Genomic DNA, 283,745 nt, shown 5'->3' with positions numbered 1-283,745 from the left:
CCAACAAAACATGACCGTCAGTGACATATATAAGGGTGCTGGAAAGCTGAGACTTTGGAAACTCATTTGGGAGCATCTCCATTAAGGCTCATTAGAACCAGTCCCTGCATGTGCAAGGAAGATGGTGGACCTAAGTCTCCTACCAGCATACTGCATTTTATCCTTGACTTTGTGTCTTTACACAAAAACACCTAGTGCTGAGAGCAGCAAGGAGACCCAAAATATAGAGCAGCAGTATCCTTTTAAGTCTTTTGGGGGGGTTGTTTTTTTTTTAACATTTCTCCTTGCTGCTTCTTTTCTTTCATAGTGCAGTCCTGGAGAAACAACGGTATAACTTCCCCCATGCTTAGTTTCTAATGTGTATTTAATCTCTCTGCATTCAAATGGCAATAGATTGTTAAACGTATAGCTTCACCAACAGGTACCTGGTGTGTATAATACCTCTTCATTACACCAGTGAGTGAACTGTATCTGGGGTTTTTTTAATATTAATTTCTTTAGGCTTTCAAAAGCAGTGGCATACATTGTAATTTTAAGCTCCCAGCTGATGACTCATTCTATTACTCCCAAGCCCATGCAGAGCAAGGCAAGAGACCGTCTAGCTCTACAGCTCTGCTGGATAAAACGCCACGTTGCACCAGAGCTTTGTGAGGATTCAGAGGAGGAAGCTATTGCCAAGGATGAAGCTTCGTTAAGACACAAAGAAGGCAGCTGAAAGGGAATGAATGGTAAGTCTCTCTGCTCCCTCCCGGCCCCACCTGGATTCATCGACCCTGTGGCATCTACGTGCTGCTCGCTCCCAGTGCACAGGTATTGAAATTACAGTGTAAATAAGTTGGGTTTCATCCCAGGATCTCAAATTAGATCAACTGGCATAGCCGCATTCACAACAATTCTCCATATTTGCTCTTGCCGAGCAATGTAGCTCTGCAGAGAGGTTGCAGGGAGCAAAGCAAAGCCGTCCCTCTCTGGAAGCTGCGGCAGGGAGGCGGCACAAGGGAGCTGTGCCAGGAGCCCTCGGCCAGTGGTGCAGTCAGGTGGTGACTAGAACTTCTCACCACTTGTTATCTGTTACAGCTATCTGACTTGTCATGGCAATCACAGAAAACCCCAGGGAAGCTGCTGAGGCTGTACCTGCAGCTCATCTGGACCAAGGCAGCCCAGACGGGGATTAATGCAATGGAGCTTCACCACCTTTGCCCCCCCATGGCCACCATCTTCTGTCCAGCTCCTCCTGGAAGTGTCACACACAATTTAGCATGATGTACAGCTGACCTATGCAGGATAGATTGAGCTATTCTCATTGCTTCACTGAATCTCCATAGCTGGAGCGATGAGACACCAGTCTTGTGCCTGCCAAATTTGTACCTGCTCTGATACAACCCTGAGACTAAAGAATTTTATGGCTTTTTGTTCCCCCCAGGAGCCCCTTAGAAAGAACTCCCCAATATAGAAATGGAGAAAGAAATTTAATAAAGGTGATAACTACAGTATTGGGGTCTGTAACTAAGAAAGGGTTCTCAGAAACAGGGATTTTGAGCATGACATGCTGAAGAAATTCATGCTCATTTAAACAGAAGCAGTTGCAAGTGTGAGACTGCATATAGATGATATGTTTCAAGTGGTTTGGACCCTGAGAGATTATTGAATACTGCACACTACCAGGTGTGAAGAGAAATTAAAGAAAATATCCCAAATGGAAGACAGGAGCAGCAGAAAAGTTCCGGCAGAGCTGAAATGATCTGAAAATATGGAAGACAACTAGAAGGGATTTATGCAGTACTTCGTAAGTGTAAGCAATGCTGTAAATGGAAGGGAAGACAGAGTAGATAAATTTCTGACAGGAACAGGTCCTTACAAACTCTACAAGTTTCCTGTTCTCTCCTGCCAGCTGTTTTCAGCTGTAAATGAAAACTAAAAGGAGAACGAGAAAAGTTGTAAAGGAACTCAAGACTTCTCGTACACTCCATATGCATGGGCCATCTCAACCTGTGCTGGTAACACAGGACAGATTACTTCCATTCCTTTTCCTTAAACAAATCAGCCTTTTTAAAAAGAAATTAATGAAAATTATATATATTTATATTATTGGACACATTTGCTTGGAAACTTTAATCCAGACTTACTGATTGCTAAGATACAGAGCATTAAGAGGAAACAGGGAACTTGAATGTTTGAAGCTTTGAAGTCTGGAGAGAGAACAGAGGAAATTTGTAGAAGTGCAGAAAGACACACAAAAATCTTACTATTGAAAGAGCTTCCATGTCTTGATTGGTTATAATTCTTGGAACTTTGAGTTTAATAATTTTTGTTTGTTAAGCTAAGTTCTGGCTGGGAAAAGGAAGATATCTTATTAGGCTTCTTCCTTGAAGAGGTTCAGTTTCCAAGATACTAGAAGTACGGAGAGACTTCCAAAGACAAATTTCAGTTAGGCACAGACAATTAAAACTGCACGACAGGATAAAAAGTCTCTTTCAATCACTTTTGGCCCTGGTGGTAGGTGAATACTACATAATTAGCATCAAGTTGGCAACTCTCCTTAGAACATTTGACAGATAGAGAAAAGCACTCCCTCCCCTGTGATCTCTTTTCCTAGCCAAAGCCTGCACTGCCCGTTCCTGGTTCCCCAGATTGTTGTAGAAGTCCAAAGAGTGTCTACGAAAAAAATGAAGTATTTTTGCTTCGTACATCTTCATGTCCTTCCTGGCCAGATCATGGGAGCATTGTCTTCTCTGTCATATGCAACCTACATCCGAAACATGTAACTTCTGCTCGCCCAGGCAGCAATGCATGGCAAATCTCCCTATAAAGCTGTGCATTATGCAGCTGCCTGTGAGCATTCACTTATGGCTCTTGGATAGCAACCAGCTATGCAAAATGACAATCATCTATCACTTTGTGCGTGTCTTCAGGAAAGAACTGAGAAAAACATGATCTTCGGTATTTTGGTAAAGAAACCACATGATAAACAAAATCTCTGAGGCTGCACGCAGCATAACCTGGCAGCAGAAACTCCATACACCAGGCTCCAAACTTCATCTGGAGAAGCCTGCATTCTGAAAACAAATCTGGGGAGAGTTACTATACACTGGAACATCCCCAAAACCCAAAAAAAGGTGAAGTTACCAGGAAAAATCTGTTTTGCTTTCTTCAAGTCTGGGCATAATGTAAGACATCTACAGTATCACAGCACTTCCACCCAGCAGGAAAAGGAGTGGATGAATGAAACATCATCTCCCTAAGCTTTGGATGGTGAAAAAATACATATTTTTAAATAGATTTTTCCAATAACACTGCAGCCAGTATATATTTTTGCAGTGCTCTAGTCACAAATCATTTCCAAAGGGAAAATTATAATGTAACAAACTGGATTTCTGGTATTGGAATGAATCTGGCTGGAAGAAATGGGTACATCAATAAACTAGCAAAACTCCTGTGTGCGAATAGCCAGAAATTGCCTACAGAAAAGCATTCTTGGATGTGCTGGTTCTCTCAGTAGTCCAGTCACCATGGCAGCTTCCGATCTGCAATACTGGAGGTGAGGGGTGGGAAGGGTTATGTATGCAAAGAAGTTACTGCAGTATACACTGGGACATGAATTTACAGCGTGCTGTCTTCTCCATAGTAACTTAAGAGTCTGCCTGCACACATGCTCTAATCCCACAGTATTGTCTGAAGTAATTTCAGACGTCTTACTCAACAGTAAAAAAAAAGGGTGAGCTACATTGCATTTATCAGGAGGTTAAAAGCAGGTACAAGGGCACTTGCAACAGAGTAGCTAACAAATTGCAAGTTCGCACCCTTGCTCATCCAGGGTGACACCTCCAGGTGCTCAGCCTCCCTGTAAAAGAATAAAACGTTTCCCCTAAGTATACTGCTAATCGCAGTAATTGGAAGATACCATCCTGAATGCTGAACTAGCAAAAGCCCCGAGCTGGCCACCTGAACAGCCCCTAATGTTCAATTAAGATAAGGCTCAGTATATTGTTCATTCTGCAATGGACAATTTTTTTTCTTTTGCTGGGTTGAAGCTTTTGAGATCAATAGCAAATGAAAAAAAATATTAATATAGCACATCATTTCAGTTACACTGGAGCCCTATTAAACATCTGCTCTTCACTCAGCCCTTGTGCCTAATTGCCGTTTGCCCAAGCACGTCATTTCTTGAAACCCTTTCATCCTATTTCATTTCTCCTTAACATTGTTGACTGGAAAAGTCTGTTTGACACTTACCACATGAGATTGGCGTGCCAGTTAGCAGTAACGTGGCTGCAGCACGTGGCTTCCCAGGACATGGAGGCAGGGTTTGCATAGGGCTATCTGCCGCAGGAGGGGACCCACAGCCCCGTGCGAGCTGGGGACGATTGTACCGTGGGCAGGTACTGAGCCGGGCAAGGCTTTGAGACAGATACCGCCAAGGGCTGGGGGCTGTTGGTTACAGGTGCTCCCTCGGATGCCCTGAAACTTGCCACGAATTTTGGTTTTACTTTGGAAAAATGGCCGTAATAAAAATCAACCAAAAGCAGGGTAAACCAATCTGAAAATACTAGTTCAGTTAGACATTTGTAGTGGCAAGTTTAGCTTTTTTTTTAACATACACTCAAAGCAACATTTAATCTCCAGATTTATTTCAACTTTATTTCAAAATATGAAGGGAAACATGGCATTTAAATGAATCCTGCAGCCCAAAGTGATGGCTTTTTCTCTACTCTCATTCACTGAAAACGTTGGCACGACTTTTATTACAGTTTCACCCCAGATGATTATTCTTTTCCACTTCGCAAACTTGGCCAAGAAATCAGCTATTTATACAGCCTTCGTTTCCTCCAAGGTCTCAGAGCATCCAAAGAGCAGAGCCAGCTCCGCTGCCTCCCTCCCCGCTCCGCAGCCTGCTGTCCCCGCGCAGGGAGGCGGTGACAGCCCCCGAATTTCGGAGCCTCCGGAGTGCCATGGGGTACCGGTGAGCACCCAAGCAGGAGATGACAATGTTTCCTTGCTGCCCTCCTGTGGCCATGCCATGACCAGTCAGTCGCTCTGGCACTTCACTAAAAATCCCTCTAATTTTATATGAAGATTGTTTGCACTCGGCTCTTCACCTGGATTGCTTTCTCTGCTCAAATGTAGTTGCATTTACCAAGACAATTGGTGCTTTTATGTGAAGGGAGCACGGATATGTTTCTAGATCATAAATTTTAATCTGAAATCTCTCAGGTACCCAAGGATTAATATTTAATGGCTGTTCTATAATGTAATTTCTACAGGCCAATCTTTCATCTTCAAAACTTTATCATCATAGACCTACAAAAGTTAGACTTCAATATGATAACAATACTTTATGAACACAGTGATTCCTGAATTCCCTAGCTGTCTCCTACAGGCAGTGATGGTGTTCCTGTGAGTCTTAAAAAATGAGCTAACACTTTTAATTGTCTTTTATCTATTCAACCTATATTCAGTACTGTTGAGCTCCAAGTGTGAAATGCTAAGAAGAGCTAGATCAGTGCCTGAACAGGATGACAAGTAATACCTTTGCAACTGAGGTCATCATCCCAAGATTAAAAGGAGACTGTGATCTAATTCCATCTATTAGGGGTCTTAGGACTCCACATCTAATACAGAAGAATGCTTGGGATGTCCTTATAATAGGAATTTTGGAAAGATCTTCAAGAAATTTATCATCCTTCCCATTGGTTAATGAATTTTTATTTTTTTAATATTTTTTTTTAAATGTTGGCCAAATACTTCATATGCTCAGTGTCTAAGACTTACATACAACAGGCAAAGGCAAGTGTCCATGGACCAGATTTTTCCCCATGCTTTACAGCTGCTGTAATTTATATTTCCCCACAAAGCACAAGTTTGCCTTTTCTTCTTCCTGCCTTTATCAGTGAAGGAAGGGAGAACATGACTGCTCCAGGCTGCCCTGAGAAAAAAAGGACAAAATACTAAATTGACTCATTGTGAAAATTTCACGTTAACCCTGGTGTGACAGTCCTCCTGAGAAGCACAGGTGGGAACAATCCGGCTCCAAATGTTGGCTAGTTCTTCTCCCCTAGAGGAAGGCAGCAGCAAGTACTGCTCTCAGTGATGGTGATCTCTCTAGGGATTGAAAGCGTTCCATCTACAGCCTCCTTTCTGGTCTCTCGACATAATGCAAGTTAAAGTCTCGCACCACAAACTGTGAAGAGCTGCCTAAAGGACAAGATACTGGTCACAAATCCAGTTTGGCACCAGCTCGTGTTTCCTAGCTAAAGACTTGATTACTTTAAGAGTAGTTACTCTTCCCTTGCTAGCAAGTAAACCCATTACTCACCCCTAAAATGAGACATTCCAGGCATCCAAAAATTCTGAAGAGCCCCATCTTGCTTAGATTTACAGTAGGAATGTTTCCATCAGTTTTGAATAAACAAACTTTGTAGATAGCGAGTGTTAGTACTGAGGGCTCATTTCTAATCTAGAGTGAGATTATGAACAAATCCAGCTAGTAGAAGATAAAGCTGCTTATACACTGACTTGTAGTCACATACCTGCTGCAATCATCTAAAAAAATAAATCTCAGCAGAGTCAAGAGTCAGGTCATGGCGCCTGTATCAACTCACCTTCCTTGAACAGAGTGTATCCATATAATCATTTTGGTCCCCGTAATCTATTAGGTCCACAAAAATGTATGTGCCTTAACTTGTGCCTTCTGGGAAGGCTTTTTTAGGATGTTATTTGATCAGGTACGTACAGATGATCCTCAGGTTTCTCTGGAGGTGTAGAACACAAGCCTATGTGGGACAGTTATACCCCCACCAGGCGCTGAGCTTTGCAGCTTATTCTGATTTTTGGTACAAGCCTGACTGGACTTTGGTAATTGATGTTTGTCTCTCCCCAGCCTGCTCCACTGACTCTCGTGGAAACCTACAGCATTTAACCTTAGTTGACCAAAGTTAGACCATGAAGATGCGAGTCCTTGGCTTCCATACAAGGTCAGAGTTGGACAGAGGCATTTGCCAGTTTTACCCAGCTCAGACCACTGACAAATGGGAAAAACCCTGACATTTCATTCCTGAGTGTATCTGCGATGCACAATCTTTCTAATAGAGTAGTATAAAATACCTGCTTTCCTTGTGCGTTGTCAGGGTTGTTTGAAGAAAGAAAATTGTATCTAAGTTAAGCACAGAATAGCACTTTCAAATCAGGAGTGACTCTGATGCTCGCCTCTGTCCAGAAAGCCAACAGCAACCTTACTCTTAAAAATATTATGAGGACTGTCACGGTTTAAGCCCAGCCGGCAACAAAGCACCACGCAGCCGCTCGCTCACTCCTTCCCCACTGGCAGGATGGGAAGGAGAAAATACAACAAAAAGCTTGTGGGTCGAGACAAGCACAGGGAGTGATCACTCAGCACTTATGGTCATACGCAAAACAGACTCAATTTTGGGCAAAAATAAACCAATTTAATTTGTTAACAACCAAATCAGGGTAGGATGATGAAAAACAGAACCATATCTTAAAAACACACCTTCCCCCCTCCCCTCCCTTCTTCCCGGGCTCAGCTTTGCTCCCGATTCCTCTGCCTCCTCTACCCCAGCGGCACAGGGGGACGGGAATGGGGGTTGCGGTCAGTTTGTCACACGCTGTCTCTGCCGCTCCTTCCTCCTCAGGGGGAGGGCTCCTCACACTCTGCCCCTGCTCCAGTGTGGGGTCCCTCTCACAGGGGTCAGCCCTCCACAAGTTTCTCCAACTCAAGTCCTTTCCATGGGCTGCAGTCCTCCACGAACTGCTCCAGCATGGGCTCTCCCACAGAGTCATGGCCCTGTCTGGGCCCAGCCACCTGCCCTGGTGTGGGGCCCTCCATGGGCTGCAGGGGAATCTCTGCTCCACCATTAACCTCCACGGGCTGCAGGGGAATCTCTGCTCCACCATTAACCTCCATGGGCTGCAGGGGGACAGCCTGCCCTCTCACCACGGGCTGCAGGGGAATCTCTGCTCCCCCACACCTCCTCCCTCTCCTTCTTCACTGACCTCAGTGTCTGCATGGTTGTTTCTCTCACATCCCACTCCTCTTTTTATTGTAGCTCTCCTTCTTTCCCTTCTTCCTTCTCCTCCGTCTTCCTCCACCCTTCTACTCTCCTCTTCAGCAGTCTTTTCCCCTTCTTAAATACGCTGTCACAGAGGCGCTACCACCGCTGCTGATGGGCTCAGCCCTGGCCAGAGGCAGGTCCGAGCCTGGAGCCAGGGAAGCTTCTAGCAGCTTCTCACAGGAGCCACCCCTGTAGCCCCTGCCCTGCTACACAAACCCAACACAATGACACAGAACGAGCTACATTTGTTTAAATTATGGTTCTACTGCTTTCTAGGTTAATTGCCAGGTGGGAGCAATATTTTGGCTAATTATTCCTTACACAAAAGGTAGCACATCTTAAATGAAATCCCAACTGCAAGTACTGGCAGTGATCCTGCAGGACCACAAGTTGCATGTAAAATAATCATTTCTTTAACAGCCATGTTCACTAGCTCCTTATTTCTCAGATAGCTATGAGCTTGGGTTTCCCCTAGAAGCAGGAAGGCATTACCAAAAAACATGAGCTTTACTTACTGCCAGAGCATTATCGCTACCAGCTGCTTCCCTTGCGGAGGAGGGTCCAGAGGAACAGCAAAGGCACATACTGCCTTTGAACGATGAAATGTCGCTGTCAAGTCACCTCCTTTTCAGGTTTGATTGTCCCAGTGCAGGATGCAGAAGCTTATTCTAGCTCTCAGAGCATCCCAAGAGCTTTTGGGGAGGGAAAACAGAGGGAGGTAAGGGACAGAAACTGTGTGTTCCTCAGTGAGGGCTGATCCTCAGGCCTTCATAAGGAGAAGGTTAGGCGACAGAATAAGGAAACGCCTCTCAACACATACTTGAAGAAATTCCTTGTCCTTATTAATCTGGTTTTGTGAGAATTAATTGTGTCCCAAAGTCAATGACAATTTCATCAAAACCACTCTGAACGAGTGGTTCACAGTTGGGGCCAGGTGCTCATCCAGTGATTCCCCCTTTTGTTTCTGCAGATTTCTTTGGGATGTCTTTTTCTGTAACTTCTGTGTCCGATGTTATTTTTTTCCTGTGTGCATAATATTCTTTTCATCCCCCCAAATTTAATTTTCTAACTTGTTGGCTTTATCGCTTAAAATTTTAGTAGAGGACTTGGGTGTGCTGCCGACAAAATAATTATTTATATTGTATCAGTCAGTATCACTCCATTGTCTTAATCTTTCATAATGGTTTTTCTGCAGCTTCCAATTTTCCTCAGAATAAAACAAATTACTTAGCAAGTGGAATATCTTCTTGTCATAATAATTTAATATTAAAATGTCAATAAGATTTGGTACACATAGCAGAGGGCGCAGAGGTACAGAGACAGAGCAGAAATGAAGTAAACTTAATAAAGTGAGTGAGAAGGTACAATAGGGATTGAGTCTGGCTCCTGCACTTGATATGAAAGAACCTTTTTATCCTGCAGTGCAGTACAATCATTGTGTAAGCAATAATATGATTGCAGGAGCACTTATACCTGCTGCCTGCCCACTTACACTTAGTTGAAGTCCAGTACCAGCATACACCCCTGGGCCTGTGTATCCTCACCGGGGAAGGGATCAAGGAGCGCTGGATGGTGACGGTACATGGCACATCGTGGCAGATGGGGTGAAACACAGTGGGGAAGGAGAGGACGGCCAGAGGCTGGTGATGCACCCTGGCTTCTGCCCCGCACTTTCAGAGAGGACTCTTATAAAGCAGTTCCACAGTTTTTGTGGCTTGCAGGTGGATGAAGGTACCAGCCTGTGGCTCAGCATCCCGATCCAGACATTGGGTCAGGATTTGGGCCGGGGAGTCTGGTTCTTGCATGCATCAGATCACACCTTAGTGCTCAGTTTCATTTTGATGCGGTCCTGGAAGGCCAAATTCTCCTGCTGCTTCAAACTTACAGATTGCACTGACAGATGAATGCCAAATGCTGTGGATTTATCTAGAACATAATGAGTTTCCTAAAAAGGTCTGGAAGTCCCAGGAGCAAGAAAAGTCCTTTCCCTCAGGACTAGGTGGTCAGCAGGGCATGGTTTGGGAGAAGCCCTGCTCTTCCTTGGGCAACTCCATGCGTGTTTGCAAAATGAAAGGGCAGAATAACAATCACAAAACCAGAATAATTCAGGTTGGAAGAGCCTTTGGCGGTCATCTGGTCCAAGCCACTGCTCAGAGCCGGGCTAACTTCAAAGTAGCATAAAATAAAAAAGGAAGCAAATTTGCATGAGCTTCAGGAGCTTATTATCTGGCTCTGTTAGGTCTCAGACTATAGGAAAGCCATTCTTATATCTAACCACTCTTTTCTGTCCTGCAGCCGTAGAAATGGCTGTTACATTCAGTAGGTGACTCTTCCCACACAAATATATCACTGTTTGACATCCCCATTTTCAGTACCTAATGTCTGCTTCTGCAAAAAAAGGACATAGGGCTTGCTTTGAATGCCCAGTCTTTTACTAATTCTTGGGAGGAAACAAAAAGGAGAGCTAGAGAAACCAAAAGGCTATGCTTGCCTGGTTTCTCCCTTTTCACAAAGGAGTATCTTATACCATAGTTTTTGCCCTACATAGCAGATAGGCAACACTTTTGTGTTATTTCAACCAAAGGCTAACCAGGAGTTAGCTGAAATATGTCTCGCTTTCTCCTACAGCTCTCCACAAGCAAGCAAGCACGAGGGTGCCTGGGCCACACGGGAGGGATACCAGGGAGCTGCAGAAACGTTCCCACCAGCTCAGAGTATCAAAAAGTTTGATGAAAGTTGGTGGAGTCATCTTCTGCTCACAATTTTTACAAGGAATGAATAAGGAAGGTCCTTCATCCACTCTGGGAGGCTTTTCCTTATTAACTGCTGCCCTCCTATGTGTAAAAATAAAAGTGGTAAACAGCAAAGTCCTTCTAACAGTCACAGTATTGAATGTCAGGATGACTAACTGTCAAGAGCTATGAACAAAACTGCTAGAAAAGGAGGATTTTTTTAAGGCTTGTGCCAGTGGAAGGCTGTTTTCTGCTGTATGGTTTGTTTCCCAGTTCTCGGTCTGTACCAGTTTAAAACCACTCAGCACTTTTCTTGAGAGCTCGTTCAACAGGACTAATTGCTCTGATAATAGGAAACTGATGCTGATGTTCAGCCAATATTTTCCTATCCTCCCTAGTGAGCACTTTCTGGCTGCCACCAGGAATCCCTGCCTCTTTTTCTATCTACATGTTAATGCATCTATCTACATCTTAAATACTTGTTGATGTTCACTGTATTTCTCCCTCCCCCATTCAAATTTTAGCTCAGCAAAACTGCCATAATATAGCTTTTATTTATCAGATATAACTCTCTGTCACTCCTTCTTCATTGCTTTTCATTTGTTAGCTTCTTTCTGGTGTTGAAATGGTCATAACTCAATGCAATTTTCTACATGTGCCCAGCTGCTGTTTTATGGACAACATTCACATCCTTTCTCCCTTGCCATGCCTCTGCTCATTCAGACCTAACTGTGTGATAGACTTACTTGCAGCCATGCTGCATTGCCAAAAACATCATACTCTCAAATAACAGCTATTTTGGTCCTTCCATATTCATTGCCTCTTCCTGCTGAGTGTATCCCACCTACCAATACCAATCAATACCACCTACCAATCCGTCCATCCATTGGTTCCATCTAATTGTATCTTGCCTCATTTCTTTTCTCTCTTGGTCCATCAGTGTTTTTTCCAGGATGGTTTTCCCATTGTTGTTTGCTATGCCTTCCAATTTAGGTATCATCTGGGAATTTAATTAATGTGCTTTTTACCTGCTTTTCCAGGTCATTAACGGTGCTTTTGAGCAAGACTGGATGTAATAAAAGTCCCTGAGGTAATCCTAGTACAGCTTCCCCTAACTAGGCATTGCACACTGATGCTTGTTGTGCACAGCTAACAGCTTTCTAGATACTTCTCAATCCATGTGAAATGGCTTACCTCCAAGGCAATTCAAGTGAGCTAGTTTTCAAGTGAGGGTTTGTGAGCCACTGTATAAAATTATTTACTAGAGTAGAAAGTGACTAAATAGTGTAAAGGTTTGATGTGTCTGCATTTTCAAATTTAATAAAACAACTAACCCAGCAAGTTCCTTTTAGTAAGAAACAACACCTACTCTCCCTTTTATATCACTCCTTTACCCTGAGATTTATACAGGTCCACTTATCTATTGTGCATCATCAACCTGAATGTTAGCTTCCTACTGGGGCTTTTCAAGATTTCTCATTCCTGTCTGCATCCTGCCCTGTCAGGTCCTGTCTGGGAGCAACAGCACTTTTGGCTAAAGGGCAATGATGGGTTTCTCCTTCAGAGCCACCACCACTAGCCTCTAGTACCCACGATCGCAGCACATCGCATGCTAAACACGCCCCGACGGTCCCTCGTGCATCCACACCAGCCTCCCCCCGGGCAGATTTGGTTAAGGCATGTGACTGTGTTCAATAAAACTAAACACAGAATGAACCTTACATCCCACTCCCCAACAAATTGCTCATTAACAAGACATTCTCTCATAATTTAAAAGTTACCTATACAGAACCATGTCTAAAACCTCTCCATTGTACACATTGCATTATGTAGTACTGTTTATTTTCAAAGGATTGCCCTATATGTGAATAAATGCCCCTTAGTTTTTCGCTCCTTCTGCAAAGGACTGAGAAAAAAACCACCCAGACATTATTTGTAGGATTATTTAGCAAAATCCTTTCAAAATATTAAGGGAGCTGGAAATGACTTAAAAGCTCTATAGAGCAAGATTGTTAAATAAAGTATAAACGATGCACTATTATCTACCTAGCACACAGAGCGGTGTTGCATCTTACCGGGTAGTGCATGCTCATTGATGGGCCAAGAACTGCATATAGATATAGCTATCACCAATTTATAGCAAAGCCTAATGAAGCAGTATTTGTAAAGCACTTGGAACCTTCAATTAAAAGTACTACTTTTTATTATTTTCCATATTATAACACTTAGGGGCAAAAAACCCCAGTCTGGTAACCAATTGCAGAACAATTAAATCCAAGTATGTGTCCACACAGAAACAATAGAAGTGGGTAATTATACATTGCTGACAAGAGGAACGTGAGCTAGAGATGCTGCACAACTGCCTCGGCTCTGTGGCAATCCCAAATGGCATTCAGAAAACATTTCAAGGGGATCAAAGCTGCCTCACGGGCACTATACAAATTCACCATCATAAACACTGAATAATACATTACACTAATCTGATTGCTATTGACTGTTACAGTTGCATGTGTGACCTTGGGCATACATTAATCAAAGGGAGCCGGTCATATTTCCATCCTGTATCCTGCAGCGATGAGCAAAACTCGTCTCAAATCTCTTCTTGTCCCTGTATCTCTTTCTGTTCTGTCTGATGTCACTTGGAAATGGAGGCTCGTATTTGGAGGGAAATGGCTTTCTCTATCCTCCGCTCTTTCTTTGAACACACACGAGTGCTTCGATGTAGAATAATAAAAACATGCACCTTTTTGTCCACCCAATGCTCTCTGAACCCAATTTAGCAAATGTCGCAATCTTAAAGAGCATTCAAACTTTAGAGTAATTGGTTTCTCAGCAGAGACTATAACTAATCGGAGACGCCTTTTGGAATTTCACCAAATGTGCTTATTATTTACCCTAAGAAACGAGGCGTCGTCAGAATGAAAGATCCCATTGCTTTCACGTAGCTAGCACAATGCCGTGTGTATAATGTGTTGCTCACATGAGGTGCATCAAGGCTTAAACCAGAGAAACCAATCTCTCATCAGTTCCTTTTCCCTTTGTCATTAACAGAAGACAGTGAATACAAGAAAGAGCTGACAATGTGTTGAAAACAAATTGAATGGGCATTGCTTTGCCTGCATTGATCAGCTTATCCTTCCCCCAAGGCTATGAGATGATACTTAGCGTATTATATTGCAAAAATCTCATGCACATGCTGTCTGGCGTGCTGCCTCCTGCCCCAAGTTGGTCTTTGAGTATGGAGAGCCTTCCCCCGGGGCATGTTTAATCCCAACAGCAGGGATCTCTCAAAGCTTGGTGTAAAAAATATAAAATCAGACAAAACTTCAAAATAATCTAATGAGCTGGGTTTGATATGGTTTCAGACCACTGGCATGCAAATGTATTTCTCTAAAAGCCTTATTCCGTTACCTGAGAGCTAAGCATGACAGTCAATAATATAAGGTAAAGGACTTAAAGAGGCTGGGATTATTCCCCAAGCCAGCATTGTAAATGCAGACCATTTAAATTTAAGATAAAATTTAAACAAGTTATCGTAATTCTAATACTGTATGAATAATTGGCTCTACAACCACAGGTACCTGCTTTTAAAATGTTTGTTTTAAAAATAAATAAAATTTTAAAAAATCTTGCAATGCTTTTACTAGAAGTTCTCTCTGTGCCTTGTCAGGGAGTGCCGAGAGGGAGGTGCTGAAGAATACCTGGGCACAAAGGAGAAATAAAGAGGAGCAGGCTGTATGTTTACTCCTGACAGTCAAGCAGTCCTCCCTCCTGGCCATGTGAAAAAACACAGAACTTAATTAAGAGTGCCCATTTTGTCTACAAAGCCTTTTACGGTCCATGGCCTTTGCTCAAATACACTTACTTTTTCCATCAGTCACATCAGTACCTCTGGGTTGCTGCAGAGCATTGCCAGGGGACCCCCTGGAAGCTTTCTCCTTTATGAATTTTTCACACTGGTTCTATTACCTGGAGTGGACTTCCACTCCGTAAGAATACAGCCTGATCCCCCCAGACCGTTATCAACCCTTGGTGCATATGCCACAATGAAGAAAAATAGTGCATGTGGACCACTCTTCCTCCTTTTTTCATTATGCAGCAGCTCTTCAGAACATAAGAGAGAGTTTCAGGACAAATTAATGGATATTTTAGAACATACGAAGAGTGGTCTTAGAAAGATGCACTGAATTTTGTAAGGAGAATCTCAAGGCCATATTAATCCCTTGGATACGGCTATGAATGGCCATTGAAGTTGGAGAAGAAATGTTAGCTGTTGAACTCCCTTGGAAATGAAAACTGAATACAGAGTTTTGGTGTCTTTGTTGGCTCTTATCCAAATGACTCAACACAAAATGGTCACACACTGGAAATCACACTGCAAAAGTATTTTTCTTGTCCCTACTAACTTCCCTCCTCACATCCCACAAGGAAAACTTAATTCAGCCCCCACATGGAAGCCCGAAAGGAAGGATCGCTGGCTATTGCAGATAGGGATGTTTCAAGGGGAAAACCTAGCTCTAGGAGAGAGAATCCAGGAGTTTATTCTCCTGAAATCCAGGTTCAAGAAATAATTTAAAAGAATGGCTGAAGACTGCATCCTACAATGCCTGGCTATTTTGTACTCCTGTGAGTCAGACAGCTGATCTTTTTAAAGTCTGCTCTCCCTTCTCACCAGGAGAGGCTGGAGTTAAGGAACCTCAATTTCACTTACACAAGTTTAAAGCCAGTGTAACTTCTGACTCTTGTGGGTGTTACTTTTGATTTATACTCATGACGCCAAGACGAAAATCAGATTGAGGGAATATAAATCAAACAGAGATCAATACTGAGCATCAAGGTACTAATTCTATCTCCTGAAACAGCCCTTACAAGCTGCAGGAGGCCAGGAGACAATTCCCCCGGCGCAGGCACAGCAGATTTATGTTGAGCTCTGATCCTGGTGCAGGGGAGATGTTGGAGGTGGAAGGGGATGGGTCTGCACTGCACGCTATTAAGAATCTGTGTCTGTCTGGGCTGTCAAACAGTCTGTAGGCAGCTTTGGGAGGTTGTCATAAATCAGCGTACCCTTGCATTGGGGACTGTTGATGAGAGCCAAGTTGGTTTAAAATTATCTTTCACTGTGTTTTGCCTTCAGGAACCACTACAGAACTTCAGCCTCATGCTTCTCCTAATGGAAGGACCACAGGATAAGAAATAGTAGGTGGCTGAGAGCTCTTCCCCAAAACCAAACTCTTCCAAATGGCACAGCAATGTTTTCTGCATCTTCCTCCAGCAACAAGACGACAGTAAAGCGGGTCTTTAAAGTGTGCTGAAATGTTTCATGACTTGAGCAAACATGCACTGGCTGGAAAGGGCTGGGCCACCGGTCCGTGGGAGGACACAGTTCAGTGGTTCAGTGTGCTCTGTAAGCAGCCCACGAAGTGCCGGGCAGATGTTCACATGAGCCAACAGCTTGTCTGGTGGAGTCTTAATTTGTTTTTAGGAGACATATTAAAAAGGATGAGGCGATTTGGCTGCTTTATGCCAGCACTGGTAAATGTGACTATATATATTATAAAAGTCTGAAATCAAAGGGCTTGGGAGTGGAGGAGTAGGAGAGGCATAGAAAATGGGCAAGTGTTTTGTATGTTAGAAAATTTTACAACTTACTGATCAAAGTACAAATTCTGCAGTTCCTTCCTTTGTAGAAATTTGCAGAGAAGTGTGATTGAAAGGGGGGATTTGTTTGGGGGTGTATGGGGGGCTGATTGGGAGAGATTGATGGCATGTTAAATTGCAATAGCTGATAGCATAATTAAGTAATAAAACTCTCCAAGTAGTAATTATAGGACATGTCAAACAGAGTTATAAGGCAGGAGGCCAAAGGCCAAGTGATTAACCATCTGAGAAGTGTAACAATTCCCTGGAAATGCCCAGCCCAGAGTGCTGTTGCTGCAGTGAAATATAATTTAATAAATGCCAAAGAGTGGGACCAGCTTTACATTTCAACTTTGAGCCGATGGCAGTGCCTCCCATCAGTCTCCCAGTCTACATGAAACAGAGTCAGGGGAGCTGCCCAGGGCCCTCATTATGAGGCTGAGCACATGATTTCTTACTTTGTGCCTGTGAAGCCCAGCCTTCCCTTGACTCATCTCCTTGGAGCTGGGCTATGGTACCCGGCGTGACGACGTCTCGCCTGTCCCAGCACTAGCTGAAGCTGGTGCACACTGAGCTGTTTGATTTTGCTCCGGACAGGACCAGGAGCGCTCAGTCAGCTGAAGATGAGATGTGTTTTAGAAAGCTGTTCATCATCTTGTAGCAATTGCAACAGTCTCCTAGCAAAGGTGTGGTGTCTTACTTGAATGTATCTAAGATATCTACTGAAATACGCACTGAGGATAATTCCTATTGCAGTAGATTTCACACAGAGAAGTTTCTACTTCATTAGTTCCAAAGAAATAAAGGGAAAAAAACTCTGATCTCTTATCTCAGTACAGAGATACATAAAATTGTATTTTTCTCTGACAGTCATTGTCTGCTGCTTCAGGAGTGGAGGCAGTAAATCCATTAAGGAACTAAGATGCCTTATAATCATTCAGACTTCAAGAACTCGTGGTTGGGCTGAGCTCAGGACCATGATGGTTTTTACCCATTATAGGTTCGTACTCCTGATGTACACTTGGACACCATTTATACAGATGACAGTCTTCTGTTAAGCATTGCTACCCCGCTGCTAAGTATACATAAAAGGTCTAAATTAGTGGCTTTTTAATTTCATTTTATGTGCCTCCTGCTCAAGGAATAGGAGTTCTTGACTTACCTTCTTTAAACACTTTGCTATTTTTTATATCTCTCTATCATCGCCCCTTATTCCTCTAACATCTAAGATATATAGTTCTAATCTTTGAATCACTCCACACACTGCAGCTTTCTATTCCCTTAATCATTTTCACTGCCTTCCCTAGACCTTTTTTATTTCTGCTCTATCCTTCTGTAAGACTGGAGAGCAAAGCTAAGCAAAGTATCCATGCTGAGGTGTCACTTCATATAAAAGCTATGTAATAATTTTGTGCTTTCATCTAGCTTTTTCTTAATGCAAACGAACATTTTGTTTGCTTTTCTGCCATCGCTGCTTATTTAATAGATGTCTTGTTGGCAATGATGCCTTGCTCCTCTCCTGGCTACCTACAGTTAATTTAAGACCAACTCCACATATGAGTACTTTAAATTGTTTTCTTTTGCCTTTCGGTACGCTTCACCTTATGCTTATTTAAACTGAGCTGATCCCTGAAATGTAGTCCACCTAGCTCTTTAAGAGACTCCTGAAATGATTTACAGTTTTATTGATGCTTTTAGCAATCTAAATCATTATTTTGGCTAAACGGTAGGGCTGGTCCTGGAGCATCACACCACTAGCCTTATCCTGACACGGTTATTACTCTTTCCTTCATAAGAGAACCGATGCCCATGCAGCTGCTTACTCTCCCAAGAAATATTTGTAGGAGACTATTTAAAACCTCGTTGCAGATGGAAATTTTTGAAAGCTACTGCCTTCTCTGCTCTGCTACAGGAACACGAAGAAGTGTAATAGACTGGAGAGAAATGATTATTTTTTTTTACAGAACAGTACAGTTTTGTCCATGAGATAACATTAAGCAGCATTTTATAACTACCATATTTTTAGCTCATTTATTTGATTAAAGTGAGTATTGTTTCTCTGTGCTTTCCAGGTGTTTCCTAATATGAGAAATTCGCACAGATTATGTACCTGACACTCCTTCAGCATACTATGCCCCTGACACTGCATAAGGATCATAGAATCATAGAATCATAGAATGGTTTGGGTTGGAAGGGACCCTAAAGATCCTCTAGTTCCAACCTCCTGCCATGGGCAAGGACACCTTCCACTAGACCAGGTTGCTCAGAGCCCCATCCAGCCTGGCCTTGAACACTTCCAGGGAGGGGGCATCCACAACCTCTCTGGGCAACCTGTTCCAGTGCCTCACCACCCTCACAGTGAAGAACTTCTTCCTTACATCTAATCTAAATCTACCCTCTTTCAGTTTAAAGCCATTACCCCTTGTCCAAGTAAGCTTGTGTGTTTGGACTGACTTATGGTATAACCTCAGAGAAGTAGCACACTTTGGCTCTGTTTCCATATTTGGATAATGCAAATCATGATACTGACCTTTTTTTGTTAAGTACATTGAACCCATTCACAGCAACTACAATATAAATATCTTCTCCTCTAACCGTGTGATGCATGCAAGGGCTACCACATCTTTCTGTTTTTCTGTAAAATCCACTCTTAAATCGTCATAAAACCAATTTTCCATTAACCCTACTGACTGTAAATAAACACCAGTGATAGAAGGACACATATTTTTATTTGCCATTTGAAAACATTTGTAAACACAGCCTTATGAGCATCCAGGGAGGCTGTGTAGGAAGAGTCTGCCTGTAGACTTCCAAGGACCACAGCACTCACCGCCTGCGTAAGCCAGTACATGCTAAAAGTTCTAGGTACCTGGTATCTGAGGCTGCTTGCTGTAAGACCTTTTTCTCATTTCTGTAGTGTTACCGAACATATTAACATTAAAAAATAACCAGTTACATAAATAAGTCAAATGTATTACCAATTTCAATGACAAAATTAACTCCTCACTTCAACAGGTAATAAAAATGCCGGCCTTCCTCTCCCTTCCCCCACACTCTTCCTCAGCCTCAGTTACGAACCACTTCTTTGTTCCAGCAAAGTGGCAGAGGAATGTTATCTCCTGTGCTATTTCCTTACCGTGTGTATGTGTATGTGCATAAGAAACCTTTTTCTCCTTCTCTGTTCTCTCTTGGGTCTTATTAAATGCAGCGCTCTCCAGTCCCTTGTTGTGGGCAAGGCTGGCGGGGATGGAGCAGGTGCTCCACGAGGGTCTAGCAAAGAGGTTTGTGGCAGAGCTGGTGGCTGCAAAAAGGCAATAGTTATTCCTGGAACAGCAGAGAGAAAGAAACATTGTGGTATTTACCTCTGTGAAGGTAACTCTGGAATATTTTATGTGAGAATGAGGAAGGGATTCTTTAACAATACAAAAATTAAAGAAAATCGAAGTATTATCATCATTGTCTACTAATAATCTTACAACATACCTTTTATGAAGTGTATGCATATATCACATTTCCAGCTTAAAAATAGACGCATAAACACCATTAAACAGAAACTTAATTATATAATACTGTTTAATGGCTGTTTTTATGTTTTGGTTGTGTATTAAGTAATGTTCCTGAATTATCTATCTTTGCAAGTACTGAAAAAATTAAATCATTAAATCTATTTCACAAATGTTTACTGTATAAACATGACAAAAAGTCTGCAAATACAAGAAATTTATTATGGGGGCCATGTGCTTCACTTGTATGGTGGGCACTCTAAATAACCACTTAAGTCTCAAAGCTGTATTTTAGGATGTACCTTTCCAAACAAGGCATCTTTGCTGAGCTGCATGCCAATAATTAGGCAAATAGGCAAGCTAAAATAAATGCAAAGGCTTGTGGAAATATGTTACCACCTCTAGAGCTGGCTGTAAAATAAAAACAGCAGTTAGTGGAAATAGGCTTCAAAATTCGGCATTTCTTTGGTTTTAAGGATACTGAGACTTTCTGAAAGTTTGCTGCTTTTCTCTTTTCAAGCACAGAGAGACAGAGTGTGTAACCCTGTGGTCCTGGCACTTAGGAAACTCCAAGTGATTTTCTTGGTTTCTGGGAAATGGCGAGCTATTCAGAACAAAACGGAGTTTTGAAAAGCCAGATTTTCCTTTGAAATGGAAATTTCAGGTACACTAGCAGGCTGTATTGAGTACTTGGTTACTGGCTATTACAGTCTAAGTGCTCCCCCGTGTGTTTGCTCTCATCCTCTTGCTATAATTTTAGCTAGAAATTCCCTACAAGCTTAAAAAAAAAAAAGCTGGGGGGAAAAAATCAGCAGATTTCAGCAAAATTTCTAGCTCCTCTCTATGAAACACCAAATGTCTTTCAGGAAAAAAAAAAAAAGATATTTAGGGTTCTTAGTCATGGTCACACTTCTGTCTCTCTGGTCTTTCAGGAATTGGTCTCTGGATTGCTCCAGGGGTTGATTGAAGCAGTTTAATTGCAAGATGAGGTCTGTGTGGGATGGGAGAGGTGCTAGTGGGGCTGTCATCTCCAGCTCGGATGCCCCCAGGACTCTCTGGTGACTGAAAATAGCCCAGAGGGAGTGAGGAGGCAAGGGAGCATTTTCATCTTGGCTTGGGGCTCGGAGAGGCTCTCCAGGAAGACCCTGTGAAGAATGAAACCCCTGCCTCTTCCTGCCAAGAGCCTGGTCCAACATGCTGAGCGGCGAAGAAAGCATCATAAATTGCACATGCTGGTCATTTGTGCCACAACCAGATGTCTCAGTAATCCATCAAAAATTAAGCTGTAGCTGATAAACTTTTTTGTTGTTGTTGTTTGTTGCTCATTATTAATTATGGCTTCAGGGAAGCCACATGCATTTGGATAACAGGAGTGGAAAGTTTTCAAGTTCTGATGTAGTGTCTGCTCTGGAGGAACAGAAACAGTTTACAAATTCAGGCTAAAGTGCATGCTGCAAGTTACCTGACACAGCCATAGATGAAAGGTATATATTTCTGAATTTTCTCGCTGATGTTGTCCATTGATTTTTCTGAGACAGCCTAGGCAAATCATTTAAACTCGGTGCCTAAGTTTACTCATGCCTTCGATGAGCAATGTATGATATAAAGTGACTGCCTCCCACAGACCCCACGAGTCTTTAATTCATGTTTGTACGGTGACTTGAGCTGTTTCGCTCGAGAGTCTGGAACTGCAAGATGTTATTAATAATTCAAAAGCAACAAGTGGCATGAATGAGCCTTGTACCTGTGGATAAACATTTAGATTTGTAGCAAACATTTTTCACCTATGAAAATAACAGTAAAATTTGCAACTGCAGGTCCTTTTACCTTGGAAAAGTCTTCCAGGGTCTCTGCCTATCCAGGCATTACAAGTTCTGCTTCTGTCGTGCAGACTCTAGCTTCCTGTTCCTGAGCACAGCTTTGTAGTGACTAATCCTTTCCCTCTGCACAGTATTACATGGATAATTGTGCAGATACTATATGTCTTTTAGCAGACTTACTGGAATATCTTGCACTACCATACAGCAGATCTCTTTTATTTAAAAACTTTGGATGCAGTATTTAACATTCATTTTTTTTTAACATTCTTCAATCGATTCACTTAGGCGAATTCCTAAGCAGATGCAAGAATATGTTTTAGTTGAATTTCAGAGGGTACTTATTGCATGTTAAATACCACTAGGCAATTATTTAATGAGGTTTAACAAGTATGTAATAGATAGATTACTTATGACCTAGATGTGAAACCTCAATGAATATGTTTAATCAATTGGCATTCAATTAACATACATTAGGCTTTTCCTGCAGCACGGTGCTTTATTTTAGCTGTCTGGCTAACAGACCAGGCTTGCATACTTGTTAACTACTTGCTGTCCGTAATTTTAAGTCCAATATTGTACCTGTAATAACAAAAAATAAAAATTAATTGCAAACCTGCTCTTGGTGAATTTATTGGCCTGTAATTACCCATGTAGAAGAGTAAGTCCCATTTGGTGCATCAGTACACTCAATTATCTTCTCTGCATTCACAACTGTAGGGACGTTTCTATGCCCCAGACAGTTGTGTCCATACCTTTTTTCTGATTCAGCAAAAGAAACTAGTTAGTCCCTTCTTTTGAATGACAAGATTTTCACTGGCTATGAAAAGGTAATATGGGATTAAAGTGGAATATGAATGAGCATTGCTGGTGGACGTCCTAGGGTGGAATCACTCTCTTGAAACATCACAAACAATCCAGAAACTCCTCTGCATCTCTGTAGTGCTACAGTTTAATTAAAGCTTAACAAGGAATAACAAATTTGTATGGGTCTTTGTCCAGTTGAATTCATTAGTTTACGTGTAACTTGTGCTTTTTGTTCTCATCAGACAAATTGTCTCTCTCCAAAAATTGTCAGAAATACATAAAGCACTATTAAATAATGTTGAAGGCAAGTTTAGCCAGGAGAACTGATGAGAAAGGAATTAATTTTCAGCACCACTCTAAAAGTGCTACAGGAGCTGTGTAGCATGTGATGCCTTCGGCTTCCTGTGGAGATTTGGAAACACCCTTGTCCTACCTCTGTAAGTACAAACAGCTAAACCATTTGCTTCACGTGGTTGAAAAGAGCAGAGGAAGGTAAAAAACATGGGTAATGCTGAATAATATTTTCTGTAAACTGGTTAATTTTGCTACAGAGACCTATAGCTTCCTCCGCCCAAGCTGGTACATAGAGCTCTGCAATATGGTTTCTAAACTCTGTCCTTTGATCCCAGTCTAATTCCCCATCTGAATTTACAGGCTTCACATCACCATGTGCTGCACAAGGAATAACGCAGAATTTTTGGAAAAGGGAAAATGGTTTTGTGAAGACAGAAGCCACAGTGGGAGAAGTGAGAAAACGACCCAAATCTTAGCATACTGCTTACTGGCTTAAGAAAACATAAAATGCCAATTTCGGTTCAATTCCCCACCTTTCAAACAGAAGAAGCCTTGGTGTCCTCTGAGGGAAGAGCTGGAGTGGAGGTTAAAATATTGCGGAATCCTCACACATCCTCTCTGCACGTCATTTAAGATAGACCGTGTGCCAGAAGAATAGCTGTGCGCCTTTGTCCAATTTTAATTCATATCTTTATCTTGGAGTAGGTTTCTTCTTGGAAATTCTGTGACTCTGGCTAATTTGCCATGTTCTGTACTTACAAGCACTGCTTTCTAGCACCAAATCTTATAGTTCCGGGCAAACTTTGGTGTCAGAGTCTGAAGGGCTACAAAGCAAGAAGATACATTTTGTTCTTTTCTTCTGCAGAAAGGACACCCTGCAAGATTAAAGTAACTGGATTTTGATCAGCATTTCCCATTTGCACCGGGCTCTTTACGAATTGAAATGTAAAAGGTCAAAGCTCCAAAAGCATTTTTCATTTCTAAAGAGGTTTGTTCACCACTGTAATTTAATAGCCATGCCAAAGCTGATAAGATTTTGGAATCTGTCCATGGCGTGTATTGATGTCACAGGTCAAAAATAAAGGCTTCAATGTAATTTATTTCTCCAAGCACAGTGAAGATAATAACTCAAGCACAGAGCAATATGTTAAAACTAAATTATATTCAATAAAGATGACTTATGCCAGTCTTCTAAAAACTAAATACACTTGGCTAAATTCGAGTGTGCTCATTACTGCGGTATGGTGGCCTCCAAGAGGTACTTCGGCATTGCGCAGTGGCCAACGTATGGTTCTGGATCTAGGCTGTGGGGTTTGAGAGCACTGCAAGGGGGAGGAGGTTGTTCCTCCTTTCTCTGTTGAAAATCAGGCTTGAGGGAGCATTTTCCTGCAGCGGCTTCTCCTTCTGTTTTGCTTTCTGCTGGATGGAATGATGCATAAGAACAAAAATTCGTTCCTGCTATAAATAGAGTATGCGCATGTGATACAAGAGGGAGGAGAGCAGATGCTGCACACATAGCTTCAACTGGAATGTCATGCTTTAATGTGCAGTTAGGGATGGGGGAAGGGGGCACTTTCAAAACACTGGGAAAGAAAATTATCTACAGAATAGGTACAGCAGAGGCAGCCAGGTATAGTGTTTCCTCTACTACCCAAACTGTAATTTAAAACATCTAACATTGAGGTTCAGCAGTTGATCTACTCTTAGTCTTTCATCCAGTGACCTGAAGGAGGAGACTGACAGTGATGCTGTTCTCCCATGTGGATATTTACTGGAGGCAGGAAATCTAACACTGTCATCAGTGGAGCGTTGAACTTCACCCTTACAACAAAACAGAAATCAGCAAGTTTTGGTACCAACCCCGACATATATTTTAGCTTTCACCCTTTTTTATAACTATTTTAGCACATTGCTTCTGCTTGTAAGAGTTTCTTTACATGACCGAGAGTTTCTCTGCATGCCTCTCATTTGAAGCAATGAGACTTGATTTGGGCTACTTGCTTCTGACTGGATGCCACTGGATTATTTTAGGCAGTAACTCTTCCTGAGAATTTGTAAAGTCATAAAAAGGTTGTATTTGATTTCAGAGAATTTCACAGGTTTATGTCATCAGGCTATGGGTTCAGTTCTTGAGACTTGTAAGAGCTGAGGAGACAAACTACGCCTCCCAGCTGCAGGGCTATGGGGCTGCCCAAGCATTGGAGACACCATCAAGGAGAACATAGGTTGCTTTGCTCATAGCCTTGGTTGAGACGTATCCAGGGATAGGCAGCAACCTTATGATCCCAGTATGCAGGCGAATACCACTGGATAAATGCACTGGATAAACCTGTAGAATCTATGATGAGCCCTAGGATCCATAAAACAATGTAACATCAGGTGGTGTGCTTCTCCAGACCTGCACTTGCTTCTAGCAGCGGAGTCCTATTGGGAGCAGCAATACTTCTGTACAAGTTTGCACTGAGTTTGAAATCTTTAGGTTATATGGATGATTAAGGTTTTAGTGCAGTGTCTACACAACTAAAAATTTTCAGTAATTTGCGTGTCAGAAGAATTGCTTATACACTGCTATCCAGTTAGCTGATTGTAATTTATCTAACATCACACACCTACAAAGAGCTACAGGGATGAGAGGAAGGGTCAGGTCTGTAGTTGTCTCCAGACTCTAATGAAAATCTAGGCATGACTTCCTCTAAACAATGGGAGATTTCAGCTGGGGAAAATCAACCACTGTGAGGAAAAGCAATCAAATAGCAGTCTTGATTAAGAAAATCAAAATGGTGAAAGATTGGTGACATTTACCCTGCTATCACAGCTGCAGTTACGGAATGACCACAGGTACAGACTGAATGAGGCCAGAAGGAATCATAATTTGCATGGAAAGGTTTAGGATTAAACTAAAAAACAAATAAAATCCTGATTCATTAACAAAATCGACAGTGAAAGGCTGTGAGACAAGCACAGAATCAATTTCAATTTGAACTGAAGAATAAATCAGGCGCTACAAGGCTTTGATTTACAGGTCACACATCTTCCTGCAGGATGCTATCAACCAGTAACAACCACTGCCAGTTTACAGGCAAGTAAACCTAAAGTCAGAGTAGGTGAGGTCATCTAGAGTGTGTGTGAAAGAGTTGAAACAGCAACATCAGCTTCTCCAAAATATCCTCACAAAAGCAGCGGAAGAAGTCCTCCATAAAACAAAGAACAATGCTGGACAATGCCACGTGAGTCAACACAAGAGGAAAGAGATGGATCATAAAGCCAAAGTGGCTTCTCAAAGAAGTGACAGGAAAACACTTCATCTGCTCGCTAAGGTCCTTACTGTCAGGTTACAGCACCTGGAGCCCCTCTTAGGGATTAAAAAAGAAAGATTTTTAACAGCAAAAAGCAAAAGGTGAAGTGGCCAAACCACTTTTAAAAAGCACCAAACAGGCAGAAACTACATGAAACTAATGACTTCGGCAAATAAACTTCCAGCATTAAGAAAAACAACAGTGAAACACTACACAGAAAACTCAGCAGCGGTTTTCTTGAAGTTAAAGTCCATCAGTGTTACTGAAATGTTGGCTATTTGCTGGGATGGAAGCACGCAGAAAAACACGTGACTGCTCTGCAAACCCTGGGGCCAGCAAAGGTCTGCAAGGAAACAGCAAAATGGCTCTGTGGTCACAATCGGAAAGAAACAATGTCTGGTAAACTGGGAAGGTCTTCTGCAGTGTCTTTCTCAGCAAAATAGAAGAGTTGGTTATGGTAAGCCCTGTGGGAGGAGTATCATAGTTTGACCCAGAAGACCATAGGTTTGCCATATGAACAAATCAAAACAGCATTGATTGTAATAAAAACCCCCCAATAATCAACAGACCTGTCTCTGGGCTCAGGGAAGCATCCTCATATAACTTCTAGACTGCAAAAGCATTCGACAGTGTTCGTTGCAAGTGCATCTGGGATGTCTGGAGGTGTAATACAATACAAACGAAGATGTGCCTCTGTCAGGTGTCATCCCAAGGTCAGGGTAAACACAGTGACAGTTTGTTTGCCTGATGCTACAGCAACGCTGAAGTCAAAGGTGAATTCTCCCACGCCTACTACTTGGCATTGCCACCAATTCACTGCAAGAAATAAATAACAAGTTTCCTTATGAAATATACAATGTGCTTTTAACAATAGCGGTACTAAAAAAAAAAAAATCAAATATTGTAATGACAGCATCACCCTTGTAAATGACAGCTTAGCCAACATTGAAGTGAGGACCAGAAGGCTATGCAGAACTCTGGGGAAAATACTGATAATACTCATGTTGAAACAAGCTTAGCAATCACTGCAGTAGTTTCAAACTCAAGAACAGCTTTGGAAGGTAGGGATGACAATCAACAAACTTCTTTGCATATGTTGGCAGCAATAATCTCCTGTGCCACGGAGATTTCAGAAAGGAAATAATGCTGTGAATTAGAAGATGGCCATTGCCTGTACCACGTTAAAAAATATTTGGTTAATTGAAACTCTGCAGCTTAGTATCCAAAAGGGCATTTTTGCTTTTTTCTTTTCCATCTTAACATATGGATGTGAAAACTGAAAATCCATAGCAGATACAGGCAGATATGAAATGCCTTTGAAAGCAAATGCCATAGGAAACTCTTGATAGCAAATAAAATTCATTTCTAAAAAATCAGGGAATTATCAGATCTCGGCAATCATGCTCCCTGAAGTTATCCAAAAGAGACAGTCTGATGTATCTACTAAGGAGAAGGTCAGCACATCTGCCCACATCTGGACAGCAGAAAGAACTAACTAACCCTCCTAACTCTACTCGCCTTCTATTCAGAGGAGAATATTTAATACATTTAACAATATAAGCTACACGCAATGGTAGGCTGGTGTCCTGGTTTCAGCTGGAATAAAGTTAATTTTCTTCCTGGTAGCTGGAATAGTACTGTGGTTTGGTTTTAGGATGAGAATAATGTTGATAACACACTGATGTTTTAGTTGTTGCTAAGCAGTGTATACTAAGTCAAGGACTTTTCAGCTTCTCATGCTGCCCTGCCAGCGGAGGCTGGGGGTGCACAAGAAGCTGGCAGGGACATGACCAGGACAGCTGACCCAAACCAGCCAAAGGGGTATTCCATACCATATGTCGTCATGCCCAGTATATAAACGGAGGGGAAGTGGCCGGGGGACACTGCGGCTCAGGGACTGGCTGGGCATTGGTCAGCAGGTGATGAGCAATTGTATTGTGCATCACTTGTATATTCTATTATTATTATTACTATTATTATTACTATTATTTTCCCTTCCTCTTCTCTCCGATTAAACTGTCTTTATCTCAACCCACGAGTTTTACTTTTTTTTTCCCCCCGATTCTCTCCCCCATCCCACTGAGGGGGGAGGTGAGCGAGCGGCTGCGTGGTGCTTAGTTGCCGGCTGGGGTTAAACCACGACAGCTGGATGTAGGATGTCTTTTAAAAATTGCTGGGGAGGCCTGGAATCAATGCAGTGGTGTGAGAAAAAAACCGTTGCAGTGAGCTCAAAAATAAATGGATGGGTAGGAGGGATGGATAGAGCAGGGAGCATCTAGAAGTAGCAGAGGAGGAAGGAAACAGTCCATGAAAGAAGCATAAAGAAGGGAAAGCTGATGATAACAAAAGGCCTGAGGAAAGGCAAATGCAAAGGGAAGCAATTTGGAAAGCAATACTAGGAAAACCAGCTAAGTAGGAAACCGGTCAGCTGAGAAGTTTTGAAGGTGTCTGTATGCACGTGCAAGAGAAACAGGACAAAGGGAATAGAACAGCAATAATACTCTGCAGAAAATGAGGCGGCTGTGGTCGATGAACAGTGCTGCTCTGTGGGCAGCCATGGGGCACTGCACGGTACGTGCAGCACATGGCAGAGCACACGCTGGAGTCACAGCAGTGAATCCTACAGGTAAGCAAATCGATCAAACCTGATTTTGATTTTGATAATTCTAGCAGGACAATCTAGACAAAACACTGCGGGCGGTAGTTCTGGCTTCCCGACGTGGCTCAGCTTGCGCAGCAGGGTCATCTCACACACTTTTCCTCAAGGTCAGGAGGAAGCAGAGTGTTAGATCACATTCCCGTTATTAATGCCCATAAAGCCTTTTGGCTGGCTTCCTAGATCCAAGATGGATGATCTACAAGTAGATCTGAGCGACAGGTTTTTCTGGTTTGCCCGTTGATATTACAAGACCTTTTGCCTCTCCTGCAAAATCCTCCTGGGGGTCAAGCAATGCAGAAGGGATGCCAGACTCTCTCGCAGCCCGTCCTCGCAGGGAACATGGGTTCCCCTCTGGTGTTACTGCTCTGCAGCTGCATAGCCTTGGAGCAGGTCCAGCTGCAAGTTAGTATAAATTTTCTATTAACTCAGCCTGTTTCTAATAAAAAAATAACAGCGGCACTACTGGGTCAGACCAACTGTCCATCTGGCCTAGTTTCCTGTGAAGAAAAAGGTTTAAAAAAGCTAATTGGTACAGTTTCTTGGTACAAGGGGAATGGAGGTTGGTGAACACATTCAGTTAAATTCCATAGGTTTCAAGCCATTTACTTGAGGGTGACATATATTTCTGTTGTCTATTATGTTCTGCAGCAGGTTCAGGACTATTCTGCAAGTAAACTGTCAGATCAATACTAGTGAAGGTCATTAAAAATGTGTTTTTAAATAGAGTTTTTTTGTTTGCTAATCAACCAGCCACTGGGCAAATGCTTGCATCATATGGAAAGTGAACAGAAAGAGCCAGGACTCTAACAAACAGACCTCAGGAAGGATGAGAAAGATGACTAATTTTGGAGGAACTACGTAGCTCCATAAGACTGGGGTTGTCTTATGCAGGGCAATGGCAAACTCCAACAGAGAGCTGAGATCTCTTATCCCCTGTTTCTCTAGGTGCAGTTAATTACCTGTTGCAGTGGTGTGGAATTCATGCAAAGTTTTTGGTGACTCTGGACCGCCCTTATAACAAGGAATGGACATTAGCAAGACTAACGTGAGCACAGCAATTAGTGTTGTCTACCCACAGAGCCCCCGGCACCCTCCAGCACGCAGGCTGTGGCTTAAAGCCCCAGCCTTAAACCTCTGTGAAAATACTCTGCTTTTACATGTGCAGTGTGTTTGAGTGCTACTGTCCTTGATCTCTGTTGTAGAGCAGGTTTGCAGACAGGGGAAGCCTTCAAAGCCTCTTTCTGTCCCAGCAAACTGCAATAGATGTGAGCTCAGCCAGCATGCCCATGGTCCCCATCTGCCCAGCACAGCCCAATTATGGTGGGAACGAGGATTTCGGCTTTTGGCTTTCAGCGAGCACTGCCATGGCTGCTCAAATCAAAGCTCCCACAATGAGCTCGGCACCCCCAGCCTGGCCCGACGCTGCTGCACTGGGGGAGCAAACCCCAGCAAAGTCTGTGCATCAGCTGCTGGCAGCCAGGATGGTCCACGCTGATAAACAGCATAACCATCCCCTGCACCGGCGATCGAGGGGCTGGTGACAGGCTAATGGGAAAATATCACAGGGCATAAATATAAGGGCATCCTTCCCACTGCTAGCTGCTCATTATGGCTCTGACCTACGGGGATCTGGGCTTATTTCTGTAGCTGGTGGAACTAGTGGTTTACATATAAATTATCTGATGAATGTAGCCTTGTTTTCTGCTCATGAATCATTCATGACCTGAGTCCAGTTTTGGCAAAAGCGTGCACTTTCTGTAAGTATCCTCTGAATCCTTTGAGGAGTGCTGAGCTCACGGGTGTGCACAGGCTGCCCATTAGAGCTGTTTGCCACACACAGCCTGCGATCGGGCAGGTAACTCTCGTGATCTGATTTTTGCCTCCTTCACTGCATGGCTTAGCTGTTTAAAACCAGATGTAAAATGATAACGCCAAATAGTAGTTTTCTTCAGACATGAATTTCCTTGCTTACCTTCAAAGATGTATGTTTTATGAGCTGCACCTGTTCTTCAAACTTCCCTATAGATAAAAATCTTCTTTACATGCACCTGGACTGCCATTACGCAGCATATTCTAGCCCACAATGCTCAGGGTGCTCAGTCCTTCCCAAAAAACATCACATAGGAACACGTTCCCTGGTCCTGACACCCAGGCCCTGCTGGCCTCTTGCAGCTCCATTAAAAAACTTTGTAATACACCGTTCACGCTTCACCTTACATGGCTGTTAAAGGGTTTTGCCCCCACTTCTTGCTGTATAGACTTTCCTCTAATTTCAAGCCTAAATTAACTCCTGGCTTATTTAAACCATTTGTCCTCATGCCCATCACTGTTATTTCTTTTCAGTAGTGATTTTCTCCTTTGGGTGTTTGCCTCCCCATATGTTCCACTCCCAGTCTTTACCTAACTAAAATAAGTGCTTTTTCCTCTCTCAGATGAATAGCCCTTGCATTCCTCTGATTGTCCTAAATCCCCTTGCTGGACCATTTACTGTTTGAATTCTTCACTCTCACACTTGGGGGAAGAGAACTGTACACACTATTCCGATGAGGTCAGACCAACCTTTCTAAAATTGAATTAGTGCTTCCTTAGACTTCTAGCCTTAACTGGAAATCCGACTTGGGTATATCTGATCATTTTTTTCTTGAGACCATATAATTGGCACTTAATAGTTAACCTGTGACGTCCAAGTACACTCGGGTCTTTCTCACCCTCAGTCATTTCTAACGAATACCTGAAATTCTCGCTACTGCTCCATAAGTACTTGTTCATACATTATATATTATTGTGTTTTATCCCTTTTCTATTACTTCGGTTTTCAAGGTCAGTCCTCAGTTAATAGCCCCATCCTGGTTTGCATTGACGATGCTCCTACCATCGCATGAGCTGTAAGTGTCATTGGCACGCTCATACATTCCCTTCCAAGGTCAATACAGAAATGAAATATGTTCAGTCCCACTCCTGATCCTCGGGGATGTTTACTGGTAACCTCACTTCAGAGTGATAATTCCCCTTTCAGTGTTCCCTGTCATTGGCTCCCCTTTAGCCAGCGCTGTACCCACTTTACAGTTCCTGTATAAATTCTTGGCACTTTCAGTTGAGCTGATAATTTCCCGTGTGGCACTATATCAAATGATATCTTCGGTCCAGATAGATGAGATATCTTGCATTTCCTTTGTCTAGAAAAATCATTTATCTTATCAATTTTATGACAAACAGACACGGTTTGCCCAGAAGAATTTAATCGTCAATAGGACGATCATGACTGCAACAGAAAATTGGAGAGCGGGCTGTGCTCCCCAACGCCTCTGCTGGACACTTGTCGAGGGGACCCTAATTTCAGAGACAATATTTCCTGCACTGCTACCCCTTGAAATGACCCCCTCTGCCACCGGAGGCTGTGAATAGATGGCGACTCTCGTTCCCAGTTCGGAGGCTAAAGTCAACGCGAGTGATATATTTTCGTACAGCAGGCAGTTACAGCCCGGCACTCCGAGGAGAGGAGCCGAAGCATTTACCTGTTTTATTTTGGTTGCTGTTATATATCTATTTGTTTATTACAAGTGAAAAGGTGCATGTTTTTTACACAAAACTGATATGTTTAGTGGTTTCATTTTATGTTTTGAGCAGTTAAGCTATTCAGTGTTTTAAGGTTAGTATTGGTTCTTTATAACTCTAGGCCGACAATAGCAGTCTAAGATAATGGAGCCTAAAGAGAGAGATTTTTCCATTCCCACATTGTTTCTGAAATATGGAGCGATCAAATGCACTCAGTAGAAGGTTTTTATCAGTAAATCTTCAGTAAAAGTGCCTTTAAAAGTTAGGTAGAAAGATTGTGGAAGGGAAAATGGCTTGAGGTTTTGGTAAAAACTCACAAAAGTTCTGTGAAAATTCCTTAAATGCACTGGAGCAGGTTTTCTCTAATTGTGATATCAAAATGCCTCTCCCATCCTTGTCATTCTGGTGCTTTGGATCCATTTCAGCAAAGCTCTTAACTAACGAGCATTTGTATTAATTGGAACAGAAAACAAACGTGCTTAAAGTTAAGCATGGGCTTAATTCTCTGCAGGCTCGGGTCTCTGCTGTGAATGGAGAAGCAGACTTCTGTGAGAGCTGGGAAATGGGATGCGCTTGTCCAAATGTCATCCTCCCTGCAAAGTGATTAAGGGGTGTTCATTAACAAAGGGTTCTGCACAGGGTAGTCTGAAATTCAGATCTGTCCCAGAAAGGGCAGGGTGCTGCAATGTCCCGCAGGCCTGAACAAATTGAGTTCTCAGAAATCCATGCTGCTTGAAGGAAACTGCCTCAGCCCCTCCCCATCTCGGTATTCACACAAAGAATGAGAACCCAAGAAGGAGTATTTGACTTCTCCTCGTTTTCTGCACATCACTTGGCTTGCGCTGGGCAGAAGAGGGAAGGGTTAATATGAGCCATGCTGTCCAAGCACAGCAATCGCTATGTGAGGTTGTGGAAGGCTTGTGCTGTCCTCCTCCGGGTGCCTGTCTCTGCTACGGGATATCCTGAACATGCATCACAAATATTTTCTCCTTTTCTCAGCTTCATAATCTTCACAAAATCCTGCCTGCTGATTACAGCCCGAATGTTCATTGTTTCCAGGCCGCTAAGAAGTCCTCATCCCTCTTGGGTGTCTGGTTTTAAATTCCTGCTTGTGCACATTTCCTGAAGTGAATAGAAATGTGGGACTTATCTGCACATGCAGTTGATATGATCTTCTGCAAAACCTACCCATGGGCAATTATGCATTGAAAGGGCAATTACACACACAGTGACCCAATTTGCATACAAAATCTAGATTATCGCCAAGAATTGCATGTACATTTTTGTGCAATATTCAGAAAACTGGGCCCCAAAGACATAAACCCTTTCTTCTGCTATCAAATCACTTTCTACTTCTGCAACAAGAAATGGAATATATATGAGTCATATTAGAAAAAATATTATTATCAGAAAATGAGTATGGCCACATCAGGTCAGAGTGCAGGTTTGTCCCCACTCTCACCACATCTCTCCCAGTTGGAGGGATGAAGAAGACCAGCGCGTCCCAGGGCTTGCCCAGCGTCCTCTCCCAGCCGCCTGTACTCCATGGCTCAGTGACTTTCAGAGTCAAAGGGATTTTAGTATTTAATAGCCTGGATTATTCACTAATAAACGGATTATTCTTGCAGATAAAAATTCAAATATAGAATAAACCAATTCCGTTTGCTCACATTTGTCCATATCAATATAGCATTTGATGAGTAAATATGCCACAGCGAGCAGATTCCTTTTTCTGCCTTTGCACCTCGGTAGTGAGAGGGGAAGGAAGGGTGCGAACACGGGTGTCTCTGCTGTGTCTTGTCGTGTGTGTCCATAAAGACCTCTGCCAGCACAGCAGGGTGTCGGAGCCAGGGAACAGCCAGCCCTTCTGCAAACCTTCTCGTGGGGCACCTTAGGCCTTGGCTGCAATAAGGACCAGAGGCAGAACCGTCTGGTTTTAAGGCATTTCTGTGCAGGACTGGTGGGAGCTGCTGGTGGTCCTGCAGCTCGCGCCACCGCGGCGATACCCCGACTCCAGCGCTGTGCCCCTGCGTGCGGTGGGGTGTCGAATCACTATTTCACCCACTTCAGAGTTCAAAATGTGGGATTTGAGACAAGGTTATTTCACGATGTGTGGAGACATCCACTTGGTAAAATAGTGACATTTTTAGCGTCCCTTCCTAGGAGACCAAAAGAGGGTGGGGGGAAGCAAGGGAGCCAGACAGCAAGAAAATGTTTATTTGCTTCATAAACTCTCCGTTAGCGAGGCCGAGAGCGCCTTCCTGCGTGACAGCCCACAAAACACCCAGTGTGCTCTGCATTGTCACTGAGATGTGGCCAATAAACTTTATGCTGGTAAATGTTCTCATTTAGCCAGTATATTTCGATAACCCCACTTCCCGCTGTCACAGGTATTCAGATTCAAAAAATAAAGCCACCCTTTATAAAAGTACATTTAATGAGAGTTTAATGTTCACGCAGTAAATTTGTGAGCAGCTGGATGTGTTTTTAAGTTTCCTTGACGTCTTTTATTTGTTTAATACATGGGTCTATAAAAGCTGTTTCTCTGAGCCTGTTAATGAGCAATAGGGGACTCGCAGCTATTTAAAACCTGGAACAAGGCATCAAAATGAAGAATGCAGTAAAGGCTGCTGGAGCAGGGAGCTCCAGATGTGACAAACGGTGCTTTATGGTGCAGGAAGATGGAGCACCAGACACGTGGCTGGGGTGTCGCACCAGACACGGGCTTGCTCGCAGGAACCCAGAGCCCTGCTTTCCATCGAGCTGAACGTGAGCTAACGAACTTGCTTCCTGGGGGTGCTAATGAGCTCGGCTTTGTCCAAGTTGCAATGGGAGCCTCAGCATGGAAGGCTTAAGAGGGTGGGGGGGAAGAGATAGGACTTCTGTGAAGGTCTCTATGAATTTGAAGTAGACTTCCACAGCTACAGCCGGGCTCTGAAACATCTCCACCGCGGAGGTCTTTTCCGTGATGAATCTCCGAACTCTCTCTGCACCGTGCAGCTCACCCAAAGTGAGAAACGATCCCCAAAAGCCACGGGGAAGGAGGGTCAGTGGCAGTACCAGCCAGCACCGGTGGCGCAGGCAAGCGCCGGGTGCAGGATTAGCTCCCATCACGCGGCGGTAGCGCTGCAAGCCCTTGCTTCTAGGGGAGATGCTGCCGTGGAGAGCACTGGGGGTCACCACCGCCTGCCTCTGCCGTCCTGCCCCCTCCTCGGCACGGGGGGTGGTGGGGCTTTACTTAAGAAATAGCTATGAGAAGGCAGTGTACATCATGTTGTACAAAGTAAAGTAAGTAAGTACCTGGGAGCCTCCAGAATCAGCTGAAGTTGGGGAAGACTTTCCTCTGAACATTTCCTATCAGAAAGATGAAGCTACTAGTTGAAGAAAAGTTTTTCCTAATATATTTTGGTTTGAGAAATTCTTTCAGAAAAAGAAATCCTTAGGAAAAAAAATCTAAGAAAAAATGTTTTTTCTTGATGTCTTTGAACAAAGCATTTTTAAGTTTTATAACAACATGACATCTATTTTATTTTAAAAGAATTAAAAAACGGATAATGAAAGTCTTTGGTTTCATGAGAAAGATTTTTTAGTTTAATTTCGCTAAATGAATTTTATAAATCCCTTCAGATGGATGTGAAATGATTTCTTTTTACTTTTACTTTTTCAGGCTGTGCAACAGACAAAAAAATCAGTTCTTTGCACATCTTTACTCTTGAATATATTGAATTCCTCTGTGAAGATGAAAAGGACGGGAATCCTTGTGAACTGAGTAATTCAGATGAATAGTGTCTTCAAAGTCAATTACCACTGTGCAGAGATGATACCTGCTGCTGTCTCATCTGGACTCTCCAGCTCAATTTTTGCTCTCCCCAGAACTTTCTGAATTTTCTTTTTTTTTTTTTTTCCCCCAGGCAAACTAGCAAGGGATCCCTCTGTTGTGCATATAGATTAATTAGAGCAAGGAGGTTTAAAACAAGTCCCAAATCCCAGAATCACGGTACTGCATTATAAAATAACTCACCAATACCTTTTCACACCTTGGTCCGTACATCTTCTTTATGAGGCAGGTTACTGAGAGCTCTATTCCCCTCTGGTTTGGACTCACCAAAAGTGGAGAATAGTTCAGCTTTCCCCAAAAAGTAGATGGCTGAAAGGCAGTCCAGCCCCAAGCCACAACAGGGCACCAGTCCCCCAGGATCTCCTAATGAGTCACAGCAGGTTCCTTCTCGCAGGCTATATCAAATTAAGGGAAAACACCAATAACTATGTTAATATCATGAATATCACGTACATTACTGCTCATGAAAGACAAGCGTTTAACTTTCCTGTGTGCCTGTTGGTTTAAAATAGGAGAGCTGACTGCAACGCTAGTCTCTGACTGCCCAAGGTACCTCTGCATCAGCAAAGCCGTGAATTTAAAGCACCTTGTCTCCCTGCTGTAACTGACCACCATGGGCAGAAAAACACTATATTACTTCTTTCCCAATGTTCATGTCCATTATATGCCTTCCTGTTTAGTCTGGCATCGTGCTGTTACGCTTCCTATTCTCTATTGCTAGGAAGATAATAAATAAGGTCAATTATTCTTATCGGAGTTGCAGTAAGAAAGACTACTTCCTCCAGTGCAATGTAAATGCCACTTTTCATTCTTACTTTTATGATTCTTTAGCGAGTTATGGATCCATGTAGCTGTGCTTATATCAAAGCCAGTTTTAATTTATTTTGAGATTAAAATTTTATGAGAGATTGCATCAGATGCTTTTCTAAAATTCAAATAGACTACGCCCACCACATTCCCTTCAGCTAGTAATTGTAATTCTATTTTAATAAGATATTGAATTTGTCTGCAAGATTATTATTTTTTCTGTACAAACCCACCCTCAAAGAAATATTTATCTCCTAATATTTGTTTCAGATTTAGAAATTCAATGTATGGTAACTGACTGTGTCATTCTTTCTCTGATTTTCTGATGAGTAGGACAATATTTGCATTTCTCCCTTCTTCTGGTGCTCCTCAGATATCTACCTATAGTTTCTCAGAAATCAGTCAAGACAAGTAAGTGACTCCATCTGGTAGTTCCTTTATCATCCTGGGATGCATATCACGTCTCTTAGTTGGTCTCTGTGCATTTTACATTTTGCAACAATTTCCTTAATTTGCCTTATCTTTTTTTTTTTTAATTTATTGCTCTCTTTTCATTTGTGTTTAAAAACAGCTCTAAACCGAATCTAGATCCACTACACAGACATACACGTCATATATTCTACTGTGTATCCCTGCGCAAACCCGTGTACTTGCACAGAGGCGTTCATCAAAATGCAAGCGCAGTTTTGTTCAGCAAAAGGGATGTCCCTTGAGCTGTGCCACCTGCGAGACCTAATTCTCTGAGCTAGCCGGGACATCTCCATCTCAAAACAGCGCTCTCAGAAAGGTGCGTATCAGGAATGTCACTCCGCGATAGCCTCTTACTGCCTGACAAGAGACTGTTTCAGCTGTAACGTTTAGTCTGATGCTAGGATGTACATACCTCATGCGGCAACACTTTTTTCCGCAGGAGTTGAACCACCTCTTTCCAGAGAGATTGAATATTCACCAGTGCGGAAGGATGTCCGTAGCCCAGCCCGTGGCCACCTCATATCCAATTCCCTGTTGCCTTGATTACAGCAACATCTGCCTCATCTTAGTGTATTCTTATCTCAGGCGGCCAAGTCGCTTCTGTCAATAATAAAAATAAGTAGCAGAGCATCCAATGTATTATTGATCAGATAATAAATATTTTACTGTTTTTCAATAATTCAACATTGTCTTAAAAAAAAAAAACCAACCCAAAGCCCCATGAACAATGGAGAAAATTCCCCAAGTCCTGAGAGGGCTTTGGGAAGAATGTAAAGAGGATAAAATCTGTGTTAAAAGCAGACATGCCTCTCTCATTTTAAAAAATGTTTTAAGGTTTGATAAAATAGTAGAGGGTTTGATGCACTTAATGATTTACCTGAGCTGGTTGGGAGGGTAAAATATCTTTCCCATCTCAATAATTTATCAGAAATAATGTTGCAGTAGGAAGTATACAAAAGGTTGCACCCTGATGGAGCAAAGCAGCAAGTACCTGCTTCAATATCATGTTTGCAAGTGACTGTTTATTTTTATGCGCTACCTCTTTCTTTCCTTAAAGAAACCATGAGCTCCTTCTCTTACACTACAGTTTGTGTCAGATTTACTTATTTTTACCCCTAGGTGAAAAAAAACCACTCTTCTACTTTCGATTGCAATGGACTGTAATAGTCCAACTATCACCTGGTGATAGTTTGCTGAACATTAAATACTTGTATTGCTTTTCTCAGTGCGTTTACTGGCAGACCTATCATGCAAGCAGGGTAGCTTTTCAAAACTATAAAGATCACAGGAAGTACATTTCTACTCTGAAACGCGACTTTGTAAAAAAATGGCCCCAAGGAATTCCATGGTTGCTGTCTTTTATCATATTTGCCCCATTTACAGTTCCAGAGGGATGGTTTCCCTAGCGCTCAGTGCTGCATAGTCATCCATACCTGGTAATGAAGCTCCTTGGCTCTGAACCAGTAATCAGTCAAAACTTCAGCAGTGACTTCATTTAAATGATGCCCGCACTAGAGCAGGATTTTGTTTACTCCCTGAAATTTCCACCAACAGTTGTGAAATGATGGAAATACTCTTTTTTCCCCTTGTTTTTCTGCAAGAATTGTTTGCCTCAGCAGTATACATACTGCAATGAAATAATAGGAAGAGGCAGATCAAGATATTCAGCCAGAGGTTTCTTTCCCAAGGTTCGTTCTCCGCTCTGCCCCGCTGTTCACACTGCAATAAATTTTGCTGTTGCGAACCCAATCTGTGCCCATTTCCAGGGAGATTCAGGCTGCGTGCGTGGATTTAAAGCCTGTCAAACTCCAGATTGGTGAACTCTCCAGCCGTGCCGCAGGCGATGGTCCAGGCTCTGACGTCCGCAGCACCCTTAGGAAGGCTGAAATCACCATTGAGGGGTAGGGCTGAAACTGCTCAGCTTCACCTGGGCCTGAATCACCTAAAAAGGCCTTGGGCCTGTGCTAAGGGGATACTCGTGGCTGTTGGCGATAGTTTTCTGTATAGACATGATGCGGTGCTAATCTCTCATGAAAAGAGAGAGGCTCCATCACAGGGCTGATGAAATTGAATCAGTGTAAGAAAAAGAGGGGAGATTTACAGACATCATTCTCTGTCGTCTTCCAGTTCTCTAGCCATCACCCCTCTTTCCGTGTTCATAACAAACACTTGTGTAGCTCCAAGAAGACTCCTTGACCCTGGAGGATGCTACAAAAGGCGGGTCCAGCTCAGTTCAACGCAGCGCAGTTCAGCTCCGACAAGGGTGCAAGCGGAGAAACCGTGACAGTGCTGACACCTCCCATGTCCTGTGTCCCCTCATACTCTGCTTGTGTGAGCCCACGTTAAACGTTCACACTGCTGGGGCTTGGCTGCTCTCATTATCCCTTAGCTAGAACAAAGTCAGCTGTGCTCTGCCTAGCCATTCTTAGAAAAGAAGATGCGATTTGATTTTATTTTAGATGCAGACATTCAGTTTATTAATAATTATATGAGCTGCAGCAGCATGGACTAAACCTAATTTCCATGAATGGCAAGCTCATTGAAAAAAATGGCCTAGTTGGGGGATGAATCACCATTTTTGTATCAGAGCGGGGAGGTTCAGATGAAATGCGTTACTGATGCCGATTCTCTCCTCGCTGAGCTCCAGTTCCTAATGGAGATCAAAGATCCCATTAGATAGATTTGATGAAGAGACAGTCCCTCATTATAGACTTCGAACAAGCTGAACAAAAACCATAAAAAAAACCCCAGGGGCTGCTCTTTCTCTTGGCACAGAACGTGGCTCTTCCTCCGGCAGACCTGTGCTCGTCTGAAACACCCCCACTAAAGATTTTATAAGCTCATTTCCAGAACTTGCAGGAGTTCTAACAAATCTGTCCTGCTCTCTGACACAGAGGAAGGAATGCAAGAATAGCTCATTAGTTTAAATTAAAAATAAACAAGTGGGAAGAAAACTCTCTGAAAAGGAGTCATCAAGGCATTAAGGCTGTGAATGTAATTTAAATAACCAACTTCTATGGGATGCAACTGAGAATTCAAGTATTGGAAGAACTTGGGGTTTTGGGGGGTTTTTTTGGCTTGTACACAGGGACATCAGCCATGCTCTTCCTGCTAATGCCCAGGAGAAAGGCACGCTCAGAAAGGACCAGGAGCAAAGCATCAGACAGGGGTAGATGTTCATTAAAGGCTCCTATTCAAGGCAATCCTGCTGTCAATGACTTCCACAGGAGCTGCTACATCACCACTAAAGCCTGCACTTGCTGTTCAAGCAGCTAAGTCATCTTTCCAGCAGCATTAGCGTGGCCTACAGCAGCTGGGAAGGCTCTCTACTAGTCAAAGACATCATCTCCGGTACTGTTCCTGTCCTTTCTTGGCCACTGTATAAATACGTATATATTCTGCCATGCCTTGAGGTCCCACCATACCGGGATCCCCTAATATTAGATTAACATACACTGTATACCAGACCAGCTAGAAATCAAGATTTGCATTTCCATAGCAAAGGTATTTCAAAACCTGGTGTCATTCTGCGTTGCAACACTCTCCACCTTCTCCCCATTTAATCAATATTCCTGGAAAAAAACAAACTTATTTAAAAAGTCTGCTTCAGCTTATTGGCCAAAATGTCTGGTCTTCATCAACAGAAGTTTAGCCTGATGCGCTTTTGAGTTTTAATCTGTGGAGTGTTTTAGCTGTCTGCTAGCTTAGTCTCCTCTTGATGACTGGAGATGTCTTTCCCTGGAGAGGAAAGTCCTTACCATTTCCCGGCTCCTGCTGTTCTGCTCCTACCTGGAGAGAATGAAACAGAGAAATTCAGTGCAAGAAGCCTCCAATTTGTTCCCCTAGTGCAGCCCTGTGGCTGCAGCCTCAATCAGCTGCACACTAAACACTTTAGTTAATTGGCAACAAATTGGGAGATATGAGCTGATTGCAATAAATATTTTATTAATTTTAAAAAACAAAAGGTTGCATCCCTTCTAGCCCAGTTTGATTGTGCACAGTCACACATATTAATATGTAATTGCCACATCAATTGGCAATCGTAGGCTCAGAAGGAGCCCATTATGAAAAATACTTATGCATGTATCCTCAGTAGGTGTCAATCAGCTTCGTGCCACTGAGATCAATGGAGCTAGGCTTATTTATAGAGTTAAAGCTCCAACAATTCACCTGGAAAATAAACCCTACAGTATGTTCTCATATTTAAGCTGGGCAGAGGAAGAACAGATTTTTCTCTGCATTTTTTATTTACATAAAAATGCAATTTTATCTATATCTGTATCTGTATCTCGCCTATGCTTAGAAACAAGTTATTTTTTTGCGGTAAACCCCTCAACTAAAATACAAATATTCAAACCCAATAATGTTATAGCTCTCCACAACCCATGTTTGCCTTCTTGGTTTCAGGTGATACATTGCAGACGTAAGCCCTGAGTTGCTGTAGTGCTGCCGGTGAGGCCAGGCTCATCTCCATCCCCGGCACTGCTGCACGCCACACCAACACAGCGCGGGGAATATTTCTGGCCGGGGGGATGGGAACCCATGTTATGCTCTTTCCATCTTCAGTTTCGAGGTTTCAATGATAAAATCAAATGCAGTGTATGACAGAAACACGTGTGGCAAAGCAATGACAAGAAGTGGTTGAATTATTCATGGAGAATAAATTAGCGATGAGCACAGCCCCTTCCCGGCTCAGGAAGCCTCTGTGAGGTATCTCCGAGCTGATGGAGCCTTGTGTAGATCAAGAGTAGCTCCAGTTGACTCAACAGACTTCTGCTGAGGGGAAACTGGTATCAGGATCAGGCCCATAACTTGCAAGCAGTCATGAGAGCTGTTGCTGGAGTGGTGTTTCATTAAAAAATGTGGTTTTCATTTTGATCAAAATGTTGCACAGGAAACCACTGATTTCCACAACATTTTTGATGGGGAAAAGTCAAAATAAAGTGCTTCTTTCTCATTTTGATAAGAAAAAAACATCACATCATCTCCTTAGCTGACTCAATTCTTTACTTTTCTGCATGATTCTGAAGTTCTCACATTTTAGAAACAAAGAACCACAATAATATCAAGTATTTTATTCTATTTTTTGTAATATTCTCATTCTATGGAAAAGGTAAACAATTTTTCTTCTCTTTGGTTTTTAATTCGAGGGTTTTCTGTAGAACAGAAATTCCTTTTTCTGACCAATTTGTTGTGTGGATGGGATGAATAATTTTTCAGGCTGTATTTTCATCATAAGTTGTTTACTTTGACTACTTACTAGTCATTCTGTGGGGTATTTGAGCTGTCACTGAAGTCATTTTGGCTTTCCTCCTGCTCCTGGAACAGAGGACAAACTGTTTAAACAGAAAAATAACAAATGATGAACAGCAACTAAAGAAATGTAAATAATTCATAAATACTTGTTTCTGCTCATCCTGGCATTCATGCACGGCACAGCCGTTCTCAAACAGCTACGCAAACAGAAAGCTGTTTGTGCAATGATGCTCGCATCCCCTTTTCCGTCACTATTTGGAAACAGCAGCCTGAAAGCAGAGCAAATAGTTGCAACCAGTTGTACTGAAAGGGGCAAGATAAGGCACAGAAACAAATATTTTCCCATCACAAAGAAGCGTGAGTAGTCTGATCTCGTTAGTATTTCATGTGATATAGAGTTCAGCTTTGTGTGAGGGCTCAGGACTTGCAATGTGGTGATCTGCCTGTTAAAGTCACACATCTTAAGGTAATGTCATGAGGCCAAATTAAACAGCTTTCTTAAAAGTTTGGGGTTTTTTTTCCTTTTTCAGATCTGCAGATGGGCTGTGTGTTTTATTGGTACAATCTGGGATCCCAGGATATCTGAGCCAAAGGTGTGGTGAGGATGACATTATTTATAAGGGGCTTGACTGAAGGCAAAAGATTAGCTTGAGACGATGAAAGAAAATAACAAAAAATCTTCAGTTAAGCCATAGAGGTAGAAAAAATATCCATTGAAGCATTATGGTATTTAAGGAGAGAGTGCATAAAACAGCTCCTCAGGGCAGGAGGCTTTGCAGGAGGAGTGGAGCAGTTTGGGGCCATGGAGGGTTGTGGCTCCCCGGGGTGTGGGGCAGGGGAGGAGCAAGGTGGACTCATGGCAAGGGTCCCTGCGGGACCCGGAGAAGCAGCCAACCTGTGCCAAGGAAGGGTGAGTCAACCCAACCATCACACTCTCCAACACAACGTCTCTGGGAGATTAATGCCAGCAATGATGGGCAATATTTCCCACGGATGCATGTCTCCATCTGAATTTCCAGCAGCATTGAATTTGTCCAAGAAATAGAGCCAGACATTTCTCTTGGCAACTCCTCCACCTTTCCCACACTGCTTTGGTGCCTCTGAAGCAGAGATAAGTCATTGCACAGCCGACCAGAACACCACCGGCTGCTCCAGGCTCCCAGGACCTCACACCCGGCTGCTCAGACCCAGCCTCCAGGCACAAAGCAAGATCTTCTAACGGTGGTGCCTGTGGTCCGCTAAAAAGGTGCTCCACACCGGCCCGTGCCAGTGGATGGCTCCAGGAGGCGTGTGCACAGCACTCGACCTTTCATTTAAAGACGTACTTGAGTAAATAAACGACAAAGAATAAAGTATTTTAGACTTTTCAGTTTGACATGGGAGCGAAGGGTTTCTCCCATGAGATTGCAATCTCCATGTTGTCAACTGAAAAAAATTGACAATAGTAGCTAGATGCGAGTGGATAAATTTGGGTAGCCCCCTGGAGCCAGCTCCCCAAGTGACCATAGATTAATCGTTCACCTCCAAGAAAGTACAAGTTTACTACTGGCTCCCTTCCAACTCTTTTCTTCCTTGATTTTTCTTTCTTTCACCAGCACAGTCAGTTGCTGTACTTTTCTTCTCCTAAGCAAAGGGACATTATTTATATAAGGTGAAACAAGAAGGGGAAGAGAAATGGGTGGCAGGAGTGCCAGGACTTTCTCATACTATGAGTCTAGCTCTCTGCAGTGTTTTATAGTAGGACAGAAAAAACCCAAAACAAAACAAACAAATCATGAGCAAACATACTACTCCACCACTCTTCCAGCGGAGGAAACTTCCAGGGTCGGAGCTGGGTGGATGAACTTTTCCAGCAGCCCCTGACGTCACCTTGCAGAGAGCCGCCAAGTCCCCTTGCTCTTAAATCCCTCTTTGTGTTTTACCCAGCCTAATTAAGTTGCTTAATTCCATTTTGTGGATACATTGTGGGAGCAAAGCTCTGTTCCAACAATGTTAACGAGCCTGGGTTAGAAGTTAAAACACCCACTAATGTCTTTAAATGAGTTCTTACTTGGAGCTTTACAATCAGCTCTAAGATGCCTGGCTTGTACTTTTGGTGTCGCAGGGACAGGGCAGAGTCAGCCTCAGGTTAAAGTCCCCCTTCCCACACCTCAGCTCTCACTCTGAGCTCCTCAGATATATCACAGCCTGCCGAGACCACCTGAAGGAGCTGAAAAGTTCCCACGTACCTCTTGAACTTTGCCCTTCGGAATATTTTTGAACGTCAACAATTTTGGTTTTTCCTAAAACAGTTCTTCTTGGGACGTGTCTCCATCCCTGGGGGAGAAGGGAGTTTATTGCAGCTGATCTCTCTCCTCCTGCCAAGAAATCCTCCCGGTGCCCAGCAGCTCCTTCACCCCCCCCCGGATCAATTCTGCAGAGATAATTGATGGCTCCTTCATCAAGTCTTTCTTCTCTCAGTAAATACACTTCCTCGTAGCCGGCATTAGCATGGTCAAGTGAACTCTTTGCAATCAATGGCCAAGGGTGAGGAAGTTCCTCTGAGAAAAAGACTGTGTTAGCAAACTTGGAGGCTTGCTGCTGTGGCAGAATGAGAGGACTGAAAGGAACAGCATTCGGCTTCTCTTGGGCTGTTTTATTCCTATACTTTTTGTGTACTTTGCATAATAATGCAATAGAGTTGACAAAAGATTTATTCCTGGCGCCTATAAAATGACACAATACAATGAGTTTTAAATGGAGAGGAGAAAAAAATTCAAGAGAAAAGGTAATTATGCGGGCTCTTCTTAAAGTCTGTAAATGTTATGGACAGAAATTCAATTAGTGCAGAGGAAGCTGCAGAAGCATTCATTTTTTCTTTTTTTTTTCCCAAGCCTTTTAATGTCCAGGCAATGGGGTGTATTTAAAAGATGCCAGTTGTGCCTGTGCACAAGCATACAGGCACATATAGGCAACATACATCTGCGTCTGTACAATAGTTGCTGTTCTTCTCCTTTATATCCATGCACAGCTGTTCTGTTTTATGATGGAGCACCACTTGCTTAAGTAGAAATATTTTTATAGATTATGTATAACCTTAAACTGGTGGTGCTCAACCATGGGCTATAGTGTGTGCATAGAGTTTATATAAATCAATAACTCTCACAGAGCACATTTTAGTTTGAAGTACATGCTCGGACTGAAAAGGAGTTGTTTATACGAGTGCTGGGCACCCAAGCCTTTTACGGCATGCCTTGCTTTTTAAGGCCTTATCGAATTCTCACCCTGAATTGTAACAGTCCCCAGACAGGACTTCACACGAGTGTTTGTCCTTTCCGAAAGTGCTTTTGAGGCTTTACCTTGCCTACCTGCTGATATATCCTCTCAGGTACCAAGTGTCATCAGCTCCCATGCAGCCCCTCATGGAAGCGAAACCTAAATATGGAAATTGTAATTGCTATGATTTAAAATGCGTAGCTAGACAAAGCAAAGTGGTAGAGCAGCCACCTCACCCAGAACCGATGGGAGAGCCCCGTCCCTGCACCAGCCGCCTGCGCAGGGATGCGCTGCCCCAGCGGTGGGTGCGTGTTCACCACCACGTCAGACCTCCCCGGCCCCATCTCAACCGGCTTGCCACTTCCTACAAAGAGGACACCATGAAACAGAAATCTTGCTTTATTCCTCCTGTCAAGAGCATGAACTGGCTCAAGCTGAGAAGGTTTTTGCAGAGCTGTAAATGCTGTGCTGGCTGACCGGAGGAGCTGGTGCTCCTGCAGAGCATACCTTCGCCCGCAGCAGGCTGCAACGCCAGTCCCCAGACACAGCCAGGCACTGAGCGTGTTTTCTTGAGGCTTCAGCTTTCTTTTGCAGAGGGACCTCTCCAGGAGGTGGTGCTTCCTGGTGTTCCAAGGAGCAGTGGAAAAGTTGGCTTGTTGCCTACATGCATACTTAGCCTTGGCATCTTTTTGAAGGACGTGTCGGTGGACTGTGTACATGATGATTTGTGGGCTGTGGCCATCGGGAGACTTCGCAAGGCTAACAAAACGCTCAGGCATCTCCAGCTTTGTGTTCTGAAGGAGTGTTTCACTAGGGACAGGCTTAAGAGTGGACGATCTCCTCATGCTGCGTCTGCAGGCAGCTAATGCAAGCCAAGAGCACCATCTACTGTCGTGCATTGCAGGATTATCTGTTATTGACATGTCTGGGATTCAATAAAGGGGCTGTTATTACAGTCACGTTTCTTGACTGTTGCACTGAACGTTGTTCAATAGCTTATTAGAGTTTGCTAATAAGGAAACCTCATGGAGGAATGGATTTTTCTATTCAGCACTTACACCACATGCAAAACTCAGTATTTACAGGGGTACAGGAAGCCCCTCCTAATTGCATGTGGTGGAATACCACAATAAAGTTAAATTCCAGGGCCTGATAATACACATTATGGACTGTGCAGCTGATTAAAAGAATGATAAAACAAAACACTAGCTTGCATTTTTCAGTGGAAGTAACATGTTTGAACAGCAGCAGAAGGAACATCTTACCCTGCACTACGTCAGCTCTGTACAAAAGAACTTTTATAAAAATAGCGTCTGAATCGCATGGCCCGAGGGCTGGGTCCGTCATCGCCAGGCTGTGCAGAGCGATCTGCCCTCAGCCTGTGAGCAGAACTTGCTTGCTGTAGCTGCTCCTCCCCAGGTGTTTTTCCACAGCTACCCCAATTTCCTAGTAAACCCGACCTTTCTCCAGAGCACAGGAGCAGGACGAAGGCAAGAACAAGTTATGAGGTTGTGGTCCATGCTTCTGGCCAGGCGGGTGCAGGATAGTGCTCATCAGGATGGCTGTTCATCCCCCCCAGCCACCCACACCAAGCGGGGTCCCCTATCCCCCACCAACACCGACACCCAGGGTGCTGCATGGGGACAAAGTGACAGCAAGCAGAGTCGGACTGAACCTTGCCATGTGCAACCCCGCATTCAGGAGCAAAACCTTTCCTTGCCTTCAAATCTAAGAGCAATTACTTTCGATTACTTTTGACAATCATTTCACTTTTTTGACAGTTTCTTTGCGGGTCTTTAATGTATGACATAGGCTTTGCAGGGCGGGGGGTTCCTAGCATTTTTGGGGGGAGGACAGTGTTTAGTTATTTTATTTGTTCTGGTTTGATTTTTTGCTCTGATTTTCTTGGGGCGCAGTATGCTATCTATTTATTCATGGGGTGGGGGCTTGTGCATTTGTTTACAGTTTGGGAGGTTTTTGTCCTTAAATCCAGATTGGTACTTTTAATTATTTCTGGTGACTTTTGCAGCCGGCGGGCAGGTGAGTGCCGGTGCAACCCCATAACAGAGGGGAGAATGGATGGGCCAAGATCCTGCTCTATTTAATATCTTTATTAATGACCTGAAAAACCCCTGTAAAAGCCCTGGCTAGGACTCTCTGCTGTGGCCACAGGACCAGCAGCAAAATAAAGGAAGAACTTATCCCTTTCTCGGTCATTATTAGACCACATCTGCACCCCATTTTGGGCCACCCAGTAGAAGACAAACTTCAGCGCAGGCGTGAGCATCAGGGCACTGGTAAGAGGCACCCTGCAGCTGGTAGTGAGTGTTGCCATTTTGATTCAGTAACATTTTGTACCCACTTTGATTTTGTGTAATAAACAGCCAAGGCACAGATCAACCAGCCTCATTTTTACAGGGAGACTTTTAAGCTGTTCCCTGCTAGATCAAGAAATGCATCAGTTGCAGTCACAGCTATCTAAAATAAATCTGGTTTGATGCATGTTGTTGCAATGAAGGTGGAGGCTGAATCCCAAATCTGAAGAAACTTATTTTCTTCATTTTCTGTTCTTTTCCCTTTTCTTTTCCACTTTGCAAATGTCCCAAGTTTCAGCAGTTCAGAAAGCAGCTGTAAGCGCTGGGGCCAGGCTGCGACCGCAGGTGTTTTCCCTCCAGCCCCATAAATCTCTCCCGATGGGGTCTCATTTTTCTTGCCATTGCTCCCACATCCCCTGTGGACAGGGAGCGGTGGGGTCTGTCATGGAGATGAACACTGCCAGGGACCAGGCTGGGCTCACCAGCTTCATGTGATTTGTGACTGGTACCTGCAGCACGACGAGGCACTCCAGAAAGCAATCGCTTCTCTTTTTATGCGTTCTTAGAAAACAATTACCAGCAGGAGTGATGAATGCACTTCTAATTATATCCTCGCTGTCTCACCCCCTCCTAGTCGTGAACTACTTTAATAGCGAAGGGCATTCAGGAAAAAAAAAAGGCTTCATTCAGTGACGATTAACTCAACGGAGGATTTCCACACCTGGTTTGCTCTGGGGGGGATGTTCAACAGTGTCCAGGGCAGATGTTGTGCAGGGCTGAGGGTGGAGACCCAGAGCCTGGCCTGAGCCCCAAAAATGTCTTCATGGTTTTTGCACATCAGCTGTGTCACTGCTCTGTGTAGCACTGTCATTTGTAGGTGGTATTTTGGGTGGTGTAGCATTTGGATGCACGTTTTATTGCTTTCACTTGCAAAAGTAGCTCCTAGGTCAAGCAGAGAGGCTCACGTACTATGATACAGATGAGACAAACTAGCGTGACCTTTTAAAGTAAACCACTTACACCCATGCTGTATTTTGACCGTAGTTTTTAAGAGAAGGGTGAAAGACACCTTTCAGCTGTTACTTTCTTGGATAAAAACAGTTAACTAAGGACTGGCAGGGTTTGTAGAGGAAGCCTGATCAAGTACCTGATTTGGAAGACGTGCCTCTGGTTCATCCAGCCTTGTAGGTCTGTTAAACAGTCCCAGAGACATCACGAAAACATGCATTTTTTAGAAGAGATCAACACTCCAGCTACCTGTCCCAGCTGTCAATCTGAAAGCAAACAACTCTGCAAGCAGCAGCAGTGATGGAACAGTTCAGTCCTAGTTTCCTTCCAAATTCCTGCAGATTTGCATCCATCTCATTTTAATTGGCCTTTGCTGGGCCTGTCCTTAGTTTCTCTTAGTTCTTCTCATTTCATCTAAATCGTTTGCATTTCATAAAAGCGCTACGATGCTCGGCTTGTATTGCAAAGGCTGCCTTTCTCATGTGCAGCTATTGAATCAGCTTGCTATTGTCTCAAAGTACTTCTTTCCTCCTCCCTCCCGAAAGGCTTTGAGAGACATATAATACCCTCTTTAAAATGGCTCATCATGGATGTATCACCTGAGGATCTATTTCTAACTGAGATTCGCACTGAATAAGCATTATCCTTGATAGAATTTTTCAGGCATTAGATTGGAAGCAAGCATTGATCAATGCAAGTTAAAATAACACTAAGCTACGTAAATATAGAGCTCTATTTTGTAATTATTTGCAATACTTGACTATAAGCTTGAAAACAACATTTCTTACCTCATCAAGTGTGACCTTCTCCATGTGCCAAACACTGAGCAGCTTTTCTACAGGGGTTTCAGACTTCCCTGCGAACAAGTAGCCCAGCCAGTCTTGGGAGAGGGCATGGTTTTGGGTGCCGGAGAAAAGTCACCATTTCTAACCTGGGAGTGCAGAAGAAAGGGCAGCTGCAGTAATTTGACATGATACCCCAACCTTTAAGAAATGTGAGTGCACAAAATAAATTTAAAACGGGTTAATATCTAGATTGCCAAATGCCAGCAAATAAATTGAGCTTATTCTCAGCTTTGGTAAAGGGCACAGAGCAAGGCAAGGTGGGATGTGATCAGAGACTACTGTACACCGTGGCTCCTTGCAGTGGTGCTCAGCAGTCCCCAGCAGCAAATGTAACGGGGACGCTGTAATGCTTCCCCGCATCGGGGTGGGCTGAGGGTGCCTCAGCAGCACACAGCTGTCACAAAAGCATCTTCACGTCTCTTTCTTAAACCCCTCTGATTACAGCTCTGTGGTGGCTGAGGCTATGACCCCAGCTGTTTTGCCATCACTGAGGCTGACTCATTATAATTTTAAATCTATTATCTAAAATACATAGCGCACTGTCTTTTATACTATAATTGAGACTTCTCTTTTCCTCTATGGATTTATTTTTTTCTTTAGTTGGCTCATGGCAATCAGATAGATCGCTTCATCTTCCCAGGAAAACTTCCAGCTCATTAAAACCCTCCTTTTTTTTGTTCTTTTTCTTTTTGTAATTAATGTGAGTCACAGAATATTTTATATGTGGAATCATGTTATTTGTAGACAGTAGTCAAACGTGTTTGGTTAGCAGCCAGATGCTAAGCACACGCAGTAGAGGAGTGAGATGAAAGGATGTAGGTAAACAGGGAAGACGCATGCTGATCGCGAGACCGACCCCCGCCCCCCTCCCCGTGCTGCTGTACTTGCTAAAATAGATGCCAGTCTGAAAGGTAAATGAAAGCCAAATTCAGATGGAAACCAGAAGTAATTTGGGGGATAAATTTTTAATTAAAAAAGCAGTACGGGATAGCAGGTTTAGAAAGATTGCTCCTAAAAGCTTAAGGCTCTGTTTCTCTGCCCTCTATCTTTAGCTTTTTTTATTGATATGAAATGAGGAAAGAGCTTTTCCTGGGTGCATTGTAGGAAAGCACAATTCATGCTATAAACGTCTTTCTCATTTCCATCCAATATTACTGCTATGCCCCTTGAAAGGTTGCAAAAAAATACAAATAGAGAAGAAAGGGGCTATCTACTTGCCAAATTATATATTTCAATCAGGGAGCACGTGGATCCAGAGCTGCAATAGCTTCTAATTATCTTGCAGGGGTAATTTAAATTAGTTCAACTCTTATTTATGAGTGTGACATTTATTTCTTTGTATTGCGGCCATTCTGGAATGCCTTAACGCGGGATCAATATCACTTTGTACCAAGCCAGACCTGCACAACGTGCTACTCCCCAGAAAGCGTTTGTTTTGCTAGCCAGGGCATTTTGCTTGACCCACCTGCCAGCGAAGAAGCGAAGGATAGGGCCCTGCAAGATGGTATTTGCTTCCTGGCTCATGGCTGCTTGCCTGCGTGTAGCTCCTGGTGTCCAGCCAGGCAGTTGTGCAGTGGTGCCACCAACTCGCCGCAGCACGTGCGGCCTTTTGCCTGGGTGGAGATAAATAGGAGAGAGAGAGGACATGAGCCTTGCTGGGTATATCAGTATCGAGTGCATGGAGAAAACGTGGAGCTGGAAACCTCACTGTATATAAACTAAAATAATCCCACTACTACGCACTCATTGCAAATTCACAACGTATATCTATATGACAGTGAATATGTTTTGAACCCTTTCTTTCCCTTTATCTTGCTGTTTCAATAATCCAGCCTGGCAGATAAAATCAGCCAAGAAGCATCTACATGGTGCTCTCTGGATTTGCTCTCTGGAGCACTGATGGCAGGTGAATGTGCTGCTTTGCAAATCGCATCTGCCTGTGGTTTGAAAAGTTTAAGCTTTTGATATGCTTTGTGTAGCCACAAGAATGAGTTTAGTAAAATAAATTACTTCTATGGCATCACGTGATACAGACACTGCATCTCAGCAGAGGCCAGAGGAAAGTATAGTAATGGTTATGGTGGGAGAATAATCTGAAATCTAGTCTTCCCTAAGGTATGTGGTGTTGGAGACCAGAAGCTGTTACATGTGAGAAAGAGATCAACACTGAAAAATCTTTTTAGAGGAATTTCTTAGATGTCAGATCCCTCTGCAAGATGTCACGGTCAGAAATCTGTGAGATTTGGTGCAGCACTGATGTGGTTAGCTGATATTTTTAATCACTGACGTCTGTACAGGCAGAGATAAAGTAACTGGGGTCTACCTACTTTGAAATAAAGAAGGGCTGGAGCTCCATCCACTCTCCACTCATTTTTATAGGATGCAAAACTAGGTGAATACAGACATCGCTATTCGCCTTATTTTGCTGGGTCATTTGCCTCTGATTCATTTTATGGTGAGACATCCATGTGCATGTGAAGTGTTTTGGTCCAGATTCCTGCTAAGAGAACTCCTTGAGCTTCAGGATGGTGAGGTCAGGAGTGAACTCAGAGCATTTTGTAGCAGGCACTCAATTCAAGGCCTTTGCTATTGGTGAAATCTTGTACACGTACTTGATACTGAACAGAACACGCTTAACCTACCTGGATGGAGGTTACACGGACAAGTGCTGGGGATGGAAGTGCTGCAGCAGCTGGCAGCTCCAGCACAGGGGTCACTCAGTGCTGCTGACACCGGCTTCAGTTTTGCAAATTGGCAGATGAGTTCCTGAATGCCAGGCTGGACCTGACTCCAAGCAGCACTAGACATGAAGGCAAGTATAGAGGTAGGAATAAGGCGATTGCGACCTCTTTAAAAAAAGATGAAATAAGAAATAAAAATGTTATCATATTGCTCTCATGTACCTACAGATGACAAGTAACTTTAAAAATCCAGAATCTTTACAAACTCAGAGACTGGTATTATCTACCCTAGTCTCCTCTCCCAGTGCTAATTCCAGTTACACTGACAGAAATTTCTCTGCAATTACGCATCTATGCCTGTCTGCAAGAATGGAGCTGGTTCTTCTGAAACGTTGGGGTAGGTAAATCAAATGAGGGAGTCAAAAGCAGTGCTTGAGTTTGATCTGACTTTAACGGATAAAAATCAGAGCAGCTCCAGCCAAGCTAGGAGCAACACACTGAAATCAGATTAGCAAGTCAGAGAGCAGCAAGTCCAGAAACTGTCCCTAGAGAACATTTCACAACGCCCCTGATGCTACTCCCCAGCACCAGCCTCAGAAGCACCGCAGTAACGTCCCTTCTGACATAGGCAGAGATATTAGAGATCCAAGCAAATGTGGTTACCTAACGCTGACGGTTTGGTCTTAATATTCACCCTCATTCAGTGGCCTCAGAGGACAGCCGATACAGCACATGATTAGGCATGACAAGCTGAACCTCAGAGATGAACAAGCTTGTTGATAAAGGACAAGCAAGCATTATATTTTAATGATACCAGAAATTAGCATATCAAAATCTTGTTCTTTCTTTCCGTAGCCCATATTTCTGGAGAGGGAGGAAGGAGCTGCAAAACAGAGGGCTCTTTTGCATTGTAACGTATGTTTGTGTCTCTATTTGGCCGGTTGAAGTTCTTCATCAGAAAACTTTACTTGAATCCATAAGTAGCTGCAGCGGAAGAATGGTTAACAGGGACGTGTGGCAGCGCTTTAAAGTCTGAGGATGCAAACTTCATACAAGGTCTCTCCTTTCCCTTTTAATTGCAAGGTATACACAACAGAGGCCACTCACTGTCAAGATGAAAAGATATATTAGCAATTCCTCCTCAACATTACTGCTAAAACACCTTAGGCATGTTTCACTGTGGCTATTTCAGGAGAGGAGCAATCTCTGCTATTTGAGTTCTGATGGCATAAAGCAAAGGCTGCTGGAAATGAACCAAACCTGCCTGCAAATATTTTTGTAACTATCACCTTTGTTTTCAAATCCCACACAGCATTAATTATTTGCCCATAAAAATGACAGGTACAGGAGCAAAGGAGCTCTGATGAGGATTTGCTCTTTGTCTTATGAATCTAGATGGCTTTGCAGCTCAAGGTAAGTTGTAAAGGACAGGCAGAAAGAGAAAAATTATTGCTTTTGTGACTTCTGCCTGCAAGAGCCTGAAGGGAGGGAATGAGTGGGTGGAGGGAAGTTATTGGTCCCATTAACCAATCTGCCAAAACTACCTCTATTATATGTATTTTTTACCCTCTCACCTACTCAACACACAAAACTACGAGATGCGACTGATACAAGCTCCTGTCTCACCAGCTTTTCTTGACAATAGGCAACCTTGACATCCTACAAGTAATTTTAAAAACAGTTTAGAGTCAAGATTGGGGGGTATTTATTTTTAGGTTATCCATTTAAAAGAAAACAACTGTGAATTCATTGTGTTCTCCAGGAAAGAAAGCTATCTGTTTCCAAGGTTAGGTTTCCAAGAACTCCACTCTAGCTGTATCCTAATGATATTTTTTAATAAGAAATGGACACTTCAAAGCTTGAGATAGAGTCATTGTTTGAGCTAAAGCCCAGCAGCTATCGCTACCAAAAAGGAATTAATTCCATCCACTTTCAGAAGGAATAGGTATGCCCATCCCAGTAGCTTATTATGAAATTTGCATTGTATGCCCAATTGCTCCCTACACAAAGGTAGCTTGTGATATTTTATTCCTGTTTATTTAGAGGACCATCTAACGACAGACCATTAAGAAAGAGAAACCATGCACAAAGTCTGAATGTTTATTTGGGTTGCGGTGATACGATGGCACCCATTGCTGCCTAAAGAATGAGAGGTAAGTTTTGCAGGGAGGTTTAAGCTTCTATTAGACAAACAAACATTGATATAAACAAACTAGAGACATGCAAATTACAAACGAAAAGTGCTATGTGCAAGCCACGTGTGTCCCTTTCTAGCAAATTTACAAAGGCAAATGGACGCACAAACATTTTGTTGGTTTATTCCAACGCTTCCCTTTTCTTACTTTTTACAAAGAATCTGCTAAGCTTATTTACCACTGGATGCTTTAGCCTGCTGCTTGCTCCTAGCAGAGCTGGGGTGTCTGGGACTTGCACTTTAAAGCATTAATATTGCTCTGTGATATGCTGATGGGTTTGCAAAAAAGTATTCTGGTGAAGGCTAACTGCTATCTGCTCAGAATGTAAACGTGGGAATCAAATGCACAGTGGGATGCACCAGCCATAAGAACTGTAGACAAATCTTCGAGGTCTTCCCTTAGACATGCTGGGAACATTTTTCCACTCAGCCTTGAAAGAGTCAGGATTGTTCCAAGTCATCCAAGTAAAGCTAAATTGTTGATCAGCATCCAGAGCAGACCTGCCTGGTTGAGGTTGCAAAAGAAAAATGGCTTTATTAGGGCCTGTCAAAGCATAAACCTGATCCCATGCTGAAGACACCACTTCACTGTCTGTGATAAAGAACCTCTGTGTAATGATAGGTTCAACCCCAGCAGTGAGATAAATAGGCAGCAGAACGTGTCTGGGTGCACACTGCTGTCCGTGCCAGTTTGCACTGGATGTGTCCTCATCAGGGAGCCACTGTAGGGGACATGGTAGTTTCAGCTCTCAAAGCAGCAGCTCAGCTGGGGTTTTAAGCTCCTCTGGACTCTATCTTACCTGACTTGCTTGCATGCAGCATCTCCCGGCAACTTCGGCATACGGGAGGGGTGCACCCACTGAGCTGTCCTCACTCAGGTGACACAGGCACTGCCTCCAGGGAGATCAGAGCAAGCATCTGCAGGATTCGACCGCGGTGTACCCAGGAGCATGGCCAGCACTAAGTCAGAGTCCTGAGGCTAAATGAGTCTCTGTAAGCCAGGAACCTCTTTACTTCAGAGGGGAAATGTATGCAAAACCCCCTGGAAACACCGCTGCCCTGCAGAGAGCAAGCTGCCCTTCCCAGAACTGCTTCTTTTTCCTTCCATAAATTCCTCTCCCGAGTAGCTTTTCTACAATTAAATGAAGCATTTCAGGGCATGGGCAAGTACTGTCCTAGAAACACATCAACTTCTGCTATTCTTCCAACTCATTGAGTAGGGAAAATTACAAGAGCACAAACTTAGACCTGAGAGAAATGCAAATGTAACTATCAAAGCCTTGCCTTGCTTCTACTGGCCACCAAGACTGGGTAAGGTAAGGTGAGAGCTGTAACGGTAACCTCGTGCTTGTTTCTATCTAGTGGGGTGTTTGGACAGTGTCCAGACAGAGAACATCAGATCTGTAGTCTTTTTATCAGAGTAGAAATATAGTTCAGACCATCCTCAGTCCAGTTCTGCAAAATTGAGAGGCAGGAATGTTCTGCTCAGTGTCAGGCATGTCCAAACAAACAAACTGCATGATGTGCATCTATCAAACCAAAAATATTCAAAATCTGGTCGCTGAAAGGTAGCTGTCTGTTATATCCTGCACTATTGGTGCTTCAGCAGGGAGTACGCTCCAGTTTGGGCAGGAAGGAATCATTCAGCCTGGTACTTCAGGACCCAAAGTGTTGTCAAGGATGCTGTCATGTTCAAAGTATTTCAGCATGGATGGACAGACAGCTGCCTGTTACCGCCATCTCTTCTCCAAAGCAGATACAAGACAACTCTAGACCAGATAATCCTAATAATCATGTTAGCATGGCATAGAGCCCAAGGTAATATGCCAAGCCTCTCAGTTTATTCCTACATTGTTTATGTGTGTTTATAATCTTTAAATTGTAGCTCTCTCCCATACTAAAAGATCCCAAACAGATGCAACAATAAACTGAAATTCAAGACAAACAGATTGTGAGACAGAGCAGAAAATAGTACTGGTGAATCACAAATACTGAAACAAAATAAATGAATCAGTCCTAAATAGTCTAATTAATAAAGGTTAATTTATTTATCATCCTGGCTAACCTGATATCTCTAAACTCATCTAAATTAATGCAAAATGAACAAAGCACAAAAAGGGCAGCAGTAATTGGAAAGCCTCAGTAGATACATTTTCCAGAAGCTTCTGCTACATAAAAGGGATCCCAGGTTCATTAGTACATCAGTGTGGTTAAGGTGCACAGACATGCTCACTCGCATCCTGATTGGCAGCAGCATAATTAAAACGATGTTAAGAGATTAACTCTTTCTGAGTTAGAGACAGATCTTTCTTCTCTTCCCTTTATCATGAAATGCATCAGAGATGGTCACCAAGACCAGCCCTACCCACACATAAAATGATGCCTCCATCTTACCCAATGCAGTCTGCAGGGAGGAAGACTTCATGACTCCCAGCAAATCAAGCCTGGGACACTTACAGGCTGAGAAATAATTGTTTACTGAGACTAACTACAAAGTCATTCCACTGTAACATGCTACTATTTTTCTACGTCTGTATCTACCCCCAACTAGTACATAAAATTCAGCGTCTGGATTAGTGAAAACTTCATTGCACTTGCTGGCTCACGGTAATTGTAAATGCAGCTCCCGACAGGAGTGCCGTACGCATCGGTCCTCCCCAAGGTACACAACCCTCCAACCCCGATGTCTTCTAAAACAGTCACAAAATTCTTCCTTAATACTCAAAACTTAGAGAGATAAAGGAGATTCATGGTTCACCAGGACAAAGTTGATGTGAGCACTGCACTTCAGGCTGGCACCAGGAGTGCTGGGGGCAGCTGCAGGTGCCCCATTTCTCCCACAGCCCCCTAAGCTGTCCTACGTGCGGTTCATGCAACAAAAGTCATTGCCTAATACTTCAATAGCACAAAGAAAATAGAAGTTTTGTGCTTTCTGTTGCACCATTAAAACACTTCAACATGTGCTAGGTAAATTCAAGGTTCCCACAAAGCTGTTACCACTTTTTAATTTGGGGGCTTCACCAGGTTCTCCCCTTCCATTTTGGCTCCTTGGTATGTGAGTTATAAGACTGATTTCTAATACACTTAAACAGGAAAAGAATTGCATAGAAGGGAATTGCCTAGAAGGTCTACAAAGACTGTTTCACATTGCCAATTTCCGAGTTCGTTGGGGATATCCTGATATCAACCTTTTGACACCCCTTCGAACTCCACATACTCGGTGGCTTCCCCAGGAGGTACTTTTGCCTTCCATCAGGAAGGAAAGAGGTGGCCCTCACTGAAAAGCTTCAATAACAACCTACAAAACATGGCTTTAAAGAAATCTAATGGGGGTAAAGAAGTAGAATCTAAGATTATACAGCAGAGCTATGGTCATAAAGTTACTAATTTTCTTTTCTTTCTTTAAGAGTCCTTCTGGATTACCGTATCCTGTACACTGTAGGTGGCTGCGTTTCATTTCTAAAGGCATAAGTGGTTGTCACTTAAGAAGTAACTGCCTGTGGGAAATGGTAGGAGAGCATGTCAAAATGTTCAGTTTCAGATGGGCATGTGTATTTTTCATTACTTCTTTCCTTGACAATTCCACAGATGTTAAGGAATTCTTTCCTCTTTCAGAAGAAAAAAAAAAAAGACACTTAGTATTTTTCTGGTTTTAAAGAGATAAGTGCAGTTTTTGGAAGCAAAGATAGCTTCCCACTCTGTCTGAGCAGACCTGGGAGCTCTGATGTGTCACTGGAGAAAACAGCAGAGCAATTCTGGGAGGTTTTAAAGGTCACAGCTTAACTGAACTGTAATTGACTTGCAAACATTGATCCATTATTATTAGTGGCTTTTTTTTTTTTTTTTTTTTTTAAATCAAAGGTTATTTGATTTGAAGTTATTTTACTGATTTCAGAGGCTGGAAACCCTCAGTTTGACTCCACTAAATTTGGTCATTCTACCAAAACAAACTTTTGAGAAGCTTCTCTTCCAGCAATGCTCTCTTCTTCCCCTCACTCCAGACTTAACTTTTCCATACCCAACAGCCTGTGGAGACTTGGCTTAGCTCTAGAGCAGCTTCTACTTGGCTTTGGCTTCTTCATTATCATGAATACTACCCATGTATATCTTCCAGCTTCCAAATGTAGAAGACAACCCTGGTTGTGAGTCCTGGATATGGTCAGCAAGACTCTTCAGAAGTAGCTGCACAGTGGAAACATCAATCTTTTTCCAACATGGTTACTAGAGGTAAACCAGCTCCTTTCGTGCTTTCTGTCTTCAGTTATATTGACCCATGAGAGGCAATCATGGGTTGTGGCAGTAGCCACCAGAAGGCCCCAGGCTTCCATCAGAAGGGTAGAAACTCACATTTCATTTCCACTGGTCCAGATGACTTTATTGCTGACATCTTGAAAGAACAGACACACCACAGCCTGAGTACCCAAGTGGGTTAGGGAGAAATCATTTCCAATTGCTTATTCATTGACTATTGCAGGGAGGAAAGCTCCAGATATTTCATTTGATGAACATCATTTAATCCTTTTTTCAATTACCAGGTAAATAAGAAAACAGACAGTTTAAAAATTGTGTATAACTCCATTTGAAATAGAATTGTGATTATTAGTCCCAATTCTCATCTCAGTCCAAGGTTGACAAAGTCAATGTCTTCTTAACCTTAATCTTCTAAGAAATTCATTCAGTCTGCTGGACCCACTGAGGTTTGAGTCTTTAGGAGGTTAAGTTCTCATAACAAAGATTATGGTGATATAAACTTGAATTTCCTTTTTTAAAAGCAGTGATTTTCATATAAGCACATGACTCCACCTGGGACTTGAAGAAAATGGTTCAAATGCTGCAGAGGAAAAGCTATGAGCCACAGTGATTGACTAGAGAAAGTGTATGAAGCTCCTGGGACATTACTTCAATACAGCCAGGTATTGAGCATAATTGGTACTAATATGTATTAGTCCCCAGTGCAGGAACTGGTTTTGTTTGATTCTGCACACTAGCTAGCACAAAAAGGTCCTGGATCTGAGGCACAACAGTAGTATAAATAATATAAATAATTTGGGCACTGACCATATGGGACCAAACCCAAAGCTAGAGCAAGACAAGTTGATCTGCTGTGGAGGATGGAACCATGCCAGCTTATGCTGAGGAAGTGGCCCAAGATCTGATCATGTTTGTGGGAACCAGATGGTGTTTTATGATTTTTTTTTTCATGTAAAGTTCCTCAGACTGGCAAGGGGAAAAGGGAGAGAGGAGTGGTGTGTTGCAGCAGGTTGGTGGGTGGCGATCTGGAGGGGGGAGGAACGGTAGCATTTTCCTAGCTTTGTGGAGTATGACATAGAATGAAACAGCATTACAGACTAACCGAAGTGCTTGATACTCTTGAATATGAATATATATTCCTGTTATTGGATAGAAGCTTTTCCATCTTCTATTCCACTGAAGCCAACACAGGACCTGGCTGGTTTACTCCAGCTATGGGTCAAGTCTAAGTCTCCTACACGTCCATCCTGTGCCCCTCCTCATTGGAGGCTACAAGGATACTGCTAAGAAACATGTGAGCCCATCGGTTCTCCTGCATGTTGCTCCACTCAAACCTCTACCCACACTTCCCACATGGAAAGGGTGGGTAAACTACCACACTACTTTCTTTAAAAGAAGTTTTACTTAAGTTGAGATGTTGAGGAGCAACAACTCCACAAAGTGCAATGAGGAGGCCAAGAAGCTGTTGAAGACCTTCCCAGTACCTTCATCTTTTGGAGAGAATTAATAAGCTAGTAAGCAGGCAGTAGCACATAGCAGTGACTTTTCAGAAGAGAAAAGCTCAGCAGCAGCTCTGCCTCACTCTGCCAGGCAGAAGCTCCCCTGGAGAGCTTGCCTGCTAGATGGATGGCAGAAGCCTTGGTAGAGTGGCTGTCAGGGCACTGACAGTCCCAGTGTGAGTGCTCATTTGGGCTTGTGCCTTTCTTTCTCCATATCTGTATCTGCAGCTATATGTGTGCATATACACAGACACACATTTATAAAATCTCAGTCAATACTGTGGAACATGGGTCTTCAAACATTGTATTCAACAATTTTGCAATAAAATGAAGAGCCATTTGCAGTCAACCCAGCTAAGGTTTGCCAGGTGATTGTCACTTAAGTGGGTGCTGTGGAGGCACAGAGGTCCCTTGCAGGATAGCCTGTGCAGGTCTGTCATTCTTGGCCAGTCTTAAACTTGAAAAAGCATCCAAAGTAGGCAGAGCAGTCAGAAGTTACACCAAGACACTCCACATAGTCAACCAACCAAAACACAGTGATCATGATCACCCCCTTGTGATAAGAACCAGCTGATCCTCCAAATCATTTTGTTTTAATTGCTGAACTGGGGGTAGCTCCTGCCATCCCCCTCAGCTGAGGGCTGTAGGGAGCAGATCCGATTTCCACATTAGCACCCACAGTGCCTGCTTCCAACTGTAGACAGATTTGCCAGGTGGCAAAAGCACAGTGGGAGCCGCTTATTCAAAGGCAGGGAATGGCATCAATAAATTCAGACAGAGCCTATCTGCTTGCAGGGGAACACTGCAGAGACAGTGATGAAACCTCTGATACTGCTTCTAATTGCAGGCTTTACCCCTGGGAGCCGCAGTCTTTATTAATGCAATTATGATGTAGCCAAAGGCAGCAAATGCTTCTGCTGACCTTGGTAGGGGAACAGAGGCCTTTAGTCACCACAGGAAATTGCTTCCTCGCCTGGCAAATGGCAAATAACCCAGTATGTTCCCATTCCTGCAGATGCACCATCTTGTCATTTGACCAGAGAGTATGTAAATTGCTGTTTGATGCCACCTCCCTCGCTCTTGCACATCAGAAATAAAATCCAATGATTTTCCAGTCAGTCTTTCGGTAAAGGAAAATCAAGAAAAAGTAAAACTTATTATACTAGAAGTACACTCTTATATCTTGATTTACAAAAAATAGTGACAATAACCCTTAAAGAGTCCTAATTACAACCATTTTTGAGCTCTGATTTAATTGTAATTTGATGCTTCAGTTCAATTAGCCTAAAGGCATTCAATGTGGAGACCTGCTCAAAAAATGTTTCCATAAATTGAAATTCTGTATCATGGCAAGAAGCTGCCATTAACAATAACAGGGTGCTTAGGGGAATGTCTTAATCATTCAAGAACGAGGTTTCTGACCACACACTACAGACTTATAACCAAAGCAGATTCTAACCTCAGAGCATCATCTCCTCTTAGTCAAAACAGCAATTCCTAAGGTTACCATATATGCTTTGTAAACACAAATCTAAAGAGGATTACCAGTTGTGCTTGGATTTTAAAGGACAAAAAAACTCTTCTCCAGACATTAGTCCCAGCACTTTATCCCCAGTAGCTCTAAAATGGCACTGACTACCACCAAGCTTTGAGTTTCCCCATGTAATAGGTCAATCACAGAAAGAAGTAGAGAACATCCTAGGACTGGATATCTCTATTTGACTACTCAAGGCAGACAGTGAGTGGAAAAAATGAGAACCATTACTTTACATAAAAAGATACTGAGACCTGGAGGAGCTGGATGGTTTCACCAAGGTCATTCAAGAAATTATCAACAGAGTTATGGAATATCCTGGTGGCATTGGACCTACCTTTTCTGGTGCTGGCTGTGTGTGCTGGTGGTGGCCCCAGGACAGCCTGTGTGCCAGCCACGAGGTCTTTGGCTGGGCTTCACTGCAGAAGAAAGTAAAGCCTCCGCCTTCAGCACTTTTCATCCTTGAAGACCTTGTTGGGGTTTTTTTGGGCCTTGTAAGTCAAGGAGACCTGCAAGATCTTTTTTCAAAGTACCTGCAAAAAGGACAGAGACCTACAAGGTCATTTTGCAAAAGAGAGGATTGAGAATTAAGAAAATAAATGAATGCATGCAGAGGCATTGAAGGCAAGTTGGGTAGGTTGCTTGCACCTACCCTGAGGACGCTTTTCTTTGGTGCAACTGATAGATACTGTGACAAGGCCCTGGGGAACCATGTGCCACCAGCTAATGGCCCAGAGAACTAGAGACCCTCCCATAGTGTGAGGGAATAAGACATGAACAGATGCTTTTAGTCAGATGACTTATCTTCAAGAAGCCTAAAGGCCAGAGTTTTAAAAGACATTATAATGCGTTAGTCAACCTTCAAGTAAAGGCTTCTGTGGATCTCAACATCTTAAAGTAATTATGCCTTAGAGACTTGCCCAAGGTTGCACAGAAGCTCTGACAGTGCAGGGAAACAGCCATGTTCCGTATAGCCCCAGACCACCAAGCTGCTCTTCCTTGATACAGTCACAAACACCCATTAATGAGCAAAGGGGGATTTGCATTAATTTTACTGTGCTGCTCGCAGTTCATGATAGCTTTCCATTTTGCATGATGCTATAGTTTAGTCTCCTACTGTTCAGCATGAAAAACTGCCATAAAGCAACAGCTGGTGCTCGCAATATCTCCTTAGTCCCTAACACCACCCAGCATGTACTAGTACTGAATATTGATGAAACTCAAATCTTATTACAATGTAGCACAATATGTTCCTTGTCTATAGATTCCCGTTACTCAGAGTTTTCTCCTTACAGAAAGATTGAGATGCAAAATGAGGATCCAGGTCAGGTCCAGGTTCAAAACACCCACTTAACCCAAGGTTTTGGGAAAGCCCCATGGGTCTTGTTTGGCTCTAGGAAGGAGTGCTTCCTACTGCAGAAGTCTAACCCAGCTGCCAAGTGAACCCAAAGTTGAGGGATGTCAGGTCTTGATCCATCTCTACTTCAGAACACACTTCAATGCAATCTAATGTCATGTGTCCTGAAGACAAAGGCAAATTAACCACTTCAGACCAGCAAGAGTTTCCCTGCACAGCAAATTTTGTTCTCTCCATAGAATCCAAAATTTGGTAAACAGGGACTTTTCATTCAGTTTTTCATTTTGATGCCTTTTTCAAGTTCAAAACTGGAAAAGAAAAAATGTTAAGCTGTATCAGTCCAGAAATAGAAACACAAGTGTAAATAAAACAATGCTATTCCAGATACAGATGAATTTGAGGAGTTTTACTTCTGGGAATTTAGTGAACTTAGATCTATGCATCATTGATTCATTCTTTGGTAGTGGTCCAAATTACACAAGATCCACATTATTAACTTGTGTAGCTGATAAGACACATTACAAATTCCCACATTCACCCCCTCAACCAAAGAAAAGTGGAGAAACAGCAAAAACAGTGTTTTGAATACTCTGGCGGTCTGCAAGTCAGTAGAAGACGCTCTATAAAACAAGAGAAGATATGGAAGTCAGTGGCGGTGGAACATGCATGTTATTGCCTTCCAGCACTCATACACAGGGCTAGTTCCTGACTGCTTGTAGTGATCACAGACAGCAATCGAACAACCCTCTCCTGCCTTACAGACCAGGAACAAGGAGGGAAGGATGACCTTTACCCAAACCATATCTTCATTTCCTTTTCTTACATCATGCTGGTGCTGAAGCTTTCACTCGACCCCAAGGCAAGCGATGCCAGTACTTGATTATCCTTCCTGTTGGAAGGTTGCACTCAGTGGTCTAAATAGATGAAACCTAAAACCACGACTTCTTCTCCCATGAATAGTGGGCATCAAGAGCATTATTCCTCACCTCTTTGTTCAAAATAGTTCAAAATCCTTATCATTCTCTGACATATTTGCAGCTGAGACCTTCTGTTTGACCTCATTTGCAAATTTAATAAGAACAATCTCTACCTCTTCCTCGAGATCATTAATGAAAATAGTGACAGTAAACCCAGGATAAACCTTTGCAGAACCCCACTTTGCAAAGTCTTCTGTTTTGATAAGAAACAGCTTTCTAGCATAGCTTTCCAAACAGTTTTGCAACCACCAAATGAAAATTTTCTTCTAATGAGGTTTCTCTACCTTGATTATGAAAATATAACTGGAGAAAATCAAAAGCTTTATTAATGTCAAGTTATACAATATCCACTGCTTTTCTTTTGACCATAAAACTGGATTATACTGTCACAGGAGAAAAATCAAAATGATTTGAAAGCCATTTGTTCTAGACAAAGCCCATGGGATGCTGCTGACCTCCTCATTATGTGCTAACAGTTTCATTATGTGTTCCAGTATTTTCCTGGCAGATAAAATTAAACTGCTGGTCTGTACATGGAGCTTCCTTAAGCCCATTTGAAAAAGAATTTTTTTTTTTTATCTTTGCCAGGAGACATCACCCATTCTTCATAAGGTCTCAAAAATAGTGGTGAACAGCTCTGAGTTTGCTCAAGGCTTCTCTCTACATACCCTACGGTGATTTTTCACTGCACCTAGCTGATTTGAGAACAACAATCCACACATTTTTTCTCGTTTTCTTCTGTGTTGGCTGCCTGGTGGCAGCTGCACATTTTGGTTGAAGCTGAAGCAATTCAGCATGAAACACTCTAATGTGCTGGGCATCGCTCATCCACAACCTTCCCTCTTCACTGAGGACCAGACCAACACCTCCCCATCTTCCTCTTGCATTAATATACTTGTGCAGTAGCTTCTTCTCATCCTGTATACCCTTCCTAGTTCCCTCATTTTGTGCCTTGGCCTTTTGGTTCTGTCCTCCTTGGCTCACACACTAGTCTTTTGTATTCCTCCATAGAAATTTGACCCAGTTTTCATAGTCTGAACTGTTCCGCTTTGCATTTGTGGTGACTGAAGGCATCATGACTTAGCACTAATGAACAAAGCCTATTAGATGCACAGACAAATCATGCCAGAGAGATCTGGGCCACCATCGCCCCTGTCCAGCACACCCGATTTCTCTCTGCATACTGATCTGAGAGACTTTTACCTGCAGAAAAATAGGAGACAGCCACTTTTCTCTGGGATGCAATTAGCAATTATTTGCACTGATGTCTGGCCTGTGACTCAGTTGTTCTCGACACTCAGTGTACAGAGCAAAGCAGTGTCTTCCTTAGATGAAGGTATCGCATGCAAAGCTGACGGGATGGCAGAGGGAATTGGGAGCAGACCTCCAGGCCCTGGGCTGGGAGCAGCCAGAGGCAAAGGGCACAGAGCTAGTTTGACCTCCTGCACATCACTCATTGCCCCTATGATCTACTGCTGCCTTCAGCAAGATGAGAGAAGCAATAAGGGATCAGGGAGACTATACTGAGCAGCCCCATGGGCAAAAATCCCATCTCAGTGGTCTACCTGGTGTCAAGATTTGAAGGTGCAAAACAGATGTTAAAGGAAGAAAGTAGAGGACCATCGTGAGGAATCTAGCAAGTCTTTACAGGCAGTTTGTCCAGCTGTGGGAGACTGCTTAGGAGAAGCCACAAAGATGCCTGTCAAGAGGGTAGATTGGCATCAGGGAAAGAATACACTTGAAGGGAAGGAATACACTTGAAGAGCCTTGAAGAGTGAAGACAACAGCTTTGCTGGCATGTTGGTGCTGTGACAGGGAAGGGCAGCAGCAGGGGTGCAGGCAGAGGAGAGATGGTCACAGCAAGTTGGTGAAAACAAGATTCCCAGATAAATGTTTTGACTGAGGAGCGTGGGGCAGGACTGCATTTGCTGAGGCAAGGACAGGGCAGTAGCACAGAAGAAGTCACATTCCCAAGTTTCTGGCATGTCTGGGTTTACCTGGTTGTGGGGTTTTTTTTCCACCTGAATGAAAAAATCTTGGTGAGGGGAAGAAAACACAGCATTTTTCAAGGTTTTCTATTACTCTGAAAGCCCAGTAAGAGGAGTAATTGGGGTTGGCTTAAGGATATCCACAAATCAGCCTATGCTCAAAGAAAACCCCCAGCAAACCTGCAATAAGTTGGTCAAGCTCCAGACTCACCGTGGCTAAGAAAGTCTTTAATACGTCCCCCTGCACTGTGTATACCTGGAAGCACCAGAAAAAACATGAGCCCTAGATAAGCTAACAGACACAGACATCCTGCCTGCATGGATGGATCGGAAGGGTTGAATTATAGAAACGTTAGGCAGAAAGTCTGCAAAACTTAGAAGCAGCTTCAACATCAGGACCCAGAGGGAAATCCAAGTCAAAGACAGAAACAAGGAGCTGACCTGAATGATAATCATGGTACTGGCAGCAGATCAAGGAGGAAGATGGAGGGAAGTGCATGGGGAAGAGACTGAGGTCTCTCAGCCACGTGGAGATTGATCTGATGGTTGCATCTCCAGAGGACATTGAAGAGACAGGCTGAGATCTTCATGTGGACAGAAGGAGACAGGGCTGGAGTGATCAAGCAGAGATATGAGTCATCAGCACAAAATCAGGAGCTGACTATTTCTTTGCAGAAGAAGTTGTTCCCAGGTAAAGCCTAACGAAAAGAACATGTGAGTCAGAGGTGGGTGTCATTGCCGCAGAAAGTTGGAGCAGGCAATTCCGCATTGCAGCCTTGGCCCTGGGTCTTGCTGTTGTCAAATAGCCCCAGGCCAAGAACAAGAGCCCAGCATGACCACATTGCTCCACCAACAGCAAGTAACAAGTCACTCTAGTCTTAGAGCAGACATGCATAATATCACAAAAGAGTTCATTAAAGAAAGATATGGGGGAAGATCACACCTGAGTGACTGGGCTAAAAAAATAAGAGGTAAAAAATACAACTGATCATCTTGCTTACTACTGTAGAAGTGAAGCTTAAAATCATTGTTTGGACAGTAACGAAAGGCCCTGCTGATCAACAGATAGCATGAGAAAAAACCCAAACTGGCATTATTTTGGTTTTGGCATGTTAGAGAAATAGGTTGCAACTCGTGTCACACTTGTTGCCAACCTATTCCTCAGAATAAAAACAAACAGAAAAAGACAAATTCAACTAACTGAATTAGCTAATTGCACCAATGCAAGCCAGTGAAACCACACTGCCTCTGGCAGTCCCCGATAGCTCTCCTGGTGTACAGAGACAGAAGCATCACTGGGTGAGAGCACACCTACCTACACCCGCGTGGGACAAATCCCACCCCACCCCCATGGTGGGAACACAGACAAACCCAGCAGCTGCCACAAATGAAGGTTTTAAGGACCCAGGCAAACTGGCAGTGGCTCAGCTGCTGCTGGACCCAGCCTGTGTATTGGAAGTTGAGGAGTCCTCTATTCATGGACATCTCAGTGCATCCTTTGCCTTGCAGCATGTTTGGAGAGCAAACACACAGCAGTGGGAACTTCTGACCAAATTATTTAGCCTCTCTCAAACCAGTATTAACTGTTACTGAATCACTTTGAGGAAAAATCTTCCTTTGACTTCAGAGGACTCCAGATCAAACCCCAGTAATACTTTTATTTCTAGATGGAGAGGCTCTGAAATTAAAAATAAAAACACAGGTTGACATGTGATTCCTGGATCTTCTTGTATTTTCTATAGTATCTTTTTTCAATTGGAATAACCCAGATGTTTGCTTGAAAAGAAAGAAGGATCCCTGCAGCAAATATTTGTTCATTCATTCACTTTCTTTCAGTTTCTTTGTAAAACACCAAATCTTCTAAGAACTGTCCACATTTTCCATGACTAATTAAATGTATCATTATTAATGAAGAGCATCATTTGACAGAACATGTTCAGAGAAAACATTTTTCCCCTAACAAGACTCTCAGGGATCAGGAGCTCGGCATCAAAAATGCCCCAAACAGCCCTCCCGTGCGTGAAGCATCATAACTGGAGGGGAAAGGCACAGAAAGGGCTGTGGGACAAAAATCCCATGCCTGCTCTCCAGTGCCTGCATGGCCAGGGTAACCACACACCCTGGAATACAGTACTGCCATCACCAGTAGCAGGTCGTAAGCTTTGTACCAAGCTTGCAAAACCTCAGGACTGAAATAGAGACATTGGATGCAGCATAGAGGCATGCAGGTGTGGGGTGATCAGAGCTGGGGCACAGGCTGGCACTGGGGACCGCACAGCTATAAACAACTCACTAATGGTCAGTTAAAGAAATGCAGACCTGGAGCTGGGCAAAGTTGGTTTTAAGTGTGACAGAGAACACCAACCTTAAGAGCCAGGGGAGCAAGGCAGGGATGAGCATAACCCCAAAAAGGGATAGAAGCCAAGTGCATGTATAAACATTTTAATTGCATTACTTTTTTTTCCTGTAACAACCTATCTTGTCTAATAATTATTAAACTACAAAGATACTGTATATACTAGCAATATGTTCTTGGCTTTACTTACACATAAGGTGTGCTTCCTTTTTGCCCATAAAGATTTTGAGCATAAAATTAGCAGCATTAATTTGAGTGAAAAGGGGCTCAGCACAAGTTGTCATTTATGTATTGTTTAATGGGATTTGGTGACTACTTTCCCTCTGATTGGGTCCCCTATGGAGGGGACTCTCCCAGCTGCAGCCCATGTTGCTCACTCCCCATCTGTTCTTCCTGAAGAGACCTTTGCAAAGACACTGCGAGAAATCCTCAGTTCCCCTACTGAAGCCACAAATTAATTTTCTGTTATACCCAGTGCCATAAAGCACAGCGAGGGCCCTGTAGTCCTGGCTCAGTGGCAGTGTCTGCTATCCCACAGCACCATCTCGTGGGAGACTGCAATTTGAAAAAAACCACCAGCAAAACCACCAACTTGGATTAAATCCACTTCCAAGAGTCCCATCGCTCTTCCCACAGCTTCAAATCGCTGCAAGAAGCTGCCATGGCACAGCAGGACCAGCGCTGCAGCCTGGAAGGGCTTGCACCGCCTCCTGAGTACAACTGAAACAGCAAGGAGTGACAGGGAGCCCCCCACCATGGCACAGCCTCACTGCGAGTTTATTTTTCCAGGAGGAAGCAAAGCGTCCTGCCATTGCATTGCAAAAGCCATGCCCTTTAACTTGCTGGGAAAGGTCAAGGCTCAGAGCAGGAAAAGTGCAGCAACTCTTTAGCCTATCTATAAAGCGCCCTATTGCAATTCTCTCCTTCACAGAAGACCTTCAAGTGCTGCCTGCTCAGCTCTCAGGACATGATCAGTGGGAGGAAGAACCCATGCAAGCCCCCGTGTCATGTGGTCATGTTCAACAGTTGGCAAAGCCTCCAGCTCCTCAGCTGCAACTACCTTCCTCAAGCTCCAATCAAATATCCCTGAAAAGTCTCCCCAGACAGAGCCATAAAGAGGTCTCGTAAAACCTCTCTTTGGGCAGTCTGGGAGATCTTACAGTGGACCTAAAAGCATACGTCTCAAGGATATATAAGAGAAGTCTAGACCAGAGAAAGCTTTCATCATCTCAAAAAAGTTTATATTTGTGGTTCTGTTGTTTGGGGGTCTTGATTGAAGTGGACCAGCTATTGCTTGAGTGATTTCCCTCATATTTATAATATTTCCCACAACAGGACTGCTGTATGTCAAGGAAGAGGGGAACCAGACTCGGTGGATGCAGGCAAGGCTCCTGCCCAGAGGCTCTGCCAGGCTCAGACTTGGGGCCCATCCTTCCTCCTGAGGTTTCCTGGAGAGCATGCTGGAGGGTGGAATTACCACCCCTCAGAGAAACAAAAAAAATGTTAAAAAGTTTAATTACATTTGACTTATTTTCTGCCTTGGTTTACGGAAAAAGCATGACTTCTCCTGTCTTAGGAGCCTGCTGCAGCTGCAGATGATTTGCTGGGATACAGGGAAAACCAGAGAAAACAGTGCTCCAGGCCACTAGCTGGGTCCCACCATGGGGCACACTCAATGCTTTCCACCTTCCAGAAAAGCATCACCTGAGGCCATTTCAAAGGCATTGCTTTTCCTGATGGGCATCCACACCAACTCTCCTCTCCATAGAAAGATCTTCTGCTGCCTTTTTAATCAAAATATCACCCTTCTTAGCCAGCACTTCAGTGAGAAAATAGTAGGAGTAGCAAACAGCTGCTATCTGCTACAAACATGTGACATAAAGCATATCAATTAGCTCTACAACTCAGTAGCTAATGCCTCATACCTACACAACTCAGCAGCACATCGCCCTCAGCCATGTGCTGGGAATCCCATTTGGTAAGCAGCAGTCTGCATGCGAAGGCAGGAGGCCCAGATGTTTGGCCACATATCCCACACGTACCCAAAACCAGAATTTAGCCTCAGGCTTGCAACTGTAGGAGCTCAGTGCTTCCAATTCCTTTGGATACCAGCCCCAAAGGGTTATTAATGCGCTCGATTTATACCAGCACATTGGAAATGTGGTGCGTCAGGCTTCCATTAAGCTTTCAGGTATCCTGCTGAGCTAACATCTAGGCTGATCTATTTTTCCAAACCTAGCGAGTTAGATCTTGGTGATGGGGAAAGCACTGTGCACACTGGTCCCACAGCCAGTATCAGACACATGTAGCAGAGCAAACACCACTGTCTGCCCATTTAGACCTCTCTGCAGAGGGAGGCAGCAGACAGAGGAGTTTGCAGTGGTTTTAGCCATCCTTGTCGTCTTCTCTAGATGCTCTTTGCACTGCAGTGACTCACAACCACGGCAAGTCCAGCCCTGTGGAGCTCAGCAGGGCAGAAACCAAGGTTCAACCTGCTGCTTTGTCCATCCCCTGAATGAACCAGCCCTTGCAGTAAAGTTCTATTATTTCATGTCCTGGAGCCTGTTTTGCACAGATTTTCTTCTCAGCCATGAGCATTTTATGCTCTCTCCTGCCCAGGAAAGGCTGACCTGCCTGTACAGGGCGTCAGCTGCAAGCTTAAACCTCCCAAACATCCCAATAGTCCACTCTCATGGGCTTTCTCCAACGTTTATTAACCTCTTTATCATACTATCAGCCCATCAGCTCCCCAGTGCTTCCACACCTCAAACTCACAGTATAATCAAGCCTGGCTCATGCTTTGTTTTCTGGGAAAAGTGGCTAAGAGGCAAAGACAGAAAGGATTTACTATCAGCATCCAGACCTTTGGGAATTCAAGCCCAACATGGAAAACCTTCAATCACATTTCAAAGTCTGCTGTGATCAGGTAGGAGACTAAAATTTCTACCTAGACTGTAGGACTTGCTTAGAGCTTTATAGCAGAGGCAAGATTAGAGATCAGACCCTCTATTTCAGAAGCACAAACTCTCAGCAATTAAACTGAAATAGGTTTTCCATTAATGAGCAGTAATTAGGGCTGCTGCTCAGAGCCAAGCAACTCCAATTCCATCCAAAGGTGGTAGCTGTGCTTTTGTGCACTGGCCAACTCATTACAGGGGCTTTATTTGCCATCTTCAGTACAGACAGCATTGAAGGCACCTTACCTCACACCCTCCTCTGTCACCAACATCACCGCATTTCCCACACCGCACAGGAAGGGTGCCAGGTGGACAGGATAGAGTAACATAGGTGAGATGGGCAATCTTGGGTTTAGGCTATAAGTGAACGGGAAATCTACCTTATATTAAGTATTTGTTTCTTATTCAACATGATTCTGTTTCACAGCATCCACTACTTAAAAGTTGGTTTGATTTTACTGATGTTGCATGCTCTGAAGGCTTTACAATGCCTAAAAAAAAAATCTTTTAAAAAATCCCATTTTGTTCAAGCTCTCAAGAAAAAGTGATGCCTGCGTAAGTTTTATTTCTGAAGAGGCACTCCTCTAAAGAAATCCTAACTCCTCTCTTTAATACTGACCTGACACAAAGCTGCTGAGCTTGGGAGAGAGAAGCTGAGAGCATGGGCCAAAGAGCTGCAGCCACAGGGACAGCAGCATTTCTAGGACTGCTCCTGCAGGGCTGCGGTACCCACCTACTACAGAGGAGAGGGAGAAGAGGCACAACTCAAATTGCTAAAGATGGAGCCTTCCTCATACTCTGAGTGCAAGCACTTTTGGACACTGAGGCTGTTCAAAACTTGAATTCAGGGGGATTTTGTAAGTAGGCCATTCTCTTTTGGCTGAACTAAATCCCCTTGAACTTTGAGGGCTTGGTCTCTGCACTGGCTCTCCTCTGGATTTTGCAGCCTGACCTCCACTCTGCTAATTAGAAGTAGCCTTTAAACAGCACATGAAATAGATTTGAAAGATGAGGAGGAAATGGTAAATCTAGGGCATAGGGGATGGAGTAGGGAAAGGCTCCCTTACTTGATCAAAGAGGCCTTCTTACCATATTTAAAATTTAAAACTCATTTAAAGTTGTTGGCTTGCTTTTCACATATAGCCAGTCATCTTCCTCACACGTGGACACCCCCACTCCTCTTCTTCCTGCTGCCCCGGTCTTCACTCCCAGCCCTTTTCCCTTCCCGCAAGAGGACAGAAAGTTTCTCCCTTGAGCCTGATCAGCAACAGCCAGCTGAGCAAACAGCTTCACACAGGAAGGTGTGAGCAACCAGCCAACATTAACACAGCAGACCCTGGGCACAGAAAAACAGGCAGAATCATTTGCTGCTTCTTCCAAACCCTTAGAAGTTGTATCCAGCTTTCCCCTAGACGCAGGTCATGCTGAGCAAGATTTCTGCTCACCCAAGCTAACACCAAGCTAGAGCAATGAGGACGAGCTGCCCAAGGATATGCATCACAGCCATGTACCAGAGCCACAGGTTACAGAGCTCAGCACATCATGGGACTCACTAAACATGGGAGCAGCAGCACAGCAACCACTGAAAGTTTCCTGTCAAGGGCTATACCTCCTACTAGGAGCAATGCTCCTTGCAATACAGCTCTTCTCTGAGGCTTTCTACCCCTAACAGAAATAATACAGGCATGCACCTCCTTAGGGCTGGCAGCCACACTTTGCAGCTGCAAACATTTCCTCTGTATGCAAAGGTGGCTCTTTGCAAGCCAGGTACCAGATTACAGAGCCATTACGACAGACCTTCCACTTACTGTCTTCTAGGAGGGCAGCAGAAGTAGATCAGGACTGCAGCAGAAATTCCTAATATCATCTTTGAGAAGCTACAAGAGAGAGGCTGTCCCAGGAGGTACCATGGCCAAGAACTAAGGGGAGCCGGGCTCTGAGCTTAAATGGAGCTCCAGGCCTACAGGTGGAGGGCGTGAGTGGGGTCCCACGTGAGGCTCGTCAGGGGTTCAGCCTTATTAGTGCACTCAGGGCACCCAGGTATAGCTGGTGAAGCAGAGGTGCTGCTTGGGTGAGTTGAGCCCATGTGATGAGCTCCTTCTAGATCAGCTGATAGAGACTATTGACTAAGGTATATTGGGAGACACAAAAGACAAGGTTATACATGGGTGTTTTTTCTCCTTTGTGTTCACTTGCTGTCTCTATCCTGCTGCTAAATGTTGGCCTGATGTTGCCTATTTTTAAAGCTACAAAATGTAGTTTCAGGCTTTCTTAGGAGGCCTTCCCTAGGAAAAGTGTTGATAGCTTCTGTAACTGTTTTCCTTCTCACTGTTCAAGGTCTGCCCTGGGTTTCTGGCTACAAAGCCTTCTCTAAAGAGTGTGTGCAAGTACTATAGGGTTTGCACTGGGATCAAAGCTTCAAGCTCTGAACACTGCTATGGCTTCAGGCTTTGCTGGACTTCTTTTTTTCCTTTCTACTGGATATATTTTTTAAAAAGCTAGATATATGTACTGGAGGCTTCTTAAAAGCCAATTTGTGGTCAGCACATCAATGTAACTGTCTAACTCTGAAAACTTTCATATGATAGTTTCTCAGTGGCCAAGTTAAGGGAAGAATTTGTTTAGGCTTTTCCTTATGTGTTCTTGAGCCTTTGGCTGAACCATGGAGTTGCTGTCCTTCCTCCTTCCCCAGCTTGGACCCATGGTTGAACATCCTCAGTTGTCTTTGGTGGCTGTAGGGGAGCTGGACCAGTGCCCATACCTGTGCTCTCAGCTTAGCCTTTCGTTATAAAATCCTGACTGGGTTTTATACTCACAATGTTGCTAAAATGTTCTGCTGGGTATCCAGAAAAAAACAATAAATGAATAATTAGCATCCTTTAAATATTGGCCTTGTCTTTGCAGTGTCACAGTTTCCCTACTGCATCCCCATCAGTGAGACTTTTTGGAAGGAAGACTTTTTGTCTTGCTAACGTGTTGCTGGTAGCGCCCAAAATGGGATGCTAGTGCTGTGGGCAGTGCTTTAGCAGAGCAGTGGTCTCTGCCCCTCACTGCTCCCAGGGGAAAGGCACAAAAGCACCGAAGGTATCGGGCATGGGGATGCAAAATGCAACTGAAAAAACTGGGTAAAGATTGAAGCAACTTTGTATCACATTTATGTATAAATACAAACATAATAACATTTATATGTATAATGATGTATAAGCACTCCTGTCTCTGCAGAGTATTGAAAAGTGTCGTTTCAGTAACCTGTTGTTAAGGAGCTCGTTTTGCAGCCGGGAAGCTGCTTTCCTTGAAGCACTGCTAGCAGCAGCTCCAAAGCAACTGCGCTATTCCACATGGTCACCAGATGGCAATGCAGCCGCGCAGCTCCGGCGGCCAGCAGCCCGGTGAGAAATGGGGCAGAAAACACCGATCTGGATGTTTATTGCAGAACTGTGCTTGCTAAGGACCTTGGTTTGCTTTGGGCTTTTGGGGTGCGGGGCCAGGAGAAGACTCATGGGTGGGAGGACCCACCTGGCCCATGGTGATGTCCTTGCCCCTGTCCCAAACAGGGCAGCTCCTGTGAAGCTGAGCTGGGGGAGCAGGCAGCCTGGGCGGCATCTTGGAGAGCCATTCTGATGCCCGAAATCCCCATGACCATTCCTGGACCAAGGTACCCATCTCCAGCCTGGAAGAGCCAGGCTGCCTGCTGGGGTCCTGGCTCACCGGGCAGCACTTCCCCTGGTGCCTACGGGGTAAACATGGATGAGATGCATTGAGCGCTGTGTTGGGTTTCTGGAGCAAATTTCTCCCTGTTGCTCCTCACGAACACCCCCATCCTGGCATACTGCAGTGTCACCAGTGTTGGGGACAGCCAGGCTGGGGGGCTCAATATGCTGCCTGTGTCTGGCCCAGGACCTGACCTTACACTCCTGCGCTGCTGCCGTTGCAGAGCCAGATTGCTCAGCGTGTGGGAGAGGAAAGCTGCGCAAGGGGAGTGCAGCCTGGACCTGAGTGTGGTGGCTTGGTACCCCAAGAGCAAAAGCCCTCCCAAAAAGCAGCTCCTGGGAGCACTGCTGCAGAGAGAGGGGGGGCACTGAGCAGCAGCAAAACAGCCCAGAGCCCCACTGGGCCATGCCGTAAGGGGAGGGCAGGCTGGGGGGACTTTGCGCAGCTCTGGGACCTGCACCGAGGGCAGGGTAAGGAACCACAGGCATCACCAGTGATGATAGGAGAGCATCAGCTGCAAAGTCCACAATGCTGGAAGGTGGGATTGGCTCAGGGACAGGCTGTGGGCCTCGTGGCCAGGCTCAGCTGGCGCCGGACCAGTGGGTGCCGCAGCTGCAGCAACCCCGACACCGGTTGGGACAGGAGTGGGTGCAGCTTGGGGCCAGGGAAGGGGAGTCCAGGGTGCATCTTGTGTTTTGTTCATCTTTGCATTTTTTAATACCTTACTGCAGGTCAGTGAGACGCTGGTGGTATGCCATGGAAACCAGGTGCTGCTCTGATCCCAGGGTGCCCTCAGCATCTGGGAGGGCCGCTCTGACAGCCTAAATCCCCGTGACCATTCCTGGACCCAGGGCTCCTATCTCCAAACCCCAGCAGCCATTTCAGTGGGCAACACCATTGTGCTCTGTCGTACAAAGCTGTGCTGGCACTGCTGTCTGCTTACAGGTTGCTGCTGACCCCAGAGATGTTTGGATGCTTGGCTCTTACCTGCTCTTCCTCCTTCTTCTTGTGGGATCCAAGCTGTTGATGCAGGTAGGCAGTGCTTCCCACCCTGCTGATGCTGGATGGAGAGAGCCAGGGTTTGGGATGCAGCTCAGGGCTCTGCGGAGGCTCGGGCTGGTGGAGGTGGGAGGGCTTGGAGCCTGCAGAGCTGCTCTCTGGGCCCAACACCAGAGTCCTCACCTGACATGGGACAGCAGAGCCCCAACCTGGGTACCCTCCCCAGGGGCAGATCAGCCCCTCTCTCCTGCCTGGCTAGGGATTTTTGCTGGCATCTCTCGGGCAGCAGCAAATTTGGGAGAAATCAGTATTGTTTCTGCTGGGAAAGGTGGAAAACCAAGGCAGCCCCGTTGCTATGGTTGCCACAGACCATCCTCGATGCAACATCATGTCAAGCAGCTCTGCAAGCAGATGTGTCACAGCTGGAAAGCAAAGCGATTCCCCCAGGTGTGAGCATGGCATGGCAGGCCACACACACTGTCCCCTCTGCTCCCATAGCCTCCCCTGGGATGCTGGCTGTGCCCTTGGCTGCACGTTCCCGTCCTTGTCCCTATCCAGGACCCTCCCTGGCAGCAAAAACCCCATCAGTGAAAGCAGCGCTGGGGAGGGGGAAGCATGGCACTTACACCAAGCAATGCATGCAGGTGTTTAAAAATAACGCAATCAGAATATTTGTCATTCAAATAGTGTGTGTATATATAAAGTGCTTAATATCAGATTCAAATGTTGTTTGAACGAGGGGAATGCTGAATATTGGCTAAGCATTACAACCATTTCTAAATCTTTTTTTCCCTAAGAAATGATAGGATCATCAATTTATGGGGTTTTCTCAGCTTTGGTCAATACGGTTTGGGCCAGCATGTAGGTTCACTGGGTCCTGCTGCACCCTTGGAGGTTGAGGGCTCAGGCTCTGCCTCCTGCCACCCTCCGGGGCTTGCTGCTCTTTGCTTTGTAGCTCTCTGCTACAAGGTTTTTAGCATCTTAACCCAAAATGCGCCTGACAGCCTCATCAGAGGTCTGGAGCGAAGCCAGTGCTGCCACTGAGAGCCAGAGGAGAAGGAGCAGACAGTGTGCAGAGCCCAGGGCCTGATCCAGAAAGGTGTTCGGGTGTGAAGACCTGCTGCCACTTCCCCATGCTTACCTGGGCTCTGCCCTTTGCAGTCAGCACACATATTTTTGGATATGTCCCGCTGAACCCCTGGAGTGTTTCTGCCCTTGTCCACACGAAGCACGGTGGGATCGACTCCAGTGCAACCTCTGTGAAGCGGTGGCTGGAATCTGCAGGGTTGGTGTCCCTGTGCCAGGAGCCAGCACCCACCAGGGACCCTGTGCAGTGCAGCAGGGCGATGTTTCCTCTGGCCACCTCACCTGTGTCCCCTCTCTCGGGCCCTGGTGGCCCCAGGAGGGCCAGGGGGACTCCTGCCTTGCCCAAGCCCTGTCTCCAGCAGCACAGGCGCTGATGAGCAGACATTTGCCTCTGCGCTGCTCAGGGATGTGCCGAATCCTGGCTCCGGCTGGCTGCCAGCCAGACCTCCCGAGGGCCCAGGGGGCTGGTTAAGCTCATTGCTTTTCTTTCAGAGGCTTCAGAAAGCCGCCTGCCCGCATTTAATTCAAATTTATTGAATAATTCTCCTGGGAGCAGCTAGTTCAAGACCAGCCACTACAACAGACCATCAACAAGATCAGTTGGCACAGCCCCGGCCATGGAGGGCTCTGTGTCCTCCAGTGCATCTCCGTGGCTGTGCCAAGGGGATGGTGAGCGCAGGACCAGGTGCCTGGCCCAGGGCAACATTGGCTCAGCTCTAAACCTGGCTGCCTGCATTGCCTCCAGCCCCAGGGGATATTTTGAGGTCTGTTAATATCCCTCCCACTTCTACCCCAAACCTGTTTCTGCCTTTGAGCAGTTGTCCCCCAGGCAGCGGTCCCAGAACGGGGCTGGCTCAGCCCTCGCCTGCCTCCGAAGCCTGTTGCCAGCTCGCTGTGCTGCAAAGATGGTGAGATGCAATATGCCTGTCATGGGATGCACATGCACCGCTGGATGCACACCCTACTGTGGTGAGATTCATGTCCACCATTGGGTGCAACAACCTGAGGCCACCTGGACAGGAGTGGGGACAAGCCAGAGCCAGGCTGGGAGTGCAGGGATGAGTTCCCAGCTCCAGCAAGCGGGCAGTGGGTGGTGAGACCAGCCAGATCCTGGGAGATGGGCTTCTCTGAAGGAGGCTGTTCTCCTAGAAAGCCATTTTACTCTGTGCTTAGCCCTCAGCAGTTTTGGGGGCACATCATGTGCCCCTTCCTTATGGCATTCTGGGGGCTGTCCCCAAGGACAAGGCTGGGGACAGGCTGCTTTCATCCCTTGTTCCTCTGCTGCTGTGTGGCTCCATGAGGGCAGCCCACGGCGTGCCTTGCGTTATGCAATTAACCACTGCTTGGAGGAAAAATAATGATCTTCGTTAATGAGCGCAGCACTCATCGGTCAGGGCCTGACGTCCCACGCAGGGGCATGTGCAGTCATGCAGCAGGACTGAATCATAACCCTGCTAACGATGCTGCGAGGCCCGTGGGGAGAGCAGCCTTCCCGCTAGCTCTGGGCACATGTTGCTCTGCAGCACGTACAGAAAGGCAGCTCCATGCTGCCCTCCATCCATCCATCCCTCGTGCCCCGGGCTGTGGGATGGGACCTGTGACAGCTCAACGCGCTTTCCCACAAGGTGTGGATCAGGCAATGTGCCAGAGCCTGGAAAACAGTGTCTGTGGCTGTGATTCAGCCTAGAAGGGGCAGGAGTGCCCAGGGACCTTCCCCACTTGCAGTGACTGTACTGCAGCGTGGGGCCAGGGCACTGAGCCCCCCTCACCTTCCTGGAGTCCCTTATTCCACGCACATCCCCCTTGTCACGGTCATCAGCTGTTGACTGGCTGGAGCCACCACCTAGGGATTCGCAGAGCCGCAGAAGGAGCTCAACAAGCTGTGGCCAGAGGCACCTACCTGATTTATAGCGCTTGCTCAGGCCACGAGAAGCATGGAGCTATTCCTGCAATAAAAGCCTGGGTTTGTTGTACAATCCTGATTTTCCTATGCCGGATGCACGGCTGGTTTAGGGCAGAGTGGGGGTGCAATTGCACCCCACGTCCCAGAGGGTGCCCAGTGCTTGGGGAGGCTCCCCAGGGAGGGCAGGGGGCTGTGTGTCGAGCAGGGAGGGGTGTCAAGCAATGCCCTAATAAACCCCACGTGTGTTTATCTCGGGCAGAAGCCGACCGAGGCGTGCGGTGGGCTCTGGACCTTGGCCAGGCTCGGGTTTGCCCCTGGAGAAAAGCAGCTGTTGCCTTGGGGTTGTGCTGCCCAGCATGAAAAGCCCAATCTGAGCAGCGTGGGGGTACGGGGGGTCTGTACGAGGCGGCAGAGCATCGCTTCCCGCTGCGAGGCTGCGGCCGGCCGCGCTGCTGCGGGGCAGGCACGGAGGAGCATTTTTCAAATCCAGCCTTCAGATGCTCGCAGTGGGTTTGGGGCCGGGTTGTTAACGTATGAGAGACGCGGGCTGGTGGGTGGGAGCAGACTTGCACAGGCACTCGCCGCTGACGGCTTCCCCCCAGAGAGGCACTGTGTGGGCCTGTGCATGCCCCGACAGCTTGGCAGGCAGCTGGAGCCGGCCCTGGGCAGCGTGGTGGGGGGCCCCAGGGGACCCCCACCCATGGGGGTGCCTCAGGGGATCCTCACCAAGAGGGGCCCCGGGGACCTCCCACCCATGGGGGACCTCTGCCTCCGAGGATGCCCTGCACTTACAGCGGTGCCCTGGGGGACCCCCACCCACGGGGGTGCCCCAGGGACCCTCGCCCACAGGATACACTGGGGACCCTCACCTCTGAGGCTGCCCCGGGGGACCTGTGCTTACAGGGACTCCCAAGGGACTTGCACTGCTGAGGATGCCCTGGGGTCCCCCTTCCCCAGACCTGCCCTGGGGGACCCTTACCCTCACGAGTGTCCCAGGGACCCCCACCCACCGGGATGCCCCAGGGCGGGTGACCCTCCCCAAAGGGGTGCCCCAGCGACCTGCTCTGCAGGGGACACACGAGACCCCTGTCCCCAGGGATGCCTCAGGGACCCTCACCCATAGGGGCGCACTGGGGGGACCTGCGCTGCTGAAGACGCCCGGGGGACCCCTTACCCGGGGGGGTGCCCCCCCCGCCCCGGGATGCCCCTCATCCATCAGGCATGCCCCGGGGTCCCGCAGCGCCGGGGGGGGCGGGTGGGGGTGGGAGCGGGCGGCGCGGCGCTGGGCGGGCGGAGGGGTCGCTGTTGCCGCCAGCACGGCCGCCCCCCCCCCCTCCGCTCCCCCCCCGCCCCCCCCCCTCCGCCGCCTTTTGTTCGCCGCCCGCGCGCGTCCCCGCCCGGCGGCGGGGCGGGCGGAGCCGGGGCCGCAGCCGCAGCCGCAGCCGGGGCCGAGCCCAGCCCAGCGCAGCGCAGCGGGACATGGAGGCCGCGCCGGCGGAGCAGGGCCCCCCGCGCCGCCGCCACCGCCGCCGCCGCCGCCGCTCCCGGAGAAGAAGAAGAAGCCGCAGCGGGCGCCGTCGCCCGCCCGCCCCAAGGAGGTGCCCGGCTGGTCGCTGGCCAAGAGCCGGCGCGGCGGCGGCGGGGGGCACCCGGGCGCGGCCCCGCGGCTGGCGGCGGGCGGCGGGCACCCGCACCCGCGGCGGGCGGGCGGCGGCAAGGAGGGGCGCCCCGAGAAGCGGGCGGCGGCGGCGGCGGCCCGGGCCGGCGGCAAGGGGCCGGCGGGGCGCGGCGCGGCGCGGCCGAAGGGGCGGTGCCGCGGGGCGGAGACGGCGGCGACCGGGGCGCGGCGGCCGGGACCGGGACCGGGACCGGGACCGGGATCGGTGCCCGGGTCGGTGCCGGGGGCCAGCCTGACCGACAGCAGCTCGGAGGTGTCGGACTGCAGCGCCTCGGAGGAGGCGAAGCTGCTCTCGCTGGAGCTGGGGCTCAGCGGCAGCGACGGCGAGTCCCCGGGCAGCGCCCCGCCGCCGCCGCCCTCGGCCGGCGAGGCCTCGCCGCTGCCCGAGGAGCCCTCGGCCGCCTCCATGGCCAGCAGCCGCCTGCAGCTCAGCACCTCCCTCGCCTTCTCCGACCTCACCGAGGAGCTGCTGGACGCCGGCACTGACGGGCTGCTCCGCGAGCTGGAGGACCTGCGCTCCGAGAACGACTATCTCAAGGTGGGCACGGCGGCGTAGCGCGGCATCCCAGGGCACGGCTCAGCACGGCACGGCATCCCTGGGCAGCAGCGTGGCACGGCGTGACATCTCAGGGCATGGGTCAGCAAGGCTCGTCATAGTGTGGTTCAGCATCCCTGGGCATGGCATGGCATGGCACAGCATGACATCCGAGGGCATGGCTCAGCATGGCACAGCATCCCTGGCTGTAGCATGGCATGGTGTGGCATCCCAGGGCAAGGGTCAGCATGGCTTAGCATCCCTGTGCACAACACAGCATCCCAGGGCAAAGGTCATCACGGTGTGGCATCCCTGGGCATGGCTCAGCATGGCACGGCATCCCTGGGCAATAGCATGACACAGCGTGGCATCCCAGGGCATGGGTCACCATGGCTCAGCATCCCTGGGCACAACACAGCATCCCAGGGCACGGTGTGGCATGGCATGGCATCCCAGGGCATGGCTCAGCATGGCACAGCATCCCTGCGAATGGCATGGCACAGCATGGCACGGCATCCCAAAGCATGGCTCAGCATGGCACAGCATCCCTGCGAATGGCATGGCACAGCATGGCGTGGCATCCCAAAGCATGGCTCAGCATGGTACAGCATCCCTGGGAATGGCATGGCATGGCACAGCATCCCCAGGTAGGGTGCAGCACAGTGCGGCATCCCTGGGCATGGCTGGGCACAGGGCACAGCTCGGCTCAGCCCTGCATGGCATCACTGGACACGGCCTGGCACGGTATAGCTGGGCTCAGCTCAGCACAGCATGGCACAGCTGGGGATGGCCTGGCATGCTATGGCTGGGCTTGGCTCAGCTCAGCATAGTGTGGCATGGCTGGGTGTGGAGCAGGGCTTGCCTAAGCCTGGCATGGCCCAACTGGACATAGGGCAAAGCTCAGCTTGGCACAGCATGGCCCAGCTGGGCCCAAGACCTGGCCTGTCTCAGCACAGCAAGGCCCAGCCGGGCATGGTCCAGCACGGTGTGGCATGGCTGGGCACTGCTTGGCTCAGCGTAGTATGGCATGCTTTGGCACAGGGCACGCGTTGGCACAACGTGGGCCAGCTTAGCCTGGCATGACCCAGCTGGGCATGGCCTGCCTTGGCATGGCATAGATGGGTGCAGCTTGGCTGAGCACAGCACGGCTCAGTGTGGCCAAGCTTAGCACGGCCCCAGCTTGGCATGGCTAGGCTCAGCCCAGCCTGGGCTGGCACAGCTTAGCAAGGCACAGCTTAGCATGGCACGGCTGTGCTCAGCCCAGCTTGGCATGGCTGAGCATGGCACAGTTTGGCTCAGCCCGGTTTGGCATCCTGGCACGCAGCATGGCACGACCTGACCCCGCGCGGTTGGGCACAGCTTGGCCCGGCGCAGGGTGGGATGCTCGCTACTGCTCTCCCTGCCTGCTGATGCTGCCAGACCCTGGGGAGATTTTCCAGCTCGCTTCTTTCCGCCGGTTCCCATGCTCCCCGGGGCCTTTTTCCGGGCGTGCAGCGTGGCTGCCTGGTTCATGGGCAGAGTGGTAAAGCCAGGGCAGACGTGCTGCGTGGGGACAGGGGCAGAGAGCTGTTCCACTGCTGGTCACACATCGACCTGATGCACCTTGGCATGCGCTGCCTGCTGCGAGGTGGGCACAAACTCGCAGCAGGTGCCACGTCCCGGTGGGCTGCAGGCATTTTGCACCCTCTGCTCTTCTTCAGGCTGGAGCTGTGGATGAGATGCTTGTGCAATCACCTGCTGGGGGGTTCAGGGGTAGGTACCGCGTCTCGCTGGCTGCTCTTCGGCTCTTGCAGGTTGGAAATCAGGCCAGCTCTCAACCACTGGTGCCAAAGTTTGTAAATACATCGGGATTATAGCTACGAGGTGGGAGCTAGGCGTTGGGTGACGCGCTCAAAGATGCTCAATCAGGCCCTTTGTCCATTAGCAAAGCCCCGGTTCACAGCTGGTGTCCCAACTCCTGCCAGAATTAGCAGCAAGAGCTTAAGGGCTTTGATTTACTGAGAGCTGGAAAAATACAGATGAGGCCCCTCCAGTTTCCAAGAACGCGCGTGCAAACGCTGCCGTTCCTGCGGACTGAGCAATTATTTCCTCCATTTCCACGTGATCTTCTTCCCGGCAAGCTGCAGGCGTGCTGCGGGGTGCAAGTATTTTACCTGCCATGAGGGGTGGCAACTGAAATTCCTTGGCCAGGAGCAGTGGGGAGAGCAGAGAGCTGCTGGAGGCGTGCACCAAGAAGCGTCGTGGGGATGCTGGTGGCATCCTCCCTTCTTCGCCACGACATCTCCTATGTGCGCTCATGCCAGCGCGTGGGTCTCCTCCCTGACGTGTGCATCCTGCTTATAACCATGTTTCGGTGTTGTAGCTCGCTTCTCCTGACACTTGAGCAGGAGACCGCTGGGGTGGTACCCTGGCTCCAGCTCGGCAGAAGCCGCAGCCAGATGCACGCACCCCTTGTGCTCCAAAAAAAGATGGAAGATTTGCCTAGTTTCTCCAGCAAGGAGCAGAAAACTGCGCTGGGCTGCAGCAGGGTGCTGGCTTGTGCCGTCTCTGCTAAAAATTTGGGCATTTGGGCCCTTACGGCAAAAATAAAGCCCTAACCCAAGCAATCAGCATCACCCACCTTGCCATGCAGCCCAGGTTGGAGAGCAGCGTGCAAGGACCCTGCAGAGCTTTGGCAGGTCCCCTCCCCTCAGGTATGGATGAATCAGACTTATCAGAGGTGACTTATTTCCTCGGACTCACCCAAAGAGCTGCAAATGAATATTTTTTTATTTGTTCATCGGAGCCGGCTAAAACCTGGTGCATTTTTAAAGAGGAACGAGGATTTTTGTGGGTGGGAGGGTTCTGGCGATGTTTTGGCATGGGCCAGACGTGCGTGGTGCTACTACGCCCGTGTGATGCACGCTTGGTTTTGGAGCTTCCCAGCAGAGCACATCGCAGCCCTCTGTAGCAGTGCCAGCTCACGTTGCATCTCTCCTCGGCTGCCATAATAGAATGTACATATTTAAGCACACTTCACCCATTTCTCTTTGCAACCCAGATTTTTGCAAGGCTCTGCCTTCCTCCTCCCGCTCTGGATGTACCAGGTGGGCTGGTGTCTCCTCTTGCCTCTGCTCTCGGGTGCGTGCACCTGCTGTGACCCCCCCATAAATGGATTATTTCAAGCGTTTCCCCAAAAAGGGCCGTTTCTCGTGCGCAGGTTGGCAGCGTGGTGAGGGAGGAGGCGGCTCGGGTGTCCTTGCCCCATCTCGCTGTTGCCGAGCCGTGCGATGGAGAGCAGCTCCCAGCCCTGCTCAGCGGGCTGGAAAATGTGAGATGCGATATGGCAGCAGCTGCAGAGGGACAGGCAGACAAAGAGTGGGCACGGGAGAGGGTTTGGAGCGAGGGGAGGGGATGCCTGCAAACCCTCTCCTCTCCGTGGGAAGGGGCTTAGGCGAGAGCCACGTAACGCCGGGAGCGCAGTCCTGCCTGCCTTCTCCTGCTGCCTGCCCCGCGCCTGCTCCCTGCCCTGCGTCACCCCGCGTCCCTCGGGGTCTGCATGCATTTCCCAGCTCCGTGGAGAAACACATAGGGCGGGAGCGTGGGTGGGTGGGTGCCTCGTTTCCCCCAAGGCAGCCAGGGACCGGTGCATGCCACCAGCGAGGGCTCGCTGAGAGCATCCCACAGGGGCACCGGGGGCTGCGTGGGGGACCCGGAGGTTGCGTCTGGGCAGCCTGGTTGGCACTGGGTCCCAGCTCTGCTGCTGCTCAGATCCTGCCCAGCCACAGGGGCAGGGACTGTGCCCGGGGGTCCCAGTAACCACAGGCAGAGTTGGCGCGCAGGGCTCTGCCATGTATCACCCCAGCAGCAGCCACCCTGGCAGGGGCTTTGCAGCCTCTTGCCTTTTCAGATGCTGCACGACACGGGTTGGGCTGCAGAGAGCCCCCAGCTGTTTGCCTGGTAATTTATGGGGGCAGGTGTAAAGCTGAGAAATGTTGATTTTTCCCTCGCTGACGTGCTGTGCTCTCTGCCGAGCGGGAGCTGGCGTGCTGGCCAGGGGCAGGGCTCAGCATGCGGGCTGCTGCACTGAGCTCCAGCATGACATGGAGGGAAGGATGGCTGATGTTTACTGTCGGAGCTGGGCTAGAGCTGCTGTTAATGCACCTAAAGAAACCCCTACATGTGACACATCGGTGTGCCTTACCCATCCTTCGACCCGTTGCACCCCAGCATGGGCTCGGGGTGAGCTGCATTTGCTGGGATCCCTGTGCTGGCAGGGGACATGCCTGGGCACCCCGGGCAATTTCCTTTAGGAATCTGCTCTGATTTTATTTTTTCCCTAGCAAAATTCTAGCATAATTCCCTCTTCTGTCTAGTGGGGGCTCAGAGTTAATTGAAAGCTGCTGCTTTTGTCCTGTAATCTCAGAGGAAGCGGTGCTTGTTACTCCTGGACAGTAATCCTCGTCTTTGCACAAGGGATCGCAGGCTCTCCCACAGGCGCACCCACTGCCAGCACGGCCCCGAGCTCCGCACAAAGGCGTCGATGCAAAACATACAGGCAGCTTCCCCTCTTTCTCCTCCTTTGCATCTTGCGCTGAGGTTTGGGGGTGCGGGTGGAGGGTGTGAATGCAGGCAGGGCTGTGCTCCCCGGAGGGCTGCCTGTCCCCCACGGGCAGGCGGCTGCTGCTTGGCTGCGCCCCAGAGCCTGGGGCTGCCAAAGCTGAGGGTGTATGTGCTGTCAGCAGCACGACAGCCAGCCATGTCATTATTTGCATGATCCTGTTTTGTATCCATTGCTGCTTTCTGCTTCTAAAAGATAGTGGATCCTGCCGAGGAGCTGTGAGAGTTGCACAGCACGAGTCTCCTGGTCTGGCCTGAGCTTGCTGCATTCTTGCAGGCGCCTAAGCCAGCGTTTAACTCCCCTTGGGCAGGAGATCTGAGGGTTTAACTCTTCTGCTGCAACCCGTGATGGGTCTGATCTGCATTTTGAGGTGTGCTCTGCCATCTCCACTGGTCCCCCTCCTGCCAAGCCACCGTTCAGGGCCATCACCCTAAAGCTCACCCCCTTCCAGGTCTTGCCCTTCCTGGAGGAGCTGCAAGCGGGTGTATGGACACGGCTGTAGCTGTTACCTTCTCCTGCTCTGAAAATGCATGGGTTTTTTTCTGAACTGGAACCAGGCAGTTTGCATACCACCTTGCCGCTTAGTTTCCTTAATAGTCTCCCCAGGGAGAGACAATGTCTCCGAGGTTTGCTTGGAATAGGTTGAAGGTGTATGATGTCTCCTGGGTTCCTCCATCAGGCGTAGCCTGGCTCCTGCAAACACAAGTGGGGTGTTTGCTTCTGCACAGTCGTCCCTTGGGTATTGAAAAAAGTCTCCCTGGACTGCAGATCCCCAGCGTCTTTTCCAAGTCAGATGACTTCTGGCATAAAAAAAACATGAAACCTTTGCTGCTGCAGAGATGGGGTGAGCAGGGGTGCAGCAGTGGACGAACAGATAATCCCAGAAGATGGAGGTGGTGAGCAGCTCGCGGGTGTGGTCATGTTGGAAAGTCATTTATCTCATCCTCAATGTTGCCCACCTCGTCTCTGTTTCACACTTTATTTAACATTGCTTACAGTGCTTTGTGCTCACAACGCTAGCCCTGAATTTGGGATGTTTCTAGGGTGTTTCTCTCCGTTCCTGGCTCTGCTCTCGCCTTTATCTAACTGGATCTTTTTTGCTTTGATTTTGCAAAGATGGGCATCAACTCCAGAAAAGGTGCAGATGCAAAGGGTGAGGCTCAGTGGCCGTCACGGACCCCCGAAGCTGTCAGGGGACCTCTGTGCACCCCATGCGCTGCCTCCAGGCACCGTGGGGCTCTTCTGCCCGCCGCAGCCCGGCCGTGGATGGGGTCAGCTTTGCCGTCCTAAGCTCTCTTCCAGTTTGTCGGCATTTTTTTTCTCTCTGATCCAGTTACTACGGCTTAGCGGCACGGCTTGCCTCCAAGGGGCAAGCTTGGGGCGGGCTGTGCGGCTGCCGGGCTGTGGCCACTCGAAGGGTTTATTGGCGTTACAGGGTGCAGGCGAATTCCTGCAGCTGGAGCGAAGGGAGGCACCATTTTCCCGGCCCCCCCAGTGCCAGCCCTGCTGCAAACCCCCCCAGCCCCACTCCCCGGGGGAGCACCCTGCGAAGGAGCAGCTCAGGGCTGTGCCGCCAGGCTTTGCCCAGGCAGCCGCTCGCACTGGACACGGCCTCCCCCTCAAATAATGGTTGCTACAACCCGAGGTATAAACAAGCAGGAGCTCTTAGCACGGCAAGCCCAGGCTTCCTTCCAGCAAATGTAAGGTTTGGTTGGGTTTTTTCCAAGGTCCCTGCTCCCTGCCCTGCTCGGCTGCTGCCTGGGAAAGCCGCATGGCAAACGGGAGCCAGTACAGTCAGCGCTGGAGCAGGATGTAGGCAGCCCCGCGTGCCTCTGCAATCATATTCAAGCCATGATTCGCATGACTTTGGTGGTGAAAGGTTGTTTTCCACCACTCCGTCGCAGAGCGCCTGCTCACCTGCGATGCATCATGCGTTTTTTCCCATGAAAGCTCCCAAGGAATAGATCCCATAAACCAGCTCCCCAGGCTGGTTTGGCTTACGGGAGTTTTGCTGGTGTCCCCGCAGCCATGGCACTGCCGTGTGGGGTGGGCAGTGCTGGCGGTGGATTTCTATCGGGTTCGTCGCCCCGGGGTGCATCGCAGCCGTGGCAGGGCTGTCTGCTGGCATGTGCGGTTCATCCCTGGGGGGTTTCCTGACTGAGCTGTCTGGGGGTGTTTCTGAAACGTGCCTGCAGTGATGCCCCTTAATGGGATGGTCTCCAGCTGTCCCTGGAGCAGCCCGGCCGGGTGTCCCCGGGACGCCCCGCTGCCCATCGTGGTGCCTCGGGGCTGTTTCTGCTCTGCTCTTGTGCACAAGACCCCCTGGCAAGAAGCAGAGCAGCAGAGGATGCTGGTGGCCACGGTGCCGCTGGGCTCCGGCAGCCTGGGCTGGGAGATAATCCGGGATTGTCTAATTGACGTTCCTTATTTGTCACGTAGCGTTTAAAGCCAACAGTGAGCGACTGTGACTTGTCCCCGCAGCTGCCGCCTCCCCTCCTCAGGCTCAGCTTCGCCTTTTGGGGGAATTCTTGCAGCTGGGGCTTTGTCCGGGCCGGGCGAGTGTGGCGGCGAGCGTGCCAGCGCCTGGCAGAGCCGGCACGGTGCTGCTGTCTCAGGCTGTAGGTCACTGTCACGGGCGGCGTCGGGAGCAGCGGGGTCCTGTCCCCCTCTGCCTGGGGTGCATTGGGGATGTGCATCCGCGCTGCCTGTGCCGAGTCCTCGTCTTGTCCCTTCCCGGGCTGTGCTGCAGTGCAAGGCGGCAGCGTGAGCCCCTCGCCTCTCAAGTGGCAGTTGCATTTGGCAGCAATGGGAGGTGTTTAGTGGCGGGGTTTTTTTGGCAGGAAAGCAGATGCTCGATCCCCTCCCAGGAGCGTGCTGGGTCCACCAGATCTTGTCGAGGAGGAGAACAGCCGGTGCAATGGCTGGAGCGTTTGCTTGGAAGATTTGGGTTGAGACTGTGCTTGTGGGGACGTGAAAAGAGCTTTGGGCAGTGCAGTGTGGGTGGGTCCCCAGGGACCAGAGGGGACAGTCCATGAGCATCCTTGGTGGCCTTAGCTCTGTGCTGGACGGGGAGGTGGCACTGGGGCTGGGGCTGTTGCGGGGAGTCCCGCAGTGGTCGTGTGCCACAGGCCTGGAGGAGGCTTTGGGTCGGTGCTGGTGCCAGCAGGATGTCACCCCTGGCCCTGCTGTGACAGCGACGCTGCAGCCCCGTGCCGGAGGCTCTGCTGGGCTGGGAGAGGTTTGTCAGCGTGAGAGCTGATGAGACCGGGAAGGGGTGGAAGGAGGACCCAGCCTGGCGATTGCTGCTTGGTGGCAAAACAAGGGGCAGCCTCTGGTCCCTGGCACTGGCGGCATCTTGCTCGTATCCCCGCGTTGCCTGCCCTGTCCTTGCCTGCCATCTCCTCGTTCCCTCGCCTGCCTCCCTGACACATCTTTTCCAAAGACGACCTACATTTTTCTCGCCGCGGCTGCCGCCTGTGCTGCTCCTGCAGCTCCTCTCCCTCCCCCACCTTCCTCTTTCTTGTACCGCAAATATTTGTAGGCGCCCATGTTGGCTGTCCCCCCCCGGGTGGCTGGCTCGCCGGTGGGTGATGGTGCCCAGCTGGCTCTGAGCCCTCTTCCTGCAAGGATGGGGCTTGACCCGAGGGGTTGAAGGTCTGTGAAAATGGCTCGTGGGACAGAGGAGGGCAGGGGAGCCATGGTGGGGAGGTATCCCGGGGGGAAAAGAGGGGAGAGCAAGCTGCGGGGTCTGTCCCCTCTAACACGCATCTCCCCACAGGATGAGATCGAGGAGCTGCGCGCCGAGATGCTGGAGATGAGGGATGTCTACATGGAGGAGGACGTCTACCAGCTGCAGGAGCTCCGGCAGCAGCTGGACCAGGCCAGCAAGACCTGCCGCATCCTGCAGTACCGGCTGCGCAAGGCCGAACGCCGCAGCCTGCGCGTGGCGCAGACGGGCCAGGTGGATGGCGAGCTCATCCACAGCCTCGAGCAGGACGTCAAGGTGAGGCCGGGAGGGCAGCGTCCCCATCCGGGCAGTCCCCAGGTCCCCCAAGGCGGTTTTTGGTGAGATATGGACATGGTGGCTGGTGAGGCACGAGGGGGTGGCAGGGGATGTTGGGGTGCAGGGAGCTCCAGGGGGCTGTGCTGTTTATGGGGTGCAGCCCCTTAATGGGAGCATCACGATTCCCCGCTAGCGGCGATGATACAAGAAGTGGGAAGCAGTGCTTTCGGCTCATGGGTGGTCTGGGCATGGGGGTGTTTCGGGGGCACTCCTCCAATGGGCATGGGTGGAGAGGGCCAGCGTTGTCCGAGGATGGGGGTCTTGCAGTGCCATATGCGAGGTTCATCCTGTGCAGGCTGGAGCCCAGCCCAGCCATGTGCCCCCAGGGTCGAGCTCTCTTATCCTGCACCGATGGGGACAGGATGGGGCCACCGCTGCGGGCTGGAGCAGCACAAGTGCGCAGGGAGGGAGCATGGGGACCGGGACCCTGGGGACCTGGGAGCTGCTCCTCTCGGCCGTCGGGGAAGCCTTGCAGAGCCCCGAGGATTGTGGCAGGCAGGCTGGGCAGGGACAAGGGGATTTCTGCAGGGTGACATTGCCTCGCCCTCACCAGCCGCTGGCCCTTGAGGAGCCGCCGGTGCCGGCAAGTGTTTGCTGAGGGCTCTTGCTGACATGGCCGCTGCCAGGAGTGGAGTGTGGTGGCAGCCGGAGACGGCTCAGAGGGGGACGGGCAACAGCTCGAGGAGTAACTTGGTTTTTTGAGCAGAAAACAGCTGGTCCCGGAGCCGAGATGTGCCACAAGTGCAGGGCTGTGAACCCACCTTGCCCTGTCTGTCCTTGCCAGGGGCCTGGCCCCCAACCCAAACTGCCTGGCAGCCTGGGTTGCTGCTGCCAAAAACACCCCCCTCCAGCTTCTCCCTTTCTGGGAAAGAAAGCGCAGCTCATCCTCGGGAGGAACGGGAGCCCAACCCCATGGCCTGAGCCCCCCGAGCCCTGCAGCGGGGCTTGCTGCTGCCTCTGCAGCGCTGGTAGCCTGGGCTGAGCAGGGGACCAGGGGGATTGGGGACAACTTTTCCCTTCCTGCAGATGCAGGAGCAAACACTTCATGCTATTAAGCTCCCTTTATGCCGGGGGCTGCTCCCTTGCAGGGATCTGGAGCGGGGGGGCTCTGGGGCCGTGCCAGGGATGGACGGAGGCACCCTTCACCCTGAGGGCAGCTGGCTTTTTTTTCTGTAACGTGATGCAGCAGCTCGCCTTTCTCCCGGCCGACACAGCTGCTGCCTGCGGTGAGAGGCTGCCTGCTCTGGTGCTGCCCAGCGGCTTTTCCAGCCTTGTGGGGGCTTTTCCAGCCTCGCGATGTGGGAAGAAAGTACAAAAAGGTGACGAGCATCCCGCAGCATCGTGTTAGGGCTGGGGAAGGCAGGGTTTGGCCAGGGGATGGGGACACGGGGCAGGCTTGCAGCTGGTGAAGGGGGAACAGCAGTCACAGCACGCGATTGAGGGGACACACACAGGGGCCGGGGTGTCACCCAGCACGGTGTCTGCTCTAAAGGGTCTCAGTAACAGCCTGATGATCTCTGCATGAGGATTGTAGGTGTACAGGCACCACGGTCCCAGCCCTGTGCACGTTGTGCCCAGCCTGATGACAGCCCCGTTGTGTCCCCAGGTGGCCAAGGACGTCTCCGTGCGGCTCCACAATGAGCTGGAGGCGGTGGAGAAGAAGAGGATCAGGCTGGAGGAGGAGAACGAGGACCTGCGCCAGCGGCTCATCGAGACGGAGCTGGCCAAGCAGGTGGTGCAGAACGAGATGGACAAGCTCCGAGAGGTGAGGGGGACACGGGAGGGGGGACCGGGAGGCGTCCCCAAGGCTCTGCCCATAGCAGGTGTCCTGGCCCTGCACCATGGGTCCCCCATCCTTGTTCGCATCGCTGAAACCCGAACCATGCTGCAGATGCTTGCGAAACCCGAGCAGCGCCTGCCCTCGGCGAGGCGTGCTTCATCCCGCCATGGGGGTGGCTCTACCCCATCCTGGGGGGGCTAGGGGGCTTTGCCCCTGCACTAGAGCCACTCTGTGTGTCCTTGGCCACTTGCTCAGCCCGGCCACCTGGGCCGTGCCCAACTCCCGCTGGCCAAAGCTCTGCACGCTGTGTGGAGTCCGCCGTGTCCCTGGCACAGTGCCCCGTGCTGGCTGTATCCTGACTGCATGCTGCTTGTTCAAAGCGGGCTGAGCCGCGGGGCCGCATGGCAGCGATGTCCCGACGGTGTCCCGACGATGTCCCGGCGGTGTCCCGGCAGTGCTGCAAAGCTGGGTGGGTGCACAATCCCATCTGTGTCCCGGGAAGCCATGTGCCATGCATGTACCCATACACACGGGTCCAGGGCGCTCCGTGCCATGCTGGGTTTGGGACCAGCTCCCGGCCAGGGGCGATGTCATCCTCGGTGACGGAAAAGGCATCCCGGTGACAGCGTGGGCTTGTGATCCATCACAGCACTTGTAACCCACTTCCCTACTGCCCGGGATGCCTTTGGTCCCCGGGGAGCCTCGGGAAGCGTCGCTGGCTGAGCCGTCAGGGCAGTGCGTGGGAGGAGATGTGCTGTGGCAGAGCTCTGGCCCTGCTCCCACCGAGGACAGGGACACAACGCAGGGAGGGCTCTCTCTGCCCCCAGCCGTGCTCCCCTGCGCAGCAGGGCAGGGAGCCAGCACACGGCTTGGCATCTCTGGGGCCGGCTCTGCTTAACGCTGGGGCCAGCTCCTGGCAAGCCACAGGACCCGGCCACGGTCATACCCATCCCCTCTGCAGCCACCTTCTCACGGGGGGGCACGGAGCAGCATCACCCCAGATGGGGTGTCTTGTCCCTCCGCTGCACAGCCTTTGCTAACAGGCGTGAAATGGGTTTCCCTGCAGCCGGCGAGCGCGGGCTGAATAACAAATGGCAGCAGCGGGAGCTGGGCTGGAGGACTCCCGCGCTTGAAAAACAGGCAGAGAAAATGGTTGCGTGGTCAGTGTGCAGGGAGCTCTGAGCTCTGAGCAGCGCCAGCTGCTGCCTTGCCCTGGCAAAAGAGTGTGGGACAGAATACGGCCCCTCTCTGCAGCTGCGTGAGCCCAAAGGGGACGCTGCTGGATGGCACGAGACCTGGCACAGCTCGGAGCGCAGCTCCCTGAGCCTGGGGATAGTGTTTCCCCGGGCTAGCAAGGGCATTGGGGTTACTTGCTGGTTGCAGAGCGCTAATTAGACAAAATTAGTGAGTTAACAGCCCTCCTCCGCCTCCTCCCTCCTGCTGGAGGGCACAGAGCATGGCAGAGCTTGTTAGCAGCCAAGCCAACATGGAGCGGAGGCTGCACAGGGCTGGGCTCTCCCCTCAGGGCTGATTATTTCTTCCTTCCAAGAGGTTTCTCCCATAATTGGATAATTGTCAGGATGGGCAGATCATCCCCAAAGGTGTGTGCGTTTGTGCCTCCAGCTCTACCCCACCGCAGCATCTCCTGGGGGGCAGGAGAAAAGTGGGACCAGTCCAGGTACCCCGTGCCAAGCCTGCCGCATCGAGCTCAGTTGCGATGGGACTCTTAGGCATGGCCACCCCAAGGGATGCACCCAAGGTGGAGCGACGACAGCCAATCTGACCTGGGGTGCTGTGCTTGGGGCTGCTTGGGGCTGGGCGATGCCCTTTGCCAGCCCCGGTCCCCAGCAGGGTGGGGGTGAGGGATGCCGACGTGGCACACCCAGCCCCCGGGAGAGGCTCTGCAGCAGCAGCAGCTCCAGCGATGGTTGTGGCCTTAATAGGAAAGCCTGGAGCCCGGCACCTTGGCATAGGCAGCAGCTTACATTTCACAGCTGCTTTCTTTGGCTGCTGGGCCTCAGCGCCAGCTTGGAAATAGGTCCAGGGCGGCCGCATGGATCGGCCGGTGCTCACGGGAGGCTGTGTGGATGCTCTTGAGGGTTTTCCCCCAGCTCCCCTCCCCAGATAACTGGCCCTGCTCTGGGCACCCACTTTTTTCCCCCCTTCCAGTCTCCCTTATTGCTCTGTCTGGCCTGCCCATCTCCCAGCTGTCCTTGCTAGCCTGGAGATTGTCCCTTGTGTCCCCAGAGACCCTGAGGGCAGAGTCAGCAGCATCCTGCTGAGGAGCCCTCCCCGTAGCTGAGTGACCAGGACACGTTCCTTCCTTGGGGAAGAGGCAATGGGGAATGTCATCGTCTGCTGCTCTCACGCTGGGATGCCCCGAGAGCCATCCTTTGGCCTGGGGGTTGGATTCCCCGCTCCATCCAGCCCTGACAGGACCATGACTCAGCCTCTCCACGGCTCATTTCCTGCTCGCTCACTGCTCGCTTGCCTGCAGGGGAAATTTCTGGCCAAACCCCATGATATGATGCTTGCCAGTCCCCCAAAGCAAGGGGTCTCAGCCCGCTGGGGCTCTGGTGTTTCTCCTGGGCTGGAGAAGTTGGCATTGGTGTCCATCTGCACCAGGTGTGTCCATCCGCACCGGGGTGCCGTGCCATTGCTGTGGGTAACGGCTCTCTTTTCTCTCTACAGAATTCCCTGAAGAAGCGGGGGTCTCGCTCCGTCGGGAAGACCGAGAAGAAGCCGTCAGTGCAGGTATCGGCACCGGCGCATCTCGGGCACGCCATGGTGGCCCACCAGCACCCCAGGTCATGGTGCCAGCCGGAGACTACGCCTGGCCCAGAAGTAAATCTGGGCATGGCAGTGCCATCCCCTCGCAGGGCTTTCCTGCCTTTCAGAGACCCTGCATAAGGGAGGGATTGATGTGCTGGGCCATCCTCATTGTCCTCAACCTCTCCCTTGTCTCATTTATCAATGGAGCATCTGTGGCCGGCCGGTGGCTTTAACCCTTTCCAGGTGTCAGGACTGCAGTAAGGAGCTGAAGGACTTTGGCTTTTACATTGCAAAGCTACTTCTGCTCTTGGGTTGTGGCTGTTGCAGCCTGGGTCCCTCCTGCCTGCGCCAGCAGCTCTGCTTGAGGATGGCCTGGGGGTGGGGTTTGGGGGAGCTGAGGGTCCCCGTGGGGAACGGCTCGAGGCCGAACTGTCCCTGCCCTGCGCCTGGCTGCTGGGGCAGCACAGGCGAGGGAGGATTTGCCGGCGGCAGCAGGATTTCAGCTGTCACTTGCTGTTGGGCTGAGCTGCTGTGACTCGCTAATGCTGTTACCAGGGCTCGGAGGGGCAGAGCTGCTGTTGCGGGAATAGAAATGCAGGTGTTTTAATACCGGAAAAATCCTCTTTCAAAGGCAAAAGAACTGAAAGGTTTATTTTGGGGAGTAGATCTGCTCCCCCAAAGCCGGGGCAGGGAGGGAGACACCCATAAAGGCACTCCTGCCATGCACTGCTGAGAGCGTCTCATGGTGGGGACCCCGAGGGTTTCTGGGTGACCTGTGTCATTGCTGGCACGACCCACCCACGGGACGGGGATCCCCAGGCCCTCAAAGACTTTCCGCTTTGGTCTTTTATTTGTCATCTCCCTTTAACTCCATCCTTGAGAGCCCTTTCAGGCCAGCTGATGTCCCAGAGTCCTGCCCTACCTTTCCCCAAACACCAGACCATGGCTTTGCACCTACACCCGACTGTGCCCCGAGCCAAGGGGGCTGTCCAGGAGCCCCTCCATCACCCGCCTTCCCAGGCTGAAATACAGCCCCTCCTCTGCCTCTTCTTGGGGCAGGAAACAAACCCCAGCCCTGGGCCGCTGTAAAACCCCCCTCTGCTTCCCACAGCCCCGCAGAGCCGATACCCCTCAGCATGGGGACACAGGGCTGGATGTGGCCCCAGCTCTGCGGTGGGACCGATGCTCCAGGAAGGAGCCAGTGCTGGAAAGCAAACCCTGAGCTTCCCCAGGGACAAACACCCCTGGACGTGGCCCCCCTGGCCGCTCCCTCTCTCGCGCAGCCGTGGCTGGGTGGCCCTGCGGGCACAGATGCTCTGACTCATCAGTGGCTTCCTGGGCCCCTTTCCTGCCCAGCCGCCCTGGGCGAGCATCGGTGCTCCCCGAAAATGGAGCTGGGAGGGACAGACTCAACGCAGAGGTCTGCCCCAGACCCCAGGAGCACTCGAGGCGGTCTTGGGGACGTGTGTGTCCCTCCAGTGATGCCAAGGGGCAGAGGGACACGCCGGGCTGCTGCTTTTTTTTTTTTTTCCCCTGGAAAAACAGGAACTGAGGTCATGTCTGCCCCGGCGGGGAGAGCTGCCCGCGCCGGCCCTCCTCTAATCTCCACAGCTAATTAGGGGGGGCACAGCTTTAATACGCCTTAGCGAGGCCGCGTCTCTGTGCGCAAGTGCGGAAGAGCAGCAGGGTGGTTCCTGTGGTCACGGCAGGGCGTTTGGGGAATAAAATGGCACCCCAAATTCATGGGACCCCCCCATTGCCCCTGGCCTTGATATGAGCAGGCCGGGAAGTTTGCAGAGTAAATAGTTGCTGCAGGGTTTGGGGAGTGTGAGCGTGGGCACGGCTGGGGTGGGCTGGGGAGTTAGGAGCACCCAAAGAGGGGGACAGCTTGTTTCTGCCAGCCAGGGAAACAGGAAAGGGGATGAGTTCAGCCAGGCAGAGGGCTGCCGGGGCCAGCAGCCACCTGGCCAAAGGGCTTGGCCACCTCCAGCACCCGCCCGGGGCTCCAGCGGGTGCCACGGGGTGAGGGTCGCAGCCCGGCAGGTCCCCTCCTGGCAGTCACTGTGCCGGAGCTCGGAGCACTCAAGTGACCCCGCGGCACGGGAAGCCGTGAGCTGGACGTCAGGAAATCCTGGTCTTCCATCCAAAAAGCTTTCCAAAGCAGAGAAACGGTCTGCCTGGGCAAATAGCCGAGATCCTAACTGCTAAATTTAAAAAAAAACACGTGGAGAAACAGTCCCAAGAAGCAAAGGGGCTTGGGAAGGGATCAGCAAGCTGATGTGGGGGGTTTGCCTGGGTTTTCTGTCCCCTGGCAAGGTGGTGGCAGCAAGGATGAGTGCTGGGTGAGGGCTGGGACTTTGGGAGGTTTCCAGCCAAAACCGCTGCTTTTCCACCCCGTGATGGAGTGTTTGGGGCTGAGCGGGAGGAGCAGAGCCCCGGCGGGGGGGCTTGCAGCAGCAGCAGCAGCGCCAGTTGTTTCAGTGCTTGCCAGCTTTCGGGAGGAACTCTTGTTGGTGGCTTTTATTTTGCTCTGAGGAGTCTGACAGCTTTCCCTCCCCCTCCTCCCAGCGGTGGATCAGGCTGTGGCAGGGCTGGGCTCGGTCCCCGCATCCCTGGCAGTGGCTAGATGTCCTTCCCAGGGCCGGAGCCATGGATCTCCTCGCCCAGGCATCCTGCCCTGTGTCTGGGCTCTCCCTGAAAGCCTCCAGGATGGATCTCAAAGTTTTTTCCCCTCCGTGAGCAGGGGCTGCAGCTTTGCTGGGGTCACTGGGGTGGGAGGGCAGCATGTCCCCAGGGCTCGCTCAGAGGCACCGTGGCCCCTGGGAGAGCTTCTCTAACGCCTACACCCTCTCGGTCCCCAGGAGGACAGCGCGGACCTGAAGTGCCAGCTGCATTTTGCCAAGGAGGAGTCGGCCCTGATGTGCAAGAAGCTGACCAAGCTGGCCAAGGAGAACGACAGCATGAAGGAGGAACTGCTGAAGTACAGGTCCCTGTACGGGGACCTTGACAGCTCCCTCTCCGTGGAGGAGCTTGCCGACTCTCCCCATTCCCGGGAGGCCGAGCTGAAGGTCCACCTCAAGCTGGTGGAGGAGGAAGCCAACATCCTCAGCCGGAGGATAGTGGAGCTGGAGGTGGAAAACCGCGGGCTGCGGGCGGAGATGGACGACATGAAGGGCCAGGGGGACAGAGAGCTGCCGGGGCAGGACGCACGGTTCCTGGCAGGCGTCTCGGGCTGCGGGGACGCAGGGGACACGGTGGCGGAGCTGCGCCGGCACCTGCAGTTTGTGGAGGAGGAGGCCGAGCTGCTGAGGCGCTCGCTGCTGGAGCTGGAGGACCAGAACAAGCTCCTCCTGAACGAGCTGACCAAGTACAAGTCGGACCATGAGCTGGATGTGACGCTGTCGGAGGACAGCTGCTCGGTGGTCAGCGAGCCCTCACAGGAGGAGCTGGCCACGGCCAAGGTGCAGATCAGCGAGCTGAGCGGCAAGGTGAAGAAGCTGCAGTACGAGAACCGCGTGCTGCTCTCCAACCTCCAGCGCTGCGACCTGGCCTCCTGCCAGACCACCCGGCCCATGCTGGAGACCGACGCCGAGGCCGGCGACTCGGCGCAGTGCATCCCCACCGCTGGCTGGAGGGACGGGATGGGCAGCAGCGAAGCCGATGGGCAGGATAGGGTGCCCGGCGGTGGGAAGGTGCCTGATGGTCCTGCCAAGCTGCTCAAGCCCAAGGACCTGGAGACCTTGCTGGGCATCCGGGACCAGGCGGCACTTGTCAGCAAAGCGATCGACGTCTTGATTTCGGATGCCAATGGCTTCACCTCCGGGCTGAAAGCTTGCTTGGACAACGAGTGCACAGGGGGGCTGCTGGGCGAGGCGGTGGGTAGCGGCGGCGAGAGCCCCAGCGATGCCAAGCTGATGAATGTGCTCCTCATGCGGCTGGGCGTGCTCCAGCAGGACCTGGGCTGCTTCACGAGGAAAGTGGACCACCTTACCGGCAGCCTCAAGGAGCACACGGACTCTTTCCCCTTCTCCAGCCCCGGCAGCCACGACGCCACCAAAGAGGGGCTGCAGAAGGAGCATGCCTCTGACTTCCAGGTACGGGCTTCTTCCCACGTCCCCCGCAGCAGCCGCCGCTTTATTTGCCGCCCCGTTTCCTCCCGCTTTAATGGAGCAAAACCCAATCCCCAGCGTAACCTCCCTCCTGCCTCTCCAGAGCAAAACCCAAACTAACACCTCGCTGCATGCCAGTGGCACCGGGGACAAGGTAGGACTCTGCTCCAACAGAGTGTGCCCAGGGCAGGAGGCAGTGGGCATCCTGGCGCATCCCGGCATGGGCTGGTCATGCTGAGGCTGCCCTGCCCACAGCCAGGGGCTCTCGGGTGCGATCCCACCTTAGTAGGGGCTGACGTTTCGGCTGCTCTCCCCCGGCTCAGCCCAACATCCCCAGCTTGGAAGCTCTTTGCTTATTGGGGATGAGTTGGGAGGGAGGAGAGCAGCCTGCAGCCTCCTAAAAGCAGCCCAAATTGTGGGGACCCCGGTTGTGAGAAGTCTCAGCCCCCAGTGGTACCCAGGCAGGGTAATCTGGAGAGCAAAGGCTCCAGGGCAAATCTGCATCCGATGGGGAGCACCTTCAGAGCAGTGGAGAGCAGCTCATGCCCTGCTGTCTCCCTCCTCTCCGGGGGGCCCAGCTCATGCTGGGGGCCAGGGATGTCGATGGTGGTCGGGGCCACGGACACAAGCCCCTTTCTGGAGCACACTCGCTTGTTCAGAGTCCTATTTTTCTGCATGTGGTCCCACCAGCCCCAGGTCCCAGTCTCCCCCAGTCACTGCATGGCACCGTAACTGGTGTTTGCACATTTTTTCCCTCTTTCTCTCTTTTTTCCCCTTTCCCCAAACAATCCAGGCCACGTGTCTCCTCATCCTGTGTTTCCTTTTAGTTTCCGCATTGTCTCCCGCCATGGTGATGAAGCTCCTTCTCCTCCTCATCCTTTTTGTTGTCTTGTAGTTCTTTACTGTTTCGGAGACCCATTGTTTTGTTTTCTGGCTTTTTTTTCTTCCCGCTCTTTTGGTTTGTTCTCATTAACTTGCCCACGCATGCAGCAGCCTGATTTTAGGGACGCCGACCCTTACCGCATCCCCCACGCCAAGGACACGGACCCCGCGCATCCCCGGAGCTACAAAACCTGCCGGCCTGAGGAGAACGACTCCTACGCCACCGAGGTACGACGCAGGCGGGGAGCCGTGTCCCCTCGACCAGTGGGGTTGGGGACGAGGCTGCGGGGATGGGGCTGTCCCTATTGGGAGCTGGGGACAAGGGAAGCTGCAGAGCCCCATTGGGGAGGGACACGGGGAGGCACGGCCAGGCGCAGCCCATCGTCCCCATCCCCTCCCTGGGCCATTGCAGATGAAGGAGCTGCAGCTGGTGCTGTCGGAGGCCAACGAGAGCCTGCGGGGACTGCAGGAGCAGCTCTCGCAGGAGAGGCAGCTGAGGAAGGACGAGGTGGACAACTTCTCACAGAAGATCTGCCAGGTGAGTAGGCAGCAGCCCCGATCCCTGGGAGACAGGTGTCCCCACACCCATGGCCGTGCCACCTCCAGCCCCAGGCTGATGGCCCACTTGGGGACCCGGGTGTCACCCGGGACCGCACACAGCATGTCCCATCTTCAAGGGGCACAGGGGCTGAGCACAATCCTCCTTGCACGTGGGCGTGCAGCCATGCAGGGCTTCCACCCATGGCGATGCCTCAATGGCCCCGCTGTCCCCAGCACGCTGCCAGGCCGTTGCAGCTCCCCAGGGGTATTAAATATGGGGCCGGCACCAGGTCCAGCCCAGACCCTAGGGCGGAGGCACCACATCACTGCCGCCAGCCCCTGTCTCAGAGCCCGTGCCTCTCTCCACAGCTGAAGGAGGACCACCAGAAAGCTCTGCTGCGGCGGGAGTTCGAGCTGCAGAGCCTGAACCTTCAGAGGCGGCTGGAGCAGAAGTTCTGGAGCCAGGAGAAGAACCTGCTGGTGCAGGAGTCGCAGCAGTTCAGGCAGAGCTTCCTCCTGCTCTTCATGAAGCTCAAGTGGTTCCTCAAGCGCTGGCGCCAGGGCAAGATGGTGCACAGTGAGGGCGAGGACTTTTTGGAGGTACCGTGGGCTCAGGGGCTCCCACTTCGGCTGCCGTGGAGGGGGGACCACGCTGTTGGCCATCCCCAGGGCTGTCCCTCGTGCTTACGTGTCCCACCCAGGGCTGCTTGGTTATCCCCCATCCCTGGCTGTGGGTCCCCTCATCACTCCAGCCGTGGTGTCTCCCGCAGGTGAACAGCATGAAGGAGCTGTACCTGCTGCTGGAGGAGGAGGAGCTCGCCCCGCAGCAGCAGGCGGACAACAAGACGTGCGCCGGCGACGCCTGGACCCCCAGCACGGTGAGCAGGGTCCCCACGAGCCCAGGGGGTGGGCAGGATCAGCCCCCACTGCGGCTGCATGGCATGGGGTGGCGGCTCCTCTCGAGGTGCATGGCTCAAGGGGATGCTCCCCGCTGGCATGTCACCCCCAGGGGTGGTCCCCTGCCCTGGTGGCACCCCTTGTCCCTCAGCCCGGGGGTGGGCAGCCTGCGGGGCTGGGATGCAGAGAGGGCAGCTCCTATGGGGTCCCACCCCATTGGGTCCCCTCCGGTGTGGGGTCCCAGCTCCCTCCGCTCACCCCCGATCCCCCGGCAGCCCAACGAGTGCATCAAGACGCTGGCAGACATGAAGGTGACCCTGAAGGAGCTGTGCACAGAGCTGCGGGAGGAGCGGCGCGGTGCCAGCGAGTTGCAGCAGCAATTCACCAAGGCCAAGGCTGCCTGGGAGATGGAGCGCGCCGAGCTCAAGTGCCACATCGCCCAGGTGGGAGCCCCGGGCACCCCGCGGGCTGGTGGAGCTCCCCCTTGCGCGGTGGGGACGTGGGGCTGGGGGGCTGCCTGCGCCGTGTGCCAAGCGCTGGCTGTTGGGCAGGGCTGGGAGGCAGGGTGGCACTGTGGGAATCTCAATTAGCAGCCGCTCCGGCAGGCGAGTTTCTATAGCAACGGGGCTGGCACAAAAATCTGACTGTGGAGCAGCAGAGGATGCTCTTTATTCCTCCGCTGGGTTTGTCTGGGGTGGGCGGGATGGTATCGGGGCTCAGCATCCCACCCCAGGACAGGCATCTGGAGCGGCATCAGAGCCCTCCTCTCTTCCCCTGGGTCACGGCGCAGGTCGGGGCTCTGCACCCTGCGGATGCTGCAAGAGGGATGTACGGCTGCGGTGAGGGCAGGAGGAGGAGGGAGGGAAGCCTCGGCACTGGGGGAAGCTCCTGCCTGCAGAAGCAGTCCCATCGGTCCCCTAGCCCTGCCCTCAGTATGAGGGTTTTCCGCTCCCTCGCACTGTGCTGGCAGCAGCCCATGGCCGTACATCAGCTCCGCTCCCAAGAGCGGGTGCCAGCACCTCCCAGGCGGGATTTCTCCAGGCAGAGCTCAGCGGTGGTCCCCAATTCCCCTCTCTCTCCCCTGAAAGAGAGCAGAGCTGCCGGGGTGGCAGCACCCCAGTTTCAGGTGCCTTCCTGGCTGCCAGCGGCAGCAGCATCCTCGGGGTCCGCTCTGCCAGCCCTGCAGGTGGTGCTGCCCCTCTCCAGGAGCCGGGTCCAGCAGGCAGGATTGCAGGCAGAGCACAGCCGAGCAGGCAGGACGTTCCGCCTGTGTCCCACTGGGTGACCGTCTGCCGGGCCGTCTGGCATGACATGGCTGCAAGCCACGGCCGACTGCGGCTCGGCTGCACCCACGGGCAAGCCGTGCTGTGCAACACGGCCTTGGGGACACACTTATTGCCTGACCTGGAGAGCATGGGACCTGCACTGGGAACCGGGATACCCACAGCCTTGCCCCTGTGCTGGGGATGTCCAGCACCATGCTGGAGCGAGGGGTCCCCCACAGCCACCAACGTGTCCCCACAGCTGGAGTCGAAGGCAGGCAAAGGGATTGCGGAGCGCGCGCTGCCGGACTGGAAAGTGGCATTGAAGAGGGAGCGTGAGGAGCACCAGCATCTCCTGGCCGAGTCCTACAGCGCCGTCATGGACCTCACCAAGCAGCTGCAGATCAGCGAGAAGAACTGGAACCAGGAGAAAGTGGAGCTGCTGGCCCGCTTCAAGGAAGAGCAGCAGCAGGCAGAGCAGCAAGCAAAGGACCTGCAGAACAAAATCAACCAGGTATGGTGTCCCCCCATCGTGAACATGTCCTCCAGCCTCTGCTGTTTGCCCCCCGTGCGTGTCCCGAGAGCGTGCAAACACTCTCAGGGCATGCACGGGGGGCAAGCGGCAAATGCTTTTGCTTGCCCAGAGGGGCACGAGTTGCACACGTTGAGTGACTGACACGTTCTCCAGTTGCAGAAAGGAGCTAACCCATGGGCATTGAAGCACTCTGAAATGGAGAAGCACGGCAGCAACTGGAAAGAGGTGGGCAAGAGAAGGCGGAGGGCTCTCGGGGTGCTCGTTGGGCTCAGGTCTATGCTAAGGGTTAGACGGGAGGTTGTGTGAACACCAAATAACACCCCCTTGAACAGCAAATGAGGCTGCAAGGGGGAGCACCAGGGATTGGGGAGAATGAGAGGGTGGAGAGCGTGGCTGAACCCCAAGGGCTTCAGTGGGGTTATAAAAAGTTGATTTAAAATAGACATGGGCACAGTGAGCCCCATGTAGCCCTGGGAGTGGGATGCTGGGCCTGGGTGCATGGGGGAAGGTGGTAGTGCTGCAGAGGAGCAGGGTGCAGCCCCTGCTCCAGCCCATCTGTGTACTTTGGTCCTGTGCTTGCTGACATCAGAACTTTCTTCTGTGTCCTCCTAGGCTCTCAATGAAAAAATCACAGACAAAGAGACAATCTCTGAAGCAGAAGCCAAGGGAAGCAACCTCAAAAGGTGAATGTGCTGGTGCCTGCATGGTCCTTGGGGCACGGAGGAGGCTGCGCGGGGCTGTCCCCAGGCTTGGCAGCCCCGGCAGCCAGGGAGGGATGCAGCAGTGGTCCAGGGTTGTCGTGGAGGCCAAGGGCTCCCATGAGGAGCAGGACTGGGTGCCTGGGAGGGTCTTGTTGGGGTGGGAGTGGGGTGCCTCCAGCTGCTCCCCAACCCGCTGCCCTGTCCCCTTATGAGCCCCGTCCTCTCTCCTCCCACAGGACCAAGTCCGTCTCCTCCATGTCAGAGTTTGAAAGCTTGCTCGACTGTTCTCCCTATCTCCCTGGAAAGACCGCGCCGGGGCTGGGCGACCATTCCCGGGGCAAAAAGGCATCCACGGCCGCCCAGCTGCTGCCCAACGGGATCCGGGACAGTGCCGGCGTTCCTCCCTCAAACTGTACATATGTGAATATTGAGCAACCTGCCCCCGACAGCCTGGCCAAGGAGAAGCTGGGCATCTCCTCCTGGGACTACTCACGGGCAAGCAGCCTCTCTGGGCACGACCCAGCCCAGAAGCAAATGCAGAGGAGCTACACGGCACCCGACAAGACGGGGATCCGCATCTACTACAGCCCGCCAGTGGTGCGGCGGCTGGAGGCGCCTCTGGTGCACAACAAGGAGGGGAAGATCATGATCGAACCCGGTTTCTTGTTCACCATGGCCAAGCCGAAGGAGCCGGAGGAGTCGGCCAGCGCTGAGAGCACCTACAGTCAGTGGCTGTGCAACTTCTCCAAGCAGCAGCGGGAGCTGCTGGACGGCGGCACGGTGGAGAGCACGGTGCCGCCGGTGCCCCGCTTCCCCCCATCGCTGCACGACCTGGAGATCTCTGGCAACATGAGTGACGACATGAAGGAGATCACCAACTGCGTGCGGCAGGCCATCCGCTCCAGCTCGCTGGAGAGGAAGGTGAAAAGCGCCTCCAGCCAGACGGTGGGGCTGGCCCACGTGGGGACACAGACCATCCAGACGGTGAGCATCGGCCTGCAGACCGACCTGCCGCGCAGCAGCGGCGTGCACAGCAAGAGCTGGTCCCCGCGCAGCTCCTCCCTTGTGTCCGTGCGCAGCAAGCAGATCTCCTCCTCCCTGGATAAGGTCCACTCCAGGATCGAGCGGCCATGCTGCTCCCCAAAATACGGCTCTCCAAAGCTCCAGAGGAGGTCTTCCTCCAAGCTGGACGCCTCCAAGGACAGGAGCCTCTGGAACCTGCACCAGAGCAAGCAGAACGGCTCTGCCTGGGCCCGCTCCACCACCACCCGCGACAGCCCCGTCCTCAGCAATATCAACGACGGCTTGTCCAGCTTGTTCAGCGTGGTGGAACACGCGGGCAGCACCGAGTCCATCTGGAAGCCGGGCTGCCCCGAGACCAGCCGGGCCAAGCCTGAAGCACCCAAGTACGGCCTCGTGCAGGAGTTCTTCAGGAACGTCTGTGGTCGGGCACAGAGCCCCACCGCCCCCCCGGAGAAGAAGGAGGCCACCGGGGAGGAGGGCAGCAAGAGAACCGAGCACCCCAGCCCAGCCACCCACCACCCGGCCGAAAACATCTCCCGCGTCTTGAACAAGAAAGTCTTCAAGCAGAGCAGCTGCGAGGACCCCAAGCCCTCGTCCCCCAGCCAGGGGAGTAAGGACGCAGCCCTGCGGGACCCCGACCTCATCTCGGCCATAGCCAGCGAGGTAACGAGGCAGGGTGCCCCGCAGGGTGTCCCGCCGTGGCAGGGGACGGAGTGCCCGACCCCTCTAACCCCCCTGTGCCCTGTCTATCTTTGCAGGACACGGCGTGTGACTGCAGCTCCCAGTCCCTCACCTCCTGCTTCGCCCGGCCATCCCGCTCCGCCGTCCGCCATTCCCCCTCCAAGTGCAAACTGCACCCCGCGGACCCCCCCAGGGCGGAGGAGAAGCTGGGGGCCTCGAGTGAGTGAGGACGGGGGGCCGGGGGATGCAGCATGCCTGCTATCCACTCTCCTGCCAGAAGAGCGCCCGCGCTGACGCCCCGCGGGGGCCCCTCTCAGAGGCGGCATGGGCGCATCTGTCTCCTAACCGTCCCCTCATCCCCGGGGACGCTTATGAAGCAGATGTGGAGCCGTTGGTGGAGGCTGCCGGCAGCCCCGGGGTGCACGGGGCCATCCCGCTGGGGTGGCTGCTTCACCTCCCGCCTGTGCGGAGACCCGCTCCCTCGGAGCCGCTGCCGGCACTGGGGGGTCCTCACCGGTGCCCAGTGCCCCGGGAATGTCAGCTGAGACCCCGCCATGCCGAGAGCTCGCCAGGGCCCCGAGAAGGGGAGAGCAGCCGGGGGAGGCTGCTTGTGTAGATAGGGCAGGGCTGGGGCGAAGCGCGGCAGGGAGGCCATATGGATGCAATGGATGGAGGCACGATGCTGTGTTGGCCCCTGCAGTCGGAGGGTGCTGGCTCCGGCCCCCGCGGCCACTGCCAGCGCCGTCTGCCCTGCCCAAGCTCCAGCGCATCCCTGCCAGCCCCGATTGCGGCGCGGTTGCATCAGCCGCCGGGCCGCACGTGCTTCCCCGGGCAGGAAGGAGGCGGGGAGGGTCCCTGTGGTCACTCAGGCTGGGCTGGGTGCGGGGGCCCTCCCTGGCCACCCTTCTGCTCTGGGGGGGGCTGCTGAGGTCCTTCGCTGCTGGAAGGGTCCGGGCAGTCCCCCTGGCTCCTCCAGCTGCAGAGATGGGGTCGCTGGGTGCACAGCGTGGGGAGAGACGGCGTGTGCCTGCGTGTGCCTGCGTGTGTGTGTGCACACTCATGTGCGTGCATATCTCCTGCCACCATCCCGAGGGGCCACGGCTGTGGTGCCCCCCTGCATTGCACCCACCTCCCTGCCTGGGGCCACTTGTAGTTATTTGTTCCTCCAAGTGCTGAATATACACATTTCTCTCTTCTTTTTTTTTTTTTTTTGTTTCCTTTTTTTTTTTTTTTCTTTCCCCTCCACTTTTGGCTCTGCCCAACTCCGGACAGCCTGCAATGTAAAACCAAGTGCATTTTAAAAATACCGAAATGAGCTACATTGGAGATGCACCAATTGGATTAAGAGATTGTGGGTTGGGAGGCTGCGGTGTGGCCCGCGGTCTGCACCACGTGTCCCTCGGTCACCACCAGAAAAAGCCTTATCCGGGGAGGGAGGGGGGCAGCGGCCACAGCCCCTGCAGCGGTGCAGAGCTCCTGGGGCTGGGGGGCTGCGTCCCACCCCCATGCAGAGCAGCATCAGTGCCTCTGTGCAACCCCAGGAGAGAACAGCATTTTTGGAGGCGGCTGCCTGACCTATTTTCAAGCTGCCTGCCAGGGGCCAGGCAGGGATTCATCCAGATGGAGCTGCCTGCAGGTGCCTGCATCTCCTGGGGCTCTGTGCATTGCTCAGGGGCTGTGTACCTTGCTCTGGGGGCTCTATACATTGCTCCAGGGGCTCCGTGCATTGCTCTAGGGCTCTGTACACTGCTCCAGGACCTCTGTGCGTTGCTCTGGGGCTCTGTACATTGCTCCAGGGCCTCTGCGCATTGTTCTGAGACCATGTACACTGCTCCAGGGACTCCATACACTGCTCCAGGGGCTCTGCGCATTGCTCCGGGGCTGTGTACACTGCTCCAGGGCCTCTGCGCACTGCTGTCATCTTGCAGCTTCGCTTAAAAAATGCTCCTGCTGCCGAAGCTGCTGCCCCCTCCCGTCCAGCCGCACGCTGCCCGCAGCAGGCAGGCTGCATCACTGCCACGTCGCAGCCTCCGTCAGCATCTCCGCGACGGCCACTCACTGCCTGTGTCTCCAGACACACCAGCATCAGCCAGGGCCCAGCAGGCCCAGCACCGATGGCCTTTTGCTCCTGCGGCGCCTGGCCAGCCCCACGGGGACCCTCGTCACCCGGGTGCGGGATGCGCAGGGCAGGCGCTGCCCACCCTCACCAGCAGCCGGGGCCAGGCAGCATCCCTGCCTGCCACGGAGAAGTCGGGTCCCTGCACCCCGGCAGGCGCAGCGCTGCCGCGGGCAATCTCCTGCTGTACATAGATCCTTTCGGGGTGGTTTTTAGCATTTTCATTGATAATGGGGATTTTGGTTTTGTTTGGTTTTTTTAAAAGACTCTCTACTTTTGGAATGTGGTTTCTCATTTTTACAACTGCCTTTTAATTATTTGTAATATTGGTCAGTTCTGTCTTACTCTGTAAATAGCGGTGCTGGGCATTTCCCGCAGAGCCGGGGGCTGAGCCGAGGCCGGCAAGGGATTTGCAAAGGCAACAGGGAAGATTTGCTTGAGGTATGGAGGTGGCTGATTCAGCCCCGGCCCCCGCGCAGCCTCTGCCCCTGTCCTCCCCACACACCAGTGCCCAGCCCGGGGTGAAGCCCGAGCTGCTTCGGGCAAAGCCACGCTTGCCCCTGCCCTGTCCTCCTGCTTCCTCTCGCCAGCCCATGCCAAGGTCGCATGAAGGGCACCTTCTGCCCCGATGACGGGCTCCCTGCCCGCCCCGTCCTGCACCCCTGTACCATGCCTGCTTGTCGTGTGATGAATAAAGGCCCTGCAACCCCTCACCCGCGCCCTCGGTGCTGCCTTCCTGTGCTGCAGTGGGGGGACTGCGATGCCTGTCCTGTCTGGGGAACCAGTGCTGCTGCGGAGGGGAGTGTGGGCTGGCTGGGGCACCCATGGGTGGGGAGATGCATCTAGATCCTGTCCCTCTGTCCCCGCCATCCTGCCAGCTGCCCAGCCCACACACGGTGTCCCATCCTCTCCTCACCCGCCTGTCTCTCCCCGACACCATCCCCATGTACTGACCCTGACTGTGCCACGCCACCAGGGCTCCTCGTCATCGTCCATGGGTCGTCCATGGCTTCACTGCCAGGGCTGTCACTTCACACCAGGCTCCTCTCAGCTCTGCATTGTTCTTGTGATGCTGGTGTTTCTTATATCTCCCCTGTCCTATCCCATCCTGCCCAGCAGCTCAGCCCAGCCTGCATGCGGACCCCACATCCCCTTTCCCATCACTGCCCACGGCTTCTTGCCCTTGTGCCCCTCATCACCTGCAGGTCCCAGCCTCCTCCAGGCTCACTACATTAAACTGTCCCTTCCTGAGGTCCTCCATTGCCCACCATGACCCACCCCTCCTTCTTTTGCTCCTCCATCATCCTTCATGTCCCATCCCTTTCATCCCTGCTCTTTGATCCCTCATGTCCCATCCTTCCTTCTTGTTATCCTCCATCCTCACATTTCTTTCTTCCTTCATGTGCTCTTCCATTGCCCACCATGTCCCATCCCTCTTTATTCTGCTCTTTCATCACCCACCTAACCCAACCCAGCCCTCCTTCCTGTGCTCCTCCATCACCCACCCATCCCATTCCTCCTTCCCATGCTCCCATCACCCACCACATCCCATCCCTTTTCCTGTGTACCTCCATCTTTCATGTCCCACCCCTCCTTCCGCTGCTCCTCCATTGTCCACCCATCCAATCCCTCCTTCCTGTGCTCCTGTCACCCACTGTCCCATCCTTCCCTGCCATCCTCCTCGATCACCCACCAGGTCCCATCCTTCCTTTCTGTGCTCCTCCATCGGCCATCATGTCCTGTCCCTCCTTCCTGTGCTCCTGCATCCTCCATCATGTCCTATTCCTTCTTGTGCTCCACCATTATCCACCACCTCCCACCCTCCCTGTTCTCCACCCCCTTCACATCCCATCCCTACTTCCGCACTGCTTCCAGAGTGTGCTGTCATCCACTGTGTCCCATCCCTCCCTGCCACACCATGCTTCTCCATTACCCACCATGTCCCCTCCTGCCCTCTTGTGCTCCTGCATCTTACATTACATCCTATCCCTCCTTATTGTTCTCCTCCATCACTCACTACACCCCATCCCTTCTTCCTGTGCTTTTCCATCACCCACCACCTCCCATCCCTCCTTCCAGTGCTCTTCCATTGCCCTTCATATCCACCTTCCTGTCTTCCTGTAACACTTGCATCCCATCCCTCTCACCTGCTCCTCCTTCATCCACCACATCCCATTCCTTGTTATCCTCATCCACCTCCCACCATCTCATGTCTTCTCTTCCTTCTCCACCTCCGCCCTGTCCCATCCATCCTCATCCTGCTTTGCCTCCAGTTTCTCCTTTCCTTTCATATTCCTCCTTATGTCAGCATCCCACCATCCCTTCTCATCCATCAGCTCCCACCATCACTCTGTCCTCCTCTGCATCTTACCGTCTTCTTATCCCTGCTTATCCTCCATTAGCTCCCACCATCACCCCAACCCATTTCAACCTCCTCCACTTATCTTCTCCTCATCTTTCTCCATCCTCTTCTACCTCCTCCTATCTCCTCATCCCCCTCATCCTCCTCCACTTCCCCCATCCCAAAATCCGCCCTTACCTCTCATCATTGCCCCATCCCTCCAGCTGCCAACATCACCCAATCCTGCCTCCTCCACCTCCACCCCCACATTTCCAATCCTGCCTTGTGCTTCTCCATTTCCCACCATGTCCTCATCCATCCTCCTCCATTGTCCTCCAATCTTTGTCTTCCTCTACCTGCTAAATGTTCCTCCATCCCTCCTGTCATCCTCATCCATCTCCCACTGTCTCCTCATCTCTCCTCTTCTTCCTTCATCTCCATCTCCCCCTCCCTCCTTGTCCTCCACCACCTGCCATCTCATCTCTCCTTGTTTTCCTCTTCCATTTTGCCTACCTTCTTCATCGTCCTCCACTTCCCACTGTCCTCCATCCTTCCCCATGCCCCAACACCGCCCACTATTTGCCTGTTCTTCCTCATCCTCCACTTCCTACCATCTGCCCAGTCCTCCTCATCCTCCTCCAACCTCTCTTTTCCTCTTCATTGCCCTTCACTTTCCACCATTGCCCATACCTCATTGCCCTTCACTTTCCACCATCTCCCATACCTTCTCCCTCATCCTCCATCTCATACTTCTTCTTTCTCCACCTCAGTCTCTATCCTTCCTGTGAACCTCCACTCCTATTGTTCCCCATCCTTTTTCATGCTCTTTCACCTCTTGCCCTGTCCCTCCTCATACTCGACCTCTGGCTATCTCACCATCCCTTGTCATTCGCCTCCCACAGTCTCCCTGTTTCTCCTCATACTCCTCCACCTCTCTTCATGTCCCCATCCCTCCTTATCCTCCAAGTGTCCCACCTACCTCACAGATTTCCCCTCCACCCCTTCCTGACCTCCAACCATCCTCCCTTACCTCCAACCATCCTCCCTTACCTCACACCTCCCTCTCTCACTGTCCTTTCATTCTCCTTCACCTCCCAACTCCATCCTGACCTCCCATCTTCTCCCAGCCTGACCTCTCCCATTCATCCTCTCCTCCATCCTCCCTGCAATCTTTTACTTGCAGCACATCTGACTGCTGCTGTTATTTTCTCCTTCTCTTCCTCCTTCCCCTGCCTTGTATCCCATCCCTTACCAACCCAGGAAAGCCACCACCAGCACAGCCATCCCTGATGCAAGCAGGAAGGGCCCTTATTGTTGCGGATGGCATGTGGGGCTAGGTTAGATGGAGAACCAGCCTCCCACCCCATCCCCACTACTCAAGGCACTTTCATAGTAGAGGTAATGGCCACAGCTTGAAGGCAGGGAGATTCATGCTGGTCATCAGGAAACACTTACCTTGAGGTCTGGTGCAGCTGGAACTATTCACTGGGGAAGTGGGAGGATCTCTGCCCTTGGAAGGTTTCACAACTCAGCTAGATAAAGTCACCAATGTCCTGATTTAGCATTAGCAATAACTATTTTGGAACATGGAGCTCAACCGGAGCCCCCTGGGATCCCTTCAAGCACACACATCTTTGGGAGACTTCTCCGAGCAGTGGAGGATTTCTGAGAGGGGCAAGAAAGGCCAGACATGGCTTTGAATGCAGTGCTTGGGATGCTGCAAGACATGAGGAACTATCCCTGCCACCTGAAGCTGCTCCATGGTGCTCAAGCACGACCACCCCATGCTGCTCAAGCAGAACCATCCCCTGCTGCCTGAGCAGGACCACCCCATGCTGCTCAAGCAGGACCATTCCATGCTGCTCAAGCAGAACCACTCCAGGCTGCATGAGCAGGACCACCCTAATGCTGCTCCAGCAGAACCATCCCGTGCGGCTCCAGCAGAACCATCCCGTGCTGCTTGAGCAGGACCATCCCACACTGCTTGAGCAGGACCTCTTCAGGCTGCTTGAGCAGGATCATCCAATGTAGGTTGAGCAGAACCTTCCCATGTTGCTCAAGGAGGACCATCCCATGTAGCTTGAGCAGGACCACTCCAGCCTGTTCAAGCAGGACCATCCCAGGCTGCTTAAGTACCATGGGCCAGGCCAAAGTGGCTTGCTGAGAGACTGCCAGATCCCAGGCCAGTGAGCTATCCCTGAGATGACCCCTCAGACCCTAGAGCCAGGGACCCTTGCATCATCTTTGTTTTCCTTCCCTTGGGCTGGGCCATGCAGGGACATGGCCATCCCCTTCCGACGACCTTATGGCTGCACTAGGGCACAAGGCTGCTGGCACTGCTGCCAAGGGGAGGACAGGTCTCCTCTCCATCCCGAGGGAGCCCCATACCCTGAGGGACCTGCATGCAGGGCCTATTCAAAGCATTCCACATCACTCACGCACAAGGGCCAGCCAGCCTCGCTTGACTGCAGACTTTGCCTTGCAATGTTGGAGGCTCCCAGCCATCCCATGGAGGGGACCCTGCCCTTTCCAAGGTGATGTGTCTGAGGGACCGTCCCGCTGCAATACGGGCAGGGACAGGGCAGCCAGTGTCTTGATGGTGGGGGGGACATTTGTAAAGCATTCCTGTCCACATGCCTTCCTGGCTGGTAAATCTGGGGGAGGGTGGAGGGAATTTGCTACCTGCGTTAGAAACTAGCTGAACTTATGTGTCTCCCCAAGCTGGATTTCTTATTCCAAATGTTCAAACTGTTGTATATTGTACTGGGATTTTTACATTGAATTATTGTAGAAAACAAAAATTTAAACCAAGTCTGTTAAAAAATAAACATTAAAAATCTCTATGAAAAAATAAATAAAAGCTGTCTCCAAGTCCTTTTCTAACAAATGTGTCAGAGCAGTGATGTTCCTCCAGCAGTGGCTTTCCTGTTCCCAGCCCTGCCTGTCCCCTGCCTGCCACAGCCCCTGGGGACACCAACTATGGTGAAGATGCAGCTCCTGTAGTTTTGTAATGTCCCAGGCGATGAAGGAAACAGCCCCCATCTCGCAGCATCTGCCTGACTGCAGAGAGCCTGAGCCCCCGGTGCGAGGCAGCGTGGGGCGTTTGTCAGTGGCCCCCTCGGGTCCCCAAAAGTTGTGTCCCTGCCACAGGGCAGGGCATAGTCAAGGCCATGGGTGAGCAATGCCTGGAGCCCAGTTTTGGGGTCCTGGATACTGAAGACATGGCTGGGGTGGGACAAGCTGCTGCCTGTCCCCACTGAATCTGGAGGCAGCTCCCAGAGGAGTCACCCGCTGCCTTTCGCCCTGGCCCATGGTGCTGCAAGGTCCACCAGGTTTTTGCAGCAAACGGCCAGTTCCTGGGCCGAATCGCAGCCCCGAGGCCTGAGCAGCTCAGAGGGTTTGGTGCTGGGGATGCATGAGACCACACCACCCTCTGGCGTCAGCACCGACCTCAGCTCCGTGCTGGCTCTGCTCCAGCCATGTCCCTTTGCTCCCAGGTCTGCCTGGGAGCGCGTCCTCGCACCACCCCAAATCCTGCTCACTCGAAGCAGGCCCCATCCTGCTCCCAGCATACGGACATCCCCACATGGTGTGGGGCAGACACGGCCAAGCCAGAAGAAAGCAAAGCAAGAGCAAAGCAGACCCGCTTTGCTGCATGCTGTCATCAGCCCTCGCCGTCCCACCAAGCACTGGTGCAGTCCTGCTACCCCCAAGCTGCCTGAGTGTGGGACGTGCTCCTGTGCCCACACACAAGCTCTTGCCCTTGCCTGGCCTTCATGTCCGAGCGAGGCAGCGGGGTGCCGGGCTGGGCAACAGCTTCAGGCCCCCCGTGTGCAGGTAAGCAATGGCTTTCTTGCTGGTGGGTACTGGAGAAGCATCCCAGTGCAGCTCACTCAGCTCCTGGTTGCTCCAGGCTCTGGGCAGGGCAGAAGCAGATGGTGCCAGGGGACAGTGTGGGGATGCATGTGCCCAGACGCCACGGCTGGGATGAGATCCAGCATGGCCAACCCATGTGCGACCATGAGACCTGGCCGCAGTGAATCCATGCCTGGATCCTGCATCACTGGCACTTTGCAGCCTGCAGCGCTGGAACCTCAGACACTGCACCACTGCCACCACAGACCCTGCATTACTGCCACCTCAGACCCCACATCACTGGCACCGTGTGACCTGCGTTGCTGGCATTGTGGGCCCTGCATTGCCAGCATCGCAGACCCCACATCACTGCCACTGCAGACCCCACACGGCGGCCACTGCATACCCGGCATTGCTGGCACCGCAGACCCTGCACCACTGGCGCTGAGAACTCTGCATTGCTGGTGCTGGGGAGCCTGCATTGCTGGCGCTGAGGTCGCTGCATGGCTGGCACTGCGGGCCCTGGCACAGCAGACCTGCATGGCTGGCAGCTCATCAGCAGAGGGCACGCCGCTGCCGCCTGCCTGCCCAGGCTGTGTGGGCCTGTGCCACCCAAGGTGCAGGCAGGAGCCTGCAGGACATGGCTGCTCCACGGGCCACAGTCGCTGAGTGCCCCAGAGCTCCAGCTATCTCTTACTGCTCAATAAAACAGGGACAAAAGAAGGCAGCTCTGTTTATGGGTGTGCAAGGACACTCTCTGAAGCCTGGGGACAGCTATGAAGCCACATGCGGAAGCCAGTTAGTAAACCCCAACCTCCTCTAATGTGCCGCTGATGAAGGCACCATCTCTCCTCAGCCTGGTTTCCCTTACTCTGCAGCCCGGGCCTCTGCCGAATCTCTTACCGACCTGGCCCCCTCTTCCAGAATGAAAATAGCAGCAGCCAGCAGAGCCCAAGTAAACAAATGAGCCGCTGTGAGAGGAGAGTGCATCTTTATAAGGTTAATTGGCCCCATCTAGGAGACAGACATTTTGTCTTTGAGCTAGATCGCTCAAAAAGCTGAGGCGAACAGCCCTAATATGTCTCCTGGGTTTGATTTATAACCCTGATTGCGTTACTAGCTCATCTACATGTAAAATGATTATGAATATATTGTCCGTACTCTGCAGAGGGCTGAATTACCAGGCTCTGATATTCATCAGCTACTCTTTGAAGCTTAAAACAGCCTGAAATTCAGAGGTCTCTCTCCCAGTGACAGCAGAGGCAGGAAGGAAACAGCCCAGGTTTGATCCTTGTGTTCAGCACAACCTGGCCTGTTTTAACACCCTGATACCCCCATAGCTGGGAGCAGGCAGCTGGAGGGGAGGGAGGCTGCTTGAGGGAAAGGGCTGTGGAGCTGGCATGTGCCGGAACCCAGAGCCTATTGGTATTGAGCAGTTACATTTACAAACAAAGGAGCTGATAACTCCCAGCAGGACTGAAAGGCTCTTATCAGGGTGCTGATTAAAATTTCCTCTGCAGCCAAGCAGAGGAGGAGTGTCGTCAGTGGGGAGACGTGTGCGATCCGGTGTTTAACCCTGTTGCTGCTATGTGCTGATTCATTCAGCACAAGTGAAGGGCTTCCCAGCCTGGCCATGTGCTGAAAATTAGCATAGAAAACCCCAGCAGGAAGATCCACAGCCAGGTCACATCCTCCCACCCCATCTCCTCTGGCTCACTGTGGCCTCGCTGTTCCCAGGATGCTGGTCTGGGGATCCACGCTGCTTGAGTCCACACGGTACCATTGCACGTGGGAGAAGGGGGATGCCAGCGGCATAGCCCAAGAGTGGTCGTGGTGCTGCACAGTGCCTTCCCTTCTGTCCCTGCAAGGCACGTTTGAGCCTGCAGCACCAGCCACACCAGCCTCGAGCTCTCTGCTAGCAGTCCCGCTGCTCGCTTGTGGTGTCATCTCCCACGCAAGGGCCAGCACGGGTACCTGCCGGGGGCAGGAGCACCACAGGCCCAGTTTAATGTAGCTAACCTTGAGCACATCCCTTTGCCAGCACCGGCCAGGCCATAAGCTGACCCTTGCTGTCAGATACCCACCCTGCTCCCTCTCTCACGCCTGCTCTGCAGGTCCCAGGAACGTTTGCTGGTGTCACTTGGGATTCCTTCCACATCCTTTGCTCTTCTGTTCTGCCCCTTGATTCCCTGCCCTTGCAGTCACCTATAGTTCAAGAAAAGTTTGCCTTCCCACTGCAGGATATTCTGATAAAGCCTCCCAACTGCCTCTGGCATGTCCATGAAAGGCATAAGCTTGTTTGTGCTGTGACATGTTCACCAGGGGTTGGGGCCATGCTAAAAAGATGTCTTCTCTGATTACCATGACTGACAGCTGTAACACCAAGCTGCTGAACCTGCCTGGCCAGACCTGTTAACGGCCTCGCCAGGCCCTGGTCCAGGCTGCCGTGTCCAGGAGATGCTCTGGGATGAGTGGACGGGCAGTGGGAGAGGAGGTGGCTTGCTGTCCTCCTCCTCCATGCAAGCACATGGGCCTCAGCCATCACTCTGACCTCGGTGTTGCTCAGACACCTCTGTGCCTTCCTGGGTTGCTTCCTCCACTGCTGTGGGTTGCATCCTTCCTGCTGTGCTGCATCCTGCACACCCAGATTTTGGCAAAGAAGAAAAGACATTCAGCTGCAGAAGAGCCCTTTCCACAGGTTTCGCTCAGAGCTGGTCCCAAAAGCAGCTGACATTGACAGCACCCCAGAGTTGACCCAAATCATCCTCTACACAGAGCCCACGCTCAGCAGAGCCTCGTCCCAGGCAAACTGGATACCCTCACCCAGTGCACAGCCCAGTGACCTGGCCGTGTGCTCCCATGGGGGGGCTGTGCCACAGTACGCCTGGGACGTGTGTCAGTAGGATCCCTGTGGTGGCAGAGATGGTGAGAAGCGTGGAGAGACCCTTCGAGGTGCGTTGGCAGCATGCACTCAGTAGGGCATGGAGGTTTTAACCACTCCTAACTCACATGGATTTATCAGCAAGTGGACTTCAGCGTAGAAGGGAGTTTGGATCAAGTGAGCAGGGGGGGTGAGGGGGCAGGTGGAAGGAGGAGAGGTCTGCTTGTTTCAAGCTACCACATATCTGATATGCTCAGTTATTTGCATGAACAGGGATGTGATTCACACACATTTTTTGGCAATAAGGCCAGTCAGAAGGGAATGCCCTGCGACCCCAGTTGGAGCCTCCCAGGTAAGTCAGCTGCTCTACCGGAGCAGTGCTTTGCCCAAATTAACACAAGTTTCCCATGTTCCGCTCACCCCACTGTACAGAAGGCCTGAGACACACAGACCGTTTCTGATTTTCCAGTTTCTTTCCCCCATCCCCAGCATCTCTAGGACTGAGGTCTTGTGTGTCAGGGAAGGTGCAGTGAAGAGTCCCACCACGGCCACTGAGCTGCTGCGGGTGCTGCACTAGAAAGGCTGTTTCCAGAGTACCCCAAGCAGACAGCATCAGCAAGGCACCACATATCTTGGCCAGTATCTTTTTTTTGACCCTCTGAGTTTCTACAAGAGACCTTAATATACATTAACGTGTACCCTTTATGTGCTTTTATTCCTTTACAGGAAGAGGAAATGAAGGGCCCAAAATGCAGCTGATTTTCCAGGGCTGCCTGGTGAGTCAGGACGAGAGCTGGGAGCCAAGCTCGGAGCAAACCCTGCAGCATCCAGGCCACCACACACAGCTCCCAGGGCAGGAGCCCAGCTGGATGCAAGCTGCTCTGGGGTGGAGGGAGCTGGAGTAGCAAAGCATGGTCACGCAGCAGCAGCCCTTTCCCTAGAGCGTATAAAATCACTGAAGGGAGGCCTGGACACGTCCATACTTCAGCTATAGACCACTAAAATGAAAGTTTGAGAAGGGCTGTGTTTGTGCCATGGGTGTCTGACTGATGGTACCAACTACACAGTTCCCAGCCCTGTACATAGACACTTGGAGGGTTATTGGATTCCTGCAAGAGCAGAGAGCACGGGAAAATGCATCTGAGAGGCTACTCTGAGTTTTCCTCTTTGCAGGTGCATTATGAGAGATGATGCAACTGCTCCCCATCAGGCAGCTTCCTGGGCCACAGCTGTGGACAGCTGAAGCACAACAACAAAATCCCCCGACTGCAGCAGCCCATACTGGGCAATGCTGGATGCAGGACAGCTGACGGGCTGGTGGGACACGGTGCTGCCCTGGTCTCGTGGCTTGCTACCTCCTGCCCACAGCAGGCAACAGTTGCTGGAGAGAAATCATGCTGTCACTGAGCCTGGCGGAGAATTTCAGCTGGACAAAACACTGAAAGCAAAAGGCCAATGAGAAGGAAACCAGAGGGTGCCTCCCAGATCTGCAAACCACCTCTTCGTTGGCTCTGGGGCACCCGTCCCGCGACAGGGAGAGCGCCGAAGCCCTTTCCCAGCAGTGGGGGGAACTACAGGCCCCTGCCTGGCATGTAGGGGGACAGAACGTTTGCTAGCGAGCTGCTAAGCCCTGCTGGTAAATGCAAAATCCTCGAGACAGAGGCTGCTAAAACAAAGGGTTGGCAACTTGTAATAGAAAATTTTCGGTGTGAGGTGGCTTCTGAAGGACTTTAGAAGTGCTGGGTTTGTCCCGCTTCTCAGGAAAGGATAAGTGTGATTTCCAGCTGGGGTTGTTAAAGGATGTCTCACGTGTACCCCAAAACTCATCAGGCTGTGCCTGGACTATGACTCCAAGGGGAGTGCTGGAGGAGTGCAACTCCCATAGCTCCCGGGGAGCTTCAAAAATGTCCATGCCAGAGAGCCCAGGCTGCATGGCCAAATTGACTTTTTCTTCAAAAAGCTCTTTTTGTAATAGGGAACTTGGAGGTAATGATAGTGCTGGCTGGTGGAGGGAAATACCTTGCAGGGTTTGGCTGTACCTGTACTATATCTGCCCACGGAGCAAGCCTGGGCTCAGAGACTGGTGGTCCCAGGCTGAAACTGCAACAGGCAATGTGCTAAAATTGGGCATCTGGATGGATGTGGACTTGTGCTGGAGACTTCGCCTTCATCCATGTGGTTTACTAGTACAGATTGAGTCCCTGCACCCTAAGATCTAACTATGCCTTCCTGTGATTTTTTTTTTGTTAATAACAATGAAATTAATAATATGAGGCCACGCTGCAGCTTTGCAGGACAGTGATTTTATACCATATGGCTGAGGAAGCTTTGTTACATGTGCTACAGTGTGGTGCGAGGGCGGCTGACCGATTTGGGGTGTGAAGCCTGCTGAGGTCATGTTGGAGAGGTGTAGAGAGCATCTCTGGAGTGATGCTGCACGCAGGACACAGCCCATGGAGGGAGGTATCATCTGAACTACTCCTGGGTTTCATCTTGGAGGAAACCAGCTATGTCCTCCCAAATCAAGTCACAGAAGAAACTTTGCCCTCAAGCAGTGTGGGCAGCCAACACACTAACACCAGAGCAGGGAGCTGCAGCTAGACGTGGCCTTCAAAACTAGGGAGCATCCTTAATAGAAAATACATACAAGCACCAGCCACTTTTGTCTGTAGAGGAACTGTTTCTGGCCTCTTTGCTGATGAGAACATTGCATGGAGTGGCAGATGATGCTCACCAGTCCACAGGTTTGCATCTCCTGCAGCGTACAAGCAAGGCAATGCTCCCAGGGAGTGCATTAAACCATGGAAAACACCAAGGATCCCAGAGTAGGCTGTACCTGCTCGCTGACACCAGACCACTGCTCTCCAGCCTGAGGAATACTGTGCCGAGTTCAAGGTTATGGACTTTTATCTTTTGAGTGCTCCTTGGCCCCAGCCCAAACCACCACAAAAATTGCCTACAGCTCCAGAGCAAGTGGCTCCCTGGGCACAGCAGAGCTTCGCTCGAAGGGGTGATATTCCCCAGTGCAGAAGAGACGTTCAAGGTTTCAGCAGCCTACCTAGGCAATGCCATCAGGGCAGCCCGGCTCAACGCATGAAATGTTAAGGGTTGAGCTGACAATGGGTCTGCTGTGGGAGGTACCGCCATAGGCAGCTCCTGCCTCTAAGGCCAGAGACTCACGGAATCACGTTGGTCCCTTGGGAGACCCCAGGTCCAACCTCCTGCTCCAACTGGGCTGGTTGCTCGGGGGCTGAGACCCTACTGCCACTCTGGGCCCCTGTTCCAGCATTTGACTGCCTTCTTGGTGAAAAAGTTGTTTAATTTCTCACTAACTACACAAGATCTGTAAAATTTTTTGCAGGGGGAAAGGTGCTCAGTGAACTGACGTGGCTCACTGTACTCACCCAGCCAGCCAGTGGCAGGGAAGTGGAGTGTCGTGAATCAAAATGAAGGTTGTTTTCTGCAGGGGGCCAGGCACCAAGCGTGGCCGCGGCCTCTGGGCCTGTTTTGGGGCTGGTGAAGGAGGATCTCATCGATGGCGCCCTGGGCTGTTCCCCTGTGCCTGGCAAAGTGGTGAGGACTGGTCTTGAGGGGACATGGCTCATGCGGGACACCGCTGACGAGGGAGATGTGGCTGATGGGGCAGCACTGTTAATGGGGGAACACTGCTGGCATGGGGGAACACAGCTGATGATGGGGGGACACGGGCTGACAGGGGGACACCACTGATGGAGGGGACATGGCTGACAGGGGGACACCACTGATGGAGGGGACATGGCTGACAGGGAGGATGCCACTGACGGGGAGACACCACTAATGGAGGTGGCATGGCTGACAGGGGGACATGGCTGATGGGGAGGATGCCACTGACGGGGAGACACCACTAATGGAGGCGGCATGGCTGACAGGAGGAGACATCAGTGACAGAAGGGACAGGGCTGACAGCGGCACACCCCCGGCGGGGGGGACATGGCTGACAGCGGGACGTGGCGGGTGGGAAGAAACATGGCTGACGGGGTGGTCATGGCTGACAGGACCGCACGGCTGACAGGGACACACCGCCGGCTGACCCGCAGCCGGGTGGCGAGCCCCTGCGAGCCGCTGCCTGCCCGGGCCTGCTCCGGCCGCGGGGCGGCCTGCCGGGCTCCGCGGGCCCCCGCCGCGGCGGGCGGGCCGGCTCTGGCGCTCCGGGGCGGCGCTGCGGCCCCTGCCGCCGTGAGGGCGGGCCGCGGCCTCCGCCGTCCCCGCCCCCGGCTCCGCGCCGCTTTGAAGCGGGCTCGGCGGCCACCCGCCCGCCCAGAGCCGCCGGTGCCCCGCCATGGTGCTGCCGGAGGAGCAGGCCCGGCTGTACCGGCCGCGGCCCGAGCTGCTGCCGGCGGCGCACGTCCCCTCGCTGTCCCACTACGAGCGCCTCTACCAGCGCTCCGTGGAGGAGCCGCACGGTGAGCGCCGCCGGCGGGAGCCCCCTCCGTGCCCGCTGCCCCCGGGAGAGGGCCGCGGCGGGGCGGGGGAGGCCGGCGGGGGAGCGGTTCCCGCAAGGCGCCGCCGGTTCCTCCGGGGGCTGCTGGCGGGGTGGGGGGGGGAGCGGGGCTGGGCGGGCAGGAGGGGGCGGCTGGGTTGTGGAGGCGTTGGGACCGCGGTGCCGCGGCGAGTCCCCCACGCGTGGGGTGCAGGAGTGTGGGGGCTGCCCCTCTTGTTCCTTCCAGTGTTGTCTTCCTTATCTGTGCCTGTTGGTGGGTCACGAGCTCTGGCCGTTGCCTTTGCAGAATTTTGGGGTGACATTGCTAAAGAGTTTTACTGGAAGAGTCAGCACACGGGACCCTTTCTGAAGTACAACTTCGATGTGACAAAGGGGAAGATCTTCATTGAGTGGATGAAAGGGGCGACCACCAACATCTGCTACAACCTCCTGGACAGAAATGTCAATGAGAAGAAACTTGGGGACAAAATTGCTTTTTACTGGTAAATTTCTGTTTTTATTATGGTGTAGAAGGTGTGTAAATATCATGCTAAAGCGTACAAACAGTGTTGATTTCTACGAGGTGAATTAAAACATGGTAAAACCTGAGAGGCTTTAATCTTTACATAGGTACAGCAGGTGTTTGCTTTCTGTGCGTTTGAGGAGAGCTGTGCAGTGGAGCTTCTCTGCCCATCCTGGGATGCACTGAAGTGGCCCAGCATAGCAGTGGGGAGCTCCTGACTTCCAGCTCTGCCTTTGCAGTTGTACCTGCTAAAAGCTAAGAGCAGTCAGACGGTGTTGAGGCAGGTGCCACATTTCCCGAGTGAAGTACGTAGGTGTGGGGAGAGACATGGGATGAGGAACAGCTAACATCCAACAGCAAATAGCTAATAAAACCCAGCTCTCCCGTCTTCACGTTTTGTGAGTCTGGCAAGTTTCCACTCCTGTGGCAGAAAGGTTCTCCTAAAACCTGAGCTTATATATTGATTCCTTGCACTTGAACATGTATAACACGGTGATGCTTTCAGAAGGGCTGGCTTCTCTATGTTACCTTTGGGAAGAAAAGTTAACTTCCAGCCCTATCTGAAGTATGTTTGTATTTTTTTACCCGAGTAGTTACTAGTGTTAAAAGCCATGTGAAACTTGAAATTTTCGTATTGATGCAAAATAGGTTTCACTGGTGATGTCTGAGATCCAGAACTAATGCTCCCTGCTGAACTAGCCCAGCTGGCACCACAGCTGTGTCGCCAAGCTGAGAACACTGCCTTGCCCACCCGTGCATTTTGCTGTTTCCCTTGAACTAGCGTGCATTTATGTTGCATCGGTATGACTGTATGTGGCATTACAGAAGCACAATTAAATGTACCACTTGTTAGGGATGCAATAACTTGTTGGGTTATGGTGACTCCCTTCAGCAGAGCAGCTGGAGAAGTCTTACTGTCATTGCAATAAAAATACCAGATGCTCTAATGATGAACAGTTATGCTGCTCTGAGTGATTTTGTGCAGCTGAAGGGTTCCCCCCCAGTCACCTGGTGTAAAGGTGACTCGGGGCTACCCCGCTATGGAAAGGAACATGTTTATACCAGTGTAGTTCTGGCTGTGACTGTAAAATTGGGTTCATACTAGAGTTTCTATCCATAGAGCTATGGCTTCAGTAAAAGAATTACACATACTACCTAGCAAATAATCATATTGGTAAGACACAGGTGAAATGGTGGAAGGTATTCACTTCCCTGCTAGTTAAATACCTTCTTTAACTCACTCAGATATAAAATGACTGCAGCTTCTGAATGAAAACTCCCTTGTAAACTCGTTCAGGTAAAGGTGTGCCAGCAGACAAAGCCATTTGGCAGGCCAGCGCTGGCAGCTGTGCTGGGGTTTATGGAGGGAGTGGCTGCATCCTTGTTTTTGCACCTAAATCTTTGGGTGACAGCTAGGCAGTGGCCTACGGCTTTCATTTGGTCTTGGTGAAGATTTTTCTTGTTAGTTATTCTGGCAGCCTTTGTGGGGATTTTTGTGATGCTGAGCAAAACTTGGAGCGGATGTTAAAATGGTGGGTGTCTGTCAGTCGTGGTGTTCACAGTGCTGAAAAATAAGGTCTCTCTTCCTCCTTGGCAGACAGTTTTCCCTGACTATTTGGGATAAACTCTTTGGGATAGCATGGTTCTGTCACAGGTGACCTGGCACAGGGGTGTCTGGAGCGGTCTGCTGGGAATGTCGGTGGGAGGGATGGAAGAGGCACGCTGAATGTGACGTGCGGTACTGATCTGCGAACTTGTGGCACTGAGGTCTTGAGGAAGCGGGGCTAAGGGTTGTGGCTCGTAAAATTACTCCTGTAGGAGCGTGCGCATGCCTCTCTGGACACACGCTTTTCTTCAATAACAAAATGCAATTGCTGTCGTCTTGTCCTGTCACATTTTGCCTTTAACACTCTATTGAACAAGCCTGCTTTCCTAAAACACTTGAGACTTGTCACACTGTATGAAAGGTCAAAAAAGAAATGAGAGCTTCTGAAAGCCAAAGAGGATTCCTGGGAAAAACTTGGAATTTTTTTTTTTTTTAAATACCTTGGCCACTTGCTTGCTTCTAAGAAAGTCTGTAGCCTGCTAGATGGGAAAAAGTGCTGAGCTTATACCAAGGTATCAGTGACTGCCCAGCTCTGAGAGCTTTGAAAAGATACAAGACCGTGGTCTTTGCTTTCAGAGAAGAGAAATTAGGGAAAACATGAATAATGTTTCAAGGCATTGCTGAGTGTCTCTGAGAAGAGATGTGTCCTGACAAAACTTGGAGCTGCCGTGCACTGCTGACTGTAGCTGTCTCAAGTTTTGCATGGACTGCAAGGAGCGAGCAGTTCATCTGGATCTGTTATGGCCAAGCTGCTCTGAAGGTTCCTGCACCACCAACAGTCTAGGACTGCCCACATTGGCTCCACTCAGAGAGTCTAATCCCAAGCCACGTGGAATTGCCCTTTCAGCACAAAGGGCAGTACATGGGATTGCTTCATGCTGCAGAACTTGTATGTAAGTGATGTTTACTGTCGTGGTATCGTCCTCCTGGTGCTGTTAGGACTATGTAGTTCAAAATTACCATCCTGAGTCGGTAGGAAACACTTGCATTTTCCCTGTTGCCTGTTTCACTATGATATCTCTTGCTGCTTGTGAACATTACAAGTATTTCTGTTTCTGCTGCTTTTGATTCCTCTTTCTCTGTTTGGTAGTGCTGATATGGCCTAAAAAGGAACAGAAGCTCCAGGAAATGTTTCTGAAAGTGCTGTGCTCAAAAGCGCAATCTCTTTCCTAATTGCATGGAAAGGCTGAAGTCAGTAACACTGGTTACTGTGCAGGTGAATACTGACGGTGGCTTTCATGGGCCTTGCAGGTGAAATGCACTGGACAAGCTAGCCGGGACACTGAGGGCACTTGCAGGGGACTTGAAGCAGTGCTGAGGACTTTGTCTGTGGTGGGTAGTGTTAGAGCAGGAGCACAGTATGCCTTCACTGTGCTGTAGGCGTACCTGCGTCGCATGGACAAACCCTTGGTTCTGTGCTGAAGTGCCTGTTAATAATCTCATATAAACATCAGCCTGGGCAGCTTGTGGAGGTAAAAATATAACCAGGTGGGAATTCAAAAAGAACACCACCTATTACAAAACTTGCTCTAATTACACCCCAGGGTGTGAAGGTACCTGGATGAAGCCTGTCCTCTATGTAACCTGTACATAGCTGAAGCACTAACTTCTTGCCTTTGTTTCTCAAACCAGTCACCCCAGCTGCAGTACTGGTGGTGCCTGGTGGGGCCAGGGAGCAGGGGCAGGAGGTAGAGCTTTGCACGCTATTTTTAGCCTCCCTGTAGCCTAAGTGCATGTGCTTAGCAGGGTGCTGCTGGCTTCTGCCATCTTTGGGAGAGTGTATCAATTTTCTGCTTTCTTATGCTTGCATATGAAATAACACATCTAGAAAGGAGAAACAAAGATAGTAAAGGCTGCCAGAGCTTACTGGAGCTTTGTTTAAACAAAAGAATAACTGCCTATAGTTCCCATTCTGGGCCTAGAATAAACATGACATGCAAAGATAAAATGGAGAGGGTGGTATTTTTTTTTTTTAAATGTAATAAAGGATTTAGGGGCTTGTAGCTGTGAGATTTCTTCCAATAAATCTTTCTGTAAGTAAAAAAACCAACATCTATAGAGCATGTTTATAAAAAACAAAAAACAAACCCAAAACACACCCCCAAAACAAAAAAGTCCAGCACACTTCTGGAGGTTTTTATTAGGAAACTGGAAATAGTTTTTGGACAGCAGCCTTCCAGAGAGGATACAGATTGTCAAACACTGGTTCGGTCTAAATGTGCTGTTGGGGCCAAATGGGACAAGACCACGCCTGCGGGTTCCTGGGGCCCCTGCGGGCTGCTGGTGCACCTTGATCTGGTGGCTGTTCCTTGCCATGGAGTGCTTCATTCTGGAGTGTGCCATCCCGGAGTCAAAAATGAAGCCAGATGAAGCTGTGTTTCAGTTGCGTTTCTGCTGTAAAGGTCTGGACCTCTTCTGTTAGCAGAAATTATCTTGCCTTAAACTGCTGAGAACAAAGTGCTTCATCTCCATAATCCAGAGCAGCACTGTGTTTTGTTTTTCTCTTTAGATACCTTCACAGGTATCAGTCTTCCATTACAGTCACGTGCACAGATGCTGTGACTGAGGATGCTGGCTGTTAACACCCAGACTTTCAGAAGTGCTTAATTGTAACCAGCTTCTGCACAACGTACTCAGCTCTACTACTCCCACTGGCTTCAGGATTTTGAGTGTCCCAAGCCAAACTGACTCTTCATTTCTTTAGTAACTTCCTGGATGACTTGTCATACTTCCAGTGATGCAGCCTCTTTCAACACTGTTCTGGTAGTGAAAGTGCATCCCTAAATCACACCATTTGTTTAAAAAACAAAAACTCACCACTGGGAGGTTGCTTTTACTGATACACATTTGCGGTGTGTGCCTGCAGGCTGCAGTCAAAGCTATGTTGCACGTGTGACCAAACAGCCATACCCAATGCTGCTGTTCCCCCGTTACTACTGTTGGAGGGATTACTTCCGTAGGGGAATCTGAGTAAGCTCTACAGCAGTGAGAAGTGTTATGGAAAAGTTACCATGTGTTTGGCTTATGCTTGCAGCACTACTGGGGCTCAGCACAGCTCCTTTACCTGATGGGGATTCTCCATGGGAAAAGGGGTGGCCCCACTCAGGCCTGAAAATCAGAGAGGCTTTCTGGGGTGCATCCTCAGCAATCCATGTCATCTCCCCATTGCGTGTGCTGAGAGTGGAATGATAGATTGGCAGATATTAATTATTTTGGAAGCATTGCTGGACAGTACAATGTTCTGCTTCTGGAAATCAGACAGATTAGGTGCACCTAAAGGAGGTAATAAAATACATTGAATGTACTTGTATTTTATTAAGCTATAGATCTTGTACCCTCCTTCAAGGGCAATGATAGTTGTAGCTTTCCATCACAGAAAGTGTAGCTGTCTTCAGCAATAGAAACCTGGTATTAAAACAAGAAGTAAAGGGAGTAGTTGTAGCTCAGACACACCCAGGTCATGTGCCTTCCTGACTTCTTTGGTGGAATTCTTCCTCTCCCAGTATGGTTAGTGCTGTGGCAGTAGTGCAAACAGCTGCTGTGTTCGGATGCTCATATATAAGTGCAAACTGGGATAGGAGGGACTCATAGCCTGTCCTCAGATGTACCTCCTTGGCTCTTCTCCATTGGTGGATGGAGTCTCTATCTTCAGCTGTGGGCTGTTTAGAGCAAGGCCATGCTGGACTCAAAATTAACCGATTTCATGTAATCACGCTGATTGTCCTACTGTGGGTTTGGTTGCAGATGAGATACGAAGACGGCGCTGCCCCAGGGCAGCGTGGTGATGCCTGCTTAAGGGTTTGGAGATTCTTGGTTTGGCCTGAGGGGCTGGAAAACACAGGGATCATGGTCTGAAGCTTGTTTCCAAAGGCTATATGAGTGTGTGCTGAGACCTGGCATCCACCAGTTTTCTCCTGTGATATCTCGAGGTTCTTCTGTCTCAAGTGTTTCTGTTAATGGCTTGCACTTGTGTGCTGCATCCTACATCCTCTTTATTACTAGTGAAATCTCTGAGATAGTTACCAGGTGAGTGGTTGTGCCAAAGGATGGACTAAATATGTGAGAGCAGCAAAATACCTTCTGGCAGGTACTGTCCTGTGGGCTTCCAGTGTGGGTGGTGTGCTTTCCCAGATGTTGTGAGTCAGGTCTTCGAGCACCATGTTACTCAGACAGCTGGCAGGCACGGGGTCACTTGAAATTGTTTTTCCCTTCTGAGGGCTGACTCGGAAGCAGAGCTTGACTCATCCCTGTCAGGTACGCATGCTGGTTTGCAGGGAGATGCCAGGAAGGATGGTTGGTTTGATGTTTTGGAGATCTCAAGCCCCGTTCCTGCTCTGCAGAGCCTTTTCTGTCGTAGGATGCAGGGCAGGAGCAGGGAGCCCGCAAGTGCTCTCAGCCTTGTGCTGTTCTGCTCTGCAGTGCAACAAAGGAAGGGGACATGTATTAAAGGTTGGTGACTGCTTGATTACACGGTACCTGTGGTCTCCTGTGGTTTTACCCATTCAGCAGCACTCCTGGACTTGTGCCTCCGTGGGAGAGCACTTGGCATTATTGAAGATTTTCACTGGAAGTAGCTTTTACTGAGCTCACATAACCTGTGATCCTGCTTCTGTAGGCAGAATGGGACTTATCTCCTCTGTTAAGTCAAGTCTGTAAAGAAAGAAGGTACGTGGGCAGCACTTGTGTGGTTGCTCCGTGGCTGAGCAGTAAGGAGAGGGGTTACGTAAGCTCTCCTGCTTGGGAACATGCACCGGCAGCAGCCTTGAATCAGGGGAGCAGCTTTCACTTGGGTTGTGTCAGAACTGTTTGCTCCCAGCTTTTTGCTCTGAAACCCTTGGTAGCTGCTACTGGCAGGGATACAGCATCTGTCTGTATAAATACAAGGGAATATCCAAGAAGTATTTGACCAGATAAACAAGTTGGATGTCAGTAAGCGCCCAGGATTAGATGGCACGCGCCCCAGAGAACTGCAGGAACTTGAATGTGAAATTGCAGAGCTGCTGGCCAGGGTATGCTGTGTGTTATTGCAAAGGGCTGTTGTGCCAAGGACTGGGAGGTTGCCAGCCCCACTCTGTCTAGAGAGGGCAATAGAGGGGGTCCTGGGAACCGGTAAAGCTGACTTGCATCCCTAGTGGTACAGTGGAATCGGGTCACTGTGTGCATGGACCAGCGCAGTCTGCTGGGAAAGGTGATGGAGCTGCTGTGAAGTGAAGTCCTGCTGGCAGACCTGCCAGAGTGCAAGGCGGGTGGCACTGAGTGCACGGATATGCCTGTTTTCAGATCGCCTTCATGAGGTTTCCCACAAAAGGTTGTTCGAGAAAGTAATTTAACTGTGAATGGAAGAAAAGTCTTTCTACGGAGCTGGTTTAGCCTTACCCTTTGCTTCCTTGCTTTTAATGGTCACTTTTCAGGACCAGCAGCAGGTCCCCCAAGGATCAATGTTGAAACTGAACTGCTGATGGTGGCCAGGCTCATGTGCCCTCCATAAACAGCATCTCCTGCTTCTGCTTCTGGAGACAAAACACTGGACCCTGGTTCTGACCCAGCACAGTATTTTGTTTTAGTCTAAGAGGCTCTTGGCTGAGCTGCTGTGAACATCCCAGTGCTGAAGTGCAATACTGCTGTGTGAACGAGACCTGTGGCGACTTTTATGTTCTTATTTAGTATTTTTTCCTCATGCTGCTCATTGCTCTGACAGAGGGTCTGGCTCTGTTGATTCAGCACAAGGGACTTAATAATTTTTCACTAATTGCTTCTGACACCCCTATCTTAAAATGTTGGCTTATACCCTGTCCAAAGCTGCCTTTCTGCATGGTTCTGGGTGTGTGGTTGCACAATAACTACCTGGGGGAGTAGCGAGGGGTATGCGTGCACAGACAATAGCTCCCAGATTTTCTCAAATCTATGAAACTTGTATCTTGTAACGCTGGCAGGTATTACAGGTACCTTGATATGTTTGAAGAATAGTTTGCTTACTGGTGGGAGGGGCACCGCGGTTGTGCAGTGATGGCATATTGTGAATATTGGCAGGAGAGTTGAAACTTGGGGTGGATAAATGGAGTTCATGGACAGGGAGGATGGTGAACTCCTGTACGGATTCAGGACATGAAAGATCAGAGCCTTCAGTTTGCTCATCAGACTAGAAAACCTGATTACTTTATTTTAGCTGTGTGAATGGTTTGTGTGTTCTCCCCTGGCACCGTGGTGTGAATGGAGCAGAAGCGGACTCAGGCTCGATGTGGATGAGACTTGATCCGAGTGGGGGCGTTTACAGGGGACAAAGTGATCAGGCTTTGCCAGAAGAGGTGCGAGTAGGTGCTTGTTCCAAGCATGGCATTTTTCCTGTGGGTAGTTGCATTTGTTGTGCCTGGTAGGCTTTCTGTGCCCAGACCTGTTAGGCTGTGGTATTGATTGCCAATGCTTTGACAAGACCTCTTGACTCCCACCAGTGCAATGAGCTTGCCTTTTTGTCCTGTGCCCAGCTCTGCGTCAGAGTTCTACGTGGCTGGAGCAGAGTTTCAGTTCTCTGTTTGCATTTCTGCACATCACTTGTAAATGTCGAAATGTGGTGTGATATGAAATGGCGAGCCCTGGCAGTTCTCCGTAAATTCAAAGCCCATCGTTTTTGCAGATGTCACCGCCCTTCTTTAGGGGAATCCCTCAAGGAAATCGATGGCCTTCCTGGTTACTTTTTCACACCTGGGTACCTGATAGTGAAGCATGTTTTGCGTTCCTGTTGCTGCTGACTATCTTCTAAGAGATGTTCCTTGTATAGAACGAGATGACAGTCCACCAGGTGACATCTGGCCATCACCTGTAGAGGTTTCTGAGGCATGAAGTTGAAATGTCCACCAAAAATCTGATTAAAAGTTTCATTTCCTATCATGGCCGTGATGGATATTGTTTGAGCCTCCATTGAAATCAGCTTGCCTGGCTTTCAGTGTTTCTAGAAGGTCTTGAAAATTTGGCAGCATGCTCCATCCAGAGATGCAGTATTTCCCAAAATGGGGCATTTCCCAGCTGCAGGCGGCTTGTGGACTATTTTACTTACAGAAGCTTCATCCAGGATATGTTTCGTGGCCCGACTGCAAATTGTTTAACCAAGGAATCAGCTGTGGTGTGCTGGAAATAAGCTGTCCTCCTGTTGGACTGGTAAAAATAGTCCGTGCTCCTCTGAAAATATTACTTAGGGTAAACATGTAAAATGTTTCCTCTTGTGTCAAACTCTCGCATTCTACAGCATTCTGTGGATTTGGCTTGCAGGGTTAGAAGTACTGGCTGAGGTCAGCCAAACTCGATGACTTACTGCATAAGTCTTGCATATGAGCTCTGTTGCAACAGTATGTAATTATTTTGTTTAAAAAAAACTTTAAAATTTTTTTGTTTAAAAATCTTAAACTTTCCTCTAAATAAAACAGGTAAAAAGCTATCATTTTTCTTCATTGGCTCTTCTGTGCTGTAAAACGCTTAAGAAAGTAAGAACATAATTAGAGTTAATGCATATTTGCTTGACTTGGTGGTTACTCAATATCAAATGAGTAGGAAAAATGTGAAGCCACAGAGGAGCAGAATTCCCCTTGCTGCTGAGCAGATCCCCATCAGTGCAGAATGGCTGCTGACACCATCGCCGGGGTATTTACATGTGGTCTGTGTTACTTGTAAACTACCTTATTTTGTCAAATGTGGCAAAATAATAGTAGATTTCCCTTGAAGAGGGGCTTGCTGACTGCTGTCTATCTTCTCTAAAACTGTTACCCGTGAGTGTTGTGGCTCTCAGGTGTGAACGCAGGCTGTACAAACCCATCGCATTGACTTTACTCGCTCGCTTCTGTTGGCTGATGAACCAGCAGCAGTGTAAGATGGGAGGTGTTGGTTCCTTTAGAGATGTCTGAGCATCTCACAGTCTAGAGAAAGGGGCTTGAAGTAGATTTTATGGCATAGCCTGGTAGGTGAGTGGGAAAATTGGAGGGAATTCTGGACGGTCAATAAATAAACAAGTGATTTTGGAGCAGTGTCCACCTCCAGCTGGGTTCTGTGCTGTAGGCATTGCTCAGGGTATGGTGAAGTGAACAGTGGTTGGACTGCACAAGATAAATATTATTTCTTTAGATGCCTCTGATACTTGTTCAGGTTCTGAAAGGCTGCAAATAGAAAGAGTAGCTGAGAACGTATTTAATGAGAAGGAAGGACAGAAAGATTGATGTGGTTTTTTCCTATGGGACACTAGCAACCATGCAGGATGTTGGGTGTTTTCTTTGTAGGCTGCGTTTCCATATGACTATTTTTAAAGGTGATTAGAAGACTGATTCCCTGATCATAGAGCAGATGGTGGCCCAGTGTCCCTTTAGAAATACACTCCATTTTAGATATTTTGTAAAATACAGGTACAGTAATGCCTGTGTTTGAGTCAGTTGGGCTGGAGAGGATGGGCATTGGGGGCTGGACTGTCGTGGTTTAACCCCAGCTGGCAACTAAGCCCCACACAGCCGCTCGCTCACTCCCCCCGGTGGGATGGGGGAGAGAATCAGAAGAGCAGAAGTGAGAAAACTCGTGGGTTGAGATAAAGACAGTTTAATAGGTAAAGCAAAAGCCGCGCGTGCAAGCAAAGCAAACCCAGGAATTCATTCCCCACTTCCCATCGGCAGGCAGGTGTTCAGCCATCGCCAGGAAAGCAGGGCTCCAGCAGGCCTACTGGTTACTTGGGAAGACAAACGCCATCACACCGAACGTCCCCGCTTCCTCCTTCTTCCCCCAGCTTTATATGCTGAGCATGATGTCATATGGTCTGGAATATCCCTTGGGTCAGCTGGGGTCAGCTGTCCCGGCTGTGTCCCCTCCCAGCTTCTTGTGCACCCCCAGCCTGCTCGCTGCTGGGGTGGGGTGAGGAGCAGCAAAGGCCTTGGCTCTGTGTAAGCACTGATCAGCAGTAACTAGAACATCCCCGTATTATCAACGCTGTTTCCAGCACAAATCCAAAACACAGCCCCATACTAGCTACTATGAAGAAAATTAACTCTATCCCAGCCAAAACCAGCATATGGACATGGTGCATCATGCTCTGTAAAGCACACGGCTCCTGCTTTGGCATGGCACAGCGCTGTTTGCCAGCCTGGTTTGAGTTTCTTTACAGCAATAGGAACCCATTCATCCTAGGTATGTGTTCAACTTTTAGCTCAGAGATGGATTTGACAGTGGAGCTTTGTTAGGCCCTACCTACGTGTATGAGGGGCACTGGAGGGGAAAATCATAGGGTGGTTTTAATGCAGGTCTCAGAGTTAACTGTATAGTTTTAGAAGGTGATGCTGTTAAATCGATAAGATTTTTCTTTTCCCTGGGATTTCTGTTGCCAGGTTTACTCAACAGTGTTCTCTCAGTGCTGCCAAATATTTCTGAACATACTGGGAAAACCTTTTCACCAGCCCCTCCCAGGCTACGCTCCATCGCTACGCAAGTTCTTCTTTCTTGATCCTTGTCATGATGCAATGGGATTTGAGCATGACTGCAGGGACCGTAGAGGCTGAACTTTCTGGTAAACCTTTTACTCAAAAAACCTCTCGGCCTTCCCAGAACTCCTTTGGATATTTGCTGCCATGCATTACTGTGGTGGGAGACAGGTGACGTTAAGCATGGGCAGGGCTGGGCAGTCTGTCCTGTTATTATGAAATGTTCTCATGAAGGTTTTTTGCAAACCCGTTTTGGCCCCCCCCGGCTCCCTCCTGGAGTCAGCGGTGCAGACTCTGCTGGAGACCCTTCTGCTCTGGGCAGTCTGTCTAGGAGCATTTTCATATTGAACAATCCATGCAAATACAAGCATTTTTTTCCGATGAAACAGTGTCTTTTTCTGATTATCTTGCACAGCTGGTCTCTCCAGATTTCACATTTCAATGTAATCTGTGTTCTCAAGGACAGATTTTAAAGGGCACTCTCTACTCAAGTGCCGTTCCTGTGTCAGGTGGGATAAGCGAGTCTGGGGGTGGAGGGAGAAATTGTATTTTTTTCAGTTTTGGTGGCTGTTGTTCCCAGACTACCAAGCTGTCTCCAGGCAGACGCTTCTTCAGGCTGCAGGTTTCCTGGGTCTCCTGAGAACAGCCAGGGCCAAATGGCAGCAGGAGGTTTGTGAGCAGCTGATAGCCACGGTAGCTGAGCACGCAGCCCGTGCGTGCTAGCGCAGGCGTTGGAAAGGCCCGGGGCTCTCGCTGCCCATGCGGCTTGCACGTGAGCCCATTCCCCAGATGGCAGGAGCTCGGCCCAGCCAAGCTCTGCCTGGCATTTCGGCTGCTCTAATTCTGGACGCGGGGCGGATCGGGAAGCCATGAGCCCGTCTGGCTGCCCCCAGCGACCTTGCACGTGAGGAGGTGCCACCATGCAGGAGCCTGCGGTAGAGGAAAGCTCCTTCCTTCGCCTCGTGCCATGCTCTGGGGACAGGCTGCTGGTGGAGCAGGAGCTGGAGACCTTGCTGTCTCCATCCCATACCTCTCATGGACCAGCTTGGTCCCATGCTTAGGAGTGATTTTGGGCTCTGAGCCTTTTTTAGTTTAGATGGCACCAGAGATGTTTTAGGGTGAACACTCCCACAGTCCCCGTCTCTGCTCTACTGGAGGCTTTCTGCAGTTCCCCACTGTGCAAACTCTTCCTGTGACATTGCATCATCTGGGAAAGGGTCCTTTCCCTCTTCCAACATCTTTTTCAAACTGGGAATCTGTGTTTTCTTAAGGGTGCTTTCCAGTAGCTAAAATGTGGAGCCTTTTTCCTGCATTAAGCAAAACTGCGCTGTGGGCTGCTGTCACCTCTCTGCCGGTCAGGGAATGAAACCTGGTAGGTTTAAGGTGGTTTGCTTTGCTCTGAAAACTTACCTTCCAGGTGCCTGCCCCACACCCCAGCTGTGGTTGGTAACTTTGGGTTAATGCTTTTATTTGAGGGTGATGTGGTCACAGGAGCTTAGAGGAGAAACTTAAATAATCTTCAGCCCCTTTGGTCCTCAGTGGGAGCATTTACAGGGGTCAGATAGGCTTTGGCTTTGTGCCCTAGTTTGCTTTGGTCTGTGATTTTTCTGTTTCTGACTGTCTGCAGGTCTGCAGATGGTCTGGCAGATCTTGAAAACTTGTAACACTTCACTTGCTCGGCTTCATTTCATCATTTCTCCTGTACACCAGCTTCTCTTAGTGGTGTTATAACCCTTGTAAACCACAATTATTGTCAGCAATTACATTGAAAACCATAATTCCCACTGATGCAACCTGTGCTTCTTGCTGCTCCATGCAAATGCTGAGGCAGCGTTGCACAGGGAAGCTGTATTCATCCGTTACTCAAACAGGTTATGCAAATAATTTTTATTTAGGAGTCTGGTGAAAGAGAGAAACCAAACAGCATTGCTGATTCGTTTTCGGGTCAGCTTTGCTTGGTCTGTTTGGGTGCTCTGGGAAGTCTGCATCCCCTTGGCCACTGAGCTGTAGCAGGTTAAGAAGTTACCACCTCTCCCTACTGCTTGTTATCCTACAGCTGAGATAGGCTCAGCTTGCTTGGATGGACAATGTAAGGCTTGCTTGGTTACGTGATGAGAGATTGAAGCAGACCAGTGCTTTGAAAAGTCCTGTAGTCAGCCCTGGCGCTTGGCAGAGCACAGTAACTTCTTAACCTGCTTTGGTACAAATACCCAGGAGCGCATCTGGCCACAGCTTCCCTCTCCCACACTGCTGCTCCGCATCCCTGACGGCTCCACAGGGTCAACATTTGAGTTAATGTGGCTCTAAAGAAACGCTTACCTACTCCTACAAACCACCTTCCCTACTACACAATGTACGTACAACACTAAATCTTCTGTGAGCCTACGTGGTCACTCTAACGGGGAAGCTTAACCTTGATTTAGCTACATGGGCACCAGGTGAAACAGGTCTGGGGCTCTGCGTCTCCAAGGTCAGACTCCCAGCTGAGCAGGCAGGCAGTCCGTGAGCCTCCTGTCAGCGTGGTTGTACCACAGAAGTGACAAGTGTTCAGGTTTCCCACCTGAAGTTTTCTTCCTCCCCTAGCCCAGGGCGATTTCTCCACGTGATCGTTTCTTGCTGAGATGCTGGTAGGGCCAGCGAAGGCGTGTGCCGTGGGGCTGGTGTGCGTCACGGTGCCTGTTCAGAAGCAGAGAGCCCATTATTTTAACTGCTGGCAGAAGGGAGCAGTATGATAAGTGCTCTGCAGAGCCTGTGCTTCCTTTAATACGTTGACAGGGATCTATGTTGTGCAGACCTGGGTACTGCCGTCCTGCACGCTGCTGTGGTGATGGTCCCCGATGCCCTTGGGCTATCTGATCCTGGCAGTGAATGGCTGCAGGCAGCTAGAAAGCTATCAGCTTTGCATGAAACCTGACTTTTTCAACAAAGCACCAATTTCTAGGAGAAGGCCTACCTTGGAAGGTCCCCAGTTGTGCATCTGTGTATTTAGTTTAAAGGACTCGCATTTATTTAGTCAATGCATGGTTCAGCTGAGACCATATGGCCAAAAAATGCCTTTCTCCAGCTGAGCATGCACACAACATGCAGTATGTAAAACATGGGCTTCTCAAGTACTAAAAAACTCAAATACATTCCTGCTGTGACCCAGATGATACTGTAGAATTTTGGATTACTAGTTGCTAAATGCAGGTCTCAGTTTGAGGGAGATGAGAAAAAAGTCAGGCTCAAACTGTGTTTCGCCATGTATTTCATCTAATGATGTATCTGGGAGGTTTGGGGAGCTGAAAATTGGTTTTTCCTTTCAGAAGAAGGCTTGCTGTTAGATCAAAGATTGCACACTCGCAATCGCAGCAGTGCCACTGCCAACTATTTTCATCACCAGTTCTTAAAAAAGGATATATTTGGGGGATGTTGGATTCTGCGGGGCTTGGGCTGCACGCTGTAGGTATGGAGGTGAGCACTGTGGTAATGTTTTCAGAAGTGTGAGGGTTTTTATTTTATTTTTATTTCTTTTTCAGTTTAATTTGGACAAGGGAGTCTATGTGAGGGGCTCAGGACTGACAGCTCTCGCTTATATCCGATGGGCGCCGAAGGGAAGATGCTGCTCACAGAACTTTGCTGCCAGGAATTTACAGGCTCACTTTTGACGCACAGAGTACTTGGTAGCGTGCGAGTGGGCGCTCCTTTAAATGCCCCATCTAAAATACATAATTCTCTGGGCTTTTGTGCTCGAGAAGAGGACAGAGCAATCTCTGAGTGCTGCTGTAGCCTGCTGAGTGTAGCTGTGGGCACTCCAAACTATTTTCAGACACGGGGAGACTTAAAGCAATTGCCTGCCCTTGAGAGGCTGCTCAGAGGCCTTTGCCGGTGATGCGGTGAAAGGAGGTGTCTTGTCCTGTAGAAACGTGGACGTGATTCATTTCCCATTAAGCGCAAGATCGTCTTAAAATCTGAAGCCTGAGGTTTCCCCTGCTGATGCATTTTGCAGTCATGCGAATGAATGGAAAGGACTCTGAAAGGCCTCTGATAATCCTTGCAAAAGTTTTAACTTCTCCTTGACTTTGCTCTGCGTTTCTCCCACGGTGCCCCATGCATGCTGACTTTGAGGACAAGCCTGGGTGCATTCCCTGGCCTGAATTTCCCTCCCGAAGCCTGGCAAGGAGGAGGACCTGGCGTACTTGAGATGCACTTCTTGTGTGCAGGGAGAGCAGGGATGTCCGAGCGGTGCCTTGCACCCGGTGGCTCAGGGCAGGGCAGGTCCCTGTCCCTCAGGGGTACTACGTGTGGGAGGCACCGTAGCTCTGCCTGGAGGGGGGTACGCAGGGCTGCTCACCCCCGAAGTCACAGTTCGGTGTGGCCTGGCTGCCAGGCCAGCATAGGGTGCTCAGCACAGCCTTTTACATAGGCTCTGTCTCCATCCCACCATCAGCCCATCTTGCGGCAGCAGCGACCACCCCAGCCTGAAGCACATCAGCGCCCGCGGAGACCTGTTTGCAGAGCAGGGCACGGCCAGGCTCTGTTGCAGTATGTTGAGGAGATGCATTAGAAATGCAGCCAGTGAAGGCTCAAGGCAGGGAGCTGAGCCTTCCTGCAGTGCGGGATTGCAGGGCTTGTGTCGGAGGACTCCCAAGTTTTGCATGCAAAGCAGAGCCTTCCTCTCCCTTCTCAGGCAGGTATTAAACCACCGAGTTGATGGCACCAGGAACCAACATGCTTTCTGCTGTGTCCTTGGCTAAATCTGCTGCCAGCCAAAACAGCACTTCACCTACAGCGCCCAGCCGAGCCCCCAAATAGCACACACGGCCGTGGGCGGGCTGCCTGCCTGCCTACCTGCCTTACATGGGAAGTCTTCCAGATGGGACAGCCTGTCTTTCCTCCTAAAGTGTTTCTCTCTTAGTAAAGGTTGTAATTAGATCCTACGCTGCAGCAGAGCACGGCAAAGGGGGGTCCCTCCCCCTGCCCTGTTCTGCAGGTTTACGCTGGGCTGGGTTGCACAGGGCCTGCCCGCAGCACCCAGCAGACCCCTGTGCAGAGATCTTCAGGTGAGGGATTAGTGGGCTGGGATGCTCCCGCTTGCATTTGGAAGCATTGTAATTGTCTTTAGGAGATATTTCGTAGCAAGGCTCATCGCTGAGGGGCAGAGCTGCACACGCAGTGGTACTGCACGTCTGGAGCCAGGCAGGTTTGCACAGCGCTAGCCTAGATGTTGCCACACCTGCGGTGTAGATCCACCAAGGAAAACCTCTGCACGGTGAGGGAAGGCACTCAGCGTGCAGCCAGATGCAACAGGAGCAGATGCTCTTCCTTTGAGCCAGGTCAGTTACAGCTGCTCAGTCCAGCACTGAAATCAGCTGTTGGATCTTTGACTCTCAAGTAATAAAATCAAAAAGGAAACTCTCTGATTTCCTGGTTCCTCTTCACTAGCCGAGAGCCCTGCTGTAAGAGACCTCGTCTAATGGTTTCACATGTCATTTAGCTCAAAGTGACGCTCTTGGTTATGGTGGGAAAAGGAGAGGAAACTGCTCGGATGCCAGGGCTGCGCCGCCTGCCCTGGGCACTGTTCTCATTCCCAAGCTTTTCTTTTTCTTTGTATTCTTGTTTCTCTCCTCTTGGCACTTAGAAGAGGCCAAACTTGCATAAAGGATCAAGCAGGGAATTCCCTTTCAGGAGCCACTGGTAGGAAGACACACTGCCCTGTGCATGTCAGCACAGGTATCGATGGACTTGGTTGCTGCAGAGCGCCATGGAAGCCAGGAGTATAACTCGGTATCAAGAGGGATAAGTCAAGTTTGTAAGCAACAGATCCAGGAGTAGCTTTTGAATGGGATGATCCAAGTGTAACCACCAGTTCTGAAACCCCTGTCCTACACGGGGCAGGAGGCGCAGAGCTTGTGTCAGTGGGGCTCTCCCAGCTCTTCCGCTGTTTCCACCAGGACCGCGTCTGCCATTGGAGCGCGTGGTCACTGTTGTGCTGACACAGAATGGCACAGAATTACACGAGAAATGAGAGTGTTTCTTTATGTATTTCTGCATCACAGGAGCCCTCCTTCTGTTTGTGTTGCTGGGGGAAGGGGGAGCAGTGGTTAGTTTCAGCTAGAATTCAGTACATATTTTTTGTATGCTCTGGACTGTTTAAGATGTTAAAGAAGTGAGGTTTCTGTTCCCAAGTTAGACGGAGCCTGGCTGCAGTCCTAAGGGAGGACACGGCATGGAGGTGCTTCCTGGCTTCTCCCCAGCACCGGTGTTGTTTTTCATTTGGCTGCGCATACTCAAGGGGACACTTTTCTTGGGGGACTATCAGCTGAGAGTGATACCCCTGTTCTTTCATGGATCGCTAATGTTTCTGTGCTGGCTACCTTGGGGAGAGACCTGGGAAAGTGTCTCCTTCCTTCCTGGGTCTGGGAGACTGCTGCTTTGCCGAGTGTGAAGTCATTTCAAATTCTTCGTTAATCTCCTGATCCGTTGGGAGTGCCAGCTCATTTGCATGGCTGAAGCGTTGTGTCATGTTAAAATTAGCTGGTTTTTACTTTGGTAGCAAACCATTTCCCTGGGGATGTGACATACCTGTTCCATCTCTGGGTGCAGCTCTTGGCTCTTCTTCCCATCGGTGTGTCTAATGGCAAGGTCCCGCTGAACTGGCACCTGGGCTGCAGGAGCCCAGAGCTGGTTCATGGAGGACCACAGAGAGAATAATGCAGAGCAGGCATGGCACTGAACAAATATACACGGGTATATTTATATATGACCTTGGAAAATAAGACAGCACTTGGCATCCCATCCCAGTCCATCAGATGGTAGGTATTTAAGGGCTGGGTGTTGCTGCACGACAACATTGGCCAGTGTTTCATGCAGACATATCTGCAGGCATAAGTGCATGTGAGCAAGGGTGCCATGCCGTAAATCCCAGCTTGCTCTTGAGCGTGTGCACTCTTAGCTTTGGTTCTGTGGGACCCTTCTTGCCTCTCTGAAAGTACCATGTATTTCCACTGCATGCATTCAATTGCTTTCAAGTCTAGTGATCTACACAGGAATGGGGACTTTGGACTAAATTTTCCTTCTATTGGAGAACTTTAGTCCAGAATTGGATTTCTGGGGTTTGGTTAGTCTGTGCTCCGAAGGGCAGGGGAGGACATACAAGTCATCAAAAGCAGTAAGTACCTCTGAATTTGCAGCGTCACTCTTACCTTGTAATGCTTGTACAGTAACAAATATTACCTTGCTTTTCCAGGGAAGGGAACGAACCTGGTGATTCTGCGAAAATCACATACAGCGAGTTGCTGCACAAAGTCTGTCAGTTTGCCAATGTCCTCCACAGCCAAGGTACACAACTGAAGCAATAGCAGCGTTGGATACTGGGAAGGCATTAGACTAGGGTTTTGGAGATTGGGTTCATTTTTTGTGTGGTTGCCAGTCTGTTGAGTAATTCTGTGCAAAATGCTTCGCTTCTCTCTCTGCTTCCACAGTTGTGAAGCAGGGTGGGTGCAGATTTGCTCTGCAATGCGCTTTTGGAGATTCATCTCTGGCTCTGTCTGTGAAAACTAATCAATGCTGGTCATGTCAGCTGTACAAGGAAGAAATCTGTGCTCAAAACTTCCTGCTCTGGGGTTTTCCAGTAGCAGTGGTCAGTGGTTAAATTTCTGCCTCCTTCAGGGGCTGTGTCTGATGAGAACGTGGAGTGTTCATTGCAGTCATCTTACAAGAGTCATAGGGCTTGAAAGGCAAAACCCAAGGCTGGTTCAGCTCTAACTCCAGCTGAAGTTTTATTGTGTGCATATAAATGTTGATTTTAAAAGCATTAATTTCTTTCTATATCCTGTTCTTTTGACATGTGATGTGTTCATTTTGACAAATGCCATGTTCATTTTCCCTCCACAGGCGTGAAAAAAGGAGACCGAATTTCCATCTACATGCCGATGATCCTGGAGCTGGTTGTAGCCATGCTTGCCTGCACCAGGATTGGAGCTCTGCACTCCGTTGTGGTAGGAAGAAGCCCCTTGTGTTGCTCTCGGTGCTGAGCTCTTTGGGGGGAGCAGCTCTTGTTTTCAGGAGAGGAGCTGGAAAGATGGGTGCTGACCATGAGATGGATGGAAACTAAATTAAGGTGCTGTTGTTTCCTAGCCCTTTTCTGCATTAACTGTGGAACAAGCTCCTTTAGCTCTCTGCATCAGTGCCTGGTGGTATTGTTTACCATGGGTGAACTGCACAGCTGCTGTTGGGTTTTTTGGGTTGTTTTTTTTTTGTGTGTTCTTGCTGACTTGGCTGTGTGATCTCTATCAGTTTGCAGGTTTCTCGGCAGACTCTCTTTGCGAGCGGATTCTTGACTGCGGTTGTTCTCTCCTCATCACGGCAGGTAAAACATGCGTCTGTGCCCGAGTCATTACTGTTGCCTGTCTGAAAGGTCTTTATTTTAAAAGCCAGATGCATTTGGAAATGGAAGAGGAAGGGGCAGTGCTTCAGCTGAGCTGCCGCAAGGCGGATGCACTGCTTGTAGCTGTGCTTGAGTACCGGTTTCCACTTTGAACGTACAGTGAAGCATCTAAGCAGCCCACCCACTTTGTCCTGTAAAGCATGATGTCACCAGCTGCTAATAACATGTTTCCAAATGCTTCTCATCCATGTTCCTCTTCAAAATCAGCCAGCTGTTTGCAAGATGTATCATTTATGAGGCAGTCCTAATATGAGAATTCCCTCCCTTCCCAATTTCAGGGACGTTGCTGCTGCAACTCTCAGCCTTGTAAAGCAAGGGGTCAAGAAAGTGGTAGTGTTTGCATGTAAGCCCACTGCGTTTCCCCAACTGTTTTTTGCAATAGTGCAAAAAAATAGTGTTTTTATTAATAGGTGCATGGCATGGAAAGGATCCACAAAACTGCAATCTGTGTTCTGGCTGCGTTGGATTATTTCCCACAGAATATTCCTAAGAGACTTGTCGGGTCAAACTGGAACCTCTCCCAGGGAAGGAATTTCACCATTTCTCTTGGCATCTGTTTCTCTAGGCTAAAAGTGTGTATTAGGAAACCTTTCCCATCAGCTGCCTGTCTGCTTTCCCTCACTCCAGTGCATGAGCTCTGCTCTGTCCTCCTGAAACTGCTTGTTGCTGCCAGCTGTCCCAGGCTGCCTTAGCTGTGAAGCCCCTCTAATGTTTTCCTTACCATTTTGCAGATGCCTTTTATCGAGGGGACAAGCTGATCAACTTGAAGCAGATTGCAGATGAAGCCCTCCAGAACTGTAAAGACAAGTAAGTTTGGATTCCCTTGTGAGAAGGGCATTGCTGCTGGAATCTGCTCCCTGCACAAATGGAAATGGAAGTTTTCATAGGTGGGCAGACTCTGCAGCAGGTCAGATGCGAGCTGCACTACATTCATGAGCCTTTCAGAAGTAATACATGCTTTGGCTCCCTCTTCTTAAAAATATTTTCTTTTAACTTTCCTCTTGTCCGTTCTGACCTGAAGGCCCGCATATTGGGTGGGAGGATTTGCTGGAGACAGAGTGATCCACCATTGTTACGGCCCATGGCAGGTCTCCCAGTTTGCAGCAGCAGCTCTTGGAGTGAGAGGGAATAATGCACTGCCATACCAGTTGTGAACAGTTGGACGCAGTGCCATGGGGCACGTCAAGAGGAGGCTTAAGTCTTGCTCCAAAGCCACTAATTCAACAATAATGAAATAAACCAGAAACAATTCAAGTTTGGGAAATGGCTGTGTAAACAGGAACAGGCGTTCCTGTTGACACGCACCAGCATGTGCTCAGGATCTGGGCCTGACTGCGCACAAGTATATGGTGAAGCTGCTTTATTTTTCTAAGCATCTTCACTGAGGTACTGTAAACCATAAAGAGATAGACAGATCTATCATCAGATTTTACAGAAAGGGAAATAATGATGGTGAAATGACTTAGCCAAGCTTACAGACACAGTCTCTGCGTAGCTTGTATCAGACTGAATGTGGTCTTGTAAGTTAGATCAAACATGAAAATTTAGGGCAGATAGTCTGCATGTTAGAAATTCAGACTCTTTAAAAGCATTTAAAACTCCAAAACTTGAGAACTTAAGTTTATATGTCTGTAAAAGTAGGTACCTGGGAGGACAGAAGTGATCCTGAAGTTGGGAATTAACTGGTGGAGACAGCGTGTTGGTCCCCTGACCAACTGAAGGGAGATAAGATCATTTTGTTTGCATTATAGGTAGGTGGTGTTGGCCCTCATGAAGGGATGAACACCCACTCTTTTCCTTGATGTATAATCTGACTTTGGAATCCTGTTCTGGTTTTGGCTGGGATAAGGTTAATTTTCTTGTTAGTAGCTGGTACAGTAGTGTGTTTTGGATTTAGTGTGAGAATAATGTTAACAACACGCTGATGTTTTAGTTGTTGCTGAGTAGCGCTTATCTTAAGGATTTTTCAGTTTCCCATGCTCTGCCAGCAAGCAGGTGTGCAAGGAGCTGGGAGGGAACACAGCCAGGACAGCTGACCCCAACTAGCCAAGGGATATTCCATACCATAGAATGTCATGCTCAGTATATAAACGGGGGGGAGTTGGCCGGGAGGGGCAGATCGCTGCTGGGGCATCGGTCAGCGGGTGGTGAGCAACTGCATTGTGCATCACTTGTCTTTTCTTGGGTTTTATTTCTTTTTTTTTTTTGTTATATTCCTTTTCATTACAAATATTATTATATTTTTTATTATTATTCTTAGTATTATATTTTATTTTACTTTAGTTATTAAACTGCTCTTATCTCAACCCACGAGTTTTCCTTTTTTTTCCCCCGATCCTCCTCCCCATCCCACTGGGAGGGGGGAGGCGTGAGCAGCTGTGTGGTGCCTAGTTGCTGGCTGGGGTTAAACCACGGCAAAGCCTTTCCTCCTTCTGAATCAGACAGTCAGTCACGCCTAGGGATGGGAGCAGCCACCTAATATCTCCTGGGTGCTGTGGGAGGTCTTGTTCATGGTCACAGGTGGGCAAATTTGGGATTTGTAAGGAATCTCCCAGCAGTGACCTGTGAGAGATGCTTGTGGGATCCCTGCTTCCTCCATAGGCATCGCACCTGATGATAAATCCCCAGTAAGCTGTGCACAGACCTTTCCTATTCTCCAAGCTCTGTTCCTGTGGCTGGTGTCCCTTGGCAGTTCATGGTGTGCCTGGAGTTTGCACAGCAGCATATGCTCTAGCTCAACAAAAGCAGCTCGGGGCCCCTGCTCTGCCTCCGGTGCTGCCTGTAAAGCCCGCGAAGAGCAGGCCTAGCCCCTGCCTCAACAGCCTGATCTGACAGCTCCTGCCTTTTACAGGGGCTTCTCTTTGAGAAAGTGCATCGTGGTGAAGCACCTGGGGAGGGAAGAGATAGCGGTGGACGGGACATGCAGCAAGTCTCCCCCTCTCAAAAGGCTGTGCCAGGACGTACAGGTATGCTCCTGCAGGGATGAGAGGGGGGATTTTATTGCTATGGGCCTGAGCCCAGCAAATCAATCAGTGCAAAACCACTGCAGTGCTTCTCTGGATGCTCCTGTTCCCGTTTTCTCCCTTCCTTGCTGTTGTTGCATTGCGAGTGAGTCTGAAAAATGGTTCCTTTGCCTTACCGAGATCCTCTCCCTGCTGCTTCCTTTAACACCGTCACTAGCTGCCAGCCCGCAGGACCCCTGAGAGCACAGCGGGGTACATCTTCCAAAGCCACTAGGACAAGGACAAGTTGCCCATTTTCCTCTGCCCAGTGAAGGACTTTTCCTTCCTAACCCTGTATCTGTCTCCCCTTTTGTGCAAAGACCAATGCCATCCTGCACTGTAGCTGTGACAGCGGAAGCAAGAGAGAAAAAACAGGAGATTTGTGCTCGTGGCGTGGGTTCAACACAGCCCCCCAACACGACAACAATCCTACGCTGAGAATAGTGCAGTCGCTGTGTAGCTGGCGCAGTAACTGTCAGCTGTTGGGGCTGGGGCTTTCCCTTGCAACTGAAACCAGATGAAAGGATGTGGGCCAGAGGCATGTGGCGAGATGGGGGTGGAAGGAGGAGAAGGTGTCATGGAGCCATGGCTGCCTGCTGAGCTCCTGAGGCTGGCGTGCAGTCCTGCTGCATCCAGCAGCTACCTGCTGCCTTCATCCGTTTAAAAGGCAGGTTGCTTTCAACTGCCCAACAGCTCCGTGTCTTGCAATGGTGTCTTCTGTCCCTATGTGTTTGGTGGTTATTTGCATTGGGTTATCCCCAGGCTGCCGCTTGCTCGAAATGGATTGTATTTGGGGAGCGCATTTGAGCTTTGGACTCTGCTTCCGTAAGGGATGGTCTGTGCACATCCCTGGAACAAGAAGTCCAGCAGATTCTGTATCTTTAAGTTAATTTCCCTCGTTCAGCTGTGTTGATTTTATTGGGGTGTTGCTTGGTGTTTGCCAGCCTGGCAGTGTTACATTGGCCTCCTCTGCCCCTCCTCTTGCGAGGGCAGAGTAGCTGCAAAGGGGTGGGAAAACTGGAGCAGACCAGCCTTCCTGTGCGAGGTCTCCCTGGTCGGGCGGTTGCAGAGAAGCCTATCCCTGTGCTGGTCGCTGTTGGTGAGGTGAGGTGGTTGTGCAGAATGTCCCAGGAGGAGGGAGGAGGCTGGAGGGGGTCACTCACCCTTTGGCTCTTGCTGCTCTACTTGTTCAGACACTTTATTAAAGATTGCTTTCCCTTGTGAGCGCATTTTTACCATGCCATTGGCTTGTGTAACGCTGTCGGAGTGTCCATGGGCTGTATGCCGGCTCTGTGCTGCTGTACCCAGCTGGCCGTGTGCAGGGGGTACGTAGGGAAGGTGATGGAAACAGGCAGGCTTTTACTCAGAGGGCATCTCCCCGCCTGGCCCCGGATCCGAGCGCTCTCCAGCCTGCCGGGATGGTTTCCCAACATCCGGGCCTGTGGGCTTCCAGCTCCCTGCCTGCAAAGCCCGGTGTGGATCCTCCGCTTCTTGACTTTCACACCCTCTTTGTGGATTTTTAACAGGAAAAAAAGACTGAGAGCTCACAGAGACTCCATCCCAAGGTATTTACACACAGCACTGCCTTCCTCCTCGTGGCACCTCCCCTCCGCTTCCCCCTCCGGTGCTCCACCTTCCTAACCGCTCCGACTCTGCACGGCCACACGTGCCTTCCTAACTGGGTTACCAGCACTTGCATGTTAGTGATAGATACCACTCGCCGCTTGGCCAGAGCTGCCCACGGTTTCGGGGTGAATGCAGTGCCGCCAACTTTGCTGCCGGAAGCAAATCTGCATCCGTAAAAGCCCCTGAGTGCACGTCAGCGTGCTGACGGGGGGAAATGCAGAACCACTGGGATGCGCTGTCAGCGTTCGGATGACGGTTCGTCTCTCTGCCTCTTAAAACCAGTTCTCGCGATGCAATTCCCTTTGCGGTGGGGCTGGCAGGGATCGCCCGCAGCTTCCCGGCTGCGGCGGTGTGCTGTGGGCAGCAAACCTGGAGCTCCAGACCCAACATGCGGACTCTGCCCACCCCTTCCAAGGAGTCGTGGCCTCAGGACCCCATGAGCAGGCAGGCAGAGGCAGGCCTGGCCTCAGGGGCTGCGTGCCGTGGGTCTGACCTCCTCCGTGGGGCAGTGGAAGTTGGGTGCTAAAATGGAGGGATCCTTGAAGGAGGGATGCAAGAAAGCAACTGTTGGATGGGCTGGTGTGAGCCTACCTGGGGTTTGTTTGACCTGGTGCCTTGCTGGGAGCTTGCTGGTGGGACAGACTTGTGGAAACTGCTTCCCCAGGTAAAGCCAGGAGCCCTGGGGATGCGTGAGAGCTTTCCAAGTGGGCTCGGTTATGCCGGGCTGTCAAGCAGCTAGTGTCCCCTGCACCACATGTGCAGGAGCTGTGTGCTGGGCCGTGGGGTCCTGGTGCCTCCAGATGTCACATGAACATCTTTAGGGCTGCAGAGAGTCACTGTGTGACCCCATGGCTGCTCTCCATGCCTCTGTGCACCCCAGCTGAGGGAGCCGTGGGGACTCTGTGCAGGCCGTGCCTGCGGGACGGGCTCTAGCTCTGCAAGGAGGAGATGTGCCCCGCTGGGAGCTGCAAGGCTCTGGGTCAGCGTGCCTGCCCGTGCAGAGATGTGGGAAGTGGAGGTCTGTGCTGAGGCTGGGGAGTGTTGCCCGCTCAGCTGCCCCCACGCTCCTCTGAGGAAAGGCGAGAAGGTCAGGTAGAGTTAGGTCTTGCACTCAACTGTGCCACCCCGGAGAGGCAGCCAGCCAGCACAATTCTCGGCGTCACCTCTGCCCATCAGCTGCAAGCGTTGGTGGCTCTGTTACAGCTCTGGCATCCTCAAGCAGCTCCTTCGGGCAGCCAGTGCTGGGTGGTTCTGCATTGGAGCAGTCACTTCTTGTCAGGATAATTACCTTAAAATCCAGATGACAGATATTTTCAGGTCTGCAGGGCGAAGCAGTGTGAACCCAACATGTTCCTGTTTGTCTCGGGCCACGCTGCCATAGGGGTCCCCGCAAGGCGTGTGGGACCGGTGGGTGTGTGGCTGTGCTAAGTGAGGCTTGCTGCTTTGCTGTTCGAGTGCAGCTCGGGGCAGGCCAGGAGGAGCCTGTTTGCTGTGAGAGCGCAGAGCAGCTGCGGCTGCAGGCCCTCTCCTGGCTGCTGCTGCTCCTGAGAGGGATTGATCAACGTTACCAGTGGTTTGGACAATCTGCTTCAGGTCTTGCAGCCAAACCGTGTTTAAAGGTTTTCCTTGTGGCTGTGGGCTAAGAAAAGGAGCTTCTGGAGTGGGAGCTGCAGCTCTGGTGCATGGTTTGCAGCAAACAGCTCTGGGGCAGAAGCTGTGCTGTGAACATCTGCCTCAATGGTCTGTGAGGGGGGTGAGGTTGGGGCTGCACCCCTTGTCACCCCTCCCTTGCTTTTGGGTGGGCCTGTTTCTAATCTTCTGCTTTTCTCAGACCTCCTGGAACCCAGCCGTGGACGTGTGGTGGCACGAGCTGATAAGCAGTGCCAGCACGGAGTGCGAGCCCGAGTGGTGCGACGCGGAGGACGAACTCTTCATCCTCTACACAAGCGGCTCAACTGGGAAACCCAAGGTATGCTTCCCAGCTTACCGCCCACGGGCCAGGCTGAACCACAGTAACACCTCAGCTGTGGGAACTGGTGAGGGTCATGTTGGGAGGCCCCAGTAAGAAGAGGAGCCACGGAGGTCTTGGGAAAAGGGGCTGTGCTGGTCATTCCTGTTCAGCTGCTGTTCGAGCTCAGTGAACCGGTGATGCCCAGCTTGGCCTGGGAGGGTGAGGGCCCTGGGGGGAGCTTGCCCTGACAGTTGTGTGCCTTCTCCTTGTAGGGTGTGCTGCATACGGTGGGTGGATACATGCTTTTTGCTGCCACCTCATTTAAATACGTGTTTGATTACCAACCTGAGGATGTCTACTGGTGCACAGCTGACATTGGATGGATAACAGGCCATTCCTACCTCGCTTATGGACCCTTGGCAAACGGGGCAACTAGTGTGTTAGTAAGTGCTGGAAGGCAGCTGGGTGCTTTTACTCCAAGAAAGTGGAGATCGTGGTGCTGAGCTGCATCCCTGCATTGCTCTGTGATGAGCGTGCTTCTCACTTGTGTGCAGTGCCCTGGGCTCTGTGAGGAAGGATGACGGTCCCTAAGAAGAGCATGGGTGACTGCTCGGTGGCAGACGGGGGGGCTAGTTTGTGTGTGGCTTTTGGGTGGTTAATTTTTCAAATGCTTCCCCATTTCTTTCCCTTAGAAGTACAAGCCTTGTGTACCAGGGCAGCCAGGGCTGCTGTGGGGTAATGTGAAAGTTGGATCAGGAGCAGGGAGTGATGTTTTCACTGCTGATGCGACAACCTGCATTTAACTCCTGTGCCTGTATCTCCCTTGGCAGTGTACGGCTGTAACTTGTACACAGATCAGGGAGCCAGAGGCCTGTGCCCAAGATTCCCTGGGGAAATGCAAGCAGGAAAATCACTGTCAAGTTGGGGGAGTCCTTTTTGGGGTTCGTGGTACTTTTGGTTGTGGTTCTGTCACTGTGTTTGGACCTCTCGCCCTTTACCATTTGGGCTGGTGGGACTGTGTCACTGGGGTAGCCACCCCAGTGCCCATTCTGCTAGGGTGTTTCGGGGGACATTTGCTAGGACACCTCGGTGGGGTGATGCGAAATCCATCCCAAGGAAGCAGTAAGAGAGGTCCCTGGACTGGGCTGGTTTCACTGCGTGGTGCCCTTGGCATTCCTGTAAGGACATGCTAGGATCCAGCTGCTGTTCCCTGTTGCTCTCAGCTCCTCCTGCTTGGGAAGGTGCTGCAGGTCGGTAGCAGTAAGGAATGGCTGTGTCACTGCCCTGTCTCCTGCTCAGTTTGAAGGTGTCCCCACCTACCCGGACATCGGGCGAATGTGGAGCATCGTTGACAAGTACAAAGTGACCAAGTTCTACACAGCACCCACAGCTGTCCGGCTGCTGATGAAGTATGGGGAAGAGCCCGTCAAAAAGTGAGTGCCAGTCCCCAGTGGCATGGGGACCCCTGGCTCTGGCATAGCCAGAGGCTCCCGATGGGGACCGGGGGCCCCAGCTTCCTCTCTGAGCAGCAGCTTCCCCAGCATACTTTCTGAAGAGACCAGGATCTTCTGCCTTCTACCCAGCAATATGCAGGCCATGTTTCTGCCCTCCCACCACTAACTTCGTTATGCCACTTCTGAGCAGATCCTCCTCTTTCACTGTAAGCTGCAGCTAAGCTCTGAGATTGCAGGTTCTCCCAGCTCCTGACCCAAAGCTCACAGAGGTGTGCTGGGCAGAGAGCCCCTCCGCATGCTGCTCCTTGGCCCAGGGAAGGGAAGGAGCAGAGTCAAGCAGGAGCTTGGAGTGGGAGCCACCAAAATCACAGAGGTCTCCTTTCTTCCCCGATGGAAGAGGGCTGAGAAGGGACTGAACCATGCCTGGAAGCCCCAAGTACACTTTGGGTAGCCCAGGGGTTCCCGCAGGCTCTGGTGTGCGGCAGGCTCACAGCCGCTGCTCTCCATGGCCTGCCGAGCCCCTGCCAGCCCCCTCCTCTCTGCAGGCACAGCAGGAAGTCTCTGAAGGTGCTGGGGAGCGTCGGCGAGCCCATCAACCCTGAAGCCTGGCTGTGGTACTACCGCGTGGTGGGAGAAGAGAGGTGCCCCATTGTGGACACGTTCTGGCAGACAGAGACAGTGAGTCCTCGCCTGGGTGTCCCTGGGACCTCTCTTTCCCTTGTGCTCCCCGCAGGGTGTCTTTGCACGTTTGCCGTAGTGTTTGTTTGGTTCTATGTGTACTAGTTGTTTTGCTTGCCCAGGAGACTCTGGTTCCCCTCTTCTCTTTCTTTCCTGGACCTCAAACAGGCTCCAAGGGGAGACCTTCCTCTCCAAAGGGTCCCTGCCAAGGTCTGCTCTGGACCCTGCTCTCCTCCCCCTGTGTCTCTCCCCCAGCAGCTCCAAAGCTTTGTGCCCAAACACAGGCTCCCTGTCCCCTGCGTATCCTTCCCAAGGCCCTGTCTCCACAACTGCCCCGAGCAGCCTGTGTCTGACCGGGACGTGACGTGACCAGAGCTGATGCAAACAGCCGTGGGACGGGCTGGCATGGCCCAACTCACTCGTTTTTGCCTCTCTTCGCAGGGTGGCCACATGCTGACACCCCTCCCTGCCGCCACCCCCATGAAGCCAGGCTCTGCCGTGAGTACTTCTGTTCTCCTCCCCAGGGGCAGGGAGGGCTCCCCGGGGCCGCAGCAAGGCACTGCAGCAGCAGCTGGCACTGTCTGTACCACGGCCTGGTGGTTACCAGCCTGCCAGGGCGGTCGTGGGACGGCGCTGCATGCGGGGAGGTGGCTGCCACCCAAAATCCCAGGCCTGGCCCCATGCAGCTGCACTCACAGGCCCCACATGCCACAGCCTCTCCAAAGCTGCCCTTGCTCTGCCTCCCGCTCCCTCTGGTTCATGGGGTTTTAATGCGTGGCCTCACCTCCATGTCTCCTTGCTCTCTGGTCCCATGGCAGACGTTCCCCTTCTTCGGTGTGGTCCCTGCCATCTTGAACGAGTCGGGGGAAGAGCTGGAAGGAGAAGCAGAAGGCTACCTGGTAAAGATCTTCCCCACCCTCCCCTTGTCTGTTCCCCATGAGCTCTGGGACCTTCCTGGTAGCATACACACATCTCTGCTTACTCTGGGTCCGCACAAGGGACCCCCTTGGGTGGTAGGAGCTTCCTTCAGTGCCGTAACTCGCTGGGAGTTTTATGCTGTAAACAAACTGTTCAACTGATCCTTCAATGCACTTGCACACATGGGCAAGGCAGGAGGACGGGAACAACTTTTCAGCCAAGCTCCTTCCACCTTGCCGAGCCTGGCAAGACTTTCCCAGTAGATTGGTGCCGGGCAGCAAGTGTCTGAGTGTCATCACTCATGGCTGTCTCTCTAGCGTCTCTATCACCACATGCAAAGACTGCATGCATCTCTATCGCCGTGGTGCAAAGCCTGGGTTATTGGTTTTGCTCTCGCTGACTCAGGTCTGCATTTTTCACCATCAGGTATTTAAGCAGCCCTGGCCGGGAATAATGCGCACACTGTATGGAAACCACCAGCAATTTGAAACCACATACTTCAAGAAATTCCCTGGGTACTATGTGACAGGCGATGGTAAGGTGGTCCGGGGATTGCGTGGCTGCAGAGGCCTGGGGACAGCAATTTAAATCTTGCCGTGTCCTGGCCTCAGAATCCCTTATCAGTTGCTCCAAGGGCTGGCACCGCTTCCTCACACTGTCATTTCTGGCTATTTTTAGGTTGCAGGAGAGATAAAGATGGTTATTACTGGATCACAGGGCGAATTGATGACATGTTGAATGTTTCTGGTAAGAACGAGTTTTGTCTTCAGTGGGGACCAACGTGCTTTCTGACACTAGTTAAGAGAGACACCTTGCTTTATGGGGGATGGTTCTGCATCCATGACTCTCCCCTCAAAGCAACCTGTCCTCAAAGTGGATCTAACTGCTGGGTCAAGGTTATTTCCGAGATAGACGAGTCTGTGACTTGGTGACTTTCTGCATCATTTCCTCTGGAGACAATGCACTGGAGGGAGGGAACCTTCTGTAACCTCTTAGAGGAGGTCCTTAACCAGCCAAGGTGCCTCTGTGCTGAAGGATTTAGGGCCATAGGGAATCACAGAGGTTGGGCAGGACCATGTGGTCCCTAATCCAACCTGCTGCTCCATGTAGGGCTAACCTCAAAGCTGGATCAGGCTGCTCGGAGCTCTGTCTACAGAGGTGGAGATTCTCCCACCTCTCTTGACTACTGAGTCTTTGAGATTCAGCTGCTTCTCAGCCCATCATTTTCCATATACTGCATTTACTAGCTCCCTCCCTCCTTTCCTGGCGGCTGTAGCCTACAGGTACTGCTGGCTGTGAGATGCTGCTGTACTTGTCCCTGGATCAAACTAGATCCTTTCATCTGACCAGCAGTGCTTGATCCTCCACCAGCTGATCATTCTGGGAGTTGACTACCTTCCCGTGGTTTTCTGTGACAGCAGTCCCAGGGTGGAATGTCAGAGCACAGGTACAGGAGCAGAGGTGTGCAGGAGTGAGTTGTGCCCCTGCCCCAAGATGTGGAGCGTCGTTTCATCTCCCCATGGCGATGAGCTGGAGCCGTGCATGGCAGGGCCGGTTCCTGGGCTCTGCAGATCCAGCCTCTTCCTCTGCACCTTCCAGCTGACCATGCAGGCAGGTCTCCTCTTACCAAATCCGGCTCCTCCTCAGCCTGTTCTTTGTTTAATCCCATGGCTGTGAACAGTTCATGATCTGTTGAAGGAGCCTAAAGGTGGGAGGGAGAACAGCCAGGGGAGGTGGCCTTGCTCTGCAGGGGAGGGATACCTGGCAGCCTTTGGGGCAGCCCAGCCCCTGCACTGCTGAAACGAGTTTCTCTCTCTTAACTGTTGTCTTTTCTCAAGCAAATGAAATCGATGTTCTCAAACCTATAGTTTACGGCCTTTTACACCTGCAGACCTCTTCCTCCCAGCTGCTGGGAGGCTGCAGGACCCCAGCCCTGTGCAGGTCTGTAAAGCACTGCCTCTCCTTGCTTCCAGGCCACTTGCTGAGCACCACAGAGGTGGAGTCAGCCTTGCTTGACCATGCCGCCATCTCGGAGGCCGCAGTGGTCGGCCACCCACACCCCCTGAAAGGCGAGTGCCTCTACTGCTTCGTGACCCTGAGAGACGGCCACGAGTTCACCAAAAACCTGACGGATGAGCTGAAAAAAAAAGGTAGTAACAGCCAAATATTTGGGAAGGTTACGGGGCAGGGACAGGGAGGACAGTGCTGGGCGGGTGATGGAGGGGTTAAGGGCTTGGGTGCTTGAACAGGGATGCGTGTAGTCTGGGGAATGCAGTGTGGACAACTGTGACAAGGTGCCCCCTCTGATTAGAGAGCACGGCTGGCGAAGACTAAAATTAGTTCTCCTGGCCTTTGGCTGCTCATGTGATGCCATCTCTACCTCTTGGGAGTTGGCAGCCACGTGAAGGCCTGCGGTACCCGGCAGGCTCTCGTTTGCAGCAGTGCTCTCCTGCGTGGGCACGGCTCTACCTGGCAGGTTTTGACTCGCTGTGAGGATCGTTTGGTTGCTTTGGGGTAGTGCTCTGGGTGTTTGTGCTCTGGTCTCAAGGGAGCTCTTTCATTGCCACAACAGACTGCAGTATTTAACGCATGAAATGGACCCATGGCAGTTTCTTCTCTGTAGGAACCCAAGGGTGAATCAGTCCTTGCTCTGTCAAAATGGTAATAGTGATTGGTGTAGCCATTATAGAGGTCTCTTGAAGATGGAAAGAATGAAAAAATGCACACTCTTGCCTTTGGGGAGACGTGCGTATAGCCCCGTTGGCATTGCAGGTCTTGCTGCCTGCCCCCCCAGCCCGGAGGCTCGGGTGCAGCAGCCCTAGGCACTGCCCTACCAGGTTCTCTAGGAGCTGGGCTCTGCATGTCTTAGCTTGGTTATCCTGCCTGAAAAGGATGTGTGTGGTATCTCCTAGTCTGTACAATGAAAATATCTCTCTCTGTCTTTTTTTTTTTTTTTGCAGTCAGAGAAAAAATCGGACCGATAGCAACACCTGATTATATCCAGTATGCCCCTAGCCTGCCCAAAACCCGCTCAGGTAAGGGGCCCAGTGACAGTGCTGGGGAGGACTGAGTAGTTCCTGCCAGTGGAAGGAAATCAGCCCTAAATTGCTTGTCCAGGGCCACTCAAATTCAGGAGGGGGCAACCTCAGGGCAAGCAAGATGCTGCAGGTCTGGGCACTCCCTACTCCTGCTAAGGATGCTGAAGAGATTCTGACTCTTGCTTTCCTTTCATGGCTATCATTACAGGAAAGATTACCCGACGGATATTAAGGAAGATTGCCAAAAATGACCAAGATCTGGGGGACATCTCCACCTTGGCAAACCCGGGCATCATAAAACATCTTTTCAACAGCAGATGTGACACTAAACAGTAGCAGCGTGACCTGTCCCTGCTGAGCGGAACTGTAGCAGCAGCAGCGTCCTGATGAGCAGGGCCCTTGAATAACCACTGTCTGCCCTGGGAAGGAAACCTTCACCTGTTGAATTGAATGTACAAATGTTACGAACGAGGGAAAGGCTGGCTCTGGAGAGGCCGTGTCTCACTAGCGTGTCCATGCCGTGAAGGAGCGTGTGCATTGTGTTCCAGATAGGTATTGTACATCTGAGGTTCAGCCTTGTGCACAGAGGGACTTGTCCTCCTCCCTTTTCAGCACCTCGTTCTTGATTTTTAATTTTATTTTTTGGGGTGGGGTGGGTGTTAATTACCTTTATGTATTTGAGGGGCCCTGGCACCTTGCGCACAGTGGGAAGGAACTTTGGGGGTTGGAGGGGAAGTGGTGCTGGAGTTACTCAATGCAGGCAGGCAAGGGAGGTGCATCTGCCACAGCCCACACGCCAGCTAAGCTTCCTTTTCTACTTGGAGTGCTGTGAGCTGCAGGAGAACTTAAAAACACTCTCACATCATAACCGTATAGCTGACTTTTAGCCTTGCATCCACTCTCCAAGCCTGTTGCTAGCCGAGGTCCCCTAGCCTGAAAGGGAGTGGGGCAAGGCTCAAGGGAGCTCTGTACTTTGAACAGGCTTTTTAGAGCAATTTGGTACCAAGACCTGCTTCTTCCTAACTGCATGGTGCCAGCTGGTGCGCTTTTCCCAGTCCAGGGTCCTTCACTGGCCATGGACACAGTAGGGAGCCACGTATGGTCTAGGAGGAGAAGTCTTGGTCTGACCACAGAGCACCACTTGCACCCGCTCTGCTGCCACCAGCTCTCAGCTGAGCTCAGAGGCTGCGCAGCTGGGTGCTCCTTTTGCATCCTGGGGTAGGAGTGGGTGCTGTTGATACCAAAGGATGGAGGGAAAACAAAGCCATGGAGAGGCACCTTTCCCACTGCAGGCAAACCAGGCGCTGGGTTATAGCGCACCACAACCATTGCTACAGCAAACGAACCAAGGCAGGCAGGGCTTGGATTTCCTCATCAGGAAAAAAATGGTGGAAGATGTTTAAAGTTAGCTTTTGCTTAAATCTGACATGGCTTTATGATGATGAGAGCAAAAAACCCAAAACCTCTAGCCCAAGAGCCTGAACATCACAAGGGTACTGCCAAAGCCATTCTTCAAATTAATTACATTTAACTCCAGCCCTGGGTCGAGCTGGGAGAGATACCTCCTTTGTAATGTCTGTATGAAAATTGCATGTGAACTGTTTGTTTTTGCACTTAAACCAAAGGAGAAACAGGCTTTCAAACTTGCTGCAACAGCTGTTTTGGCGAGTGCCAACGTACAGGCCTTACCTGCAAACTGAGCTGACTTTTGGCTCGGCTGGAAAGGATGAGGCAACTGCCTCTGAGGCTGGTTGCTCAGGGCAAGCGTTGCAGGTGCTCTGGTGGGCTGCTGTCCAAGTCCCAAGTCGCACTTCTTACCTGCTGCTCTCACTGGCACAGCACTTGTCTGTGATCTATAACCTCACTGCGTGCCAGTGTCCCACGTGCCCCCCAGCTCTGTACCACTGGATTGTGCCACCTCATTGACAAGGATTCCTACATCATCTCTCCTCCTCTGTTACTCTTTGTCTGCTATGTAATTTTGGCTGGAAACAGCTAGAATTTTATGCAAAATGGAATAAAATTCAAGGAAACAAAATGGAAACAGGCTTAGAGTATGTGCATGGGGTTGTAGGTGCTTGTCTGCTGTGCGGGTGCTCAGACATTGCTGTTGGACCTGCTGTGCCATAAGCAGGGTAGGCTTTTGGGGATGGGGAGGGGTAGGTTACTGCTGGTGTGATGCTTTTTCATGGACTGGGATTTACAGGCTGTGATTCAGCCTGTGCTGCTGCTCTGCACTGGGGCAAGGGCAGCAGCTCTGGCTCCAGGGCTGGAGCCTGTGCCTCAGTTTCTCCCTGGTCTCCAGCCACCATTGTTCCACTAAGGAAAGCACAAAACAGTGCGACACCCATCTGCCATCACCTGCCATGCAGGACCAACACCAGGGAGACAGACAAACGCCCAAGGAAGCTCAGGGCTGTTGATAGCTGCCTCACCTCCACACCAGGCCTGGTTCTCACCAGCAATGGATTCAAGCCTCTGCCTCCACTCTGTGGTCCCCAGTGTCACCTTCAGCTCAGGCCTCACCAGCAGCTGCCTCCAGCAGCGTAGGGGCCCTGCTACAGTGCTCTCCTGCTCCTCACAGCTGCATCTAACCTTGTGCCCTTGCTGCTGCAGCAAACTGCAGTGTCACAGCCCCAGGCTGAGCATGTTTCCTCCTGGAGACTGTCTTACCCAGCACACCTCACCCCAGCAGCTCTCCATCCACTGGTGGTGCTGGGCCAGCACTGTGGAGCCAAGGCACATCTCCAGCACAGTGCTATGCAGCCTTACAGCAACCAGAGCAGAAACTGGTGTGAAGGTACATGAAAGGGCCATGCCCAGGTGTACGGCTGCCCAGAAGCCGTGCCTGGCCAAGGAGAAGGCAAACACCTCCCCTTTGCATCGTCTCAGACAAAATTGGCACAAGAACAGTGTTCAGAGTGCACGTATGTTTTAATCTCTGGCTGGGGGTAATCAACCCCACAACAAAACAACCACCCCGGAATCATAAAATCAGTCACACTTACAGAACTGAACTCTTTCCAAGGTGAAAGATTGACAACTGAAGCACACAGCGCCGCCGCACAGCAGCAATGGGCCCAGCAGGGTGCAGGTCTGTTCATCAGCACGTTCATTCCTCAGGAATACTAGCGTAAACGCTGCTTCTCTCTGGTGTCACTAAAAGGGTAGAGCTGAGGCTGCCTGGGTGCTTTACCAGGGCACTGCCAGAAAGGTGCATCTTTTATGTTTCCTCTTGAACTACTCGGCTGAGGAGGAAGAGGGGCTGGAGGAAGAGGCAAAAGCCCATGGGATGGAGAGGTGGCACTCTGCTGTGTCCCTCCACTGCTGCGCTGTTCCCACTGATTCATGAAAGCTGGAGGGAGACACGTCTCACCACCCACTGGTGCTGGTCCCAGAGTGAAGCGCTTGGCAGCTGGGGCTGCACTCACTCAGCCTCTCCTGCAATTCCATCACTTCCCCACTGCAAAGCTCCCAGTCTCAGCCTGCCCCATGTCCCAGCAGGACCATTACCGAGGTCAGGGCTCCCTAACACTGCTCTTGGGCTGCATGTGCCACAGCAGACCAGGCCGTAGTGCTTGTGGCACAAGCCCTCAGGGATTCGGGGTTTATCGACACACTGGCTGTGACACAAGGCTCCAATTCAGCATCGTGCTGGGATCTGCCACCATCGTTGAGGGATTCTTGTGCCAACCTGTGGGGATCTGCTGGACAAGGCTGCAGGAGGCAATGGGAGCAGATACAACCCACCCCAGATGCATTCTGCACTGCTGCCTGCCTTGTGTAGCACAGAGGCACTATTTGGGATGAGTACCCAGTCCAACAAAGCAGGAGTTGGGCAAAGCAAAAGCAGACAAGAGGCCCTTGGGCAAATTACACCAGGGCAGCTGCCCTTGTGCAGGAATCCTGAGGATCCTCAGGCACAAGGAAAAGTAGAAATCAGGGCAGCAGCAGCACCTGAAGGAGGGCTGGAGGGGCCATGGGCACGTGGAGCTGGGCTCCCCTCTTTAATCTGGAAAGCACCAAGGTACTGGGCCACAAATCCCACAGATGAAGGCTGTTACTTGCACATCCACCGTTCTCCTGCCATTCCCTAGGCTTTGGGTTTGTGTGTCTCCAGAAATAACGCAGCATCAAGGAGCACGAAACTGGGAATAGCGTGAGTGCCTGTTGTGGCACATTCACCCTTCAGCTTTGCTGTGCGTACCCCCGCCCGCAGGCTAGACCGCAGGGGAACACCCAGACCAGTGCAGTCCTGGGAGGTCACAGCTGGGATGCAGAGCAGGCAGAGCAAGGGAGTCCCTTCTTCCTGCAGGAGGAATTGCAGAGAAGCTGGGGCCAGCACGCAGGACGTTTGAGCAGTTGTGTCCACGCAGTCCCTCCTCCCAGTCCCCAGCACGTCAGACCTTGGTAAGCGCACCCTAAGGAGAACAGCCCTGTGGCGCATCAGCTCTTTGGGCAGCAGAGCGAGGTGGGCGGGATGGAGCATCACCTCCTCACACCAAGTAAGGAGTGTCCAGCACTGCCACCCCAGCCGCTACCCCGCCGTCTGCATGCTCGATGGCCTTCGTCCGCAGGAGGTGGCCGACAGCCTTGTTCATCACCATCTCCTTGCCCTGTCTGCAAAGAAAAGGGCAACTGAGCACCTGCAGAGCAGAAAGCTTATGGCATTTCATCTTGCACAATTTGATTCACGTTCCCTGCCACAGCGCAGGGCAGGTAACTGGCACGTAAAAGCCCCAGGGCTAATGCAGAGGTCTCTGCGGACAACAGAGCCGCGCCTGTTTTGTGCCTGGCAGCGACCGTGCCCTTTCTCAGCTGGGCCATTTTGGTCTGATTGCTCTGCACACAGGCAGTGTCAGGTTCTGAACGCTGCCAGAGTACATTTGTTTCTAAAATTGTACGAGAAGGACTTTAATTTATAAGCTATGGAAACATTCTATGGGCCTATGAGGGTTTTAAACAAAAGCAGCAGCTATTTAGGGTTGAACACAACCGCATTAAGCCTTCAGATATTTCTGAGATCGCCAGGGCTTCAGAAAAACATGTGGCTGCATCCAGAACCCGAGAAGTGCTCCCAGAAATCAGGGATGAGACACACCAGTTCCACGTGACCATTACACCGCCAGCACCAGCTCTGCGGTTTTTCAACAGCTCATTTGGCAGCAGGTACAGAGCAGCAGTTCAGCGTCCGAACGCGTGCTCAGAGAGCTGCTGCCAGGGGCAGAGACTGAACGGTCACGCCTGTCCCCTGTACTTCCACCTCCCCAGAGACGTCTGCCCTGCTGCTGTGCTCGGACAGCGCAGAGGGGAAAAAACTCCCAACCCAAGTGCCGGGTGGAGCAGGTAACCACCTCGTAACGCAAGCACGTCTCTCACCTGACATAGACACCAAAAATACCAAGCTCTGAGATGCACTTGGACACTTGTAGGGGACTGTGAGCCCTCAGCAAGTAATTCATTGCTGGCTGTGGTTTGATCTTATCCATCAAGATGTAGGAGGTTCTCTCAGGGCTGTCTCTAATCTTCTCCAGAACCTGCCTGAGCTCTTCACCATAGAGGTTGTTCCCTAACAACAAAACCAGCAAGTCAAGCGCTTCCCAGCACAGCAGAAGCCTTTGGCCCCAGCTATGCAGCCCCGGCAGCCCAAACAGACGCAGCCTTTGCCTCCCCACGTGCTGCTTGGGCTCCCCACACCCCAGCTCCGGGGCCTAGGGAGCTCCTCCAGGAGCAGCACCACCTTACTGCCACAACTAGTCCCCATGGCTACAAGTAGCTACAAGCCACCCCACCCCACCTTTTATCCCTCAGCACAGGACCAGGAGCCATCACAGAGCTACTGCCTCTCCTGGATACAGCACGAACCGCAACGAAAACCCACACGGACCCAGTCCAGCTCATACCTCCACCTTCTCGCTGCGGCTTCAGCACAAACCGGTCAGGGTCAGCAATAGCCGTGGCAGCTATCTTGTCACCCTCTTCACCCTGGCAGGAAAGGATGGCAACAGCAAAGCATCAGGGAGGAGCAGGGACTCCTTGACAGACCCCTCTGAGCAGGATCAACAGGGTCCCCCAGGGACCACAACAAAGCCCTCTCATCTTCTTAACCAAAAAGAAACATCACGCAGGCCAAGCACATGTCTTCATTCCTGCTCCAGCTCTGCTCACACTCACCATGTCCAGGGAATAGAGTCCAGCAAACGTTGCTCTTATTCGAGCGACAGCCTCGGCACGGCCAGGCAGCAATCTCTCCAGCGTCCCTGGCCGGCTCAGCTCCTGCTGGACCTTCTTGGTGCCTGCGAGTTGGGTAGCAATGTCAGGGCACTTCACTGCCCTTGATCTCTCCAGCAATAACCGTGCCTCCCAGTTCTGGGACAGAAAGAGAGCAATCATCCCATCAGCAAAAAAAAAAAAAAAAAAAAAAAAAAGTTTTCTCCACTCTTTTCTGTTCAGTTATTGACATACGATCTGCCTCCTCCCTCCCTGGCTGGCTGGGATGGGGGTGGGAATAGCACTCCGGAGACAAGCAGACATGCATACATGGATTTCCCACTACCTCTGGAAACAGCACAGCCAGGTTATTCCACTGCCTTTGCGTGCACCCCCCTCCCCAGCTTCTCCAGTGCTGCCACCTCCAGACAACAGCAAGATCTGGTCTGTATTATTATTACCTGCAGCCTAATAGTCCTAGTAGAGGACAGAGTGTGATCTGTAGCTCAAGTCTAAACCCTTTAAGCAGGTGCTAATACCTGTGTTAACCCATATTGTACAGAAGCAATTCAGTGCTGCGGTAAGAGGTCACCATATGCGTGGTTATTGGAGAAGGAAGCCACTCATTTTTCTTACTGCACGAGTGCCAGGGACACCCACGTGCACTGCAGAGTCACAGCTTCCCAACGCTATCAGCCACACCAGACAGGACTAACCCCACCCAGGACAGGACAGATGCCCCTGGGATCACGAGACGTTTCAAACTTGCTGGGCAAGGCCACAGCGTGGGCAGCTTCTCGGAGCAGAGTCTGACCTGCTGGTCGTAGTTCTTTGGCACGTAGCCCTCTCTGTAGTACACCACTGCTACCTCCTGGCCGTCCCTGGAACAGAAACCAGAAGCGTTCACAGAACCAGGCCCATCCCTGCCCACCTCTGCCCGAACCCCCCAGCACCAAGGGGGCTGCAATGGCGTCGGGCAGGCAACGCTTTGCCCCTTCTCCTTGGCCTGCCTGGGCTGTTCTGCTCCTGCCTGGCTCTGCCAGAGAAAGCTGAGGACTGCAAGCCCTGGCTCCTCTCCACTGAGCCCCAACCAGCTTGCTCTGTCCTGAGACACAGGGCGCTGACACCTGGCCTCTGCCCTGACTAACCAAAGTCTCAATAATTCAGGCACCCAGCCCAGCAGGGAGGCAAGAATCTAAATTTTTTAATAGCTTTTGCCACCGGGAGTGAGGCCTGGGAGATTCTTGACGGTGGGAGGGAACGGGGGCCTTCTCCAGTGCAAATTCAAGGCAGGACACCAACTCAGCAACCTGCCCAGGCGCCAAAACATCCTGCCAGGGCAGGGCCGTCAGTGTACCTGTAGCACCACACACCCAAGCTTTGGCCACACAAACTGTGCGCACCGTCAGGGAAAGCGGCACAGAAACTGCTGGCAGCCAGGCAGTGTAATTGTAAAGGCATTCATCTGTAAAAGGAGAGGATGCTCTGGAGGAAGTACAGTGGATACACTTTCCCCTTAACTGTCTGGCGATGACAAATGTGTTGTTAATTAAACACAGGAGAGGCACCAAAGGTCAAACCATGGAAAAATTAGCCTAACTACAGAAAAAACATTGGCATGAAACAGTATCTTCCTTTAGGCTTGTACAGCTCCAAGCACATTACCCTGGAAACAGGACAAACGTCACACTTGGGACCAACTACCAGCACTTGGAGTCTGCGACCTGCACGTCCTGGCCTCCACAGGGAGCAGGCAAGACGCTGAGCGCATTCAAAACCAACAGATACCATAAGGACATGTAATGCTTTCTCCACTAGCACTAATAACCCAGTCCAACTCCCACTGGCAGAGCATCACGTGAACAGTAAACAGGAAATGTCTTTGTGGAAGCCTCTGAAATAGCCAGGATCTTTTCGTAGCAGATGTATGGGGAGGAAGTAAAGATCCCACAGAGCTCTGAAGGCTGCGGCTTGAAGGAGGGAAATTATGTTTCCAGCTGTAAGGGACTGATGTGTGTATGCAAAATCTCACCACTGTGAAAATAAAATCATTTCAGCTCCCAGGGGAAGCAGCAGCAGCAGCCTGGAGCATGGAAGAGAACTGCTTTCTCAGAAAGTCACTATTTACACTCAAAACATACCACCAGCTTTGGTTGAAAATTCCCATTTACAGCCCTGTGTGCCCAACACACAGCCAGGAACGCGCACCTTGGCTCATACTCACATATACAGCCTCTTGGCATCATCGAGAGACCCCTTTTCAAACACATCTCGGAAGCGCCTCCTGATGACCCGAATATCCCTGTTAAGAGAGGAGTGGGAGAGTCATCAAGCTGGGCACGGTTACTTGAGGTAGAAATCACAGATGGAACCGGTGGCTCCAGCAGGAGGATCTGTAGGCTCCTTCACAAATAACCTCAGGCTTTGTACTATGGAGCAGGAGGCATCCTACAGGCCAAAACAGTCCCCATTTTCAGCACCCATCCTATGTCTCCAGCCCAAACACTGCAGGAAGCAGAATACATGCCTGAACACCCTGGATTTTTCCATACTCACCTTTCTACCTCCTAAAATGTTTCTAAGAGAAGTCAGTATTTTGCGTTTTTTTTATCCCTACACGACAGATGATTCACTCACTGTTGGCTTCAAAGCCAAGAGGTGCAGACAGACGAGTGACTTCCTACATGTTTTATCTCCTTCACGCTTTATAGTCTTTACTCCACACAGCGGCAGTGTGGACTTGCTGATCTGGAGACGCAGCACGATACACCTCCCACTGCTCCAGCACAGGCTCAGGGCTAGATCTCATCAAAACACTTCCTCGTCCCGAGTTCTTTACTCCACTGCCGCGTTGCTTACTTTGCCCAGATCTTTCACAATGGGTTTGAAGCTTCGTTAATTAAGCTTTTATGAAATACCCTGTGCCCAATCCCAAGTCAGACAGCAGGCAGGACCCTCACTAACCCCGCTCTGCTCCTTGTTGTCTCGCCTAAGAGACTTGGCCCACAGAAAAGCTACCACTGGTGCAGCTCTGAGGACTACACAGGCACAAAATCAGCAAGGAATCAGCCCTAGAGACCAGAGGCTTTGACGGCTGCTGGCACTTCCAGTGAAGAGCTGGCAAGAGGCTTTGGGAGGTTGGTGAGAAGACAAAGGTGGGTGCTGAGGCTAGGCAGGACGCCACCAAAGGAACGCTGAAGAGAGCTTTGTAACAGACCACAGAGGTAAGTCCAAGATAAAGGCTGCCCTGTTACACACCAAGACATGCCCTCTCACAGTCCCAGAAACTATAAAGTGTTTTGACTTTTTCCTTGAGTAGGTGACAAAGTAAAAAGCAAACGGATTCTGCACACCTCCATCTTTCCCTGGCCTGCTCCTACACTCCCGCCGCCATGCTGTGCCTGCTGGAGAGCCTGGAGATGCCCCACAAGCTGCCTTGAGTGAAACACCATGATCTGGCAGCAGTTCACTCTGCTTCCCTTTGCCAAAACTGTACCATCGCCTTCCTTTCCCATCCCAGGAAAATTCAACCTTTACCTGTTCCAAAGCTCATTTTCTACACATCGCTGATCAAAAATGTTCCTCTGGACTTCCTCCACCAGAAACAACACCACAGCACTGGAAGAGATACCAAGGACACCATTAAACCCAGAAACACTCCACATATACACCCAGGATCACCAACTTTTGATCTCTGTGATTCAGGCTTCCTGCACTGCTCCTGCTCGTTTTCTCCAGCGTTTCTAAGGGTCAGCATGCAAATGGAGAGCAATACTGATCCTGCGTAATTACAAAACCAGTGCGGGGCATAAGCACTGGGAAGGAGGAAAAGCGAGCTCTGTGCAGGGCTGTTGAACAACACAACTTCTCCAGGGTCCCTCTGCACCTCTCTGCCTTTGCGACATAGCAGCCTTGCGCACTAAGACAACCGCATTGCTCTTCCCAGGGTGCCACAGGCTTTTCGAGAGCGGCTTGTCTAGCAAACAGGCATCTTTCAGAAAGCGCAATTTCAAAACCAAACACGTGCATCCCCAGGGGAGACAAGATAACCCAGCCTCCAGCACCTCCCCTCTCCTTACCTTTGAGAACCGTAGAGCTCCCAGGCTTTCGCAATACCCAAGGCAAGCCCTTTCGATGGGTTGTTGGGCAACAGGCGCGATGCCTCCTTAGACTTTCCCAGCACTTTCAACACCCGCCTGTGGAATAAAAAAAAAAAAAGCTGTAAATACCATGACAGCTCCCAACTGGACTTAGGGAGCAGGAGTTTGGAGAGCACGCAAAGACACGGAGTGCAGCAGGCCACGTGCTACAGCTGCTGCAGCGCCTGGCGGCACGGGCCAGAGATGCTCCCTTACCCGTGGACCGCCCCAGTGCGGGAGGTGAGGCCTCCAAAGCTGGCAGCAATGGTGTTTATTTCTATCTGCTTCAGAGCCGGTGTCCCATCCACCCCACAGTCAAACATGTAATCAGAGCGGTTTATGCCTAAAAACACAGACTGAAACAGAGGGGAGGTGAAGTGGGTTCTCCTGTTGCCTTTAACTGCAAATCCCTTTGATGACCTCACTTCAAAATCCTCCTGGGGCAGATCCAGTCACGTTCATTTTGATAAAAGCCTCTGCAAGATGTGCCCGTGGGTGCTTTGGCCGTTGCTCAGGGCCCACAGCCCTCCTCAGTACACCAGAGGAGTTAACAACACTTGTGAGAGTAAAGGAGCTTCTGCAGGGACAGCCTGTCCGGCGCAGGTCCCGACACGGCACACGTCCTTGCGCTCTCCTGAGACTCCCAGAGGACAAAGACAAGCCATATTAAATCCTCCCAGCCAAGGCCTGACCGTTTCCAGCAGCACTAACCAAAGGGCATGACTGTCAAACAGGGCAAGGTCCTGAGCTCACAGGCTGTAACCGAGACATCGTAGCGTAGGGAGTGACCGGCCTGACCACAGGACAGTTCAAAGCCCACAGCAGCAAGCTTGCAGACAGAGGCCAGGCAATCCCACCGCAATGCAAAGGGGCACGGCTGTCGACAGCTGGGGTCTCCTGCCAAGGTACCTGAGCCAAGCCTTCCTCCAAAACTTGCATGTGGATTCTGAAGAGTCGAGCTGTGAAGTCATCTACCTTGATGGTGCTAGAGAGAAAGACAGACCAGATCAGCCCCCTTACACCGTCACAGAAGAACAAGAAAATTAATTCCTGTCTAGAAAAAAAACCTTACCGGGGACCTTCTCCAGTACAAATGGCAGGGCTGTAGCTAGATCAAGTCCTACAGCACTGTTCAGCATCTCACCATGAATGCACTCTTCATCAAGGGCCACAATGCATAACCATAACACAAATCCAGTTTGCTCAGCACAGCCACTCTACGAAAAGCACCGCTGTGCAGAGGTGACTTTCATTTGCAGGGCAGAGAGATGGGACAAGCAAAAGCAAAGAAACGCAGAAATCTGCAGATACAGGAAAGAAATCAGAAGTCTCTGTGCCTGCACACACAGTTCATACAAGAAGCTTCAGCAGCTTCATCAAATTCCCTGTCCTGTTGAGCTCCAGATCCCGCACACTGTGGTGCCAAGTGCTTCAGTGGCCACGCTAGAGCAAATCCAGCCTTTCTTCAGGGTCCCAAATCCCCGAGCCAACTGTGAGCATCCAAGGAGCTACCCTGAGACACTGCGCAGGAGTCGGCACAGGGCAGGCGTCTGACTGCACGCAAGCCCCAGGTGCTGCGTTCCTTAACCACAGGTATAAACACGCCCCCAGCCGCAAGCTCTGGTCGCAGCCAGCTCTGGAGCAGGCACAAACATTAAAACAGCTCCGAGGGGTCAGGCTTCAGCAAAACAAGAACGATGCTGGAAAACAGTCTCCTTTCCTCTGTCCCGGTGCCAGAGAGCCAGCAGCACCCGCGCAGACAGGCAGCAGGAAGGGAAATGGGTTTTGTGGAAGCATCTGCCCTACAGATTATGGGGGCCACAGTCAGGGATGGTCGCCCCAGCACAGGGCAACAGCCACAGATAAACCCAGCAGAGTTCACGAGCCAGAGCTGACCAGTCCTCCAGCACCCAGAGCTTGCAGGTCCCCTCCCCGGCATGGCTGGGAAAGCAGGGGACACGGGGTGACTGATCAGAGGTAGGTGTGGGGGAAGGAACAAACACCTTCTCTTCATAACTGTGGGCAGGCAGCAGAGCTGGTGGTTATCGGAGAGCCACAGGCAGATGCAAAATGAGACCAAAATGGATTACTAAATCTAGGACTCACAAGAAGCCTCCAGCAATTTGAATTTAAGGCCCAGGGGCCAACAAGCTCACAAGTAAGAATTCACACGCTTGAAACACTGGCAAAATTTAAGATCATTGCAGGGAGTCAACTCTTGGCCAGATATCCCATCTTCTGAGGCCCAAGGGGATCCCAAAACACCGAGACTTGATGGAAATTAATATTAGGACAAATAACACAGCAAAGGAGACAATTTCTGCAGAGGACAGGGATGTCTGCCTCAGCTTGAAGGACATGAACGGATGGAAGGCAGGAATGACTGAAAGGTGATAAATGCTTTGCATTTAAAATATTTCATTAAAATGCAACATGCAAGAAAGTTACCTGGCCAGAGCATGCTCCAGGAATTCTTTGTTTTGACTAATAGCATCCACCAGCAGGTTAAAATCTTGCTGAACAGCATACGCTTGTTCAAACAGGGCACTTGGTACTGCAGATGGGAGCAGCGTGAAGGGAGCATAGTTCACCACCTGCAAACAAGGATGCAGCAGCAGAGCAGTCAGGTCTACACCGTTTAAGCGGGGCTAAAGAGGTGCCTCCTCTGCTTGTCTGAAGCCACCCCTAGCCCCCCTCGGTGCACCCTGGACAGACACATGGCTTCAACCCTGCTGACCCCTGACTTTTGAGGGCTTTGCTTTATGAGCCGTCTGCGGGGCGCTGTGGAGGCAGGAGCAGCTGCTCCAGAGCTCAAGCTGGGCTGAGTGCTCCCCTCTGAAGGATGCTCTGTTTCCACCTTAACTGGACAGCACTGTGTCCAAAACACCTCCGTTTCAGAGAAAAGGTGAATTTGCCAGTCCTGGGTTTTGGCCAACAGAGTCGCTTCCTTTGATCCCTGCTCACTGAGTCCCAGGGGTGACTCTGGACCCCTGGCTCACCCCACAGCTCAGGCACAGGGCCACCCTCAAGGCCAAAATATTACACCAGAGAGAAGTTCCCAATTCACCTTGATTTTTACATGAGAAAAGCGATGCTGGCAGTGTGTTTGGCCTCTCCTCTCAGGCTGCCTCTTCCTCTCACCCTTCAAGGTTCCCTCAGAGCCCTGAGCTGACCATGGGATTGACATCAAGGAACAGCCCCCATGGTGGAGACCTCCCTCCTTGTACCTCTGCCAGCTCCCAGCAGAGCTGCCTGCTTGCCCCCAGGCTCCTCAGGGACCCGTCCCTGACGGTGTCCCACCCCTCTTGCACAGAAGTACTTCTTCCTCCAAGACCCCTCACGGCATCCCCCTCCAACAGGCTGAGCCCGCCATCAGTGCCCCCACCCCAGCCAGCTGCCAGAGATTCACCAGAGGTAATCCCACGCATCAGCCACCCCCGTCCCCATCGCCTTGTCCCAGGCACAGAGAGAAGGCTGACTGGTAGCTGGGAGCACGCCAAAACCAGAGGCCGCTCTGAGAGACACTCCCCTGGTTCAAAGGATCATACGGGTGGCGAGAGGCTGGGAGGGGGATGAACTCCCACCACCACACACATGCAGGGCTCCTGGCAATTTCCCAGACTTTTCCAGATCTATCCCTCTCCTTGGAAAAGGGGAACTGTATCGCAAGGCTGTCTCTCGGGGAGATGCACTCATCAGCAGGATGGGGTATGAGTTATAGCCCCCAGGTCGACCGTGCTTCAGCCAGGCAGCTGACTGCTCGCTGCAAAGCAATGCACGTTGACGAGGGCTCAGCAAACCCCGGGGTGGCAGCCGGCTCCTCCCCGTCCTCCTCTCGCTTTGCTGACTCACACCCCGGCCAGGACCGAACACGTCCCGTGCCTCCGCTCCGGCACTTACATCCGACGCGTTGGGCTCCCCCTCGGTCCGCATCAGCACGCCTTCCAGGAGCGCCGCGTCCACGGCCAGCGACGCTGCCTCCTGGATGGCCGGCTTGTCGCGCAGGACGTCTTCCCACGGCACAGCCATGGCCAGCGCTGAGGAGACGGAGCAGAAGTCACCCACCTGGCCCCCACAGCCTCACCTTCTTTCCCAACAGGCAGTCTGGCCTTGCCCTCTCAGCGGGGACGGCGGCGGGCGGCCCGGGAGGGCCGGGGCGGCACAGAGCTCGGCACCACCCTCGCTGCCCAGCTCAGGCACCGCGGCGGCGGCTGCACACGGGCCCCGCGCCGGATGAAGGCACCTCCACGGCCCCAGCCGAGCCCGTGGCCTGTCCCGGCCGAGGCAGGGCCGAGCACCCGAGCCGAGCCCCGCCTCAGGAGCCGGCACCGCGGACTGCCTCAGGAAGGGCCGTGCGGGACCCCTGCGGCGCTGCAGGGCACGGGCCTGCGCAGGGCCGGGCCGCGACACCCCCTCGCCAGCGCCGCCCGGCCCGCCCTGGGGCAGCCGGGGCACGGCCCAGCACCGGGCCTGCCGCGCGGGGAGCCGGCGGGGAGCCGAGCCGAGCCGAGCCGAGCCGAGCCGAGCCGGCCCGGCCCCCGAGGTGAACGCCGGGCCCCGCGCAGCCCCCGCCACCCCCCTACCTGCTCCCCGCCGCTCCGGTCCGCCGCTCCGGCACGCCTCGCCCGCCACCAGGCGATTGGACAGGCCTCCTACGCTCGCCCCGCCCCGGACACTGATTGGCAGCGCAGCCGACCTATCAGCGCGGGGGGGGACACCACCGCGTGCCAATGCAGCCGACTGGGGACGGGGGGAAGGAGCTGCGGGAGGAGTTGAGAGCGCGCATGCGTGCCTGGAGCAAGGCGGGGCGTGGTACCCCGGCGCGGGGATGCGTCACGGGGAGATGTGACGTCATGTGACGTGTGTCAGGCGGGCGGGAGCAGTGCTGGCGGGGTCTCGAGGCGTCTCATAGGGCTCGGGGAGGCGGGCGGCTCAAGCTAATGGAAACCGCCCTGTGCTTCCAGGGGCGACGCTGCTAACCCACAGAGAGAAAATTTCGGGGCCCTTCCAGGTCATTATCAGCAATAACGACGTCAGACCCCGCAGAGGGGATGTCCACAGCACTGCACAGGCTCCGGGGGAGCCTTGGCGGAGGTGCCCAGGGTGGTCCCCGATGTTCGGTGGGCTGTGGGACCCCTGGGGAAGGACTGCCCCTGCAGAGTGCAACAGGGCTCGCTAGGGACATTCTCCAGAATGGATCCATCACCAGCACCTGATGAGATCATGTCTTGTCTGAGTATTAGGGATCAATAATTTTATGGATTTATTGGGGTAGATCTTGTGCTGGACAGAAATACTCTACAGTGTAGATGCTGAGCACGTTTCCTTGCGGAGCTCCCTGCCTGCCATGATGCCAGTCATCTTCCCACTGGTGTGGACCTGAGGATTGGCGTCCTCACAGGGAGGGCAGCAGGAGAAAGGCCCAGGACCCTGTGACTCGGCGGGGGGGGTGCTGCTCTCCGGGAACAGCCTGACAAAAGCGCAGGTGGTGACAACCATCTGCTGCTGCTGATGAATCAATCACAAAATACCCAGCGGTGTCCAAAAGAGATGTCTCTGAAAGCTGTTGTGTCTCCAGGATTTGGCCAATGTCTGAAGACTTTTGGTCATTTTGGGGTTGTTCGGCCAAGGCGTTCACCCCAGGAAAGGTTTTGTCCTCTGGCAGCAAAAGCCCCTAGCTCTCCAGAGACTGTCCTCCATCGGTCAAACTCCACCCAGATGGAAAAAGCAGTGGTCCACCAATTTTTCTTCTGCTGCACAGTGCCGGGCTCTGCTGCTCGTACGTGCAGAGGGGGGACCCCAGCGAGCGTCTTCTCTGTGAATGCCCGTGTCAAGCCGCACATTGCGGAGTCGCTCTAAGGAAATTGAACTGGAATCAAGCACCTGTGTTGCGTAAAACTGAAGGTATTTGCAGTCACAAGACCTCAGCCGGTGAACTGGTGGGTTTGAGTTTGTGTTGTCCCTCGGAGGCAGCGTGCGGCAGGGCCGGCAGAGTGCAGGCAGCGGAGCGTGGCAGTTTGCACGTCAGCTCGTTGCACTTTCCCTTGCAGTGGAGCTGCGTCACCCAGCGCCTTCGCGGGAGCTGAAATTGGCCCTTTGCAGGCTGTGGCCGACAGAGGAACCGCAAGCCTGGCCTGGGGAGTTAAAGCACCTGGACTGAACCGATATTTGAAGAACTCAGTCTTTCCGTAGCTCCGAATGCCGAGAGCCTGTGTGTGTGGCTGAGCACGCGCGGCTGCCACCACGGTCCCCCCGGGGAGCCCCAGCCTCTGGAGAGGCCACCGCAGTCGGTGACTCTGCCCCTCCAGGGAGCCCATGGTGCTCGAGCCCAACCGGCAGCAGTGACAGCCGGCGTCCTTGCAGATGCACAGAAGGGAGATCTTGCAAACCTCTGCCTTTCCCACCGGAGGGAGAGCCTCCTCTGAGGGAGGAGAGCCGAAGCGACATCCCAGCTCCATTTGATGCTATGCAATTCGTTTGAAATTATCCCAGTTTGGAGGGACCCGTCAAGCCTGAAAGGCAGTCCGGAGGAGCTGGGCAGGCCAGCTCACCCCTGCTTTGCCTTTCCTTTCCTAGAGTGATTCGGTGTTTTCACCATGGAGAACTTGTAACCTGGACCTTGGTTTACTGTACATTGCGAACCGCCCCCAGAGTACCTACTGCAAGTCCCCAGCATCATTTCTGAGGCTGCTGTCAGCCAAAAACAATGGCAAACATCTTCATGCTACCTCCTTGGCACTTTCTTTTGTACTGGAGCTGCATCATCTGCTGCCTTCGCGGGAGCTGAAATTCGCCCTTTGCAGGCAGGGGAAGGCAGAGGAACTGCAAGCCTGGCTTTGGAAATTAAAGAACCTGAACTGAACCGATATTGGAAACATCTTCATGTTTTCCACCTCTTCAGCATCTTCATTGCCCACGTCCCTTTGCTGCACTGCACTGACAGCACCTGGAAAAGGGGGTGGCCGGGGGTACCTCGATGCTGTCCAGCCCATTGGCAGCCGCCGTCGCAGATGTCCCCCCGTTGTTCCCAGAGAGGCTGTTGAGTGTACCCGGGTGTGCCCGGGGGATATCCCCGACCGCGTGCCGTCCTGCTGTAGGGAGGCACTCCCGAGTCCTCGGCGCGCTCTGGGACGCCCTGCGGCGTAATGCAAGCTGATATTTTTCTCCCGCTTTAGATGTGTATTTACGCTCACTTTGTCTGGGTTCCTCAGGAGATAGGGTTGCTCTCTGCTCTCGTTTCGGACAGATCCGAGGCTGGGGGCTGTTCTGTGCCTCTTCAGTCAAGTACATCTGGTAAATCTCAGATTTCAGAACAGTTTCATATACTTGCAGGACATTCATTTCCCAGCAATAGGGCTCAAAATGGCAGTGTGACAAATCAAGAGGGTTATTTCTGCAGGAGCGTGTCTGTATTAGGAACAGATGAAATTTGTTTATGTGTAAATAAATCCAAACCAAACCAGGTCCTGCCTACTTTTTTGTTTAAATATACAAAAGAACTGTCAGTCCTAACTCGCTCTGCCCTTACAATAAGTGTAATAAAATGAAACAACCCCAACATGTTTGCCAGTAAGGTACCATCGACACAACAGCATAACTAGAAAAAAGATTTATTGTCATCGCAAGGCAATCATTTGTGTACCTACTGGAGCAATAGAATTACTTAAGCATTTTCACAGCACATTTATGATATAACTGTGAGGCTCCAACAAAAGCAGTGGGGCTGGACTTGGTTTGCAACCTGCGTTATGAACGTTTGAAGTCGTCGCTTGCTGGTGAAGAGAGGATTGTGTGACGCTTGTGTGTAGCCAGCAGAACAACGGCTGAACACCAGCCTCAGATCTGCATCTTTATTTGGACTTAATTTTTTACTAATGCAGCTTTGGGAGCGGAACGAGTAAATCCATGTATGGTGCTCGGATCCTGCAATCACAAAACCGGGAAATTGTGAATTATTTCATTGACTTCAGTGTGCTGCCCGTGGATACTGATTTTTTCTGTCTGCTCTACCACTGGGGATTAGCTTGGACATTTCTTCACGTCAGGGAATGAGAGAGGGAAGGGGCTGGTCTCTAACCCAACCTCCTGCTCACAGTGGGACCGTCCCTAGCACAAGATCAGAGTGGCTGTGGCTTTACTTAGCCAAGCCTTGAAAACCTCCCAGGATGGAGACCTCCCCATCTCCTTGGTGATGTGTCCCAGGGCTGTAAGATGTGTTGCTGGACTGCCTGGGAGGAAGAGCAGATCCTTTCCTTGCTCGGCCACTGACTTGATGACTTTTTGCAAGTGACTTTATCCTTTGCCTCGGTTTCCCATCTGCCCTAAGAGCTACTGTTATCCAACAGCAAAAGCAGCACCAAGTCTGCAACTGCACCAAGTGCCAAGCCCTGCAGCAAGCCCTTCACCCCGGAGCCTGTCTGTGCAGCAGAGTCCCTGACCCATCTAACCTGCAGCGAGGCTGTGGGTGGATTAAGACTGTATATACATACATACGTACATATATATTAACCTAGAGCATGATAGCTGAGGAGGGTGCCAGGCTCACGCATGCTGTGCTCACACGTATGCTGCCCATGCCCTCCCCCGTGCCTACACCCTGGGGCAGCAAGGGAAAGCCCCAGGCAGGGGCACCCCGCAGTGGGACACATGAAGAGGTGGGTGCAAAGGCAGCCTCCCACCCTGGGACATGCCTGCCCGTGGTGGAGGGATTTCTCCAGCAAGCACTGGGCAATGCCTGTTGTTACACTCGGTCGCCCTCCACAGACGGATCATCACCGGTGGCCAGGCCAAGCCGAGAGACGACCGGCTCTTTATCCTATTACCAGCTCCAGGAGTTTTCCAGGTCATTGCAAGCCTCTTAGCTCTGCTTTTAGAGATCTCTCGCTGAAATAAAGCTCTGTGATGATAGCTCTCTAATGCACCCACCTTGTCTCTTTTCTGGACTTGGGAGTCCTGCTCTCTTTTTCCTCTCTGTCGTCCCTTTGATCAGTAACTGTGGATTCACACCTTAGTTAATACACATCCAGGCTGTGAATTTGGAAGTGGACTGGTGATCCAGTCTTGTCTCGCTGGAAAACTGCCCTGTGCCAGAAGCCTGCTTAGACCCCACCACGGGGCAAGGGCTGTTCGCTGGCATGTTGGTCGAGGGATGGAAGTGAGGAACAAAGTCCAAGAGTTTTAATGACTATGCAGAAGGACAGAGTTTACTCAAACAGAAGCATTTCTACTCTCAATCCTCAGTCCTGACAGGGTCCCAAGTCCGCCCTCCTCTCTGTTTGCTCTGAGAGTCTGAGAAAGGGCATAAAAAGCTTGAGTTTCTAAGCAAAACGTTGCAAAAAAATGGTCCAGTTTCATCGCAAGAAGTTGGAAAAAGGTGCTCCCCTGTCCTTGGGAGTTCCCAGAACAAACACACCCTGTTCAGACTGGGAAAAACCTTTTTATAGAGAGCTGTGACTTGCCTTTTCCTTCTCTTTTCCAAATTCAGTCTGGAGAATGAGATCTTTTCAAAGTAATCCAGTAGCCCGGGGAGGATTTGTACATGCAGATAGCCCATAATCTCTGCTACAGCATAAGAGAGCTGCAATGCAGCTCAGAGAAGGTTAAATGATAAAAAAATATGGCAGACATGGTAAGTATTTGGCATGTTACATGCAACAAAAGATGAACAACAGCAACTGGGACATTATCTTTATTTGCTAAAAATAGAGTCCCACAAAGTTTAAAGAAAAGCACTTTATACTTGTAAACCTCTCCTCTGGCTGTTAAAGAGCCTTCAAAGATGGGCTTTGTGGCTTTGGGATGTCACGTCCCCTTTCAAAGGCTGCCCAGGGCTCAGACAATTGAAACTCAATACAACATCAGCCACAACAGGGGGGGAATAAATAGTTCTGACATGACCCTGCTTTTCTCACTCATCAGACTGACGTGAACGGGAGCTTTGCGGCAGGTACGTCCCCCACGCAGCCACATCCCGCACCCAGGATGCCCGTGGCAGAGCCCAGGTCCCCCAGCCATGCAGGGCAGAGGCAGCCCGGCACCGAGCGCGCTGGCAGAGCCACCAGAAAGCGAGCAGATCGTTTGCCCACAACGCTGCTGAGTTATGCACGGGCATTTGATACACTGCAGCTGACGGGCCGGTTGGAGAGCCGGGTGCCTGGCTGCCCGTCCGTGCCTTCAAAGAATCGCTCATCAGCCGCACACGGGCACACTCGCTTTCCCTGGTACCCTATAATGGGGGCAAAACCAATAAATCCCCCAATTCTCCTTTGCTCTTCCAGCTGCAGAGAAACCAACTTCGCCAAGTCTGAGATTTTGGCCAACTCTGTTGTATCTCAGGATATTTGTGCATTAATGCAGAAACTCGTTTTTGCAATAGAGTAGTACCAAAGCCATTAACTTGACCCCGCAAGCGGAGGGGATGATGTGATGTTCGGCACCAGCCAAATAAAGAGAGAACAATAGGGCTATTTTTGTGGAAGAGAGTTCAGAGGGCTCCCTGGGGAGCCAAACCTCTCGCTGGCCCACAAGAAAAACAAGGCAGAGCTCTTGCACCCTGGCTTCTCCGTCATCTAAATACCAGCTTCAGCCAGGGCATGAAAGAAATCTATTGTCTCTAAGGCCGTATTTCGATGCGAAATGCTCTGGTAAGGCCAGCAATCTTAAACCCCCCACACGTGTGCCTATTGTTTGAAGTGCAGAACAATTGAAGGGTGCTCTCATGGGCTAAAGATAGAAAGGCAGCTGGTGCTGTCCTTTTCCCTGTAACTGAGAATAAAACAATGCCCAAGTATTGTCTGCATTGCTGGAGCGATGACATTGGACTCTCTGCCAAGAGAGCATCTAAAAGATCAATGAAACCCGGGTTATTTATAAACGGGTAGTGTCATTTCTTCCCCAAAGTAATTTCACTTCCTTAGCTTTTCCACCAGGCCTTTCTGTGCCGTGAAGTGGCCGTGGAGCGAGGTATAAATAGCACCGAGCCAGGCTGCGAGAGAGGCAGCAGGACCGGCTGGTGGAAAACGAAGCTGCCGCGCTGAACCTGCGTTTGGCTGCACCTTCAATTCCCCGAGCGGTGCCCAAGCTTCTGCAGCGCCGAGGTGGGGACCAGCCATGGATGCTGATCCCCTTCTGCCGGCGGGGAGCAGGTCCCTGCGGGCGCAGCCCCGGCAGCCGCCGCGCTGGCTGTGCACAGACCCAGCAGCTGCTCCCCCGGGGCCAGAGTCCACTAACACCAGGACTTGCTTTCTGGGGGAGCTTTTAGGGAGGTTTATTTCACCCACCGGCCAACAAACAGGCGGTAGCACGGGCTGCATGTGTGTGTCCGCCTCATCTGCCGTGCTGGGATGCTCAAGGTAACCCTTGAGCCCAAACGCCATGGGACAGAGCCTTGCTTAGGGACAGGGGACATCTTGTAGGGGAAAGCTGCTGTCTGCAGGATGGCATCCCACCAGGGCATATCCAGACTAGAGACTGGAAACCTGGAATCAGACATTCGCTGCAGTTTGGAGAAAGAAAAGCCCATCTTGTCTGATGGGCCGTAGTGAGGTGAGAAGGTCTCCTGTCGTGATGTGAGGACATGCAGGAATATTGCTCCCTCCTAGGTCACAGTCAGTCCTGAGAAAGGTCCAAGCCTACCAGATACCATGAAGAACTCCCACGTCTGTTGCCACTCCATCTTGAACAATTGTTCCTTGCTATAAGATAGACTGAGCTCAATCTAGCGTGAGGCTTGATGACCAAGCACAGTGGGGAGGACAAGCAGAGCAGCATCTGAGCCTGCAGTGAGCAGAATGCTGGGTTGATGGGCCAGGAGAGCAGAGCCATGGCCTTCATCAGGCCACGGAAACAACCGCTAAAGCCAAGCAGGTCCCAGCCCAGCGCGGCCACTTCCATCAGCTTATGTCCTCAACACTACCCTAGTCTAGTTTCCCATGTAGCAAAGGAGAAGGTGGATGAGGAACAGAGAGAGCAGGGGGCTGTGATGGGATCGTCCCGGGGACCGATGCTCTGCGAGCGGCTGGTTGCATGGGCTTGGTGTGTGTGCAGGACATCACCCAACCTTGTGCACCCAGATCTCAAAGCAGATGAAAACTGATGCAAAACCAGAACAGCTAGGGCACTGCCGGGGCAGATCCTGCACACGGACTGGCAGAACCGCATCCTGGCTCTGGTTCCGATCAGGCTCTGCGCCTCCCTTGCAGCCTCCAAGGCAGCTCTTGGTCATGATTTCCAATGGCTGCTGTATGCCCGGGTCTGTCCCGGCAGGCCAGCTGCAATTAAGGTGCTATTAAAGCATTCAAATGAACAGGGCAAGATTCTCTTTTCTCTCATTGTTTTGGAGTGCATTGCCAAAACCTCAAGCATCTTCACTGAAGGCTCACAAGTTCCTGTAATTTTTGCAGTGTTCAGTACAACCTTCATTCCTAAACAGATACTTTACGGTGGCAATCCCCAGAGGAAAACCCCTCGAACCTCAAAGCTGGTAAATTCAAAGCGAACAAACAAAACCTCTCTAATTTTCCCAGTCTCCAGGTGATCTCACTGTCTCCATGCCTGCGTGTGACCTTGCTTACTAACTCTGGACACTAATTTCTCACATCATATCTCTTTCAGGTACTTTCTCAAGCCTGATACTCATTTTGGAGCCTTCTTGCATACAGTGTAAGCACGGTACCCGAAGGGTCAGCCACCAGCGTGCCCATGCTGCCCAAGCCTCATGCCATGGCGAGGTGTGTACCCCTGCAACGAGGCGCTCATGGCAGCAGCAGCTTCATGCGTGTTCATGAAGGGTTATAGAGGCAGCACTTCACCCCTGGCCAAAGGACAGCTAGCTCAGGACAGGGGGACCAGCACTGTCCACAGGGTGGGACGTCCAGGCAGCAGCGCACTCATCCTGGGAAGTGCCCAGGGAGCTGTGAGATGAGGGAGCCATTGCTAACTCCATCCCAAGCTCCACAGGAGCATCTGCCCTTTGGGGTCCCTGCAGCGGCATCGCTGCTGTACCCATCTGCTATTGATGTTGAGGGGCGCATGGAAAGCTGTGCTGCGGTGGTGGCTGCTGTCTCTTTTGCCCTGGTGGGACAGGGCTGTGGGGGTTTGGGGGTTTAGGGGTTTGCTTTGGAGGGAGCCTTGCATGGCCAGGCTGAGCCAGAGGGACGCTGTCGGACTGGCAGCGCTGGCCTGTCACCTCTGCCTGTCTCGCTGTAAGCAGACATTCTCGCTGGATGGAAATATGCCTGAAATAGCCCCTCTGCAGATTGTCTTTATCTAATCAGCTGCCTTCGCACTCCCCTCCAGTGCATTTCAGGGAGCTGATAGCGGTGATATGTTAAGTGTGGAAACCTCTAGCGAACTGCCTGACACGTAGAGTAATTCTCCTTCCTGCCACTTATCAGAGCCTGCTAATGGGAAACATTCCTCCCTGGGGTCGGGGAGCAGTCGGGGGATTTCTCCGGAGAGGACAGCTGAGCCCCTGGCACCCTCCTGGCTCTCCAGGGCTGGGTAGGAGCTGATCTGACCACAAAATATTCACTGAAGGGGCAGCTCTGCAGTCTGGTGCTGGTGGTGTCCTGTCCCATGGGGAGAGGCTTGTCCAGCCCTCAGGGGCATGGCTGAGGAGCCCCATCCTCTTACATCATGTCACGGAACACCAACATCAATCGCAGAGCTACAGGGGGAAGAAGAGGGATGCCTCAATGGTCAGGGGAGATGCTCCCACTGCTGAGGACGGTCGTGCAGGGCTGGTGGGACATTTGGGCAGACCGTTCGCTTTGGGTGATAGCCACCTAAAGCAAACTCCCCTCTGCTCAGGCTAAAGCCATGGGCTTCTCGTTGTGCCCGTGGGGTTTTGTGGGAGGTCCATAGGAGCCCTCTGCGGCCACTGCCCCACTGAGGATGCCCCGTCACCCCTGTCTGAGCAGGGCACAGCTCAGGCCTTGCCAGCAATTTGAGGATGAGCTTCCTACCACCCTGAAAACCACATCACAAACGCCAGCACCGAAAATGCCCAAACCCGGCGGAAGTACACTTCAGCAGCTGCTGGAGCGACCATTCCACATTTCCCCTTCTACAGATCTGCTCGGCCTTTGATGGACCCTGCTGGAACCTCTTCAAAGAGGGAGAGAAACTAGGGTGAACAGAAGGAACTGCAGAAGGAATCTCCGAAAATAAAATCGCTTTAAAGATAAGGCAGGGGAGGGTGTGAGCAGAGCGCGGGGCGAGTACATGCCCTGAGAAGAATGTGTGAGGCTGGGCCAGCTGGTAGGTCTGGGCCGAGAGCTCGTCCCACTGCCGGGATGCTCGTGGCAAAGGTACTTGGCACCGGACCCACCAAAGGCCTCGGGTCCCTCCAGGGTGTGGGTGGAAACCTGACTCCGAGCCTAGGACAGAGAGGCAGAAGACCACCAGGGTAACCTCAGAGGGACCTGTGGTCCACCAGCACCCGTGGCTCTTCAGGATGCTGAAACTCTGCCATCTTGGCAAGGTTGAGCACCTCTGTCACGCCATGGTCAAGAGGGATCTCAGGACTAGTGTCCCCCTGATGGTCTCCCCAAGGGAGCTGCAGTAGACACATCTGCAGAGTCCAGCTCCGCACCAGCTGCTGCCAAATCCCGATGAGGACCTGAGCTTCTGAACGCCAGCCTGGTGAGAGAGTGCCCACATGGGACATGGAGATGGGGGCTTGCACCCCATTTTATCCTGATGTGCTCAAAGTCACCTTGTTCATGCTACAGACTCCCCTCCATGGGAGCATTTTAATTCATGGGGAAGACTGGCACCATGCAAAGCCCTTACATTACACCACGCAGCCAATGAAGGCAACATCAACCCGTCCCTGAGCCCAGCCATCCTCTCTGCTGGGGCTCAAGCCACAGGGGACAGATCTGGAGTGCTCCTCCGTCCCATGAATCTCCCAGACTTCACTCCAAAGCAGGGTGGGAGGGCAGAGGACCCGCCTGTCAGGGGGGTGTGGGGGAGATGGCACTGGGAACCCAGACTCGCAGGGTGTAGCAGCAAACCATGCCTGTGCGCTGGATGGAAGGACTGACCACTGCTGGGGCTTCAGCAGAAACCCCTTCCAGTGCCTGGCTTAGGTTCAGGGCAGGTCCCGGGGCTGCAAAATTCTCTCTGCAACCTGGGCTGTGTGCCCAGGCTGAAACCACATGCCCTAAGCAGCTCCCGGTGCTGCTATTCTGGCCGTGGCAGAGGCTATGCCACATCCAGCCTGGGCACAGCACTGTGCAGCTAATCCTTAATCACCCCGTGCCTCAGTTTCCCCTATTCTCAGGAGGATACAACAACCCCAAGTTACTCTGGGGTGTGAGGGCTACTGAAAGGGGAATAGCAAAACCCTGCAGCCATGGGCCCTGGTTCTCCAGTATCACCTCGGTGGGGTTATTTCTAATTTCTGTGTCCCCACGACATGACCACATGACTGGGGAGCCAAGAGGTGGTTTGGCACCGAGGCATGCCCTGGCAAGGATGGGGGATACAGCCATCCAGACCGTCTAGGGGGGCCAGATTCTTCCCCTCCCTACACGTGCATGTGGGGGTCTCAAGTCACCCAGCTCTAGTTAGGCTGATTTCCAGCTGCGGAGGCGGCTGCAGCTCATTTCACACGAGTCTGCGTTGAATCCAAGCAGCCCACAAGTGCCCCTGCTCCCACGGGGGGCATGGAGTGACTTTGTGTCCGGGAAGGAGCAGAGCAGCGCTGCAGAGAGGACCGGCCGTGTTCCCCGGGGGGCTGAGCGGTGGTAGCTCGCCCTGGCAGGGCGTGCACAGCCCGGCTGCAATCGCTGGGCTGCTCCGTGGGGCCCTTTGCCCCGGGGAAGGTGTGTGCTGGTCCTGCCCTTGACAGCGGCATCTCCTCGCCTGGTGTGGGCAGGAGGGAGATGGGGTGCAAAAAATCATCCAGCCCCGCTTTGCTTTTTAAATGCACCAAAGCAAAGGCAAACAGAGAAGCAGAATGCTTGGTGGGCAGGCGTGAGGGTCCTTCGGGGAAGCAGCAACACGGCCAGCCCAGAGGGTAGAAACCTCACTACGCTTTGGATGCCAGCAACTAAAATGGCTTTTCCTTCAGCCTGGCACAGAGATCCCCATGGCACAGCCGTGGGTCCGGCTGGCCCCCGCCAGGTCCCGCTCCCATCTCGGGCAGCCCATGGTGGTGCTGCCGGGATGGAGGTACGCTCCGGGCTGCGATCACCGCGTTGTACACAGTGTCTTTGGGTGCTGCCCAGGTAAAATGGTGTGGAGGCAGCCCAGCAACCTCTCTGTTGAGAGATTTTGAATCTGGCCTAGCCATGAACCAAGCTCCCAGGCCAAGGTGAGTGAGCTCTGGGAGCAGGATCTGGGGAGTTTCTGCTGGGCAGAGCTTGCCAAAGGCAGAGCCCATCCATGGCAGCGAGGCAGAGGGGAAGCTCGAGCCCCCCTGCCCAGCAGTGTGCCTGCCCTGGGGGGCTGCCCATGGGCCACTACAGCTCAGAGGAGCATCAGGACCCTCTGACAAAACTGTTGAGTTTCATGCATATAACCAGAAAAGTAAATTCTGGTGTTTGTGGTGGTTGGTGTTAAATGAGCAGTGGCTAGTGTGCCTTGGGAAACAAGCCAAGCCCTTTGAGAAGAAGAAAATGGGGTAGCAGAGACCAAGCCCCGAGGTCCTTCCCTGGTCCCCCACTCCCAGGCAGTCTGTCTGGGCAAAGGCTGAACCAGACCTGAGCACGAGGTTGGGATGCTCCAGCTCGGAAAGCCAGCGGCCGCACACATCCCGCCAGGCAGCAACTGTCCTGGTGGGGTACGGGAAAGAAGCAGGAGGACCGATTGCTCAGGTGCAGGAGGAAACGGTGAAGCTCTCATTCCTCTGCTCCCCGCCGGAGCAGGCAATGCAGGCAGGCTTGGAGAGCTGCGCTGCCTCCCCGAGCTGGAGTCTCTTGCTCTGCCTTTGTACTCGCCTGACAATACAGGAATAAAAATAACCAGGCTGCATTTGCAGAGAGATAAAAGCGAAGTTTGCCTTTTGTGTCTCTCTGGGCAGTGGGACAGCAGCACCAATGGAGCTGTGTGGACATGACACATGGGAATTTCTGACATATCTTTTCCCACTCTGACCTTGACAGACACAATAAAAAGGGGCTTTGCTGCACGCACACAGCCACTCAGTCCTATCACCAAGGTTAGTAATAAAGAGCATGTCTGTGTGCACGCTTGTCCTCTGCTACTAACCCGCTTCACCTCTGCAGGGTGGATGTTCTCGGAGGACAGGAGCTGACTCTGGCGGTACAGGGGAGGGTGGGACAGACCTGGATCGAGAGCATTTTTGCTAAGGTCTGCGTGCTTTGCTAAGTTGCTGGCTACCAGCAGTGGCTACGTTCGTGATCGCTGCAGCGTTTCAGAGCTCTGCTGTGTGATACCGCATTAGATGGATATTAGAAAGCACTATCGTAAAAGCGCTTTTCCAAGCAGCTGTCACGGCGGTCTTCTAGAAGGGGTCTTCCCAGGGATAATACCTCCAGTCTTGCTTTTATCTTCCTGCAATATTGCTCTGCAAAACAGACCTGGGTCTTTGCAGAGGTTTTGTGCAGGGTACCAGGGCTCCAACAGGTCTGTAGAGCTGGAATAAGTTTTAGCTGAGTTTATCAAGAAAAGAGGTGTTGTTGACGATCTCTGGTGACGCCTAAAATACGAATGTGGATTTTGACACCAAAGAGATGTCGGCTCACCCAGCTGGGACTTGCAGTGTGGGGCTGATAGCAGCAGAAGGGAAAGTGTTCAGTAATTGTCTTGTTATTATAGTTATTATTAGCTAGTATTGTTGTCGCTGTCTTCTCGCACTTTCTAAAATTAAAAGCGCTTTTGGTGACCGTGTTGCTCTTGGTTAGCAGCCCAACGGTGGGTGCTTTCCCCATGCACTGACTCCTTGTCCCTTCCCTCCTTTCAGCGTTCAGGTGTCTTTCACTCTTCCTTCACTGCTGCCAAGTCTTCCTCCAGCTGGGCAAGATGTCTATGCTGGACATGAGCGTGTTTGGGGAGGCTGCTGAATACCTCCGGAAGAGCTACACAGAGCAGCTGAAGCTTCAGACAATACCATTCGATGGTAAGACCCCGAGGCAGCTCTCGGCACAGCCCCATGTGTGTGCCCCAAGCTAGCCCCTTGGCCACGGCTCTCTTTGGAGACCATTCCCACCCCTTTCCCAGTGCTGCTCCTCGTGGTATCGCAGGCGCTGCAGAATTGCCCCCACCACCCTTGAGCATGCGAAGATCTCAGAAGTAGGAAAAGCAGGTTTTTGACTTTCCCTTGCTTGCTGAGGTGTGAGTGGAGGTGGCCCTTCATCTCCCCTGACCCTGAGGGACAGGAGGGCTGAGGGAGATGGGCTGAGGGTGTCAAAGCCTTCTCCAGCTCTGTTTCATTTTGGAGGTGTCCACTCTGTCCCAGCCACCCCGCTGTACCGCAGCTCGCCATGCTTGGGCTCGAGGGCCAAACTTGCTCCTCTTGGTTTGGCAAATGAGGAGAGTTTTGTTTCCTCTCACCGTCCTTGTTTTTTATGACGGTCCGAGTGCAAGCACACGTGAAGCAGCAGACTTCTGTCAGGCTAAAAGTTGACCCCAGCAAAGTAAACAGCTGCCAAACACGAAGAAGGCAAAGAAATCCCAGCTCCTATGACCAAGAACGTAGGAAGGAATAATCACTGTCCTTCCATGTTATCTGACTGCATTGATGTGGCTTTCAGTTGACAATTTCAAATGGTTTCCTACATTTCAACCTGTTTTGTGTCTTTCCTTTCCTTTCCTTTCCTTTCCTTTCCTTTCCTTTCCTTTCCTTTCCTTTCCTTTCCTTTCCTTTCCTTTCCTTTCCTTTCCTTTCCTTTCCTTTCCTTTCCTTTCCGCTCCTTTCCTTTCCTTTCCTTTCCGCTCCTTTCCTTTCTGCTCCTTTCTGCTCCTTTCCTTTCCTTTCTCCTCCAGGAAAGAAGCGAACTTGGATCCCGGATGAGAAAGAAGCTTATATTGAAGTGGAAATCAAAGACAGCTCTGGTGGCAAAGTCACTGTGGAAACCAAAAATAAGGAAGTAAGCAAAATACCTTTCATTTTCCAAGGGACAGCAAGTGTGTGTGGACAGGGGATATGTGTGACAAGATCACGTCTGAAACTAGCTGAGCTCTTGCTGATAACCCTTCCACGCTCGGCGATCAGTCATGCCCTGAGGGGACACACACCGCGGTCTGTCAGGACACGTAGGCCAATTACTTGCCAAGAGTGGCAACGGTTCAGCATCCCCCCCATCGAGTGTTTGCTTTCAAACACAGTTTACCATGTGAGACAGACCGAAGGGGGACAGGCGGGCTGGCCCAGCACGGCTCCCGGCCGTGGGAGGAAGGGCTGCCCGAAATCAGCGCCTGCCCCAACACGGCCCTTTGCGATGCTGAACCGCTGCCCGGCTCATCTCAAAGGCTGAAGCGAGGTAAGGGGCCAGTTGGCCGATTCCTGCTCATTTTAGCTGGGATTTGCAGCGGAATGAGCGGTGCTGTTGGGAGAACAGGCGCTGGGCAAAGGGGTAGGACCAGCTATGTCTAGTGGTGAGGCTCCAGCTTTCCAGCAGCGGGAGGGAGGCAAAGCAAGCAAGGATCAGCTGATATTTGTCAAGATAATATCCAGTACAAATAGCTGCAAATGAGCTTAACTAATATTCCTTTCTCGGCTATGGAAGTCGCATGGCCCCGCAACTTCATTGCAGTGCAGAGACTCACGCTGGTGTAAAACTGGGAAAAAGAACAAGGACCTGACCAGGCAGTAAATGGGAGACTTTATTATTTTTATTTCTCGGCTAGTCAGCATAGCACTGAGAAGTGCTCATGTCTGCTGAATTAAAAAGAAATATATATAATCATCTTTGAAAAGTGTCAAGGCTTTGAAAATATTTTTGTCTGAAACTGGGAAAAAAAGTAAAGAAATTTGCCCTCTCCAAAATTTGTCGGAGAGGAGTTTATTCTGATGCTTAAAAGGTCTTCAGCTTCTGCGAACAAAGCAGTTTCCAAACCTTTTTTGCTGTTCCCTCTTGAAACTGTCTTTTTTACAATTTGTCACGGATTTACAAAATGTGAAACTATATCTGCTTTCCCTGGATCAGCATTTCCAGCAGAAACAGTTTCAAGAGACTTAACCCCACCCTTATCCTTCTATCTATCCTTCTGCTTTTAATACCTAACACCTTTTAATACCACGCTCTTCATATTCACCTGTAAAAAAACCCCAAACAAACCTCTTTGAAAGGTTTCATTTAATCTTTATTAACAAGACCATTTGCTAAATCCAGCTTCTTCCATTCAGGCCAGATACATAACGTGATAGTTTCCCAGCACTTGGCTTTGTGGGATTAAATAAATCCAGTTATAAGTGATGGGGTACAGGCTTCAGCTGTTTGCCCAAATAACGAGGGATCTCTCTAAGCAAAAGACCGCGCCGCCGCGGTGTTTTAGGCTGCAAAGAAGAGCACAGGATGGGGGTGTCGAGCACGTTGTGGGGTGACATCTTGGTGCCCCCCGGCTTGGACCCCTTCCGTCGGGCTCGGCCACAGCCCATCTCCCTGGGGAGGGAACGGGTCTGGGGCTTGCTTGTCCCAGCTGGGCTTTGTGGCCAGGGTGCTGGTGGGGCTCCCCTAACCCTGTCACCTCAAAATGGAAGGCAACCGTGTCGGGAGGACGGCAGGCACAGGGCCAGGGTTGTCCCCAGCATGGGACTGTCAATATGTCTGTCCGTCTGGCGGGTTTTGGGGGCGAGGGTGTTCAGTGGGGGCTGGGGTCCATCTGACGTGTCCCCCTCCTCCGGCAGACGCGTGTGGTGAAGGAGGATGAGTTGCAGCCCATGAACCCCCCCAAGTTCGACATGATCGAAGACATGGCCATGCTGACGCACCTCAACGAGGCCTCTGTGCTTTACAACCTGAAGCGCCGCTATGCCCACTGGATGATCTATGTAAGCTGACGGCGCCCAGGGGACAGGGGGTCACCCTGTGGGGTGGGGAGGTGAAGGGGTGTCGGGGCACCCCTGTCCCTCATCCGCCGCCTTTCCCCCTGCAGACCTACTCGGGGCTCTTCTGTGTCACCATCAACCCCTACAAGTGGCTGCCCGTCTACACGGCGCCCGTGGTGGCAGCCTACAAGGGCAAGCGGCGCTCTGAGGCACCCCCGCACATCTACGCCATCGCCGACAACGCCTACAACGACATGCTGCGCAGTAAGCCCTCGCCTTGGGGACCCCCAGCTTGGGGGTCTGGGCTCCCGGGGCAGGGGGTGAGGTGGGTGGCACTGGCCTAATGCCTGCTCCTTCTCTTCCAGACCGCGAAAACCAGTCCATGCTCATCACGTAAGTGCCCCTCCATGCCCTCGCCCTGCCCGGCCCCGGTGTGCGCAGTCGAGGCCCCCAGCGCTGCACTCCCAGGGGAGCCCTGGGCGGACACCCTGTGCCCTAGGAGGGCCCCCCCCGGCCGCGTCCCCCCCCGCCCCGGCAGCTGTCGGCCCCCCTGTCCCTTCCCGCCCAGCCTGCCGCCGCCGCCGCGCCAGGTGACAAAGCCCCGCGCGGGCCTGGCAGGCAGGCTCCCCCGCACCCCGACAGCTGCGGGAGCTGCCGTGGGGCACCCCGACCGCCGGCGTCCTCCGAGGAGTGAGGGGGAAGGAGAGATGGAGGCCAAGGCCAGAGGGAGATGGTGGCGGTGGCCGGAGGGGCGGCGGCGGGGGAGGAGGGTGATGTGGGAGGGTGTAGGCCAGGTTGATTTCAAGTGACATATAGATAAGGGCTATATAAAGGACTCTAAAGGACCCTACGCCGCTGCCAGGAGCCACGGACATTTTTAGCCTCGGCCATAGCCTAATTAGGAAAGGCAGGGGCTGCAGAGAGATGCTTGGCGCGTGTCCGGTGGCAACTCTGCTCCCCGGCTCCCCCCCGGCTCTTTGTGTTCTGGGATTACAATGGGAGAGCAGCTAACTATAGGGATGAGCTCAGCGGGGCCCGCCGGCCGCCCGCACCCCACGCCGGGCACTCTGGCCCCCGTGCTCGCCCGGGCAGGATTCACCCCGGTGCGGTGCCGCCGCTGTCTCCAAGACCCCCCAACAAAGCGGGGCGTGCTGAAACTACCCGAGCGGGAGCAGGCGAGGCTGGTTCCTGGCTGATCCCAGACAGCTGAAGCCCTAGGGCCAGGGCCGTACAGCCTTGGTGAGCACTGGCACCTCACGCCATATCTGCGGCAGGCAGCTGACCCCCCGCGGCACCTTCGAGGAGGCAGGCAGAGCCCAGGCTTGCAGCCGGAGGACACGGCGAGGATGGAGCTGGGTTTCGCTCCAAAGACAAGCCCCAAAGACAAGCACGTACACGCCCAGGCTGGAGGGGATTGATAGTGCCGGCCTCCCCGTCCCTCTGATACTTTGCTTCTCCCTCCTGGAATGATGAGTGGGGCGGCAGGTCGGCAGGGTCTCTGTTTGAAGTTTTGCCTGTTCTTTGCCTCGTGTCCTTGATCTGTGTATTTCTGTTACTCTAAGCGGAGAATCTGGTGCTGGTAAGACTGTAAACACCAAGCGGGTCATTCAGTACTTTGCCATTGTCGCAGCCTTGGGCGACACACCGGGCAAGAAATTAGTAAGACCCTCTTTTGAAACAAGTTCTTGCTGTTTTCTTCCTTTCTTTATTTTTTTTTCCTTTTTTCCCCCCTCCTCCTTTCTTCTTCTTTTTACTTTTTTTTTTCCCTTCCCTCAACTTTTTGCATTTGGAAGCGTGTTTTGGTCTGACCCACCCAGGGCTTGGCTTTTCCCTGACTTTTGAACAAGCAAGGCTTGAAATTATCCTGCTCAAGGGGAAATGGATTTTTTTTCATGTGGCTGCTCAATCTGTGCAGCCTGGAAGAGGTGCTTTAGATGCCCTCTTTATCTTCGCTTCCTCCTTCAACACCCCACAGATCTTCTTCTTAAGGAGCATTAAAAGAATGGAGTAAACCTGCCATTTCCCACCTTGCCTCTTTTAAGCCTTGCTTTTCATCCTTTTCTCCTTTTTTTCTCTTCTTCTTCATTTTGACCCTTTTCTACCTTGTGCTTTTCTTGCTCTTGTTTTGATTCTTGCATTTCTTTGGTGCTGGTTATTTTTGAGCTGCCCTTGCAATTGCTTATTTCTTCTTGATATGCTGAGGCTCCAGCCTGCTTTTCCCTTGTAGAAGCAAACTGGCTGCTTTAGGTATCAGACAAGCAATACTTCAGCATTATTTTCTTTACTCTTCTTTGGGTTTGGATTTAACTGTTCTTGCTTTTTGACGCATTTATTTTCTTGAGCTAATCTATTTAACAACTTTTTGGCATCTCTTATAAAGTTTAATCCTCCCATTTTCTTCTTGGACGTTTTTTGGCACTAAATGGTCATGCCCTGCTTTTCTGACCATGCTTCTTGCGGTTCTTGCCTGGCTTTTCTGGATTTCTAAAGACAATTTTCTTTCCTTTCTCTAGGCAGCTCTTGCCACTAAAACTGGGGTAAGTGTTGTAGACTCCTAAACTTTAACGCTGAGGACAGAGTTCTGCTGCACCACAGAGCTATGGCGGGGTGATGAGGAATGCCTGTGTGGGGCCTCTGCCTCGGGTCTGGGAGCAAGGGCTGCCCCAGCACCTGGGCAGCATTTAGCTCTCTGCTTGGCTTTGTATCATCTCCCACCTTCCCATAGTTTGAAGCTTTGGTGTTTCATCTCTTAGTGACTGTCTACCTTGCCGACTCCAACCTCTCCTTCAAGGGATCATTACTCTTCCAACGCTTGTTTCTAACTAGCACAGTGTTTGCCTGGGGGTGGCGTGGGCTCCTCCAAAGATAAGGTGAAGCCTCCACTCTCTGAGCCGTTAGTGTCCCCCCCCCAGCCTCGAAGCCCAGCTGAGGGCGGTGGTGCTGAGGGGCAGGGGAAGAGCCTCTTTGCCACGGGCACCACTGTGCTCCGGCTGCAGACCGGGGCCCTGGTGATGCCTGGACATGCCACCCTCTGCAAAGACCTGAACTGGCTCGGCCCACCACATAGCAGACAGCTGATGTCCTTCTCTGGGGTGCGTTTCTGAGGTGCTTGCTTAGCTCCAAGGAAACAACTGAGTGCCTTTGGAAATCTGGCAGAGGTTGAGTCCCTGGCGCTCCCAGCACCCCCAAGGGATCAGCCGTGTCAGCAGCTCAGTCGTATGTCCTTGGCCTTCGGTTTCTTTGTCTGAGCACTGAGGGACAGCCTTTAGCTGATGCACACTCTTGGTTGGGGGGATGCTCATTAACACATGAGGCTCAGACCACTTGGGCAAACTTACTAAGAGTGAGATAGCTGGGGGGCTGAATCTGTGGGTCCTGGGGCAGCCCATGGGGCAGCCCCCATTGAATCTCACAGGCCAGGCAATTTTAGATCAGGCTGAATTTAAAGATAACAGACCAAAGGATATCCAAGTGACAAAATACAGTTTGTTAGTAAAGCTGTGATTCACAGCTGCTCCCTGTCTCTTTTGCCCTTCACACGCCTGGAGCTGCAGAGGTGGGGAGCAGTCGTGGGCCCAACATTGAAAAGACAGCGCAGCTCTTGCTGGGCAGAGCCCAGAGCTGGTGTTTCCCACCTAAGGAAAGCCCTATGGACTGTAATGTGTCAGAGCATGGGCAAAAGCTCTCATGAAAAATCCTGCAGGTGCCTGTGCCACCAAACTACTACTGTTGTCAAACGCCACTGTCCTTTGTGTGACTTGGCACAAGTTTCGTGCTTGTCTCCTTGAATTCTTGTCCTGCTTTGCCTGCATTAGGTGGAGGCTGTCTCTTTATCTTTGAACTGTGCATGTGAAACACAAATGGAACAAGGTTAGGGGAAGATTAATCTTGGGGCTTGCTCAGGAGCGCTCCAGTCAGTTCAGCAGATCACGCCAGCTGCGACCTGTGACGTGTTCCCATCACACTGTGACTCTGCTGTGCATGTTGTTGGTGTAGGGAGTCGTAGATCAAGCCTGTTTTCTGGATCTCTTCTTTTGCAATGTGCTGTGATTTGAACTGTCCAAGACTTTGGCTTGGTGGAAGAGGAAATGCCTGGCAGAGTCAAAGAGCCTGAAATGTTTCAGACTGTTGTGGTGACGTGTGCTTGCTCTTGGTTTGCGTATTGTAGCAGCCTAAGAAAGGGGCTAAGGACTGCTGTGTGCAGAGGGGACAGTAGCCTGGATCTTCAGAGGGACCAGCTTAGGCAAGGAGAAGCCCACAGAGAGCATTGCTGCAAAACCTAACTCTGCTGACCCCTAAACTGAGCTGCGTTGCCTCATGAGACAAGAAGATGTCTCAGGAGCAGCAGGCTCTTAAAGACAGCTAACGAGCGTAGCAGGCAGATGGTGCAAGGAGCCCCACCCTCTGTTTCCCTGTGTTGTTGGTAACAGATCCCCTCCGGCTGGGTGGGAGCTGACACATCCTTTGGTTTTGTTTTCCAGGGCACCCTCGAAGATCAAATCATTGAGGCTAACCCAGCTATGGAAGCTTTTGGCAATGCCAAAACCATAAGAAATGACAACTCCTCGCGTTTTGTAAGTGTCTCAGCAAGACAGAGAGCTAATGTGCTGCGTTTATGTAAGCTGAATGCATCGCTTGTGGTACTGTGTTTTTGTACGGTGTGAGCCAAAGGCACGTAGCAGGAAGCTAGCTCTGCTTCCTAGTGGGATTGGACTGCTGACCCCAAGCTTCTTCTGGTTGCATCAGTGCACTAAATTGTGTGCTGGTCAGAATGAATCGCCCTGGTGTCACAGCGAGAAGTCACTTACAGGACCAAAGTTGAGAGGGCCAGAAAGCACAGCCTGGAGTGCTGGAGCTGGGACAGACAAGCGTGCCCCTTCCAGGGAGCAGCATCTTTTTTTGCTAAGCCCAGCCTGGGTCTGCTGTGGGATGCAGAGCTCATCAGCCACAGGTGGCTTCGATGCCTGTTCTTGTGCCTTGGAGGGAAAGGAGATACTCCTGGGTGAGATTCCTCAGTGCACCACAGAGCAGGAGGCTGTGGGCAGGCTCAGTATCACACTGCCCTGCAGAAGTGCTTAGCTTTAAGAACAGGCCTGAGGACAGGGATTTATCTGCTGTGAGTGAAATTTCTGCCTGCCTAGTGTTTAAAGCCTTAGGCGATGCTGTCTGACCCTCTGCACAGTACAAACCAGAGAACTTCACCCACTTACGCCTCACAGAGGCCAGTAACTTACTTGCCTGGCATCAGCAGAAACCTAAGAAGTGGGAAATTACCAGTGTCTTGTAGTTGTCTGAGGTTTCTAGGAGCCGTTCAGAATTGTACCTGTGTAGCCAAGCCCAGCACTTACCTCCTGCGCATGTTTTCAGGGCAAGTTCATCCGGATCCATTTTGGCCCCTCAGGGAAGCTGGCCTCCGCAGACATTGACATCTGTGAGTAGACACGTGCCAGCTGCAGCGGGGAGGGATTTCATCTCACCGTGTGTGCCAGTGCTGGATCAGCTCCAGGAAAGAACAAGCCCTCCTCTAACCCCTCTGCCCTACTTGATTCTAGATCTTCTGGAAAAATCAAGAGTGATTTTCCAGCAACCCAAAGAGCGAAGCTACCACATCTACTACCAGATCCTCTCTGGGAAGAAACCAGAGCTGCAAGGTAAGGCAGCCGAAGCTGCAGCATAGCCTTTATAGCATGATGGCCTGAAAATAGCCACAGAGACCTCTGTTGTCGGTTTTGGGGTCCACAGAGAATGAGCAAACCCAGCTCACCATGCAGGTACTACCCTCGAATGCTTTGCTAGCTGCGCAGGATCATAGGATTGGTGGATAATTCAGGGTGGAAGGGATTTCAAGAGGTCATCTAGTCCAGCCTCCTTTATCCTCACAGACTGAGAAGCCAGACTGAAGCCCTTTCTGCAACTGTCTAGGAGCAGAGAAGTGGTCACTCAGGGTCTAGCTGCAGGGTGGGAGCGCGCTTTGCAAAGCTGCCTTGCATAGAGTCCTCGTCGTGTTGTGGATACAGCACTGACCTCAGCATGTGCAGGCTGGATATTTACTCATTTTGGGGTAGGGGAAAGTGTTTTGCAGCCTGCTCTGAGCTCCTTCAGCCACCCTAGTGAGATGACCTGTTTCAGGTGAGCTTGAAAACAGCCACACAGCTCACCTGGAGCAGCGGCCGTGATGTAGACATATCCTAGATGCGTTCCCCAGGACAGCCCCAGCTGACCTGGATTTGCCCTGGGGCAGTCCTGTGCTCTGAGCAGGCCTGCCCTCCAGGTGCCAGCTCACACGGAGTGCGCAGGAAACCTTTCCACACCGCAGAAGGATGGCTGGCGCGGTCCCCTGGGGTGGTGAGCCTCTTGGCTGCGGGCTCTTGAGCTTGTTGCTGGCTCGAGAACAATACCTTATTAGGCAGGTCTGGAGAGCTGTGCAGAGCAGTAATCTTATCTGGTGGTCACAAGGACATGGATGGCCACTTCTAAATCAGTCTGCAGCCAAGCCATATCCCAAGATAGCAAGCAGGAGGCACATCGCAGAAGAGATGGACCCATGTGTGGACCTGCCTGGGCTTGAAGAGGCTGTTCCTCCCACCAACTGGTGCCCTCTAGTTGAGGCTGGTGAAGCCTTACCTCATCATCTGTGTCTAGGGTTGCCCCTCTGCCCCAGCTTTGTCTCTGTCAGACTGGCCTCACCCTCTTCGTGTCTTCCCCCAACAGATATGCTGCTGCTCTCCCTCAACCCCTACGACTACCACTTCTGCTCTCAGGGTGTAACAACTGTGGACAACCTGGATGACGGCGAGGAACTCATGGCGACAGACGTACGTGTACTTCCTTCACACTGCGCAGCCCGAGGCAGGGGCTTGGGGGAGGGCACAACCACTTCTGAGCAGACATGGGGACGGGTCCTGGCTTTTCTCTGTCCCCCTCTAAATTAGCTGTGAGTTCCCTCTGGTTTATTGGCAGTTGCTCTACACATGCTGTGAGCCTACAGGGAAGAGCAGGGTGACTCTGATCTCCATCAACAGCCTCCTCCAGGCAGAGAAGGGAGAGTAATTCCCTGCATTAGGAAGGGCCTGTAGCCCATGAGCACTTCCCATGGCTCCCATGAGCACTTCCCATGGCTCCCATGAGAAGATGGGACTTCACCTCGGAAAACCTCCTGATTGTGGATGCTAGGCTAGTCCTTTTGCTTTCAAATAGATCTTGTGGGAGCTGGACTCACATTCATGGACAGCATTCCTTGGCTAGGTGCCCTCCGGATAGAGCACCCTGCCCAGAGCCCCAGGATAGGGAGAGCGCCTTAGGAGATGGTGGGAGGCCAACCTCACCTCAGAGTGGTGATTTTGTTCAATCTATACTGCTTTGTCTCTCCTCAGCACGCCATGGACATCTTGGGCTTCAGCAATGATGAGAAATACGGCTCCTATAAAATAGTGGGCGCTATCATGCACTTTGGCAACATGAAGTTCAAGCAAAAGCAGCGAGAAGAGCAGGCAGAGGCTGACGGCACTGAAAGTGAGTTTGGCTCCATGCTGCCAGATCTGCCCAGCCTGGCCTGGGCGTGCAAATTCCTCCAAGGGCAGACTGTGATAACTTCCCTGGCCTGGTCTGTGAAGGTCAGTGACCATGATCCCAAGCAGCCACACTGTCTTAGGACCTGCTGTAGGTGCACAAAGGGGCTTGTCCTTGAGCGGGCATATTTAGGACAGCCTTTTCTGCAAGCACTAGGTGGTCTCATCTGCATCAGACTTGCCTCAGCAACATCACAGGCTGTCACACCCTGGCAGCCTTCTTCAGTCCTCTCCTGCCCTTCATCACCTCTTCTCTTGCACTTCATTAGACAGCCTTCCAGAGCAGGTCGTCCACAGAATATGAGGCAGGCCATGATCAGGACTGCAAGGACCTGCTCAAGTCACAGCCTCCTGAAGGGCAGTTAGAGTAGGATACAGTCACCATCTAATACTTTTCCTTGTTTGTTGCTTAGGAAAATCCAATGCAAATCATAGATCTAAGACAACAGTCAGGCTGCAGAGCAAACCTGAAAACTCAGAAAAGTCAGAGCTCAAATATTTTCTATTGCTTTTGCACGGCTGTATTATGCCTGGCTCCCAGGCATAATGGAGCAAGCTTCAAGGAGAGGGTGACTTACCAGCATGTGGAAGGGTGAGAAGGTGGAGCCCTATCACTTAACTGGAAGACTTAAGCAGGAACTATACATCAGCTGAGGCAGGGATCCAGCAGAAATGACCACCTGGATCAGACTTTGTCGTGCTAACATTCATGAAGGAAGAGTTCCCCTTGCCTGAGGAATGTCAACACAGGATTCAGCTGCTACCTGGTAATTAATGCAGATTTTGATCTAGCAGTGATTTCCCTACAGAGGTGATTTTCTAGCTACAATCTGCTATTAGGAGTCTATGAAAGATAAGCAAGAAAATCACCTCTGTTCTGGTCAGTTCAAGTTCACTGCATGGGAATCCAAGCTTCCACTGGAAAATGCATAGCGATCCCCAGATCAAGAAGACTCAAAAACCTGATAGGCACCTGATGAGGTGCAGCAGGTCTGCTATGGCCATCTCCTCCAAACAGTAACTTCTCAGGCAGGAGGTCCAGATTTTAAAAGCATCATACAATATCAGAGATCGGAGATCATACTAGACACTGGAGGAGACTCTGGAGCAGGTGGAAAAACTAGTATAGTTAGCATTGATCAACAGAAGAGCTGGTAAATTTTTTTTTTTTTTTCTTTTTTCCTTTCCTGGGCTTCCTAGCTGGCTCCTCATGCCTTTGTACTGTTTTACAGGTGCTGACAAAGCTGCCTACCTCATGGGAATCAGCTCAGCTGACCTCATCAAGGGGTTGCTCCATCCTCGTGTGAAAGTGGGCAATGAATACGTGACCAAAGGTCAGAACGTGGAACAGGTGAGTGTGCCGGAACACGGGCTTCCTGCTCACACCGGTATGTGACTCCTCTGCAGGCAGGCCCATTGCGTAATGTTCTCTGCACAGAGAGGCTGGTGCTTCAGTTCACTCTCTTGGGTTTAGGAGGAGACTCCAGAGCAGCATGAGAAGATGTATCCACAGTTACTGGCTTTTGGAAGCTGAAAAAGTCAGTGGCAGAGCTGGTAGATAACTTTGGATATGAACCAAGGCTGGAGGTTCAATGCAGTCTCTTTGAAATGTGGGTTGGATCACAGCCAGAAGAGGTCCAGTTTCTATGGATCTGCTTCAGAGACAGTCACACTGCCATGAAGAGTTCAGCTCTGGAAAGCAGAAAACTCATCTAAATACTCATCTAAAACTCATCTAAACTTATCTTGTGGGTGACTCAAATGCACCACGAATGTATCTTGTCAGATTCCAGCCACATCACAGTTAGGAACCCAAACCTGGCCTGAATTGTGCAAGCCAGTCCTCAAGTAAAATTCAAGAGGACCTTAGGAGCTGGTGTCTTATCCAAAGTGAGCTGGAGGCTCCTGCCATGCACAAGGCTTCTGAAAATATCACTTTAGACTGAATCTGTATCCTACAACCTTGGAGGCTAAGACCAGGCCAGGGACACAAGAACACACTTGTGAGCATGTGAAAACTGATCTTGGAGCATATATTGTAACCATGAGCTCCCTGGATCTGTCTGTCTGTCCTTTGTGTGCCAAGAGGAGCTCTCTTCTTCAGCCTCTAGCTCCTACAAAAGCAGGGGGTAGCATAAGTGCTCATGACCTGCTCTGTGATTTGCTTTGGCAGGTTGTCTATGCTGTGGGAGCCCTGGCTAAAGCCACCTATGATCGCATGTTCAAGTGGCTGGTGACTCGGATCAACAAGACCCTAGACACCAAGCTGGCCAGACAGTTCTTCATCGGAGTACTGGACATTGCAGGCTTCGAGATCTTTGACGTGAGTTCTGCAGGCCCCCTGCAATGAGTTCGGGGGAATGTGGTAGCTAGACAGCTCAGTCCCCTAGTGTCTGACAGGTCTATCTCCTCCAAGAAACTGCTGGCCTTGATAAGAAAAAGAGCTCTTGTCTGAATTAATTTATCTGGAGCAAACAGGCAGCTCACAAAAACTGCTGTGGGCACATCTCCAGTGATTCCTGGCTACCTGCTCTGGTAGCAATCCAGCTGAGCCTAGCAGAGATCATTCTTCGCACCCAGACAAAGCAGAAGAGTGAATGCCTTCACGTCTGGAGCTCCTCCTCCTGATGCGTTTGTTTTGTTCTTGCAGTACAACAGCTTTGAGCAGCTGTGCATCAACTTCACCAATGAGAAGCTGCAACAGTTCTTCAACCACCACATGTTTGTCCTGGAGCAAGAAGAATACAAGAAGGAAGGCATCGAATGGGTCTTCATTGACTTTGGCCTGGACCTGCAGGCTTGCATCGACCTGATTGAGAAGGTAAAGCTTGAGTCAGGGCACAGGAATGGTACTTCTGGTAGGCAGCTTGTTTGCAAAGACTGGAACGGTAAGAGGTGCTCTGCTACCGGAAATTAAATTATTCCCTCCCTAGTCAGTGGCAAGTGCCCAACTTTGTTTTCCCCACACTTACAGCTCAGAGCCTCCAGCCCATTGAGTCCTTTTTGACACAAAGTTTGACTTTATGAAACTATGGAAATTCTGTTCCTACCCACCACTGAGCCACAAAACCTGGTGCAGCCTTTTCCTCCAGAGAACAGTGATCTCTGCCCCTTTTTTCCTACCCACTTGCTGCCCCACAGTGCCTCTTACTTGAGTACTTGCTGATTCAGAGCAGCTTGTATAAAAGATTTCCACCATTGCATGGAGGAAACTCACCTTTTTTTTGGAAAGGAGCAAACCTGTCAGGATACTGGAGAGGATCTCCCCTTCCCAACAATCTGATGGACCTAGGCAAGCCGCCATGTCTTGCAGACCTGGCCAGTCCCACTCTGACTGACTGGAGGTCAGATGCAGCCTGGATATCACACCAGTGATAGCTTGCCCCATGGTCGATGTCTTGCAGCGTTTGCCTGAATGAGGACGAGGTCTCCCAAGTCAAGCCTTGCCTCACCTTGCTCAGTGGCACAGAGAATCCCCCATTCTGCGAGGGGATATGGCAACACTGAGCTCAGACCTCTTTATACCATCTTTTCCCTGCAGCCACTGGGAATCTTGTCCATCCTCGAAGAGGAGTGCATGTTCCCAAAAGCCTCCGACATGTCATTCAAAGCTAAGCTCTACGACAACCACATTGGCAAGTCACCCAACTTCCAGAAGCCCCGGCCGGATAAAAAGCGGAAATACGAGGCCCACTTTGAGCTGGTGCACTATGCTGGTGTGGTAGGTCCCTTTCAGCTCTTCTACACACTTCACACCTTCCCTTTTGCAGGGCTGTCCTTACCTTTGCCTCTCTCCTCTGGTAACAGGTGCCATACAACATCATTGGGTGGCTGGACAAGAACAAGGACCCCCTGAACGAGACAGTGGTGGCCGTCTTCCAAAAATCCCAAAACAAGCTCCTGGCCTCCCTCTATGAGAACTACGTGAGCTCTACTTCAGGTGAGAAACCACCTCACCCCTTTTTTGACCTCGATCTCTCCCTCCCTTTGCAGCAAAGCCTCCTCACCCCCATGGCCAGCTGTCGGTGCAGCATTCTTGCACCTAGCAGCCCGGGCAAAGGGAAGACCCACATTGACCCCTAAAAACCTCTCTGACCTGGGTAGGTGGGTACTCTGGACATGCAATGCTGGCCTAGGGGCTTTAGGTGGGTGGTTAGGACCAGGCTGAGCTTGTGCGGTGCTGTAGAGCTGTCCTGGTGGCCCTGTGACTTGGGATGTGTGAAGGGGTCTCTTGTTACCAAGAGCTGAGGAGTAACACCCAAAGTTGGCTGCCGTGGGAGATGTTTTTGGTGGTCTGCAGCTTTACTCTGCAGCAGGGTACTGCCACCTCTGCTTTACAGAAAGCAGGGGCTGTGGGCATTTCAGGAGTGTTTGGGGGTGCTCCTGAGTCCTCCAAGCCGAGCAGATGTTTTGCTGATGTAATTAATCAATATTTCAACCCAACAGAGGAACCTCACAAGCCAGGGACCAAGGAGAAACGTAAAAAGGCAGCTTCTTTCCAAACAGTGTCGCAGCTGCACAAGGTAAGAGCCAGCCCCTCATCCAAGACCATGAGGGAAGCATGCTCAGAGTGTCCCAGTATCAGTCCCACTTCCTTGCCAAGACTGGGGTATCTATCTTGCACATGAGCTCCTGGGGCCTGAAGGACCACCAGGGCTCCTGAAGGACCACCACTAGGCAAAAGCTCCTAACACCCTCTCGTCCCTGGGCAAGGGGCCTGTGCCTGCCAGAGTCCCAGCCCTGTCCCCGTGCTGCTAGGGAAGGACATGAGGCTCCAGGCTGGGAGAGTGATGGCTCCCTTTGAACTGGGGCTTGTGCTGCTTCTGCCCACGTGATGCTTGCGCTGCTCGGCAGCTCCTTCGCCTTTGAGAGAGCGGCAGTTAAGACTTGTAGTGATGTTTAGATAATGTATTACATGAACATCACTTTAAGTCTGTGCTACTTCTCTCCTCATTCTTGTCGGCGGGAAGGACAGCCTTTGGGCAGAAGAAAATGGAGGAGGATCTTACAGGTCTCTGAGCAGGCAGCTCTCTGCTGTCCTGTCCAGGGAGGTGACCTGAGCTATTTTACAGCTCAGGATAACACACACCCCTGTTCCCATGCTCACCACAGGAGTTATTTGTCCACCCCAGAGCTTAAGCAACTGGAAAACAGCATACTGGGGTGTGTGAGCCCAAAGCTGTGTCCTGCCATGACATCCTTGTGGTGACAGGGTGCTCAAAGAGGGCAGCGCTTGTGTCAGAGCCCCCGTTCAGGGAGACGTGTGACTTTCTTCCTCCTGGACAAGTCACAGGCCTTGGGGAAAGGTGTCTGCGGCGAGAAGTTGCCCCATGATGACATGGAGCTGTGGGAAGGCGTTCCCTTCCCTGAGCTGGTCCTGGACAGGCTGAGCATGTACGAGCAGGGGAAGGCAGCCTGGAAAGATCGAGGGTGCAGATGCCTTTCCCACAAGAACAGGCAGGGCCATGTCTTGGCTTGAGCCCTGCCTTGGAGAGAAAAGAAGGCCCAGGCTGGATCGGCAAGGCCCTCTGTCACAGCCGAAGGGCATGGGCAGCACTGTGGAGTTGCAGGGGAAACCTGATGAGATGAGGGCTGCAGCCAATGTGGATGCCAGCACTGGATTTGGAGGGTGCTGAGCACAGGGCTGATGGGCGCCAGCAGAGCTGTATACCAGGAATATGCTTAACAACATGCTGTGTTCCTGGCTCTCCCCTGCAGGAAAACTTTACCTACAAATACTTGGGAAGCATCTGGCTCCTCTCTGGCATAGCAAAACCTGCAGGTGCCATCTGGCACGTGTCATGGTTTAGCCCCAGCCGGCAACTAAGCACCACGCAGCCACTCGCTCACTCCCCCCACCAGTGGGATGGGGGAGAGAATCAGAAAAAAGTAAAACTTGTGGGTTGAGATAAAGACAGTTTAATAGGACAGAAAGGAAAAATAATAATAATAATGATAATAATAGTAATAATAAAATGACAATAATAATATTAAAAGAATTAGAATATGCAAAATAAGTGATGCACAATGCAATTGCTCACCACTCACTGACCGATGCCCAGTCAGTTCCCGAGCAGTGATCCGCCCCTCCTGGCCAACTCCCCCCAGTTTATATACTGGGTGTGACATCATATGGTGTGGGATATTCCTTTGGTCAGTTTGGGTCAGCTGTCCTGGCTGTGTGCCCTCCCCACTTCTTGTGCCCCTCCAGCCTTCTCGCTGGCTGGGCACGAGAAGCTGAAAAATCCTTGACTTAGTGTAAACACTACTTAGCAACAACTGAAAACATCAGTGTGTTATCAACATTATTTTCCTCCTAAATCCAAAACACAGCATTATACTAGCTACTAGGAGGAAAATTAACTCTATCCCAGCCGAAACCAGGAACGCATGTCTGCCAGCCCAGTCCCCTCTGCCATTGCTCCCGCCCTGGCAGAAGGCAGCGGTCCTGCTGCAGGGCTGGGGATGTCCTGTTGGCAGGATAGCACAGAGGGCAGCCAAGCAGGAGGAGATCCCCCCTCTCTCATGAAGAGTGGTAAGGGGCTCCCAGCGTCTGCTCTCTCCCTGCCTGTGGGGGGAAGGGGCTGGAGAGGAGTGTTGTAGGGGAGCAGAGCTGTCACTTCGTGCCTCATCCCCCGTGTCTGCCCTACAGGAGAATCTCAACAAGCTGATGACCAACCTACGCTCACTCAGCCCCACTTCGTCCGCTGCATCATCCCCAATGAGACAAAGACCCCAGGTATGCATGGACTGAGACAGGACCCTGGTATTTCCCTTGGGTGACATCCACATGTGGGAGCTGGCAGGGACTCTTGCACCCACCTTCTCTCCAACCCTTTTCTTGCAGCAGTTCTGCTGCCACTGAGACCTGGCCCCATCTCAGCATGGAAACCCCTGTGACCCGTGCCAGTCTCCTCTACTGGGGAGAATGAGTTTTGCCAGGCTCCCATTTTAGCTGTGTGTTGATGGTTGGGCTGCCTTGCACTTGTGTGTAACAGCAGGCACGGATGAGTCTTTCAGGCTGACTTCCACCATCCGAGGCCCAGGCTGCAGCACTGCTCAGCGTAGGCCTACAGGACAGGTTAACACCTGTGTTCAAAACCATGGGCTGTTTCCAGAGTTCAGGCCCACGCTGCAGCTCCATTTCCCCTGTCCTCTTGGGCTGAGTGTCTGCTCCATCTTTGTTCTCACCCACAGGAGCCATGGATGCCTTCCTGGTGCTGCATCAGCTGCGGTGTAATGGTGTCCTTGAAGGTATCCGCATCTGCCGTAAAGGATTCCCCAACAGGATCCTCTACGCAGACTTCAAGCAGCGGTAACTCCCTCTTCTCCCTTGCCCAGCAGCCATCACGTATTCTGAGGGGAGACAGACTGCCCTGGCTCTGACTGGCTCCCCACCTTGTGCAGGGCTGGTCTGAACCAGCACAATACACCTAGTGCGTGCACAGTTTGGGATAGCTCTGTTGCTGGCTCTGTGGTGCCAGACATGGATAGTTTGGTGCCAGACGTGATGAGACAGCAGGGCTGGTGATGTTTGAGATGCTGAATGCAGGGCTGGTGCGGGTGGATGGTGGCAAGGCTCAGGTCCTCCAATCCTGGCTCAGATTTCTCTCTGCCCTTGGGATCCTTACCATTCTCCAGGCTAGCCCCATCCACCCTGCTTGGCCTGGGCCTGACCAGACATGGTGGGGCCAGTGGCCTCCTCCTGCACAGTCTTGCTTGTGTTCAGGGACTAAGATCTGGCAGGGTTCCCTGGTGTCTGCTCTGCAGAAGAGCCCATACTGTGCCCTGGAGCTCCTGGTTCTTACGTGGCTTCAGCCTGTGCTGCAGCAATGTGCTTCCAGGGGGAACTGGCATGACTGGGGTACAGGGATGATGATGGAGCCGTCAACTCTGTGCTGGGGTTCTCTTGCACATCCTCCCTCTGCTTTGTCCCTGCAGCTACCGTATCCTGAATCCAGCAGCCATTCCAGATGACAAGTTTGTGGACAGCAGAAAGGCCACAGAGAAGCTGCTGAGCTCCCTGGAACTGGACCACTCACAGTACAAGTTTGGTCATACCAAGGTGAGACCAGGCAGCTGGTCCTTGGGAGGGAGACATTGCCCCTCCTGTGTCTCTGCAATCCCAGCTTGCTCTCCGTGCCCAGCTTGCTCTCTGTCTGGCCACAGCCCTGCTGAAGCCCTGCGCTCTACAGGTTGAGTGTGGCCCTTGAAGAGATTGAGGAGGGCAGAGGAAGAAACAGGTTGGGAAGAAACAGGTCTGAGCAGAAGGTCACTGGTGCCTGAGCTCATACCACCCAACACAGCGTCTAGTCCCTGCTGGGGGATGCGAGGGGATGTGTGCAGGGCAGGGAGATCTGGTGCCCAGCTGTGCCTGTGCCTTGTGTGGGTGCAGAGTGTGAGTGTGTGCCCGTGCAGGGAGGGCACCTACACCTGCAGTGGGTAGCCCTCAATGCTTGGTGTATCCCTGCTTTGGGCCACATGTAGTCTGGGTCTGCCTGACAGGTTATGTTACCCCTGAGCCCTCTGTCCTCTCTGCTGTTGACTCTGTTCTCTCTTGCCTGCAGGTGTTTTTCAAGGCTGGTTTGCTGGGCATGCTGGAAGAGATGCGAGATGAGCGTCTGGCCAAGATCCTGACCATGCTGCAGGCCAGAATCCGCGGGCACCTCATGCGCATTGAGTATCAGAAGATCATCAGCAGGAGGTAGAGTTGTGGGGGGAGGTAGAACTTTGTGAGCATTTCTCCTTGTTCCTTCTGCACGTTTCAGTGGGTTTGACCTGTGGGGCTTGCCTATGGCTGGCAGTGGTTGGGTAAGGCCCTGTCGTGAAGGGACGGAGGCAGACCTGTAAGAAGTCTGACATAGGCCTGGTAGGGAGGGTTGGTGTATCTAGGTGGGGGGAGCCTTTGGTTTCCACTGTAAGATTCAGAGGGATTTAGAGTGAGGAGACCTGACAGCCAGGCCACACCAACCATCCCACTAGGGCCACTACAGTGTGCAGACAATGTGCCATTCATTCAACATACTGCCATTTGCCCTCCTGGTGAAGAATAGAACCATGTCCAGGCCTGCAAAAGCCAGGTCTCTGCTGCAGTGAGGATGGGAGGTGGGGAATCTACACCCATGATGATGCTGTGCTTGTATCCCTCCAGGGAAGCCCTCTATACCATTCAGTGGAACATCCGGGCCTTCAATGCTGTCAAGAACTGGTCCTGGATGAAGCTGTTCTTCAAGATCAAGCCTTTACTCAAGTCTGCTCAGACTGAGAAGGAAATGGCCAACCTGAAGGAGGAGTTCCAGAAGCTGAAGGAGGCTCTGGAGAAGTCCGAGGCTAAGAGGAAGGAGCTGGAAGAGAAGCAGGTCTCCATTATCCAGGAGAAGAACGACCTGGCTCTCCAGCTGCAGGCAGTAAGTGCTTCACCCTCTCTCTGAAAGTGTGAAGATAGTGCAGGGTCCATGGGTAGAAGAAGGAGCAGAGCGTGCTAGATCCATCCTTCAGCCTCTTGCAGTTCTGAGACCCCCTCATTGCCACAACCTGTTTGAATTGCAATGTTAGACTCGGTGCAAACCTGAAGCAATGATGTCACTGATTTGCCATCGCAGGGCTGCCGTGGTGATTCATGCTCCCTTGGCTCTGGAAAGGGTGATCTCCTCACATTGGGGTGGGAGTGATGGGAATGTTTGCTCACCAAGCTGTGGCTAATCTGTGCCATTTCTGTACCAGGAAGTGTCAGTCCAGTGTTTCCTTCCTCTGGAAAATTTAGTTGCAGTTAGCTCTTTGGCTATGGTTAGTATTAGTAGTTGTCCCATGGCCCTTGAAAACAGGCAGTGACTGGAGCTTTTTTGTACATCTGAGCACCTTGGGCTTGCTCTGCCCCTTCCACAAGTAGAGCTTCCACTCTGGGCCGAGATAGCATGGCTGAGAGCCTGCTGGTATGCTCTTGGGGCAGTGGATGAGCGCTTGCTCTCCTGTGCCTGTCCCAGGAGCAAGACAACCTGGCAGATGCAGAGGAACGCTGCGACCTGCTGATCAAGTCCAAGATCCAGCTGGAGGCCAAGGTGAAGGAGCTGACGGAACGTCTGGAGGATGAGGAGGAGATGAACGCAGACCTCACCGCCAAGAGACGCAAGCTGGAAGATGAGTGTGCAGAGCTGAAGAAGGACATTGATGACCTAGAGATCACGCTGGCCAAGGTGGAGAAGGAGAAGCATGCCACAGAGAACAAGGTAACTGACCCTCCCTGCAGAGTACAGTCTCATTGCCCAGGGGCCTCAGTGCTTGTGGGGGCACCAAAGAGAAACGTCAGGGACAAGGCGACTGGTGTGTGGGAGCTGGGGCAAGGCAGAGTGCAAAAAGGTGTGGGAGAGGGCAAAACCCTCTGGTGTCCTGCCTCATTGCACAGGAGTGGTATGGGCAAACGGTTCTGTGCAATGGCAAGTGATTTGGGGCATTGGCAAACCACCTGGTGGAACCAGCCTGGCCAAGGGGAGAGGGGCTGGCTGCTGCTGTGGTGCCAAGCTGCTGTTGATCATGGACTCCTGCCTTTCATGGGTCAGGCTGCTGTATTAACTTTGCATCCCCTCTCTCTGAGAAGGTGCGCTCAATTTTTGACCTCACTGATCTAGGTTAAAAACCTGATTGAAGAGATGGCTGCTCTGGATGAGATCATTGCCAAGCTGACGAAAGAGAAGAAAGCACTGCAAGAGGCCCATCAGCAGGCCCTGGATGACCTGCAGGCTGAGGAAGACAAGGTCAACACACTGACCAAAGCCAAGGTCAAACTGGAGCAGCAAGTGGATGATGTGAGTCATAGGCCAGTGACAGTGAAGTGAGAGAGGTTTGAGTCGCACCTCCAGGAGAGCCCAAAGGCTGTCCCTGAGTGGGATCTGGAGGGTGGGATCGTTATCAGATCCCCATTTAATATGGCCAGTTGATGAATAACCCCATTGACAAACTGCCTCTGAACCAAGAGGTGGTCTAGAGTACCTCATGGAGAGCAGTCCTGCGCTGAGGGAGTGGGACTAGAGACCAACTAGGAAACAGCTCTGACTCTCAGGGCTGGATGAAGTTCCCACAGCAATGGACATGGGGAAGGTTGGGGCTACAGAGGGTCCTTTCCCTCCCTATCCTGTCTCCCTTCATTCTCCAGCTGGAAAGCTCTCTTGAACAAGAAAAGAAAATCCGCATGGACCTGGAAAGAGCAAAGAGGAAGCTTGAAGGAGACCTGAAGTTGACACAAGAGTCTGTCATGGATCTGGAGAATGACAAACAGCAGCTGGAGGAGAAACTCAAAAAGTAAGTGTGTGATGTGTGCCTGGGCTGTGTGCTTACTCTGCCAGGCCAGTGCCCACCTCTAAATCAAGTGGATGTGTGGCCTCTGCAGGGACTGCTGGGATGTGGCTTTGAGCACTGGTGGTGTGATCAGTCCAGGCAAAATGAGGGCTGAGTTTTCCTGGGCACTATGCAGAGATGCTGAGGAGCTTGTCAGCTGCACAGACTAATAGATCAGGGCGCTATAGACCTTGCTCTGTACGTGGGATTGGAGAGGAGAGACTTGCCTGGCAGGATCCTAATGCAGAGCTGGGACCTCAGCTACAAGTACAGACTTCATCACTCATGTCCCATTCTCCTTGGGGAACTGGAGAACAACACCTAGGGACCTCATAGGGAAAACCTCAGAGCCAGGTTGTCTGCCCGTCTGGCCACTCCAACCCTCCCTCAGAGCAATCCATGCGCTGCTTCTTACCCCTGCAGTCCCTTTCCTGCGTGGGTTGGTTTGTCCTCTGGACCTGGGTGTTACAGTGCAGGGAACAATCTTCCTCTGGCTTCAGGACCCAGAGGGACTTGGCAGGGCAGTGTTTGTCTGACCAGAGGCTCTGCCTTCCTTCTGTACAGGAAAGACTTTGAAATAAGTCAGTTGAATTCAAGGATTGAAGATGGGCAAGTGACTGAGGCTCAGCTGCAGAAGAAGATCAAAGAGCTCCAGGTATGGTGGGAAGAACTGTTCTCCTAGCCCAGGAGCCCTGAATTTCCATCAGATGTAATGTGCTGGGGAATCTGCATGGGCTAGTCCCTCTCTGAGAACAGGGGCATCTCCCTGGCAGAAGTGATGAAAAAAGCTGACGTTGTTAGCAGAAGAAAAGCCCTCTGCCAAAATATAGTGCACTGAAAATTAAAGAATGAACTATTGACGTGAATGCTAGCACCAGCATGAGGAACAGCTTCTGGGATGTAGTTCTCTGTCCAGACTAAAACGTTAAATCCAGTGCCCAAACTCTGAAAATCCAAATCTAGTATGCTGGGCTCCTTCCTATCAGAGACAGGGCCCCAGATTCAGGCTGTTTGCGTGGAGGTTCCCACTGAAAAGAAGGTAGTATCAGCCTGGATCCTGGCGGCAGGGTACAGAGGAAAGCAGGAGCTCTGCAAAACACACTACCAAGGAGCACCAGGCATGTCTGCCTCCGAGAGTCCCAAAACAGCCCAAGCATTTGCTCCAGACTGGTGGCTTGTTGCTCCCCGGCATCAGAGGAGATACCTTGCTCCATTGTGGAGAGCAAGGATGCTGGAGCTTCACCCGGTGCTTGGAGCATCTGCCTTTATTCTGTCTCCACCAGGCCCGCATTGAGGAGCTGGAGGAGGAGCTGGAGGCTGAGCGTGCCGCCAGAGCCAAGGTGGAGAAGCAGCGGGCAGAAGTGTCACGGGAGCTGGAGGAGCTGAGTGAGCGGCTGGAGGAGGCTGGTGGGGCAACGGCCATGCAGCTGGAGATGAACAAGAAGCGGGAAGCAGAATTCCTGAAGCTCCGGCGGGACCTGGAGGAGGCAACCCTGCAGCATGAGTCCACAGCGGCCGCCCTGCGGAAGAAGCACGCAGACAGTGTGGCGGAGCTGAGCGAGCAGATCGACAACCTGCAGCGTGTCAAGCAGAAGCTGGAGAAGGAGAAGAGCGAGATGAAGATGGAGGTGGATGACCTGTCATCCAACATTGAATACCTCACCAAGAACAAGGTGGGTGCTGGGTTCTGTACGGGACAGGTTCATCTCTGTGAACATCAGTGCAACCGGTTGCAGTGTGTTCAGCACAGCCAGGTCCATGGGATGTTGTTGTAGGTAGCTCTTTGCCGTGGCCAAGTCCCTCTCTTTCAGTAGGTATAGCTTGTCCCTATGTCACTATGGCAGTGCTTGCAGGATGCTTTGCTTGTCCTAGTCAAGTCTGGAGGATCTGGGAAGACATTTCCTGGGAGACTGACTGCAGAGAGACAGTGTTAGCTCAGCAGAGACACGAGAGCTCTGGCAGGCTCCTGCTCTCGGCCTTGTGTGCACATGGGATCAGCTGAGCAGAGCAGCGAGGTCCCAGGGGGATGCAGTCGCTGAGCTCCTCCTGGGATAACGGTGCTCTCCGGGCAGAGCTGGGTCTCATGCAGGCTTTGCTTGGCGCATGCAGGCCAACGCCGAGAAGCTGTGCCGCACCTATGAGGACCAGCTGAGCGAGGCCAAGTGCAAAGTGGACGAGCTGCAGCGACAACTGACCGACGTGAGCACGCAGCGGGGCAGGCTGCAGACCGAGAACGGTAGGTGGGGGCGGCAGCCGGGGGACACGTAGCTGCCCAGGGGCTGGTCTTGCACTGGGGCATCTGGGTGGGGGAGCCGTGGTTCAGCTGGGCAGACTGTCCTGCTTCTCCCATGGATAAACAAAAAAATAGCAGGAGCTCCATCTGGAGCAGAGGGGAGTGGGATGTCCATGTTGTGCCTCCACTCGGGCCTTGCAGAGGTGCCGTATAGCTTGGCAAGGAAGAGGACCTCTGTGGTGATGCTAGTTGTGCTGGGGAATGTGCTGTGATCTCAGGCGTCAGAAGGAGGGGTTTCCTAGCTGGAATACTTTGCCTTTAGCTGCTTGCACCTCTGCCTGTGGGCTCCAGCTTGCCTGGGTGGGGATACAGCTGGGACTGCTGGAGGTCTCCATGCAGCTGAAGGCCACAGGCTCTGGGGGAGTGCGAGCTAATGCAGATTGCAGCCCTTCGGCCCCAGAGTAGCTGTTTTGGCTCTGTTTGAACCTAGGGGAGCTTAGTCGGTTGCTGGAGGAGAAGGAGTCCTTCATCAACCAGCTGAACCGTGGCAAGACCTCATTCACACAGAACATCGAGGAACTCAAGAGGCAGCTGGAGGAAGAGACCAAGGTGAGGCTTCTAGGGCATGGCTGATCTCTGAGTGACACAGATCTCAGGGAATGGGACTTGTGTCCACTCTGGCAGTGGCCCAGATTCTTGGACTGGGAAGGTGGGACATACCCTGCACACAGGAGCCCCAGGGGCAGCTCTTAACCTGGGAAAAACAGAAGTTCCCTCCTGCTGCCCCAATCCCGGTGCCATGGCCAATGTCCTGGAGCCTGGGGCCAGCTGCTCCTCTCATGAGCTCTCCCTTCCTCAGAGCAAGAACGCCCTGGCCCATGCCCTGCAAGCCTCCCGGCACGACTGTGACCTGCTGCGGGAGCAGTATGAGGAGGAGGTGGAGGCCAAGAGTGAGCTCCAGAGGAACTTGTCCAAGGCTAATGCAGAAGTGGCTCAGTGGAGAACCAAGTATGAGACAGATGCCATCCAGAGGACGGAGGAGCTGGAGGAAGCCAAGTGAGTCTCGTCGCAGGAGTCTGTTCCTTGCAGGTGGCAGGTTTCCGTTCAAGGATGGGGCTTTCCCAGATGCCAGGGTGAGACTGCACCCTCCTGCCCGGACTTGAGGCTGTTTGGGCAGGCTGTGGCCTCCCCTCCTTAGAGCAGCGGGGTGGGATGACACTTGGGCTGGAAGCGCTCACCCCTTACTGTCATCGGCAGGAAGAAGCTGGCCATCCGGCTGCAGGAGGCGGAGGAGGCAGTGGAGGCTGCTCACGCCAAGTGCTCCTCGCTGGAAAAGACCAAACACCGGCTGCAGACAGAGATCGAGGACCTCTCAGTGGACCTGGAGCGCGCCAACTCGGCCTGTGCTGCTCTGGACAAGAAGCAGCGCAACTTTGACAGGATCCTGGCCGAGTGGAAGCAGAAGTATGAGGAGACCCAGGCAGAGCTGGAAGCATCGCAGAAGGAGTCGCGCAGCCTGAGCACAGAGCTCTTCAAGCTCAAGAATGCCTACGAGGAGTCCCTGGACAACCTGGAGACCCTCAAGAGGGAGAACAAGAACCTGCAGGGTAGGACTGGGCTCAAGCTCTCCCCTTGGACTCTCTGCCCAGGGTCCTGCTCTCATGGGAAGCCTGTGGCTCCCCTGTCCTCAGCCAAGTGGTGGGACAGGGGTCTCTTGTAGGCAGGGAGCAGACCTTGCTGCTCAGCCAAGCCTGGCCTGTTTCCTCCCCAGAGGGATGCAGCAGCCCGGCCAGGAAGCTGGCATCTGTCCTGCCCTCTTGCTGAGGGCACTCTGGGCAGACAGGCAGTGTCACTCGGCTCTTGTTTGCAAATGGTTCGTGTTTCGCTGCTGAGAGTGCCATGGCTGTGGCATGACACTGCCTTGGGGGTGTTGCTCTTGGACAAGCAGGTCTCCATGGGTCCTTAATGCCTCTCCCATGCCCTCTCCTTCACTCAGACTGCAGAAATGTCCCCGGGCACAACCTCAGCTGCTCTCCAAGGGGCTGGGGGGACATCAGCTGAGCCTGGGCAGGGGGATGGGGAAGTCACCTGCATGGGGTTGGCCCCACACGCTCGTTCCTGACCAGACGCCCTTCCATCCCTGCCAGAGGAAATTGCTGATCTGACTGACCAGATCAGTCTGAGTGGCAAAACCATCCATGAGCTGGAGAAGCTGAAGAAAGCCCTGGAGAGTGAGAAGAGCGATATCCAGGCAGCTCTGGAGGAGGCTGAGGTGGGTCCTTGTTTCCCACTGATGCTTGCATGTGCCTGCTGCCCTCAAGAGCCACTGGCCCGCCCTGCAGCTCTGGTTGGGTGCTGCTGGAGCAGAAACCCACACCATGCTGGCAGGGTGACAGTCCTGAGCTGGGCTGCAAACCCTGAGCACCCTACTCACGGGGATTGTGCAACCACAGCAAGGCACTGGGGCGGCTCCACCTGCCCTGCTCCCCATAGCTCTGGGCTGGGGGGCAAGGCCAGGCTGGGATGGGTGGCTGGGGAGATCCCCCCCGGGGGCTGCCTTCTCATGGCTGCTGCTGTCTCTAGGGGGCCCTGGAGCATGAGGAGAGCAAGACGCTGCGCATCCAGCTGGAGCTGAACCAGATCAAGGCTGATGTGGACAGGAAGCTGGCAGAGAAGGATGAGGAGTTTGAGAACCTGAGGTGTGTGTGGAGAGGGGACAGGCTGGGCCATCGTGGCAGGGGCAGAGCTGGTCCTATGGCCCTGACAGGGCTGCCCCAGACTGGGTGTCCCTGGGCAGACGGGGCTGATGCATCATCCCTCCCGCAGGCGCAACCACCAGCGCGCCATGGACTCCATGCAGGCCACGCTGGATGCGGAGGCGCGGGCCAAGAACGAGGCCGTCCGGCTGAGGAAGAAGATGGAGGGAGACCTCAACGAGATGGAGATCCAGCTGAGCCACGCCAACCGCCAGGCCGCCGAGTTCCAGAAACTGGGCCGCCAGCTCCAGGCCCAGATCAAGGTTGGACGGCCGCGGGTGGGATGGGCTCGGTGCTGTCCCCGCTGCCAGCCCCAGCTCCCTCCTGTCCCCGCTGACCCCACGCTGCCCGGCAGGACCTGCAAATCGAGTTGGATGACACTCAACGCCACAACGACGACCTGAAGGAGCAGGCGGCTGCCCTGGAGCGTCGCAACAACCTGCTGCTGGCGGAGGTGGAGGAGCTGCGGGCAGCGCTGGAGCAGGCAGAGAGGGGCAGGAAGCTGGCAGAGCAGGAGCTGCTGGAAGCCACCGAGAGGGTCAACCTGCTCCACTCCCAGGTGAGGGACCACCGGATCCCGGGCCTCTGCTGGAGCAACAGGAGCCTGTCTGGCAGCGGGGCCTCTGGCCGTGGTCAATGGCCGGTCCCTGTGGCACTGCCCTGCTCTGTCCGCAGAACACGGGCCTGATCAACCAAAAGAAGAAGCTGGAGACCGACATCTCACAGCTGAGCAGCGAGGTGGAGGACGCGGTGCAGGAGTGCCGCAACGCTGAGGAGAAGGCGAAGAAGGCTATCACAGACGTAAGAGCGTGGTGGGGATGGTGCTGTATGGTTTGGCAAGGGTGCCCAGCACCCTGTGGGGCTGGTGGGTGGGAGGAGAGGCGAGGGTCTCAGAGCTTCTCCATTGAGCCTCTGTGTCTGGCAGGGCTGCCTGGCCTTGCGATGATGCCTCTGTGCTCTTTGCTTTGCAGGCTGCCATGATGGCAGAGGAGCTGAAGAAGGAGCAGGACACGAGCGCGCACCTGGAGCGGATGAAGAAGAACATGGAGCAGACCATCAAGGACCTGCAGATGCGCCTGGACGAAGCGGAGCAGATTGCTCTCAAGGGGGGCAAGAAGCAGATCCAGAAGCTGGAGGCCAGGGTGAGGTGGCAGGGGCAGATCCCCGGCTGTGCCACCCAGGAGCGGGCTCCTGGCACTGCCCCAGCCCCTGTGGCACCAGGCTCTGCAGGGCACTGGCACTGTCCCATCCCTCTGGGGCCAGACTGTACCACAGGGGGACGGTGGGCAGTGAGGGGCAGTCCCTGAGGACCTGCAAGCCTGGGGCCGGCTCCGTGCCTTTGCTTGGGGTGGCTTAGCCTTGGCTGCGGCTACTCTGATCTGGGGAAAGTGATTTGACCTCGGCTGGGGCTGGTGCTGGCGCTAGGGAGCAGAGTGCTGAGCTGGCCTCTATCCACCCGCAGGTGCGGGAGCTGGAGGGAGAGCTGGATATGGAGCAGAAGAAGATGGCTGAAGCCCAGAAGGGCATTCGCAAGTACGAGCGGAGGATCAAGGAGCTGAGCTACCAGGTATGGCAGCACTGGGTGCAGCTCCAGTCCAGCAGGACTTGGCCCAACTCTCCCTGTGCTCAGATCCTTGTGTTAGCTGACACGCCACTCCAGCCCAGCCCAGCCCTGGCTTCTTCTGGGCGCTGTGCTGGGACTGACAAGGGCAGGACAAGCTTCTCTGTGTCCCAACAGCCACCACCTGCTCCGCGTCTCTGTCTTGCCCCTTTGCTGGCACCTCCTAAGCTAGGTGCTGGGGGACCAGGGGGGACCAGGGGACATGGGGCTGGTGGCTGGGTCCGTGGGGTGGGTTGGTGCTCTCTGCGTGAAGGGCCCTGGCACCACTGGGACTCCTGGATAAAGGTGTTGGGGCAGCCGGAGCCTGAGTGGGGGGGGGTCTGCTGGGGTCCTGCTAATGGGGCCGGGGCACTTGCAGGCTGAGGAAGACCGGAAGAACCTGACTCGGATGCAGGACCTGATCGACAAGCTGCAGAGCAAGGTCAAGAGCTACAAGCGCCAGTTTGAGGAGGCGGTAAGTGCCCGTCCCCACCACTGCTCTCCTTCTGGGGCAGAGGACAGGGCTGGCCTTCCCTGGGGCTGCCTGGGATGGCTGCAAGGAAGAGGGGCCATGGTGTCGATGTGGGGAGCTTGCAGCTGGTGTCCCGGCTGTGCCCCACGCACCCACCCATCCCCTCACCCTGTCCATGGCCCCCCAGGAGCAGCAGGCCAACTCCAACCTGGTGAAGTACCGCAAGGTGCAGCACGAGCTGGATGATGCCGAGGAGCGTGCCGACATCGCCGAGACGCAGGTCAACAAGCTGCGCGCCCGCACCAGGGAGGTCATCACCTCTAAGGTAAGCCCACCCAGCCGTGGGGAGGGAGAAGCAGGGCAGGGGCTCCTGCCATCCCTGGAGCCAGAGGAGCAGCTGCCCAGCCCACGGCCTCATCCTGCCCGGCGCTGCTGTCCTCGCCTGCCACCGTTGCCAGGACCTGAAGGGTGGCAGGGTGCTCCCTACCTCCAGGCCCAGGCTCTCACCAAAGCCCTTTTGGTTTTTTTTTTGCCAGCACGAGTAGCCGGAGCCCGGCTGCCTGCCCTGCCCTGCGCCCAGCTGCCTGCTGTAGGTTGGAGGCAAATGGCTGCAACAGTCATTGCCAGCTTTGCACCGCGTGAATAAACGTAGCTCTGCCAGGACTTGCTCCGTTGTGTCTGTCATGGGGTAACCAGGGCCTTGGGCTCAGCTGCTGGAGATGCGGGGGGGCAAGCTGGGGGCTTTGGGGACATCTTTCCCAGGCAGGTAAGGGCAGGAGAGAGGCCCAGGCCTCCGCTCTCCCTGCTCTATGGCCCTGGCTTGCTCCAGGCTTTAGGTGGGTTTTGGGCAAAGAGCCCTTTCCTCATCCCGCCCCCCCCACACCAGCCCTCTCGCAGCTGCAGGGGCCCAGAGCCGAGGGGTGAGGCAGGCAGGGTAGGGGCGTGATGGTGGAGGGCAGAACAGACTCTCTGAAACCATTACCCCCGGCGAGAACATAAAACCCCCTCACTACAGGCCTGCAGGGCAGAGGGAGGGTTGTTACGGCTTTGCCAAAAGGACTGCAAAGAAAGACATCTCCACTCATTTCTTTAAAATAGATTTCTTTAATAGTTTCCATTTAATATGTTTATTTGCAGTTAGTAAATTGTCATTAATCTGGGCAGCACGAACCTCGGCAATCCATGGGGATAGTGCAGACTTCCAGAAGTATTTGTTAGCGAGGGGGGTCCCACCTCCACCCCCGTCCCAGCGCGCAGCCTGCTGCCACCTCCGCTGAAGCCAGCGAGCTCTCCCCGGCACCACGCAGGACGCTTCCTCCCCGTGCTCTCCATAAATAAGACAAAACAAGGATGAAGGACAGAGCTGTCCGGTCCCTCTCAAAATGAGATTCTTGAGGCATCTGGCACAGACAGCTGAGCCACAGGAACATGGCCCCCAGTTAAAATGTGCCTGTGACCCTCTCGGCACGCTCGTGCCCCTGCCCGCTGCAGGCAGGGCCTTTCCCCTGGAGACCAGCGTGCTCCCTCCTGCGAGGAGCTGCTCCGGGTTTCTTTCTTGTGCCCTTCTCTGCAGCCAGCCAAGCCGGCCTCCTGCGTCAGCCTGAAGGCGAAAGCAAAGCCAAGCTGCCTCTAGCAGGCGAGGACCCAAAAGTCACCGCGCTCCCACGCTGGGGAGGAGAGAGCGGCAGCCAGAAGGCAGGCTGGCGAGGTTTCGGCTCAGCCTCACGCAGGCCGATAGCCAAGGACAGGCACAGCTTGGCCCCTAACTGTACGTTACATAAATACAGAGATGTAAATGAGACTCTGCAGGTTTATAGCAGCAATCATTGGATGCACCAATTAACTAGACTATGGAAAAGGCATCCCTTAACTTAAAAGCCTTTTAATTTGAAGCATTTATTTTAAGTGTACATCTATTACAGTTAAGAAGAAGCAAAGATACACCAAAAACACAAATACCCAAGAACAAAAAAAGTACAGATGAGAAAGAAATTAGCTCAGGGGAGGGAGGGGGCAGGGTGGGGGTGACCTGATGAAGAACAGAGAGTTGCAGCTGCCGTAGCAAGGAGCTCCCCGACACCAGGGGTGCGACCAGGGTAACCTCACTGGAGCAGGGCAGGGGATTCAGCCCCCCCGGGAGGGACGCGGGGATCCCCCGGAGCTCCTGCAAGGCTCCAGGTTTATGCACAAGCTCAGCAGCTCTGACCACCCTGCAAGCAAAGTACTGATTGCAAGTCCATAGCAGGACACCGAAGTGTGAGATAAGCGAGAGGAGAAGGGTGACTTTTAGAGAGCAAGTCCTGCCCCGGGGGCTCGAAGCCTCGTTCGCTCATCCAGGCCCCAGCACAGGGAGCCTCGGAGCGGGTTTCATTCTGCTGGCAACGATTAGAGACAAAATGCTACAGCTCTGGGACAATCCTTGCCCCCGGTCCCTCTCCAGAGCCTGGACAGAGCTGAAGTCAAGTCATCTCTAAATAAGTTAAGAAAATTTAAAAAAATTCAGATGCATGTTTCAAAGAAAACTGGTTTCTTTTAGCTGGAGCTGCAAGACGCATATTTTTTGATTTAAATGCAGTGGCTCAGGACTTCAGACTGTATTTCGTTCCTGGGAACTGGACTGTCTTGGAGCAACACAATTAACGTTGGTGAGCAGGCAGGGCATGTGCAGGTTTGGCAATGAGGACTGCCAAAACCCGACTGCCCCCCTTCCCAACATATCCTACAAAGTTACTTTCAACCAGGAGTGTTTATTCCCAGCATTTAGCACATTCTGATTAAAACAGATCCAGGAAAAAACTGACATCTCCAGTAAATATTGCACTTCAAGATTAATGTGTGTATTGATATTAAGGACTGAAAGCAGAGACTGACATAAGACTTCCAGGCATAGCAGGTTAGCATCAAGAGCAATGGTCCTGAAAAGGATTTTAAAACCAGATTAGTTACCCAAGAAGGGACAAGCCGCAAGTTTAAAAAATTAGTACATTTTAATGCTAGTGCTCCGTGAAAAAGCCAACCCCTGTTGCAATTCCGCCACTGCTGAAGTGTCTCTGTTCTCCGCAGCATTGTAAAACGCCTTCAGATGGGAAGGATCTGCAGGAAAGACAGCAGGAGCACAGGTTCTCTCCTAACGCACAGACATTTAGTACCAAATGATCCAAAAGTAGATGGTAGAGAGGTGACTGGAGCTAGGGCTCTCAGGAATTAAAAGCACACACACGCGCACACACACTCACACTCTAACCAACCCTAAACCCCTGATTCCAAACCCCAACAGAAGAGTTACACCTGAAGGGAGTCCTCGTGGTGGCTCTGCCCGTGGCTGGTGTGTCGGGGTCCCAGTCAGACTGGCTCCTTGGACCTCACATTTGGAGGGCAATTTCTGTGCTTTTTGACTTGCTAACTCTGGTAGCCATGAAAGAGAGCCACAACTAAATTGGCACATACAGAGTATCCTCATCTGTCACCAAAAAAATCTCTGACCAGTCACGCTGGACTGAGAGAGAGAAAAAATAAAAATAAAGAGGCTGGTTTTTGCAGGTGATTATTTTTATCCCAGAACAACTGGAAGATACATCCCTGAATGTGTTGCCCAGAGAGCTTTCAAAGTCTCATCCATGAGAGATCAGAGATGGGGACCGGGAGGGGGCTGGGGTTTTGACAATGCAGTAACGCTCCACGGTTCCAAGCCGCACACGCGCACACACACACTACACAGCGTATCCCTGAAAATCCACGGGCTGCGAGGTACCCTCCAAGCGCTGTCCATCAGAAGCCAGAGCGAAGAATTACTCCTCAGAAAAGTCTCTGTCAATGTCCATATATGCCTCGTCGATGTAGCTAACTATGGCACAGGGGGATGTCCGGTCTGGACTGAGCAGTATAGATACAGTCTCTTTCCAGTAGGTAAAACTAATACATGAGCTCTGTGGGAGAGATGAAGAGGCCGGTTAGCGTGGTCCACAGGCACCAACATGCAGCAGAAGACACATCCCAAAGGCATTCAGCGGAGAGAACTGAAAATCACTTCCTATGCAGCCTGACTTCCCCAGCCACACAGTTTCACACCTCTGATTCACCGTTCGGCCCATCCTCCCCGGGGCGTGGAGCAGAAGGGGTGGATGCGGAACCAACTCCACCTTCTACAACCAGGCTCCCACCACCCAGCCACCGGCAGGGACTCCCAGCACGTGTGGCAACTACAGCCCTGCCAAGAGCGGCACGGGGTGACCACCGCCCCGGCAAGCCTGCGTGGGCCGGCAGGCAGGGCTGCCTGTGAGCAGTACACACACGTAAGCCCAAACTTCTCCTTTGCTGTCCAGTCCAAACACAAACCGGGACACTGCAGCGCTGCAGATCAAGCCAATGCCGGCAGTAGCTCCCACTCCTAGGGAAGACACAAAGACAATACACCCTCCCTGCTCGCATCCCTCCTGCATCATTCTCTTAAGGCCAAAAGGCCTCTCCGGCAGGCCTACACCACATCATGCATTACCCAAAGCCTTTACATGCTGGACAACTATTTATTTCCACCCCACCAGCGGCCCAAGACACAACAAGTACCGCAGCACGTGCGCACAGCACGATGCGACCCTGAACTCCAGCAACGGCAGAGAGCTTTGGTCTCGGCAGCATCTCCCCTCCGCAGCCCAGCGCGCCGTGGACGCGTCAAACCATGGCATGAACACTGCGACACAGCACCCGGGCACCGCAGGCCCCCCGTCACCCTGCCGCTCCCCAGGTCTAACTGGCTCTGATGCAGGCAGGAAGCGTACTGCGCTGAATGAGGCTGAGAGAAAAGCGTTACAGGCCTGCATCGTTCAGTGCAGCCTCTCCCTCCCACGCAGACTCCCTCCATCGCACTCGTCCTTTCTGGGGAATTGAAGCTCCTTATTTTAACTACTTCCAAAGCCCTCATACTGCTCCTCTTCAGGCACCTCGTCTATAGGAGACTGCCTGCACGGCACTCGCATCACAGCCGTGAGGCTGTGGGCTGCAGTGTACACGCACACCAGAGAAGAAGGGCTTTTCCACGAACACATTAAGAATCTGTTAAATCTGCCACCCAATCACTGAAAAGTCAAGGAAGAAACCTGTGCAACCTCACTTCAGCCTTCTAGGGCATATACAAGAGAGTCACCTTCTCATCACAGGTCATTTCTTCCTCTTCTCAGTGCCCAAGACAGACCAGCTCTGGAGTGGAAACTTGCAGGCTGCTTTCCACAGGGCAGCTGCCTTGTCTTCTAGCAGCTACACCAGATACTTTTCCTGCACTGGTTGCCACACCAGGAAGAGAGGGGACAGTCTGGTTAAGGTGCTAACTAGTCTGGGAGCTGGATTCTGTCCTGCCTCCACATCCCTGTGCAGGGCTGGCCATCTCGCCAGCCCTGCCTCTCAAACCCGCTCAGCACTGGCAAGTCTCACTTCTGTGTGCCAGAGCCAAGACCTAAGGTCTTGTTGGCAGGGAAACCCAGCACCTACCTTGTGGTAGTCTGCCTGCTTGCAGAAGGGACCTGACTGGGTATGGCGGTGTGAAAAGCACTACAGAAAGTTACACTGGGGTGCAGAATTTGCTCCCTTCTTTCCCTTCACAACCTCTCACTTCCCATTTTTGCTAGGTGACTAGACGACAGATATTGCTACGATTGATTCACGGTAAGAGGTTCACATACATTTTCTAGGCAGGTGCTATCTTTATCCTTGTTGAGGTAATGCTGTTGCCAGAATCGCAGGAGACTGTGGAAGTTGTTCAGGATGAAGCCTGGGTATTTTTCTGTATATTCCATCTGTTGCAAAGTGCGCAGATAAAAAGGTAGCTTTTCTTTCCTTCGGGCCAGCATTAGGATAACTAAACTTGTGTTCAAACAACTGACATTTTCCTAAAAGTAAAAATAACACAATATGTAAAAAAAAAACCCAAACAACCCCCCCCCCCCCCCCCCCCCCCAAAAAACCCCTCGAGATATTGGTTGTACATGTGTCCTTAAAAAACGTGCCCATGGTAAGCATGCAGAGGTACTCCTACATGTATCAAGACAGAAGGGACATGGGTCTCCTCAAGAGAAATCAGGTTCCTCCCTGCTCCCAGCCCAGTTCATCAGTACACATTATCAGCAAGGTAACTGCAAAGTTACTGTCAGCTCTTTACCTGTGTAAGTGTCTGTACATGAATAATATTAATGAGACGGAAAAGAAAGGACATTCTCATGGACATCTGGGACATATATGATAACAGGCGACACTCTGACAGGACTTCTGCAACTGCAGCGAGAGGAAAAAGACAATCATCAGGTGCTTAAAGTTCAGACACATTGGTACAAGCAATATGGCAGTAAGAACCGGTGCTCAGACTGCAGCAACAAACCTGCAGGGTGGCATTTCTCTCTCTGAAACCAAAATTTTCGAAGCCCAAACTTCAAATAACCATTACCACTACCAACACCCCCATTTCTCCATTTCTTATTCTTTACCTTTAGCATCAGACTGATTCTCAAATCGGTCCAGGGACAGCGTAATGCAGCGAACAAGCATGTTTGAGTCAACCAATGAACTGTTGATCTGATTTAAAAATATCTGGAACTAAAGAGAAATCCTTTTTAGAGTTGCATTAAAAAACAAACAAAAAATTCATCCTACACGAGCACTCCTAGATGAGGTCTGACAGAACAGCATTTCATACCCGTTTCAGAATGCGTGCGGCCAAGAGGTGTACTAAACCAATTATTCTGTTGGCACAAGGGGAACAGGTCAGCGAACACAAGTAGGAAGAGCTACAAACAGGGTTTGGCGAGTAGGGCAACAGTAAGTGTTCTCCAGATTTTCGACACTGAAACAGTACAGTTCTTGATGGTTACTGGAGAAACCACCGTGAATTCTGAGCACAAGCACCTAAAACATGCATTTCACCAACATAAGGCTTCACAGACGTGGACTATTTCCCCTTCCCTTCAGAAACAAGAGTTAGGTTCTGAATGTCAAAATACCCAGGGTCATTACCTTTTTGTTATCTCTAACAGGAGTAAGAGGAGATATCCCCTCCCAGGCCTGCCTCATCCAGCCCAAGCCAATACTGGCACTGAGGGCTGACCAAAGGATCCCTATAGCAAGCACCTTAAAAACACTACGGAACAGAAACATGCCGAAGTTCTGGCACCACTAAAATCTCTTTTGAAGCTGTGTCACTTCAACGAGACCAAGATTTCATACACTATTTGTTTTGAAAGAGGGAGACAAGACAGCATGGCTGCTGGCCTCTGTAGTTCCTCCAGCTCCATGTTTTCCTACACTTCTTTTGTACAAGCAGACAGTGCTAGGGAGGAAGACAGTGAGGGATTCATACAGAATGAGAATTAAAAGAAGTTATAGATCAATAAATAGGAAGCACACACAAAGCATAAAGACAGATTCTTTAGAATGTGTGAGTTCATTTATCAGAAAACAACCTGAAATTAAATACATCTTTCTTTTAAATACATCTCCACTTCTATTTTCCAAGGTCTGTCAGATCTAACAGCAACCAGAGAAAAATTGCAGTAACATAAGCAAGAGTATGAGGTCGTTCAAAACCTACCCAACAGCTGATGTTATATGCGCAAAGTGCACAAGAGCATGAAACCACTTTGCAGAGAGAGCTGCCCATTCTTGACCTACATATGCAACTAAGTTTTATAGGTAATTACATCAGCCATGACTTCTTAAGATGTCTGTAAGTTCAAATAACATCAGAGATAAGATATGTCTTTTTGCAGTATCAAATATTAATGAATATTTTAAGTCATCTCCATGAAGAACCCCCCCAAAAGCTCCAGTAAAAGATTTTTTGGAGCCTGTCTCAATGTCCACAACTATCAGCTTAACCCAAAACCCAGTGACTTCACAGGAAATGTTCTACCATCTTTGAGCCCTGACCTTAGACCTGCCTGATCATGGAACAGGGCAATGCTTTCTGAACAGCTCAGCGCTTGCTGACTCAGAACAGCTGGGAGCACTTCTGAAAACACAGGCGTATGCGGCAACATACACGCTTGTGAGGAGGCTTTGGCAGCTCACTCCTTAGTGCTTATTGTGCAGCAAGCTCAACAATCACACCAAAACCAGCAAATGAATCTGAGTTTCTTAGTGCTACGTTTGGTTATGAAAGCGTGTAATTTGACCCGCCTGGGGACGGCTTTTACAAATATTTACCTTCTCATCTGTGTTGATGTACTTGTTGAACCTCTTGAATGCATCAATATTGAATTTCATCAGTTCTCCCAGAAGGTCAAAGTAACTCTGAAGCACATCTCGTGATTTGCACTCACTATCAACAATGCAGTAGAGAATATGCTGGCACGGGAGGAAAACATGTTATTGCCACAGTTTAGCCCAAGCCAGCAGTACAGCATAGACTCTGATTTAATCACCATTTAAAATATTTATCTGCAGGTTTAGTTCTTAGATGACAGAACTAAAGACAGCAATTCAGATGAGTCTTCTGTTACTTTAACTTCCCAGTGATGCAGGCTGTACAACTGGCCACCCCACAACCTGGTTGCCACAAGCAGAATTCACAAATACTTTTCAAAAATTCCCCTATTGCCAGTGAATATTTAACACTGCATTTCTTCCCCCTTTTGAATTCATTACAGAGAAATCCTTCCTGATTGCTGTGGAGATATGTTACAGAGGAAGCTTGACATATACTTCATTACCTCCAGGAGTCCTCTCTTTAGCAGGAACATCTGGTCTGCATAGGAGGTGGTGCCTCGCAGAAAACTTTCAACTGCCCTTGCTTGCCAAAACCTGAGAAACAGAAGAAATAAGATTTTAATTTTGGAGCAAGGGGAGTATTTTATCACAACTATAATTTAAATCAAATCTCCGAATCTGTTTCATTCCAATCTGAAGCTGGAGTCAGACCTGTTGATCCTGCAGAAAAATCACTGACTGTACCGGGTATGAGGTCCCATGCAAGCTTTGGCATTCTCCCTCACCTGCACTGCCATTGTAGCCAAGTGCAACAAAGTCAGATCTTTTCACAGCTTATGATTTTCAACTGCTATAAGCTGTATGAAAACAAACCGACTTCCCAGTCAACTCAACACAGCACGTTACAGTGCAAAGTGAACCAACCTGAAGGAGGATTCAGCTGGTTCCTTCTTCATGACCTGAAGCAGTCTGGTCAACAAACCTCTCTTCCCATCACAGACAAGACTCCTAGAGCATGTGAAGAAATTACAGCATGAGTGGAAGGGCTGGCAAGCACTCTGCCTCACAGAATACCGAATCCTGTCTCTTCTCCAGAGCTTTTAATGATCAAAATCCCAGTATTAAATATACAGTACAAATATTCATTAACTTTTGTTACTAGTTCTACCAGTGGAAGAGTTCTCCTCACTGCCTTGGGTAAACATCTGCAATACCTGCAACATGACTTCCAAATAAATCCTAAAGAAAAATTATTCATTTTCTCTCAAAATTTTAATGATTTCAGAAATACCAATTCACAGGTTGTAAGAATTAAGAGATTAGAAAAAAAACATATACCACATTTGAGCTTAGGAATGAAAGAAACACACGCCTTTTTTGCTCAACAAATGTAAAGGAAGCTCTAAGTTCTGTTTAGGAGGCAGGGCACTGTATGAAAACCTAGATGCTATATGAAGTAGCCTTCTTCTGTATGTACTAGCAAAAGTATAGAGGCTGTAGAACTGCAATACTACTGGTATTAAATAGCAACTTCAGTGGAGTATCTACCTACAGTAAGCTCGTGCAGAAGCGATGCCTTGATCTCATGCATCAAGAAAAGCAACATGGAAACAAAATGCTAAGGGTGAAAAAGAAACCGAGTTTAGGCCAGAAACTGAGCAATGCTGCCTGTCTGGCTATACAAACCATCCTGCAGAGGTAGAATAAGATGCTTCAAAGTGGCACTCTTCTACTCAAAAAACACCCCAGCATGCACATTGAGCAGATGCACCCAGGTTAATGGCTGCTGTATCAGCACCTTTGCTGGGCAGTCAATAGCCAGCTGACAAAGCCCTTGGGGGAAGCGGTTTACTTGCAGCATGATAGTCTGTTCTTACTAACACTCGAGAGAGGCGAGAAACTTTGCAGGTTGGAAAAAGCTGTTTACACCCTTGATCTGCTTCCTTTCAGCGTGCTCCTAACAGGGTGAATTTTTCCCCCTAAATATTTACTCCTTTTTGAACAAAGCCAGAAAGGTACCTGTGCTTAGAAGGAAAGGATCTGAGTAATACAGACACCATTTCTTCCCAGTTAGGCACAGTATTATGATAATAATTATAATCTAGAAATCCTCTTAGAGAATTCCCTTTTGAAGCAAGGTAAATCTGCTCTGTGTAGACCAAGTCCCTGCTGATACTCTGGGAGTATTCCGACAACTAAATTCTGCAAACAGTGTTCACCTTGTGAGATCTGTACATCAGAATCATGTATTAAAGAGCTTATTAAATCAAAACAGTCAATCTAACAGATACTCTCAAATATAACACTAGAGATTCTGTAAGTGGTTTAACACGTTAATCTAATTTAGCTTATTCTAGTTATTAGCTGATCTTAAAATAAAGACTCTGAGCAGACACACTGAGATCTGTTTACGCAGACTGGAAATGGACATTATGTGTGCACAGACTGCTCCTGAATCTGAAAACTAAGATTTATTAGTAGCAGCAATTCATGCATTAGAGGGATCCCCGTTTACTTTCCAGGTCTGCCTGCAATGCCTATAGTGAGAAAGGCCAGACAAACAGGCAGACCTAGCACATCATAATGAAGTCTGGGCCATGAACTCCAACCCCCCATTTTAGGTTGCTTTTGCTTTTAAAGCACCTTACTCTGAGCACAAGCACACTTTAGATTTGCTAATGACCATGAATATCATACAAACTAGACACTTCCCGCTGAAACATGTCACTGAAATTAAAGCAAGCGTGGTGAACAGAAGGACCTCAAACAAAACAGGTGACATCAAATCTCCACTATAAGTGCTTGCAAAACGCTAGAAGCTGCTGACCTAAACCCTCCATCCCTACTCACCTGTCTGTGTTGACAACTGCATCAACTTCAGGGATGTTGGCTTTATGGGAGATTGCACTCAGCTCATTAAGTTCTTGGCTGTTTAAAAGGAGATACTTGTTCCTAAAGCAAGACAGTCGGGGTGTAAGGGAGAAAAACATGATGAATTCAAGAGGCAGACAAACGTGCAATTCCATGAAGAGTAAAGCCACGCGCCTACGAGGGCTGCAGGACTAGGCAACCAGCTTTCACCTCTCTGGTCTTCACACCCGTTCACACTCTGCTCCCCTCCACCACAGCACACTCCCAAGTAGGCCAGGTAGCTGCTGTTCTGTAAGCCTCCTCCAAAATTTACCAAATGCAAGTTTCAACACCGACCAGCTTTGAGATGGTGGTTCTTTGCTGACCTGTTCAGGATCTTATGGTTTGTTTTCTAGATATTTACTTCTGGGTAACACTCATTTTTTAAAATCTCAGCAACATTTTGCTGAATTTCAGAAGACTTAAATAGAAAAACTTTTCACAGCTTCCTGCAGTTTTTCTCTGCCTTATAGTGACCATGCTCTTTATCAGTAATATATCTCAGTTAGAAAGTAGAAACTGCAAAAAAAGTACTCAATCATCCGGTACTTTATTACTCTGAGCTACTCTGGAAATATTTAAAAACTTCATGAAATGTAGAAAACAGAACAGGAATGGATATAAAAACAAGGAATTTGCATGAAATTCTTTATCAAATACTGAACTTTTCATAATGAAAATCAATTAATTTATCTGCAAAGTAAATTAAATGCAGAACAAGTCTGACAAAGCAGAAATGTAGTCCAGAGGCTCCCTTTGACAGACTCCCTGCCCAATGCCAGCGCATTCCCTTAGAGCCCTCCTACTTCAAAGTGCTCAGAATCAGACAGCAAAGATTTGTCAGGAAACCTAAAAGAACATAGGATGCAGTGATGAGTGTGAGGGTGTGCAAAGAGAACCTACTCATCAAAACATAGCAACTACACAGAAGATAAATTATTAGACCACAAAGGTGATGGGGATGCCTTCTTGCTTCAAACACTATCCTCCTGATAAGTGCCCACTGAGGCTGTCATGTGAAGCTTCTTTTGATCTGGATCAACAGGTTTCTGTAATGAAAATACAGCCTCTCTCTCCATGCAATAAACAGTTCCACAAGTTTGGTTTATACACAATTTTACTGAAGTTAGTATTAGTATATAAGTACTTGCTCTCATCTTGTCCTCAGCTAACTCAGCTTATCTGTGATTTCATAGAAAGTTCATGTAACTGTTTGTTTAAAAACCCTAACCAGATTCCACACATTCCGCTTGCTCAAATGTTACAGCTGAAAGCTGTTTTCTGTTTAAACAAGCCCGAGATCTTTGTAGTAGCCACTTAAGTAGGAACATCTTCTAAAGAGATTTTATTGGAAAACCTGTAGTGATTCCTGAGCAAACAATGTCTTGCGTGGAGGATTTACAATAGGTCAGCCTTCCCCTTATGCTTACAGTATGCCCAGCAGCTCCCCATTCTTAAAGCCAATACTCTACAATCAAAAAGGCTGATACTTCCAATATGCATATTTAAGAGTACTCGATAAAAGCTACACAAAAACATTACCCTGGCTGTAGATAAGACCAGCTAGGCAAGAAGTGCAATATGCCTCAAATGCATACGTTTGTAAGGAACAGGACACCATCTTGCAGCACTGAATTAGAGCAACAGGATGCTGACAGAATGCAAGATATGATTCTACAAGCCAGAACGGAGCAACAAGCACCTCTGTATCAGCAGTACAGCGTTAAAAAAAAAAAAAAACCCAAGCAAACTGCATCACCCCTCAACTACTCCAGCAGACGCAAGCTTCATAAGTATGCCTTTTGAAGGCAAACAGAAGCTTTCTTCCTAACTCCAACATAGCTTCCCGATGGCTAGCTGACAGATAATTGTTCCCCTAACATTTTGCCATCCAGTTTAATCAGGTCTTCTCCATTGCTGGCACTTAGACAGTAATCATGTCTTCCCAGCCTTTTTACAAAGGCAAACGAGTATTGATTAACCTCTTCAGAGGTACGCTGTCTTTCACTCTGATCTTCCAACAGCCTTTGTTTCATGCTTGTTCCACTCTGAATGAAACCTGAAGATGTCCCCACAGAGTACATGTGCTCTTGTGAGCACGCTGGCTCACTACCAACTCTCAGGAATAAGACAGATAAACAGCATCATGCATCCTCCTTATTTCTTCAGCCAGAAAGTGTTAACTCATCATATAAATGTTTCAGTTCGTTTCAACATGAAGCAAATGGGCTATTTTTAATCATCAACAGACATACTAAGACATGCCCGCTGGAGAGCCTTTTCATAGCAGGAGTTGAAAGGCACGTGAACATCTGAATCGAGTTTACGGACAGTACAATGCTCCATTCACATGGAGCCTGCACCGTGCCCAGGACACCCGCTGTAACTGCAACCAGGCAAACAATACCGCCGAGCCACAACCTACCACAGCTTTTCATACTCACTCATGGTGATCACTAAAGCTCTGAAGAAGCCTCAAGAACTGTATCTTTAAAGTGATGTCCTAAAAAGAGACAAGAAAGGTCAAAAAACTTTGCTTTAGTATTTTTGGATATCATTAGTTACCAAGCTGACATGAAACAGCTGAATTGCAAACCTATCCAAATCAAACCCATTTGGACAGCAGAGCAAGTGACTTGCATAAACGGAGAAGGCTGCACTTTGCAGGCCTCCCAAAATAGAACAGAAGTGGAGACTGCCTCCAAGCCTATGCATGTAACAGTTAGTAATTTCTCCTCACTGCAAAGGCAAAAAAAAGCTCATCGCTGTATTGATTGATTTAGAATATCGGGGGGGGGGGGGGGGGGAGAAGAAACCAACAAAAAACCCAACCCCTGCAAAAACCTGACTGATCCATTTTGTGTTCTGTGCCTCTCCTCGCTAGACCCGCTAGCTATCATTTCCTTAAGTTTTGGTCCTCTTCTACTTTTGGCCTCACAGAATTTACCCCTTTCCCAGTCCCCAAACTAGGAGAGAGGGGAGAGGCTAAATTGCCCTCTGCTAAATTGCTAGCATGAGCCAAAGATAAAGACTTAAGTGGAAATAATAATTCACAAAAAACTGAATGCTACCACATCTCAATTCATTTATTATACAAGCACATAGTCACTCAACACAACTCCTCAGAATTATATGATAGGATAAAAATCCAATACAGAATTTAAAAAGTTACTCACTGGGCTACAATCACAATTTTGATTGTGTCCATGCAGAACAAGGGCTGATGCCGAATGCTTTCTCCAGATCAGTTTGTCAAACAAGTTATTGAGGCCAGGAATCAGTTTGAACTCTGCTATCATTTTATGAACCTGGAAAACAAGAGAAGTACATACTCATTTGCTGCAGCCTCAAATATGGATTTAACGTAGTCTGGTAAACAGATGGGCACAATTACGTCATCCTCTGACAACAAAAAGAGTGAATTCTTTTATCAAACAGCACGTGTTCGTGTTAACATGCACGCTAACCATGGTGTATCATTAGAGTAGTTTCCATTTGGTGGACATGGATAGAAAACAGAGATTCTGGCAGAGAGCTGTTAGCCAGTGCTTCAATTAACCACTATGCCTCCAGAAACAGCTTTGGACATCAAGAGATCACTTACAGCACATTGAAAATATGTCTATACCTAACTTCTACATATCACAAAACTAAGCTGCAAATATTCTGCTGCCAGTCATCCACTGAGCGTCCTTTGCCTAAGTTCACAGAGTTGAAGCAGTCCTCTGAAGACAACACAAACTGTCGGTATCATTTTTGTTCAAGTGGCAGGAGTTCTGAGCAAAGCAGAGTCCAGCAGTAACATAACCACGCTGCAGCTCAAGTGCTGCTCCTTCAGGTTAAGGGGAAGTTGAACTTCTTCAGAGAATGCTCAGAAGAGAAGAAAATGCCAAATCACTCACGTTTATTTATCGGTCTGCCTGCCAAGCAGTACATCAAGACATGTTTGAAACAGACTATAGAGTTACTCATGTAAAAAAGCTAGTAATTTTGGTGCGAATACCTTCAGTTCAAGCTTTGATACTTTTGATGTAAGCAATTTGGAAGATGAGGAATAGGAGAAATACAAAGTGGGACTCCCATCAGCTGCAGGCCTATGAAAAGCAGTATCCCTTGAGATGTGGTGCAAATGAAAACCACACACAATTGAGAAGCCCAACATGCTGTAAAAATTAAGTGCCCAAAGCAGTAATGGATATGTTCCTTAAAATCAAGTCACCTAAACAATAACCTAGGTTGTCCCCGAGATGCAGAATTATAACTAGCAGTATTTCAAGAAGATCACTCCATTTGTTCCATTTCCTCAAATACCTGAATGAATCAAAAACATTTGAGGCCGATGCTATTTTATAGGTTTTCATTCCTATTCTTGTTCGCAGCATAGCTGATGGCCTTTTACATTCCTCTTGGCTGCAGCCACTAACTTTCCCAACTATTTGGAAGTCACATTCCTGCTGCTGAGCATCTCTGAATATCACACCTGAGGAAGCATGCAGCTCCTTCCCACCTCACCCATACCATCCTGACAGATTGCAAAGCTTGGAGTCCTTTGGTGCCCCCTTACTTTCAATCGCTCTCGGACACTTTGATCTAGTCACAAGCCTCCAATAAAACCAGCTCTGAGGAATCTCTCCAAACAAAGCACTCCCTGTAGTCCCCCCGTCCCTCAGTGGCCAGCATGGCACAAACACAACAGAATGAAACCAAGTATGTGAGCTGACTGCGAGAGCCTTGGCCCCTCACTGAAGGAGGAGCTCTCTATGCTCATCATTTTAACTCGTGAATCTGCTCCTTTCCACACAGAGCATAATCTGCTTATTCCATATGACTCATCCCTAATTTCAAATGTGTTCAGTTTACTTTTAGTTTGCTTAACTCGAAGTTCTCACCTGACAGACGGCTGCATGACAAAGCTCCTGAGTCACAGTCCTTGCCTTTGGATCACACTCTCTCCCAGACCCCAAATTCATTACAACTACTCAGCCTGGGGATGCCAAGACAATCCCTGCTCTATATTCACCCTTCAAACTCCACTGACTTTTTCCTGTTGCTGCCCAGCTTCACATGAATTGCTCTATTGCTTTCTCACTACTAAAACTATTCCGAGCTTCTGCTGTGTGCAGTTTGGCTCCCTATAGCAGGAGCAAGTAAATCAGCTGATTGCCTTTCACCACAATACAGACATGCAAGACAGCCTAGAAAAATATATAAGGAGAGTAATTTAGGGTGTGACCATAGTGAGAAGGAAGGAAAGGCACAATCTGCAGGGAAACACCACTTACCCCCAAGGGTGTGATCATCCCCAACATGGCAGCAGGTAGCAGCCAAGTCGCTGCTAGCACAGTTGTCAATTTATGCAAGTTAACCAGCAGTCAAGTTTAAACCAAGGATTTAGAGTAAACATTCAGCAACAGGCTGAGTTTCTTAGGAAGCTGCATCACGCTACAAGCAAATGCCAGACCATTATGTTGATAATCATAGTGGGCTGAAGCAGGTTTGTGATGCCCTTTAGAAAGTCTATACAAAATTATTCCAATATAAAACCAGTAAGACCTTTGGCTGCTCAGACTGGAAGACTGGTATCACAGATCCTGTGCTTTTATTCCCTCATAGAAAAGAGATACCATCAAGCAGCTGAAATGCTTATCAGCGAGAGTGCTATTGCAGACACGGCCGTTCTCTGCTTATTGGAGCTTTCCACGTAGAACAGCTCAGCTCTAGTTCTTAATCTGACTGCCTCTCAGGAAGGGGAATGGATTCACATCTGCCACACAAGTCTTTGAAAACTTTATGTAGATTAAGGAATGAAGAATATATCATGTGTTTCAAAGACACTGGATTTTACAAGAAGAGCTGGCTCTGGACAAAAAGTGTTTGGGAATGAAGTAACTCAAATCTTTCCAGAATTCAATTCCAGTCCTGAATCAGTCCTGGAGAAGTGAACTGCATGCCAGCTTTATCCACAGTGGCAGAAGTAGCAGAGGAAGACTAAACAGTTTTTCTCCCAGGAAATTAAAAAAAAAAGGTCAGCTTTAAAGCTAGCTATTTCAGCAGCATACTTTCTACTTTGTCACATTTGACAGTAACACACTAGAACTGACCCAGGGAGGGAAGGAAGCCAGCACCCCCAGCTCCCTGAACAGGCGGCAGCAGAATGAGTGCAAGCTGCAGTATCTATAAAACTGCATTCTTGTGCTGAAATCACAGGGATGAATTATCTGACTTGATACAATGGAAAAAAAAGTCCTCCTAACAGATCCATGTTCTGGTAGTTCCAGTTACGTCTTGGGCTTTTTTTAAATTTTATTTTATGCCCAATAGAAACAGTACTTCTAAAAGGAATGACAACCGCGTTATGAGTTTCTTATGCTAGTGGTTGTGGTTTCTCCAAGAATTGCTAGTTTCCTCTGGTTACTATTATACAGAATCTATTTCTTTTTAATGCTGAGTATCCATTTGTAGGTTCAGAATGAACAGGTTAGTTATGTTCAGGACTGTACTACAAATGCACTTCTATTTTAAATTCAGATTAAGAGATTTAAGAGACTGCCTGTGGCGAGTATTTGTGACTCCTATACAGTGCGAGGCTACTAGCAAAGAACAAAATACTCAAGATAAATGTGCTCAAGCAACAGCCCCCCAACACAGCTACTCTTGCCTAATACAACAGCCCTTCGACAACTCAAAACAATCTGATCCTCCCAGTCTCTAGGGCATCCGAAGGCCCCTGCTACTCCAAGCTGCTCTGCTGAGCTGAGCAGACTGCCAATGTTGGAAACCTGTCAAAACTGCACCAACGGATTGCTTTTCTTTTCCCTTCACAATATGCTTTTGACCCGTTTAAATCAAACTACAGCCAAGCTACAGTGACTGGTTCTCCGTAAGCCTATGTGAGGCAGGGAACAAATTATTTTTCATTTTGAAAGCAAGAAATGCAAAAGAAACAGATGAGTGGGATTTCTAGGCAGCACCTAGTGCAGACAGCACTGAAGTGTATCCTCCCAGTTGAGAATTTAACAACACACTCACACTCAGCCGAGCCATGGGAACCTACTGCAAAAATCACCCATTCACAAATCACCCCAGAGGATTTCCAAAAGTGAGAGCAGCCAAAGAAGGAGAAAGCCTGAAGGGGCTCCATCCAAGCGAGGCACCAGTGCACCAGGAGGGGGAAGAACGCCTGGCTGCAGCTCCTGCAGCATCCAGGAACACCCACACACTTCGTCACACAGAGAGAGGATGCCTCATCCAGAGGCATCCTCCTGCATCCACCTTGCACCAGAGCCACAGCTCTGCAGGGACTGGCTGCCCCCCCGCCACCGGTCAGCACAACTTGTGACAAGCCCTGCCCAATGGCTCATTCTGGTTCTCAGCAACGAAACACGGCCTGTTTGTTTGCGCATCGCTGCAATGATGGGATTTGCCCAGCTTTACGCCTTGAGCTTTGCCCTTCATGTTTCTGTGTCCATGACCTAATTAACGAGCACTTAGGTTTAAAGAGACATCAACTTCTGCATGCATGACCATTTACAAGTGCTCACCTGATTCCTTTGTCTCCCCATGAGCAGCACGCAGAGAACATACAACACCTCCAGCTTATACATAATCTCGTGCATGATCTTCATGGACTGTGGAAGCTGTGTTCGTGTTGAGGTGTTGGCCAATCCACTTTCATCCGAAGACTCTGAACAAGATGGCAAAGATGTGAGCCTGAGGCAGCTTCAACAGGAAAGGATTTGTTACAGTTATTACTTTTACACTGAAACACTGCAGATGTAAGACCAGCACGTCTGCTTGAATCTTCTTCTTGATTGAAAATAGTGACATACAACAAATAACCAATTAAAGTTAAATGCTACAGAAGAGAAGAAAATATAGCTGGAACTTTAGAGGAGATAAAACTAGATTTAAAAAAATTATTTAATTTTCCATAATAAGCTAAATGGCATCATCTACCTAAAATAAGTAGGATCACCTATATGAATTAATAGACTACTGCACCAGAAAGGACATGGCAGAAAAGGTAAAAAAGTAGGGGGTGAGATTATCAGAAGCATTTACTATTAGTCTACTTTCATTTCATACCTCAGTATCAGTATACTTAGGCCACAGTTAAATAATCTTCATAGCCCTATCCAGAATTATACTGCTAAGGGCAGAAATAGGATATAACTTGCCATGACTGCAAGTGGAAAACCTGACGGAAATCATGAGTGAAAACAGAGAAAGTAAATAAGGACATAGTGAAACCTGTAGGTTGCAGTTCAGAAAGGAGTTAGCTCTTTACACAATACATAACTAAGTGATAAACTGCCCTGCCACAGGATAGCATGAATGCTTTTTGAACCCATGTGAAGAAACAGTAACTAGGCAAACACACAAAGGAAGGAAACTATCAAAGGCTCAAAAGCATAGACACCACCTCTGACTCAGAGGTCCCTAAGCCACAAGCCATTGGAGACTGAGGCAGTATTCTGGGAGAGTACATCTAGGTTTGCTTGCTAACTGATGTTGTGGGTCAAGAGCTGTGACTGGGCATGTTTCACCTCAGCAAAATTGCCTTGTGAATTCTGTTCCAAAATACCAAGCGTTCTCCAGTTTCCACCAGGTTGGTTTGTATAAAGGTATGCGTGAGATGCTGTTGGAGCATCCACAGATTTCATTTTTTGTGTATTTTCAGAAGTTTTAATAATTCATTGCTACAAAACTAACAAAGCTGGATAAGGAAGAAAGTTTTCCAAAGAAGCATAGAAGCAAAGATTTAGATATCAAAATTTTGCGATAATTCTCATTATGTTACCGAGTACTTGGAATTCTACAAGACATACATTGCTTTTCTGTAATATTGAAGAGTGAAGAAACAAACCACGCCCTTGCTTCAAAGCATTTTCCTAAGGTTGTATTAACACTTCCGCACGCTCTCCTGAAACAATTATTTTTTTCCAATTAACTTATTTAATTTTGCTGGAACTACCTTTCCTTTTTAAAGGAGGGACTGCTTGCTTGGTATGAAGTGTTTGGACCTAAAGCCATCAGCCTAAGTTTTAGAGCAAAATGCTGGTAAAGTCACTTACCTCAGACGTGCGTTATTTTTATCACTCCAGGGGAGATTAGTGCTGAGGATGTACAGCGTTACAGTGTTATCGAGGTGTGCAAAGGGCACAGTCTGCCATAGGACATTTCCTTTTTGCTAACTTTAGTTCATGAAAAAAAAAATCAGTGCTACATGAGAACAAAACGGGAGCCAGACCTAAATGCTGACACGTCGGTCTTTCATGCAAGAAAAGGGGAATCAATACTGGTTGAAAGGAAAAGCAACACATGGCAAACACTGAAGAAGGTTAAGATATGCATCAGCTAATGGTGGAATGCAAGCCAGATACCTGTACTGCTCTGCTCTGCCTCTTCATTTGCCACTCTCATCAGTGCATCAAGTACTAGTGCATTGTCCAGCCAGGTGTACCATTCTTCCAGCTCCTGGAGGAAGCTGGAAGTACCTGTTGTTTCAGACACCTTCCGTGTTGCCAGTTTGCACAATCGCTCAATGAAGCCTGGAATATTCAAAAGTGTAGCTGAAAAAGAAAAATAATTTTATTACGATTTAAGATCACCAACACAACAGTCATCAAATCCTCTATACCACAAGGTACCAAAACATCTACATTAGTAATATAGAAGAGTACACAGAAACAAATTCCATCTGGTTAAAAAGATCCAAAGATGGAAGAAGTCGGTGCACTCTCCTATTAAGGACTGGAAGAGAGTGTACATACCCTAGGCATAATTCAATCAGCATTAAACTGGTTTGTGTTGAACCTACACTGGAAAAAAATGAGTTCTACCTTACTCTAACTGCTTGTTTCCGGCCAGTTCCCTTTTGCTGGCACTGCTGTTTTCCAGTCCACAGCGAGTCAATATCAAGGAACTGATCTGGCTGAAGATTAAGCTGGCAGAAATAAAGCAGCAGCCCTTGGAAGCGGCAGCTCCACCTCCCCTTTCCTCTGTGCGATGCTACCTCCTTCATTTTACCTCCTGTGGTGTTTGTCTCATAGCAAACTGAACTAGGTCACTTCAGTAGCTGGGCGGAAAGCTCTTAGCTTTTTAAGTACTAGTTTCCTGAATTAGTTCATCATGGAGCAAAACAGACGGGGAACACATGACAGCAGCCCCAAGTTAGAGGGTTTTAATTGTTGTGGAACTGCACCCTTAGAAAGAGCAGTTCAAGGACAGAAGTCACTGGTCTGCAAAATGCTTGGGGGGCTTGGGGAGGTGCTAGGAGCTGCATTTTGTCCTAGTTTTCACAGAGTAACTTAATTACAGGATCTGTTTATTATAGATACATGGCTAAGTCTTCACTTCACTACACACCTGCAGATGCAAGTACAAAAGGACAAAGAATTTGGCCATGAACATTACGTGAAAGAGTTGGGAGATTCTGCCTGCTGGTACCATCTCTGAAAGAATAAGCTCCCTGATAAAATTTTTAAAATTGAATATGCGTTACAGTCTTAGATACAGTCTCTAATTGTGCAAACAAAAAATGATCAGTTAAACATTTGCTTGGCTAAGTTCAGCTCTGCAGGATCCAAGCTTATTCAGTTCAACTAATTTAAATTAAACTTTGTACCCACACCTACACATTCTTAGAATCATAGAATGGTTTGAGTTGGAAGGGACCTTAAAGATCATCTAGTTCCAACTCCCCTGCCATGGGAAGGGACACCTTCCGCTAGATCAGGCTGCTCAAAGCCCCATCCGACCTGGCCTTGAACACTTCCAGGGATGGGGCATCCACAACCTCTCTGGGCAACCTGTTCCAGTGTCTCACCACCCTCACAGTATAGAATTTCTTCCTAATATCTAATCTAAATCTACCTTCTTTCAATTTAAAACCATTACACCTCATCCTATCACTACACTCCCTGACAAAGAGTCCCTCCCCATCTTTCCTGTAGACCCCCTTTAGGTACTGGAAGGCTGCTATAAGGTGTCCCCGGAGCCTTCTCTCCTCCAGGCTGAGCAACCCCAAGTCTCTCAGCCTGTCCTCATAGGGGAGGTGCTCCAGCCCTCTGATTGTCTTCATGGCCTTGTCTGGACCCGCTTGAGCAGGTCCATGTCTTTCTTATGCTGGGGGCCCCAGAGCTGAACACATTACTCCAGGTGGGGTCTCACGAGAGCAGAGTAGAGGGGCAGAATCCCCTCCCTCAACCTGCTGGCCACACTTCCTTTGATGCAGCCCAGGATGCGACTGGCTTTCTGGGCTGCGAGTGCACATTGCTGGCTCACAGTCAGTTTTTCATCCACTAATACCCCCAAGTCCTTCTCCTCAGGGCTGCTCTCAATCCACTCATCGCCCAGCCTGTATTTGTGCTTGGGATTGCCCCAACCCATGTGCAGGACCTTGCACTTGGCCTTGTTGAACTTCATGAGATTCACACGGGCCCACCTCTCAAGCCTGTCAAGGTCCCTCTGGACGGCATCCCTTCCCTCCAGCGTGTCGACCACACCACACAGCTCGGTGTCGTCGGCAAACTGGCTGAGGGTGCACTCGATCCCACTGGCTGTGTCGCCGACAAAGATGTTAAACAGTGCCGGTCCCAATACCGACCCCTGAGGAACGCCACTCCTCACTGGCCTCCACTCAGACATCGAGCCATTGACTGCAACTCTTTTGAGTGTGACCATCCAGCCAATTCCTTATCCACCGAGTAGTCCATCCGTCAAATCCATGTCTCGACTTGTCCATTGCTCTTCACAAGCAAGGTCTGGCGATCGCAGGGCAGAAGACAATAAACCTCCCTTTACAGTTTCTCAGCTTCTGCCTGCTGTATTATGCTATCTGTCTCTCACTGGATGCTGTAGAGGTGGCAGCGGTTACAAATGGAGCTTTGTTGTTCATGGCTAACACAAAATGTTAGAAGATGGGAGAACCAGCTCCAAAATCCCTGTTTGCACTTCCCAAAATTGTTTGGCATGGGCCTATGCAAACATCTGCTTCAGAAGCCCAAAAGCTTTTCAGCGTAGTAAGAGCTGAAAACAACAGATTCTACATTTGAGGGTACTTTAATTTAAATCCCTTAAATTCATACTCATCCTTCCAGGCAAGACTTCTGCATCTGAGAAGTACTCAGCAAAATAAGGAAACCTGGACTGTGCCCAAAGTTAAAGTTGAGATTAGACCCACAGATTTCCAAGGCTAGTGTGGTAACGGCGGGCAACATGATTAAACACACTTTCCTTGTTGATAAAGACATCCTGCTGAGGACAATGTCAGATAAAATCAGAGAAGGAACTGCTCCAACAGCAACCACGCTGCATGCAGTTTTAGTTCAGGAATTCATATTTTAAGGAGGACACGGAATTACTGAGAGTTGCTAAAGGGAAGGCCATGGAAGTGAGTGAGGGATAGAAAATAAACCCAATTATTTTAAGCCACTCAGTTCAGAGAGGGCTGAAATGACAGAAATTAACTCACCTAATTACCAACACCATATGAAACTGAAAGCTACAAAGTAAGTTTCATAAACAGAAAAGATTGTTTCCAGGAAACTGCTTGAGGAAAGTGAATGAAGAAAAACGCTTTGTAAGACAGAATGCTTACAGTATCCTCTACAAACATACGCTACAGATGTGACACTGAGAAGAGGGAACCTTTACACACTGTTGAGATTCTTCTGCGTTTGTTCACAACGTAACAATTACCTTGATTAATTTCAGCTCGAGAAGGACCCAAGTTTTTTTTCTGCTGGGCATTTTTGGCTAGAAGCGTGTGCTTGTCATCACTTCCTGTGTCAAGCTCAGAAATTGTGACGGCGAGGATCCTGCAGAAGTTCGCAAGCTGCTGCTGATCAAAACTGGACACAAGGCTCGCGAGATTGGGAATATCATCCAGTTGTATCATTTCCTGGAGGAGGCAACATCAACTGAGTAAGTCGCACGTCGTGTTCAATAAGTGAACACAGACACAGCCAGAAGGCTTCAGCTACAGTTCTTCCCTGGGGAGATCTGTGTGTTATTTCAACATTAGTAAAAGAGAAGCAAGCAGGTAGTGAGAAGTGAAGGGTCTGAAAACAGTTGTGATTTACAACTGGTATCACTTACCTTTATCAATTCCAAAAGCATAGATATCCATATTTCAAAGACTAAGTATTTACATAAAATTTGGGGGCCTTTTTTTTTTAATTTAAAAAAACCCCAAACAAACCACAATCTAATTTAACATACAAATTACATTTAGGTATTAGAAAGTTTCAATTTTGTTTTCCACTTCTGTATTTTCTTTGAAACTCACAGACAAGAGCTGACTTCCACATTATTTTTCTCAGTCTTTTTCATCAAAAGATCTTTTTAATAAAAAGATGTCAGAAACAGTTTTCAGCAAAAAGCATTTATGTTCAGATAAACTAAGCTGGTTTCCTATCTCAAGAAGTACATCATCCTCAACTTTACTCTAAAAAAACACTAACAAGTTACAGAATCCTGACCCTCTCCACAAAATGTACACAGACACATTCCATTCAGGGTTTTCCCAATGTTATACCTCCAATATTTTATTTGCATCACATCAGGGCACTAAGCTGTAATGATGCTGGCAAGCAAGTTAAAAAACCTCATTTGTGCAGAAGACCTAAGTGCCCTGCTCCCCCGGCCTACAACTTCTCCAAGAGGTGACAAACCCCAAGGTAAGAGAGAAGCACAGGAAGCCTTCCAGATGTCAGGAAGGCTACTAAAATATTTGAAGTGTAATCAGAAGGCAAGGATGAAAAATTAATTTATATGAGGTTCATTTTCTTTATTTGAAATACTGGTTGTACTTTAAAGACAGCTAGGTACTCACCCCCCATCATCCTCTGCAAGCTATGCAAAAGCATTACATGCATAATTTGGCTTCTGTATGAAGCGTGACTGAAGTTAATGATCACTGTAAACAGTCAGGTTTCAAATAAGCTACAAGACGCGAGAATGCTAGCTTAGAGGATTATCTTCAGCAACTCTTCAAAGAAAGTTCTTTCCTCTACGGGCCTGAAAAGCCCTACAAATAAAATTAAGAAACGAGTAACTAACCTTTTTAACTCCCAGGATATCTTCAATGAGCGTTGCAGTTTGGAGGAATGTCTTTTTGTTTGTCATCAGTGTAAACAGGAACAATACAAAGTCATTTCTTTCCGCCAATCGCCTTGTGACTCCTTCCGTCTAGAAAGCAGCAAACGCACACACAGACCCAGAGTCAGAGCCCACCTTGAGAAGTCACTTGTTACAGGCAGGACAGCTTTACTGATGATGTGTTATCAAATCAGCTATTCCTGAAACCAGGAAATATTTTGTTTACGGTGACCAAAACTAACTCCAGTCCTTGTTTGAAGTTAACATGACGCTTGCAAAAACTACAGGCTCCGGGATGAGAGGCTTCATCTCAAGGCAGTTGTTTACTTGCCTGAATCAAAAGTAAACGCTGCATGCCTGGAAATACATCAGAGAGGCTTGTCTCTGGTTTCCCATACAAATTGTAACCAGCTCCATTTTATGGTACGTAAATGCAGTCCCCAGATTCCTCCTGAACTGTCAACATTCCTCTCAGCTGGGCAGAGTCTGAGCAACCTGAATCAAGCACTGGCCTTAATGAACTCAGTGATGAGCCCAAAAGTCATGCTAAAGCATAAACTCAGGTTCATCATCGAGTTCATTAAGGCCAGCTTTTATGCTCTGATTTCTGCTGAGAGCACAGCCAGTCTGGAATCAAACGTAACGTAAAACTACATCCTTACCACTTGCAAAGCTGTCTATTATATGACTGACATATTACCAGTGCTCACAGAACTCGACTAGCTTAGATACTTCCTGAATATATACACACAAGCATCACAACAGTTAATATTGCATACGCAACATTTCTGCAATCCTGAACACTTCTCGTTCAAGAGAGCAGTAACACTGAAGTGAATTAAAACAGCAGCTAGTCTATAAATTGCAAACTTGTTTCTTAGCATATTACGCTACTCTCAGTTTGCAAAAAAGTTGCATTACCTGTAGTTAAAAAAAAAAAATCATAAGTCAAGAAAAAAGTGCTCCCTCTCTTCCCTCTCCCATGTGTACACAGATACTTAACAGTGAACAGCATCTATTAAGACTCAAACTCTCAAGATTAGGTTGATGTCTTTGGAAGAACTCCAAGCCAGTAACTTCCTTTTTTAAAATTTTTGTTAAACAATGCTCCCTAGGTTATGACACTATAAAATGTGTGATTAAGTAAACAATCCTGAGGTTGTTCCCTGCATGCATAACGAGGCATGCGATTTTAGCTTCAGAATTTTAATGGCAAGGTATTTCAATAGGCCTTTAACCCAGCACCTTCCTTAGCACTGATCTGAACCAATATTCAGCACATGAAGAAGCTGCATGATCAAACTTAAAACACTTTGCCAGCACCATTACTGAAGAAGACTAGCTGTAGCTCGGGTTAGCAGACATCCATTCCAGTTTCAAATTTTAAGTTTCAATACAACAAAGGCTGACATGGCTTTCCTATGGAAACACAGATACAGAAAGATCCAAACAAGAGGATTTAAACTTGACAATGTGGCTAAGAAAACAGAAATTATTTGAGTAACACATCAAAATATAGGATGGTCCTATATTTAACTGAAGGAATTTCAACGAAAAGTTTCAGAGTGAGTTTAAATTATGCTTAAAAGAGTCTATGTTGTCTTATCAAGTGGCACATGTAAAACATGACCAGCAGAAGAACACTGTTCCACAGCAGTTGTACTTACACATATACACGTGTTGTACAGTATGCTTAAACAGTCCTTGATGAGGTCATCGCTTACTGCAAAGGAGAAAACAGACATTCACTAGCTATACGTTGCCAAGGAACACTAACATCCACAGTAGTAACACAAATAGCTATGAAACGAGTGAGAATTTCAGGCTAACTGCTAGCTCAGATCATATGTGCAACTGCCTTGGAGGACAGAAACCAGAGGAAGAAACACTCTATACCTGACCTGTTCACATGCTTTCTTCCAAAACTACTATCAGCACTGCCTAGGACCACAGACAGAGAGGTACCTGTGGTCTAGTGCACTACTTAGTCACACACAAAAGGGAATGATAGGGTTGTAAACAGTATTTTAGGAAAAATATCATAGATCATGTCAAAATTTGCCAATACGAGAAACTGCTGAGACATATATTAGTTCCAATTATTAAGCATGGAGGGGGGGAAAAAAGGCCAGTTCATGCAGTTTTCTCCATGCAGCATCAGGAATTCATAGAAAAGCTTTCAATCTGATTTACTCCAGCATTTTAATATTTAAAATATGTTTTCAGTGCAGACATACAACAGCTGCCTCTAGCTCAAGTTCGAGTTACTTCACCTTTGAAGTTCCCTGGCTGATGGGCATGGAGTGTACCATGACATTTCCTTTCCTCAGAAGGGTTCAGGGAACCGGCAGAATCACAGACAGGAGAAATGAAAACACTAAACCAAAGCTGCTCCAGCAGGAAAGTTGTGCTGAAGCTACTGCACCCCATTGGCAAGTTCTCCTTACAGCAATTTGGAAATTAGCAGTCACTATGACTAGGTCAGGAAAACGGCATACTTTTCATTATCTCACAATCTCTATAACTCCTATTACATAAACAATGTTTTGTGGCTTATTATTAATAATAGTTAACTGTAGCTATAGCCACAGTAACAATAAAAGTTTCCAGTGATTGCAGATTTACTGCACTGAGAGAAGTATGTTATGCTGAGTGCATGAATACTCCCGAGCTGTGCTTTGCAACAGGTGACTATCCTAAATCCCATCACGAATCCGTACTACAGAGAACAAAGAAACCAATGATTCATTTAGGAACAGGAAATTGCTGGTATGGAAAGAGAGTAACAGAAAAATAGAGCAATTTCTGTCTGAATAAGGACACAAGGCAAGAATGAAAAACAAAACACCTATTTACTTACTTTTCTGTTTCTTTTTCTGTGTAATAAGAGTAGGTCTCATGAGAATTTCTACTAAAAGCTGTAATAAAAAAAATAAAGAATTAAGGGAATAATCATTGAAATACAAATAGCCAATTAATTTGTCAGTGACAAATCCAAACTTAGTCCTGTCTCTGCTGAAGTCACAGAGGTGAACAATGGAAGCTCTACAATCAAAACCCCACTGGTGTCAAAATTACATTGACAAAAAATAGTTGTATTTACCCTGAAGAAATAATAACAGTCGTATAAAACAATCTCCCACTGACAAGTTTTAAAGAATTTGAGTCTGCAAAGAATGTCATTTCACATGCATCCAGATAACATCAAGGATGGCTACCACACATCTCCCAAAATAATGAATCTTTAGCAATAGTCTGCAAAGAGATTCAAATTTTGCAAAGGCTCTCCCTAAATCTTGCTGGGCTTCGAAATACATTTCAGGTCCAGACATAACAGAACTTAGTTGCTCCAGACTTTAATCTCACCAACAAAGAGCAAGCCACTGCTTGTGTACATGCACCTTGTATGTATACTTACATATACATTTACAGATATGTGAAGCGTTGTCTCATTTCTATTTAAGGAATGTAACAGCTTTCCAAGACTAGGACTATGGTTCTGATAGATGTGGAACTGATCTTTAGTTGTTCTAGCCTATACCACTGGTTTATCTTAAAACATTTTTAAAAATAGCAGTTTGTTTAAAAATCAGAGTTAGCTACTAGAAGGAACTGATGACTTCTGCAAGAAATATTGCAAAAAGCCCCTCGTTTTAAAATTCAGTTTAAACTGTTAAGAGCAATGTAGGCATTACCCAGTCAAGTCATGCCAACTGACAATATACTTATTTACAACTTGCTCTGTCTATTTGTCCCTACTTAACTTTACCCTTCTGTTAATGAACTACCTGCCCAGACACAGAGGAAAACATCTGACAGCACTGGAGGCACTGCCCACATTTTAAGCACTGACAAATAAATAAATAGGCAACTTTAAAGAGGAATATACGTTTTCCAGCAATATTTGTAATAGTAGCTGTAGCATCAATAGGGTAGAGAAAAATGACTGCAGCGTTAACGTAGTGCTCATATTAATGGCTGACGTTTTAGGAGGAGAATGCACACCTCAAGGCTCGGTACCCAAAATAAGCATCCAAAGATATCCCTGTGCACTTGGGATGCAGGCCACCTGCTCTTCTCCTGGGAAAGAATGCCTACTGCAAAAAGTCTGTCTTTTAAGGATGGCTGCAGTCATGATCACTCCTGCCTTGCCACAACGTGGACCTTTTCAGCTAGTATTTATTTTTCCTGGTCAATACTATAACCCACCATGTATTTATCACCTTATTCTTGCAGAACTGGTATGCTCCTCACATACACTCCAGGGACTGGACTGCAGTGGTGTGAGACACTCCTTGGAGAGGGCTTTCTTCAGCCATCCTACTGAAACTGCAACAGTATGCAGCAAGAAGCACAAGAGTCCAATGGCAGAAAGAGAATAGGTAAGAGGGTGCCTCACCAGAGGCAGAAGGAGCAGAAAGGGAGTTATGAGATCTTATTTCTTGGAATGGGGTTGCATTCGGGTCCAAAGTCCATGAGGCTCGTGTATCAGTTCATGTGTTTGTACTCTCAGGTAATATTTTACATGTATTCATATAAAGGGAGGAGACACAAATGTGCTTTGTTCTTCCTTGATGCAAAGGCTGTCAGAATCCAAAAATATTTTAAGGAATATACTATCACACATTATAGCATACAGAGTACACTGCAAATTTAGTGTCCTTCAAAGTTACTCATGATTCACAGTTCAAAATACTGCAACACAGAATCAGCACACGGCATACAGAGAACCAGCAGATTAGACTACTTCCCTTTCAAGTCCTAGAGTAGGATTTTCAAAAACACATAGCACTGGCTTCTACCACTGCCTTTAACCACATTAAACCCACTTGTATCAGCCAAATCTCTGGCCATAGTACCAGGTAATTACAGTGTATCTGATATTTACCACCTCCATCCCAAGAAAAAATACAAACAAACCCCAACCAACAAAAACCAACCAATCAAACCTCCCCCCCCCCCAACACACACACTTACTCTGTGCATTCTTGTGTTAAAAGCACTTCTACAGGAAGTATCACTATTTCCCTTTAAAAACAAGGGAAATTTAGAACATTTTCATACAATGTTCTAAATTGCTTGGGTAGCTGAAGACTTTTGTCCTCAGTTGACAGGATACCAGCAACTAAACCAGTGCTAATTTCAAAACAACATAACCTAAATACAAGTTTTACTTAAGTAAAAGCATGCTAAGTGTAAAAAGAGAGAAGTAGCAAAGACACTGTTTAGTTAGACCGAAAAAAAAAAGGAAGAAAGTGCCAATTAGTTCACTGGAAAATACAAATCATACATTTCTAATGAAAGCTAAGATCCTAGAGTCTGTCACCATAAACTGAGCAAACTTGGGTATTTGTGTAATGTAGAATTAAAACAAATAAACAAAAAGATAAATTGCCAGAATGTCTACAGAAACCTTGCAGTTCTGTTTAAAAACTTTTCCACAGATGCAGCAGTCCGCATTGCGTGCCAGCAATAAACATAGACAACCTGGCTAAGAGAGTGCCCGGGTGTGCTTAAAAAAACACCACATATCCTTCAGGGGTAAGTGAAATTCTCACTGCTCTAGGACCAACTGTAGTATTTAATCTCACAACTAGAAATCATTTGAAACTGTTTTCATTGAGAACCTAGAGTTCTCACCTTTTTTAAGTTAAAAACAGACTGCCTGAAGAAACACCCAGGTCTTCTATATCATATAAGAAAAAGCTCCTCACTTTTGATGATGTAATACCTCGGAAAACACACCCTTTTCACATTTTGATTAACAGAAACAGGCACAATTCTAATGCTTAAAATCAAATTGGTAAAGTCATTCCGTAGCTTGCATTTAGAAGCTTCAAAGGTCTCAAAGACCTCACTTACAGATTTCTCAGTGGTATGACTACCATGCAGAAATCTTTTGATATCATTGAAAAAACACACTTACATCGACTCCTCCAAATAAGTCAAATGTATATGTATTTGGGAAAGTGGACTCTTGAGCAGCTTTTCTATCTTCTGTAACAAATGCCATGGCTTCCATTGAAAGAAGCGGAGAAATTTCCTGCATGCAGTAAAAAAAAAAAAAAAAGACGGTTCAAAAAGAAAACTGTTCATCAGTATAAACACAATTGTCTCTGACTATCTGTGTGATCTACTGACTAATCAATTACATGCATTCCCAGCTCTTATCTACCAGCCAATTCACAGATGCTATCATGCAAAGAGTTTCAAAAATTAGTTAGAATATGATCACAGTAGACTTTAAAGAAAGCAACAACAAAATAACCCCTAGCTTTCAGGAAGAACGGTGCAGACAGTACCTTTAAGATGCTTTGGCACTGGGAGAAATCGCTGTTTGGGTGGCTATGTTCATACAGCTTTTGCAACAGTAAAGGAATCCCATTCCATTTTGCTTGTTTATCTCTTTCCTTTAACAAGGCCTCTGTGATCTGCAACAAAGGAAGAATATAATTCCCATGTGTCCAATGCTTCATAACCAGGTGCTGTGGTTTAACCCCAGCTGGCAACTAAGCCCCACACAGCCGCTCGCTCACTCCCCCCGCATCGGGATGGGAGAGAGAATCGGAAGAGTAAAAGAGAGAAAACTCGTGGGTTGAGATAAAGACAGTTTAATAGGTAAAGCAAAAGCCGCGCGCGCAAGCAAAGCAAACCCAGGAATTCATTCCCCACTTCCCATCGGCAGGCAGGTGTTCAGCCATCGCCAGGAAAGCAGGGCTCCAGCAGGCCTAATGGTTACTTGGGAAGACAAACGCCATCACACCGAACGTCCCCCGCTTCCTCCTTCTTCCCCCAGCTCTATATGCTGAGCATGATGTCATATGGTCTGGAATATCCCTTGGGTCAGCTGGGGTCAGCTGTCCTGGCTGTGTCCCCTCCCAACTTCTTGTGCACCCCCAGCCTACTCGCTGGTGGGGTGGGGTGAGGAGCAGCAAAGGCCTTGGCTCTGTGTAAGCACTGCTCAGCAGTAACTAGAACATCCCCATATTATCAACGCTGTTTCCAGCACAAATCCAAAACATAGCCCCATACTAGCTACTACGAAGAAAATTAACTCTATCCCAGCCAAAACCAGCACATCAGGAAAACAATCTTATCATCTCCCCAAAATATCAACATCAGAATATCACAGAAAAATAGTAGAGAGTACCATTACAAAATCCAGTACCTCCTTCCATGCAGCAATTTATCCAGGACTGGTAACTGCAGAGTTTTACAGATGGTCAAAGTATCTTAAGCAGGACAGGGCTTAAAGCAGATGTTATCATTTAGAGTACTTAACCTCATTCCATATTTTTATATTGATCATATATTTTAAAATGGGAACACATTAGTCTCTAAATAATTCCATTAGTAGAACTCCAATTGACTGGTCACTGAATGAGGAAACGAGTGCCCTTGGCACCATCAAAAGTTACACTAGTCTAAGGTAGACAGAATACTGAAGATGGAAAGGCTTCATTACTCGTTACATTCAGCTAGCAATGAGTATTTCCTCAGCCAAGTCCCTGAAGCCATTACTGGTCATAGCAATGACCCAGACCACTAAGATTTACAAGCAGGCTCCAGAAGAATGCATCAAAGATACAGTGAAAATTTCCTCTGTAGTCTTGGGCTGGTTATAAATGGAGACCAACAACTAAATCAGTAGAAGAACAACACTGGCATTATCCTCTGGGAAGCAGGCTGCAACCACAAAAAAGAACACCTTAGCATTTGCTACTACATTTGTGCAAACTTTCTCCAATTTTCCTCCTCCTCCCCAAAATATAAAAAAAAATTCCTGAATATGTCACCACTATATTTTACACCTGAAAAAAAAAAATGAAGTAGCAGCACAAGACTAATAAATATTCTGCTTAGAATCCACAAAAGATGTTTTGAAGCCTGAACACTTCCAGGTTACTGCCAGCAGATGCTGTAAAGGAGGAGTTCTTCACTGAAGTTCAACATCCAGTCAACGCTGACCAAAATTTAACTCCCTTCTTTAATGATACTTCAGAGGTACCTAGACCAACCCCAAAACAGGGACTTATCCTTGTACAGAAAGGTAAGGCAGACAACAATAATTACAGCTAGCAAGATTTCTGGCTGGTTTTACAAAATTTTTATATGCCCTCCAAATAAAAAACAGAATAAAGAAAACCCCAATCCTCAGGTCAGCCAGACTGCATCTCAATGCAACATTTGTGGATTTTCTCTTACTCCTAGGCCTAAATGTCTAAGCTGCTCTCATTCTGCACAAGTCACTCCCCAAACCTTTCTGTGGTTAACTTGCATTGTTTCACTCCAGTCTGCTTAAATGTTCATTGTTAATAGTTAACAGCCAGGAAATCTTGCTTCTTATTGTTTCAGCCAAGACATCCTTCTCAGATATACCTCAGTGTACAATTCCAAAGGGCCATTCAATTCCTGATTAGACAATTATACGCAAATATACTCTAATTTATGGCTGAGAATTTAACCCCTTTCTCTGCTTGTTAGACAGCATACAGGAAGACCAGAAAACTGATGCAAGCACATGAAAACTCATACTGGCAATGGTAGCTGCTATGGGTCCTCACCCTTCTTCTAAGCTTCCCAGATACTCAGGGTTCTTCTCCTGATGAAATATGCAAATTTGTACATAACTAAGAACTTCAAGGCTCTTGAAGTATCAGGTTTTCTTGCTACAAGGGGTGACTGAAGCAGCATGAGTGAACCTGGGACATAAAACTCTCCAGTTTTTAACTTTTCCCTGCCTTCTGACTTCTGAATAAGAGTAATCAACCAGCACTGCTGAGAATGACACAGAGTTCCTTCTGAGGAGGCCATTCACACGAGAAATGGCAGGACAAAACCAGAAAGTCAAAATGGCTTCTCATAGTTTGGACTGCGAGTAATGGGTCAGCTCCTTCGAAATCACAAATTTCCATTTCTCCTTGTAATATCCAGCAGAGAGCGAGCAAGAGGAGCTCTACCACTACCCAATCTCAGGTGTGGGAGGAGTGCACAACCCCATGAGCAGCGGGAGGAACCGGATTAATTGCTGGGTAAAGTGCAAAAAATGCGCAGTAAATGCCAGGGAAAGAATCCAGCTCTCTGGCTCCAGCTGATGTGGAAGATACCACAGGCAAAGATGACGTGCATAGGCTGCAATCTCAGGTTGCAGTAGCACAGCACAGAATTCAGCATCCAAGTGCTCTCAGAAAAGGCCAAAAGCCCCTAATCATGTTAAAACCTTGTCCTGGGCTTAATACCACATTTGTTAATTGCACGTACGCTTCTGGGTTTGGGGCAGGATGCATCTCCATTCTCATTTCTGTACTAGTAGGTCTTCCTCTCCCTGTCCTGGACTCTGAGAGGCAGTCACTTGTGCTGATCTGCAGAAAACTTTCAGAACTGAAATTCTGAAAGAATGAAGCAAATGTTTCCTTGCTCTCATCTTCTTTTAACTGCTTTCCAAAAAAAAAAAAAAAAAAAAAAAAGTTTTTCTTTCTCTTGATTTAGTACATGTCTTTGGTTTCACTGCAAGCTCTAGCTTGTGGTGCCTATTCTGTATTTATGAGGCTACCTTGGCTCTGAATATTTCCATTGTGGCAGGGCGGTATTTGCCAACGCAAAGATTTTGGATTCTGTGGAGGGATTAAAATTCAATTATATTGTATGGAGTTGTCTTTCTTTACAACCATTTTGGTTAAAAACTGCATCTCATGATTTCTGTAATAGCAGCTAGTCAACCATTTTCATTTATAAGCAAAGTCAGTTTCCTTCTTGCTCTTTTTGGGCAGACATTATTGAATAGTCATCAAAATTAGCAGTGGGTTTTTCAGGGGCCCTTTCCCTCTCTAGAATTTTTTGGTCTCATTCAAGCAGGATAAATCCAATCCAACACCAATTTCTCAGAAATTTTCTTCAGCCACTGAATAGCTCTGGATAAAAGATCTGAAATCTTGCATACAAAGCTTGAGAAGTTAGATACTATCTAGCAAGAAGGGGAGGTTGCAGAAGCTCAGCTGGAAACGGCAACAATTAAAAAGGGCCTACCTAACCGACGGTTGCTGGGGTTATGAACCGTCACGCCTTACTGGCATTAGAAGATGACAGAGCAAGTACCAATTACTGGGAAAACAAAAGAACCAGCATCAAAACTTCCCTACCACCCAGGTACAGTAAGCCAAACTGGTACAAACACCAAGACTCCACACAGTCATTTCTCAGAAGTTTGCCGTAACACATCCAAGTTTTGAATCACAAACCGAGAAACCCAGGGGATGGCACGTTGTGGCCCTCCAGAAGCGGTCCAGGGCAGGCCTCTGAAACAAGGCGGCACGTACTAGCTCAAGCCAAGGCACAGAGCTCCCAAACTACGTCATAGTCCAAAGCGGTCTGTACGATGCCAGTTTTACACTGCAGTTTACTGAATGCTGTTCACCAGCCAGGTGATCAGATACCTAACCAGTACCAGCCATCTCCCCCTCCTCCAGCAGTGCTGTTGAAGCCACGGCAGCGTGGTTTTGCTGGAAGGGCAATGAAAGACTTTCAAGAGGATTTAAGTACAGAGTTAAAAATATGTCATCAAGCCCATCCATGACTGCAAGGTAGAGTACACCGAGCAGTTTTCTCTTTAGAGTCTCCCAAAGGACCGGAGCCCAGGATTTCCCAGGAGTTTACTCCAAAGACTGATAACTACCATAAGAATACATTCCTACAGCAGAGTTTAAAAAAACTTCTATGTGTATTTTTTCTTGAAAGTATACAAAGGGCTGAACAAAGACACTACACACAAATCTAAATAATTCTTTTAAATTTCTTTCTAATCCTCCTGTGTTATAAATCCTTTTAAAACGCCTCAGCATCCATTAGCATCATGGTCAATACATAATTATGAATAATACCTAAATCTTCATCAAGCTGTATTAAGTTATACATTAATATTTACCTAAATCCATCCCTTGATCAGTTTAGTTCCCCTTTCCTTTCTCCCCCTCCACTTTGCTATAGTATTTGCTATTGATGTTCCTACCCGTGACTGCTATCCTCCAGGCACAGCCTCTCCAACAGAAGCAGCTTATCCTCCCGGCTGCTTTGTGCCTGGGCCCCTGCACGTGGTCAGAACTGCATTATAAGCATTGCTAAAACATTTGTTACTGGCCTGAGATCTCTTGTAGCTATGATTGCTTCAAAATCCCTTCCCCTTCCAGTGAGGATTTTCCTTTCCATTTGTGTTCCTGCATTGTGACAACTTCATTGCCCTACAAAGTAAGCCTCTTCTTTTCCTAACCTTGTTTCCACCACTTTCCTAAGCTGTGGTCAGTGACACATCTCCATGTCTTCCCATAGTTGCTGACGAACTGAAGGCCCGTGAGCACATGACAGGAGCAGAAATACCATGAGCTAATCCTCCCCTTTGCTCTCCAGAGCAGGGGTAACAGTTTTCTAATAAAATTGTGTCTCTGTTTCACATTTTACCCTCCAAACATTTCACTGTCTTGCTGAACACTCGCTACAGGAGGGTGTTTTCTGTGGTCTTCCAAAACGCAAAAAATAGTGACTCAGGTGTCCAAGCATCCTTTACAGCACTAAAGGATTCATGCTGTGATAGACGTTACAGCTATGACACACCAGCTGTAATTTTTCTTAATTCAATTTTTTGTTGCAATCATGCATTAAGGTAAGATTGGAAGTGGTTTAAAAAAAAGGCAGAATTTCCATTCTCAGTATTTTCCATGACCACTTCTGAAGTACACATTCAAATGTTCTGAAAGTTTAAAAGGAAAAAGAGGCACAAGATTATGGATCTCAAGAAACAGATGCAAGCACATTGTCTCTACATATTTTTAATAAAATCGAAGCCTTTCGATATCCTTTCCTTCAAACCTTTTAGGCCGTGCCTTTAAAAAACAGGAAACTAATATTTGTGCAATTAAATATTTAATTTTCCTCTGAACGGTAATAACTTAGGAAGTCATCTCTGACAGACTGCCAGGAGAATGATTATTCAGTATTTTGGGGAGTGCCCCATCATCCCAGCTTTTTATTACATTTTCGTTTTCAGTTGCTAACAAATGCATCAGTCTGGCTAAGCTGTCTCCTTCCTCACACAACTTTTCACAAAAAAGCCTAGAACCAAGGTAAATGACCACCCCCGAGTTTTCATTTTAACACAACAGCATACTACAGAAACACACTTTCTGGCCTATACAGTGATTCTGGAAAGCGTTCCAAGGGAGAAGCTGTGAGCTGCTACCCTGCAGCTGCGGGGCAGTAAACAACACAGCAAGTCACCAGCTGGGTCTTTTGCACGTAGCTCTGATCAAGAACATGTCAGAGGCCCCCCAAATTTTATTCATAAAAAGAAACTCCACCGGTGATATTAAGCTGGGAGAAGTCCATGTAAGAGCACCTATTTCCAGCCTCTCTCCAGCTCCTAGATTCTTCGAAGTGCGGATCAGGTTTCCCATGACTACTGTTTCTCCATTCTCCACAACCCTGGATGGAGCCCACCATCCTTTCTCCTGCCAACCCAAAAGCCAGGCATGAACCCAGGGACACTGTGTCCTAGGATAAAACCTGTTGTGGCTTCTAGCTAGGTCTAACCATCCCCACAACTCCCAAACTATTGCTCTACCCACTGTCACTGGAAGAAGAGCTAGTCTACCAAGACAAAGAACAGGTCTCACGAATCTCAAAATCCCACAGCGTTTCTGAGAGCAGAACAACTCCAACACAGATCTTTAATACCAGCAGCTCTTCAAAACCACTACAGGATCTACCAGATAGTAATAATAGCTACTAATAATTGTTTTGATGATCTTACTCCCAGAGAAAAATAAATCAACTAATATGTAAAATTATATTAACTTCCCAGTGATTACTTTTTCCTTGGAACTGCGTAAGTTTCTTCTTTAATTCATTTTGAAAGAAAGCAAAATCTGTAGGGACATCTAAGAAAAAGCAGAGGGGCAAGGACTATCACATCTACAACAGTTTTTTCCCCACTCATCTTCAGTCACACGAAATAACACTACTGAAGTCCAATACTACCACTTTTGAGCATTTCTAGTGTATGACAGAGCTCTGGTCCCTGTTATATAAAAAGCATGTCCAGGCTTTCCAATACTTGCTAGCTGTCCTCTACCGAAGAGGTATAAGCCTGCTAAGACCCATACAATTAGAGCTACTAAACTGGATTATATTCACCTGAATGTTTTTTTGTCAGTGGTGTTGTAAGGAGGAAACAAAACTGACTAGAAAACACAGTATTTTCTCAGAGTTAAGAAACTACTACAGACTACTGATAACCTGTAATGGTAGGAGCTGGAAATCTGGATGTCTGAGGCAGAAAATGTTTTCCTTCCGCAGAGAGATTTTTTTCAGAGTGCATAGGGACTATCCTGCTAAGGGAAGCATCTATTCCTAGGGATGGCAGATCATGAAATACAGCTGGAAAAATGGACTCTTTTTTTCCATTCTGATTGTTTCAGCTAAGCCTTGGCAATCCTGTGAGAGTGCGAGACCAGTGCTGATGATCTGCTCTTGGGACCGCACCAGAAGCATGCTAGTTTGCCAACAAATCACTGGTTAGTCCATTATTATACTGTGCTGCCTACAGGGATTCACATAGCTGCGCCTAAATATCTTCTGGTTTCATGTTATATACACGCTTTTCAGAGCTGGCTTGCAGCAGATGAAGTATGTGCCCTCTTGCTAAGGGGATTTGAGCTTGATCAGCTGAGCCAAAATGTTCCTTTGCCTTCAAGGAACCGCAGCATAAACCCCGTCAGGTCTTATTTGCAGTGCCTGTGTGCACACAGCACAGCTGTGCCAGGAGAGGGACTACAGACCAGCCAGTTCACAAGCAATGTTTTTCCTTATTAGAAAATGTGTGTCATTTCTGGAAAGTTGGTCTGCTTCTAGTTTACCAATATCTGAAAAGCCCCTTTCAACTTACTCTGTACTCAGTGCTAGGGCAAACCTTGATACAAGGTTATGCAATCTGATACCAGTGATTGAGGCTTGCATCCAGGGCAGCAGCTGATGCTAGCAATACGGCTAAAATGGATATACGAACAGATAATGGCAATATCTACTGAAATCTGCTTTATCCATCAACCTTCTTATTATTAATAATAAAGCAAAGAGACCAACCGGCAAGAAAGCTATGGCTCCTGCTAGGCGAGTGCAGCATGAACACACAAGGATCCAGATTTCAGAGCCTTAGCTGGCCTCAAAACTGCCAGATATTCAGGCGGCTGTTGCTGTCAAAAATATTTTTATGTCCCTGTAAGATCAGACTGATGAACTTTCAGATGTAGGCCTGTCAACAATTATCCTTACCAATTCAAAGATAAGCCCCTGCTTTCCTCACACAAAAATGGATCTCAAGATCACCTAAAAATAGTACCTCAAACTTCATTTAAGAATAAATGCCACTGCTGCCCACAGAAGGGTACTAGTTGTCTCCCAGAGATCAGATGCTGAAACACAGTGACAACATTGCGGGGCAACACTACTCAGATGGCAGGCACCACAGCAAGGAATAGTGTTTCCCAGTCTCTCTCAATTAAGATCTTGAAAAGGGTTTCTCTTCCTCATGGGATACCAGCACTGCAGTTCGTGCAGCATATGACCCAAAACTTACTTGTAAAGAACGGGAAGAAAGAGCTCGAAAGACATTCTCCCGACTTGTTCTTCTAGACCCCAACACAGCAGCTTGGAAACTTGGTCTGCTCTCAGGCTTTTCAGGAGCAAATGAGTGGAGAAACTTAAGCAAGGGCTACCACACTGCCACTGAGGAGCCAACTGCAGGAAAACTGCAAACATTTTGATAAAAAAATAGAACTTAAAAAAGAAAAGCACCCAAAACTGCCTTGTACTTCTTTAAAAGTTACATCAAAGCGTAGACAATCTAAGTAATAAAACAAATAAAAAACTGCTTCAAAGTGAAACTAGAGAGGCATGTAATTCACAAAGTCCAAAATCATTCAGGGAGTTGTTTTTCCCCCCCCTTAGTCTAACTGACTTAAAAATGTATTCCTACAGCATTTATGAAGCACTGGGAGTCCTAGGTGTCCAAGCGTTAAGTCTTTCAGGGCAGCACAGTGATACTGAAATTTATGAAGTAAAACAAAACAAAACATACAAAACCCCAGCAACAAAAAAACCCACCTCAAACTCAGGCATTATGAGAAGGAGGATATAACTAGCAGAAGTTTCCTCGATTACTGTAAAAGCCTGGTCATTTGCTTCAGCAGTTATTTCCAATAATTCATAAAAGCCCCAAATTACAACACAGTACCACTGCATTTCTTAAGCAAACCAAAGCCCAGAGTGGAGACACCATCCCAACAGACTACGTTGGTGCACAACGTTGCTACAGGTTTATCTGCCTTAAATCGCTACGGTTGCGGGGGAGCGAGCAAGCGAGCGAGCAAGCAAGAGCATAGAGGTGGACAGGAAAGTTAGTGAGACAACATGCCGCTTTGTCTACACGCTGTATGAAATACGCTCTAAAACAATCCCACAGAAATAACTTCCTTCAGAAGAGACAATATCAGGTTTAAATTCATGCAAATGATTTGCTTTTTCTTAAGTATTAACCAAACTAGTATCTGAGCAAGCAGTACAATAAGGACAAAAGGAATGTTAAAAATCACCTCCTGCTCTTTACCTGTCTCAGCTACAGAATGAGGCATGGACATTTATGATGAACAAGTCTTCTCTTAGTAACTGCTCAGAATCCTTGTTCATCAAGGAAAATACTGTTGTCTGCACTAGTGAAAACCACTTAGACAAGTCCCATTTTTTATTCCATTTACACTCTTTTAAGATACTTTAGCTCAATAAATCACCACCCGAATGCAAGTTCTTTATCCCACGCTTCAGCTTCCAAGTCTTTGCACCATTTCGCATTTAATCTGTAAAATAAATGCCAATTATTCCTCATAAAAAGAAATGAATAGTCCATTATCCGTGAGCAGCTTCTTAAAAAAGCCAGCATAAGCACACAATAGGCACAAGCCTAGGTTAACAAGCTAATTTCATTTCTTGGTATTTCCCAGCATCAACTGGGAAAGATGACGAATTTGAAATAGACCTGGAATAGTTTCATGGAAAACCACCAGCATAAAGCCTACCCCATTTCAGAGCTAAAAGGTCTCCTGAGCCCTAATATCACGAGGTTGCCTTTGTTCATCAAACATGCTTAAATTTTGATGCTGCCTTGTTACAGTTCCAAGCAGAGCTTCCTTTCTTTGCAGGAGAAAGCCACAATCTCTATCACCAACCAAAGCAACAGAGGAGAACGTCTCTTTTACAGCAGGGCAAATGGTTGTCCTGCTCCAGTCTTTCTACAGGGAGACTGAGGATGGGAAGGAGGGAGAAGGAGGGAAAAGGAGCACGAAGGCACAGAGGCATCCTTCTTCCCCACCGCATGAGGCTGCAGGGCCATCCCTCCAGTACCAGGACCGAAGCTGGGCTGGCAGAGGAGGACGGGGAGCCCCAGAGCGCGCTCGAGTCCGGACGGAGAGAGGCCGCTTTGCCAGACGCTGCCTCCAAGCAGACTTGGCGGCAGGCCCCGCTAGGCCAGCCGGGCTCTTCCCGGCCTCGGGGCTCCAGGAGAGGCCTGACAGCCCCGAGCCGGTGCTCAGCCCCGCCGAGGGGCCGCGAAGGCCGGCAAACACCCGCTCCCAACCCTCGACAGAGCGGGGCCTTGCGGGCCCGGGCTCCGAGACGGATTTGCAGGCCCTGCCCGAGGCCGGCGGCGGGCGGGGGGGGAGGGTGGGCTGGGGGCAGGAGGTGCGGCAGGCCTCCGCCAGCCCGCCCCGGCCCACCGCCGGAGCCCCAGGTCAGAGCTCTGCCCGTCCCCGCGGAAGCCCCCAGCCGCACCGATCCCCGGGCCCAGTGAACCCCTGCCGGGCTCCGGCCCCGCCGCCTTCCCCCCCCCCGCCCCAGGTGCCGCCAGAGCGGCCTCCCCCCGCCACGGGGCCGCGGCACCGGCCCGCCCCCCCCACCCCGTACCTGCGCCCCCCGCGTCAGGCCGCAGCCGCTGAGCTGCCCGTGCCGTAGCTGCGCCAGGATGTTGGTGGCCGCCGCGCGGGCTCCGCGCCGGCCCCCCCCACCGGGCCCGGGGCCCCCGCCGCCGCCGCCGCCGCCGCCATGGCCGCTCCTCCGCTCGGACGGAGACAAACAGGAAGCGCCCCCTCCCCCCGCCGCTTTGTACGGAGCGGCGCGAGGGACGCTCCGCAGCGCCCCCGCCCGGGCCCCGCGCGCAACTGCGCCGCCCCCGCCCGGGCTGCTGGGAAATGTAGTCCAGCTGAGGGGGCTGGGGGGGTGCGCATGCGCAAGAGCCGCCGCAGGGCGCGGAGCATGCCGGGAAGGAGGGGGACGCCCCGCCATCCCCCGGGCGGCACGAGCGTGTGTCGCCCCCACGCTGCGTGGGGAGGTCGGTGCGGGACAGGAGGGCTGAACGGCACGTCCGCGTACTCGCCGGCCCTTCCCCCGCCCCCGGGCTTCCTCCCGTTGATCTCCCCTGGGGGCTGCTGAGGCGGCAGGGCCCTGACAGGAGCTGCCTCACCTCCACGCCCAAGTTTATTTCCATTGAAATACCCACATGCGCTTTACTATTGCTTTTACTATCAACTTACTATTACCAGCTGAGGTGAGCGATTCAGACACGCAGGCAGAACTAAATCCATAGTGCAGCACCCAAGGAGCTGTTTGAATCAAATGAAAGAAACCCCAAAACAGAGACTTGTGACAGCACCAAGAGCCCAGGCCACACGGCAGACCTTCACCACAAAGCTGCTCTGCCCCAGAAGACAGGGAGGAAGCTGGACTCGCGCAAACTGCCGACACAGGTGCTCTTCTCCACACCAAAGCAACACGGTGTGAATGCCTCCAAGGGTTAAAAAGAAAAAAAAACCCAAACAAGTCAAAGGAGACACAGCACATTGGGAAGACAGACAGTTGGGAGCGAGTTCTTGACTAACACACAGGCAGCAGCTCCGAGGGACCCAAGAGGTGACCATGGTCCCAAAGACAATTATCACCAGTCACTGCCCTCCTCCCTCACTTGCTGCCACCTCTCTAGAGGCTTAGAGCTGCTGTCACCTGCCCAGCGGAGCAGCCCAGCGCCGGTTCTAGGGGAGACAGCAAGGAACACAGCATACAATACAGGTGCCCAAAATCATGACCACTTTAAATGCAGACCTTAGTTTATATTCCATTTTAACTCCCCTTTGTTGTACAAGGAACAACAGAAAGCAATAAAGACACTAGGGATTAACATGATGCTTAACAGCACTGCCTAACCAGTGCTGTGATGGTATCCGGGTGATGTATTTGGAAGTTTTCCAGCATCATGTCTTACATCACTTCTCACCACCATGAATAATGCGTGGGCCTGATGATGATCACAGTTTTTATTTGTAAAAAGCAAGATCTGCTAATGGATGACTTGCTGTTTAGATAAATTGCCGTTCACAGAAAGCCACTAAGCACTGCATTTGAAGAAATGCAAACACGGCAATCTTTTCACTTGCACACTCACACCGCCTCAGATACTAAAGGCTGCTCTCACTCCCCTTTCCTAGTGCTTCCCCTGCCGCCCCTCCTTTGATTTTTGCCATTTGCCAGCAATTCATGCGAAGGTCTGACTCTTTTTCCTCTATCTTCTCCTTTGTCAGCTCAATTAAAATAGTCTTTCACAAGATGTTTGTCTGACCTTTCATCAATCCACAGCCTCTCCAAATTCCAATTACTTTCGAAATACCTCAGAAAATCTGGCCTTAAGTTTTGGGCTTTGCAGGCTGCTCAGAGAAAAAAAAAAACCAACAACAAAACCACAATTACAAGTACGGCATCAACAACAAATGCTAAATTTGGTCTCTGTGCTATCTTGCACCACCCAACCAAAATCCAGTTTCCTTCCAGCCTTTGACAGACGCCATAAGTATGCACTGTGGGTGGGACCTTCTCAGCGCCGACCTGCCTCCTTTGGAAGCCATCCAAAATTGCCACTACCCATCTGTGTTTCACGCACATCTCATTTTGGATTCCTGACAAAACTCCTCTACATTCTGTTAACATGACCAAGCGCTCACCATATTGCTTGATTGGAGCTCTCCCTCCAGCTAGAATATGCCAAAATAGACCTGCCCTTCTCTTCCCACAGATGTCCTTCATTGTGAGGCCCCTGGGAGGAGAGGCAGCAGGAGACCACAAGTTTTAGCTGTATTTTTTTTTTTCCCAGCTGACTTGTGATAGTAATTTTGAATCCATCAAGTTCTCGCTAACAGCAGAACCTCTTACGTTGTACATACAGGGAATGGAATCTGATCTCTAGTGGGACAACCAGCCACCGACGGTTTCATCCCGCCATCCCTTAGAGAGAGATTCCCAAACATCTGTCCTTCATCACGTTGCCTGTGAAATAGCAGAACTTGTACACATGTCACTAAGGCTGAAGCATGCTCTCTACCCTCCAGCAGCTAGGCCAAGTCATACAGTTTTCCATTTAAAGAAAAGGCTTACTAAGGGTCCTAAGAAATCATATCACAGTTCTTTTTGTTAAAAGAAAGTCTTCCTAAGATGGTAGTTGCTCTTAAACACTGGAACAAATCAAAATTAAGGCTGTCTTGTGTTATTCTGACTCATCCATCCCGTAGCACTAATCAAGATCCATCTAATTACTCACAGTAGAACAGTTCCTGTGGACAGATGAGTTCTTTTAGCTCCAACTGTGCTGAGGAAAGATCTTGCCTCCTAAGGCTACTACCCCTTGGTTCTGCTACTGGAGCCTCTTAGGTGAGGGTACCAAAATACCGTGGTTAGCAGAGATCTACTGTGTTGGTAACCTGCAGTCTATCCCAGAAGTCCTTCGTTTTCCTCTACTTCATGGGTGGTGCAATGCTGAGAGAGAATCAGGACCGAGCATCGAGTGAAGCTGTTGGAGGCGGCCTGCATTTTGTTGTTCTACAGATGAGACAATGAATAGCGTGTGAGATATGAACAGCTGGAAAAGAAAAAGATAACCTTATGGTTACAACAAGGAGCTACTAACAAGAGCTCCATCTTTGTCTAACAATGCCTCAGTTTTAGGGTGCTCCACTCTCTGTACCTCCCCTGCAACAGTTGCATCAGTGCAGTATTTCTAGAACAGCAGCTGTCCCACCTGCTAAAAGGAAAGGAGAAGTACAGAACTAGAAGGGCCTGCACAGGTTACCAATCCTTCCGATATGTCTGTCTGTCCAAAGTTGCAAGTGTCTTTTACTGTAGCTTACTCACAACTGCAACAGGATTTCCAGCCCGAAGGGTAGGAGTGCAGATTTTATGTAACTTTATAGCACTAGTACAGATCAAGACAAAAACAATAGCTTCTCAAAGCAACCCCACATCAGCAAAGACCGGGCATTGACCCGGTTGTATTTAAGTATTTCACTGGCCACATGGATTTATTTATCCTGTATCTCTAACCCACTCAAATGACTATAGCTTGTTTGTGCTTGCTCCAGACTCCTCAACTTTCAGCAGGCTTGAAGAAAGCCCATAATTTTTCTGCCCCCCGCCCCCTTTTTCTTTAAAAACCTCTTCATAACACTACTGATGTCTCTCTTTCCGACCATTGCATACACTTGTCGAAAAGACCCTAACACCACATTTAAAGGTTCAGATTTGTCAAGTCAGCTGAACACCAAGAGGTTTCATGCCTTTCACCTGTCAAGGAATTAAGACAGAAATGCAGGCTGGTTTCCACTAGAGGAAGGCTCACAAGGAGCTCTCTCACTGCCTGCTGCAGGGAGCAGCTTATGAACATCTGTTCAGCTGTCTCCTGCACCAAGGGAGAGTTGCATTTCAGTCTGAACCAAGTCCCCTTCCATCCTACCCCGATGCACGCTACACATACAGCTCAGCTGGTCCACCCTGCGGCCAACTTCATTGACGAGAGGTGGCTGATGCGGAGTTACACAAGTGAGGCCCCAAAGGGAAGTTTAAAAGAGGAAGGAAATGGGGAAATTTCATAGGAAAAGCATGTTAGATTCTGTAAGAAGAAAGCAAACTCCACTGCAGGGTAAATCAAACCTTTGCTAGTCCACGCTCCACCTCAGTTTGCAGATGACATTACCTGGACACTTACTAAACCAGTTTCAGGCAGGTGGTACTGACCCACACCGATTCTACATACAGACTAACTGAGCAATTTTCTATGTCGCAACTGCTCTCCTCCCCCCATACCATCCTTTGTGCTTGACAGACATGCTAGATCTACAAATCTGAGCCTCCACCTCAAAATCAAAAGGTTTTCTCGACTGGTCATCAATCTCTCAGGCTAACTGCATATTCATAAAGAGGCCAAAGATAAAAGGTGGGGCACATCGCAGAGGAGACCTGTAGTCTCAGAAGTGAAGCTACAGCGAGTAATCCCTGCTTTTCCCCTTATGACGGAACCGCTCAGGCTCACTTTTATAGAACAAAGTAAGCTGTGGACTCTGCATAAGCCTGTAAAACTTCAGAACAAACTCACAATGAAATAAACCAGGTACCTCTAACCTGTAGACTTTTCTTTCTCTTTCTGAACACCTGTTTGCTATTCAGGCAACCAACCGGTTTGAGATTAGCAACTTCACAGCATTAACAGCTGATATCTGAATCACACTTTATGAACCAGCAGTAGCAGAATTTAATGGGAAGCTGTTTCACTTCATAATACAATTCACATTGTGAGGTACGACACTTTCCATTATGAAACTATAAAAATATATTCCCAAAGTCTGAATCAATAATTTAAACTGATAATGAAAATAGAATCAGGTGTTATCCAGGAACACCTGTCCCAGTACTGCAAGTTTAGAGTTAAAGGATTGACTGGGGCAACTCAGGAGGGAGTGTGAGTTCTTCTTAGAGTTTCTCTTCTCTCCGCCTTTCTCTGAGGAGGCATCTTTAGGGTCTTTTGCACTTTCCCCTTCACCACGGTCAGAAGCTCTTTTTAAAGTGAATTTCTTGTTTTTCTTCAGTGAGTAAAATTCCCGCATCAAGTCTTCCACCTCCCACTGCTCTTCCTTACGCTTCCTACAGCAGTGCAGGGCAGCAGGGTCTATAGGATGAGCTTCAGTGTTGAAGACATATCCTCCAGCATTCAAGATGCATTCCCCGTATGGTGTAATCACCACATCAAAGACTGATCCATCATTGTGAATGAAGTTGTCTGGGTCAAACAGCAGGTACAAGTATTTTACTGTTTCAGCCAAAAAGAAGGATTCCATGCGATTATCCAGTCTGTGATCTCTCAAGTCTTTGATCTACAAGATAAGAAATACAGTGGGTTACAGTCATATCGAATTCAGTAAGTTATGAACTTAGGGGGAAAAGTAAAACCAGCTTGCAATTCATTTCAGTTAAACAGCACAGTATGGCACCCATTCACCCTGCATTTTAAACAGTCGTATGCAAATACATCAACAAGGTTTCAGACGTTTTGAATTAGCATAGCCTAGTGATAAGGAACAGGAAACTAACAATCAGGAGAAATACACTTCCTGCCTGGGTAAGGAGAAGAGTGAGTAAGCTTCCCATCTTTTCCCTCACTAAAAAAAATCATAAGGCTTTTACCTACTTCCCAAATCACAAGGCCTAATTCCCAATATTTATAAGGAGTTTTTTGTAAAACAGAGCTTGATAGTATGTTTGAAATCTTCTGTTAAATGATTTTAGAGAAATCACTCACTGCAGTTCTCTTGTGTTTGATCAGATTTTCAAGGCATAGTGGGAAAGCAGCATCCCACAACTGGCAGGCAGAGAGCCTGCATATGAGCCTTCCTGCTGAGCTGGAACACCTAGTACCTACCAAGATACAGGAGGCAGGAGAAGCTTCTGATGCTTTCCCATGTTTTGGGCCCTGGTGCAACAGCCAATGACAGAATTTGTCCCACTGTTCAGGCTGTGAGGGAAGTTACTACCAGGAACATGACCAGCCGTTACCAGATCAGCTTCACAGAGAAATACAAGGGGTTTGTTTGAAAAAGAAGTCATGTTTCAACCAAAGCGATCACTTGACTCGATGGCAAAACATCATTCATGAGAACACTCTCTAGAAGCTGATTTTGAGCAGCCTTTTAGCTGCCTTAACAGTTGATTTAGCACTTACAGTTGCAAATCCACAGTCCACCTTGCTGATTTTCTCTATTGACTCCACTGCGTCTCTTCCCAGTTCTAAGAGCGTGGGATCTCTTGTAGCACGGTACAGATACATTGCACTCTCAATCAACTCTGCAAAAAACCCCCAAACATTTGCAAGCATAAAAATTACCAAACCACGTACACAGGGAAGACGAGATATTCCTTGAACTAATTTAACAATACTACTTTAAGATGATCAGGTAAACAGCCTAGCTTGCCTTATATTTCCTCTGGCTCAAAGCACAGATACTTGCTTTTAACTAAGGATGCGCTACAAATAAATTCACTCTAACCAGATTGCATCAGCTCAGGTAAGAGTGAATAATGCTCCCCTCCCACATTCAGGGAGTGGGAGGGGAGCAAGAGAGAAAGGGATTAAAACTCAGTTGTCAAAGGAAGAGAAGAAAGATGCTTCTAGAAAGGATTACAAACAAGAAATTCAACCCCCAAATACAGTTTTTAAACACTACCCTAAGCCTCTGAAACAGGGGTATCTAAAACACCACAAAAACACGCACTATGGAAATACTCTATATAGGCAACATATGCCCTGTGCTGTGTTTACTTACTAAAGAAACAGGTCTTTTTGGATTCTAGAATACATTTGAAAGTTAATGCTGATGAGTATTTTTGGTAGAAGCGTCTAATGTGGATGTCACCTGAACACTCAGATCAAAAGGAAATTAATTATTCACATTTACAAAGTTTTACTGACCTAATAATCAGGTGCAAGTTTTTTTTGGGGGGTCAGAGTTGTAAAAAAACAGAAAAAAAGACAGATCATTTCATTGCAGTATCACAGACAACATATAATCCCTCTTACATGTTGAGCTTTACTAGTGCAACTAGAATTAGTTTATTTCAGGAACTCAACAGAACTAGAGTAGTCTATTCATACTCACTTTCACTTCCTAAACTTAAAGGACACAGGCAGTCACATTAACATTTCACATGACTTCAAAACATCCCTTGTCAGACAGTATTAACACTTAAACATGTCAAATCCTACATTGTGAACCCAATTCATTAAGAGGCCCCCTTTCTATAGTAACACTATGGTTTGCTTCCTTTAAGAGGTAGCCGTGCCTTTGTGAATGGCAGAAAGCAAAACGTGTAGCTTTGACTACGGAAATCACTGGTAAAATGCATGCAGGAACTAAGTCAAAGCAAAACTGGGGAGGAACTTCTGGAGGGCAGGTGTTGCTAAAATTTGGTCTTACCACCAGAGCAAAAGCAGGACTCCATGCTCCTTATTTCGTTTCTGCTTACCAGGCCTGAGTGGATATCCTTCTCTCTTGTCCACCGTATAGCCCTGGGGAATGTTGTAGAACTCAGGCAGCCCACCAAACTGCTTCCAGACAGTGTAATAGTTGAGGAAGGTTCGCATGGCATTCTCTACATCCCCAATTAGGCTCTGAGAGAGAGGAAACAATTAGCAAAGCAACATCTGGGTGAAGAAGAAACAGCACAGGAATTGATGCAATAACACTCCTATAGTCAAAGCAAGAGATAGTGACAGAAAAGGGGTTGTTCAGCAGGTCTGAATGGTGTAAGTAATATTTAGGCATGATGCCTTAAGAATAGGTAGGACTAAGATGATAGGTGCTGCTTTTCTGTTGGATCACATTCCACACACCTAAGTAATACGAAGTCTCTTTCATTTTTAGTTAAGGGAAGGCTGGGTTTCTTCAGTCAACATTTCTTCTAGTCAATCACAGCATCCAGTCTATTTCACTGGGGATAAAGTCCCAGACCAAACGTAAGTACTGATGAGAAAGCAAACCTCTCAATGGGAAAGTATTCACACAAGTGAAGCATTTATGAGGTGGTGGAAAAAGAGGTGTGATTTTCTTTTGCCTTACGTTCCCATCTGGATTGAGACCACTGTCAGTGGAGTTTGCTACAACAAAACTGCCCCCCCATCATGCTTAATGGGAGACTTTTTTATAGAGCATAGAAAAAGTCAACATCTGCTCTTCTAAAGGCTCAGACTACTGTAGATTTCACCAGAGATCAAAACAAACTTTTAAACCAGCACAGATTAGGGTTATATTTGTAACTTTAATATTAAAGACTGACCCAAGACAGATGAATAAAATCACCATATGCTACTGGTATGACAGCTCTTACCTGTAGGCCTGGCCAGTAGGCCTCCAGGGACTGAAAAACAGGCATGGACACTGTTCCTTTGTACATCTGAACCCAGAGGTACCAGTCATCAAACTTTGTGTAATTTTTGATAGCTTTGTCATATTCTATAAAGAAACATAGATGGGTAGGTAATCCAACAAAAAAAAAAATCTTTTTTTAAGAATGAGAGAAGCCCCTTTTTCACTTGAGCCACGTCAAATGAATGACTTCTCAGGACGCTCGCTTTGGTAACTCTTTGTTATCCCTGATCAAAAATATTACAACAAACGCTTCAGGAACAGTCTTGCATGTATCCTATTAGATCCTTCATCATCTTCTTCCACAGTCCCCCATGCAGAGTTTTCGCAGGTGCAGTCAAGGAGGCATTCCCGGGACCCTTCACGCAGAAAACAAACTGCTCACCTAAAAACATGGACATCAGCTCCTTGTCCTGCAGGAGAATGGCTCCTTTAACCAGGTATTCAAAGTAGGAGTCCACTCCTGCCCCAATGCCAGCATCTTGGGCCACCCATTTGGCAGTTATCACATCAATGTGGTTACCAACCTGGAAGAAGTGAGGGGAGGAGGAAAGAGGACATTAAAGTGGAAATAAAGCTAATCTACTACACTATAATTAAAAAAAAATTAATTTTAATTAAATTAAACACCACCACCACACAAGAAACCCTTGACCTTTTTTCAGACTGCCCATTTCACAGATTCACAGTGTCCATACCAACTAGTGTTTTCTCCATTACAAGACAGGTTTATCAGTATCAGAGAAGTACAAACTGTAGAAAATATAACTTTGGAATTTTATGCTTCCATTATAAACGCTGCACTGGCCAAAACAAAACACCATTATGCTACTGTAAAAATACACAATTTCAACATGCGTGTCTGGTCCTAATTCACATCCTACAACAGAGTAGAGGAGGATGAAGAGGTACAGATACAGAGATGGAGGCCAAGGATGTCCAAGGCATGAGAGCTGCCATGCTAATATTTAAATAGGTTCTTCAAACCTGGGACTCTTCAGCCTACGAAGAGACCCCAATGATGGAGAATACAATACACAATCGTGACTTGCTTAACAAAGATGAAAAAATACAGCTGTTCAGTTTCTTTCTTGAACAAGGACTAGGGGCATAAACAAAAAAAAAAAAACCCCACAGATCCCAAAGCAAACAAAAGGAATTCTTTATACAGCATATGAATTCTTTACACAGCATATAAATAAATCTGTTCCACTTCACATATGCAACACTAGGAGTTCACATAGGTTCAAAAAGCAGCTATAGAAATTAACTGAAGAAAGATTGACCAGAAGATAGCGAACACAGAGATAACACTTCTAGCTCTGGATATTCCCAAAACGCCAAAGCTGTAGAGGCTGGGAGTATCTTGTGGCACTTGCTGTGCTCTTATTCTCTTCTGTAGGTCGCTGTCACACCAGGCATCAGACAGACCTTTTATTTAACTTGTTACAGCTGCTGTTACAAAAACTGCAATACCCAGTAGAAGGCATTTGTCTCCCACCCACATCTGTTATGGAACAGAACAATGGCATAATGTTGGGTTGCACCACTAAAGCAGGGATGTGGATGCTGCAGATGTTCAGGAACAATGTCAAACAGGCAACTTCAGCCCAGTTATTAGCACTGTGGTTATTTATCTAGCTCTATCTCCTCTCTGTTTATGCTTTTTTACACTTAGAATTGCATCCACAAAACTATACAAAAAGCAGGCCAGCAAATTCAAAGTCCATTCCTCACTCACCAGCCCAATATCTGAGCGATTTTTCCACAGTGCCTTCAAAGCCTTCCTGGCAACATCCTCAAACACTGGGTCACCAGTAAGGTGGCTTAAAGTGGCAAATTCCACTATAAATGTACCGATTCCAGCAGTACAGGTAACTGGGGTCTCCCCAGGGTTTACTCCATGCAGCAAGTTCACTGTTCCATATGGCATCCCAGTTGGGGTCTGAAAAGCTGAAACATAGTATTTTTGGTTCAGGTGAATGTTCACTGTTACATTTGACAGACTGTCAAGCAGTCTTGCACTCATGCAAGAAGGGGGACTGGAGCAACTGCAATAACTGCAAAGAACGAAATGAGCAGCAGAGTGTGATCCTGGGAGGGGCAGAGAGGGTACCCCAAGCTACACCAGTCCTGGGAAGGTACTGCAGATCTCTGCCACCTTGCCCAGAGCAGCAGACTGCATCCCTACTTTTTTTACAGCACAAGCAGGGTAGTCAAAATGGAACTACACACACTGGTCAGCAAAGCGCAAACACTGAGCTTGTGATTACTCAGTGATAGCCCAGGGTGCACACCGCACAAGGAAACAGTGCCATGCTATCAGGGCACGCATCCCAGCAGCGGCCCACAAAGGGGCAGATAAGGCTGCATCTTCTTGTCTTTACAAGCTGCTGTTTCACAGCCTTTATTTATTATTTATATTAAATGTATTTCCCCTCAAGCAGCAACAAACAAACTGATATGTTAAGCACATACAACACTTGGCATGCATATACACAACTGGTATCATGCGCTTCACAACGTTTTCCCCACAAGCGAAACTTGCTTTGAGCTCAGGGAACACAGGACTGTTTTATGAGTTTACACATCAAGCAGTGCCATCTTCATCAAACATACCCCTCACCTCATGAACCACGGCACAGTGACGCAAACCAGAAAAGTTCTTACCCGGCAGGAGTTTGCGAGCTGCCTCCTCTGCCATTCTCAGGAGAGGTCCAGAGCATGGCCAGCCCACTTCTACTTCAACGCCAGCCTTCTTCGATAGCAAGTGAGCAGAGAGGAGACCACCCACCACTGGAAGGTGCACAGTAAGAATCCCATTAAAGAATGCGGGAGGAATGAAATCAGACACCAGCTGCATTTATCATAACGCACAGGCAGTGTTCATGGGGAAGAAAAGTGAGATGGCTCATCCTTAACAGCCTAATTCAAAATGCCACAAAAGGAGAGTGGTTTGTTTCTTCCTTCCTGTTTGCAATGGGTAACAGGTATATTTCTTCCATTATTTTAGAAGCATCAGATCCTACTTGCCCTACTATACCTGCACTGCCCTGCAGACAGAGAGCTAACAGTATAATGAACACAAACCTCTATGAGAGGAATTCTGTTTCATTTCTTCCAGACAGCTTAATGCTATATTTCTGTAAAGTAATACAGTGTACCTTCTTAAATTCCTTGGAGAAAAATGTCTAGGCCAGAGTCAAGAATTTCAGCGTGACTAACAGAGGCAGGGAGTTATTAGCCCTTTTCACAGGCTTGTCTACTGTCACATAACGAACACAAACACAGAGAAATTACACTGCTGCAAAAATTGGCTCAGCAATGTTTGACAGGAGAAACAAAAAAAAGCATAACTAACAGTTCCCTGACAGTGTCTTTTACTTGGATGGCACTGAAACAGTTAGGCATTCAACCAGGGACAAGATTCCAAAGGCCTTCACGATTTTCAAGAAAAAAAGACAAGTTCCACTTTACGATGCTAAAGCAAGAAATTAAGAATCTGTATTCCAAAACAGTATGTAAAAAAAGATAGTATACAATTCGTACTGTTTGAGTGGAAAAGATGTTTATTGCAAAGCTCAAAACCTGGCACCAGAATATTGAAACTGCCACGTCTACTTCTGTTTGCAGGAAGCCAAAAGATGATGTGCAAAGACAAAAAGGAAGTGACATTTGTTTGTGATTTTTCTGTTTGTTTACGTGTCCTGTTACACTGCATTACAAATTCACTCTGACCACTACCTCGTGTTACCTCTGTGTACAGTTCAGAGACTCGTACAGGAAGGAAATCCAGCATAAACACCACGGAAAAAACCCACCTCACCTCGAATGTTAGTTTCGAAGACAGATGCATTGACATCAATATCAAAATCCACCCCTTCCTGCAGCACATTGACGACTCTCTGGAACTCAGAAACATTTCCTAAGATCTGCAGGGGGAGCAGGACAACAGAGAACAAGGCTTAGAGTTCACGGGAAAACAAAGGTGCAATTCAGTGTTAGGTGCTAATTCTAGTTTTGTTTTACTATTTTGTGAAATCATTAATTACAAATAGTACTAAAAAGCGACTGACAGTTTCATCTCATTTCAAAACGTTTTCTTCACATACTTCAGAACTTTATTCCAGAGTTAGAAGGTGTCAGGGGTGGGGAGCTCTGGCCACCTGCCTCCCAGGGATGGAGCCAAGTGAAACGCAAAAGCTCTTTGGTCAATTAGTGACTGACTTTCCGTCACTACCCCATGAAAACCCGGTGTGAAGAAGGAGGCTGAAGCGGCCTTGAGCGGGCTGAAGGCCGGGCTGCAGCTGCGGGCGTGCGCAGGGCCGAGCCCCGGGGGTGGGGGGCAGCTCGTACTCACTAGCAGGGTGTCCAGGGCGTCGATCAGCGTGAGGGAGAAGCTGTGTGAGGAGAGAAGCGAGGTGAGGCCCGGCGGAGGGGGGGGGGGGCCGCCCAGCAGCGGGGCGCCCCGGGCCCGGCCCCGCGGCAGGCGGGGGCGCTGCCCCGTCCCGGGGACGGCCCCTACCTGCCCCAGGTGTCCTGCCCGTCGCACGTCAGCGGCCGCAGCTCGTCATAGGGGAAGGCGCTCTCCAGGTAGTGCTCGTAGGCGTGGTAGAACATGGCGCGCACCCGCTCCCTGAGGCAGAAGCACAGCCCGCTCAGCCCCGGACCGGCTCGGTCCGGCTCGGTCCCGCCCGGCCCCGCACTCACCGGTAGGAAGCGACGTCCAGCCCCGGGCGGCCGCGCCGGTGCCCGCCGGCGGCAGCGGCAGCCGCAGTGCCCACAGGCACAACAAGGAGCCGAGCGAGCGCAGCACGGCCATGGCCACGGCCGCGCCCGCCGCCGCCTCACCGGCACCCGCCTCACCGGCACCCGCCCCGCCCCCGGCCGCCAGCCAATGGGAGCGGCAGCGTGCGCACGCCGCCGGAAGCACCTCTGCTTCCGGGGCGCTCTGGGCTGCGGGAGGCGGGGGGGGAACCGTGGGCGGCGGGGCGCGGTGCTCCTCCCGCCCGCCGGCCTCGCCGTGGCCGTGGGGCTCTTAGTGCGGTAATTATCGCCGGGACTGGAAGTAACTGCAGGTACCTCCGTACGGAAGGAAGGAGGTTCCTGCGTTACCTCGGCGGAGGCTGTGCCTCCCCCTCGCAGGGACAGGCGGGACGCCCCGGGGGCAGCAATGAGCCTCCTGGGCGGGTCGGGAGGCACTGGGGGAGCTGGCAGCGCTGGAGGCGTAGCTCTCAGATCTGAAAATAAATATAACAAATACTGTGACATTTTTATAGTGATGAGGCGTTAGCCCGGTGGTGCCCGCTGCCCGGGAAGGCGCTTGTCCCGTGTGGGAAGAGGAGATGGTTCCTGGCATTGCTTCTGTGCGGTTCCTGTCTGGAAGCGAGGCTGGAAATGGCCCAGAATATTTGTGAAGCAATTGGGAGATTCCTGGCCTGTAAGCCTTCCTCCTGACAAACCGTCCTCATGCACTTTCTCCCTCTAATTCAAATCCAGCTTTCGGTGAGTTTTGTGTGATGCATGAGGACCTGCTTCAGAGAAGCCAGCGTCCACACCCGTGCGTGGAGCTGTGTGGTGGTGTCACTCTCCCACACTGGAAGTGGGCTTCAAATCCTGGCGTATTCCCCCATGTCAGAGCAGGACTGGCTCCGAGGCAGCCGGGCTCACAGCAGCCCGGTTCCCTGCAAGAGAGAATGAGTCCCCTGGGGGTATCGGTGCTGTGGCTCGCGTCAGGGAAGATTTCCGAGCCCATACTCCCGGTGTGATTACGCTGATTTTAGCACCCTGCTGATTAACCAGCAGGTTGCATTTTAGCATCAGAGCGATTGGCAGAGCGCTCTCTACACCTGCGTCTTTAGACTTTGATTGATGCACAGTAAATACTTCCCTTTCTCCCCCGTGCGTGCCCATAGGTGAGGAGGAGTGAGGTGGGACCCTGGCAGGGAGAGCAGAAACAAGACGAGAAGTGATAAGCCAGTCCTTTGCCTGGCAAAGATGCAGCATGTAGAAATCAAAACTAAACCAGCATGCTCACAGGAGAGGAAACGGCACAAATAACCCAATGCTTCGTCATCTGATGCTGGTGTTTAGCGTCAGGGAGGGCTGGCTGTTGTTCTTTAATAAAATAAACCCACTTTACCCCAAGGCTCCTCGCCCGGGGCTGTCCCACTAGGTGTCAGTGCACACTCGTGTACCAGCGCGGCTGCCCACGGCTCTGCTCCGTGGAGGCAACAAAAAGCCACTGAGTAATTTCGACATATTGTTCATTTGCTGCAGCTGTAATTTAGGTTTCTGGGGCCATTTATCATAAAGCTGTCTGCTTTCTTATTCCATGGCTCAAGGCTGCTGGAGTATATCTCGCTGTGTTGCTGGGAGAATCAGACTATCGGAGCTGATTTCACTAAAAGCTGTCATAGTACGTTACTGGAGTACATTTTATTAAAGTTCATTTTCCAGACTTAAATTTAACAGTGTTCTAGACCACTGTCATTTACCATATACTGGAACAGTAATTTCTCTATCAAAGTCAGTTATTGAATTCTAAAAGTTGACTGAAGTATTTTTGAAACAGATACAGTATGTGAGTTGAAAGAAAAACAGGACGAGACAGAGGCAGAGCCGTACAGTGTCTCCCCACTGGCATCAGAGGGAGAGCCGGGAAGGTGGGAGCGCACTGCCACTGTGGCCGTGGAGGAGACGGACTCCATGGAGGCAACATCACGGGCACTAATTGCACTAGCTGAAGTGTGGTAATTAGTCGCTACACCCCACTAAGCATTTGTAAAATATTTTCATGGGAAAAAGTGTAGCTAACTATGACAGAGTTTAGCTGTCCATCGCAAAAGAGCTTTCTGTCTTTCGACCAGCCAGGGCTGTGAATAGCCAAGACCAAGACAAGGGATGAGCAGAGGATGGTGTAAGTGGGACTGAATCGCTGCTCCAGGGACTGACGGGCAAGAGAGCAGCGGCTGGGAGAGCCAGCTGGATCAAAACTGAACTGGTTGTGAAAAAGCCACTTTTGGTGCAGTGCTCATCACCCTCCTTACCGTTTCTGAGAGCACTTCAGGCAGCTGAGCACCCTGGGGCGGATTTGGGAGGCGGATGGGGCTGTCTTCTCCCAAGCATTTGCTCCTCTGCCTCCTGACATAGCTGCAGGTGATTGCAAGCCCCGCTGAAGCAAGGTGGCTTTGTTGTTGCCACCACAAGCCCCACCACAGAGGGGCTGAGAAAACTGGCTGTTGAGAGCCGGGTGGGAGCAGCTCCCATTGCCAGAGAGGAGAGTGCCGTGCCACGGCTCAGGGTGTCGGACAGCCCGGGCTGCTGCTGCTGCATGGCCCCCGCACGTAGGATAAACAGCGGCTTCCAGGTGGTGGTGTGGCCATCACCTGCGTGTTTATTAATAAACACAGATATAGCTGGTGGGATGGAAATTATTTGCAGGAAAGGGTGGTTTTCAATGTGGCTGTGGCATATACTAGAGGAATATTAATGTGGTGTGCACATAATACATACAAGTTACATAGGCTTTGATGCAATAAATCAAAGAAGATGCGGGGAGTGGTGCTTCCAAATGGACAGAGCACGTTACTAAAATATTTAGGCCGCATCAGAGTTAAGTGCTTCTTCAGATGCCTCACTCCAGCTTGTCAGGCTTTCTGTCTTTATGAAAAGGCCACTGGCAAAATGATAGGAAGTTTCATTTGGATGTGGGAGAGGCTGTAATTATAGGGACATCTAACACTTTGGTTTATGACATCTTTAGGCTGAGGACTTGTTTACTACTTGCTATTACCATAAGTGGTGCTGTTGCCCTGCTTGCAATTTTGATGCCCATTAAGATGGAAACTGTATGTAAATCAGGATCGCCCATTAATATTTATAATTTATGGTGGAATGTAGGAGTTTGTCTGTTATAAGAAGAACCGTAAACAGGAGTTTTATGAACACTGAAAACTGTTGCTAAGGTGGTTCTCTTGAAATAATTTTCCTTTGCAGCCGAACATCAATTCTTAATTTTAGTAGCATGCATAGCAGGATGGAAACGATGATTGATTTTTCTCCAAGTGCTGTGGGCTGCTTCAGTAGAGATTTCACTATAAAAGACTAGACATTTCCAATTGCTTTTTATAAGTTCAGAATTGATTTTATTTGTTTAGCACCTGACTAACATAATAAAAGAGAAAAGAAATACAGCCAAATATAAGACACAGAAAACTGATAGGCTACCTGGTTTCTGGCCTTCCTTTTGGTGCCGTGATTTTAAGCCACGCTGCAATTTAAAAAAGAAAGAGCTGGACTCACAGCTGCGTAGCTGTGACTGGTGAGGTGTCCCAGTGCTGCACAGCCCTGCTCTCCCGGGCGGGGAGTACGAACAGAGTAGGTCCCACTGAGGTGGCACTCAGCAAGCAGAAACGACAGCAGAAGATGAGAAAGGGAGAGCTAATGCAGCATCACTCCACTGCGCAGCTTCCCCGGCTTCAACTGGTTCTCTTTAAACCTCTTCTTGATTTTTCTTTCACTAACTAACTTAACTAACTAACGTAGTTGCAGAAACTGTAGGTAGGCAGCAACCAGAGAATTAATGCAGTGAGGGCTCCTGTTCCAAACAGGTCTCTTCCAAACAGGGTCATGCAGAAGCTGTTTGCGCTGTGTTGCACTGTGTGCCACAAAGAATTGTGGCTCTGTATAGATTTCGAATATTTTATGCAAGTCTGGCTTGCTGTTGGGATTTTGACAAGTAAGAAAGCAAAAATAAAACTGAGTTAGCATCAATGTGTCTTGGTTTTTAGTATGGGGATTTATGGCATCCACGTTACATGACATCGATAAAGTCCAAAGCTGCCACACTTGTGTGAATGAGGTTTCATTTTCTTTATCCGAACTAGGATTTTCCCATAGGGACTGTGGCTTTGAGATTCTTTTACCAGGAAGATTTAGAGGTGTTCAGATGATTGGTGTCTGTAGAATACAGATAGGCGAACAGCGGACAGGCAGCATTTCCCTTTTACATAAATTCATCACGTCCCCAACGGCCAAGGAGCAGGCACACAGCCTTTGGGTGCGGGCAGGGGAGAGGTGTGGGTCTGTCTGCTGTCAGCCCCTCACGCCACGAGAGTCAGGGATGTCTGCAGAGGGACTGCCTTCTGCAACTTTTATTTTTCTCGGTGGGCTTGCGCATGGTGGGAAAGGGGTGGGAAGTTTGGTTATCAGCTCCAAGGCAGCCAGGATTTTGACCTCGAAGTTCAAAAAAACTTGCATGTCTGGGAGAATCCCACATCTTTCACATTCGCACAGCAAACGTGGTAAGAAGGGCTGAGTTTACAGCTGGAGAGAAGCAATGAGAAAACCCTCCTGTGGCTCTCTGGAAACACAGAGAGATGGCAGAAACATTTTATTCCCTAGTTTATGACCATGTGAAACAAATTCACTGAAAGTTGTCACTGAACAAGCATCTCCTGCTGTTAGGTGAAGGTTGGAACAGAGGTGAGTTTGTTTCTCAAAGCAGGAGACAAGGCCTGTGTGCAGGAGTGTGTAACTCCGCACTGGTAACTGCTGCCAAAGGGCGTGCGGGACCAGGGGGAGGCAGGTTTGGAGCTGCTGTGGGAATTTCCCTGGTGTCTGCCAAAAGGGAATTTTGTCCGGAGGTGTTGGGGGGGACAGGGGAGGAAGGGGGACACCACCAGCAGCCACACTGGGACGGTCCGGGCTCGGGCTGGGGCTTGCACAGGAGCCCGAGTGGCAGAGAATGCAGCCTGCTCCCGGCTGACACCTTCCTGCGGTGCGGCGTGAACCGCGCGGAGATGCACCAGAACAGATCTGAAGGAGTCACTTCTCTCCACCACTCACCTCCTTTTTGCCTTTTTATTTTTGCTTTCGACCTAAAACTACTTTATTGCCACTACACAACATATGTCATATATATGACATATGTTAAGGCAGTCAGGTGACAACCCTGATGGCTACCTTCTGTCCCTAGACTTATTTTTTGACAGGGGTGAATAGTAAGCTCCTCCCTGGTAGTGTTGTTTCAATCTGCTTGGGGTAATAATCTGGCAAACCCTGAAAGACATTGTTCTCTGTGAAAATTACTTTGATATTTGGTAATTGCCAATTTTGTGACACAGAAATTACCATGAAAACAGCACAATCAATCTCCATAAATAGTCATCAACAGAAGCGACCGCCCTGCGGTGCTTGCGAAGGGGATGGTTTGCAGTGGGAAGCCAGAGCAGAGGGAAGCCCTGTCCCTGCTGGGATCTGTAGGATTTGGCCACTGGTTTCAGTGACGTCTCCCATGGGGATGGCTGCTCAGCAGGGCTGGCTCACAGGAGCTCTGCACAGGAGCCAGAGCCACCCGAAGAGCACCGGTGCCCGGTCCTGGCAGGATTTGCACGAGACCCACGTGCTGGCCACACCTCGCTCCTCCCTGCAAGAGGAGTGATGATCTGGGCAACTAAATACACCCCAAATGCAGCTCAGGCTCTGTTACCTCTCCGTCTTTCAGGGATCCCGTCAATTGGCTGGGAGGGAAATCCCTCCCAGGGTTTTCTGGAATAAATACCTGCTTTTTTTGTCCGTGCTGTTGGCACTCAGTGCCTTTAAAACTTAGGTCCCCCTTTCTGCACTCACCCACTGAATAGAGCAGCCTCCTCCTTGTGAGGTCCTGGCCTCCTTTCCTGGGGATCTACCGTAATGGCATTTTCCGTGTCTCATCCATGTTTGACGAGAAGGATTCAAGCAGCAAGCCGGATTCGTTAAAAGCTCTTTCCTTCCTGCTAGGTAGAGGCCTCTGAAGAAGAGGTGAGTTCATTAGCAAAGCTGGAAGGAAATCTTCGCATGCCAACAGGCCGGACTGGACCCTCCTGGAGAGCGGGTGAGGTGTGAATTGCAGGAACCCCCTCTAGCATGGCTGAGGGTCAGAGCAGAGCCTGCAAAGCAGTGAGGCATGGGGACCGTACCCATCAACACGTTGGCCCGTTTGCAGGGCTGGCCCATGCCGTGGAAGCTGAACACGTGGGATGTGAAAACAAAATGCAGAGGTCCCTGAATTAATCTCGGTTTCGTTATTCCAGTGGCAGTCTGTAGGAGACGCAGAGGGTTTGCTGGCCATGGTATGGAAAACTGCTCTTGATGGGGGCTGTCATCTGTGTGCGTGTATAGCTGTCATCCATGGGGGGTTTTGGCCTGATCTTTTGTAGGCTGATCTGGTGGCCTCGTCACCACGCTGCAGTCCCACTCTGCAGGTGAGGAGGTGTGGGCTCCTGATCCCGTCCTTCCTGACGCTCATTCCCACAGAGCCATTTTCCCCTCCTGCAGTGTGGAAGGAGATGGAGGGGACCTCCTTCCTCTCCTCTCCACACCCCACTCACCAGGCTCCCACTGTGACTATGATGGCCAGATGGTTATGGGTCTTGCAGCAGGACACCCGCCGTGACTCCCAGCTGCTGTATGCAGCAGATTGGGGGTCTCCCTTGGTGCACTCATGGCAGCAGCAGGACGTTGTGGTAGCAGATCAGCTTCCTGCCAAGCTTCGACCTCCATCCTCCATCCACGGATTCACCCATCGAGCCATGCCCACCCCATTGCTCCTGCCCCAGACAGGAAAGGGAGAGGGACACATACAGGGTGGGTTTCCTTAGTGCTTCTGGTCCTGCTCACATTGCATCTCATGGCTTTTCTGTGCAACCCCGAAGGCTCAGGAATTGCAATGTGTTTATAAGCAAGCTGAGATTCTTGGAGACCCACAGATTCAAGGAATGGATCTTTAAGGAGGAAAGAAACCCAGTGCCCAAAACTTGCTCAAGGGTCTCCAGTAAGGGAGGGCTGCGGCTGCCTGCTTGCCCGGGCTTGGTGTGGGGCAGCGCTGTGCTGTGCCAGCTGGAGGGTGCTCCCGTACACCCCCAGTGACTAACGGAGAGCCCCAGGGGGGCGGTGGTGAACTGTGGGTGGGAGCGAGCTAGCAGGGGGTAGCATCCCCCCTCCCAGCACCCTGCGGTGTCTGATGCACTGCTTCCACATCCACGGGCTGTCACCTGAAGGACTCCCCTGAGGCCTCGGGTGTGCAGCTCCCAGCAGGACCACAGGGACATTTTGATGTCCCCTTTTGCTGCCTGGCAAAGCTGTGGGCAAGGACAGCTTTCGATGGGGAGAACCAGCCCAGAACCAGCCACTTCTGCAAGCCGGGACAGAGGTGCCAGCCAGAAAGCAAGGTGCTGACGAAGATATTTGTGTTGAAAACTCTCTGGCAAACATTTGGTGGTTTGTAGAGAACTGAAAGAATGAAAACTTTGCTTTAAAAACAAAACTTTCAGTTTTCAGTTGTTAGTTTGGGATTATTGATAAAAATCAAGCATGTTTTCACTGGCAGTGTTTTTCAGAGCGGGGTTTGGTGGCTTACCACCACTCTGCGGTCAACCAGAACTGTTTCGAAGGCAGTTTTGCACCCCTGAGTCCCTAGTCTGTGTCCCCAGAGAGCTCCTGCCCCTCTGGACAGTGCTGTGAGACACAGCCCTGCCTCCATGACAGCATCACAGAAGTTCATCTGTGTCTGGCACGGGACGGGATGCCGTGCCTTTCTGTCTGCTGCTGCTCTGGACCTCTTCAGTGATGGGGCTGTCCAGCCGGGTCCCCAGTAACCCACCCCTCTGGGTTCCCAAAGCTTCACGTCTTCTTTCGTTCCTCAGCTTCTCATCTGTTCTGCTGCTCCTTTCCGTCAAGAAAGGGCATGGAGCTTCTCACTGGAGTCCCTATAGCAGCACTCGGGAAAACACCTTGCTGTCCAAACTGGGCTTAGACAACCGCCCCGTTGCTCCCTGTGTCCCTCTGCTGTCAGCCCCCCAAGGTAGCTCCTGGGGCCCTGGGACCATGGGAGCCCCTGGGAGGGCTGCTGCTTTTGCTGGGCCCTTGTGATGCTCTGGTCTCCTCTTCTCCCAGGGAAAAGCCTGTTCTGCTCCTGGCTGTAGGCAGCCGAATGACCACAGCGCTTGCAGAGAAGTCAGGGAGCTGTCAAAGCTGCCAACGTGGAAATTAATTTTAAAGAAATCTGTGTGACTTTTTTGTTAACAATTATTATGAGTGGTCAAATAGAGTCTGTGTCACGAAAGGACTGTTTTCATGGCAGTTCTGCTGCTGCTGTCTGAATCCTCAAATGTCAGTGGGCTGGAGGGCTCCTTCCTCTCTTATTTGAAGATGATATTTATTTCTCCTCTGTTAATATTTTTTAGAGCCTACTAGAGAGCCTCGAAGACAAGTGGTGGCTCTGCTTTCATGTCAGACAAAACACATATATTGAGGCATTCTTCACTGCTCCAGCTGTGAAGCTCCTTTGAGGCAGTGAGGTGACACGGTGGCAAAGGACTCTGGAAGGACAGGCTTCCAGATGGGAAGATGACAGGCTGGCAGTGCAAAACTCCCTGCAATGACCTTCCAGCTCTGCCAAAACAGAAGCAGGTTCCCGTTGATGTCAGCATGGCAGGAGATCTCCTGAGCTCCAGAGGTGGACGTCCACTCTGGGAGTGATTGAGCAGAGGACAAAACCACCACCTGCCTCTGAGCTTCTTGTCCTTGGTGAACCCAACCGTTTTGTTTACTGGTGTACAAAGAAGAAGCCAGCAGTGGTACAAAGGGACACCCCAGCCACTCGTCCGTCATGGCACGGTTATCTGCAGCTCAGCGTGGGTAGAGGATGCCACAGTTGGTGGGTGCACAGGACCTTCCCTTGGACCCTTCCCACAGCGTTTTGTGGGTGCAATGCCTTTATAACTGATCAGTTGTTGCCTTCATGAGTCCCCATTTCAGCCTGTGTCACATCTGCTTTTCAGTGTCAAACATATTAGTGCTTGGGCTTGTGCGTCTCAAGCTTTCAGTTGTGATTTCTCAAAAATTAGATGAGTACCAACAAGCAAATAATGACAACAAGGTACCACCCTACCACAAAAATACACTGCAATTTTGGGACCAGGTTTGATAGGATTCTGCCAACGGATCTGAGTTGAATTTTGCTCATTGTGAGACCTAGTTGTTGGGGCTCGTTTCCTGTCTTTTCCCCTTTCTTGTTTTTTTGTGGTGTAACAAAACTCTGTGAAGCGTAACATTAGAAATGGGTTAGGACTTTACTGAACCATACTTGGATGTTTTAAAGGCGTTTTGGAGAACACCTTCTTGTATCATTCACTCAAAAAATGTAGTGAACCAAGTAAAATGTAGTTAAAATTCAGATGACTAAGCTTATCTACTTTTTAATCTAACACGTCTTTGCGGGTAATACCTTATACCAACACATACTTTCTGAATTTGTATACATGTATACAGGTGAAAGAGCTGTTTTCATAGCTGGAAGGGGAAAATATGACCTTTCTGAAATTCTGAAACTTCCCCCTGCTCTCTGAAAATAGAAAAAAATCCAATGAAAAACACTCTGAGAGATTTCTTTTGCAGATTAGGGAAGGATCTTTTAACCTACAGTCAAGGGAAGCTCAAACTGTCTTCTGCAAAAGTCCTCACTAGTCCCTACAGCAGATGATAAACGGCCCCTGTATTAGGTCTGAGGACTCAGCAGGACTCTGCGATCAGGATATGGGCTGCAAAATTATGAGGTTTTAAAACTTGTGAGCTCCGCCTGTTTGCCTCCTTGTTTCAGAGACTTAAAGGGTCAGACATCTTTTCAAACTTCCTCTTGCTACCCTCAGTGTTAGAAACCTAACATTTTCCTTACTGACAGCTGAGATTTTTAACTGAACTGCATGGCTTCAGGCTGAGATTTTAGGAAACAAAGCAAACCTCCTGGGAGCCGCTGGTGCTTGGCCAAAGCAGCGGAAATTCAGGGTACGTCACAGCCTTCTCCAGGCACTGCCACGTGCCGCGCTTGGCTCTTCTTGAGATTTTGGACAAGTTTGGTTGTCGTCGGGCTGATGCCCAAGCATCGTTGACATGAGCGCCCGTGCTGCTTGCACTGCCTGCATGCCAGTTGGGGCTTGCCGGGGCGGATGTGGAGCAGCATTGCAGGCAGGGAGCACCAGCCGAGGGGTGCAGCAGCCCAGCCTGGGGTCTTGCCCTGTCCCGTGGGGCTGGCCACCCCACGGGGGCAAGAGTTGTGACTTTTTGGGGGGCTGCTGGTGTCACCTGAACTGCCGGGCTTGCCCCAGGAGCGCCCTGTGGCTCTCTAGCCGTGCTGCCACCAGAGCCGCCGCGGGTGCCGTGGAGGTGAACGGGCCAGCTCATCTCATAACTGCTGTCATCGCAGCGTGGCGTTGGGAAATGAAGCGTTGCAGCGATAGAGATCAGAGGCGCTTGTGCTCCATGCTGTGCACTGTGAGAGGTGGGTGAGGAGCGGTTACTCTGCTCTGCAGCGCTGGTTGCGATTACAAACATGTTCCCGCTATGGGCTGCGGTGGAAACGTGGCTTTCTGACATTTCTCATGAGAAGCGAGACTTGCCCCTTCCAGCCCTCGGCATGGCCGATAGCTGGGCCGGCTCTTGCCTTCACACCCGTGCTGTCTCCTGCCTCCTTCCAGACCCACCTGGGAGCAGATGCTCCTCCTATGGTCCTTCCCCACATCCCCTGGGAGAGTTGCTCCCATCCAGCCCACACTGTGGTGAGGGTCTCCCAGTGTCTCCACTCACCGCTCCCCATTTGAATAACTAGAGGGGGTAAATGCTTATTTACTGGAGCAGCCAGCTCAAACTTGGTCATCAGCCTTCATACTGAGAGCCCCTAAGCACTGGTGATTTTGTTTCATCTCTGATTTTAACCAGCTGTTCTTCCCAGACCGGAGAAACCTTTTTCAACCCAAATTTCAGAAAACCTAGCACATTGCAGGGAAAAATTCCAGTTTTGACAAATCTGCACTTTCCAAAGTAGAGTAACGTTGCCAACTACTCCAAAATAGGGTAATTAGGAAATTTTTATTTGGCTCCACCTGGCCTGGTCTTACTAAAATAGAAAGCCCTGATTTTGCATGTTTCCCCCATTAAGAGCATGGCTGCTGTCAGGGTCCTCCAACCTCAGTTTGCTGCTGTGGCCAGCTGTGCCACTGACCGTCTCTGGATGATGGTGTTGCAGGGGCTGATGCCATGAGCCGCTGCAGAGCTGAGCTTCGTTTTTAACTGTACAATCAACCACACTTGTTTTCCTGCCTAAATGGGACATATCAACAGGTGGAATTAGCTAGCGAGGTACATATAATCGGTGGAGCTGTGGAAAACATTACCATCAAAAGAGGAGAGAAGGAGTTAGGGAAGAAGAAAGGGATGTTTTGTTTGCAGTGAAGCACCTCTTCCTTCACATGGACTTGAGCTGAAATGTGTCCCTAAGCTCTTCATGGCTGCGGAAACCTGCCCTTGGGGCTCATTTCCAAGCTTTGCTATGGCCTGTGAGAGCTCTGCTCCTGCAAGGACAGGGGTGTTTGGGGACCGTTGACCCCTGTAGCACCTGGGGACACACCTGGAAGGGCGGGCAGGAGCCCCTCACTGCTTTCATAAGCAAAAGGCAAGTTGGGTTGGTTGGGCATGCCCAAGCATCTGCCCTGCTCTGCCCACCATGCAGACACAGGGGCTCTGTGGCCTGTGGTAGGCAGAGGGCAGGGCAAGGGTCCCCTTGGCCATGGACACTGCCAGCCCATGAACAAGCCTTATGCTTGTACTATGCCCTTTAGTAGACACGGGGCATGACGGGACGGCTGCTGAGGGGCTGAGATGTTCGTTCTGCCACGTTGGTACCAAAGGGCCAGATTTCCCATGGGTTTCCATGGGTTTCCACTGGTAACCACAACCAGATTACTCTGCTGTCATTGAGAGAGGTGTTGGATATGTACAAGAAAGGTTTTGAAGCACTTTCCTCAGCCTTGCGATGCCAGGGGGAGCTCCCTGGCTCCTGCCTGTGTTTTTTAGCAGCCTCCCCTTCCCCACCTCAGCAGCAGGGAGAGATGTGCAGCCAGTGTAGGATGCAGGGACACTGTACCTGCGTGTCTCCTGGCGAAGGCTGGCTGGGATGCTGGTGCAGGCCCTGTGAAAGGGCCTTTCTCCATAAGAAGGACCACACAGTGCCTCTGCCTAAGTGATTTGGGGACTGCTGACCAACCCAGCCAGTGCCCCAGTGGGAAACCCCCATTGCTCACTAAGAAGTGGCAGAGGGTGACTTTTTCTCAAAAGCCCCATGAAGACTTTTCCCCTTCCAGTCTTTGTCTTGAATCTTGCTGGTTATGTGTCCAGCAACCAGCACAGCAAGACCTTTTACTGCACTGCCATGGCCTGACGCTGTGAAATGCAGTCATATATTAAAGCCAGCAAATATGAAATAAAAAATGGGTTTTAAAAAAGGCTACTGAGGAAACAAAGCTTCCAGATCTTGTATAACCTCTCTTGTCTGGGCTGGCAGCAGCATGTGAGCTTCGGATCCCTTGACCACCATTTTTGAGGCATAGGAGAAAAAGATGCATTAGAAAATCATAATGAACTAGTGGCCCTTTCTTTGGGAAGGCTTAGCAAGGCTTTGGAGCCTGGGGAGGGATGGCCATTTTACTATGGGGATGTTTCGCTTTTCCTATGCACATGTGCCCCAGTTGGGCTGTATCACAAACCTTTGCAGAAATCTCATTTACCATACACTCGGCAGGGGGGTCAGTAATAGTTTTGCATCTCCCATCTACACTGGCCAAGGCTGGGAGGTGGGTTCCCCTGGGTGCTCCGTGGCCCTTTCCCGAGTGCTGAGCAGGAGAGTTGGGCTGCAGCAAGGAAGAGGGCATGGGAAAAGGTCTAAGACAAGGATCCCAAAGCTTGTGAGGAGCTGGGGCTGGAGCTGGGCAGCTGGGAAATTGCTTGGCTAAGGGAGCTGTGGTTGGGGTGGGAGCAGGGCTGGCGTGGTTTGGTGAGACCCACAGCTTCCTTGGCAGAGAGGTCTGTGAAGTTTCCAGCCCTGCTAATAAATCACATGGGCGTGATTATAATGACAAAGGAAATAATTACTTCATTGCGTTTTCTTCTTAAGAAACTCATGTCATCGCACCCCAGTGTCTGTGAGCAGAGCAGTGAGGAGTTTGCAAGTCCAGAGCGTGGGAGTGAATTCAGACTGCCGGAGCACAGGTCGTCTGCGCCGGTTGCGAGTGCAACAGAGCTACAGCAGCCAGGGCTCGAGTCCTGCAGGTTGAACAAGGTCATTCAGAAGTCACTGGAGGGCAAAAACCTGTGAGCCAAATCCTGCCTGGTGCTAAGGCAGCTCTTCGTTATGTGGCTAATCCCAAATCACCCTCAAGTCAGCCAGCTGCCTGTGAAGACCTGCTGAGCACCCAAAGTCAGCAGGTTTTGGCCATGAACACCATTACTAAGTCCTTAGTGGGACAGCAATTTCGGAGAGCTGATCTAAGCCTGGCCACTGTATAAGCAATGGCTTTATTTAGTACGTGTCTATCTCAGCCTGCCGTTAGAAGTTAAAATCGTTCCTTACTGATGGGAAACAAAACATAGCTTTGAAAAAAAATATATCCTGGTGATGGGCTTTGTTTTGCATTTCTTTGTGACAAAAGTGATTAAACTGCTAAATCACAGCTGCTTTTCTCATAAAAAAGACAAAGCATCTTTAGATCCCTACATCATTTCAAGAGTTGCAGAAAGCTCTAGGTAAATGGGAGTGATTTGATCTATCTTGGTTTTATCACTGTATCTCCTACACCCACAGGCTCCCAAGCAGGGTGTATTTGCTGTCTCATGGCCTAATAGCTTCCTGTGTTACTCATAACTTAAACACCGAGAGAGAGATAAGGGATTGGGTTTGGTTTGTTTCCTTTAAGAAGAAATGAACATTAATAAATATCTCATTACCAGAAAGTGTCATAGTGAAAGTACAGAGCTTTCTCCTGTTCCACAGTTGGCTCTTTAATTTTCACCGTGGTTAAAGAGCAACATGAAAACCCTGAAAAATTATCCCAGTCACACTCAGCTGAGTTTTCAATAACTGCTGGATCAGATAGGGCTGAGCACCTATCGCGGGAGATGATCAGATAGGGGCAGCAAACTGCTGCAGCCTTTGCTCGGCACAAGTTATTCCTCGGTAACGTCCACTGAAAGGATGAAAATTTGCCATCGCAGCACCCATGATCTCCGGTATTTCAGAAAGCTCCTGAGCCCTTGGGCCCCGAGGTTGGTCGTGAGGAGCCCTGGTCCTGCTGTGAGCCACTTCCCGCGACACCTCCTGTCGCAACCATTGCTGCAGCTCATCTTGCTCCAGAGAGAGCTGCTGACGAGGGTCTCCTCCACCAACCTCATTTCAAGGAGAGATGGATGTTGTTACCCCAAAAGCATGGGCTGGCCATGGAGGTGGCCAAAGGATCTGCTGCACTGGAAGGCACTTGTGGCAGCTGTCAATCTCGTCTCTAATCTTCTGGCCATCAGGCTTCGTTCATGGTTGTCTCCCAGGTGGGAGTGAAGATGCCTCTGCTGCAAAGGATGGCTGAAAAGGGTACCAAGAAGGGCTGCCCAGAAATGAAGCTGGGGGAGGCAGAAAGAGAGGGGACCACCAAGCCGGGGGTGAGAGGGAGCAGTGCAGAGGGTGGGAGAGAAACAGTGAGTCAGGACAGTCCCCAGGCAGGGGATATGCAAGACCCCCAGCAAGGAAACTGTCTGGTGTCCTGGCTTCAGCCACACTTGGGATGTTGAGTCTCACTGCATCTGTTCCCTGGAGTGAAGAATGGGAGTCATTGCCAAAATCAGCCCACAGAGCCTCAAAAGGTGACATAAGCCAAAGAGGCGACACAGGCTGTCCTGGATAAACCCCAACAAATCCACTGCTGATGGGAAAAAGCCAGCGACAGAGAGATGCCAGAGAGCATGGGCATCCGCGCTCAGTTCCCCATCAGGGAAGGGTGATATCAAATCCAACCAGCAGCTCCACACTGGGCAATGGTGGCAGGGGTGATTTGATGCCTGGGTTTGGATGGCAAATGCTTTTGGGCAAACCATGTTCTCCAGCACCATGAGAGCAAGAGAAGCGAATCAGCAGCGTGCTGCTCATGTTTGAAAGGTCCAGGTATGGGAGCTGAGAGATCTCAGGGGAACACCAGATTCCTTTTAAAATATATATATAACACACAGCCAGGAGTGGGGAGTGGAGAGAAAAGCTTGAAAATGGGCGAATGAACAAGAAGGGGTCAGAAAGCAGAGAAAGGTCCACGTCCTAAAACTGCTAGAAAGGAAAGATATCATGACTTTTAGGCCAATCTCTTGACACATGGCTCCAGATTTTAGAGCATGTGGGGTTGGCAATTCTGTGGATTATTTGTTACAAATTATTTACAAGGCCCTTCAGAGGGAAATAAATTTCACAGGACAGTGCCTCCAGGGAAAATAATATGTATTTGGATGGGTGATTCATCATTCTGCATTAAGCTCATAAGCTCAGCTGACATCGAAGTATACCTGATAATCTCTTATCTAAATAATTTCCCCTTGAAATCCTCCATCTGTGCAGCTTTGTGCTGTTGATGTGAGGATAAACTGTTGGGCCAGAACTTCTGCTTGGGAAACTGGTCTTGTAACGGCATGGTCGAGATGGAGAGCTGCTGAGTCCTTCCCAAAAGACCCCACACCATGTTAGGTTACGTGGAAGGCACCAATGGTGCCAGATAGCCCCAGAGAGGTGGTGGAGGGTAGAGGCCTGCTCTGCATTTTTCAGAAATCTGGGTCCCTTTAAAGCTTCTGAGGATGACCCACCTGGTCGTGTCTTGGCTCATGATCAGTACCAGAGGAACGCTAAGAGCTTTCTGCAGAGCCTTCATCTAGCTTGGCCAACAGGGAGTTTTCCCCACACTTCAAGAGATAGTAATTGTCTTCATCCTGAGACATTTCACCAGATTTCTCCAAATCTTTTCTTTGCTACTGTCAGTCTGGGTCATCTTCATTAGCCATCCTGGGATGAGGTCAGGCCCAAATTCTGGGCTTCCAAACCATCTTCCACTGGTGATGAAGAAAACATCAAACAAACCTCAGCTGCCAGTAGTCTCCCCCAAACTCCTTTTTTTGCCTTCCTCTCAGCATCCTCTTTTTTTCTGCTATTGCAGACACAGGGATTTCTCCATCACAGGGCTCTGGGGGCTGATTTTTTGTGGGGGATGCTGGCATGTGTAGGTTGTCATCATTGCATGCTGTGTGTTGAGGCAGGACAGCTTCAGCTGTAATGGGAGTAGAGCTTGGAAAGGCTGTCATGGGTCTGGATATGGGCCCTTTGGGGGTCCTACAGCACCCTCCCATCAAGTATCTTTACAGCCGTGCTGCAAACCAGGGACACTTGCGGGGGAATGTGAAGGCTCCATCTTTTCCTCCAGCCAACCTGCCACTGTGGTCTGCGCAGGGCCAGCTGGGACCTGGTTTGGCACGGTGATGTGACGCTTGTGCTACTGAATTCAAGAAATTAGTCACTAATTATAGCAGCCGCCCACAGTGTCCCCAATAATGTAGTACCTGAGAAGGTCATGAACCCCGTGAATCACCTATGAATCCACATGTAACTCCGGTAAAATAACAGGAAATATAGGCATAATGAGACGTCGCCCCATCACTGATTATGCCGATAGTATGTACCGTGCTTGTTCCTTTGCCATGGAAACAGGTTTGGATGGGACCCAAAAGGGTGAATGCTCTGCAGCTGCCTGTCTCTTGATTTCAGGCTGCAGGTTTGCCTCCTCACCTGGCTTGCAGGGTTAGCCAGAGCCCCACGCCAGCAGCCCCACAGCTCAGAGCCTGCCGGACCTCCGCTAGCCCTGAGTGGCGGAGAGGACATCTGCAGAAAACTTCCATCCAGCCCCAATTATACCCCCCATAGTCATGGTCAGCCCGGAGAGGTGGAGGCATGCAGCCAGGCTCTGCGTCCTGGCGAATGCAAAGAGCCCCATCCCTCCGGCTCGCCACACGGGGTGGGCAGGGACCCAT

The 283,745-nt window shown here is 49.8% G+C and overlaps 6 protein-coding genes and 1 long non-coding RNA gene across 10 annotated transcripts; 3 read left to right on the top strand and 4 right to left on the bottom strand.

The window, feature by feature from the left end:
- Positions 1–53,606: 53,606 nt before the first annotated feature.
- On the bottom strand, positions 53,607–73,841 carry LOC127023358 (uncharacterized). Of its 3 annotated transcripts, XR_007767429.1 has the most exons (4): positions 73,767–73,841; positions 73,048–73,294; positions 62,661–62,856; positions 53,607–53,951 (listed from the first exon to the last, which is right to left on the bottom strand). It is a non-coding gene; the product is annotated as an uncharacterized LOC127023358 (long non-coding RNA). The 3 variants fall into 3 exon arrangements; XR_007767427.1 differs by lacking the exon at positions 73,048–73,294; XR_007767428.1 differs by lacking the exons at positions 53,607–53,951; positions 73,048–73,294 and adding an exon at positions 54,943–55,544.
- A 7,973-nt stretch (positions 73,842–81,814) lies between these two features.
- Positions 81,815–105,984, top strand: SOGA1 (suppressor of glucose, autophagy associated 1). Its single transcript, XM_050907256.1, has 16 exons — positions 81,815–81,873; positions 90,249–90,473; positions 92,140–92,298; positions 95,005–95,067; positions 97,947–98,759; positions 98,799–99,179; positions 100,185–100,304; positions 100,489–100,614; positions 100,986–101,216; positions 101,387–101,494; positions 101,789–101,956; positions 103,038–103,289; positions 103,464–103,535; positions 103,923–103,993; positions 104,248–105,697; positions 105,793–105,984. The coding sequence occupies exons 2-16, from the start codon at positions 90,276–90,278 to the stop codon at positions 105,940–105,942; spliced, it is 4,362 nt and encodes a 1,453-aa protein (XP_050763213.1). The 5' UTR covers positions 81,815–81,873; positions 90,249–90,275; the 3' UTR covers positions 105,943–105,984.
- A 15,268-nt stretch (positions 105,985–121,252) lies between these two features.
- On the top strand, positions 121,253–156,106 carry ACSS2 (acyl-CoA synthetase short chain family member 2). 2 transcript variants are annotated; one of them, XM_050907232.1, is made up of 19 exons: positions 121,253–121,350; positions 121,675–121,870; positions 140,168–140,259; positions 140,815–140,918; positions 141,217–141,289; positions 142,099–142,174; positions 144,219–144,333; positions 145,896–145,934; positions 147,827–147,964; positions 148,219–148,389; positions 149,246–149,379; positions 149,946–150,078; positions 150,520–150,576; positions 150,897–150,977; positions 151,423–151,531; positions 151,675–151,743; positions 152,970–153,146; positions 153,957–154,031; positions 154,243–156,106. In XM_050907232.1, exons 2-19 carry the CDS (start codon positions 121,782–121,784, stop codon positions 154,368–154,370), a joined length of 1,860 nt encoding a protein of 619 aa, XP_050763189.1. In that variant the 5' UTR covers positions 121,253–121,350; positions 121,675–121,781; the 3' UTR covers positions 154,371–156,106. The 2 variants fall into 2 exon arrangements, with proteins under 2 accessions (XP_050763189.1, XP_050763190.1); XM_050907233.1 differs by lacking the exon at positions 145,896–145,934.
- Positions 156,107–156,949: 843 nt separating this feature from the next.
- GSS (glutathione synthetase) lies at positions 156,950–168,412 on the bottom strand. The gene is made up of 12 exons (XM_050907404.1): positions 168,284–168,412; positions 166,832–166,977; positions 165,293–165,368; positions 164,600–164,739; positions 164,324–164,440; positions 163,782–163,862; positions 162,469–162,546; positions 161,059–161,125; positions 160,209–160,403; positions 159,938–160,019; positions 159,414–159,603; positions 156,950–158,654 (listed from the first exon to the last, which is right to left on the bottom strand). The coding sequence occupies exons 1-12, from the start codon at positions 168,410–168,412 to the stop codon at positions 158,531–158,533; spliced, it is 1,425 nt and encodes a 474-aa protein (XP_050763361.1). The 3' UTR covers positions 156,950–158,530.
- Positions 168,413–182,374: 13,962 nt separating this feature from the next.
- MYH7B (myosin heavy chain 7B) lies at positions 182,375–211,965 on the top strand. Its single transcript, XM_050907630.1, is given in 43 exon segments — positions 182,375–182,471; positions 183,338–183,441; positions 185,202–185,345; positions 185,450–185,606; positions 185,708–185,735; positions 186,905–187,001; positions 187,856–187,879; positions 189,824–189,916; positions 190,710–190,773; positions 190,895–190,993; positions 192,054–192,157; positions 192,716–192,854; positions 194,143–194,261; positions 195,084–195,233; positions 195,561–195,731; positions 196,452–196,631; positions 196,718–196,850; positions 197,357–197,433; positions 199,563–199,593; positions 199,596–199,649; positions 200,108–200,225; positions 200,852–200,975; positions 201,478–201,614; positions 202,062–202,317; positions 202,894–203,136; positions 203,536–203,712; positions 204,060–204,205; positions 204,806–204,896; positions 205,525–205,914; positions 206,351–206,477; positions 206,965–207,083; positions 207,334–207,530; positions 207,732–208,081; positions 208,622–208,746; positions 209,058–209,173; positions 209,301–209,493; positions 209,586–209,789; positions 209,906–210,031; positions 210,202–210,372; positions 210,693–210,797; positions 211,210–211,305; positions 211,490–211,627; positions 211,839–211,965. Coding segments are annotated over 43 exon segments (5,823 nt in total). The 3' UTR covers positions 211,848–211,965.
- Positions 211,966–212,538: 573 nt separating this feature from the next.
- On the bottom strand, positions 212,539–253,853 carry TRPC4AP (transient receptor potential cation channel subfamily C member 4 associated protein). The gene is given in 20 exon segments (XM_050907590.1): positions 212,539–215,228; positions 216,975–217,181; positions 217,451–217,563; positions 217,773–217,881; positions 219,487–219,627; positions 219,993–220,083; positions 220,414–220,497; positions 222,340–222,441; positions 224,844–224,902; positions 225,576–225,707; positions 229,941–230,083; positions 231,783–231,971; positions 235,102–235,303; positions 236,464–236,592; positions 238,170–238,225; positions 239,363–239,420; positions 242,429–242,545; positions 242,805–242,933; positions 253,504–253,629; positions 253,632–253,853. Coding segments are annotated over 20 exon segments (2,547 nt in total). The 3' UTR covers positions 212,539–215,090.
- Positions 253,854–258,139: 4,286 nt separating this feature from the next.
- On the bottom strand, positions 258,140–266,649 carry EDEM2 (ER degradation enhancing alpha-mannosidase like protein 2). The gene is given in 12 exon segments (XM_050907285.1): positions 258,140–258,782; positions 259,628–259,749; positions 260,929–261,073; positions 261,790–261,914; positions 262,213–262,354; positions 263,569–263,780; positions 264,498–264,623; positions 265,654–265,759; positions 266,188–266,227; positions 266,353–266,463; positions 266,538–266,556; positions 266,559–266,649. Coding segments are annotated over 12 exon segments (1,731 nt in total). The 3' UTR covers positions 258,140–258,290.
- Positions 266,650–283,745: the final 17,096 nt, after the last annotated feature.

Source organism: Gymnogyps californianus, chromosome 17, assembly GCF_018139145.2.
Source record: "Gymnogyps californianus isolate 813 chromosome 17, ASM1813914v2, whole genome shotgun sequence".
Lineage (NCBI taxonomy): Eukaryota > Metazoa > Chordata > Aves > Accipitriformes > Cathartidae > Gymnogyps > Gymnogyps californianus.
The sequence above is the reverse complement of the archived record's forward strand: the minus strand, read 5'-3'. Positions and strand labels throughout refer to the sequence as shown.

Excerpts from the sequence above, each read along its gene's own strand:
- SOGA1 (XM_050907256.1), top strand. The coding sequence starts at position 90,276 with ATGCTGGAGATGAGGGATGTCTACATGGAGGAGGACGTCTACCAGCTG. Across the intron at positions 95,068-97,946 it reads AGAAGAAGCCGTCAGTGCAG|GAGGACAGCGCGGACCTGAA; the intron begins GTATCGGCACCG and ends CTCGGTCCCCAG. Across the intron at positions 99,180-100,184 it reads AGCATGCCTCTGACTTCCAG|CAGCCTGATTTTAGGGACGC; the intron begins GTACGGGCTTCT and ends CCACGCATGCAG.
- ACSS2 (XM_050907232.1), top strand. The coding sequence starts at position 121,782 with ATGAAAGGGGCGACCACCAACATCTGCTACAACCTCCTGGACAGAAAT. Across the intron at positions 140,260-140,814 it reads CAATGTCCTCCACAGCCAAG|GCGTGAAAAAAGGAGACCGA; the intron begins GTACACAACTGA and ends TTCCCTCCACAG. Across the intron at positions 154,032-154,242 it reads CCTGCCCAAAACCCGCTCAG|GAAAGATTACCCGACGGATA; the intron begins GTAAGGGGCCCA and ends CTATCATTACAG.
- GSS (XM_050907404.1), bottom strand. The coding sequence starts at position 168,412 with ATGGCTGTGCCGTGGGAAGACGTCCTGCGCGACAAGCCGGCCATCCAG. Across the intron at positions 163,863-164,323 it reads GAGCTCTACGGTTCTCAAAG|TGCTGTGGTGTTGTTTCTGG; the intron begins GTAAGGAGAGGG and ends TATCTCTTCCAG. Across the intron at positions 160,020-160,208 it reads GACTCTATTCCCTGGACATG|GGTGAAGAGGGTGACAAGAT; the intron begins GTGAGTGTGAGC and ends CTTTCCTGCCAG.